This window comes from Musa acuminata, chromosome BXJ1-3 (assembly GCF_036884655.1).
Source record: "Musa acuminata AAA Group cultivar baxijiao chromosome BXJ1-3, Cavendish_Baxijiao_AAA, whole genome shotgun sequence".
NCBI classification, from domain to species: Eukaryota; Viridiplantae; Streptophyta; class Magnoliopsida; order Zingiberales; family Musaceae; genus Musa; species Musa acuminata.
The window spans coordinates 38,139,105-38,378,509 of NC_088329.1; the positions used below are offsets into that span (position 1 = coordinate 38,139,105).

Below are 239,405 nucleotides of genomic sequence, written 5' to 3' on the forward strand. Positions count from 1 at the left end.
GTGGTGGCCGTAATAACGTCTATGGCAAAGATGATAGTCGTCTCGTCGTTAACCCATTAGGCAGATCCCAACTTCGACTCGAAACTAAGGCCATCGAAGCTCCGTCGCTCTCCCAGTTATTGTATCAGTTCCGACACTATCTCTTGTCAAATAACCCTTTCGTCGCTCTACATATATAACGGTGCTAATGTAATTATCAAACGATATTGTTCTATATCTATATCGATGTTTATGTAGATGTTGAATGATTTTTTATTTTCTCATATAAAGTAGAATTTATACGAAGAATTTACTGGACGCTCTGCATCTAGCAAAGTAGAATTTACTTTTGTTGACCAATAAGTACTTTTGATTTCTTCACGAAGGATGATGCTACTGTGAGTGAAAGCAACTGAATTGTCTCGGAGGGACGTAAGACGGAGGAGAAGTCAAAGCAGCACGTTTGCCTTATCCTATCAGATAATCACATGTGAATTCTATAGACCACTTCAGCTTCGAGACAAAAGCTTTAGCTCCGATGCACTTTTCTCTTGTCCACGTTGAACCACGCCTTTCCATGTCCTTCAATAATCCGAGTAGCAATAATGGTAGCAGTCCTCGAAACCTTGCAGCAGAACCATCCTAAAGTATAATTCACTACAGAAGCAATGTTATGTATGATATGGGATGATCAAAATTCCAATCCTGAGCACATGTAGATGAGTCTAGATCATGCATTAACAACATAGTTAGATACTAAGTTCAATCCATCACATCACTTTCCATCATCAAGAAGCATTTTGTTTTGGGTCAGTCTCATACTGGACAAGCGTTCTCACTGACTTTACATGAGTCTTCAGGTTGCTCAGAATTCCATGGCACTCTCCTTTGTAGGATCCTTGCAATGTACTCTTCTAAGGCACCAACAATGGTTGGTAACAAGTACTAATCCTAGTTTCAGCATACATCACATCATGTGTGTGTGAGAACCTGATGTAATCCAAAGAAAAAAAGGAACATCCGGATTCCAGAATCCAGACGATATTGATGACTCATATAACTTCGGACAAGATTTGTTTAGATGGATTATGCGATAATAATAGCAATAATAATAATTTCTTTGTAGAACTTACTGTAGTGGGATTTCAATGCTAATTCCTAACGTTGCCAACACCAGTCTCAAGCCTGGGTAAAAAAGGGGCTGCCTGTATCAGTTTTCATCGACATGAACCTTGAAACTGTCTGGACACTACGGCCTGTCGGTATTACGTTTAAGAGCTAATTCGTTCTAATAGGAAATCTACTATCAATTGATCAATTAACACGTGATAATTGAGATCTAAGTCACGATCTACCCATGAATGAATATTTAAAATAGGAAAACATAAACCTTCTATTATGATAAGAAATATCATCACAAGTTTCCTTATAATTCATTATGAAAGCAATCACATCTTTAAAGATAATTACAAAAAATTTTTCTCGTCCATTATGATAAGAAAGACAATTCTAAACTCTCTTCTCTTAGTTTATGATAACGAAGTAATCACATCTTTAAAGATAATAACAATTCTAAACTCTCTTCTCATCACAAGTTTCCTCATCATTCATTATCAAAGCAATCATATCTTTAAAGATAATTACAATTTTTTTCAAATCTATCATGATAAGAAAGACAATTCTAAACTCTTTTCTCTTCGTTTATGACAATGAAGTACATCACAAACTTTCTTTCCCTCGTTCAAAGTATAAAAATATAATCTAAACAGAAAAAGAAAAGAGGATTCTCTCCTTTCAACTACTCGAACTCACATTTAGGGATATCAAATTATTAAGTTGAGTATGAGAGGGATAGGATTGAGAAACCTCCTCCGACCTTTGTCTTCGTATAGGTAATATCTCAAAAGCACAATACTTCCACCTCGGGAATATAATACTTCCATCTTAGAGCAACTCAAGACTTCAAAGCCATCTGGAAGCCATCTTGTAACCACATGCACACAAGTCCAAATTATGTCTGAGTTGATCAAAACATTAGCAATATTTTTCTCTAATACCTTCCATATTATATATTTACCTTTCAGTTTATTCACTTTGTAATATAATTTGTAATTAACTAGCTTACGTTAGCAATCTAAAATTACTCTAAGAATTTTTTTAACTTTATATATATATATATATATATATATATATATATTTAAAATAAAACCTTATAAATGTGATGAGTATTTGCAAACATTAGTCCGATGAGGTATTAGATCGACACGGAAATAAATTAAAATAAGAAAAGGTAAAAAAAAGTTGTACGAAGCCGAAAAGAATCCGATGACTCCATCATCGGACGTGTGAAGAAGAAAACAAACGAGACTCCACCACACGGAGACGGAAAAAAACCCCAACTCACAGAGGTCATCGAAGAAAATGGACGATCAAGAATCGGAAAACAAAAGAGAAAAGATCTAGGAAAACAAGAAAGAAGAAGGAACTGAAGAGACATGTCGTACCTTGAGATTGCTCGTCGAAACCTACGCTGCGAAAGAGGAGCGAAGGCGGAAGAAGAAAGAGCGAGAGAAGGCGCAGAGGGGAGGGACCTATGAATGTCGGCAATGTTAGGATCAAGAGCACTAAGAGGGAGGGGGGGTGAATTAGTGCAGCGGAAAACTTTCGATGATTTAAAACGACGTTCGTACGATAAAAATGATTTCGATAAGAAAGCCGATTCGGAAATCACTTTAACTTGTGATCAAGCGAGATGCAGTTAAAGTAAAGATATAGAGGCAATTTGCAGTTAAGATAGAGAACAGAATGTAATTGCAAACCGAAATACAAGTTCGTACGATAAAAGTGATTTCGGTATGAAAGCCGATTCGAAAATTGCTTTAACTTAGATTAGGCGAAGTGTAGTTAAAGTAAAGCTATGGAGGCAGTTTGCAGTTAAGATAGAGAACAGAAAGTAAATACAAACCGAGATTTAGAGTGGTTCGGTCAATCTTGACCTACATTCACTTTTGGCTTCCTCCTCCGATGAGGTCACCAACGTCCACTAAAGGCTTTCCTTCAATAGTCGAAGGCCAACCACCCTTTTACAGTTTCACTCCTTTTTACGGGCTTAGGAGACAATCCTTACAGAATTTTCTCTCCTCTCTTGAAAAATCAAAACTTGGAAGAAAAGAGGGAGGAGAACTTCTAGCCTTTACAATACTTTTGAGCTCTAAAAATCACAGAGTAAGATTGGATTTTCGGTGCCCTTTCATGCAGGAAAGGGTGGGGTTTATATAGGCCCCAAACTGGTTTGAATTTGGAGCTCAAAAATATCATCTCCAGGATTTCCGAGGTCCTGGCGGTACTACCTCTAGACTGGGCGGTACGACCGCCTGACAGAGCTTAAAGACCGAGCTTTGGTAGTGCCACTGCCTGACTGGGGTGGTTCCACCGCCCAGTCTCGCTCGGAGACTGAGCCCAGGCGGTGCCACTACTTGACTGGGCGGTTGAACCGCCCATATTTCCTAGGAGACTGAGCTCCTGGGTGGTGCCATCGTCGACCCAAGCGGTGCCACCGTCGGCCAGGAAATCTGGGTCTGAATGGGCTGATCCATTCGGCCCAATTTGGGTCTATCAAGGGCCTAATTGCCCCCAGATTAAGTTAATGAGATCATCTCCCATTCCTAGCTTAATCTACATGCTAACTATGATATCGGCCTATTGCACAATCGACCAATTGACTCTGCAACTCCAATATCCTTAGCACAATGCCCGCTCTTCTTGGCCCGGTGCCCGAATCCACGACTCGAAGCATTCTGTCAATACGTCAACCGATCCATCGGCCCAACGTCCAATTTTCTGACATGTTCCTCCGGCCCAACATGATTTTTTTTGCTTTAATTGTCTCATCCTGATCGAAGCATCATGCGTCACTCAAAACGCAGATTAAAATATAAACACAATTATCAATTGGTTTCATCATCAAAATATGAGATTCAACTGGCGACACCTTGGATCGTCCGTGTATTGTCCTTTTTAGCAGCACCCCATCACCACCGACGTCGCTCCCCTAATTCCATCAACGGTAACAAATTTGATTCTTTAAGAGTATGGTTGATTGAAGTCCCATCTCATCGAGTTTTTCTTTTCTTGAAAAAGAAAATAGATTCGTGGGTTAGGAAAATATGTATATTTATGATGAACGAATGGTGGATGCGGGGGCATAAGGAAAGATCTAACGGCTCTCGAAACTCACATGGCACAATAAGAAACATAGGGCCACGACAACAAAAATCGGTATGCATGACGCCGAGCTTGCTTCTAAAGCTCTTAACTTGTCACAGGAAGGAACTATATCCAGGGATCAGAGTACTCTCTCTCGCTCGCTCGCTCTTCTCTAGCCGCAGGGAAGTTCAAGTATCATTGTTCTTAATGAACAAATTTTGTACCACCCAACCAGCAAAAGATGTATTCATATCCCACTCAACAGTTTACTGATATCTGAAAATATGTTTCAACATACGGGCAAAAACTTCATAGACATTCTATGAACCAAATTTAACAACCAGCAACAGTAAGTTAAGCCATCAGGGAAACTATGTAGTTCCTCTTTTAATTTCACCAGCTTACCATGTTTGCCACAATCCGCATCTAAATATTGTGATTTCCTAGCTGCCATTTAGTTTCACTTCCTCTAGTGCATGCATCTAATACTTGCAAAGGTTATTAACGACTACCACTAAAGAAAGAGATAGCAAACCATGTAATCAGTATTTTTCGATCCCTTCTGCCATAAAACCATGGCTAGCTTGATAATTACATGATCACTTCACTAATAGTCACTTGGACAGTATTACAACGCCAATAATTGCAGCCTGTCTGTAGGATGTCAATGGGGGAACATACCAGCAATACCTAATGACATCAAGCGGACAATCATGTAAAATGCAAATTTTCCATGAAGTAAATTATGCTTCATCATTTCAGACACACAGGCGAAAAATTATGTAATTTTTGGCAGGCATTGGCCTTGCAATGCAAGGAGCTACAAAAGAGTATGAATATTTTATTTAAAGCAAACAAACCACAAAACAGTAGCAGAAGCGAAGGTTGTTACTAGCTGCTGCATCTTGGAGCCACTAGAAATTGTCAAAGTTAATTGGTTCCCTCAAGAACTTTTCCATTTGCTTGGCCCTTGTCTTTATGGACATATCAAAAACCTTCTGGTCAAATTCAACCACCAATCCTCCAAGAATGCTGGGATCAATCTGTACAAACAACAACAAATGAGGGTCCAAAGTCATCGGAAAAAAGCCTATTGACATAGCATAAGCAAGGAAAAAAAGAAAGTTATGAAGGCAAACAACAGTAAGGTTGATAGTAACCATGATCATCTGACAGTCTTAAATGGAAAGCATTATTTAGAATAGGAACTTTCCAGTTAACCCAAGGGACAACAGAGCATGGTCAAAACTTCCCATCGGTACACCCACTTGAAAGTTTTTTCTAAATGCCTTGTGCACTTTCTACCTATTTAGTCACTGGCAGACAGACAAGTACGTCCATGGTGACTCTTTCTTGCTCTCCTCTCAGGGAAGAAATATGTATGTAAGATCATTAGCCAAAAAACAGAATGTCAAATGTGTAAAATTGTAGTACTCGCTAACCGCGAGTGACTAAAATTATTTGCATATCTGCCACAATTCAACAGACATCCACAATGAATATCCAAGATCCAAATTTCTTTAGACAACGAAAATCACGAAAGGATGTCACACAAATCAAATGTGATGTCATGCCCAGTGCAACTTAAAAGCATTATTTATTTTTAAAAAATCCCATGATCCCAATAGCAAAACTCACCAGTTCTCTTTTCATTCTCTTTCTTATTTTTTTCCTCATCGTCTCTTCTTTCCTCTTTTACATATATAATATAATACTATTGAAGCATTAACAGCTGAATACAGTGGCACAAAAAAGTACCTTTTGTTCAATTCTGATCGTTTTCCCTTGTCCTAAAATCTCTTGCAAAGTTTGCTTAAGTTCCTTCTCCTCTTCTGCAGGAAGTGGCTGATGAAGAAAATGTAAAACACATAAATGACTAAATGATTGATAAAATATTAATTTAAAAATATTAAGTAACTGGCATAGAGTTAGTTGCAAATATTGATTTCTGGCAGTTTTATATATCTACTTCTGGTCCCAAAGGGTCAACCTGATACAAAAAAAAATTTACCAATGGCACATAAACCAAAAAGTACAATTCTGAAACATAAAACTTAGTTTATGAATGGTAATTACTATATAAAATTAACATGTGAAGTAACAACCATAAAAAAAAAAGAAAAAATCAATAATAATAAAAGATTATTTCTACCACTTGATTAGATATTTCCAAAAATTTCTTGGATGAACTAATATCAATCTGGCAACACACTAAGCATGTCAGAAAATTAGATCATGCTACAAGAATCAAACTTGCATTTTCTTTAAGTGTAAAATTGTTGATCCTAAATGACAAATTGCTATAAGATTTTATGTATGAAATACCTCAATGTCAGTAAGCCATAAAATTTATTAGAAATTTTGAGTACAACAATTTAGTGTCACCTAAGCCATAATACTAGCGATCAGAAGACAACAATGGAGAGATTCTACAGCATTCTTTATTATATCAACTTATCTTAAAGCAAAGGAGCCATGATATTGACAAATATGTTTCCATGCATACAATGAATAATCAAATATAACATGTTTAATATCTAACTAAAGAACAGATATAATGTCTCTAAACTTGCTTCACATCATCTGCAATTTCTTAACAATGGACTTCTAATTGGTTCGTACATATGCAAGTTATGATTCAAAGCAGAACACTTACAATAACTGTTGTGACAATGACTTTCACCTCTCCCCTCTGCGCCATAGTCAACTCAACAAACCTCTTAGCAATGGATTCAATATAGCTGAGTCTTCCATTATCAGCCAAGACAGCTTGTATAATTTAAGAAAAAAAAGGTCAGGGGTAAGATTCATAAAAAAAAAGACAACTGCCTTCATCAACATAGTCAATATTCTAGCCCATGAACACAATTTTCAGTTAACCAAAAAATAGAAGAATTAATCTGCAATAACAAACAACTTGCAAGTTTTGGTGCTAATATTATACCAGGTAACTTCTAAATATAAAAGATTCAAAAGTTGAGGGGATGCATATTTCAGAATGACAGACATAAAACAATATCATGACCAATTGTATTGTCAAGTCCAACATGATGTCCTTATAGTATAAAACAATATCATGAACATAAAACAATATTTCAGAATGGCAGGCTTTGACACCGGTATTAAAACAGTTAACTTCTAAATAAAAACGAGTGCTGTTGTCATGTCCAACATAGATGTCCTTATAGTATAATATATTCAAGAACAATTTCTAAGGAAAAGAATTGATACCCAAAAAATTCTTAGTGACATCAGAAAAGCCAACATCAGAAAAAATTTGTTGCACAGCATTCACACGTGTTTCCCTAGGCACTGATAAATCCTCGATGAACTGTGAAAACAAAGGACTCCTTTTGGAAGCCTCTACCAAGTCAAGAATCTCAGATTCAACTTTGTCCAATGTATTTGCCTTGGAGGCAGCAAGAAATAGAGCAGATGCATAATTTCCTGAACCTCCAAATAGTGATAAAGGCACCTGTAATTTCATTATAAAACACTAATTGAAAGTCCATACAGAAAATAAACCTCATCTGAAACTAACATAAGGAAATATTGCAAGTATCAGGAGATATTCAGACACTGGGAGAAAACTATAATTTAAAAAGACATAAAAATCCAGATAAATTCTTCTTCAGTATCTCCTCCTAAAAAAATCAATCCTTCTTTCTCCCTTTAATTAAGAAACCCACAATTAAAAATGGTTTGTAACTCAAAATATGAAATCACTGATGATTATGTTCTTCTAGGATCATAAGTATTTGAGTTCTTTGGTTATACTAAGAATGTACACTTTTCTTCTTGATAAAACACTAACATTGTCCACCCTGTCTCCTCTTGATTCAGTTGTTCCTCGCTTCCATTTCTCTGAATATGCATTTATTTCTTGAAGGCATAATTAAATAGCACACATGCTCATTCATATGATGTACAGATATGATTTATCTATCATGTGTTTCATTATTGAATAGAATAGAATAGAATAGAATACACATACCATACTGCCAGGACGTTTCTAAAATACAGCAAAAATTGCTGAGAAGAATAACTAACTAATTTGTACAGTCACAGATATCAAAGTATATGTATTGGCATCGAATAGAGATACACCAACAGCTGTATAACCTATGTAGCCATAGGTAAAGTAGAGAAAGTTAGGTGGATTATCTTTCAAAACCAGGAAGACAATCGGATGCCCCAAAAATAGAGAGACAAGATAGATTCTTCAGCCAATGGAGACTTAGAAACCAATCAAACAAGGGGCCCCTTTGCTTAATTAGTTGTCTTATTGTCTTTGCCATCTAACACCTATGAAAGATAATTTAATGCATCTGCATGTTATCTACTCAAGGAAGTCAAGTAATCCTCTTAAAGTTTCAGTTTTACCTATGTAGGTAACTTTTTAGTTTTAGAAATTGGTTTCACATCCTCGACTAGGATTTAATTTTTCAAGAATGACATCTCTGGAGTTTCTGGCCCCATGAAGATGCAGAGAAGTGTTATTGTCAGTGAATATTGACCTGCTCCCATTGAGCCAAGTGTGGCATTCTATATATGATTGGTGTCACTTGATAGATAGATAATGTAACCTAAGACAATACTTCCACAAGCAAAGTTTTCAGCAAGATACATGGTGCATTAATCAACTAATATTTAAATGAGCTCTGAAATACACAGAAGACATATTCAACTATAATCCCACAACAATCTGCAATTCTCTCTATGCTCATTCAATAAGCAAGCCGTGGAATGCACCGAAAATACAGATGCATCAGATCAGATCACTGATATAGCAGTTCCGAGAAATTGATGCATTCATCAAAATTGAGCTAATGCTACTTAAAAACATTACACCAAGAAGATAAAAGAAAAGGTAAGCGTTAGTGATATAACAAAAACATTCTAAAATTGTATCGAGGTGTGACCTTTACCTTAACATTTGTAGTTGGTTTTGCTTGGGTTGCAAAGGTCTTCAACCCCTGCAAGAAAGGCAAAGATTCGCTCGTTAACTCCACAGTCAAAGCACACAGCGAAAAGCACACCGACGCCCGATTCAAGAAATAACAAATAAGACTACGGGGCGAATTAATCTCGATCTTTCCGACCGAAACTAGATTCGACAACCGCAAACCAAAAGCGCAAAGAATGAATCACGAGAAAGCCAAAAGAATAAGATGTGGAACAGCTAAATGGCAACACAGATCGCGATTACATCTGTTACCAACTTAGGGCTTACAAAGGTCAGATCGGCAGCCGATCGAACGCAGAGGGCCGGCGATTCGACCGCAACGATCTTTCTGAAGAAGGGGAGAGCAGATCTGAGACGCCCTGAGAGAGCCATCGGGAACCCTAATGCTTTCGCCGCCTCCGCCGGAGACCCAAATCGATGCGAGGAAATGGTGTGCGCAAGCGGATCGGTTTGGAGGACTGCAACGTTTTATTAAGAGAACATTGATGCTGACGTGGCGTGTTTCTATCAAAATCGTTTATGTGTCTCCTGCCATGCGAGACTCAGACGATCCTGCCATGCGACGAGTTTGTTCCATGTAATATTACACAACGAATGAAATCATTCGAGTGTCCCGTGCTTGTAATCACCGGCAGTGAGCGGATTCCCGACGGGCTCCTCGTTTACACCAAAGTGGGCCAAGCCAAATGTTGGCGGATAACGGAAGCCTATATAGCCCATGAAGTGTGAGTACAGTGATTTTCCGGTGCGCTCACCGCGGCCGATAGGATGACAAAGTGTGCCGTCCAAAATTTTCTTTCCAGCCTCAGAACTGTCAAATTCGTGTGTTTTGATAGTGCCATCGGTGCCTGGATTCAAAGCAGGTGACGACAGAAGTTTTGAGGAGAGAGAGGGAACAGAAAAACAAAATAATAAATAGAGAATATATCATCATAAATTAAATTATTAATAATATACAATTAATCATATTTTTTTTGAGTTATCATCATTTAAATATAATTCTCTTGCATAATATTTTATATAAATCTAAAAAAATTAGATATTTTCTTTAATGGTTTCTGAAAACCTTAAAAAGAATCCTCTTTAGCTCAAAAATACAAATTATAATGATTTATTTCATTCATGATAATTATTTCTCGTACGCTCGAACCTTCTAGACTCGGGACCGGCGGGACAACCGTGTGATGTCCCTGGTGATCACATAAAGTCCTCGTCAAACGAACAGTTCGAGACGTGTGAGACGACGGTGGACAGCATATGAACTTTACGTCGGTACTGATGGCCGAGACGTATTTGCTATAAGAAACCATCAGACGCTCGGATGGTGATAGCTACAGCCAGTGCCTCGGTGCTCGACTTGGCAGTAAAGCTTGCATGCTGACGTCCCAGTTGAGTCGGCCTGGAGATGACTGTGGCAACTCAAGCAAGCCATTTTCTCTTCTACTCTCATCTGCAGGAGATTGGGAAGCTTGGGAGCAGTCAGGGTTCCCACCAGATTGACTACTTTTACATCTGTCTCGTCTTCTTTGGTCTCCCAACGCCTCTTCTCATATGCTCTTGCCGTTAGGTGGGAGCTGGCCACCGGCCCTCGCTTTTGTCAGAATTATGGCGACGATCCCCAGCCTTAAGAGGACGGCACGCATTTGCATGACATAATGCACTCGCTCATAAATGAGCTCGCCAAGTCAGAGAAAAAAAAGGAGCCCCGTCTTCCTTTATTCTTCTCTTCCTCTCGCTAGCTTTCACTACTCGCGCTACTACTTACTCCTCCAGGACAGCAGTCCATGATGAAGACCATCAACATGGGAAGAACCACTTTCCGTGACTCCTCCTCCTCGTCGTCTAGAAGACACTTCCAGTGGAGGATAAGGAGGTCACCGAAGGAAGGAGGAGGAGTAACAGAGAGGAAGGAGTGGGATGAGGTTGAAGAGAACGCAGGTCTCGGTTTGTTTTCCTCCTCATACTACACTTACAAGAAATACCAGAGTAGCGCCACCCCGACAGCCTCTGTTGCTGCTGCTGCGCCGAAGAGAACTTGGGCGTCGGAGACTGCCGTGTCGAGGCTTCTGTCGGTTCTGGCGGCCGCAGCTTCCGGTCGCCGGAACCGATCGACAGGGCTTGGAGTCTACGTCACGGGGACGCTCTACGGGTACCGGCGCGGGTACGTCCACCTCGCCTTCCAGACGGACAGCAAGTCGTGCCCGGTGGTGCTCGTCGAGCTCGCGACGCCCACGAGTACGCTCGTGCGCGAGATGGCGTCGGGCCTGGTCAGGATCGCTCTCGAGTGCGACCGCAAGGCCAGAAGTGGCGGCGGAGGGAAGGCGGCGTCGACGAGGCTAGTGGAGGAGCCGCTCTGGCGGTCGTACATCAACGGCAAGAAGTGCGGCTACGCGGTGCAGCGCAACTGCGGACCGGCCGACTGGAAGTTGCTGAGGGCCGTGGAGCCGGTGTCGATGGGGGCCGGGGTGATCCCGGGCGTCGGAAGCGGTGCCGGCAGCACCGACAGGGACGTCATGTACATGAGAGCAAGGTTTGAGAGAGTGGTCGGGTCCAAAGACTCGGAGGCCTTCTACATGATGAACCCCGACGGCCATGGCAGCACTGAGCTCAGTGTCTATTTGCTCAGAGTCTGAAGAAGATTCGTCTCTGCTTCGTAATGGATCAACTGCTTCCGTTCTCTGTCTTTATGTAGCAGTAGCTTTGTGTTGGGGGGTGAGATCGAGTTGCTACTTCACTTTCCCGGTGTTGTATTATGCCCTTCTGTGTTGTGTTCAATCCCAAATCTGTGGAATGAGGTGGCTGTTTCGAATATCTGCTTCTCACTGTTCTTGGTTGAATGGACGACACACGAGCAGATTGTTTGGGCAATCCTACTCACTTGTTAAAGATCTCTATCTAATCCAATTAATGATCGACCAGATCCAAAGATATTTATCACGTACACATATATGTCACTGGGCATGATTCTAAACTACCACGCCTAAGTATTTTAATGGCGCGATTTCCGTAGAAGATTCCAACTTGCCTATTAGGAAATGTAGAAGTGAAGTATCAGTTGGTTTCTTCGCTTTGGGATGTCGCAAGCATCATCATCACAATTGTGGTAGCAATTAGCACACGTTCACGTCAGGCATTTTGAAGGCTTTCCTTTCACCAAATAAATGCAATTTAAAGTGATTCTCTTTCAGCAAACATGCTCTGTTTTCATCATGACTGGAATAGTTGAGATGCTTTCAATAAAGGATCATATTTGTGATGATAGTTTAAGAATGCCTCCAGTGGTTTAAATGCGTTCTCTAAAGTAGGATGTGTTTTTCTTCTCCAAAGAGGGCCCTCTGTTGATATGCTACAAGCACCAGCTTGGATCAATCATGCTCTACTTTTGGAATGATTTAGTATGGATTTAATCCATTCTTTAAGGGGAATCTCAAACAAAGCTTGGCTCCATTACCCTTATCAGCTAACATACACCACGAATTGCTGTCTCCGGCTGAAGCCTCATCCTCCTCCTCTCTCTCTCTCTCTCTCTCTCTCTCTCTCTCTCTCTCGCAGCCTTGGAGGGAGGGAGATGAGCGTGACTGTGTTGGGCACAACTGAGACAAGCAGATCTGAGGGATTCCTCCTCGTTTCTTGAGCTCGCCCTATCCTCACATTACAGTCTTTAACGAAGGGTTTCATATGGTTACTCTTCCATGAGCATGTGTGGAAAAGGAGAACAAAAGATATATATATATATATATATATATATATATATATAGAGAGAGAGAGAGAGAGAGAGAGAGAGAGAGAGAGAGAGAGAGAAAGGAAGGTGGTACTGAGGAGGCTTGGCTTCTCGAGGTTAGGAGTATTAATATAGGCTTTGAAATCATTGCCACACGCACTGAAGCATGCAGAATCTGATGCTGCTTTGTGGAATGCTCGATTCCCAGCAAAGTTGTTGCTCTAAACCCAAGTCTCTTCATGAAATGCTAAGTTGCATGCGCCTGTGGAGAAAAAAGAACATGTATGTAGTCTGATCTCGATTCGATCGAACCAAAGTCGAATCGAAATTGAATCAATCCAGAACCAGAATAGAAATGGTAATTTAGAACCGAATCAAAATCTACTTTCGATACTCGAAGTTGCAGTGGAACTCATGAAAAGTCACCATGTCATTGGTGCAAATAATTTTCATTGAATTTTCAAGCTTGCAATTCGAGTCTACACAACAAAAAATGGAGACTAATCTTAATATGATCCATGGTGTCCTAAATCAGAGGATAAAGAGCATGCCAAAACAGAGAGTGAAGCGACATTAATGAGGTGCTAACCTGAGATTTACATTGCTAGTAATTTTCCATATATAAATTGTTGGAAAATTACTTATATATCATCAAATCATTAGGTTAAACCTGTGGACTGGCTGTGATGTTTAACTCCATCCCCCAAGAAATCTGTGCTCGTTTGTTCTACCTTCTTGCCAGATTCACATTTACTCTGCTCTCGAATTCTTGTCCTCCCCAGGAGGATGTCAATCTACCTCATCACATCAGCTGCTGCCGGAGGTAATTAAGTTGATAGGCATCGTATTGACTTTGATGTGCTGTTTGTTAAACTTACAATCATACGTAGTTGTTGGCCTCCTTTTAGGTCACAACAGTAGGCAAACCCTAATTCTGGAACCACATCGAGTTCCGAATTTGTAGCATGTGTTTTGACTTGCACACCTACGCACTGACTAATTTGCGCCATGGTGATGCAATAGAAACAACGAAGTCACCACCCGTATCTATCTGTGTAAGATGCAACAGATGTAGACTTTTAAGGTCGTGATGTAGCAATCTTCGTCGATCACTGCCATCTGATCGCGATCGAAAGAGAGAAGAACATGCATCAAAAGCAAATACCAACTTCTAATGATCATGTTATCTTTTTAGGTACAGAAGAAATTAACTTTCAACTCAGTCAAACACTGAGCTGTGTCTTCTTCATCTCCGAAAAGGTTTACAGGAACCGAGTGTTCAGTTCAAAAAGCTGAATCATGGCAATGCATCAACTTGCGACGTTGAGATGCGTATGAACCACATTCTTGGTTTGGTGGGCGGGAGAGCATTTGCATGATCGGCCAATCTGTATGAACAAGCTGCTATGCCATGCCGGGTCAACTGGTTAAGGTGTCCTATCACTCATCCATCCATCATCTTCATCAACAAGCTTTAGAAGTCAATGCTCAATAGTGGAGCAGTTATTAGCTATGCCTCCTGGCCAGTAGCATCATTCCACTTCTCCTCTGATGATACACCGAGTCTCAACCTAAATTGTCCTCCGTCTCCAATCTTATGATCGAGCCGACAGAAATCAAAGCGAACCTGTAGAGTTTGGAGCGAGTGACCTAAATCATATCAAGTGTCAATTATCGGGTGATGATCGGAAAGAAGTAAAAGCGTACATCAAGGAGAGGGCATTCGATCACTAGGAATGGAGTTGTGCCGCTTCGATGGCGCCGACGGCGGGACTGGGATTCCCCTCGGAAGGAAGTTGAACGTGCTGCTCCAAGGGACACTATGACCTGTGTGGTGAACTCGGCGGAGGAGCTCGTCAGGTGGTCGGTCACCGGCGGGAACCTCTCTTCTGATGGAGCAGGCGCTGCGTGGGCCATGAAGAAGAAGAAGCATAAGAAGAGAGAGGAGAAAGCGAGGAGAGATGCATGAGGGAGGAGGTGGAGGAGATTTGGCAGGAGAAGCCATGAGGAGAGCCTCCTTGAGGTATGGAATATGAGAGGGATGTGGTGCAGGACCGGTTATTATGTAGAATGGGAAGGGGGGAAGCTACGTGTGAAGAGGAAGACGATTGAGATCCAAGAGAGACTGTTCCAGAGTTGGAAAATGTCAAAGGAGGATCTCTATGCTGACAGTGGAACCGCAACGTGGGCCGTAGAACTTCGAATGCAAACGCTAGAACTCCGTCATCGTTTACATCATGGTGGTGTATGCATGTTCCACTGTTCCGTGGCCTTAACGAGACATATTATGTCGTGTATTAAGAATGAGAGATAAGATGGTGTCGATTAACCCCCCCTACCCCACTTGTGACAACCAAAGGTCAAACCACGGCACATGGACATGAAACTATGAGACATCGTTTGGCTTGGGAGTCAAAATGTCGGCAACGCAGGAGGCGTGCGTAAGCAAACGTTTAAGTTAATTAGTTGGTGGGTGTTAAACAGACATGATTTGCGCACATTTTGGAGTTGAATTATATATACGCACGCCATCTCATTTCCCATGTATTCATACACGATGGAAGCAAATAGGAGATTACGGAGTGTGTGGCTAAATATTGGGCGAGTCTGATGATAATATATATTGAGGACCATCAAAAACATAATAAATCTTAAATAGGTTTTTAATTGAATTGGTGTGCCATCCAGCATTGCAGTCATAAATTATATATCTCTTCACTCTTTTAATCCGTTTCTCTCAAAATTGTTGGTGCACTCTACAGTTTGATTGTAAGTCATAATAGGTATATATTTCCCATCACAATTTAATGGCTCCCATGTTCTTATGGATTGGTTGAGGAACAACCATGGGCTTTTTTTTTTTTTTTCTTTTTGGAAGCCCATCTCTCATGACAATGACTTTCTCTTCACCAAAGCTCTCGTCAAGATAATTATGCTCTTGGGTTCTTGGCTCGTGTTGTGATTAGTCTCGATGAAAGAGTGTTAGGGGTGATTATAGGAAAATAATCGACTTTGGGGATGGATGCTTCAAAATGATAAGGTTGAGGTATACGAGAGACCTCTAAAATAAAGGTAGTGATCATGCGGAGGGATTAAGGGGGCATATGGAGATGGCAAGGGTTTACAATAGTGGAAACGATTAGAACAATAACAAGGGCCTCACGACGATGGCAACAACCCATAGTGTAATATGACTGAGGTGATCATAACGAGGCAAAGACGATTATGATTAAAGTAATCTTATTTTTTTTTAAATATACTAAAAAAAAGGAGCACAACAAAGAAAAATTGAAAAGTTTAGACTTTTTTTTTAGGAATTTGTCAATGGGTATATATATTTATAGATAACCAAATTCTTAAGGTTAAAAATGGTATAGATCGTTATTAATAGGATACTTTTACTGCGTGCACGGTCTCTCTCTCTCTCTCTCTCTCTCTCTCTCTCTCTCTCTCTCTCTATATATATATATATATATATATATATATATATATATATATATATATATAAAACTTGTTTTTGTTCTTTTGATGAAGTTACTTACGGACATTCGAAGCTTCATATTCTTGGATCTCGAGAACTATAATAAGCAACCCACTCTAGTTTCGTATATCTAATTAAGCATTAAAATCGATAAAATAGAACATGCAGTTAGAAGGATGCTTGCCATTTACAACATGGGTGGATCGATCACTATAATAATCGAAGGAAACAAGGAAAAAGTGCCCGCCTTCTCCTTGCTTCACTTCTGGTCAAACTTGACGAGCACCAACTAACCCTTCTCGTCATTCATTTACTACCATAAGACTTTATCTAGAGATCACTGCAAATGGAGAGAGAAGAGAAGAGGGAGATCTCCTCATTCTCACACGAACAATTCAAACTTTGTGGGTAAACAGAGTGAAGGAATTCAACAACAAAAGACAATGTCTACTAAAACAAACACGAAGGAGAAGCCACTGCAAGCCGCGGAAGACGACGGTGGTGCATTGTAGTACCAAGGGAACCAAGGCACGATTGGGTTTGGAGGGGGAGGCACAGGGAAGTCGATGTAAGGTGGCGGCGGCGGCGGGGGCGGAGGGTAGTTTCCATACTCCGATGTGCTCGGCGGAGTGGGCGGGGAGTCTGTGACTGATGTCGGTGGCGGTAGGCACGGATACGGACATTCCGGAGGTGTGGTGGTGTCCCATGAGACAGACGTCGGAGGATTCGACAAGAGAATTAGAAGGAACAAAAGAGTGGTGGTGGCGTGGAAGAGCTTGGAAAGCATCATTGTATGAGGTGAGGTGGAGGTGCGGTAGGGAAGAAGAAACAAAGGAGACGGCATATTATGGGACGGAGCTCATCGTTTTGTCCTGAGAATTAACTTCTGTCAAACTAACGTGTTCCAATGCATAATTATTTGCATGTAACATATGATACCGGTAATATCATTTGCATAATTATTTCCCTCGCAAACTAAGAGTTGATAGAATATTGTAACGTCTACGTTGTAAGCATTTGGCAGGGGTCAAGTTTCATGAACTGTACTGATGACAGGTGCCTTCCAGGAGAGAGCGAGAGAGGGGTAGTTGCATGCTTTCGTCGTGTGCCGGTGGCTTTGGTCATCAAAGAAACAGCAGAGAAAGGAGGGTGGACTACTCTATCTCTATGCTTGGAAACTGGTGAAAGAGAAACGAGAATAACCTCTTCAAGTGATTACTCGTTCCTTTTCTACACTGATTCACTATTTATTTGCATTAAATTAGTTTAGGATAATAATTCACAGGGACGAATGGTCAAATGAAGCAGGTGGTTGTATTGTCTCGGCAGTGCAAACTGTGGAACTCCATATGAAGCCAGCGGAGAAGACAAGAAAGAAGATGAGAGTGTAGAAAAGACTATTCTGATGATGCGAGCAATTAGGCTTCATTTGACTCGATATGCTCCGGAATTAATGAGGAGACGAAAAGAAAGGAAGATTCTTTACGTCACATCCCTTTTTTTTTCTAACATTGAGAGAAAAAACAATCTGCTTTCTGGATTTTTTTTAGTCTTTCTTTATAGATACCTTATTTTGTTGAAGAAATAATAACATTTCTCTCTGATTTGGCCTCTGTTCTTCACATCATGTTCGAGATGTGTTTTCTTCTTCCGGCAATCATAAAGAACAGAGACACAGGACGAGTCGCGAATCAATGAACATGTGGAAGCAGGATTTCTTCGAATTGAAGGGTACAATTCTGCAATTCAGAGAGACAGAGAGGAGAGAAGGAAACGGACAGATCTGCGATGGATGATACATACGTATCATCGTCGCTCTAAAACAACATCGCTAGTAATCCACAGGATATCATCCCCGTCCACCATCCGTGATGAGTCCGCCAAGCCCCCGAAAGAAGGTATTCTGGATCCACCGGGTACACGTTCCCCGGCGTGTAACACGAGTAGCACGGTGGCGTTGGCGGCTGGTTACATGAGTAGCATGGCGGCGATGGTGGCAGCGGCGGCGGCGGGCAGGCCGGTGGCGGAGGCGGTGGCGGCGGCGGGGGGCTCGGAATGCTGCATGGTTGCCCGCACGGATAGCAGGGACACATCATATCCAGCTCCCGTTCCGGTCGTGTCACCGCAACTCCATCGCCATCGCTCGCAGCCACGCACTCGGTCAGCAGCAGAACCACCACGACGGTGAGTAGCATCTTCTCCTCGGACGAGTCCACAGTTGGCCGTCTCCTCGCTCTTCTTCTGTATGTTGAATCTTGCGAGGAAAGGGTCTTCTCCATGGCCATTACTTTTATATCTGATGCGACTGTGATGCTTGCGTCGGCAAACGGCAATTGCATGTGGACGACTCTGCCTCTTTTGAGGGTCAACAACTGAGCCCTCGTTACTTAGTCGTGAGATTCCACCTCTCATTTAACAACAGAAATGCTTAAGATTGAAATATTATGCAATGCTTATCTTTCTACGACATTATTGAATTGGATTCTATGCACAAGAAGACTTATAATAATAATTGATGTAATTAAGCATCTAATATATCTTTATCTAAGTTATTTGGCCACATAATCTAATCCAAGTTAACGTAGTGGTCTCGCTTCTCCACCAAGGAATGAGCAAGTTGGTGGGCGATGCATGTTTAGGTAAGCATCATGTGGAGACACTAATTATTATGGTACCAACTGTCTCTTGGTCTTCTACTCTGCCAACCTGTACAAGGTGGGCATGCCGAGTTGCAGATGAAGCCTTGGCCGGCCGTCTCATGATACGGGATGAGAAGACATTAAATTGGCCATGAAATATGGGTTGGAGCAGTGAGTGGTGAGGTTGCGAATGATGAATGGCTCTTTAGGTGAGAAGCGGACTAAGCGAAGGGATGAAGACGTTTCACCAGCCCGCAGTTGCCGTGCCTGGCAGAATCATGCAAAGGACAGGGAAGGGTGGGGATGAAGGGACAGGAAATGGTCGTCCGAAACTTGCAGCTTATCCACGGAGAAAGGGAAGACGACACGCATCAACGTCTTCCACTCAAAGACAATCTCTCCTCCATCCTATATTCTGTCGACTTGCAACACAGGGACAAAGTTGTTCTATTCTACTCTTGGGTCATTGATCCTTACTGCCACCCTCAAGTCTTTCCGACGATCTGCCAACTTCAAACTATGTTGTCTACATAGAAGTCGATCTAACAAATGGTTTCCTGGTAGAGTCGAAGGAATTGTAAGTGGCATGAATGATCCTTCGAAGAGCAAAAGGCCTAATTACCAAACACCAAATCGAAGACGCACATCTCTGCCATTTATCATTTGGGCTAAGAGATTGAAGACGAAGGAGCAGAGGTCGTCGACGAATACAGGTGTGGCATCGCTATTAAGGATCAGTAAAGCATGACATGACCGATTGGAAATACTTAACCAGTGAAACATAAATGGTAGCTGAGAAGAATCCATCTGTGTTGTGACATTTATTCCCAACGAAAGCTTCGATCGATGGAGTCGACAGGGAAAGAAAGGTAGGCTGGACAATGCAAAAGTGGGAGCCTCTTTTAAGCCTATTAACCTTTAATATATATATATATATATATATATAATTGTCATGATTGTAAGAGAAAGAAGGTAATTTTTTATTGAAAAATATAAAGAAAAAGAAATAAAGAGAGATAAACAGGAAAGATTAGTGAGACTTCCTATAAGATGGTCTCCAAATAGTACTATGATTTTGAAATGAATGAAGAAGAGTCAAACCGGTCCTGCTTAGCATACATGAGATCTAGACACTAATTCGACCAGAAGGGTATATGTCATCTCCTCGTTCATCTATGGTTCAGCCATCTCCATCGTGGTGTGTCAAGAATGCTCCGCTAGTGGTGGGTTTGGAGGATTTGGTTAAGGTTTGAAGTTAATAACTATGTCAAGCGAGGAGTCCCTTGATAATATACTTGAGTGACTTTTCTATAATGTGATGGATGATTGTTAGGATGAGATTATGGTAACAATCGAGAATTGTTATATGAATTCTTCGATCATTAATTGGTTATGAGATTGTGAGCTAAATTGTTAGGAATACGATTATAGAGTAACAAATTTGTTGAGTTAGCTTTCCTCTAAGTATTGTATAGCTGATCTTGTGGGGTCAAATCGATACACCCTCGTTAGTGCCACACCACCAATGTCATGAAACCAAGTCCTGTTAGAGTAACAGGGTCAAATCGATATACCCTCGTTAGTTCTATATTGTTATGATCGTAAAGGTATTAGCGGATTCGAAACCGGTATGAAAATTATGTTTAACTTATAATATGAGTAAGTGTTGTAAGTAATTAAATTAGTAAGCAATAACAATGAAGATCATAAAAGGAAATGCATACTAGATTTATAATGGTTCGGTCATCGTGATCTACGTCCACCCTCGATTCCTCCTTCGTCGAGGCTATCGACTTTTATCGACGATCTTCTTTTTAATGGGTGAAGATAAAGTACCATTATTATAACTCTTTTCTCTTTTTCATAGGTAGGAGAGAATCTTTACAATTCTCTTTTACAAGTAATCATCACACCACCCTTAGAATGACTTAGAAGCTTAAGGAGAAAGGAACTCAACACTTTCAATAAAGTTTACACACTTAGAATCACATGTATTTTATGCTCTTTTTTTACTATCTTAAACGGAGTATTTATAGGCTCCAAATAACTTCTAAAATGGAGCTAAAAAGTCTTATCCTTAGGTTTTTAAGGGTACTAGCAGTACTATCGCAAGTGGGTGGTACTATCGTCTGATAGAGTCTGAGAGACTGGGCTCTGACAGTACCACCGCTTGCTTGGGTGGTACCATCGCTTGACATAGCCTAGAAAATTGTGCTAGTACTACCGTTAGTCTGAGCGATACTACCACTTGACATTGACGGTACCACTATCGGATTATTCGAAAACGTATTCTTCGTACTTTCCAATTTATAGACGGTTCCATCGCCTAGTCTGGTAGTACTACCATCTAACCCAACTTTATGTCATTGAATTTAACCTTATAATAGGCCCAATTTAATCCTAATTCAGGCCAATAAGCCTTTAATTAAATTGGCATGGTTACACTTAAAATCAACTCAATTAAAATCTAAATTATTTCGATTACAATCATGAATCCTATATTGTTTGATATGTCATTGGTTCCTCCGGTATTTTGTTTGAACTTTTGGCGTGTCATCCTTGCTTTTGACATATTATCCGATTTATTAGCATGTTGACCTCATATAACATTTGATATTGGCGTAATGTTCGATCTTTCATGCCTGATGCCCGATATCTGACATGATCCACTCTAGTCTAACGTTTAATTCTCCTACTTCAATTGATTTATCTTTTCAAAGTTAGTCTTATATTATTTTTCTCAAACACTTATTAAATCATAAAATTATTTCATCATCAAAATTTAGGATTTAATACATATGACATCTCATCTAAATGGGCATGATGTGTCCATTATTGCTTACGTGGCATGCCCCTCGTATTATCTACATGCATTTGATACATGAAAGGAGTCATGACACAAATTTAATAGGCTAATGATCACATCGAATGCTTTGTGGCCAATCGAAAGATGTTTTTGTTATTGTAAGATACTTTGTTATTAATTTAATAATATCATCTTTATTGGATGGTTTGTGATCGATTCCACCATAGATTAATTTGATCACATTATTGTCATAGGATGCTTTGAGGGTAATTTAATTACATCCAAGGAATGTTTAATAGTTAATTTGATCGTATTATTATCTTCTTAATCGATATGAGAAGATGAGATTATTTTAAATTCGGCCTTAACTCATACATAAATATTATATTAATAATCAGTTTAGAAGGAATGCCAACCTAATAACTAACTTCCCCATCTCAAAGGGCATCATCATAATTTCCAAAACCAACACGAATATTCAAAATTGGAGTCTCAACGATATAAGCCACCTCATTAGCAATGGGTGATTTCCATGAGATCGACCAATTTATTCTTCTTCCAAATGGAAAACGCGCATTGTGATTAAAAGGTTGACATTACGTGACACGTGCGAGCATGAACGCTGACGTGGACATGTATTATTCATACACGTAAGTCGAGATGCATGCTCGTGAGATGTGCTGAACCAACTTGAAGTATTCGGTTCTGTACTTTGACCTTCATGTATATATATATATATATATATATATAATCGAACTGGAAAATGACCTAAGTAAGCATCGGGTCATTGGACGAACCATATGTTCAATTAATATTATTTTATAAATAAATAAATAATTTAAAATTATATTAATATAGAATATTAAAATTAAATTATATAAAAACAATAAATTGATAATATCAATGAATATTATAAATATAAATATTTGTGATAATTATATTACATTAGATCAGTTTTAATTTATTTCTCACGTCAATCATGATTTGATGATTGACATAAATATCATTTTAAACAAATAAAAAAACAGATTTTAAGTTAAAGATATTTAAGTAGTATTTTTATTATGTTACAAAATGAAATCGGTTTCATGTAACCCAATCGATACATCGGGTTATCCAAAAATCGATCGAGTCAATTAGTTTATTTTATTTTTTTAAATATATTTGATTTAATAATTAAATCAAACCTAACCATTCGATTCAATATATTTTAATTTTTTTAACCTCTTTGCAGCCTCATGTTTTCTTTTGTGAAGTAATTTATCAGGGACTATACATGGAGTGTCACGTAGGTATATTGATATCAGATAGGCCAAATATTTTCCCCTCTCTCCACTGGTGAATGACAAATCTCATTGTTGGTGTTTGTAGGTCACCACTGTTTCATATGTGTAGTTTGTTCGAACAGCTTGTGCACTTAATGGACAACAATGAGAGCACAAGTTTGTGGTGCCACTTGTGCTTCCTCGAGCCACATACATTCGAACCAATGCTTCTGCAGTCAACCGATAGATCCACAAGCATCAAAGTTAGGTATTTTAATGCATTCTACTTCATTGGATTACATAAACTAACATTGGAATTGGAAAAGGAGGAATCTCGCATGCATCTTCTCTCCCCAGTGGATGTCCACGGGTCGTTCATGGGTCGGAGCTCGGTGACATCGGTGGTGGGTCTCCTTCACCGACCATTACACTAAGTTCTCAGTCATGCGGTCAGATTTCAGACACAGAAGAAGCAGAGCCGCAAGCGTGGAAAACGCTTGCACAAAGTCCTCGACACACGATCTCTCTTATTCAACGATGAAATGGCTGCGGAGAAGGAAAATGAAGTCGACAGAGAATGCTTGTGTCTTTCATGTTATTCTATTGAGTCATCCCTTTCTTTTGTGCGTTCAGATCGGAAGCAGATGGATCAGCTCTGGAGTAGTGGTTTCGTGAATCGATCCACTTCTGTTCTCTGTTCAGATTGGAAGCGAACGAAGTGGAGCTTCCACTCGTTGATGTCGGATGCAAGCTGAGAATCGAAATTTAGATGTTCATTATTTTTTATTAATGGAAACTCTAACCCATGAAATCTAATCAATGCTTAAATACATCACATCAATAAAAATTGAACCCATTTATTGTCTTCTTTGTCTCTACGTGTCTCTTGTGGTCCAAATCCGTCATCCCCTGATGACCATGAACGCACGGCTCCATGTAAACGACAGGGAAGCAAGTGCAAGAAACGTGAACCCCGGACCTGCCTTCCTGCTCATCCAGCTTATAAGTACGTACGAGGGAGGGAAGACGTCACAGGAACTGATCGGAAGACTGTCCTTGATGAGCTCCACAAACACGCCCATGTCGATTGGGCTGCTCCACGCGGTGATGTCCCTGGTTTCCACCTGCTCCTCACGCATGGCGCGCGCAGCCAGGAAGCTGTCCAGGCGCCGGTGCAACGTCATCCCTTCCGCCCGCGGGAAGAAGATGGCCACCGAGGAGGACGCCAACGGTGAGCTGGAGGACGGCGGGGACGGGGTGTGGCGGAGGACGATACTGATGGGGGAGAAGTGCCAGCCGCTGGACTTCTCCGGGGTCATTTACTATGACGCGGACGGGCGGCGGCTCTCTGAGGTGCCGACGCAGCGCTCGCCGCTAAGGAGCCCCTTGCCTTCCTTGCCGCTGAAGGCTCCGATGACCGCCAATTAGCCACAGTTTCTACATGAACGCCGTCAGTGTCTCCTTTCTCTCTCTCTGTTCTCATCCGAATCCTCTCCATGTTCTCTCCTCCGATCGCCTTTTGGCCTGCTCAAATAGACGAAGCTTCAGCCGTCGGCTTCCTCGCTATAGGATGTGTCCTGTATCAGAGGAATTAATATGTTTTGGCAGTTCCTTCTATCACGGCCTTCATGGTTTGAGTCTACATGGAAAATTACCTGTTTGAATTGCTATCTTTTCCTGTCGACTGCAAACAGGAGGAATTAGTCTGTCCGGAGACATCTCCGGTGAACCAAAGCGTGATTACTTCTCCTGTGTTTGTTATTGTAATTGATTTTTCTTTTTCGTTCAAGGAGATGATGATCCCTCTTATTAAATTAGTTTTTAATATTTTTAAAAATATTTTAAAAATATAATAAAATAATAGTTAACTCTATAGATCCATTCTTTTTCGTGAAATAACTAATATAAATTTATGATTCCAAGTTTAAAACTAATTAAATAATAAAAAATCACATATAATTTCTTAAAATATAAATATGTCTAATTAAATTATAACAATGAAGGAGGGGTCTATTACAATGGGCTGTTGGCCTCCTGCGCTAACTGCTAAGGGAGAGGGCCATCCATATATATATCCCAACCTAAGCAACCCAGAGGACAGCTTGTGAGAATTATTTGTGTGGATCTCACTCATCTTCTTCACATCGCACTGGTGTGGAAGAACTATAAGAACTGGAGCGAGAACATGTAAATATCAGGCAATTTTCTTTAGGATACACTGATTTCCTCATAAACTGGGAACTCCATGCTTTGGATATCTTTCGAAAGCAATTCCAGAACAAAAATAACAGCAAACAGAAAAAGAAAAGATTCAAGAAGACGAACACCTCTATATTATGGAATCACCTTCATATTTCTTTGTTTCTCTTAATAAACGTTCTAATAAAAATTATTGTTTAGTAAATGCTATGTGCATTGGAACATAGATATATAATAGATAGTGGGCACTTTAAACAACCAGAAGAGGAAAGGAAGAAGAATGTAGACAAAAAAAAAGATAAAATTTGATTCGATTTCACTTCTCCAAAGCCAATACATGCATTGCACACACGACACCTTTGATATCCATAAATGTAAAACATTTGTGAAAATAATCGATGGAGCTTTGTGAGGATATAAACCCTCTGATTAAATTACTTCGAAAACTCAAGTTAAAACTCTCTTTTGTCTATCTACTAAGGTTGTTTTGTAAATACACTTTCGGATATTAATACTATAGATCCATATGTTTATCTCGGTCGCATTAGATGAAGATTTTTTTTTCCTAAATGTTGTAATTGATTTGGATCTCGATAACTTGTAATTATAGAAGGTGAAGTTATTTCAATAATCTTGTAAACTACATTTGTGATTACTATTACAAGCATAGGAGGTGGCCATTGATGCATAAGCTGTGATTGGCTGCTTCGTTGAAAAATAAATTATAACTGTTATTAACATTAAATTAATTAATCATTCTAACATCACAATTCAATAATTATGATTTATTAATTATAAAATTTTAAAATTAAAATATTATTACGTATCATATACATTATAGTAATTTTAATATTAAATATTAAATATTTTAAAATTTTAATAAAAATTAATAAAAAAATATCTATTTTTCTTTAAGGAATTGATTAAAGGAGAAGAAAAGTAAATAATATTTTTTTTATTTTTATTTTAATTATTTTACTTTCATAGATAAAAATAGAAATATATTATTTATTTATTCATAGATAAAAATAAAAATTATATTATTTTTAAAAAAAATATATTGCTCATTAGGAAATAAATCAATTAATAATATAATTAATTGATAAAAATCTAACTTATCCATGGGAAATCAATTTTAATTATTTCTTTAACCACATTATACAAATAAGGTAGTTTGATACAAAGAAAAATAATAGATTATTGCAATAATAAATCAATACCTGATATAATACATCTTCATGGATAATCCAACTATTATCCATCCAAGTAGTTTCCATTCTCACATATGTGTTACTTGTCCAACTACTATACATTGAAATAGTTTCCATGCTCACATACGTATCTCATGTTAGATTGTTATTCATTCAAGTAGGTCTCAACGAGGGTTGATGGATAACTATTCAATCCTAAATAATCCTAAGTTCTTATCCATTCGAACCTCCTAAACTTCTATACCTTCTCTTCTGCATTCCTATAAATGTCTTATGCATAGTCTCTCACTCACATATCAAACTACGTTCAAGATATGTTCCATTCGGTTCTCACCCTTCTTCTCGTGCGTCAGACCTCAATTTGATCCTTCTTATTAAATTATATTTTAATTTTTTTTAAAATATTATAAAATAATAGTTAATTCTAAATCCATTCTTTTTCATGAAATAACTAATATAAATTTATGATTCCAAATTTAAAACTAACTAAATAATAAAAATTCACATATAATTTTTTAAAATATAAATATGTATAATTAAATAAATTATAACTATTATTAACATTAAATTAACTAATCATTCTAACATCATAATTAAATAATTATGATTTATTAATCATAAACTTTTAAAATTAAAATATTATCATGCATAATATATATTATAATAATTGTAATATTAAATATTTTAAATCTTAATAAAAATTAATAAAAAATATCTATCTTTCTTTGAGGAATCTCTTGTAAACCCTCATATAGGAATAAAGGAGGAGAAAAGTAAATAATATTTTTAATTTTAATTTTAATTTAACTATTTTTCTTTCATAAATAAAAATAGAAATATAATATTTATTTATTTACATACAAAAATAAATTTTATATATTTTTTAAAAATCATATTACTCATTAAAAAATAAATCAATTAATAATATAATTAATTGATAAAAAATCTAACATATCCATGAGAAATCAAATTTAATTATTATTTTTAACCACATTACACAAATAATATAGTTTCAGGTAAAATTGATACTCGATGCTATCCGTTCAAACAAGTGGTCGAAGAATCAACCACCTGGTTCCATCTGGTTCTCGTCCTTCTTCTCGTACGTCGACCTCTTGCTCTCCCTCCTATCAACCAGCAATCCACGCTTTATGGTTGGAGCCCACCAACTAAATCGTGATGCATTTCTCGAGGGCTTCGTCTCGTCTTTAGCACGGCAAGCTCTGCCTACTAAGTTGAGGGCATGGCGCTCAAGGGCGACAGAGGACCGAGCATATGGGTTGCATTCGTTAGGGTTTTGGGTATCATGCAATCTTTCTCTTTCTCTTTTACTTCACCTTCTTCACTGAAATGATTTAATATTTTTCCTTGAAGGATTTCTATTCATGTGTGTTGGTTGAAGGATTTCTATTCGTGTGATATCAACATCACAAAGAAGTTCAACTTTGATGCATATCGATTCTCGATCTCCTGGAGCAGGATTTTTCCAAGTACTGGAAACATATTTTTCTATTATTTTTTTATCATCCATTACTCATCTTTAAAAAGTAGCATTGGAGTCTCTACATATAAAAAAAAATATTTAACCCCGATTCTTCTTACATTGTTAATTTCATCGATAAAAAAATTACATATATTGTCACATGCAAAAAGATTGTGAATGAAAAGGATAAAATTTACAACATGCGAGTAGCGAGCGAGGAGGAAATTAAAATTTTATATAAAATTAATAATTTAAAAGATAATAACGAAAGGAGAGAACCTATATCGTATTTCTACTCTACACATTCCTTTTAACAATGGATGGAAGAAAAATCTAATTATCACATCAAGAAGTAATATGATAAAATATTATAACAGACTTCCATTGTATCATCAACCTAATCTAAAACGTGAGTTAAAAAATGCTTGACCATATAGGTTGATCTATCTAACCAATCTAACTTGAGTCCGACCTCGATTTGATTCCTTTTATTAAATTAATTTTTAATATTTTTAAAAATATTATAAAATATTATAAATAATAGTTTAACTCAAAATCCATTCTTTTTCATGAAATAACTAATATAAATTTTTGATTCCAAGTTTAAAACTAATTAAATAATAAAAATTCACATATAATTTCTTAAAACATAAATATGTCTAATTAAATAAATTATAACTATTATTAACATTAAATTAGCTAATCATTCTAAAATCATAATTCAATAATTATAATTTATTAATCATAAAATTTTAAAATTAAAATATTATTATGTATCATATACATTATAGTAATTTTAATATTAAATATTTTAAAATCTTAATAAAAATTAATAAAAAAATCTATCTTTCTCCGAAATCTCTTTCAACTCTCACATAAGAATAAAGGAGAAGAAAAGTAAATAATATTTTTAATTTAATTATTTTATTTTCATAGATAAAAATAGAAATATTTATTTATTTATTCACATATAAAATATAAATTTTATATTATTTAAAAAACATATTGCTCATTAAGAATCAAATCAATTAATAATATAATTAATTGACAAAAATTCTAACTTATCCATAGGAAATCAAATTTAATTATTTCTTCAACCGTATTAAACAAACAAGTTAGTTTGATACATGTTAAGAAATAAAAATAATGGATGATTAAAATAATAAATTGATACTCGATAAAACAAATCTTATAACCCAGCTATTATCGGTCTAAGTAGTTCCCATATATGTACCTCATGTCAAGCTGCTCTTTATAAAAGTAGGTCTCAACGAAGGTTGACGAATCAATTGTTCAATACCAAATATCCTGAGTTCTCATGTACTTGAACCTCTTGAACTTCTATACCTTTTGCTCTTCTGCCCTTTTATAAATATCTTCTGCATATTCTCTCACCCACATCATCAGACTATGTTCAAGATGTGTTCTATTCGGTTCTCATCCTGCTTCTCATGCGTTAGACCTTAGTTTGATTCCTCTTATTAAATTAGTTTTTAATAATTTTTAAAAATATTATAAAATAATAGTTAACTCTAGATCCATCTTTTTCATGAAATAACTAATATAAATATATGATTCCAAGTTTAAAACTAATTAAATACTAAGAATTCATATATAATTTCTTAAAACATATATATGTCTAATTAAATAAATTATAACTATTATAAACATTAAATTAACTAATCATTCTAACATCACAATTCAATAATTATGATTTATTAATCATAAAATTTTAAAATTAATATTATTATGTATCATATACATTATAATAATTTTAATATTAAATATTTTAAAATCTTAATAAAAATTAATAAAAAATATCTATCTTTCTTCTACAAATCTCTTTACAACTATCATATATGATTAAAGGAAAAGAAAAGTAAATAATATTTTTAATTTTTAATTTAATTATTTTCCTTTCATAGATAAAAATAGAAATATATTATTTATTTATTCAAAACAAAAATAAAATTTTATATTATTTTTTAAAAAAATATATTACTCATTAGGAAATAAATCAATTAATAATATAATTAATTGACAAAAATTATAACTTATACATAGGATATCAAATTTAATTTTTTTTTAACCACATTACACAAATAAAGTAGTTTGATACATGTTAAGAAAGAAAAATAATGGATGATTACAATAATAAATCAATACATGATAGAACAAATTTTCATAGATAATCTAGCTATTTTCCATCCAAGTAGTTCCCATGCTCACATACGTCCTACTTGTCCACCGTTATGCGTTCAAATAGTTCTCATGCTCACATACGTACCTTATGTTTGGTTGTTATCCGTTAAGTAGGTCTCAATGAGGGTTGATAGATTAACCGTTCAATCCTAAATAATCCTGAGTTCTTATCTATTCAAACATTCTAAACTTCTATGCCTTTCGCTCTTTTGCCTTCCTATAAATATCTTCTGCATAGTCTCCCACCAACATAATCAGACTATGTTCAAGATATGTTTTATTCGGTTCTTGGATATCCTTCTTCTCATGCGTTAGACCTCAATTTGATCCATCTCATTAAATTAGATTTTAATATTTTTTAAAATATTATAAAATAATAGTTAACTCTAAATCTATTCTTATTCATGAAATAACAAATATAAATTTATGATTTCAAGTTTAAAACTAATTAAATAATAAAAATTCACATATAATTTTTTAAAACATAAATATGTCTAATTAAATAAATTATAACTATTATTAACATTAAATTAACTAATCATTCTAACATCATTATTCAATAACTATGATTTATTAATCATTAAATTTTAAAATTAAAATAATATTATGTATCATATATATTATAATAATTTTAATATTAAATATTTTAAAATCTTAATAAAAATTATCTATCTTTCTTCGAGGAATCTCTTATCAACTACCTATAGCAATTCTTAGGTTTCGATCTCTCATTACTGAGTTAAAGAATGTGAACATGGTAACATCTCATGCTTTAAGAAGATATCAACATCACTAAGAAGTTCAAATTTGATGTATATCGGTTCTCAATCTCTTGGAGCAGGATTCCAAGTATTGGAAACATATTTTTCTATTATTTTTTTATCATCCATTACTCAACTTTAAAAAATAGCATTGGAGTCTCTACATATAAAAAGATAAAATATTTAACCCCAATTCTTTTTACATTGTTAATTTCATCGATAAAAAAAATTGCATGTATTGTCCCGTGCAAAAAGATTGTGAATGAAAAGGATAAAAATTGCAACATGTGAGTGGCGGGTGAGTAGGTGTCATAGTTGCATTAGGCAAGCAGGCGCGTGGGTGAGTGACAGGACGAGCAGACGAGCATACGAGCAAGTGAGTGATGGGCGAACAAATTTTTTTGCATGTGACAACACATGCTATTTTTTTCATCAACAAAATAAATAACATAAGAAGAATTGAAGTAAAATACACTTACTTTCGTAAGTGTATGGACCATAATACAACTTTTTAAAATATAGATACTGGGATGCTAATCATAGTTAACTACATGGGATAACTTATAATTACCCCATCAGAAATATAATAATAATTCTTATGCAGTAAATAAAATTATGCATTAATCACATGTAACATATCTTGATGTCATACAAAACAGTCAGATAATAAAAACATATATCACACATTATGGTGTGCTCTCTCAACAGCAGATAGATGAAGATACATACCTTTCAATAATGAAAAGAGAGAACCTATATAGTATTTCTACTCTACACATTCCTTTTAATAATGGATGGAGGAAGAATGTATCATATCAAGAAGTAATGTGATAAAATATTATAACAGACTTCCATTGTGGATAACCCAGCATAGTTATAAATACAAATGTTAATAATCATATCAATATCATCAACCTAATCTAAAACATGGGTTAAAAATTGCTTGACCATATTAGCTGATCTATCTAATCAATCTAACATGACTCCGACCTCAATTTGATCACTTTTATTTAATTAAATTTTAATATTTTAAAAAATATTTTAAAATATTATAAAATAATAGTTAACTCTAAATCCATTCTTTTTCATGAAATAACTAATATAAATGTATGATTCCAAGTTTAAAACTAATTAAATAATAAAAATTCACATATAATTTCTTTAAAAATAAATATATCTAATTAAATAAATTATAACTATTATTAACATTAAATTAACTAATCATCCTAACATCGTAATTCAATAATTATAATTTATTAATCATAAAATTTTAAAATTAAAATATTATTATGTATCATATATATTATAATAATTTTAATATTAAATATTTTAAAATCTTAATAAAATTTAATAAAAAAATATCTTTCTTCGAGGAATCTCTTTTTAACCCACACATAGGAATAAAGGAGAAGAAAAGTAAATAATATTTTTATTTTTAATTTAATTATTTTACTTTCATAGATAAAAATAGAAATATAATATTTATTTAATCACATACAAAAATAAAATTTCTATTATTTAATAAAACAAATTTCTCATTAAGAAATAAATTAATTAATAATATAATTAATTGATAAAAATTCTAACTTATTCATAGGTCAAATTTAATTATTTTTTTAACCACATTAAACAGATAGTTTGATACTTGTTAAGAAAGAAAAATAATGGATGATTATAATAATAAATTGATATTCGATATAATAAATCTTCATATACGTACCTCATGTCAAGCTATTATCAATTGACGGATCAAATGTTCAATCTCAAACCTCTTGAACTTCTACGCCTTCTGCTCTTCTACCCTTCTATGAATGTCTTCTACATAGTCTCCTACCCACATTTAGACTACATTTAAGATGTGTTCTATTCGATTCTCCTTCTTCTCATATGTTAGACCTCAATTTGATCACTTTTATTAAATTAGTTCTTAATATTTTGAAAAAATATTTTAAAATATTATAAAATAATAGTTAACTCTAGATCCATTCTTTTTCATGAAATAACTAATATAAATTTATGATTCCAAGTTTAAAACTAACTAAATACTAAAAATTCACATATAATTTCTTAAAACATAAATATGTCTAATTAAATAAATTATAACTATAATAATTATTAAATTAACTAATCATTCTAACATCATAATTTAATAATTATGATTTATTAATCATAAAATTTTAAAATTAATATTATTATGTATCATATACATTATAATAATTTTAATATTAAATATTTTAAAATCTTAATAAAAATTAATAAAAAGTATCCTTCTACGAATCTCTTTTCAACCCTCAAAACAAGAAAAGGAAATAATATTTTTTATTTTTTAATTTAATTAATTTGCTTTCATAGATAAAAATAAAAATATATTATTTATTTATTCACAAATAAAAATAAATTTTATATTATTTTTTAAAAAAAATATATTGCTCATTATGAAATAAATTAATTAATAATATAATTAATAGATAAAAAATTATAATTATCCATAGGAAATCAAATTTAATTATTTTTTTAACCACATTACACAAATAAGATAGTTTGATACATATTAAGAAGGAAAAATAATAGATGATTATAATAATAAATCAATACCCAATAGAATAAATTTTCATAGATAATCCAACTACTATCTGTTCGAGTAGTTCTCATGCTCACATACATGCTACTTGTCCAACTGCTATACATTCAAGTAATTCTCATGCTCACATACATACCTCACGTTTGGTTGTTATCATTAAGTATGTCTCAATGAGGGTTGATGGATTAACTATTCAATCCCAAATAATCTTGAGTTCTTATTCACTTGAACCTTCTAAATTTCTACGTCTTTCGCTGTGTTGCATTCTTATAAATGTCTTCTGCATGGTCTCCCATCCATATAATTAGACTATGTTCAAGATATGTTCCATTTGGTTCTTGGATATCCTTCTTCTCATGCATTAGACCTCAATTTGTCTCGCTTATTAAATTAGTTTTTAATATTTTTTAAAAAATATTTTAAAATATTATAAAATAATAGTTAACTCTAGATATATTCTTTTTCATGAAATAACTAATATAAATGTATGATTCCAAGTTTAAAACTAATTAAATACTAAAAATTCACCTATAATTTCTTAAAATATAAATATGTCTAATTAAATAAATTATAACTATAATAAACATTAAATTAACTAATCATTCTAACATCATAATTCAATAATTATGATTTATTAATCATAAATTTTTAAAATTAATATTATTATGTATCATATACATTATAATAATTTTAATATTAAATATTTTAAAATCTTAATAAAAATTAATAAAAAGTATCAATTTTTCTTCTACGAATATCTTTTCAACCATCATATAGAATTTAAGGAGAAGAAAATGAAATAATAATTTTTTATTTTAAATTTAATTATTTTGCTTTCATAGATAAAAATAAAATTATATTACTTATTTATTCACAAACAAAAATAAATTTTATATTATTTTTTTAAAAAATTGCTCGTTAGGAAATAAATCAATTAATAATATAATTAATTGAAAAAATTATAACTTATCCATAGGAAATCAAATTTAATTATTTTTTTAACAACATTACACAAATAAGGTAGTTTAATACGTGTTAAAAAAAAAATAATAGATGATTACAATAATAAATCAATACTCGATAGAACAAATTTTTGTAGATAATCTAGCAACTATCCATCCGAGTAGTTCCAATAATCCTGAGTTCTTATCCACTCGGAACTTTCTAAACTTCTATGTCTTTTACTCTTTTGCCTTCGTATATGTCTTCTACATAGTCTCCCACTCACATAATTGTTCAAGATATGTTCCAATCGGTTCTTGAATATCCTTCTTCTCATGCATTAGACCTCAATTTGATCCATCTTATTAAATTAGATTTTAATATTTTTAAAATATTATAAAATAATAGTTAACTCTAAATCCATTCTTTGTTATGAAATAACAAATATAAATTTATGATTCGAAGTTTAAAACTAATTAAATAATAAAAATTCAAATATAAATATTTTAAAACATAAATATGTCTAATTAAATAAATTATAACTATTATTAACATTAAATTAACTAATCATTCTAACATCATAATTGAATAACTATGATTTATTAATCATTAAATTTTAAAATTAAAATATTAATATGTATCATATATATTATAATAATTTTAATATTAAATATTTTAAAAATATTAATAAAAAATTATAAAAAATTATCTATCTTTCTTCGACAAATCTCTTGTCAATGCTCATATAGGAATAAAGGAGAAGAAAAGTAAATAATATTTTTATTTTTAATTTAATTATTTTACTTTCATATATCAAAATAAAAATATAGTATTTATTTATTCATATATAAAAATAAATTTTATATTTTTAAAAATCATATTACTCATTAAAAATAAATCAATTAATAATATAATTAATTGATAAAAATTCTAACTTATCCACCTGAAATCAAATTTAATTATTTTTTTCACCATATTACACAAACAATATAGTTTGATACATATTAAGAAAGAAAAATCATGGAAGATTACAATAATAAATAGGTATAGAATAAATCTTCGTAGATATTCGGTTCCTATCCATTCAAGTAGGTGGTTAACGGATCAACTATTCAATCGCAAATAATCATGTGTTCTTATCCACTCTATGCTTTCCGTTCTTCAGCCCTCCTATAAATGTATTGTCTTATATCCATATTATCATCTATGTTCTAAGATGTGTTTCATCCTGTTCTCATCGTTTGTCATTTTCTTGCTCTTCATATTATCAATCAATCCATGCTTCGTGGTCGGAGTCCACTCCCACCAACTAAACCGTGATGCATTTCCCGAGGGCTTCGTCTTCGGCACTGCAGCCTCCGCCTACCAAGTCGAAGGCATGGCGCTCAAGGGCGGCAGGGGACCGTGCATATGGGATGCATTCGTTAGGGTTCCGGGTATCATGCAGTCTTTTTTATTCTCTTTTATTTCATCTTCTTCGTTGAAATGGTTCAATATTTTTGGTTAGAGGATTTCTATTCGTGTGTGTTGGTTGATCGCAGGTATGATTCCCAACAATGCCACTGCTGATGTATCAGTTGATGAATACCATCATTACAAGGTAGAGTAGTCTATGGTCTTTAACAAGCCGCTACTGCCTGTAAAAATTCATAGGTTTCGATTTCTCATTGTTGAGTTAAAGAATGTTAACTTGGTAACATCTCATGGTTCAGGAAGATGTCGACATCATGAAGAAGTTCAACTTTGACGCATATCGGTTCTCCATCTCTTGGAGCAGGATTTTTCCAAGTTCTGGAAACATATTTTTCTATTAATTTTTTTATCATCCAGTCCTCATCTTTGATCTATACCAATTTTACATCATCCACTCCTGTTATATAACGACTTTTGTTTTCTAGATGGAACTGGAGAGATTAATTGGCAAGGCGTAGACTATTATGACCGGCTAATCGACTACTTGATACTGCAAGGTAACTTTATACCTTTAACGATCAAAAGAAACAAACGACAATCTTTTTTCGTTCTATTTTTCGTTTCAGGCATTACTCCCTATGCAAATCTCTATCACTACGATCTTCCATTGGCACTTCATAAAGAGTATTTGGGTTGGCTGAGCCCCAAGATAGTGTAAGCCCTTGGCTGCTGATAATGCCTTAATCTATAATGCTCTTTGCATTATAAATCATTGGAGATTGTTTAAGCCCGTCTGATGAGTTGTATCATGCAGGGATGCATTTGCCAATTATGCAGACTTCTGCTTTGAGAGGTATGGAGATAGAGTCAAGAACTGGTTCACATTCAATGAGCCCAGGGTGGTGTCAGCTCTCGGTTATGACAACGGCCTTCATGCCCCTGGAAGATGTACCAACTGCAAATTTGGTGGAAACTCAGCCACAGAGCCTTACATCGTCACTCATAATCTCATCTTATCACATGCAGCTGCAGTGAAGAGATATCGTGAAAAGTATCAGGTTTGGACTTGTGCACACAAGTCATGATTCTGTCATACAACATATGACCATGATCAACATATGTTTCTTGTTGTGTTCTCTCTATTCAGGTAGATCAGAAAGGCAAAATTGGCATTCTTTTGGATTTCGTTTGGTACGAGCCTTATACACACTCAGCAAATGACGAAGCTGCGGCCCAGAGAGCCAGGGATTTCCACCTTGGATGGTAACAATGCAGCCTATTCCAATTGAGAAAACTCTCAAGTATATACTCTCTTAAGTGACCGATTGATCTCTTTCTCTGTTTGCAGGTTTCTTCACCCTCTAACATATGGATACTATCCAAAATCAATTCGAGAAATTGTCAAGGACAGGCTTCCTAAATTCACCGCTGATCAAGTGAAGATGGTGAAAGGTTCATATGATTATGTTGGTGTCAACCAATACACGTCTTTCTACATGAAGGATAATGGAGTCACCAATCCCAAACCTGTCAGCTACCAAGACGACTGGCATGTCGAATTCAAATGTTAGATTTGCTAATCCCTTGTAATAGCTTCATTCTTTGTGTTAACCTTCTTTCTTACATTTCCATATCTTGCAGTTGACCGAGATGGTGTCCCGATTGGTCCACGGGTAAAACCATGCCTTTTCTTCTTCTCATTAAAATACTTTTTCACCTAATCTGTGACTTGCGTTGATCTACACTGACAAGCAACTGTTGATTAATCTTTTAGTAATGGAATTTTACTCAGGCCTACTCCGGCTGGCTCTACATAGTTCCATGGGGAATGTATAATGCTGTGACCTACGTAAAGGTAAATTATGGTGATCCAGTCATCATCCTCGCAGAAAATGGTATGAAACATTATATGTTCTCCTCGCTCCGTTGTTATCATAGTTTCTGATCTCTTGAAAACGACGACGATGATGATGTTGATGATGATCATAGGAATGGATCAGCCAGGCAATGTCACTCTACCAGAAGGTTTGCGCGACACAAAGAGGATCAACTTTTACAAGAGCTACATCACTGAGCTGAAGAGGGCGATGGATGATGGTGCGACGGTGATCGGATACTTTGCATGGTCTCTCCTCGATAACTTCGAGTGGAGGTTGGGTTACACTTCGAGGTTTGGTCTGGTTTACGTGGACTTTAAGACGAACATGCGATACCCAAAGGAATCGGCCTACTGGTTCAAGAACATGCTGAAGAGGAAGAAGAATAATTGATGTTAGAGAAATCGATTTCGATGTTGCTTTTGATTTCATAATCAATCAGGTTGTAATTATCCTCTGGTTGGAGACTTTTATTAGAGTTATGACGTTTTCATATGCGTTGGCATCCATTGGTTTTTGTTTTATATTGGTTTGATTTGGTCGGGCTTCGATTGTGCTTTGGAATATTGTGCTCGTTCAGATCTTGAAGGACACTGATAGGATAGATTGCAACGTTCGTTGATCTTTTGATCTTTGTTTCGTGATTCCGAGATCTTGGAAATGGAGCTTCGAGACCCTCGTTTGCACCCTTTTGATTATTCTTTATCTTGATATGTCTTATTTGTGATAGGGGTTTAGGATTTAGTTCTAGTTTACTGTCAAATCCGAGATCTGAGGATGGGTGACGCAATCCTTGCTATCTTCCTACGCCCCCCTTTAAGCAGTTGGCCTTTTTATTTCTTGATTAAGTCTTCTTTTCGATTGAGGGTCACGTTCTGTTTGGATTCTTTTTTTTTTCTTGGTTGTTTGGATTCGATGTTAAGTCGGATGCAAGCTGCTCATTGAAATATATGACCAAATTGATAAGTTCAAGGATGTTTTCAGCATTCGAAATAATTTTTTCCTCTTTTGATTCCTTCTTTTTTTTCCCTCTTTTGAATATGATAATATTTTAAAAACTGATTAGATGGAGACAAATTCATGAAGACGGATAAACGATTAAATTTGAACATACCGTATGTTCTTCCTACGATCAAAACTAACCATATAGTTTTTATTGTAGTAAAAATAAAGAAAAATAATTTAGTTTCTTCAACTCAAGTCAGATTAAGGATTACATTTACGTAGGCTCAGAAAAGAACTGGGCGACGAGTCTCGGCGGTGGCCACGCCGCTAAGGAGCCCCTTGCCTTCCTTGGCACCGCCTTCCGAATCCTCACCATGTTCTCTCCTCTGTGTCTTTTGGCCTGTACAAATAGTCGAAGCTTCATTCCTCGCTATAGGATGCGGTGTATCAGAGAAATTAAAATGTTTTGGCACTTCCTTCTATCACGGCTTTCAGGGTTTGAGTCTACAGGGAAGTTACTTGTTTGAATTGCTATCTTGTCCAGCTGCAAACAGGATGCATTAGTCTGTCCGGAGACATCTCCAGTGAACCAAAGCGTGATTGCTGCTCTTCTGTATATTCCGGTTCGAAAGGCCTCTATGTGTCATAATGAGTCCGATGAAGATGATGCATTACCTTCCTGTCAATGACGAATTCTTTCTTCCTGTCGATGACGAATTCTTTCTTCCTGTCATTTTAAAACCACAAATCCTGACTAGTGTTGTACTCGAACAAAGCCCTCAGTTGATTGATAGACTTCTGTCGCAAGTTGGACCTGTCTGAACCAATATTTTAATAGAATTTTCAAGAATAGATGCAACAAGATGAACTCAACATCATCAGTTATAACCAGGAGAATTCCAAAGGAGAAATATAACACCATGCATTGCGTCAACATATGAGTCTTCGTTTTATTTAGAAATTTACATAGCAATCCACGGCCTATTCAATCCATTGAAAACAATTCCAGCAGCGCACATAAATCATACATGGAAAAGCTTCCAGTTAATTTGTATCATTCACCAAAGAAGTTTGAAGCAAACTAAACTCGAGTATAAGTAACACTAGCGGGTCTAGATTTATCAAAACACAGCACAATTGTTTGCTTAAAGATTAACAAGGGCACAGGTCGACAAAAAACCTACACATGCAGTTAATGGCTTGTTGGCAACTGAGATTCCTCATGACATCTGTCCTCAGACTTTGCCCGGTATAATGTTCAGTAGAGCCAGCCCCCATAATTTCAAACCTACAAATGGTGAAACAACTTTAATTTATGGTATCATTGCATGAAAGAAACTTAAACTAGCTCATATGTTTGTGTTAAAGTATACTCTCTTTCACAAATGAAGAACAACTATGCTGAAAGTTCAACTATACGACGTTTGTTTCAAAATATATGAATAGCTAAGGAGAAAACTACCCTACTCTCTCATGCTCTCTTTATTTATGAAAACTCTCCCATTCTAAATTTGAAGCAAAGTTTCTTTAGTTAGAAGTCACCTTATAATAAGCAAACTCTGCATCGAGTCACAAAGATATTAGTGTATTTTTATTGTAGCAAATTGTATGAACCTCCTTACTGAAGGAAAATATTTTGTCAAATGGAACCGTGGTTTGTTTCTCTTCAAAATATGTTTATCCCTTGAATGCAGAAAACACGACAAAACTAATTATCTCAAACTCTTCATCTAGGCAAGAAGATCTAAGAGGAATTACAGCTTCCACGGTGACCATCAAGGCAACTTTCCTACATGGTTGTCTAAAATGACTCCTAGGTTTTTTTACTTGATAGACTTGGACCAATTTCTAGAGGGCTCACATAATTTGAAACAAGGCCATAGGATATGTTCAATCCATCCAAGGTCACATATCATGTAAGAGATATGCTTTACAACCACCAGCTGTACATTTCATAGGAGAAGGTTTCGATGAAGAAAATGTTGGTCAATGGAAACAAATTTTCATTTCCATATTGTTGTATGCTTTATTCATATCTATATAGGACATCTTCAAATGATTTACAATATTACTCTGCTCCATCTAAACAATAACATGTCAATTCACTTTTCTTATTTTTACTGTAGCAATTTTTAGTTCTTTTTGCAAGGGGTGGCCTTGGGGTGGCTTTGGTTGGTAAGGGGAGGAACTGAACCTGGAAGATAGAAATAAGGCCAAACATCCAGTAGCAATAAAACCTACAACCTGCAGGAGTGGACTCCATATTAGATGTATGAACACTTGAATAATATATGTTAGTTCCATCATGTTTCAAACACAAACTTTTAGTTTTGCTTTTGCCTTCAGTAAGATTTAAGGGATAGACATAAAAGTAACAAGATAGCATTGGCTACAGCAATTGTTATATCATTGGCTATACCAAACATCAAACCCTGCCAAGTGCAATTGTTATATCATTGCAGAAGGCTAACAAGATAGTAGACACTATACAAAAGGAGGTTATCTGAATGCTATGAAACAATTCTTCACCATGTTAACCTTCCACTTCCTCTGGCAAACATAATAGCAATGTATTCTATAGCCACTCCGATCACTTGTCTGAGCTTTTCGTAACTATGTATTTTGTCTCTTACAAGGGGAAAGATTCTAATGAATTAGATTCGAGGGTGCATGGGACAGTCAAGAAGACAAAGTGTTTCAACACTGAGGCTGTTTGAGGTACAGTATCCATGATGTAATAATCCTCTTTGAAGTACATTATATACTCAGTCCAATAACAAGCAGTCACAACTAAAACCAGTGATTTTTAAGACTACTGGTGTCTAGAGTTAGAAGCAAAAAAGTACAAACTAGAAGCAGTGATTCTTTTGAGACTGACCTGGTTAGATATCCATAAGAAATCAAGCTGAAAGATCTTTTGTTCTTCTTTAAGCATCATCACTGGGGTGCAAAATTGTCTGGGCCTGCTTCCTCAGCTCCTCGTCCGCTCTCCTCAAGAACTGATCCCACCCACTTCCTTCCCCTGTGTCCAAGTAGTCGTAAGGCACAGCCGTCTTCAACCCTGGCCTCACCCCACATTGGCTTTCGACAATCCGAAACTCCACCAATCTTGCTTCTTCTTCTCCCGGCTCTTTGTCTACTTCTTCCTCCAACTCCTCCCAGGTAAAGAGAATGGGTACGCCATGGGTTGAAGTCGATAAGCTTCACCCGCCCGTCACTGGTGACATAAACGTCGAAGGTGTAGTTCTGAGACTCGAACGTGGGACCCACGACCTCGGAGAAGAAGGTCTGGATGAGAGGCAGGATGTGGTGGCGGCGGTCGAGAAGGGCGGGGTAGCAGTTGGTGACTTCGCGCTGGGATATGGCTATGAGGCGGCGGCAGCGGGCGAAGCAGCGGAACTCCATCTCGGGGTGATGGAGTCGGAGGAGTGGAGAAGGGAAACGTCAGCGAAGGAGGAGCAGCGGAGGGTGCCGTCGGCGGAGATCCAGGCTGCGTCCTTGGGTGCGCTCCAGTTCAACTTGGGGAAGGCGGCGCCGCCTAGGGCGGTAATGGACCGCTCGACCGCCGCCTCAAGCTCGGGAAACGACGGGGCGGAGTCAGCTTCCGCTTCGTCTTCGTCGGATACGGAGAGCTGGGAGGAGCGGTCGAGAAGGGAGGTGGGGTCGATGCCGGCGGCGGGGCGAGGAAGGGGGTCGCGGCCGGACCGGACGCAGGGCGGGGAAGGAGGAATAGAGCGGCGCGTCATCGTCGTCGTCGTCGCTGTGGGAGCCGGCGTGGGGAGGTGGGGAGACGGGTTTGAGACCGAGGTAGCGGAGGAAGGGATCGGGGAGTGGGTGGAAGAGGGTGCCAATAGTATGAAGATGCATACCTTCCAAAAATGAAAGGAGGGAACGTATATCGTATTTTTACTCTGAACATTTTTTTGGATGGAGGAAGAATTTAACTATCACGTCAATAAATAATATGATAAAATATTATAACGGACTTTGATTGTGAATCATCCAGCACAGTTACAAATACTATATCTAAATAATTATATTAATATCATCAACTTAATCTAAAATATGGGTTAAAAAATACTTGACCAGATAGGCTGATCTATCTAATCAATCTAACTTGAGTCAGAACTTAATTTAATTCTTTTTTATAAAATTAGATTTTTAATATTTTTAAAATATTATAAAATAATAGTTAACTCTAAATTCATTTTTTTTTGTGAAATAACTAATATAAATTTATGATTCCAAGTTTAAAACTAATTAAATAATAAAAATTCACATATAATTTCTTAAAACATAAATATGTCTAATTAAATAAATTATAATAATTATTAAAATTAAATTAACTAATCATTCTAACATCATAATTCAATAATTATAATATATTAATCATAAAATTTTAAAATTAAAATATTATTATGTATCATATACATTATAATAATTTAATATTAAATATTTTAAAAGCTTAATAAAAATTAATAAAAAATATCGATCTTCTTCCAGGAATCTCTTTTCAACCCTCATAGGAATAAAGGAGAAGAAAAGTAATAATATTTTTATTATTTATTTATTTATTTTACTTTCATAGATAAAAATAGAAATATAATATTTATTTATTCACATACAAAAAAAAATTTATATTATTTTTTTAAAAAAATTTACTCATTAAGAAACAAATCAATTAATAATATAATTAATTGATAAAAATTCTAACTTATCCATAGGAAATAAAATTTAATTATTTCTTTAACCACATTACACAAAAGAGGTAATTTGATACATGTTAAGAAAGAAAAATAATGGATGATTACAATAATAAATCGATATTCGATAGAACAAATCTTTGTAGATAATCCAGTTGCTACCCGTCAAGTAATTCCCATGCTCAAATACGTACCTCGTCTTTAACTGTTATCCATTCATGTATTTCTAATGCTCACATACGTACCTCATGTCCAACTGTTATCCGTTCAAATAGGTCTCAAAAGAGGGTTTATGGATCAACTGTTCAATTCCAAATAATTCCGAGTTATTATCCACTCGAACCTCTTGAACTTCTACGCCTTCCACTCTTCTACCCTCCTATAAATGTCTTCTATATAGTCTCCCACCCACATCATCAGACTACATTCAAAATGTGTTCCATCTGATTCTCATCGTTCTTCTTGTGCGTTATACCTCAATTTGATCACTCTTATTAAATTAATTTTTATTTTTTTTAAATATTTTAAAATATTATAAAATAATAGTTAACTCTAGATCCATTATTTTTCATGAAATAACTAATATAAATTTATGATTCCAAGTTTAAAACTAAATAAATAATAAAAATTCATATATAATTTCTTAAAACATAAATATGTCTAATTAAATAAATTATAACTATTATCAACATTAAATTAACTCATCATTTTAACTTCACAATTCAATAATTATGATTTATTAATCATAAAATTTTAAAATTAAAATATTATTACGTATCATACACATCATAATAATTTTAATATTAAATATTTTAAAATCTTAATAAAAATTAATAAAATATATATCTTTTTTCGAGGAATCTCTTTTCAAATCTGATATAAGATTAAAGGAGAAGAAAAATAAATATTTTTTTTTAATTTTTAATTTAATTATTTTACGTTCATAGATAAAAATAGGAATATATTATTTATTTATTCACAGATAAAAATAAATTTTATATTATTTTTTAAAAAATATAATGCTCATTAGGAAATAAATCAATTAATAATATAATTAATTGACAAAAATTCTAACTTATCCACATGAAATCAAATTTAATTATTTCTTTAACCACATTACGCAAACAATATAGTTCGATATATATTAAGAAAGAAAAATCATGAATGATTACAATAATAAATCGATATGGAATAAATTTTCTATCGGTTGCTATCAGTTCAAGTAGGTGGTTGATGAATCAACTATTCAATCCCAAATAATCATGAGTTCTAATCCACTCGAACCTCTTAAACTTTTACGTCTGTCTTCTTATAAATGTCTTCTGCATAGTCTCCTACCCACATAATCATATTACATTCAAGATATGTTCTATCCCGTTCTCATTCTTCTTGTACGTCAAACCTCAATTTGATCACTCTTATTAAATTAGATTTTAATATTTTTAAAAATATTATAAATTAATAGTTAACTCTAAATCCATTCTTTTTCATGAAATAATTAATATAAATTCATGATTCCAAGTTTAAAACTAATTAAACAATAAAATTCATATATAATTTTTTAAAACATAAATATGTCTAATTAAATAAATTATAACTATTATTAACATTAAATTAACTAATCATTCTAACATCACAATTCAATAATTATGATTTATTAATCATATATTTTTAAAATTAAAATATTATTGTGTATCATATACATTATAATAATTATAAATATAAATCGATACAGAACAAATCTTCATAGATTTAGATTTGTTCCCAAACGCTATCCATTCAAGTAGGTGGTTAACGGATCAACTATTCAATCCCAAATAATCTACTCGAACCTCTTGAACTTTTACATTTGTCTTATTATAAATGTCTTCTGCATAGTCTCTTACCCACATAATCAGACTGCATTCAAGATATGTTCTATCCGGTTCTCATTCTTCTCGTACGAGACCTCAATTTGATCCCTCTTATTAAATTAGATTTTAATATTTTTAAAAATATTATAAATTAATAGTTAACTCTAAATCCATTCTTTTTTAAGAAATAACTAATATAAATTTATGATTCCAAGTTTAAAACTAATTAAATAATAAAAATTCATACATAATTTTTTTAAAACATAAATATGTCTAATTAAATAAATTATAACTATTATTAACATTAAATTAACTAATCATTCTAACATCACAATTTATTAATCATATATTTTTAAAATTAAAATATTATTATGTATCATATACATTATAATAACTACAATAATAAATCGATACAGAACAAATCTTCATAGATTTAGATTTGTTCCCAAACGCTATCCATTCATGCACGTGGTTAACGGATCAACTATTCAATCCCAAATAATCCTGAGTTCTTATCCACTCACTCTATGCTTTCCGCTCTTCAGCCCTCCTATAAATGTATTGTCTTACATCCATATTATCATCTATGTTCTAAGATGTGTTCAATCCTGTTCTCATCGTTTGTCATTTTTTTGCTCTTCATATTATCAATCAATCCACGCTTCGTGGTCGGAGTTCACTCCCACCAATTAAACCGTGATGCATTTCCTGAGGGCTTCGTCTTCGGCACTGCAGCCTCCGCCTACCAAGTCGAAGGCATGGCGCTCAAGGGCGGCAGGGGACCATGCATATGGGATGCATTCGTTAGGGTTCCGGGTATCATGCAGTCTTTCTTATTCTCTTTTACTTCATCTTCTTCGCTGAAATGGTTCAATATTTTTGGTTGGAGGATTTCTATTCGTGTGTGTTGGTTGATCACAGGTATGATTCCCAACAATGCCACTGCTGATGTATCAGTTGATGAATACCATCACTACAAGGTAGAGTAGTCTATGGTCTTTAACAAGTCGCTACTGCCTGTAAAAATTCATAGGTTTCGATTTTTCATTGTTGAGTTAAAGAATGCTAACTTGGTAACATCTCATGGTTCAGGAAGATGTCGACATCATGAAGAAGTTCAACTTTGATGCATATCGGTTCTCCATCTCCTGGAGCAGGATTTTTCCAAGTACTGGAAACATATTTTTCTATTATTATTTTTATCATCCAGTCCTCATCTTTGATCTATACCAATTTTACATCATCCACTCCTGTTAGATAACGACTTTTGTTTTCTAGATGGAACTGGAGAGATTAATTGGCAAGGCGTAGACTATTATGACCGGCTAATCGACTACTTGATACTGCAAGGTAACTTTATACCTTTAACGATCAAAAGAAACAAACGACAATCTTTTTTCGTTCTATTTTTTGTTTCAGGCATTACTCCCTATGCAAATCTCTATCACTACGATCTTCCATTGGCACTTCATAAAGAGTATCTGGGTTGGCTGAGCCCCAAGATAGTGTAAGCCCTTGGCTGCTGACAATGCCTTAATCTATAATGCTCTTTGCATTATAAATCATTGGAGATTGTTTAAGCCCGTCTGATGAGTTGTATCATGCAGGGATGCATTTGCCAACTATGCAGACTTCTGCTTTGAGAGGTATGGAGATAGAGTCAAGAACTGGTTCACATTCAATGAGCCCAGGGTGGTGTCAGCTCTCGGTTATGACAACGGCCTTCATGCCCCTGGAAGATGTACCAACTGCAAATTTGGTGGAAACTCAGCCACAGAGCCTTACATCGTCACTCATAATCTCATCTTATCACATGCAGCTGCAGTGAAGAGATATCGCGAAAAGTATCAGGTTTGGACTTGTGCACAAGTCATGATTCTGTCATACAACATATAACCATGATCAACATATGTTTCTTGTTGTGTTCTCTCTATTCAGGTAGATCAGAAAGGCAAAATTGGCATTCTTTTGGATTTCGTTTGGTACGAGCCTTATACACACTCAGCAAATGACGAAGCTGCGGCCCAGAGAGCCAGGGATTTCCACCTTGGATGGTAACAATGCAGCCTATTCCAATTGAGAAAACTCTCAAGTATATACTCTCTTAAGTGACCGATTGATCTCTTTCTCTGTTTGCAGGTTTCTTCACCCTCTAACATATGGATACTATCCAAAATCAATTCGAGAAATTGTCAAGGACAGGCTTCCTAAATTCACCGCTGATCAAGTGAAGATGGTGAAAGGTTCATATGATTATGTTGGTGTCAACCAATACACGTCTTTCTACATGAAGGATAATGGAGTCACCAATCCCAAACCTGTCAGCTACCAAGACGACTGGCATGTCGAATTCAAATGTTAGATTTGCTAATCCCTTGTAATAGCTTCATTCTTTGTGTTAACCTTCTTTCTTACATTTCCATATCTTGCAGTTGACCGAGATGGTGTCCCGATTGGTCCACGGGTAAAACCATGCCTTTTCTTCTTCTCATTAAAATACTTTTTCACCTAATCTGTGACTTGCGTTGATCTACACTGACAAGCAACTGTTGATTAACCTTTTAGTAATGGAATTTTACTCAGGCCTACTCCGGCTGGCTCTACATAGTTCCATGGGGAATGTACAAAGCTGTGACCTACGTGAAGGTAAATTATGGTGATCCAGTCATCATCCTCGCAGAAAATGGTATGAAACATTCTATGTTCTCCTCGCTCCGTTGTTATCACAGTTTCTGATCTCTTGACAACGACGATGATGATGATGTTGATGATGATCATAGGAATGGATCAGCCAGGCAATGTCACTCTACCAGAAGGTTTGCGCGACACAAAGAGGATCAACTTCTACAAGAGCTACATCACTGAGCTGAAGAGGGCGATGGATGATGGTGCGACGGTGATCGGATACTTTGCATGGTCTCTCCTTGATAACTTCGAGTGGAGGTTGGGTTACACTTCGAGGTTTGGTCTGGTTTACGTGGACTTTAAGACGAACATGCGATACCCAAAGGAATCAGCTTACTGGTTCAAGAACATGCTGAAGAGGAAGAAGAATAATTGATGTTAGAGAAATCGATTTCGATGTTGCTTTTGATTTCATAATCAATCAGGTTGTAATTATCCTCTGGTTGGAGACTTTTATTAGAGTTATGACGTTTTCATATGCGTTCATTGGCCTTTGTGTTATATTGGTTTGATTTGGTCGGGCTTCGGTAGTGCTCTCGGTTGGAACATTGAGCTCGTTCCGATCAAGTTGTTGCCTGTCATCTGGGCGGTGCACCATCGTCGACACCCTCGTATGCACCCGTTTAGCTATTCTTTATCTTGATCATGTCGATAGGGGGGTAGGATTCGATTCTAGTTTTCTTTGTCATTTCGAGATCTCGTTCGAGATCTCGGGAATGATGCAAGCGGTGAGGATGGGTACAGACAGAAGCCCAACATCACGGGATATACCATACTTGCTATGTCTCCATGTTCTCTCCTCTGCTTCTTTTGGCCTGTACAAATAGTCGAAGCTTCATTTCCTCGCTATAGGATGCGTTGTGTATCAAAGAAATTAAAATGCTTTGCCACTTCCTTCTATTACGGCCTTCAGGGTTTGAGTCTACAGGAAGTTTACTTGTTTGAATTGCTATGTTTTCCAGCAGACTGCAAACAGGAGGAATCAGTCTGCAAGCGTGATTGCTGCTCTTCTGTATATTCCGGTTCGAAAGGCCTCCATGTGTCATAATGAATCCGATGAAGATGATGCATAACCTTCCTGTCAATGACGAATTCTTTCTTCCTGTCATTTTAAAACCGCAAATCCTGACTAGTGCTGTACTCGAACAAAGCCCTCAGTCGATTGATAGACTTCTGTGCAAGTTGGACCTGTCTGAACCAATATTTTAATAGAATTTTGGAGAATAGATGCAACAAGATGAACTCAATATCATCAGTTATAACCAGGAGAATTCCAACGGAGAAATATAACACCATGCATTGTGTCAACATATGAGTCTTCTTTTTATTTAGAAATTTACATAGCAATCCACGGGCTATTCTAAACATTGAAAACAATTCCAGCAGTGCACATAAATCATACATGGAAAAGCTTCCAGTTAATTTGTATCATTCACCAAAGAAGTTTGAAGCAAACTAAACTCGAGTATAAGTAACACTAGCGGGTCTAGATTAACCAAAACACAGCACAATTGTTTGCTTAAAGATTAACAAGGGCACAGGTCGACAAAAAAAACTACATATGTAGTTAACGGCTTGTTGGCAACTGATTCCTCATGACATCTGTCCTCAGACTTTGCCCGGTATAAAGTTCAGTAGAGCCAGCCCCCATAATTTCGCACCCTACAAATGGTGAAACAACTTTAATTTATGGTATCATTGCATGAAAGAAACTTAAACTAGCTCATATGTTTGTGTTAAAGTATACTCTCTTTCACAAATGAAGAACAACTATGCTGAAAGTTCAACTATATGATGTTTGTTTCCAAATATATGCTTAGCTAAGGAGAAGACTACCCTACTCTCTCATGCTCTCTTTATTTATGAAAAATCTCCCATTCTAAATTTTAAGCAAAGTTTCTTTAGTCAGTAGTCACCTTATAATAAGCAAACTCTGCATCTGAGTCACAAAGATATTAGTGTATTTTTATTGTAGCAAATAGTATAAACCTCCTTATTGAAGGAAAATATTTTGTCAAATGGAACCGTGGTTTGTTTCTCTTCAAATTATGTTTATCTCTTGGATGCAGAAAACACGACAAAACTAATTACCTCAAACTCTTCATCTAGGCAAGAAGATCTAAGAGGAATTACAGCTTCCACAGTGACCATCAGGGCAACTTTCCTACATGGTTGTCTAAAATGACTCCTAGGTTTTTTTAATTGATAGACTTGGACCAATTTCTAGAGGGCTCACATAATTTGAAACAAGGCCAGAGTATATGTTTAATCCATCCAAGGTCACATATCAGGTAAGAGCCATGCTTTACAACCAGCAGTACATTTCATAGGAGAAGGTTTCGATGAGGAAAATGTTGGTCAAGGGAAACAAATTTTCATTTCCATAATGTTGTATGCTTTATTCATATCTATATAGGACATCTTCAAATGATTTACAATATTACTCTGCTCCATCTAAACAATAACATGTCAATTCACTTTTCTTATTTTTACTGTAGCAATTTTAGTTCTTTTTCCAAGGGGTGGCCTTGGGGTGGCTTTGGTTGGTAAGGGGAGGAACTGAACCTGGAAGATAGAAATGAGGCCAAACATCCAGTAGCAATAAAACCTACAACCTGCAGGAGTGGACTCCATATTAGATGTATGAACACTTGAATAATATATGTTAGTTCCATCATGTTTCAAACACAAACTTTTAGTTTTGCTTTTGCCTTGAGTAAGATTTAAGGGATAGACATAAAAGTAACAAGATAGCATTGGCTAACAGCAATTGTTATACCATTGGCTATACCAAACATCAAACCCTGCCAAGTGCAATCGTTATATCATTGCAGAAGGCTAACAAGATAGTAGACACTATACAAAAGGAGGTAATCTGAATTCTATGTAACAATTCTTCACCATGTTAACCTTCCACTTCCTCTGGCAAACATAATAGCAATGTATTCTATAGCCACTCCGATCACTTGTCTGAGCTTTGCGTAACTATGTATTTTGTCTCTTACAAGGGGAAAGATCCTAATTAAATAGATTCGAGGGTGCATGGGACAATCAAGAAGACAAAGTGTTTCAACACTGAGGCTGTTTGAGGTACAGTATCCATGATGTAATAATCCTCTTTGAAGTACATTATATACTCAGTCCAATAACAAGCAGTCACAACAAAAACTAGTGATTTTTAAGACTATTGGTGTCTAGAGTTAGAAGCAAAAAAGTACAAACTAGAAGCAGTGATTCTTTTGAGACTGACCTGGTTAGAAATCCATAAGAAATCAAGTTGAAAGATCTTTTGTTCTTCTTTAAGCATCATCACTGGGGTGCAAAGTTGTCTTGGCCTGCTTCCTCAGCTCTTCGTCGGCTCTCCTCAAGAACTGATCCCACCCACTTCCTTCCCCTGTGTCCAAGTAGTCGTAAGGCACAGCCGTCTTCAACCCTGGCCTCACCCCACATTGGCTTTCGACAATCCGAAACTCCACCAATCTTGCTTCTTCTTCTACCTGCACTTTGTCTACTTCTTCCTCCTCGGAATTAAATGCTTCCTCCTCCAACTCCTCCCAGGTAAAGAGAAGGGGTAATGTGAAGGCGCGCCATGGGTTGAAGTCGATAAGCTTCACCCGCCCGTCACTGGTGACATAAACGTCGAAGGTGTAGCTCTCAGACTCGAACGTGGGACCCACGACCTCGGAGAAGAAGGCCTGGATGAGGGGCAGGATGTGGTGGTGGCGGCGGTCGAGAAGGGCCGGGTAGAAGTTGGTGACTTCGCGCTGTGATATGGCTATGAGGCAGCGGCGGCGGGCGAAGCAGCGGAACTCCATCTCGGGGCGGAAGGAAGGATACCACTTGCGGAGGGCAAGGTAAAAGGTGAAAGGGGGGGAGGAGGAGGAGGGGAGTGGCCGGGAAGAGAGGTCGTGGGCGATGGAGTCGGAGGAGTGGAGGAGGAGGGCGACGTCGGCGAAGGAGGAGCACCGAAGGGTGCCGTCGGCAGAGATCCAGGCGGCGTCCTTGGGTGCACTCCAGTTCAGCTTGGGGAAGGCGGCGCCGCCCAGGGCGGCAATGGACCGCTCGACCGCCGCCTCGAGCTCGGGAAACGACGGGGCGGAGTCAGCTTCCGCTTCGTCTTCGTCGGATACGGAGAGCTGGGAGGAGCAGTCGAGGAGGGAGGTGGGGTCGATGCCGGCGGCGAGGCGAGGAAGCGGGTCGCGGCCGGAGGCGGGGCGGGGAAGGAGGAACGGCGGCGGCGCGTCATCGTCGTCGTCGCTGTGGGAGTCGTCGTGGGGAGGTGGGGAGACGGGGTTGAGACCGAGGAGGTAGCGGAGGAAGGGATCGGGGAGGGGGTGGAAGAGGGTGCGAATAGTATGAGGCTTGAACATGGGGTACCATTCGTTGATTTGGCACCGCAGAACCTCTTCCTCATCCTCCTCCCCCCCTTGCATCTCCTGTCTCCTTCGATGATCCCCTTCTTGAACCCTTGGAATAGCTTTTCTATCTGTAGGGTAAACGGCGAGGCAAGGGTAAAGAGAAGAGAGAAGCGCGATGGGATTCCTATGAGATCGAAACCTTCTGGAGAGGCAGATAGAGCGGTGGTGGGAGAGGCGAGGGGCGTTAGGGCGGAAAGAGAAACCTGAGGGCGGCCCTTGCGGCTTCACATAGATCACGACCCTCCGATCAAACGCAATGTTTGTATCTATTTGATTACGTCCAAGTCAGAACCAAACCTATAGAGTCCCCAACTTAATTTGATCGCCCAAATTCCCAATTGCGAATTATGGAAAAGATACAGACTAGAAAAATAAAAATAAAAAAAAGAAGGAAAACAAACTTAAATTTAAGAGAAAAAAAAGGAATATTACCGTGATTCAAAGTCCCAAAGAAAGGCGCATCAGTTTTAAGTTGCAATGAACGCCCGAACAGGGATATTTAGGTTTAAGCTCGGCTGCAACGAAAGACGAGTGACCTCCTCATTTATTTAGTACTTGTGTTGTACATCATATGATAATATAATAAGATCCAGGGAGTAAAATTTGTAGGACTGCTGGTTCCTAAACCATTTTATCTTTGATACGAGCCACCATTCCATTGCAAAAACCCAAATTACAACACCACCGCAATTCCAGGAAAATGCCATGAGCCTCTTGGACTTGCATCTGTCTACAACACGAAGCACTCATTTGGCTACTCAATGATTTAATATACAAGACAGCTCTTCATCATGCGGGGATAACTGAAACAATCAATCAAGTGATAGAATCCCACCCGTTGGCGATCATTGAAGCACAAGAGAGAAAAAAAAAAAAAAAGCTTTTAACACCTAAGATTGCAAAGAAAAAACTTACTGACTGTGTAATAAAATTGTAAAAGTCAAAAAATCCTATCATTACTGATGTTCCGAAGTCATCTGTATTGTATATGTACTCAAAGACTATCGTGAGTTCCCTACAAATCAATAGCTATCCATCTAGTCTTATTCTGCATATGGTAATTAGTCAAAGTATGATCATAACTCATAGTGGTCCTCAGTTTTTTGATCAATTCTATTGATTGATGAACCAATACGATCTTGCATAAACTGTCCTAAGTTTCTTGATCAGTTCTAGAGATCATGTCTGATGTCCTTGAGTCACCTGTACTGTATATGTACTTAAGAGTATGATGAGAACCCTCTTCTTAATTAACACAAACATGTATACAGTACTTAAAGAGTATGTATATGTACTTAAAGAGTATGATGATGACCAATCTTAGAGTTGACATATATAATTAAGATGAGAACCCTCTTCTTAATTTAGTAACACAAACATGTATAACTTGAGAACACGTAGCCATGAAATGATGCACTAACAACCAGAAATAGCATATTAGCAACATTATGAGAAACTTAATCACCACCACATCTCTCTATTTCGAACAAAAGTACCTACGACTACCCGCCCATCAAACTCGCCAAACTAAAAGAAGGAGAAGAAGACAAGGAAAACCTGAGAGCAATACAGAAAGATAAAAAGGAACACGACCAAGCTCGAAACATGTATGAGTTTATCGAAGTGTGGATGCCATGGATTGTGCCGCTCCCTACTCAGCGGCGCCGGGTCGCCGGCTCCTTCTGCGAGTTGAAGTAGACGGTGGCGACGGGGAGGCCGAGGTCGTGATGCGCAGCAAATGACCGCGTGTTGAAGTTGAGGCGCGTCGCAGGCGGCGTCACCCCCGGAAACCGAGACTTCTGCCGGAACAGCACCATCACGTACCTGTGGATCCCTAACGGCAGCCGGGGTCCCATGTACGGCACCACCTCCTCCCCTGCCCATCAGAGACAGACGCCGTCAGCCACAGGCACGTACCATATGCGACGGTGGCTACAACTTATCGTGCCCACAGGCTGCCACTTCTCATGCAGTGGCCAAGTGCGAATTGTGTAGCTCGACAAGTGTCTGCTGGCAGGTGAGACGAAATGGAGAAGCTTTCCACGTAATTATCATGTGAATTGCTTTCTTCGGAGAGAAAGATAACAGTACATGCAAGAAGATCTAAGCTTGTGTTCACCAAGCATGCAGACCACAGTTAGATAATAGAGACTTTGAGTCACATACCTTGAGAAGGATATGTTCCACCCGGCATATTAACCATCATCCTGAATTCATAAATAGCCAAGAAAACAATGAAACGAGGACGAAGATCTGCGAAGCTAAAGTTTATAACACACTTGGATGCTTACCAGTGGAGCCACTCCCTCATCGTGGGATCACTAGGGCTCGGCGCATCAGGGTCAGTCATCACCTACACACAAGAAAACTATTCTTTTACTCTCTTATTCTTGTTTTCTGAGAACTTCCAAGTACAGGAACAAGCACTATAGAGTCTCCACAGACCAAAGTGTAGAGATCAGACTGCTGGCCTGCGATTTGGACCGTCGGCGGGTTAGCGGCCATGGATGGCTTGATGTCACAGCCGTTGCTCACATGCTTCGATCCAAACCTCACTGTCATACTTACGGTGGGCACGAAGAGGTCCACCACATCTCCTATCACTCTCCCCACCACAAGTGGATCCACATAGCGAGCCATGCCGAGAGAGAGAGAGAGAGAGAGAGAGTAGCACATCGAGGATAGGGATGGTGGAGCGAGGTTTCTTTTATGGGAAGAAAAGCATCGTTTGGAGTTGGGCAGAGGTGCATGGGGGAGCGCCACCTGGAGGCCAACGCAGCATATTGACAGCTGTCGATTGCACGAGCGGCTAATGAGGCAAAGACGGGGTGGTCTTGCATGGGATGGAGTTACTTGATGGGAATCAGCAAAGCCACGCGGCGTGCCCCGCACACGGGAGATGGATGTCACATCTGACACTGCGTCGACCTGGACTCACCATTCGCAGCTTACCCGTGTCCCTGGGGCCGTCCATGGCATGCACGCGAGTAACTACTGCTCTACACCTCCTGACATCAGAAACAGGATACTCCAACTGCGGTACGTGTTTTCCATCATGCAGTGAATTAGATGCTTCATCACTAAAAAGAAAATTTATCGTGAGCTTTCATGACGATATATTAACATCAGCGTTATGTTTTATTTGAACGTGGTGGCGTGGGCACAGGCTTTCTTGGTGTATCATCGAAAGCTGCTGTCGTTTGACGCCCCATTCGGGCCCTGTCAGCCCGATTAAATATTGGGCTAATTTGATGAGTAGCTCCATTGTGAATATGATGCAACTGTCTGACCCTTCTGGTCATTTCACCAGAAGCAGAAGTCCTTTTTATACCACCTGGTCGCTCTAGGGTTTCTTCCCATCATCTCATCGCCTCGTCGCTGCGTTCTCACCTCTGCAGATTTCTTCTTGTTGATGCTATTGCTGCTCTTCGTTATTTTTTCCTGTTATCTTCGCCCGTTTTGTGTATCTTCTTCTTGTTGGTTTTCTTGATTCTGGAATGAAGGGGGCTGGTGGCCGAAGGGGAGAGCGGCTTGATTTGGTAGCTCTGAAGAAACCCACAGGTTCTCTGTGGGGTGCCCGGCCATTCCCAGCCCCAAAGGAAGCATAAGGTGGTCTCATAGTACGGGCTCTGTGCTTCTCTTATTCACGAGCCCGCCTCCAAAGACCATTACACCTCTCTGAATCCATCCTTCGTCTTGGCTTTTGTCTGTTCTCTGCGATTCTTCGTTGAGGGTTTTAGAGAGCCAATTTGAAATATATTTTCTTGGTTGAAATGCTTGTCTCGATGATGCTGAAAATAGTAAGGTATTTCGACATCCTCCTCCTACTGGCGATTTATGTCGCCTTCTCTCCTTTTGCCCATAAAAAGATCAAATAAACAATTTGATGCGAGAACCGTTCAATTTCCATTTTATTTATAGTAATTAGTAATTCCCGGAAGAATTGATTTATCCTTGTGGTGACAAATGGAGGTACATAAATAGACCCAAATAAGACAAGAACAAACATTGCATTGCAGCTGCTGAGTCAGCCGACACCTAATTATCGTTGGCATCAGTATCTCCCATATTCTTTTTCTCGACTTGAGGAGCAAAAGGATTTGGTGGCAGTGGCAACCTTTCCAGGCTCCCTTCTAACATCTGAACTGCTACCTTCATCGACGGCCTATCAGCCGGTCTCCACTGCACGCACCACAGAGCTACCATGGTCAACTTTTTCGCTATTTCAGCATCCTCCACTGAGTCTGTTACCAATCCCAGCTCTTCTCCTTGCTTTAATTGGTTATAAATCCACTCAGGAAAGTAGATTTGGGCAGCATTTTCACCCTCATCAGCCGTGTTCTTCCTTCCACCAACCATTTCCATCAACACCATCCCAAAACTGTAGACATCAGACCTGTGCGAAACTGTTTTGTTGCTGCCCAAAAACACTTCTGGCGCCATGTAGCCCATGGTTCCTCTGGCGGCAGTCATCGACACGGCGCTCCTCTCCTTGGAACACAGCTTCGCGAGGCCGAAATCGGATATCTTTGGGTTGAATTCTTGGTCGAGCAAGATGTTTTGGGGCTTGATGTCCAAGTGAAGGATTCGTTGCTCGCAACCCTGGTGAAGGTATTCGATCCCTCGAGCTATGCCCATGCCTATGTCGTGCAGCTTTGTCCATGAGAACTTCGTGCTTCTCTCCCCTTCCTCCATTATGTACTTGTCGAGTGATTCGTTGGGCATGAACTCGTAGATGAGTGCTCTCTTCGATCCGTCGACGCAGAATCCCAAGAGTCGAACGATGTTTACATTATGTATCGTTCCGATCGCGGCTATCTCGTTCGTGAACTCGTCTCCGCTGACCGTTGGGTTGTCGAGGACTTTGACTGCCACTGGAACTCCATTGTGTAGCTTCCCTTTGAACACGCTGCCGTAGCCTCCTTGCCCAAGTATCGTCTTGAAGTCGTCGGTCATCTTCTTGAGCTCCGGGTAGGAGTATCTTGTAGGCTTCATGGATTTGTACTCCTTCAGGAATCTTTCGACAGCAAGATTCTGCTTTTTCTTCTTCATCTTGCTGAATCTCTTGTGGACGAGTAGAATTATTATCGTCACTATCGCCACAAATCCGGCAGCGCACAGACCTGCACGGACACGATTAGACTGATGATCCAACCGTGCGTAAATTGTATTACACGAGAAGGGACAGGAGTTCACCTATGGTTACATCTCTAGCATGCGAACCTGCCAAACGAAATAAATGAAAACTACATCAGCGAATGAAGAGGAAATTGAAATCTCTGAATGATTTACTGGGTTGTTTATTACCTTTGTAAGAAGATGCATATATATCGGGATCATAAGAAGATGGATACGGCATACATTCAGTTTTGTTGCTCGTTCTATTTAACCGACAATCTTCATTGCAACGTCTGCAGTCTGGTACATCCCATACCAAAAGGAGACTTTGTCCATCATAGGAAAGTTGAAACTGATCTGCTGTCGATGTTTCACATGATGGCAGGTTTTCCAGAGCCCAGTCGGCATCAGCCAAGTAGTAGTGACCAGGAAGATCGCTTAAACAACTGACTGGCGTGAAATAAATGGGCGATGCTTCTGATGAACAGTTGATGGGCTTATAAGAATCAGAGTAATAATAACTTCTATTGAGAAGAGTGAAGGGCGATGCAGAGAGATTAAGATGGAGAAGCCTTCTGGGGAGGCAGCCATCTGGGTCAGAGACAAATAGCACCTGATCTCGGTAGTATATATAATCGACAACCAGTGCATGATCAAAAGGAAGCTTGAGCATGGTAAAGTTTCCCTGGGAGTAAAGCTCGAACCCACCCTGAAACCCACATGAGTCAGGCTGATCCTTGAGCCGGAAAGGGAACTTCACTTCGACATCGCCGGATCGTGATAAAACAGAGCAATTATTCTCGCTCTGGACATCTTGGATGCAGCTGCAGACTTGGAGGACGCTGATGATGAGGAAGGGGGTTAAGTGGAGACCCTTCATGGCTTTGCTAATCCAAACACCTCTGTCTTGTCCAGCGAACTCTGCTCAGAGTAAGTAGACAATAGGAAGAAAGAAGATTCAAGATATCAGCATAGGCGACTTGACTTGTTGTTTGATTGGGTCCTTGTGGAAAGACGACGCATCACTGTCTTTTCTTGGTTTTCTTCAAGGTAAGTTTCTACCGTCGGTCTGAAACGTTGATTGTGAGGACAGAATTAACTCTATCTGTGATATTTTCCACATCATGACTTTGAAGGGATCACTGAGAAGACTTGACTTTTATATCAATGGGTGATCATCTTTTGTTTTCCTTTTTTCTTTCGATAAGAATTGGCCGCTCTATTAGATGCAGTCAGTAGCTGAAGTGTTGAACATGAAGCTGCAACATCTGCTAGCAGTTCATACCTTCTTCTTCTTCTTGGTCTGCGCCTCCACCAAAGAACACTGTTCCTCGTCATGTGGTAGCATCAACATCACCAGTCCCTTCCGCCTTCCAGATGATCCGGCCGATTGCGGAATGCCCGAGTACGAGCTGACATGCCAAAACAATCAAACCCGTTTGAACATCAGCTCCGGGCTTTATGTTGTTAAAGCAATCTCCTACGAGAACGAAACTATCAGAGTGGTCGATCCTGGTCTACAGAGCAACAACTGTTCTTCACCGCCAAAATATTCTCTCAACACCGGGGATTTGCGGGATTCCGGTGGATCATATGTTCTTGTTCAACGGGACGGCTTTGTAGACTACACGACCTGCCGGCAGCAGGTAAACGATTCGTCTTATGTAACAACTAGCCCTTGCATCAATTCTACCGACGAGTACCACTACGTTCTGGTTGGACGATCAAGTATTGGTGATCTTCATAAAGAGTGTAAAGTTTCGGGGGTTTCTATCGAGTTACCCTTTGATGGAAATGCTTCCTATCTGAAAATCTGGTCTGCTCTGCTTATGGGATTCCAATTGTCCTGGAAAGCTGTTCATTGCCCAGACTGTGAAGCTGCTGGCGGGATTTGCTATTATCGAGTAACGTATGACCTTTTTGATTCAGAGTGGTGCTATAAATCTTGCAGGAATGCAATCCAATCCATGCACTGTAAGCAAATCATTTCGTCGCCACCTAAATGCTCCACTTTCGTTAATGGAAATGTACCGCTGTATATTTTTCCCTTGAATAAATAACTAAACATATAAATCTAACTGCGGATCTCTGTCTTGGTACTTCCTTGGAATCTTTCATTTCAAAAGATACGTTGTCCCTGTTTTTTACATCTATTCTGCAGAACTATGCTTGCTTAACGGGTTTCTGGAAAATATTCAATCTCCATTTTCTCTTTTTTTTTCCTTTGTGCGGGAACATTGATTTAGGGTAATTTAAACTTGCAGGTTTCTTTGACGCCTTACACGGATTTGAAGGTCATCATCTTTGCTTTACTGCTTTGTTCGATGACCAAACATAATTTCCATCGACTATACATGTATTTAAATCTATGAAAAACTAAAGAAATTAATTAGTCTGATCTTTTGTTCAGATTCATACGTATATATGCGATTCTTAAAGTCTTCTAACATATTGTTTTCATGCCATCCTTGTGGGATTCATATCTTTTCCTCAGAAATCGGGTTGAGGATTGTCACAATAGCAGGTAAGGCTTCTCAATGTTGGGAGTCACATATCACTTGCTTCATCAATCTGCAGTTTATGGAACCTACTCAAGACTTCTTCAATGCAGGATACGTTTTGGCCGGAAGAACTGCGCTGGGATTCGTGTGCCTCTTCTCCTTCCTGATCTATAAACGCAGGCAATACCTCATCCATGCAGGCTATGTTTTGGCTGCAAGAACTGCGCTGGGATTCGTGCGCCTCTTCTCCTTCCTGATCTATAAAATGCGCAGGAAATACCTCCGCAAGAACGAAAGAATCGAGATTTTTCTTGACAAGTACAGGAATCAGATGCCAACGAGGTACTCCTACGGTGCCATCAGGAAGATGACCAGAGGTTTCAAGGAAAAGTTAGGACAAGGGGGGTTTGGGAGCGTCTTCAAAGGCATACTTCCCGGCGGCCGCCCCGTCGCCATCAAGATACTGAGCAACACAAAAGGCAACGGCGAAGAATTCATCAACGAGGTGGCGACCATCGGGAGAATTCACCATGTCAATGTGGTGCAGCTCATCGGCTTCTGCTCCGAGGGATCCAAAAGGGCGCTCGTCTATGATTACATGCCCAATGGTTCCTTAGACAAGTACATCTACTCCAAAGAAGGCCAAAGCAGCCCTCCTGCTCTTGGCATGGACAAGATGTACGACATCGCCATGGGAGCAGCTCGCGGGATCGAGTACCTGCACCGGGGGTGCGAAATGCAGATCCTTCATTTCGATATCAAGCCCCACAACATTCTTCTGGATGCAGATTTCGTCCCAAAGATTTCCGACTTCGGATTGGCCAAACTGTACCCAGCAGGAAGGAGCGCGGTCTCTGTGAGTGCAGTTAAAGGGACGATAGGATACATCGCTCCTGAGTTGATATACCGCAGCTTTGGGCGCGTTTCGTACAAATCCGACGTCTACAGCTTTGGGAGGCTGCTGCTGGAGATGATCGGGAGACTGGCCGACCCGAGAGCAGCGACGGAGCGTGATTCGAGCGGGTTCTACTTCCCTGCATGGCTTTACGATCAGCTGTCGAAGGGAGAAGATGTTGTCGTCGATGTCGTGGTGGAATCCGAGTCGAAAGTAGCAGAAACGCTGGCTGTTGTTGGGTTATGGTGCATACAAATGAGTCCGGACGATCGGCCGTCCATGCACCGGGTTGTGGAAATGTTGGAAGGGAGTGCGGGCGACATAGCGATGCCGCCGAGGCCTTCGCTTCTATTTCCATCGGAAGTCGGCGAGGAAGAGCCTCTTGAGACGGAGTCCTCGGAGAGTTCATACATGCTGGAGAGTGGCACGTCCGCTGCGTGACTGCAGACAGCAGAAGTATAGGTATTATTATGGGACTGAGTCGAGCGAATTGTAACTCAATTACATGTACGATATTTCAATTTGGTAATAATTATCTATTTATGACGCGAAATTAGCGATGAAGGATGAGAATCATTATTTTTCTCAATAAAAAATCATCTAATAATTACTGCCATTTAATCTGTTCAACAGAATAAAAAGTGGTCAAGTCCAAACATTCGAGTCGTATTTCTCTTTTTAAAATAAGTCTTTTTAATTTTTAATTTTTTTCTCATTAAAAAATTCTAGTTAGTCAATTTGTCATTCTCGTCAAGAAAAATAGAATTTGAAACTCCTTCCTATATTCAAAAATTAAATTAAATTCTTTATCATTTGAAATTAATTACATGAGTCTTGAGTTATCCTCACTCAAATATAATCATCTTATATATTCTCTCGAATAAGTTTTGAAGAATTTATATTTTCTTTCTTTCACCCTCAAATTCTAAAAGAAATTTATATTTGTTCTCTACCCAAACCCAAAGGTATATAAAATATTTATAGAATAATCAAATATTAATTGTTATGATTCTTTTCCTTCTTATACTAGGATTCCTTATCCTCCAAAGTCCACTTGTTTTCCTCCTTTCATTAATTGTGTATGTGTTGATGTATTGACCACTCTTTTTTTCTTATCAGACCGTTCAATCATATATATATTTTTTATTTTTTATTCCTTTTCTCATTCATAAAGTCTAGCTAATCAATTTGTTGTTTGTAGAAGACTCAAATTCCCTGTTGACCAATCTATCCATTTGTTGTTCTTATCTAGAATATGTAGGAAGCCATCATTCATTTTTTTTATTTTATTTTTATTCTTTCTTTCATTCATAAAGTAGAAATAGAATCTTCTTATCTAAAATTACGAAAAAAATTAAATTCTTTATTATTTAAAATTAATCATAAGAGTTTTAAGTTATTCTCACTCAAATATAATCTTCGTATATATCTTCCGACATAAGTAATAAAGAACTTATATGTTTTTCTTTCGTCCTTTCTAAACTCTAAAGAGCACCTATCTATCTGGTGTCCTATTAGAGAAACTCATAAGTATCCATATATTCTTGACATCTTATTTTTCTATATCAAAACTAAAGATACATAAGACATTTATAACATATTCAAATACTAATTGTTAGGATTTTTTTTTTCTTCAAGAGAATTTTTTTTTCTTCGCATCTTGTTTTCTTATATCAAAACTAAAGAATTTTTTTCGTAGCACACTCCCAATAAAAACTTCCAAATAAAGAACTGTGTTCAAGTGGTGATAGGAAGTCAATATTCAACAACATTAATCAATCACCCGTTACTACATCCTTGGGAAATTGCATTGCATGTACTGGTTGATGGTGGTGCTTCAGGTCTTCTCTTAACCATGCACTGTTGTAGATCTCTGCCAATTTACCGGTTCTAGTGTTTGAGAAGTACCCTGCCAGGCTCTCAGCTGTCTTCATGAGGGTATGAACACATCAATCTTAAAAGAAATAATTCTACAATTGCATATCCCATTATATAACGATAGACTAATTTGACGTGTTTCTCCTAAGCTTATGGTGATTTTTCTTCCTTCATTTTTTTTTCTCAGGGCAATCAGATCCATTATCACTCTGTTCTCTGAGGGAAAAGCGAGGAGAAGAATGTTGCAGGAGATTTGGTAATGGAGGACATAAGAAGGCATCTCCTTAGCAAGAAAACTCGAAGTGAAGATGACAGCTGCAATCTTCCACATCCCATGAGAATGACTGGTTTAGGGAGGACCTGAAATGTTTGGATGCATTGATGTAATTATTAATGGAAGATAATGGAGTTGAAATTGCATGGACAAGTCACGAATTCCAAATTACATTGTAAGCTGAAGGAGAGGCCAAATCAATATTAGTATAGTCATTTGATTCTTATATACCAATTCAAATATCTATCCAAAGATACCATGATATTAACGAAATATTTAATTCCAAATTAGTAGTTGTATACTAATTTAGCTCCCAAATTAATTATGAAGCTTACTATTTATTATTCCATTCCTACTATTGATAATCTTTTTTTTAAAATAATAAAATATTATTTTACTATTCATAGTCTTGATATTATCAATTTTATTTATTTATTCTTGTAATCCCTTATTTCATCTTAACATTGCTCCTGTCGACATTATCATCGTTGACTTTGCTCGCTATGATCGTCGTCTCGTTCTCTTTATTGATGCTCCCTTATGGTTCATATTATTATTGCCGATCTTATTCATTGTACACGTCATTATCATCGACCCCCCTTGATGTCAATCCTCACTTCTACGATGCCTCTATGATGATCTAACTAAAAGGTAATCTTAATTATCCTCCACAACAAAAGGTCGGAGACGAACTAGTCACACTAGCTTTCTTGGTCTAGTTTGGTTACCAATCTTCCTCTTTATATGTTTCTAGTCACAAAATTTCTTTCTTCCTTCATCCTTCCGTCTTGATTTATTCTAGATATGTGTAATTTGATGCCTCATCTCTTATATTGATTAAATGTGGATGATTGGAATACGGATGAAAAATTATTTCTTTCTTTTATTTTTTCATATGTTCAGTGATTGCGTTCATTTGTTTCTTTTGTATTATTGTTCGAATATGGAACTTTACTTTTTTTCTTTCCAACTATTTATTAAGAATGAGAAAAAAAGAAAAAAAAAGAAGAAAAAGAAAAGAAACAGGGGGGAATAAAAAGGATTGACTCGATAAAAGATTTTGTTAAAATTAAGTGACAAATTAAGGATATTTATATCCTCAAAAACCATGCCACTGGATTAACTCGATAAAAGGTTTGAGTTGATATCCTTGATGATTGCATTCATTTGTTTCTTTTTTTGTATTATTGTTCAAATATGCAACTCCATCCTTTTCCTTCCTAACTATTTCTTGAGGAGGAGGAAAAAAAAAAATAAAGAGAAGGGGAAAAAACGAAAAAAAATTATATAGATAAGAAGTGAGAAGAGCTTATTAGAATTAAGTGATAAATTAAGAATATTTATGTCATCGGATTGACTCGACAAATTATATTATCGAAATTGATTTGAAAGGTAGAGAGTATACGAATTTAATAATCACAAGCGATTAGAGAAATATCTTTCCAAACAAAAAATATTTCTTGAATATTTTTTGTTTTGGTGTGAAATTTCTTTATCTAAAAATCTCAAGCAAAGTTTCTTGTGGTCTGACATTTTCTTCAGATAAAGCATTTGAATGCAATATGGTTTTATGAAATTATATTTTTATATATTTTATTTTTTTAATTAATTAATTTTTAATTAATTAAGAGAGTATGAGTAGAACTTAAATTGGTCCTCGTGATGTTCTCCTTGATAAGTCTTAGCTGTCCATCGTAAAACCCTCGCTCCCGTTTTCCCATCAATTCGGCGAATCCAATTGGGAAACAAATGCATTATTTGATTCCAAAGACATTGGTCCACAGTATTAGAGAAATGACGCTTGGGTACAAACGAATTAGAGAAATGACTTCATGTCTCGTACCTAACAAATTTGTATCTCATGTTATCTCAGATGCCACCCCATTAAACGCGAATTGACTCTCTTTTCTCATTCTTTGTGAACTAGTCCCTCACTAACTTTATATTATAGTACAATTTGATATAAGTTACATTGTATCTCGATTATGTTTCGTGTGTTGAGACACGATGAGAGGCAAACGATATAAGAATAGTGAGGTTGCCAATACCTCATTAACATATAGCCAACCTTGTAATTAAGTTCGACGCTATGTGATTACATTTATAGCCAAAGGAAATGGGTAAACGTTCTAAATATTTAATTACAATATCAAATATAATAATCCTAAACCTCATTATAAAGAGATCTCCTAGGTATGTCATTCGACACATGAATTTTTTTCAATACTTAGACATAACATTTGTCCGAAAATATTTAAGCATTAAAGGGATCCCATTATGTATGTCCTAAACATAATTTTTTTATAGGCTTTCTTATCTAACACATTTGATATCAAATTTCTGACACTTTGAATTTTTTTCAATACTTAAGACATAACACTTGTATGAGAATATTTAAAGATTATAGAGATCCAGGTTTTCTTATCAAACACATTTGATATCAAAGATGGAAGAGATCCAGATTTTTTTATCGAACGGATTCATCTTATCAAACACATCTCTTACTCGAACATAAGTTGAGCTTGAATCCCTCCATTTGTCGAATAATTAAATTATGCTCCGATAGAAATATTGATGGAAAAATTGGTGCTCATGAGAATTTTTTCACAAATTCTGAAAAATACTAAAATCTTTCTTTTCATAATTTTGTCCGGTCCTCGAGAAGAAAAAAAAAATCGTTCTTTACCAATGCATGTCTCAGGTATATATCCACAAAAGGAGTATTTTCCTGTGTTTTAAACACCAGATAGGGGACAGATTACAACCTTCCATTTCTTCTATTTAAAACCAAAACAACTAACATTTATAAACATTAATAAAAAATATCACAGTTTTCCACCATCTCATTGAAATAAAATGGACTGTGGTACCCTCAAAGCCAAACCATCCGACTCGATCGATTCCTCGATCTAACACCAAGAAGAAGAAAGGGAAGGAGCTTCTTCTCTTTTCGTAAACAGAAGACAACATATGAGGAATCGATCTAACACCAAGAAGAAGAAAGGGAAGGAGCTTCTTCTCTTTTCGTAAACAGAAGACAACATATGAGAAGTGTCGATGAACAATAACCTTGGTGTGGACCATTTCCACTTGAAATATGAAGCTGTTCATAATTTAACTATATTCAAGAAATATCCCCACAAATGTAAATCAAACAGAAGGATCAGATCTTAATATAATATATAATATCACAGCTCACTGGTTAACAAAGTGAAGAATAACTGAAGGAAAGGATGCATTCATTTTGATTTCATACAAGCATAGTTAATGGCAAAACCAAGACAAAACATGATAATCCGAATAATATCAAAAGACCAAAATGGCCATATAGCACCTAAACTGGTAATAAAGTCTTCACACAAACCGGGAATACAAATTGCCAATTCTTGCAGTTCTGGTGGATTAAGTACCTGAGGTAAACAAAAACATGCATGATCCAAAAGAGGATGCCTGTTAGCATGTTCCAGTCTACCTCACAGTGATAATGTCGTCAATCTTCAAGATCATTCTCACACACTCAGTGGCTAGTGTAATTGCACTAGTGCTAACCAACAGTGGCTGCACGACATTCTCCTCCAATATGTTTGTGATCTGACCCTTCCTCACATTGATACCAGTGTTGATCTCACCCTGGGCATGTCGGTTCCTGAGTTCTGTAACGATAGCTATTGGGTTTAACCCTGCATTCTCTGCCAGAGTGTAGGGAATAACTTCAAGAGCTTCTGCAAACTCCTTTATACAGTAACTCTCCATTCCTTGAAGTTCTTTTGCCCAAGCACCGAGTTGTCTTGACATCTCAATTTCTGGTGCACCGCCACCAGCAATGAGAAATCTCTTGTTCACCAAACATCTGAGCATGCCATGAAGTATGTCAATTGGAGTCCATATAAATTCTTCATAGAATCAAATAATGTAGTGTAAAAAAAAAATTTCTGCATCTAAAACAACAAAATACTGTGAGGTGCAACCAACATCGCCATTAAAGCAGATAATAACTTCATACAATTGGTAATTGGCAAAGGTGCAGAAAAAGAAAATGGACAGATCATAGAGAAGGTATATAAAAAACACATGGAGAAGCCACTGACAACATGACTAAAGATTAAACAAGAAGCTTTGCATGGGTATTTGTGTTGTGTATATAAATTGTGTCTGTGTGGATAACACTTAAACTATCAAACATTATATATATGTGTGTGTGTGTGTGTGTGTGTGTGCGCGCGCCTCTTGAAAGCTTGTCTTTGCAAGTACTATAAACTTTAGTTAGATAATTCTCCTAGCCATACTCCTGAAACAAGATAAACTGCTGAGAGTTAAGAGCAAATTGTGTATAACACTTAAAATAGCAAACATTCTGTATATATATAACCTGCAAAGTTTGTATTTGCATGTAATACAAACTTTAGATAGACTTTTTCCTAGCCATAATTTCTAAAACAAGATACCATGCTAGAAGAAAAAAGAAAGTTTATAGTTGCATGTAATACAAACTCTAGACGAGATAATTTTCCTAGCTACAATTTCTAAAACAAGATAAAATTCTAGAAGCTAAAAAGATTATGGATTTGTGCAATTTAGTTATAAATAAAGCATCTTTCCTATTTAGCCTCTCGATTAACAGAACAGAACAATAATGGCAGCAATTGATTCACCTGCACAAATCAAGAAACAAAACTCCTTTCCACAGTAATAGGATAAAACAATCTCAAAACCTAACTCAACCAAAAATGTAAATGGCATAGAACATACTCTACATTATATCAACCTTCTTACATAACTCAACAAAAAATGTAAATGACATAGAACATACTCTAAATTATATCAACCTTCTCACATATCTAATCAAATCATCGAGAGATCACCCATCTCCTGATTCTACCACAAGCCCTCACAATCCCAGACAAACTTTATGCATTCACTGTTGCAAAATTTTATATCTTCAAACAAATGGTAAGATTAATTCAATCAACTCCCATTAATCCTTCAGCATATTTCACTGGCCTCTGCTACCTAGCAATATCAATGATAGCAACTACAACAGCTCAAGAATAGGCCTGACAGGAAAACATCACAAGATCCAATCCCTCTCCAATCACCCCAGTTCTATCCCCTTCACCAACCAAGACACCTCATCAGGCAACCATACCTGAAAAACAATCCAAAAGCCCTAAGTGTACCTTTTGGCTAAAGCTATGATATTAACCAGAACCACAACAAATTTTAGAGGGAAAAGAACAGATTATTCAACCAATTCATAATTGATTTCAGTAAAGAGATGCCAAAACAACAATGGATTGAATTGACCTGACAACACAGAGAGCATCATGGAGGCTGCGCTCTGCCTCATCAAGAACGAGCTGATTCGATCCTCGGACAAGTACAGTTGTCGTCCTCCCCATGTCCTTTATCCCTGTGATCTTCACGATCTTCCCATCCCCAACTGAGACCTCCTCCACACAATTTGCGAAGCCAAGCTTCTCCTCTCGGAAGTGCTCGATATTGGCGATTGGCAGGCAGTTCAATGTCTTTGTCACAAACTCAATCTCATCCCTTTCTACATCCTTAATCACCAGGATCTTCGCCTTGGCCAAGTAGTGTAGCGAGAGATCAGTCACGGCATCCCTAAGAATGCTTTTTTGGATGAGGAGCACATTACAGCCTGTGGCCTTGATCTTCTTAACCATCCCTAGAATATAATTTCGCTCCTCGCGAAGGATCCGATCCATCTGTGTGTAGTCGGAGACCACAATGCTTTGCTCAATGTCAGTCTTTGGTGGCGAGATCTGGAACTGGATGACTGCAATCTTGGCATTCTCAACCCGAGTAGGGCCGCCGGCTGAATGGCTAACCTTCTTATCAAAGACGAGCCCTTTCACCAGCTCGGTGTCATCTACGGTTCCACCGAGCTTCTTCACGATCTTGACATCACGGAGATCAACGAGGTCTGGATGGGCAGGATCGACGACGAAGAGGACGGCGTCGACGGCCAAGGGGGCGAGAAGGGAAGAGTACTGGCTGACGACCTTGCTGTTGAGGGAGGTGGCAGCGGACTTGATAAGGGCGTCGCGATCGGAGAGCTCAAGCGGGATGGCCATGCCGTGGAGGATGTCTACGGTGCGGAGGGCGAGGCGGTGGAGGGCGTCGGAGACAGCGGTAGGGTGGACACCGGCGGAGAGAAGGGAGAGGGAGCAGCGGAGGAGGGAGCCGGCGAGGACGACGACAGTGGTAGTGCCATCACCAGCGGCGGCGTCCTGGGAGCGGGAGAGGTCGACGAGCATCTTAGCGGCAGGCTGGAGGACCTCCATCTTGTTGAGGATGGTGGCACCGTCGTTGGTGATAATGACCTCGCCATTGGCGGAGGCGATCATCTTGTCCATTCCCTTGGGGCCCAGGCTGGTGCGCACCGCGTCGGCGACAGCGCGGGCAGCGAGGATGTTAGCCTGCCGTACATCGTCACGCCTCTTCGTGTCAACATAGCTCTCCGTCTTCGAGGAGGAGCCCCGCGGGGCGGCGGCGGCGGCAACGGTGGCCATGAGTTGAGCGACCGTGGAAGCGGAGCAGGAGCGAGAAGGAGAGGCCTGTCAAAACCCAAACCCTAGACACCGACTAGAAAAAGAAAAAGAATAATGAGCTTTTAAGAATAAGTCGAGAAGAGCAGGAGCGCGTGGGAGAGTCCGGAAAGCTCCCGTGAGAGAGGTTTGGGTCATTGGACCCACACGAAAGAACCAGCCCATGGGCCTCAAATGAGCCACCGCTGTCACACCAAGGCTTCGTTGTATCCAATATAGCAGTGTGGTCTGTCACACAGATCACCACAAAGAGACAATCAAACGGTTGCGGAAATAAAGCAGGAAGCACTTGGATCATCGATCCACGCCCGTCGGATGAATTCTCCACACCCGTCCGATCTCCTCACGTCCCCATTCTCACGGGCTCCCTTTTCCCTATCGTGCTCAAAACATTGAACACCATCTCCCGTGCCTGTTCTCTCGGCACGTCAGATGATGGCCCCGCTCTCAACAAGAAGATGATATCACCTGCATCACACGAGCGACCAAACAGCAATCGTTTCATCTCTATTGGTAACGAATCGTTTCATCTCCAGGATCGATGTATCAACCACAAGGTTAACCATCATTCCCTGTTCAGTGACGAGGTCGAGACACAGGATCCCGACTTGCAAATGATCCCATCACTGAACAAAAACCCTAACTCCTCGTATCTCCCACGCCTCACTCACTGTTCCATGCGCTCTCTCTATCTCTCTCTCCTCTGGGCTCTCCTCCTCTCGTTTCTTGAAAGAACGATACGAAAGAGAGCACGTTTTGGAGTAATTTTATCCCTTGAAGTGGGTATATAAGGTCGGCGGCGGGTTCATGAGAGGCAGCGAGCTATCATGCTCTCCGCCGTCGTCCTCCGGGGCTGCCGCCGCCTCACCATGCCTGTAGCACGCTCTCCCCACCTCCGCTCCGTCTACCCTAGAAGCACTTGTCCTAATCCCAGAGGTAGCTTGAATTTTCTTAATCCTCGCCTCCTGCCGATGAAGACTGGCGGCGGCGCCGGTGTGTACGTCCCGCCGATCCCGCGGCTCCGGTCCATGATCGCCTCAGCGAACGGCACCCTAACCACAGCCCGGTCGGTGGACTATGACTGGCGGGATGGAGGCGGACAGGGGATCGCGGTCAGCCCGCCGCCGCCTGCGACGACTTCTTCTGGAGGCGATGGGTATCCATCTTACTTCCACCAGCAAAGCTCGCATTATGCGAGGTACGCTTATGATGATTACTCCGATGATGAGTCTGATCGGGACGTGGAGGCGCTGCCGGGGTCTAACAAGGTTTGTGGCGTTTCTTGTTGGTCTTGTTTCTTGATGCGCTTTATTTGCCGGTATTCTTATTCAATTCAATGTTCTACTTTTATATAATGATCTTATTTGGGAAATTGATATGTTACTAAATGGGAATTGGATCACTCAGTTCTCATTGTTTGAATTGGTCATCACTGGCAACTCAAATTAGGGTGTACACGTTAGTTGGTGCCTTAATTCTGGCTATGAGTCTGTAAGCGTAGGCTCATGTACCTTCTCTTATTGGCTTAGAGCTTAGGAAAGTCATGGAAGCTGCACGAACGTTCTTGGTTGTTATTTTAGCTGTAAATGGTTCCCTGCAGTGACTTAAATTCTACAAAAAAGTGCAAATTTTTGGCTACCTGAGAATAGGTGCAATATTCTTTTAGTGTGGTACCGTACATCAAAGATACCGAAGCATGTATTAAAAAAAAATAAGAGACTTATAAGTTACCAGTAGATTATATAATTTATGAACTTATACAACAAACATAAGGAATTAACAGTGGAAATATTTCAACTCCATCACGATCATGTAATCTCAATTAACGAATTAACAGTGGAAATATTTCAACTCCATCACGATCATGTAATCTCAATTCTTTTATTATTATATTATATTTTGTGTGTGGATTTGCTGACCTGTTTGACATGGTTTGTTACTATTTCTTTTCATTTCCCTTTGTAAGAGAATTGAAGATGGGACACTGTTGTAGTTCATATGTCTGGTCACAAACCAAAATACCATCATACAATTTAGGGATTCACACTCTTTATTCAAACATTATTATTTGCTTTCCATCTCTTTGGTTAATCTCATCTCTACCTCACATGTTTTCTTTCCTTTAATCTTGTATATGTACTTCTGACATGTGCACAATTGACACATCCCATAGGTTATTAATAATCCACACACTTATGAAAGGTTGAGCTGGATATACTTGTACTATTGTGCTGCCCATTAGATTATCCTGCCTGAACATAAATTAGTCGAAGTATGGCACAATGAGGCTTGCATGTATGCTTATTTCTTCATCTGCACATGATCAATTGAGCATTTGCCTATTGTATGTTTTATTAGTCTTATTATCCAGTTTATACCATAAGCTGTAATATGTTCTAGCTTTTTTTTTCTCTTATGAATTCTGCTTTCTGGAATGGTTAGGGCGCATCAAGTTTGGATAATGTTGATGAATGGAAGTGGAAACTAAGCATGCTTCTTCGAAGTGAAACTGAGCAAGAAATAGTATCAAGGGAGAGAAAGGACAGGCGTGATTATGAGCATCTTGCTGCATTGGCTGAGAGAATGGGATTGTGTAGGTATGTTTTTGGAATCCCTATCACTCAACTGCTGCAACCTTGCATCTTTTTAAATTACTTTTTAACATACTACACTACCTCACGACATACAATCTTACCCTTTTCAGTCGGCAATATGCGAAGGTCGTTGTCTTTAGTAAGGTGCCTTTGCCAAACTACAGACCAGATCTTGATGATAGAAGGCCCCAAAGAGAGGTACTACTAAATAACTCTTGATGACCCTTGCAGTAGTCTAATCTTGTTGAAACATCCAGATATTTATGGTAGCTGAATCATTAATCTTGTCAAAGTTATATTTATATTGTTTTATATCATTTGGGTCCATTCTTTTTTCTTTCTTTTGTTAGTAGTTGCTTAATGTTCGGACGTTACCTAGCACTTGTGCCTGATAGGTCTCAATTCCTGTTGGTCTGCAAAGAGAAGTTGATGATATACTTGGGGAATATATTGCTCGAAAGCGAACAAATCGAGAAAGCTTTCCAAGTATTGGATTTTCAAGGTCAAGTAGCACTGACAGTTTTGCCACCGATGAAGGGTTTTTTGAACAACAAGATTTACAGACATCCACAAGTGTTGTAATGGAGAAAATTCTCAGACGAAGGAGCTTGCAGCTACGTAATCAACAACAGACTTGGCAGGTCAAAATTTTTTTCGATTCTTCTAATTTCATAAATAACTAACAAGGTAGCATTTTTTTCTACAATCTTATTATTTGTATCTTTTTCTGATCTTTGTAAAGACATGGTGATGATATGTTTAAAGTATCTGTAAACTTCAGGTTTTTCATTCATTATGAATATATGATGACTACACTTGATTTGTAATGATTCACCATCATGACATTTCCATAACTATATTGTTGATTATAGAGCTTGAACCAAAGTTTTGACTTTCTTGTGGTAGAATGGTTATATATTTTGCAACCAGATGAATTGACATCAAACTTCTCAGGCAGTTCCAAATTCTTAGGATGGACTGGCTTAAAAATTCCAGGTCTAGTTTGAAAGATATACCTATCCCATAATGTGAACTCATATATGGCTTGGTGTTAACCCATGACGTGTGGATTAGTTGTCATCATTGGGCCAAAATGCTTAAGCTCAATTTGATGGTAATTAACAGCATGTCCTAAGACCAACTCAATTGTCCTCCCATATCCGATGCAGTAATTCCAGTTAGACATTAGTGAAGCCACATATTATTTTTCCAAAATGGGCCCAGTTAATTACATGTGTTGCACATTGTCTTTATATTTCCTTGATTGGAAGCTCCATATTTGTTGCTTGCTAAGTATAAGGTTGATGTCAGCATGACTCATGATAGGTAATGTTTGAGATAATAGCAATATAGAACTGACAAAAGCTTGGGATGAAAGAAAGAAGCTCCAGAGCTCTTGCTTTTTTTTTTTGGGTGCCCATTGCTAAGGAGGTGAGATTTAGAGAATAGTTGTAAGGAGATTGTTTTTTTACGTTCCATGGCACCAAGCTCCTATTGTAACTCTCTTATAGTCTCCCAAATATAGTAAAACTTATGTTGCACTGTTCTTTAATGGGCGTAGACCTTGTTCCTGAGCCAAACCATGTAAGATTGTGCCTTCATTGTAACTGATATTCTTAGTATGTATTGCTCGTGTTTGGCCAACGTTTGGATGTTCAATGTTTGTGTTCTGATTACATCAACTAAATATTTGTGGAGTTAATTGGTCCTAACCTTCACGCATCCTTGCTCAACATCTCCTTTCCCCTGCATATGGCCTCTGCCTGCAGGATGGCCAAGAATGTTAAAAGACAGACAATAACTAGAAGTGAAAATTGACTTGTTGCTTCTCCTGTGACAATCAGACGTTCATATTGCTATTTCCGTATGTAAAATCTTTATGCTGCTCTAGATCTCAAGCTAGTTGCAGATTTTGACAGTTCCACATTCTTGTGTAGGATTCTCCAGAAGGTCAGAATATGCTCGAGTTTCGTAGAAGTCTTCCTGCTTTCAAGGAAAGGGAAGCTCTGTTAGCAGCCATATCTCAAAACCAGGTCTTTCGGAACTATATGGTCTCCTTTATTTTTCCTGTTTCATCTGCCACTGATCTTATATGTATTTTTTTTTCCTTGAACTTGAGATGTAAGTATTACTGTACACCATTTTTTAATTATCGTTGTTTTGTATCTTCCACGTAATTAGACTTGACTGTAATTATAAAAAATGTATTTTGAGTTTATCAACCAATGGTTTGAATCAAAGTTGAATGGCATTATTGACACATGATATTAAGATTGTTCACATTGATTGTACCTTTTTTCTGAAGCACAAAAAACTGTTACTTAATCATACAAGATAAAACGAGTCAAAGTTGAATGGCATTATTGACACATGCTATTAAGATTGTTCACATTGATTGTACCTTGTTCCTGAATCACAAAAAACTTTGTTACTTAATCATACAAGATAAAACGTACAGATCTGGGATCTATGCCATCCCCAAAAAAGGGAACTTTATGTTGCACATATTTAGAGATTTATGTCGAGAAGAAATATTAGAAACAATAGCTCGGAGGGACCAACGAATAGTAGAGATTCCTCCGACAAAATTGCAAACATTTACTGCATCCACCTTTAGCAAAATATTGCAGAGTTTAAGCTCTTCAATCTTTCTAATCCCCATGAGTAAGGCTAAGTACTCAACCATAACAGCAGATTCAACTTGACATGTCCCGCCACCCACCTCAGAATGGAGTTGTCCCTAAACTTGATAAAACCCATCCCCGTCCACCTTCCCTGTGAAACAAAAGGAGCCGACAGTTTCTAATGTAAAGTCAAAATTAGACTGCTTGGCTAAAACTTCCCCAACAGCTTTCTGCATTCTCCCCTCAGGCATGTTCCATCTAATGTAGTCACTAGCATAGGACAAAACTCTGTGCAGCAAAGAGGTTGGTTTAACCTGGTGGTTGCTATATTTGGCCCCACTGTGCTAACCCAAAGAAATCAAAGCCCAGAAGCGATAATGGAAAGAAGCCACTCAAAAGTACTAAGCTTCAAGGATCCAGTCCCCACTCAACCAGGAGTCCATTTAGCACATTGATTGTATTATTAACTCTTTGTTAAGATCCTTGTTTTTTTTTCTTATTTTGGATGCTTATGCTATAGCTCGATAGCTTGCTTGAGGATAGCTTCTAGCTTATCCATTATCCACAGGACGCCATGGTGCATTTCTTTTTTTACTTGTACTTTTATCCAAAATTGTGATTTGTTTTTTCATTCATACAACCAAACATGTTGTCATCTGAATTTTGTGCATCCCTTGACAAACTATCTAAATTTATGGATTATGAGTGCTTTATACCAAGGATCGTCAATTTGGGTATCAGACCCGTTTCGATGATCTGGTCTGACTGGTGCATACCAATCAATACCGATGTACCATGTGTCATAGTGTTTTAGAGAGAAAAAAAAAGAAGGAGAAGAGCAAGGGGTGGTGGAGGAAAACGAAGAAGAGGAAGGAAGAAGAAGGAAGAAGTGAAAGCAGTGGAGGAGGTGAGGGAGGATGAAAGAAGAAAAAAGAGGAAGCAATGGAGAAGAGGTGGGAGTGTACTGGGGAGATACATGTTGGCGAGCGGCAGCAATGACGACGTCGAATGGCAATGGCAGTGGCAGAGGTTCATGAGAAGAGGGCAACGGCAAGAAGAGGGCTTGCATTCGGGAGCCCTAATTGCAATTTTAGGTTTTTTAATAAATACTAAGTAGGACCAAACCCAACACTGCTTTAGGTTTTTTTTTCTTTTTTTTTTCCCTCAGTTGTGTCCATGCCCAGATCGGTATGTACTGTCCATTTCATACCATTTCAGGCAGTATCACAATCATTGCTTTATACCACATTTGGTCCTAAAGATGTTCAATCTTAGGACTCAGGTACATCAAAGTATTTAGTAACTTTCTTGTTAATGTACAAGTTTCTGTCCTCATACATAGTGAGTTATAAAGGACTAATCTGATGAACTATATACAGAAACAAAATACAGTAATGAATTTTAGTCATTTGTGATGGTAGTTTTTGTGGGTTCCTATTAACATAAATCATTGTGCCAATTGTTTCAGGTCAGCACATGCTGGTGTGCTGATCATCAAGTCATGTTGGCACATGGTCAGTCAGACTAACATGGTACATACTACATACTACATAGTACATAGTACACACTACACACCATACTTGGAAGGTATTTTCCTGCCCTCAGACTAATTTTTGTGTTTGTGGACTGGCACAACTTGGTACATAGTCAATACCATACTAGGAAAGTATATTCCTATCATCAGGCCTCAAAACTACAATCCTTGCTACTTTATAAGATGATTACTATTAACTTTCAGTGTGATTTTCTTTCCTTCCATCTAGGTCCCAAAGGTTTTTAAAGCTGGGACAGCAGTTCCTAACTTCTGGCCAGCTTGTATAGTTCCATATCCAGTATGGTATTGACAGTAGGTGTCATGCTGTATTGGCATGTCATTGGCACAAGCATATGTCCCCATACATGTTATGCTTTTCCAGACAAAACACAGGGCCATGCCATGATAAGAACAATTGAAGCTTTAAATTTTTCTTGTTTTCACTTTAGTGCTAATACTTTTGGAGCATCTTTTTGGAATTTGGAGATTCTGTAGGGATTGGATCAAGTATTTAAGAGGTGAATTGAAATCTGACTCCTTATTGCTTGTTATGTGAAGATGCAATTTTTTTACAGTTTATCTACTTCCTCTCCAATTCAAGGCAGTATTGATGTTCATACTCCATCTTGAATTGCACTCCTAGCTGCCTACTGACCCAATGTGTTATTTGATGCAACTATTGAGAACTATATGAACTTGACATTGTAAACTTATTAGTTCATAAGAGAGCCTCTATATAAATTGTAGCCACCCCTCACTCCTTGGTTAGGCCAAATTGCATTGTAAACTTTTGTCATACTTGAAAAGTCATTTTTAAAAGTTTCATTCATCTATGTAGAAATTTGGCACGAAATGATGTCAGCACTAGAATTGTCTATAAGTGGTGTTCTGAATGGAATTTTTCTTCTGAGTGTTCCTTGTTGTGTCTTCTTGTCATCAATGTTGGGTGCCTATGAAGTGCTTCAGCACTGAATGCGACCATTATTTTTCTGAAGCAACAATTGTAGCTGTCATCTTGTAAGTCCTGGTGTCTATAACAGCTGCATAAACAACAGAGAGAAAATAGAGGGTGATGAGGAAGCACATGAGAATGGGGTGAGAGAGCAAATTTGACAAGAGTATATAAGTGAAAATGTTTGTTGATTTCTTCTTGATGTTGTACACCTCTGCCACTTTGGATGTGTTTCTTTGGGATTTTGCACCAGGCATTCCCATGATCCTGTCAGCATCTCTTCTTATAAAAAGGAAAATGCATAGCTCTCTCTCTCACTAAGATGCAGGTTTGTTGTTTTTCTGGGTTACAAGGGGTCTGAACATTTGCAATCAACCCTACCTATTGCTCTTTTCTTATTTGGCCTTCATGGGACATCACCAATCTATCATAACTTAATGATCGAAAAGACATTCATGTCTTAGGCTAATAATTAGGTAGTCATGCTCAACATAGGCCGGTGGTTTACTCGCTGCATAGAGAATCATTCATTCTTGTCCATATTTGCTTTGTCATTTATAATACAGTGTACTCTTGTAGCTTCCCTTTCAGTTAGCTTTTCCTACATGTAACGGTATGTGTGTCTGGAATTTTTGGGAGAAATAAAACTAGTTGAGGCTGCTAAAATGTATGTCACAGTTACCTTTGTTTTGTTTCCTTGTCTTTCTAATAGTACCTCCAACTGCTTTTCAATATATCACTGGAGTTTGTTCATGCCGGAGTGTCTTCTGATAAAAAATCTAAGTGCCTATCTTTTTTTTGCCTATTCTTCCCATATTTCTGCTAATATTTGTTTGGTAATTGGTAAATTTATGGTCCGTACTGCAGGTGGTCGTTGTTTCAGGTGAAACAGGATGTGGTAAGACAACACAACTACCTCAATACATTTTAGAATCTGAGATAGATGCTGCACGTGGAGCAACCTGTAGTATTATATGTACTCAGCCAAGGAGAATATCTGCGATGGCTGTTTCTGAAAGGGTCGCTGCTGAAAGGGGGGAGAAATTGGGTGAATCTGTGAGTGCTGATATCATGAAGGCCAAAAAGCTACAGATATTCTCTATGTTAATTAGATTTGATTATATGAATGAATTAGTAATTTGAATTTGCTTTTGTAGGTTGGATATAAGGTTCGTCTAGAAGGTATGAAAGGAAGGGAGACTCGCCTACTTTTTTGTACGACAGGAATTTTGTTAAGGAGATTGCTAGTTGACAGAAACTTGAAAGGTGTTACCCATGTTATTGTTGATGAAATTCATGAACGCGGCATGAATGAAGGTGATATTACATTGGTAAAGAACCTTCATGAATGAAGGCAGATTTTCAGGGCAAAGTAGCATATGTCCTATAGAAACTAACCCATCACTTAATTGTCACCAGATTTTCTTCTGATTGTCCTTAAAGACCTTCTTCCCCGTCGTCCGGAACTTAGATTAATTTTGATGAGTGCAACTTTAAATGCTGAATTGTTCTCTTCGTACTTCGGTGGGGCTCCAATGATACACATCCCTGTAAGTTGTTAGAAAATTGTTAAAATATCTCATATTGTTCTTTACTAATCTGACCTGCGATGTTCATTTGGTGGTTTTGCAATGGAATTTTAAGTTATTTTACTTTATAATACCATATTGCACCTTTTCTTTAGAAGAAAAGTAAAGCACTGGGATCTACCTTTTACCATCTGCTCCTCTCTTTTCTGTCCATTGAATTATTCCCATCTCTCTATCATTGCTCTCATATTACACTCTTCCTGTTTATTAGTACCCTTTTTCCCACCCACCTCCCTCTAGTCTCTTCCCCTCTGTTTGCTCCATCTTTGGTCCTCGTATTGCAATCTTCTCTTTATCTTTTTGTGGTCATCTTCTTTTGGCAGTTTGTTATGTTTGTGTATTTTTTTGAACCAGCAACTGCTTGGTGGTTTTTTTTTTTGGGTGATAGGACATAGGGCACAGAGGACATATAAGATAGAAGGGCGTGAAGTTTGGATTCCTGATACTCTTGATGCATATGCATTTTTGTTTTCAGCATTTGTGACGCATGCTTGGATTTGCCTTTTACTAATTCTTGCATTTACTTTTTAATGCTTCATTTTGTCCTGGCAATGCAAAATGTCTTGGTATCTCTTGGATTGCATAATCTGTAGGCCTTCTGATTCAATTTACAGGGTTTTACGTATCCAGTTCACACACATTTTCTGGAGAATGTTCTGGAAATTACTGGACATAGGTTGACTCCATACAATCAAATTGATGATTATGGCCAAGAGAAGATGTGGAAAATGCAGAAACAAGCTATGAGAAGGAGGAAGAGTCAAATTGCTTCTGTTGTTGAAGTATGAAAAGTATTCTTACTCTCAAGTTAAAGCTTTGTTTAAAAAATTATTTCTAATGACCTTAGAACATATTCAGGATGCTCTAGAAGCTGCTGATTTTAGGGAGTATTGTTCACGAACTCGTGAATCACTATCTTGTTGGAACCCTGATTCAATTGGCTTTAACCTTATAGAAAGTATTCTGTGCCACATTTGTCGGAAAGAAAGGCCCGGTGCAGTTTTGGTGTTTATGACTGGGTGGGATGACATTAATTCTCTTAAAGATCAGCTGCAAGCTAATCCTCTTCTTGGAGATCCTACAAAAGTATTGCTTCTTCCATGTCATGGATCGATGGCGAGCTCGGAGCAGGTGAAAATTAATCCTGCTTCTCTTTATAGTCTTTCATATTCTGATTTCGTTTCTTCCTGTTGTATGTCTAGATTATTCATCCCATCGATATGTTCATTTTATCTATGCTTGTGAAGTTTGTTTCATTTCTGATGTTGAGCTGCTTTCTCCCATTCAAGATGTATATTAGTCTTCCCTACTGACTGTATTTGATATAACATGCTGTGTGTTTTCTTATCTTCTTCTGTTAACAGTAGACTTATTTCTGAGCCAGTTTTTTTTTCTTCATATGCAGAGGTTAATATTTGATAAGCCCGAAAATGGTATAAGAAAGATAGTTCTTGCTACTAATATGGCTGAGACAAGTATTACGATTAATGATGTGGTTTTTGTTGTTGACTGCGGGAAGGCAAAGGAGACTTCATATGATGCTTTAAATAACACTCCTTGTTTGCTTCCAACATGGATCTCTAAGGCATCCACTCGACAAGTAAGAATTTATTGTTCATCTGCTTAAAATTTTTGAGTGGAAAATCAGAAGTAATGATTTTACTCAAGTAACTTTTTGTATTTTATTCCTTTCAATTTTTCAAATTTAGTGTGTTCCTCTCCTTTATTCTTATTTGATTCGATGCACTTTCTGTAGTGAGATTAACTGTGATGTAAATCTTAGCTTCTCATTGTTCATTGTGCAGAGAAGAGGGAGAGCTGGTCGGGTGCAGCCTGGGGAGTGCTATCACCTTTACCCAAGATGCGTGTATGATGCATTTGCTGACTACCAATTACCTGAACTTTTAAGAACACCATTACAATCCCTTTGTTTGCAAATAAAAAGTCTACGCCTAGGAAGCATATCTGAGTTCTTATCCAGGGCTTTGCAATCACCGGAACCTCTGTCGGTATTATTCAATTCTAATTTTTCTACTTTTCATGTCAATCATAGCAGCTAGCGAATAACTGAATCTGTCACTTATTTGCTTCAATGTTTCATATTTTTTTTCCTTTTCTTAGAATAATGAAGGGGGTTGCCCTTCACCTAGAAAATTAACTGGTCCACTACTTGGGAACTGCCTCCACAAGGGTTCAAACCTAGGATCTCTTCAAGATGAAGGGTGTGAACCACCAGGTCCACCACTAGGCCAAGGCCTGGCTGGTGATTAATTTGTATTTATTACGCTTTTATGACCTGGTTTCACTATCTTTCCTCACTTTAGTTGTTCTGGTGCTCTGCAGAAGCACTTATCTGTTTCTTTCTTGTAGGTACAAAATGCCATTGAGTATCTAAAAGTAATTGGGGCACTGGATGACAAGGAAGAATTAACTGTTTTAGGTAGGAAGAGATCTGAGGGTTTATTTTGTGGTCTGTTGTATCGTTCGCCTTTCTTCTTCTTGAAAGAAACTTGTGTTGAATTCTCGTATATTCCTTTCACAGGACGCCACTTGTCAATGCTACCAGTGGAACCCAAATTGGGAAAGATGCTTATATATGGGGCTATATTCAACTGTCTTGATCCTATACTGACTGTTGTTGCTGGTCTAACCGTCCGAGATCCATTTTTGACTCCGTTTGACAAGAAAGATGTATGTGAACCACACATGTGCTTTTAATTGATTCTTTTACTTGACATAATCTGCTGATTATTTCTTCTCAATGTCGCCTCCTTATTGTTGATTTAGTATCTTTTTTATTGTTTTTTGTGTATACAGAGTGACCCAATAGCCCCTGTTTCTTTTGTCTTCTAGTATATCTTTATGAACTTGCCATTAAAAGAAGCAGATCTTTGTACCTCTGTTTGGATTTTTTTTTTTTTTTTAACATTTTAGTAATGGTTGCCTTATGATGATGAAGCAATTACTTAATGTTAAGTATCTAGAAGTGTTTTTTTTTTGCTGATCATTTTAAATGGTTATATTGATGTCTATAATTTGTTTTGGTAGTTGGCTATGTATCAGAATCAGTTCAGTTTAAGTCTAGGCATCTCAAATGAGGAGCATTGCTAAACAAGAGTCCTTGCTATCTATTCATTGGGTAGTTTAAAGATATTAGTTTGTAAGCATGTTAATTTGCTAAGTATGTAGTTCTTCCCAGATAAAGATGCTACTATAATGGTATGAACTGTTTGATAGTTTAGACATGTTATCTTGGTCTTTTAATGTGATAGCTTGTCATATTACGGTATTACCCATACAGGTGGGTTGTTGAATTGAGATCCAGTTGCAGAAAAGGTCATTCCTGATCTGGTTGTCCATTTACACTAGGAGTCTAACAATGAGAAGTTTGTAATAGTTATATTTTATTATCTTATTGCTTAAAATCAGTTTCATTTATACTAATTGACTGTAAAATTCATCAATGCCATCTGGAAAACCTAATGCCTGGGCTTCTGTATTATACGTGGTATCATTTTGTGCATCCATTGCACTATATTGTATTAGTTTGTCTCCTGCAGGTTAAACACTTGCCACTATCTGGGACCTTTTCTTAACTTGCTTTGGTGCAGAAATTAACTTGCTTTGATGCAGGCTGCAGAATGTTTTGAGTGCTCGATTTCCATTGATTCTATTTCTTACGTTTAATAGCTTGTGTTTCTCAAATTGGTTATTCTTTACCATTCAGGGTTCTTGGAATTTAATTGTGCAACAATGTTTGAATTCTTTTTGCAGTTGGCAGAATCTGCCAAATCTCAGTTTTCTTGCCGTGATTATAGTGATCATCTAGCACTAGTTCGAGCTTTCGATGGATGGAAGGATTCAGAAAGAGAGCATTCTGGATATGAGTATTGCTGGAAGAACTTTCTTTCTGCTCAGACATTGAAGGCCATTGATTCTCTTCGGAAGCAATTTCTTTTTCTTCTGAAGGATACAGGTCTTGTTACCGACAGTTTTAGTACATGCAACAAGTGGAGTCAAGATGAAAACCTTACCAGGGCTGTGATATGTGCTGGATTGTATCCTGGAGTTTGTTCTGTTGTTGTAAGTTCAATCATTTTTTTCTATCTTTAATTTTTTATCTTAAGAACCATCCATTTTTTTTACAAAATAATGTTTACAATCCATGTTTTCAAATATTTTTTAATACGAATGTTGTGATGTCAGAACTATCTTGATGATTAACTTGAAACTTTGCAGAACAAGGAGAAATCAATTTCTTTGAAGACGATGGAGGATGGACAGGTCATGCTTTCCTCGGTGAGTTTTTTCCTATTTGGTCTACTTGACGATCAGAGTACGTGTTACCTGTCCTATAAATAGAAGTTCATGACACTACACAAATAGCTGCTCTATGCGATATAAGATATATTTTTGAGTATCATTTGTTCTTTTCAGAATTCAGTCAATGGCAAGGAGTCTAAGATTCTATATCCTTGGTTAGTTTTTAATGAAAAGGTTAAGGTGAATTCAGTATTCCTTCGTGACACAACTGCTGTGTCTGATTCTGTACTGCTGCTCTTTGGAGGGAACATCTGCCGAGGGGGGCTTGTAAGTTTCTTGAGTTCCACTAATGCTATTTATTTAAAGTATTTTGAGAAGTCTTTGCTATGAGTTGTCTTAATATAATCTTATATTTTGCAGGATGGTCACTTGAAAATGTTGGGTGGGTACCTGGAGTTCTTCATGAATCCTGATTTGCAATCGACTTATCTAAATCTTAAGAGAGAGCTTGAAGAACTTATTTACTTCAAAGTAAGTCTTAATACCAGCTTTTAATGTGCAGTTTGAAGATTTGGATAAGACAAAAGAAAACTAATATTTTGTCTTAATATATGAAACATACACATGTTTCCTGACTAATTAGGATGATTGTCATTAGGTATGTTATCAAACAGCCACTTTCCCATGATTATTGATAGCCAATTGACTAAGCTTAAGAGGCTTCACCATAATTTAGCCTACTTTGCTCTATGAAAAAGCTGGTCTTGTCATGTGAAACATCCACATGTTTTATGACCAATGATGATGATCATAGGTATTTTATCAAACAACCACTTCCTAATGATCATTTGGAGCCAGTTTTAACTAATAGCTGAGCTTAAGAGGCTTTGCATAATTGCGTCCATTCTGTCGCATGAACTTGCATCTGCTTGTGTTCAATCCAGAGAATACAGAGAACAAAAGACTGAAGCCTTGTTTAAACAACGGTCTTTCTCTCTAATGCATTACATGCATCATGCAAATATAATTCAATTCAGAAATTAGTCTCATTTTCTATATGGATTTCCATTTTATTCATCCCATTTTACTTCTGATCTTTGAAACAGCTTGTCAATCCTAGAATGGACATTCCGAGCAGTGAGGATCTCCTGTCGGCAATAAGGTTGCTGGTGGCAGAGGATCCATGCAGTGGCCGATTTGTCTTCGGCCGTCAGGAGCTAAAGCCCAAGAAGGAGAAGTCTTTGCTTGCAGGTAGCACAGGTGGTGGTGACAACTCCAAGAACCAATTGCAGACGTTGCTCACCAGAGCTGGGCACCAAAACCCGAAGTACAAGACGAAACAACTTAAGAACAACCAATTCAGAGCCATGGTCGAGTTCAACGGTATGCAGTTCCTTGGCCAGCCATGTAGTAACAAGAAGCTTGCAGAGAAGGATGCTGCAGCCGAGGCACTCGAGTGGCTTCAGGGTGGGACCTCATCCGGTTCTCGGGACCCAGATCCTATGTCCATGATGGTTAAAAAAAAGAGCAAGAAGCAGCATCACAGAAGAACTTAACAAGTGTGATATAAACGATCGTTTCTTTCTCCCTACAACGGAGAAGCTGTAAGCATCATAGGAAATCACACGCCATATTTTTATTTTCACAGGGCAATTCAAAGTCCGGAGTTGGCATTTTGTAGAACAACAGTTGGATGCTATTTTGGAGCAGGAAGATTAGGAAAGAAGCTTATTAACGTTAACCAGGCAGGTGTCTTTGTACGTCATAATCAACCTTCATGTGCCTCTGTTCTTTTTGCCTTCGACTCCTTCGCCTGTGTACATTTTAAACTCATGTATATGACGCTGCTGATCCGTGGGGCCGACATTTATTGTATGTCTACCAGCGTCAGCAGTCTATGTTGCTTTTTCTCCATTAATGAACGTAGTGACACGAAGGCAGCATTGGATCATCCATCTTCACCGTCAGAAGAGCGAGGGAGGGTATCCTTGGTGTCACGCCGGTGGCCTCTCAGTTCATCTCCATCAGGCCATAGTTTATGGTCTTACACATGGTGAGTGAGACAAAATGCCAAACACCACATGGGCATCTCGGTCCTCTGATCCTATTTTCTAGTCGAGGCACTGACCGCGGCAACGCATCTTGACCCGAATCTTTCGATGAAGGATAACATATTCAATTGTTTTCTTTAATTTCCTCAATCGATCGGCATCTGTCCTCGAACTCCTAAACCCAATCTCTAAAAAATTGCCGTAGATTCCCATTCGCCCGACCAGCAGCTGATTCCAATTATCATGGCTTTGCAGTGTTCACAGAGGGGGAAGACAAAAGACCAAGTCGTCGAGTTAGGGTCAACGGTCAACAACCCGACAGCGGAGCATCGAAGGGCATGGCATGGCTTCTACTTCAAGAATCTACAGTGGCACCAAGCGAGACACAGAGACATGGAAACAACAACTCGTGGCTTAGAGAGCACATCACGCGCGTCCGTCGTCTCAAGGCTCCCACTCAAACACGACGGCCGAATTATTGTGCCGTAACTATCATGGTCGGGCCTCAGAGAGCCAGTGGGAAGGTGTCAATGTGTCGGGCATTCGAAGTTAGGTACGTGAGCCCACGGCTGTCCCCATGCACTCTCAATTTGAGGAGTCGGAGATGTCCTTTTTGTCTTTGCGGTCCTGTGACTCCCCAGTTGTCCTGTAGCTAAGGAGGGGATTGGGCTGGCAAATAACTGGCACGACCTGTAGGCTATTTTGTCGTCTCCTCCTCACCCTTCTTTGCTTACCATTCAAAGAGAGAGAGAGGAGAGTTTAAATTTATCTCTTTTTGTCTGTTGACACATTCGAGTTGATCAATGTATTGTTACATAATTAATTAATACATCTATAATAATAAAAAATTAATTAAAAAAATTCATCTCTGACATTGTATTCATATATTCTTTCGAGGAGGGGGGGAACTGAATTAGATCGGATAAATGAATCGAAATAAAAAATAAAAAAAATTAATTATTTAAAATCAACTTATTATAAATCAAATTGTGTTTATTTTTAATAATCACATGAATTGATCGTTTCAATAAAACTAATCGTTTGAATTGAACTAGACCGGATGATCGGACCGAAAAGGAACAAAATAAAAATCTAGTCATTTGAAATCGACTTATTAGAAATGGAAATGAGCCGATTGACCTAGGTGATTTTTTATAGTCATATGAATCAATCATATTAATAAAACTAATGAATGGATCCAAAAAGAAAAAAAATCAAAAAATTAATCATTTGAAATTGACTTATTATAAATTGAAATGAGCCGATTTACTTGGTTGATTTTTAATAATCATATGAATCGATCATATTAACAAAAATATATTTTTTAATATTATATTTAATTTTAAATTACATTTATAGCATCACGCACTTGTGCAACTTCTACTATAATTTTCTTGTTAAGAAGTGGACGAGCTGTGTGCTTATTATTATTAGTCTTCTGATGAGATGCGTTTCTTTTGATTGGGATAGATTTGGATTTAGATGTTGGAGAGCTAATTCATCAGCGTTATAGATCGAAGCTTAAATAATGGAAATGACAATGATATGTTAAAATTCTTCATTGTTTTGGATAAGATTCCTAAGAGAATGTCCGTCTCGTACAATTGGAATTGCTTTGATAAAGACCGGACGTCGAGGAAGATTAACTTCTAATTAATGATGATGCCATCATTGATGATGAAATCCTTTCCCGAGCAAAACACATAAGCATTTGGTACGACATTAAATGAATGAATTTGTACTTTTTTTCCTGGATTTATTTGTTTCTGAATATGAAACATCGAATCAAACGAAGAATTAGAAAAGAAAGATACATAGGAAGAACCATTATGACGCTAAGAAAATAATATTCATATGCGAGTTGAGAATCGAAAAAATACTAAAGAATGGTTTGATATGTATTGGTCAGATGTGTTTGTGTTCAATCTCATGTATGTTAATTTGATTAGTTTGATGAAGATTATACCTCGGAGTTAAAAATCTTTATATAGTGTTAACGTCATTTGACTCAAAAGAATCAATGGGTCAGAAAAATGATTGAGAGTTGACTTATGAATAAAAGAGATGATTGAATCATATATAAAATATTATTAATGAGTCAAAAGAGTTGACTTTGAATAAAAGAGAAACACTAAATGAGTGAGACCTAATGGAACTACACATGAACATAAAAAAACATATTAAGAAATTATTCATGTTTAAGAGAAGAATATTGAAAAGATGATTATAAAATAATCCCATATTACATAAAATTTAAAGTGTTAAGATAATATATATTGGATTTCATCAATATAAGTCTAAGTTTCTGAATTGCATTGATGGAAATCTCATGCATCTTAATCTAACAAATTTGACTCAGATTCATCATCAAAGGGAGATAATTAACTCGACAATGCACGGGATGGGGATTAACTGAACATGGGAATGGATGGAGTCAACTTAATTCGATCCCCAAATGGGACAACATCCGAGGATCTTTGGATTATCCAATGACCTACCTTTGAGCTCATAGTGTATGTCTGCCAGTGGAGCGGTGACGACTGAGAGTCGAACGTGAACGACAGATAGATCATATACATCGCAACATTGCCTTCACAACGTACGACAGTCCATGTACATCTTAGATTCTCCGAGGCTTAGCGAAATCAATGTTAAAGCTAATCGTCGATCCTAAGCTACGGAGTTGATCTTTGAGGGAATGGAACTTCCAAGATGAGTTCCAAGGTAGATGAAAGCTTGCATTGAAACTGCTTTTATTGGTTAATCTTTTACGTTATTCTTTGTATGAAAGTTGTCTCCTTTCCAACTACTAAATCAGATCGAATAATGAATGATAAGCTGAAGGCTTGCGTTAATGCTGCACATAAATCCGCGGTTTAAGACGGACGCTTATGACTGCTGCTGCTGCCTTACGTGATGTCAAGTCAATTCCATGGACTGATAGAGCCTGATGTTTGTGTCCGTGCATGAGCAATCACAAGTACAGGCACCTTTTCTTCGGTTCTCAAATGAGAGAGAGAGAGAGAGAGAGAGGGGGGGGGGGGGGGGGTGTAAAGTGGAGTGTCCTAACCAATCATTCTCCTGAGTTAGATGGCCTAATTAGATTCTGATGCACCGTACCTTGACATCAGAGGACTGCGGGTGTGGGGGGCATTCGGGGAATGAAAGTTGTGATTAGAATGGACTCCTGGTGGTGGCACAGTGAGTGTACGGTGAGAGACGAGGCCATTATTGACACCAGAAACCTCTCAGAGGGATCACTGTTCTGGTGGCAGTGTGCGTGGGAAGGCATATGGAGGACGGCCTTATGGCCTACACCCGTTTGTTGCTTTGCCTTTTGGTGTGTCCTTTTCTCCCTTGTGCTCCCATCCCCATCTTACCCCCAATGAGCTTATTCCCTAAATACCCTCCTATTTTTATTATCTTCTTTGAATAAAAAAGAAAATATAAATTTGATTTGATACTTTTATTCCATGTTTATAGAGAAAAATAAAAAAATTTCAAGTTGCCTTTGATTATTCTCAACTCAATCATAAATCATTTTGTATATCTTCTCATTTTTCTTTGAGTCTTAAGAGTAATGGATGTATTTTTTTCACATATTTCTCACATCAAGACTTAGATATATATTTGGTGTTTATGGAATAGCTAATTCTTTTTTTACACAAAAATATTTCCTAATTTCACATTGATTAAATTATTGTTAATACTGCTTTCATGCAAATAATGATGCATTTGTTCTATGCATTCTTTTATTTATTTTTAATACTTAGATAGAGATTTGAGAATTTGAGTTTTGATGACTTTTAGGAATAAAAAACCTCCCTCCATTACTTACAAAATTAAAAAAAGTAAAAGAAACCTCCAGAAATTATTTTTTAGTCAGAATTGAAATTTCTTTGAATTATGTAAAGAATATGCCTCGGAAGTGATCATACGATTCAAGAAAAATAAACCTTCTGAAATGATAAATTTGACATAGGAGAAGGTGACAAGCATGCCCATTATTATTTTTAATCTCAAGCCATACAAAATAAACTCTATTGATCAGATTCGATTAGGTGGATTTCATGTATTATGATTTATATAATTAATTGAATAAATTTTTAGGATATACATTTGATGAGAGAAAATATCATTAATATCTGAGTCTGCTCGACGTGATTCACACATATATATATATATATGATTGTCTGAGATACCTCCAAAGTAAAAACTTTGAGCTCTCGAAGTATTACTTATACATGAAGACCAAAATCATGAGAAGTTTTTCGAACTAGTTTTTTCAAGGTTCAAGTTAATAACTCAAGATCTCCGAGAGTGCGAACGTGAGTAGTTGAAAGAAATAAGTCTCGTTTTTATTATATTAAAGATAAACTTTTATATTCAATCACTAATTGATAAAATATTTTATTTTATGAGGAGATAATCTTTAATCGTCCGATTATATATCAGAAGATAATGATTAACTGATAATCTATATTTTTTTAATGATGCATGAAGTTTATAAATATAATAAAGAAAAAAATCGTCACAAATCTTCTCTAGCGTAAATAACCCAATGGTAAGGGGGCAGTATCCGACATCACCTCTGCTCTTCGCATATATTGAACAGTGCCCTTTGACCGTCTATTCCGTCTCCCCCCTTCTCTCTCTCTCTCCTTTTCGCCACGCCTGGGGTCGTCTCTCTCGATCGATCAAAACGAAGAAGATTGCGCCTTTTGATCATCTGGGACTTCCTTCGGCGGCCCGGATCTTCTCATCTCCTGATCGTACGGCTGGGGGCGGGCTTGTCGGCCGCTCCTACGTGAGTAATTCTTCAAGAAACGGCGATAAGGGAACCGCCTTTTCTCCTCCGTGTCTGTTCCTTTTCCGTTTCTTGACGCGTTCGATCCGTGTTTGCTTTGTTATCTATACAATCGAGTTGCCGAAGAATAAAAAGGAAAGGACGGACGGAAGGTAGGGAGAAAACGAAGAGTACGATTCCTCTGCCAACCGTTGTATGCAGCCATTCCCTTCTTTCCTTTTCTTCTGCGTGTGTGGGTACTTTGTGCTCTTGGTTTTATTGTATGTGTCTTTGAGAATCTTTGTTTGTTATAGCCTTATCCTGTTTGGTGGTCTCTTCTTTTTCTTGGTATTGTATCTCGAAAATCTTTTTTTAAAAAAATGTTCTTTTTTTACTTTCTAATCATGAAAATATTATGGCTTTCTTCGTGTTATTTCTTTATATTATTCCATCACACGATTCTCTTTCGCTGGAAACGGTGTTTCTTGAATCCTCAGTTTGATGTTTGGTTCTGTGGATCCTCGTCAAGGAGATTGATCACCGGTTTTGGCGTTTCCTTTCGACACGGATCGCATATATGCTACCAACTTTGGGTGTGATTAAGGCTTATTAATCCAAGAAATATTTTGGGCATATGTTCTCTGTTTTTCTTTTGGGAGGTGTCCACCATCTTCTGCTATTGGCGAAGGTTTTGCTTCTAGGGTTCATTTCTTCCGCTTTCTCTTCTAATGTTGGTGGTTGTATAAAACCCTCAGAGACATAGTCTGGAACGCAGATTTTGAACTTATTTATCATTTCTCAGTACTGTTCTCGTTTCTTGAGATCTGATGCTGCTCATTATAATTGTTCCACTTATCGTTTTTTATTTGTTTGGATATAGTGGTTCTGTTTGTCATAGTAGTTAGTTTTTAAAGAATCTTCTGCTTTCGTTTGTAATTTGAAGTCATCTGCATGTTAAATATCTGACACCATTTGTTCAAGAAGATAATGTTCTTTTATTTCTTTTTGAGTCATGGAAGACATCCTGGTTATATCGACTGGTAGTTTTATTCAACAGTTCATGCAACATAGGACTCTAATTATTTCGATATATAGCTAGCTGACGATTCTTGCTTCTTTCCAGGGAACTGTAGCTAACTGGATTGGTTTTTAAATTTGTCTCTGAGAAATGATTTCTGCTCTTTTTATGACTCTTTATTTGTGAGCTTTCTATCTCATGTACCGATTATTGTGTTCAGGGTGCTCCCTTGGATGGGGTTCATGGAGGCCAATGGCTTAGATAGAACAACAAGAAGGGACAACATAGCTCGAGAAGACAGTGATGCAGAATCACTAAATGGTTTTGGCGAATTTGATCCATGGACAGCTTGGGCCTATAAGCCACGCACAATTTCTTTACTACTCATTGGCGCATGTCTGTTAGTGTGAGTCCTGGTTGTTGCCAATTTGACAAAAGTTCTTTGGCATCAAATTTATTTAATATTAAATTATGGTTCATATGTTCATTTATTATATCTCAAATTTGTCCAACGTGTGATAACTTTTGGAAAATTTGACCCACCTCCCTCTTTCAAGTTTGATTAAGGGGGACATTTGGTATACCATATGGTTATTTCCTCTTATACTTGGTTGGGCAATACTAGTGAAACAGTAAATTTAGATGTAAGCTATGCACAAAAGCTAGCTTGTGGATTTAATTGTAAACTTTAAATAGTTTACTTTTAGTAACCTACTTTGTCTGTTTTTTTCCTGCAACCATATGGTTGTGCTGAAAATATAAGAGAAGAAATGATTAGAAAAGAAAAGAATGGTCTGCCATATCCAGAAGGATGGTCACCATGGTTTTACATGCAACTATATAATGATATCTGTTCAGAGTCCTGTACTAACTCATAGGTCCAGAATGAAGAACCTTACATAAGAAGGAGAGTGAGAAACTATGAAGACTATTAGTGAAGCCTGATTTAGAACAGCAGAAAAACTCAATTAGCAAGTTGTACAACTATTTCCCATTTGCTAAGCTAATGTCAAGTGTCTATTTGTTGACTCAATTATCAGCGACTTGAGAAAGTACTAAGATAAATATATAAATCTGGCAGTTCTAAAACATATTTACTTGTTGAATGTTGATGTCTTATCATGGATCGGTTGGCGTGCGTACTAAACTATTTTGTCTTTACAGTTGGGCAAGCGGTGCACTTGATCCTGAAAGAACAGAATCTACTGATGTTGTTACCTCAGTAAAGAGGTATGTTCATTTCTTATCAAAAATATCATCCTTTGGAAAGTTTGATCCGATTTCTACCTCATATTCCAGCTATATGAGAATGCTAACTGCAGAGGATTGTTTTCTTTGAATTTAATTAAGTTTTAATTTGCTTCATCTATGTTAGACTCGTTTATGGCTGATGTTCTTTGGTTTCTTAAGGGGCGTGTGGGCAATGATTGCAGTTTACCTAGCCTATTCCTTGCTGCAAGCACCTTCAACGTGAGTTACAGAATTCCATTGCTGGAAAAGTATCTAACCTTTTCTTTTTCTAGTACTCATTCTCATTGTGTTGGAGTGAAATATACTTCATGATAAGCATATTAGACACAAAAGTAATGGAGCTTGCCTGTACGTTTGCAATCAATGGAACATAAGCTATTTGCAGTGATTCCACTCTGTTTACAAATCAGAAAAACAAAGATTTTTATCTGCTAGTTCACTGCCAATATTCAACTTTAAAATTGTATAATATGTGTATCATTACAATTGTTGCAAAATGGTTCAATAGCTCAGAGGATCAGGTGGTACTGCACGTGGATGAATTTTATGTGATTAACTGTATAAGTTTGATGAGAAAATGTATCTTTTAACACTCAAAAAAATATTTATTTTTATATTAAAGGTTTTTGTTACCTACATAGACTTAATTGCTAAAGCTGTTGTTAGCTATATAACATGAGATGACACTATTGATCTCGGACCTTGTTGATGGCATTTATGTTTGTCAGGGTCCTTATAAGGCCACACCCTGCCATTTGGCGCTTGGTTCATGGGATGGCCGTGGTGTACCTTGCTGCCCTCACCTTTTTGCTTTTTCAGGTTTGTCCTTGATCTCTTAATCTGATAAATTTTGAAGTGTATCACTGATTCATTTCTGATTCTTCTCCCTATTTTAATCTTTAGAAATACTTTTCTCTATTGATATGCTGTGGTATCTGGCGTTTATTGAAAATAGGATAATTTTTCGAGCCACATTGTTAAGTTTGAATTTCCATGATCTGAAAAATTCTTTCTTCTTCTTATTCTTCTTTTTGAATGTTTATTGTGACAGATTATAATAGGCATTTGACTTTCTTTTTTTAAGTAACCTACAATAATTACATTTTAGAAGATTCTCTTGCTTCTAGTTGATAGGCTTCATGCTTTCTGTATCATTTTGATCTGTTACTTCTAAATATAGTCTAGATTTCATTTTATAAGTTCATAGTGTATGAATTTCAATTATTTTCATATGTAATACTACATCCGTTTATTTGATGTCTTTTGCATGCTCACCAGAATCGTGATGATGCTCGGCGGTTCATGAAATTTCTCCATCCTGATCTAGGAATTGGTAAGCATTTGACTTTAAGAGATTTTCAGTTTGTATCAAACAATAGTTTATTTTGAATATATAAAACAAAACCTTTGTTATGTTTATACAGAACTACCTGAAAGGTCTTATGGAGCTGATTGCCGTATTTATGTACCTGAGAATCCTAAAAGCAGGTTTAACAATGTTTATGTACGATGTCTTCATTCACCAACCTAACTTCACTCTCATTCTGTATATCTGAGTGTTTTCGGACCAAAAAAAAAATACTGTTGGATTCGAAGTGTCTAACCATAAGTCTTTACTGATTCCAGGAGACATTATTTGATGAGTTTGTACTTGCTCATATTCTTGGATGGTGGGGGAAGGCAATAATGATACGTAACCAGCCTCTTTTATGGGTGTTGTCAATTGGCTTCGAATTGATGGAGGTTTGGTTTTGAATTGTTCAACTTTATCAATATAATTGTTAGTTTATTTGCTTTTAGTGCTCAGTGCTCTTTTGACATATCGATCACCTAACGTTGCAGCTAACTTTTCGCCACATGTTACCAAACTTTAATGAGTGCTGGTGGGACAGTATTGTTTTGGACATCTTAACCTGCAATTGGTTTGGTGAGTTTCCCTCTCTCCTTTATTTTATTTGCTTAATACAAATGATGCTTTTCAAGTTCTAAAATTTTAATTCTGTGGATGCTGGTTATAGTCCAAGAAAGACAATACAACAGTGGATGTTTTCCAAATTGGGAAAATTGTGATGTTTTAGCATGTGCATTGATTTCATACATAGATGTGTGAATTCAGTTCGTACCATACTTTAACAGAATTAGCTCAGTGGTGGTTCTGATGATTTGGTGAAACACAATATCTGCACAATTTCTGACAATTGCTAGTTGCATGCAGTGCTTGGTGAAGAATCTGTCTATTAGCATAATAGCATTTTGTTCATAAGAAATATATATGTTTAGTGATTGTGCCAACCATGATTGTTAGCTTTCGTTGGAGGAAGCCTTTCATAAGTTGATGTCAGATTTTAAAAAATGAATCTAGTGATAGATAAACTGTATCATGTGGGATATGCATACAGCTTGGTGAAGTAGAGATGGAAAGACATCCGGCACAATCGAGTTACTGACTAGAAACATTAATTTTTGTGTCATTTTTATCATGTCTCTCATGTGTACATTTACTTGATGGTCTATTTTGAGATATCTTGTTGAAATACCATAATCGTGTAGCCAATTTGTGGAACAAGATTTATTATGATAAACATGTAGCCAATCTGTAGAATAAGATTTATCACAATTATTAGCATTTGATTAGCTTCTTGTGATGTGCTTAAGTGAGAGTCCGTAAATCTTTTGTTTCTCTTCACTGTTATATCTTTTAAAATTCTTCGTTTTTGAATATATTACATGTAATCAAGCAAAAACTAAAAAAGGCCTGCCTGGCACAATGATGTCGTTTTGGTCTATGATTCAGGTATCTGGGCAGGTATGCGTACTGTTAGGTACTTCGATGGAAAAACTTATGAATGGGTTGGCATAAGCCGCCAGCCAAATATCATTGGTAAGGTATGTTCTAGTACAATTGTTTTATAGCTTTCATGAAGATTTAAATTTTCATTCAGATTTGCAAGTTAGTTGGGCTTTTATTCCTTGGTTTTAGGAAATATAATTAGAATCTACCAATATGAGAATTATGAATTTAATGGTTGCGTTATAATGTTATAAAATTCAACTAGATAAGAATCTCTTTTCAGAAGTCAAATAAATAATTTTATAGTGTTTGCTGCGAATCTCTTGATACTTTGTTTTTATGTTAGCAGCACCCGCGCCCTCCATGTCACCTTTTGCAGAGTGAAAATAATATGCTGGTCAGAGAGGGTTACATGTGCCAGACATACCTTAAATGGTTCTTTATTTATTATTTGGGTCAGGGAACAATCTTTTCATTCTAAGTACCAAAAAAGTGTTTCTGCCATGGACTTACATATTTTCATGAACAAATTTTGGCTTTGTTCTCTCGAAGAATTAAGATAGTAGTCATGTCAGAGAAGCTTGCATGTTAATCGAGCATCCTCTAATTGATTCTTTGTATTATCTTATCAAGTTTGTGTGTTACGTCAGACTCATGTAGTGCCATGTAGCATTGAATGATATAATATTTTTCGACTATGTAAGTTCTGTTGAACCATATAAAGCTAATTTGGTACCTAGATGTTTACAATGGCTTTTTGGTTATTGTTAGAATGATAGAGGGTCGCTTTATAGTTGCAGAATTTAAGCTGCACCAGCAATTTATATTTTCTTTCATTGACGACGGCAATTCTGTTTTGCTGTGCATTATCCTTCATGTGTAATGATAGAATGAAGGAACGTAGCAACAGCTTAGATGGTTAATTACGAAAGCATTAGTATTGCTGAGTTCTTGTCAGTTGGCATAGCACTATTATGGAGAAGGTTAGACTTGATTTGACCCCCATGCAGACCAATTAATCCAAGGTTCCTTTGACGTTAGAGCATGATATCTGGGAAGAATTTTAAAGCCCCATAATGCACATTTTTTAGATGGATTGATTGTAACAGAAGCTGCCCTATTTTGAAAAGGAATGAAGATGAAAACTAACTTCGACAAGAAGTTCTATGAACACTTGGATATTAAGATATAGAACTTGCCATAGGAGGCTTGGACAACTTGGCAATACTTCTCTTATCCATATAGAGAGAAGAGATGGGACAGTACTGCACCATGACTGTAGCATATGATTGTTGCACTGATATTATAGCAGTTACTAGCCAAATATCATTTTGTAATTGAGAATGAAGCCTAGATTAAGTTGAATTAGGATTATAATATTCGGTTATGGCACTATATTTAAAAATTGAAATGGTGTAAGATATTCCAATTTGAGCTTGGCAGAGGCCACTGTAGCTTGCATCAAACATTTCTCCTTGAGTCATTTCATCTTTGCTGATCTCGATCTGACCTCTGGACCTAGCTTATCATCCCAAAGCTGAGCCGATTAGGTTTAATGGTTAAAGCTTGTGATTGAGCAAGACTACTTGCCTTGTGGTGTACTCATATCTTTTAGTGCATTTGTCTTAGTTGTTTCATTCTGTGAAGCTAAATGTTCTGCTTTATCAAAGATGAAATTCAAGTTGTCTGTACTCTGTATATCTTTATTGTCTTTTTAATTATTTTTGATTTATTTTTATATTACATGTGGCAAAAAACATTGGGCCAGTTTACACCCCCATGACTTAACATTTGGGGGGTATTCATTTTTTTTTTTGGTGCGTCTTTTTAACTTCTAAGTTGCTTTATCTTGTGAAACTAATTGCTTTCTTATAGCAAATGTGAAATATGGGTTGTCTGTAGCATCTTGTGAAACTAATTGCTTTCTTATAGCAAATGTGAATATGAGTTGTCTGTAGTATTCTTTATAGCTTTACTGTCTTTTTAATTTTCTCGATTTACCTTTGTATTTGTGTTCTTGCCAAGGTGAAAAGAACATTGGGCCAGTTTACACCTGCACGGTGGGACAAAGACGAATGGCGTCCTCTGCTTGGGCCATGGAGATTCATCCAAGTGCTGTTCCTTTGTGTTGTTTTTATGACCGTGGAGCTCAACACCTTTTTTCTCAAGTTTTGTCTTTGGATTCCACCTAGAAACCCTTTGGTTATTTATAGATTGATCCTGTGGTGGCTAATTGCTATACCAACTATTCGTGAGTACAATACCTACTTGCAAGACAGGTACCTCCACATCTTCCCAATTAAAAGAATAATCTACAATTGAATTTTCAGAATTCCTAATCATATAAAGCTAATAGTTAGCATGTACCTTAAGTTCTTACTTCTTGGTTTATTAAAACATAACTACGTGATATATTTTTTTCTTTTTTTTTGAACAATGATGGGAAAAAATCCATGCATCCGACTCCACATGTAGTTGGGGTATCATGATCTGTTGTAACTCCATTTTTCCAAAGATGCATGATGGCAAGCATTTGATGTAGCTAGAAGGAAGACTAACATGTCAATGGTTTCAGAAAACCAGTGAAGAAGGTCGGAGCATTCTGTTGGCTTTCATTAGCAATATGCATTGTGGAACTTCTAATCTGTGTCAAATTTGGCCATGGTGAGTGCGGTAGTGTATTGTTGTTCACCATTTATGCTTCAACGTTTGCTTCTCGAGTGTTCTCATCCTGCTAATGTTCAATTAGTAGTCTGACTGGTATTTTGTTGAGCCAGGTCTCTTTCCCAATCCAATGCCTGCATGGTTAATAACATTCTGGACAACAGTGGGCACAGCCTTGGTGATTTTTCTTCTTGCATGGTCTTGGCAGATTCATCGAACAGTGACGAAAAAGAGATTATGATCACCATTTCGGATTCTCTTCTATTAAATTATTTTTCCTCTGTAAATATTCCTTATATTTGTAAATGAACCTAATGCTTTAGACTGGAAATCGGTCTGACTATTAGAGGATATTTCTTTATTTTTTTCCCCCCTTTTATTTACTAGGGCAAATTATGTGTTCGGTGCAAATTCCTCCTCTGATATCATTATCTCGTTTTTCTTTTTACTCCTTGACCTTTATTTATTCGATTTAACAATGAAAATTTTGTCATATTTACAAAAATGATACTGGTTCATTTATCTGCGATATATCATCAACTCATCATGTCTTGTTTACTTCCTCTAATTGTATTGTTTCTAGCTGGGTGAGACTACATGGATGTTTGGTCAATGTTAGCTTGCTGATTCAGGTTGGCTTAGTCAGTATTTCTCATGGCATTTGCTGGTATGTTCATCAAAATCAATGAATATTTGGTGCAGTCTATATTCATAAAGGAATTGTCATCATGCTCGTGTTTACTATCCTATTGTAAGGATGGCTACTATCTACAGTGTAAAACCTGTCTTCCTAGTGTCGCCAAATTAAAAAGCCAGAAAGAAGGGAATCGTAAATGAATGTCTTCTTACACCATGCAGCATTAATGCGATCCCTCGGCCATGCTATTGATGGAGAAGTTGACGAGCTTTTAGCAGTAGAGGTCGGAACCTGTCGACGTCAAGCTTCACGTTTTGTTTGTCCAGGTACACCTCCCCCATCTTGATCCATCCCAGCCTGTGAATGGACTTGGGGTCCCTGAACACGGCGTGGTCCCTCGGGTACAGCTCTGTCAGACTGCTCTCCTCCTCGCTCACACTGTATTCCAGGTAGTGCAAGCCTGCGTCCTGGGAAGGGTATCCAAAGCATGCCCTGGAGATGTCTTCCAGCTTGCCGAAAGGAACTATCTGAATCACCACTGCGTTGGTCGGCAGGAACACGAAGTTGGTGAGCCCGGCGCCGTGCACCCCCATCATCACGTCGCAGGAGTTCACCACCCTGGCGATGTCAGCGACGTTACTCCCCATCTTGGCCTCTGTCACCACCACCTCCAAGTCCAACTCCTCGGCCGTCCTTACGATCTCCCCCAAGTTGGTGAACCTTCGACTGCCCTGCCTCGAGATGAGTAGCAGCCTCGGCTTCTTGGCCCCGGCTCCTCCCGGTCTGATCGGGGAATCCCTCTCGAGCGAGTAGGCGACCCTCATGAGCTTCGTGAAGTCGACCATGGAGTACCCGTTCGGAGCTCTCGTGGGGTCGATGGACAGGGCTTTGTGGCTATGGAGGCCGACCACCACACGTCGGTAGCAGTGGACTCGGTCGTCGTTGTTGAAGAAGATGATCTCGTGCCGCGACAGACTTCGAAGAATCTGCTCGTACTTGGAGATCCACCACAGGTTAGTGGTCTCTATGACGAATTGAACCTCTCCGTCGAACCGTCGCGAGGTTATGAACAGTGGAATGAGTACGTCGGTGAAGTCGTGGTAGTAGTTTCCGGTGTATCCTCCGAGCGCGAACACGATGGCCGGGTCGCTGTGGTTCGTGCTGCAGGCGGGGATGCCTCCGAGGCCATTCGACACTCTTACCGAAACCTCGTGGACGTGCGCCATGGCGGCCTTGTCGAACTTGCGAGCGTAAGGCTTGATCCGCCACGACTTCGTTCTTCCTGATTTGCGAGGTCGGCGATCGGTGACAAGAACTACAGAGGCAGACTTCCCGTGGATTCGAACATCGCCTTCCATGTCGCAGACATCAGTTCTCGGATTGGAGAGATCGCAAGCCGCCTTCGTCAGGGACTTCGTGGACTTACTGATTCTTGGTCCATCTTCACAACAATCAAAAATCTAAATAAATTGTCACGAAGAATAGCTGAATTGACTTGCTGGTTGAAACAGATGAGCTTTCGATCGACATAAATGATCACTCGTACCTGGTTGCTTGGATTCATTGACCTCTTCCTTCTGGTTTTTGCTTGGTTGACTGGCCTCCGTCTTCTTATCGCCTTCTGCAAAGAACAAGATAAATCTGTGAATGAGGTGCAGCAGGAAACGAAGAGAACTCGCATACCCGACATAAATGATCACACTTACCTGGTTGTTTGGATTCAATGATCTCTTCCTTCTGGTTTTTGCTTGGTTGTCTGGCCTCCGTCTTCTTATCGCCTTCTGCAAGATAAAAGATTAATCTGTGGCTGAGGTACAGCAGGAAACGAAGCGAACTCGCATACTCGTCATGAACTCTGTAAGTCGTCGTTTTCCCATCACATTGAGGTTTCCAACCTCGCCCCTTCTCCAAAGAGAGACGTCTCAACTTATCATTTCTCTGTTCTGTTTCTGAGATAGAGGCTCACCTGACTCCAGATTACTGCCCTTGGTCTGTCCACCGGAAAGAGCGTCGTCTCTTGTCGATGATGAAGTCTGATTCGTTCTGGTAGCGCCATCGTTGCTTGGGTTGCTTCCCTCTGCGCCACGTCCTCGACCTGCATCTTCTCTAATTTAGCAACACAACACGTCTAATCCAAAACTCCCAATTTTCAGAAGCTCTCTGCAAGTTTAGGGACTCTCCTACCTGATCTCTGTGAATAGTTGCTGCTCTCTGCCACCGGAGACGCATTAACCACGTAAGGCAGATTAGATAGCTGCTGTTTGGCTGCAGAACAATAAGAATCAACAAGACTTCTACACGATCTTTCATATTGTTGCAGTTCATCGATCTACTGTTTCTTGGATTTCATAGCTTCAGAACTTACCTGTAGACACCGTCATGGAAATGAAGCAGGCGACTACGCCGACGCAGAATCCTACAAGCAAAGCCAATCCGAGCTTCCGCGCCTCCATCCGCTTCAAGCTCTTTATCAGGATCATCTCATACCCCATCTTCTGTGTCACTCTCTGTTCTATGGCTTCCACCTTTGATCTAAAGCCGATTTGCTCTGAAACCTCCGACCGAGTCTTATCGGAGGAAATAGCCATTCTCGTGGAAGGTCATGTTCTTATTCACTGGGATCCGGGCATTGTAGATCATGGTAAATCTTTATGTTACCAGGGGATTTCCAATCCAGCCATGGGCTAAGCAGGTGAAATGGATTAAAGGTAGAATAAATAAGCAACAAGCATAAAAGCAACCTTGATGGAGATGCCATGATTTGGAATGAAAATGGTACTTTATTCCCACACGGTAGCAGTTCAACAGGGGAACCATATTTTCCACCCGCAAATGTCGAAGATGAGAACAACTCGCCAACGTACAATTTGGACTCTTTTAACAGCCGTAATGCAGCAAACTAACTATATTCGAGTGGAAAATTCCTCAGACCATGTCCGAAATCCATTGTCGACCACTTCCTGCAACTCATTCCAAGTGCTGTTCTACCTCTTCCCTCCGATGCTGCTTGTCGTTTTCGTAGTTCTTGTTTGCAGCATCGAGAGAATACTTCTATTCTTTCGAGTAGGTTGCGTGATTTTAATACCTCGAAGAAGAGGAGTAATAGCCAGAATGGAGCCTCTCCACCTGTCTTTTCTTCTGTACAGCTAATAATTAAGACAATGTCTCCAAATTGCTCTTCGGGCCACCGACGGAATGTCCCTATCAAGGGGAAAGAAGCTTAACCAGTAACATAAATAGCATATATACATACATGTCCCAATTAGAAGTCCTTTGGTTCACATGCCTAGTGTGCCCACCAAACTTCGACAGTGGGTTCTTTGATATGGCTCCAGAGAAGGAAACAAAGCCAGTCCAGCATATGCTAAAGCCAACGAGGACGTGTCACATATCACACGGACGTCCTACCGACTGAACTCACCAGTTTTATATTGGCTGGGACTGGATTGTAAATAACAAACAGCCCAAGTAACTTGTTAGCCCAACATCCGAAGCCCAAGTCGTCGACTTGGGCTGGCTCACTAATAACGCAAACAATGACACACAGTGCTCCGGTAAACCCGGATCCGAAACACTCCGGAGGTGATCGTTGACGCCCTCATCTACCCCTCACGTTTCCTTTTATGCGGTTGAAAGATCCGCCGTCCTCTCTTCTGCGCCCGAACCCGCCGCGCGCTCTTTCCAAATTGTTCGGCACACGACACTCTCCGCGTAACGTCCCCCGCTATAGTGAAGCCCGTCATCACCTTGCGCGCACTTATAAACCAGAGAGGAGCCGCCGGTAAACGCGAACGAATCGTCTTCGATCGATCGCGGGCGCTAGCATTTCGAAACCCTAAGCCCTTTGGATCCGGCCATGGCCACCCGCCGGGCCCTCGCCTCCCTCCTCCGATCCTCCGCTCAACGTTCCCATGCGATCAGGCTCCCTGCTCCCCGCCGCCTTCGCCCGTCGATCGCATCCCGCACCTCCCCCACCGGGTTTCTCCTCTCCCGCGCCGTCGAGTACGCCACAACCTCAGCGGCAACTGGGGCCCCGACGACCCAGCAGTCTCCCTCCTCTAAGGGCCTCACGGGCAAGATCACCGACGAGTTCACCGGCGCCGGCTCGATCGGACAGGTATGCCAGGTGATCGGAGCCGTCGTGGACGTCCGCTTCGATCAGGGTCTACCGCCGATCTTGACGGCGCTGGAGGTCTTGGACTACCCGATCCGGTTGGTTTTGGAGGTGGCGCAGCATCTGGGGGAGAACATGGTGCGGACGATCGCCATGGATGGGACCGAGGGGCTCGTTCGTGGGCAGAAAGTTGCGAACACCGGCTCTCCCATCACTGTAAGATTTTCCTCTCTGTGTTTTCTTGGCGGAGTTAGTATGGCGGACTATATAGTTTCTTCGTTGCCGATTGATGCTAGCTTCGCTGATACCTCGATCTTGATCTGACGCGTACATAGGACCATTGTAGATCATACTCTGTTTTATGCAACGGAATTGCTTTTCTGGATCTTTGCTAACAATTGAACCTTTCGATTTCAATCATACTCTGTTATATGCAAAGGGGTTGCTCTTCTGGATCTTTGCTAACAATTGAACCCGTCGATTTCAATAATAATGGTTATATGTTAATTTCTGTCTGATCTTTGAGAATTACCACTGTTGTCTTTCCTGGGTGTATATCTTTCTAAATTACTTAATGACTGTTCCTACATTCAGGTTCCTGTTGGCAGGGCCACCCTCGGAAGAATCATTAATGTCGTTGGAGAGCCCATAGATGAGAATGGTGACATAAGTAAGTTTTCTTGGTCCATTTGTAAGTATACCATTAGGATAACTACTACGATGACTTATTTTGGGATCATTAGGCACGTCTAAGCTGTTTCTGTTGTGGATATGATTTCTTTCCATGTAAACAGAGACTAGCCACCACCTTCCTATCCATCGTGAGGCCCCTGCTTTTGTTGAGCAGGCTACAGAACAACAAATTCTTGTCACAGGAATCAAGGTAAACTGATACAGGCATGTCTGCTTGTTTACTTAGTTGTCCCTCCTCGTAATAGTTTTAAGCATCGTGTATATGAATCGATCATATCTGTTTTGCTTTCGTTGTTAAGGAGAAGTGATTAGTTGGATATGCCTGCTGCTTATAAGCTTCAATCTCTCTTACAGGTTGTGGACCTTCTCGCTCCTTACCAGAGGGGTGGTAAAATTGGGCTCTTTGGTGGTGCCGGGGTAGGGAAGACGGTGCTCATTATGGAACTCATTAACAATGTCGCTAAAGCCCATGGTTGGTTATACATCAACTAGCCTATTCGCCGCACTTGACATCTTGATAACTTGTCATTATAGGATTTGATCTTATGTAATTCTATGGTAGGTGGGTTCTCTGTCTTTGCTGGTGTTGGCGAGCGAACTCGTGAAGGCAATGACTTGTACAGGGAAATGATTGAGAGTGGTGTCATTAAACTTGGAGATAAGCAGGTTGCAGTGTACTGATTCTTATCTTTATGTAAAGAATCAATGGGTTATTGTTTGCGTCTTGGTGATTTTTGACATTGAATGGTCATATTTGGCAGAGTGAGAGCAAATGTGCTCTTGTCTACGGTCAGATGAATGAGCCTCCTGGTGCTCGTGCACGCGTCGGGCTTACTGGCTTGACCGTGGCTGAACACTTCCGAGATGCTGAAGGACAAGATGTGCTTCTTTTCATTGACAACATATTCCGTTTCACCCAAGTGAGCTTTCACGAATCTGAACTAGTCTTTTCTTTCCCTGTACGCATGACATGTAGCTATACTCGGCTGCTTATCCGCTTTATTCTTCTTTCATATGTTAGGCAAACTCTGAAGTGTCAGCTCTACTTGGACGTATTCCTTCTGCTGTTGGTTATCAACCAACTTTGGCTACTGATCTGGGAGGACTTCAAGAACGTATCACGACAACAAAGAAGGGTTCAATTACCTCTGTCCAGGCAATTTATGTGCCTGCTGATGACTTGACTGATCCTGCACCTGCAACTACCTTTGCGCATCTTGATGCTACGACCGTGTTGTCACGACAGGTGCTATTATATAAGTTGCTTTTCTCTGGTTTATCTCCTTTACTACTCCGGACTAACATGGACATGTTTTTCTTACTAGATATCGGAGCTTGGAATATATCCTGCTGTCGATCCTCTTGATTCAACATCTAGAATGCTTTCTCCTCATGTGTTAGGTGAAGAGCACTACAACACTGCTCGTGGTGTTCAGAAGGTCCTGCAGAACTATAAAAATCTTCAGGATATTATTGCTATTTTGGGCATGGACGAACTCAGTGAAGATGATAAATTAACTGTTGCTCGTGCTCGAAAGATCCAGAGGTTCCTTAGCCAGCCTTTCCATGTTGCTGAAGTCTTCACGGGTGCACCTGGGAAGTATGTGGAATTGAAGGAGAGTGTTAGCAGCTTCCAGGTGAGAATAACAGTTCAAATGTGTAGCTAGTTTTGTTCTGACATATTATATAGGTCTGAAAGATATCAGTGCATTTGCAAAAAATCTTCTTGGGTGGAGCATCAATCATATTAGTTTAGTATAATGAACTTAATTTTCTGACAGTTCGATTATATTATTTTGACAAAATTCAAATAGAATTATATATTTTTATTCTCTGTCATTTTGTTTTTGAATAAGGTGATTGCTTCTTGTATATAGTATGATGATCTTAATGGTGAGAATAGTTAATTGGTACCACCTACTGCTGTATTGTCTTCTAAAACAATTTGTTTTCATTGAAGTCATGTGTATGATTGGTTTCAGTTAGAGGCTTCTTAACCATTATATATTGTTGCCAATTTCTATTAAATCTGCTGCTTGTACAATGCAGGGTGTTTTGGACGGCAAGTACGATGACCTTTCAGAGCAGTCATTTTACATGGTTGGAGGGATTGAGGAAGTTATTGCCAAGGCTGAGAAGATTGCCAAGGATTCCGCTTCTTGAGGAAAACTGCAAATTTAAATAATCTGAAAAAGGTGCTTATGATGGTTCATGCGCCCAAAAACGTTTTTACTTTTAATTTTAATTTTTTAATTTTTTTTTGGCGGATGTTTAGGTCTTGAGAAAAAAGCCCAAGTTTCTGCTTTTTAACTAATAAAACCATCTGAACATTCTTTTTACCTTTTTATATTTGGAACAGTATTAGATATGAGACGGTCATGCCATCATTTATCTGAAGTGAGAGATCTACAAATGTGGATTGATACTTCTTTGTCTATGTCCGTCAAGAAAAATAAATTCTCAATCATGTGTTTTGACAAATTTTTTTAAGATTGACTACTAGTGTTTTTTTTATACATTCTTCCTTAAATTTTAATATTTTTCTTTAACATAAAAGTCAATTGAATTTTTTATCCTCCAAGGAAGTTGAATTTATGAAATTTTAAAATATTTGTTGATTTTGATAGTTATTTCTTTCCATTTTATCACTTGTAGAAAATACTTGGTTAATTATCTTGTGAGTTGTGATGTTCATTTGCTCATTTCCTTTAATGATTATATGTATATAGTCTTGCTAAACAACAAGTTGTCATAAAGTATAATTCCCCTTCAAAATCTAATTGATTATATTATTGTCAAATATCTAATCGTATCAGATCTTCTGGACTCGAGGGAGAGAACTTTGGTACCAAGAAAATATCCAAAAAATCATCAGTAAAACCGTAAACTTGGAAGAATAATCAACACTAGATTTACATTGTTAACATTATTATCTATGTCTATGATTAAAAAGTAAATTCAATAAACTATAAGTTAGTTCATATAAATTCCGATTTTTTTTTTTACTTTTTTCTAGATTGACAAGAGAGAATCGTAGGAACACTTAAGCGTGTCTTATTATATTATTAACTTAATAATGAAGTATTTATAAATAAAATTCAATTTTTATTTTTACTATTTTTTTTGGCATTTTTATCATGCTCGAATACGTTGTCTTCAAGAACAAGAAAAGACGAGTACTCCTCACCATCAAGAATATGAGATGGCACTACGCGTGTATATATATATATATATATATATATATATATATAGTAAGCCCTTTAAAAGGCTCCTTCCGTTTGGAGGTTCGATTCGTTTGAAAGGCTCGTTCCGTTTCCTCTTTTTCCTTCAACCCGATGGCTTCGGGTCCGGCAAAGTCTCAATCTTTGATGCCATTCTTCCGCCATTCCCCGTGTCAATATCAACCTAGCCCGAGACCCGCTGCGCCGCCTTGGGCATGGCGGTCAGGACATGACCCTTCCCCCCTTCTCCTTCCCTTCGTCTCCCTCCTCCTCCTCCTCCTCCTCCTCCTCTTCCTCTCCGCCGTCTTCGGTTTCACCGCCGTCGTTCGCCTTCTTGGCCCGCCCAGCTACCGGCATTTCAGTGCCATGTCGAACCTTCTTGCCATGATTCACCCAGGATCGCTGCCTTGCCCACCTCTTCTCCCACGGCCCTGGCACGGGGGGTCGCAGGAGCTGGCGGTCCGTCTGCAGCACGACGGGTTCGTGCACGTTGTGGGCAAAGACGGACCACGACCCCATGGGTTCGTCCGGGATCGCTGCGATGCGGCGTGCCGCGTCGGCGCTCCTTCGAGGCAGGGTTGGTTCGTGACCTTGAGCGCATCGGACTGTCCACCGGTGAGCAAGGCATTTTGTGTTCTTCATCTTGTTTTCTCTTTCAAGATCACATAATCCACGATAATCGCCCTCCCTTTTCATGATCGCATATCATGATCGCATATGAGGTAATCTACCTTCGTCTCCGAGATCACATATCTTGTGATCTACCTTCTTCACATATCTTGAAATCCGTGGTAATCTACCTTCGACTACAAGATCACAATTCTTGAAGTCCTCGATTATCAACCTTCATCTTCAAGATCAAATTTCTTCAAGTCCACAATGAACGACCCGACCCTCGTCCTCAAGATCACATTTCTTGAAGTCCGCAACAATAATCTGCTATATCTAAGCTATTTAACTAGAATCTGCTAATCCGCTTGATGTTTCGCATGAACCCCCAAATCAGGAGATATTGAACTATATATTTTGTAACTACTAATTAGATCAATAGAACAAACCAGATAAAATAGGTCCAATAAATTAACAGATAAAAAGTACAGAATATTCATATGCAGAAATGAATACATATAACGGTTGTTTGTGATGTTTGATTGGTGCATGGTACAAGGATGAGGTATTAATTGGCCTAATTAATACCTGTCTCGGTTTGTTGTCGAGCACAATAGTATGTTATAACACTCATAGAAGTTCCCACCCTACGGATAATTAAAACCTGATAGATGATGAAATAAAAAATAACACTGAATACGGATTCTCTAACATCAATTAATTTCCTCTACCTCTTCAGCATGTTCTTGAACCAGTAGGCTGATTGCTTTGGGTACCGTATGTTGGTCTTAAAGTCCACGTAAACCAGACCAAACCTCGAAGTGTAACCTATCCTCCACTCGAAGTTATCGAGGAGAGACCATGCAAAGTATCCGATCACCGTCGCACCATCATCGATCGCCCTCTTCAGCTCAGTGATGTAGCTCTTGAAGTAGTTGATCCTCTCTGCGTCCCGCAAACCTTCTGGTAGAGTGACATTGCCTGGCTGATCTATTCCTATCATCATCACCGTCAAGAGATCAGAAACTGTGATAACGACGGAGGGAGGAGAACATACAATGTTTCATACCATTTTCTGCGAGGATGATGATTGGATCGCCATAATTTTCCTTGACATAGGTCACAGCTTTGTACATTCCCCATGGAACTATGTAGAGCCAGTAGGAGTTGGCCTGAGTAAAATTCCATTACTAACAGGTTAATCGACAGTAGCTTGTCAAGTGTAGATCAAGGAAAATTACAGATTGGGTAAAAAAGGATTCTAATTAGCACAAGAAAAGGCAAAATTTTACCCGTGGTCCAATAGGGACACCATCTTGGTCATCTGCAAAATATGGAGATGTAAGAAACAAGGTTACCACAAAGAATGAAGCTATTACGAGGGATCAGCAAATCTAACATTTGAATTCGACGTGCCAGTCGTCTTGGTAGCTGACAGGTTTGGGATTGGTGACTCCATTATCCTTCATGTAGTAAGCTGTGTATTGGTTGACACCAACATAATCATATGAACCTTTCACCATCTTCACTTGATCATCGGTGAATTTAGGAAGCCTGTCCTTGACAATTTCTTGAATTGATTTTGGATAGTATCCATATGTTAGAGGGTGAAGAAACCTGCAAACAGAGGAAGAGATCAATCGGTCACTTAGAGAGTAAATACTCGAGTTATCTCAATTGGAACAGGCTGCATTGTTACCATCCAATGTGGAAATCCCTGGCTCTCTGAGCAGCAGCTTCGTCATTTGCTGAGTGCGTATGAGGCTCGTACCAAACAAAATCCAAAATAATACCAATTTTGCCTTTCTGATCTACCTGAATAGAGAGAATACAACAAGAAACATGTGTTGATCTTGGTTATATGTTGTATGACAGAATCATGAATTGTGTGCACAACAAACCTGATACTTTTCGCGATATCTCTTCACTGCGGCTGCATGTGATAAGATGATATTATGAGTGACGATGTAAGGCTCTGTGGTTGAGTTTCCTCCGACTTTACAGTCGGTACATCTTCCAGGGGCATGAAGGCCGTTGTCATAACCAAGAGCCGACACCACCCTGGGCTCATTGAATGTGAACCAGTTCTTGACTCTATCTCCAAACCTCTCAAAGCAGAAGTCTGCATAGTTAGCAAATGCATCCCTGCATGATACAACTCATCAGACGGGCTTAAAAAATCTCCAATGATTTATAATGCAAAGAACATTATAGATTAAGGCATTGTCAATAGCCAAGGGCTTACACGATCTTGGGGCTCACCCAACCCAGGTACTCTTTATGAAGTGCCAATGGAAGATCGTAGTGATAGAGATTTACATAGGGAGTAATGCCTGAAACACAAATGAAAAGAAAAAAAGATTCTGATATAGCCATTTGTTTCTTTTGATCGTAGAAGGCATAAAGTTTACCTTGCAGTATCAAGTAGTCGATTAGCCGGTCATAATAGTCTACGCCTTCCCAGTTAATCTCTCCAGTTCCATCTAGAAAACAGAAGTTGTCATCTAATAGTAGTGGATGATGCAAACTTGGTATAGATAAAGATGAGTCCTGGATGATCAAAAAATTATAGAAAAATATGTTTCCATTACTTGGAAAAATCCTGCTCCAGGAGATAGAGAACCGATATGCATCAAAGTTGAACTTCTTCATGATGTCGACATCTTCCTGAACCATGAGATGTTACCAAGTTAACATTCTTTAACTCAACAATGAGAAATCGAAACCTATGAATTTCTACAGGCAATAGCGACTTGATAAAGACCATAGACTACTCTACCTTGTAGTGATGATATTCATCAACTGATACATCAGCAGTGGCATTGTTGGGAATTATACCTGCGGTCAACCAACACACACGAATAGAAATCCTCCAAGCAAAAATATTCAATCATTATAGTGAAGAGGGAGAAGTAAAAAGAGAAGGAGAAAGACTGCATGATACCCGGAACCCTAACGAATGCATCCCATATGCACGGTCCCCTACCGCCCTCGAGCGCCATACCCTCGACTTGGTAGGCGGAGGCTGCAGTACCAAAGACAAAGCCCTCGGGGAATGCATCACGGTTTAGTTGGTTGGCTCCGACCGCGAAGCCTGGATTGCTTGTTGATAGGAGGGAGAGCAAGAGGAAGATGCACGAGAAGAAAGATGAGAACCAAATGGAACACATCTTGACCAATGATGTGAGTGGAAGACTAGGCATAAGATATTTATAAAAGAGCAAAACACATCTTGGCGTAGAGGTTTAGAAGGTTCAAGCGGATAAGATAATTTAGCATGACAGGAAAGGATGGCAGTCGGATATGTATGTACATTTGTTCTATCGAATATCGATTTATTATTTTGTAATGAATGATGATTTTTCTTAACATAAATCAAATTATTATTTTTTGTTTAATATGGTTAAGGAAATGATTAAAATTGATTTTATGTGAATTTTTTAAAAATTTGATCAATCAATTATGTTTTTAATTCATTTATTTCCTAATAAGTGAAGTGATTTTTAGAAAGTAAATAATAAAAAAATTATTTATATATATGAATCATAAGAAGTAAATATTATAATTCTATTTATATATATGAAAGTAGAATAAAAATAAATTAAATATAATTTATTGAAGAGAGAATTTCTTTGGGGCTCTCCTTCCTCGTTCTTGGATTAAGGATAGATTTCTCGAGGAGAGTTAGAACTTTTAATTTTTTATTAACTTTTATTTATATTTTTAAAATCTTTGATATTATAATTATTATAATTTTATGATACATAATAATATTTTAATTTTATAATTAAAAATAATAATTATTGAATTATGATATTAGAATGGTTTGTTAATTTAGTTAATAATAGTTCTAATTTATTTAATTAAATGTATTTATGTTTTAAGAAATTATGTGTGAATTGTTATGATTTAATTATTTTTAAATTTGGAATTATGAATCTAAATTAGTTATTTCATAAAAAATAGATTTAAGGTTAATTATTATTTTATAATATTTTAAAATACTTTTAAAAAAATTAAAATATAATTTAGTAAGAGGAGTCTAATTAGGGTATGACCCTAGTTAAGTTGATTAGCTAGATTAGTCCATGTGGTCAAGCATGTCTTAGCCCATATCACTAGTTATGATCTAACCCATATAGTGAAGTACGATGCAACCTATATGAACAAGCATAGTCCAACTCATATAGTCAAGTATAACCTAACCCATAAACCAAACATTAAAAACAAGTTTAATGACTCTTTTACAATTTTGCTAGATAGGGAGTAGGATTTTATCAATGAGTAGGATTTTATCTTTATGATCTTAGGTGTTAAAAGCTTGTAAAGCCTTCTCATTACCATCGAACTTTTGGAATATATAAAGGTTTACTTAAAAGAAGCAAAATTTCGCCTCAACTTGAAGCAAGTCTTTGATAGTTTTAGTTACCTCTAGGATTGTATTATATTCTCCATCATTTTTATCACCTACTCCTCTAAGTAGAAAAGATATAACACCATCGAGCACTCATGCATCAACCCAAAGTTTTTAACTTTTGACAATTTTGATGAGAAGCTCGTTGACATCGGTCTTGTGAAGTTCCCTTATCTCTATCCTTCAATCTTTTCTCAGTACTTGAAGTTTGTCTCTGCATTCTCTACCTCCTCAACCTCTTTTATGATTATACGCTCTCCTTCCATGAGAGCAAAGGATCGATGACTCCACAAAAGTTTCGCCTCTATGGTATCATGACATTGTCATGCTTATGGATTTACTATATGTTGTCTTGCACATGTGTCCCTTTCTTTGCGATTAGTAGGTATACCTCTATGGTACTATGGTACTCCTCTAAGTCTACCCTTATCCTAACTGATGCTTAGTTTTATGTAGCTAAGTCTCTCTAGACTTATCATTGCTTCCTCGCCTCTTTCGACCACATGCTTCAACACATCTATGTTCCCCAAGCAGTCTTATGCATGACCTCTATCATTATGTTGTAAGGCTCACGTTGATTCTTTTATCCTTTGTATCCTTGGTAGCAATGTTTACTCACTTAGCCTTGTTCTTTGACTTTTTGAGCTCCCTCAACCAAATATGAGCTCTACAATAGTCCACTAATTAAGTACAGTGCACACGTTCGCTTTGATCGTTCCTCTACATGATTAAGTCCTCCTTCATGGGCCTTACTAGTACTTATATATGAAATCTCCCTCGGTGGTACACAACTCTCATATGTTGATGACCAAGGCTTTCATCTGATATAAAATTTGATGCCCAAATGGAAGACTCACCTTTATGATACCATGAAATTCACTACTTGATTCCATAGTCTTTCTTATCATCATGATGTTCACTAAAGTAGAACTCCCAATAGCTCCCAACCATACCTCCGTATGATCAAGTCTCTTACTAGATTTCTCCTATATATGTTGCATTATCTTGAACTGTTCTACCATAATTCATTATACTATGTCACCTCCTAATGATATCTTTATTGTATTCTGATTTTTATGAGATGAACTTGGAATGTAATCTCTCCATGTGTTGCCTATGCTATCACATTTCAGAGCCTCCACTACTTATGATTGTGTTTACTTCTTTAGCAATCGATCTTTGTCTATATGCTCTTTGGTCATGCATAGATGAAGCATAACTTTATAACAATATATCACCTAGCAGCTCTTGAAGTTCACCGACTTTACTGAAATCAGTGTGTCATTGTTTGGATCCTAGGCCTTTACCCCCAGCATAATCTCTAATACGCATAGCTTCCTTTGCGATAACTCGAATGACAACACTATAATATATTATTTAAGGGCACCCACTTCTGTATACTTTTGCCCTGTGCTAAGATCTTCTAACCCCAACTTCACTTCTACAAGTTGAGTTACCTTAGTCTCCTCATCAATTACTTCATCAAGATAAGGTGCATATACCTTAAAGCTCTTCTCAACTTTGGCACTATGCAAGATGAGTCTACTCAATTAGAACGAGAGACTCATGGAACGATATTATCTTATTTTTACCTATGTAAGAGTTCATGTCATTGATCTCTATCCAAATTAAGTCTCATGCTTCTGCTTCATGTTCTGTCTTCTATATTGATTCTCTTCATGCGACTTGGACATTTCACTAAATTCCACTCAAATTATTTCATTTCTTGATTTACATAGAGTTGATGTGGCCCTCGCACCCATCATTCCATGGGTCAGCCCTCCGTTGAGTTTAATCTCTATATCAGCTCTAGGGGTACCTTTGTTTGGTGTTATCTGAGGTCACTCCCCTATATGATCTCGCAATACGTTTACCAACATATTACCTCATACTAGATCATGGGATGACTCCTCATTGCTTTCTTGGTCTATTGAGCATTATGAAATTGTTATCTTGAGGTACTCTTATGGTCCATTGTACATGATTATCCCTTTGGAGAACTGAGACATAACCCTCTTGGATATCTATTTTGTTGGAGCAACATTTTTTTTCGTGTCCGTATCTGTAGAAGTTTTGGAGACCACCATCCTCTTGGACTACATTGTCTTATTTAACAAATAGTATACTATTTTGTCACCATGAATACACTTGCTAGCTTATGATTTTTCACTAATATAAAATCCGCTGCATCCCTTAAGGCCTAGCAACATATTAAACTTATTATATACTTCAGCCTCCTATGGATATATCCTTTCTAAGAAAAGGTTTCAATACTCTATGGTACTAAGTTTCGATCGCCTTGAGATAGTCACGGATAATCTATCATTTGCATACAAGTCCTTGCATAAGTACCACATTCTTCAAGTTAGTAATTCCTCCCATCTTTATGAGCTTTTTTGTAACTTTTTAGGTCATCAAGCAACCCATCCCTTATTACACGACCTCATCCTTTGTCAAATGCTCTACTTGCCTTAAGCATCATCAAGTTTGGTTGCCAATGTCAAGCTATAGTTCGAACTCAATCATCCCAACCATTGTGCACTATATATTATTCCTTGTGTGCTTATCCTCATGATGCCTCTCATGTGAAGGGTTGGTCATTCTATGAATATCAATATCGAATACTCACTCTTTTAAGCGATTCTTTTTTCTACATCTTTGTACTTATTTCCTTCAAACAGTCATGTGTGTTGGCTACCCTCAATGTAGCTTCATTAGGTCCCTTATATTTTCATGTCAAGTGTTTCTAAATGTGCCTGTCTCACTCTAACACTATATATTATGGACTTAGTTGGTTTTGTCTAACTCGTGTGACACTCTTGCATATTTGTAAACTAAGGGTCAACCTCTCCAAAATATTTTAATGTCCCTTTAGAACTTGTAAAAGAGAAGACGGGCTAGAAGAAATATTTAGCTCGAGATATTACAAATAGATATTTTAGTAAATATTTGATAAGTAATGCAAATTACAAATATAAACTTTGCAAGCTCTGATTGATCATGCAAGAAAGGGTTTATGTGGTTTGCTGCAAAAAGTCTTCATAAATGCCCACATGCTACTACTGCAAAACAAGATAGCAACCTATCTCTAGACATTGCCCTAATGGTCCTTCCAACTATATACTATTCGAGTGGTGCTTGGGTGCTTTGTTAGCTAACACTCTATACTACTCTATGTTTACAAGACAAAACAAATCATAAAAGCCAAACAAAATAGGCTTCTTAAGTATACTATAAGCCCTCTTCATGTTGTAAAAAAATATATATAAATTCGAAAGATACAGATATAAATGGATATTATATCGAATACCATATTTATAGATTTGTCTATGACATTCTTAAATTGAGGAGAGTTTTCTCCAAGAGAGGTAGATCCTCTAATTTTTTCATCAAATTTTATTCATATTTTAAAATATTTGATATTAAAATTATTATAATTTATGTGATACATAATAATATTTTAATTTTATAATTAATAAAATAATAATAATTAAATTATGATGTTAGAATGATTAGTTAATTTAATATTTTTAATTCATATAATTAGATATATTTATATTTCAAGAAATTATGTGTGAATTTATATGATTTAATTAGTTTTCAATTTGGAATAATGAATTTAAATTAGTTATTTCATGAAAAAGAATGGATTTTAGGTTAATTATTATTTTATAATATTTTATAATACATTTAAAAATATTAAAAATCTAATTTAATAAGAATGATCAAATTAGGATTTGACTCGAGTTAAGTTGATTAGCGAAATTAGCTTGTGGCCAGGTATATCATAGCTCAAACCCATATAGCTAGACACAACTCAACCCATATGTAATCAAATCCTTAATTTGGGCATGATTTTTTATTTTATTTCTTGCTAATAAATTTTAGAAAATAACTATTCAACATTCCAAGTGTGGTGATATCATTTTTGTCAATAAATTAAATAAAAATAAATATTAAATAAATACTAGTATGGAATATATCATCATCCAATATATAATTACCACATTGAGTCCTATGTTGGATGAGAAGGCTCAAGTCACCTTTTACTCGCCTAAGCTAAAAATGAGTAATAGTAAATTCTCTACTTAAGATGATTATGAACTCTTTTCTTACGAAATTATGACCAGAAAGATAATCATGAACTTTCTTATTACGGAATTATGATTGGAAGATAATCATAAACTTTCTTCTTTTGAAATTATGATCGGGAAGACAATTCTAAAATTTATTCTTATAGAATTATGACTAGAAGATATGAATTATGATTAGGAAGACATTTCTAAACTTTTCTTTCACGAAATTATGGATGAAAAAATAATATTGAACTTTCTTCTTATAGAATTATGACAAGTATAAATGCATATTCTTATAACTAGGAAAAACTTATCTCTGGCTCAGAATTCCATATTCTTATGGCAAGTATGAATGCTCAAACGGACTTTATCTGCATTCCTTATTAAGCTAAGCTTAGTAATAGGAGAAATCAAAAGAACTCCTATTGCATTCCTCACTAAGCTAAGTGGGAGGAACGGGGAGTTATATCCTATCGAGAAGTAGGTTTTCCTACATTACTGAAAAATAAAATTTTTTCTTTGATTTTTTAAAATATTTAAAATTTTATTTTTAACTTAAAAATATATTATATAAAGTCTTGAAATATTTTTTATTCCTTTAAATGTCAAAAATTTATTATTAAATTAAAACATGTCCCTTTTAAGATGTAGAATTTTATTTTTAGGTTGAAACATGTTAAAATTATTCATGTATTTCTAAAATTTTTACCTTAAATGCATGATATTTGATTTATACAACACTTGATTAAGAATACTATTTCCTTCTTATACAGTATATCTTTTAAATTTATTATTATGTTTTAATTACTTATAGTTAGTGAATATATACTTTATTATAATTTCATAATATTATGAAATTGAGTGAATGAGTTAAGTTTTAAGTTGAAATTAGCTTAGAGGGTAGACTTGGTTAATAAGCTGGACACAACCAATAGGCAAGCACAACCCATAGATAGGCCAAAGCCCATAGATAGGCTCAGTTAATATGCCAGGCTCATCTAACATGTTTGTCCTAACCCACATGTCAAGCTCTAGCCCGTTGAACTAAATTATATTTAATTAGTTTAAATGATGATTCCTAATTAATTTGATTTATTTAAGTTTATTTAATCTAAATTTAACCCAATCTAATCTAAATTATATTATTCTAAAATAATTCTAAATTGGTTAAATGATAATTAGATATTGGTTCAACTAGGTTCTAATTAAATTAAGTTCAATTAGATTGATTAAACTAATTAATATTAATAATTTTTTAAAATAAATATTTTAATATATTATTTCATCCATAGATATGACTCGTATAAAATGATGTGTCTCCTTATCGAGGACAGGTATGAGAGCTATCTATAGATATGACCCGTATAAAATGATGTGTCTCCATATCAAGGGCAGGTATGTGGGCAAACACTAGGAGGTTGATCCCCTCGAAGTGATTAAGGAGGGCCGATCCCCTCGAAGTGATCAAGGAGGGTCGATCCCCTCGAAGCGATCGAGGAGGCCGATCCCCTCGAAGTGATCAAGAAGGGTCGATCCTCTCGAAGCGATCAAGGAGGCCGATCCCCTCGAAGCGATCATTATCATTCCCTTTTCTCCCCTTTCTTCCATGACAAAACCTTAGGGTCTTATCAATTGATATTAGAGCGACGATAAGACTTTAGGGTCTTATCATTTGGTATCAGAGCAATGATCCTTGGCGCAGCCCATCGCAGCCTTGCTTCCCTTCTTCCCCACCACCACTACAAGGCAACTTTTTCTTCACCGCTGTCGTTGTTTCCCTAGCCGCTCGACCACCATCGTCGCTGCTGCCCAGCCACCAAGTAGCTATCGTCATCCAAAAAAAAATACAAATAAAAGAGAGAAAGAAGAAGAGAGAAGGTCAGCAGCCCGCATCCCCTGCTTCCGGCCAGCCCACCAGCCGTTGTAGCTTCTCGGCCGACGGACCACCACCGTCGCCGCTATTGCCCAGCCAGCAGCCACCACTGCTGCTGTTGCCCCCCCTAGCCAGCAGCCTTCCCTCCTTGATTCTCCACCCTGCTTGAGTGAGAAGGGCCGCTGCCGCTGTTTCCCGGCCAATGGACCAACGCCCTCGTTGCTTCTACCGTCAGTGACACTGCTCCAACCGCACCACCATCGCTGCCTCCCCTTGGGTCCAGTAACTGCAGCCACATCGACGTAGTCGCCTTCTAGCCCTGGCTCTCTCACCCCACGCTGCAATAGAAACAGGACAGCACCTCTTCCTCCTCGGCAGCTTCGCAGCTACAATGCGGATGCCTTTGACTATACATCAGAAACAAGAACAAGGGATTACCAACTTGCAATCGTACGCAATGGTTGTCGATAACTTAATGAAAGCACAAATGGAAGCATTGGAAATAAGAATTGAGAATCGGCTACAAGAAATCCTTCATGATTTCAAAAAGAGCTTATTGGAGCACTTTAGCAGGTTTAAACAAGATGAGAGCTCAAGTTCTATGTTGAACAGATTGGGAGGTACAGGAAAAGAGCCCCAGGATGGTGACATACACTACCCACGCATTAGGGTAGAATTTCCATGATAGGAATATAATGATCCGACTAATTAGATCTCTAAGGTAGAAATTTTTTTTCGTTTTCACAGAATCCCAGAAGAATCTAAGGTAGAAGTGGCCTCAATCCAGCTCAAGGGAGATGCACTCCAGTGGTATGATTGGTATGAAACTGTCTACGGAGTTCCTTTGTAAGAGAAGTTCAAAAGAGGGCTTCTTGTTCAATTTGGCCCATCCGAATATGAGAATATTGATGGTCAGCTCGCCAAAATTTGTCAGACTTCTACAGTGTTGGAATATCAGAGTATGTTTGAAAGATTGTCAAATCAAGCTAGAGATTGGTCAGAACGATAACTTTTGGATACATTTATTGAAAGGCTTATTCTAGAGATCCGATGTGAAGTTAAGGCTCGTCAACCCCGCACTATGATAGTTGCGATCTTATTCGTACATCTACATGAGAAAAAAATCAATAGGGAAAATCATGGAAATAGAAGTGACAACAACCAGATGATCAATAAGCCACCCACCCCATCTATTCCCAACAAAGCCTTGACACCCGAAGACTAACCCAAGAAGAACTCAAGAAAAATTAAGCAAAGGGTTTGTACTATTATGAAAATTGGAGTATGGAGTACCGATGTAAACAAGGGCAACTTCTGATGATTGAGCCAATTGGAGAGAAACCGGAAGCAAATGAGTTGGACTCCGATCATGAAGGTGTAAAAACTGATAAAGATATTGAAGCCATCACACATACAGTGCATGCATTGACTGGCTACACTAACTCACAAACTATGAAAATTGGAGGAACTTTGAAGCATCAGCCTGTCACTATTTTGGTTAATATAGATAGTACTAATAATTTTATGGACAGGAAAGTTGCAGCCCAACTAGCCCACCACATTGAAGGCTGTGACATATTCGAAGTAAAGATCATTGATGGACGGATTTTAACTTGTGATAGCAAGGCCAGGAGTTTCTTGCAATGATTACTATACTGAAAGACCGACCTATTGCTTATACTATCAAAAAGTAGAGACCATACTTGATCAACGGGTTGTGATAAGTTGCAGATAGACTATGACTGAAGTGCTGAAAGAGAAGCTCCCCGAGATTGATGCTGCTCATCCTTGAGGACAAGACTTATTTGAAGAGGGAGGAATTGTTAGGACCCTTTTTCTAAGCTTTTGAATAATGTTTATCGAGTCTGTTTAATTTAGTTATTTATTCAGTCGGTTTGGTTCAGTTAGAGTTAAGTAGAGGTTTATTTAATATTTATTTATTATTAGAGTTCAAGTCCTGATGGACTCTAGGTGGAACTTTATAAATAGTGATGTAATCCTTTCTTTAAGGAATCAATCAATCAATTAAATGTTATTCCACTCTGTAAACAAACTTTAGGAGGCTGATCCCCTTGAAGTGATCAAGGAGGGTTGATCCCCTTGAAGTGATCAAGGAGGGCCAATCCCCTCGAAGCGATCAAGGAGGCCGATCCCCTCGAAGCGATCATTATCATTCCCTTTTCTCCCCTTTCTTCCACGAGAAGACTGTAGGGTCTTATTGTTGGGAAATCTTGGAGGCGACATCACATGCGTAGCGAAAGAACAAGAAAACAAAATCCTTGATTCCCAAAGAGATGTTCGTCGTCGTGCGAAGATTGGTGCGCAAAATCCGCGAAACTGAAAAACTGCGTATAGAGTAGATTGTGTTACGCAGGCAGTGCTGTCCCCCCGGGCGGCTGCCCCTACAGGGGGGCTTCGCCTACGGGAGTAGCGGCGACAGGCGCCGCTGCCTTGCGGCGCCTCACCCCGCGGGAGAAGCGACCGCAGGCGCCTTTGCCCGCGGGCTGCTAGCCCCGCCGGCCGCAAGCCTGCTGCAAGCAGGCCGCCGACCAGCTGCTACACACACAGACCCTGTGTTGCCTGCTTGCGACTGCGCTGCATGCACGTAGATCGAGGGCAGCAACTGTTGCTGCCCTTTCTCACATTTGCGTAAACGATTTTGACGTCAAAAGTTTCTTCAAAACACAACACACGTAATTCAAAACCAATCTATCGCACGAACAACCTGGCTCTGATACCACTATTGGGATATCTTGGAGGCAACATCACATCTGCAGGGGAAGAACAAGAAAACAAAATCCCTCATTCCCAAAGAGATGTTCGTCGTCATGCGAAGATTGGTGCGCAAAATCCGCAAAACTGAAAAACTGCGTATAGGGTAGATTGTGTTACCTAGGGAGATCGTATATCCCTGTTTCCTTGCAGATCTTTAAGAGAGGGTGAAGGAGGTCAAGCGTCCTCCTCTCTAGCGGTGATCCACACAATAGGGCTGCGACGACGCTCCTCAAAACTCCAGGTCTGCTATAAGGTGGAGAGGGGAAGGAGAATAGGAGAGGCAAGTAGAGGCTCTGAATCCCTCCTATTTATAGAGGTCCATGTCAAACCCTAATGGATCCTCCCCTAGTGGGTATTGGACCTACATCCAATAACCCAAGCCTTTTAGATTATTGGATCTCTATCTAATAATCTCTTATGGACTCTTATTGGATCTCGTCCATGGGATCCAATAATTCAGAGGCTTATTGGATATCCAATAAGACAAGGGCTCCGTCGGATATCTTATATCCGAACCTCTACTCATCGCAATGCCTACCATATGTGTGTGACCCTCTAGGCCCAATATCGAGCTGGCCGTGAGTCATATATGTCAGAACTCCTTCTAACTCAGTGAATTATTATCTCTGTAATAATTCACTCGACTCATTGACTACGGACGTACTAGGCCACTACGTCGTGGTCCCTAGACGATACAAGGGAATCCAATCCATTGGACCTATCTATCCTCAGTTACCGTGTACCTATAGTCCCTCATCCATCTAATATCCCAGAAACCGTATATTGAGCATAGTGCTGTCAGACCCATACGGTTTCTACTCGAGTCTCGCACTAATCGGATTTTCCCGGAGAACACTTTCTCTCTCAACTCGAATGACCCTGGCCAGGGATTTGTCTGAGCAAGAACACATGAGATATTCCTCTCATGACGCCGAGAGTGGATGATCTTCTATCGACACTCAATAGCCCTCGTAAGGTCGACTACCACTCCCAATGATCAATTGTACTAGATCTGGGACAGCCAAACCTATAAGTCTGGTATCAAAGAGTGGAGCACTCATACAGGACATCCTTGGTGTCTTAAGTCTAAGGACCAGATATACCACTAGGACTACGGAATCGCTGTCTGACAATAAGGCATCATCAACCATCCAGCATTCCGTAAGCGGATCAATCAGTGAACTCATTCTCTAATGAGCACTTGTACTATATCCCTAGTGTCCCTACACGAGCAGCTATGAGACTAGCTACATCCATCATATGGACGGGTATACAGCACACTAGTCTGTCTGGTTATCACGATGTCCCTCTCGAGTAACCTATGACCGGGATTATTTAGGATATGTGTTTAAAGATAAATCGATCTCATTTTCGTGATCTCATCACGATCCGATTCCCATTGCACAAATCCAAGGATATCACAATATATTTGTGCATATATGCAATAGTTATAAAGTGATATATGCCAAAATATAATAAACAAAAGGATTCTGTATCAAGTCACACGTGCCATCACTGGCTTGCTGGACACCTATGACTAGCACTTATCAATTGGTATCAGAGCGACGATAAGACTTTAGGGTCTTATCATTTGGTATCATAGCGACGATAAGACTTTAGGATCTTATCACTATCAAAGATGATGGTTAGATGATTCCTTTATTAACTAGTAAGATAAACATGTTCACGTTTTAATGGGTGAAAGATAGCACTTCATTAGTTGTCAGCACAACATGAGTTGATCTCTATCCACTATTAATCATGTGTTTTATTTTAAAATTAATTTATAAAATTTTTATTTTTATTTTTTTATCCATATCTTTTCCGTAATCCGTAACAGGAGATTTGGGCAATCAAAGTTAAGATGGAACTATGTAGGTATGCTTCTGACTTAGACGTAATCAAATAGATCCGTCATAATCAAATAGATCCAAACATTGAGTTTGATCGGAGGGTTGTGATCTATGTGAAGCCACAGGGGCTGCCCTCAGGGGTCCCTCCGCCCTAACGCCCCTCCCCTTCTCCGACCGCCGCTCTATCTGCCTCTCCAGAAGGTTTCAATCACATAGAAATCCCATCGCTTCTCCTTCTCTTTACCCTTGCCTCGCCGTTTACCCTACAGATAGAAAAGCTATTCCAAGGGTTCAAGAAGGGGATCATCGAAGGAGACAGGAGATGCAAGGGGGGGAGGAGGATGAGGAAGAGGTTCTGCGGTGCCAAATCAACGAATGGTACCCCATGTTCAAGCCTCATACTATTCGCACCCTCTTCCACCCCCTCCCCGATCCCTTCCTCCGCTACCTCCTCGGTCTCAACCCCGTCTCCCCACCTCCCCACGCCGACTCCCACAGCGACGACGACGATGACGCGCCGCCGCCGTTCCTCCTTCCCCGTCCCGCGTCCGGCCGCGACCCCTTTCCTCGCCCCGCCGCCGGCATTGACCCCACCTCCCTCCTCGACTGCTCGTCCCAGCTTTCCGTATCCGACGAAGACGAAGCGGAAGCTGACTCCGCCCCGTCGTTTCCCGAGCTAGAGGCGGCGGTCGAGCGGTCCATTACCGCCCTAGGCGGCGCCGCCTTCCCCAAGTTGAACTGGAGCGCACCCAAGGACGCCGCCTGGATCTCCGCCGACGGCACCCTCCGCTGCTCCTCTTTTGCCGACGTTGCTCTCCTCCTTCACTCCTCCGACTCCATCGCCCACGACCTCTCTTCCCACCCACTCCCCTCCTCCTCCTCCTCCTCCTCCTTCCCACTCTTCACCTTTTACCTTGCCCTCCGCAAGTGGTACCCTTCTCTCCGCCCCGAGATGGAGTTCCGCTGCTTCGCCCGCTGCCGCCGCCTCATAGCCATATCCCAGCGCGAAGTCACCAACTTCTACCCCGCCCTTCTCGACCACCGCCACCACATCCTGCCGCTCATCCAGACCTTCTTCTCCGAGGTCGTGGGTCCCACGTTCGAGTCTCAGAACTACACCTTCGACGTTTATGTCACCAGTGACGGGCGGGTGAAGCTTATCGACTTCAACCCATGGCGCGCCTTCACATTACCCCTTCTCTTTACCTGGGATGAGTTGGAGGAAGAAGCATTTAATTCCAAGGAGGAAGAAGTAGACAAAGAGCAGGGAGAAGAAGAAGCAAGATTGGTGGAGTTTCGGATTGTCGAAAGCCAATGTGGGGTGAGGCCAGGGTTGAAGACGGCTGTGCCTTACGACTACTTGGACACAGGGGAAGGAAGTGGGTGGGATCAGTTCTTGAGGAGAGCCGACGAAGAGCTGAGGAAGCAGGCCAAGACAACTTTGCACCCCAGTAATGATGCTTAAAGAAGAACAAAAGATCTTTCAGCTTGATTTCTTATGGATTTCTAACCAGGTCAGTCTCAAAAGAATCACTGCTTCTAGTTTGTGCTTTTTTGCTTCTAACTCTAGACACCAGTAGTCTTAAAAATCACTGGTTTTTGTTGTGACTGCTTGTTATTGGACTGAGTATATAATGTACTTCAAAGAGGATTATTACATCATGGATACTGTACCTCAAACAGCCTCAGTGTTGAAACACTTTGTCTTCTTGATTGTCCCATGCACCCTCGAATCTATTTCATTAGGATCTTTCCCCTTGTAAGAGACAAAATACATAGTTACGCAAAGCTCAGACAAGTGATCGGAGTGGCTATAGAATACATTGCTATTATGTTTGCCAGAGGAAGTTGAAGGTTAACATGGTGAAGAATTGTTTCATAGCATTCAGATAACCTCCTTTTGTATAGTGTCTACTATCTTGTTAGCCTTCTGCAATGATATAACAATTGCACTTGGCAGGGTTTGATGTTTGCTATAGCCAATGATATAACAATTGCTGTAGCCAATGCTATCTTGTTACTTTTATGTCTATCCCTTAAATCTTACTCAAGGCAAAAGCAAAACTAAAAGTTTGTGTTTGAAACATGATGGAACTAACATATATTATTCAAGTGTTCATACATCTAATATGGAGTCCACTCCTGCAGGTTGTAGGTTTTATTGCTACTGGATGTTTGGCCTCATTTCTATCTTCCAGGTTCAGTTCCTCCCCTTACCAACCAAAGCCACCCCAAGGCCACCCCTTGCAAAAAGAACTAAAAACTTCTACAGTAAAAATAAGAAAAGTGAATTGACATGTTATTGTTTAGATGGAGCAGAGTAATATTGTAAATCATTTGAAGATGTCCTATATAGATATGAATAAAGCATACAACAATATGGAAATGAAAATTTGTTTCCATTGACCAACATTTTCTTCATCGAAACATTCTCCTATGAATTGTACAGCTGGTGGTTGTAAAGCATATCTCTTACCTGATATGTGACCTTGGATGGATTGAACATATACTATGGCCTTGTTTCAAATTATGTGAGCCCTCTAGAAATTGGTCCAAGTCTATCAAGTAAAAAAACCTAGGAGTCATTTTAGACAACCATGTAGGAAAGTTGCCCTGATGGTCACCGTGGAAGCTATAATTCCTCTTAGATCTTCTTGCCTAGATGAAGAGTTTGAGATAATTAGTTTTGTCGTGTTTTCTGCATCCAAGGGATAAACATATTTTGAAGAGAAACAAACCACGGTTCCATTTGACAAAATATTTTCCTTCGGTAAGAAGGTTCATACAATTTGTTACAATAAAAATACACTAATATCTTTGTGGCTCAGATGCAGAGTTTGCTTATTATAAGGTGACTTATAACTAAAGAAACTTTGCTTAAAATTTAGAATGGGAGATTTTTCATAAATAAAGAGAGCATGAGGTGACTTTGAACTTTCAGTATTATTGTTCTTCATTTGTGAAAGAGAGTATACTTTAACACAAACATATGAGCTAGTTTAAGTTTCTTTCATGCAATGATACCATAAATTAAAGTTGTTTCACCATTTGTAGGTTTGAAATTATGGGGGCTGGCTCTACTGAACTTTATACCGGGCAAAGTGTGAGGACAGATGTCATGAGGAATCTCAGTTGCCAACAAGCCATTAACTGCATGTGTAGGTTTTTTTGTCGACCTGTGCCCTTGTTAATCTTTAAGTAAACAATTGTGCTGTGTTTTGGTTAATCTAGACGCACTAGTGCTACTTATACTCGAGTTTAGTTTGCTTCAAACTTCTTTGGTGAATGATACAAATTAACTGGAAGCTTTTCCATGTATGATTTATGTGCGCTGCTGGAATTGTTTTCAATGGATTGAATAGGCCGTGGATTGCTATGTAAATTTCTAAATAAAACGAAGACTCATATGTTGACGCAATGCATGGTGTTATATTTCTCCTTTGGAATTCTCCTGGTTATAACTGATGATGTTGAGTTCATCTTGTTGCATCTATTCTTGAAAATTCTATTAAAATATTGGTTCAGACAGGTCCAACTTGCGACAGAAGTCTATCAATCAACTGAGGGCTTTGTTCGAGTACAACACTAGTCAGGATTTGTGGTTTTAAAATGACAGGAAGAAAGAATTCGTCATCGACAGGAAGAAAGAATTCGTCATTGACAGGAAGGTAATGCATCATCTTCATCGGACTCATTATGACACAGAGGCCTTTCGAACCGGAATATACAGAAGAGCAGCAATCACGCTTTGGTTCACTGGAGATGTCTCCGGACAGACTAATGCCTCCTGTTTGCAGTCTGCTGGACAAGATAGCAATTCAAACAAGTAACTTCCCTGTAGACTCAAACCCTGAAAGCCGTGATAGAAGGAAGTGCCAAAACATTTTAATTTCTCTGATACACCGCATCCTATAGCGAGGAAATGAAGCTTCGACTATTTGTACAGGCCAAAAGACACAGAGGAGAGAACATGGTGAGGATTCGGAAGGCGGTGCCAAGGAAGGCAAGGGGCTCCTTAGCGGCGTGGCCACCGCCGAGACTCGTCGCCCAGTTCTTTTCTGAACCTACATAAATGTAATCCTCAATCTGACTTGAGTTGAAGAAACTAAATTATTTTTCTTTCGTTTTACTACAATAAAAACTATATGGTTAGTTTTGATCGTAGGAAGAACATACGGTATATATATATATATATATAATGACAAATGAGGATTTCAAACATCCAGAATCAATGGTAAGATGTATAAAGAAGCAATATCATATATAAAAAACAGACCAAGATATAAAGAATGATCGAAGGGAGAAGATCATATTGGGAAATTACAGATTCAAACATCAAAAGAAATACACCCTAGCCCTAAACAGATAGAAGATCAAAAGAAGTTGAACGAGAAGAACATTATGGAACATCGAATCCGAATAACCAAGAAACAAAAAGTGACCCTCAATCTAAAACAAGACATAATCAAGAAATAGGAGGGCCAACCCCCTTAATAGCAAGTACGGTACATCCCGTGATGTTGGGCTTCTGCCTGTACCCATCCTCACCGCTTGCATCATTCCCAAGATCTCGAAATGATAGAAAACTAGAATTGAATCCTTCCCCCCCTATCACAAACAAGACATGATCAAGATAACGAATAGCTAAACGGGTGCATACGAGGGTGTCGACGATGGTGCACCGCCCAGATGACAGGCAACAACTTGATCCTCCTCGAAGCGCCATTTCCAAGTCTCCTTCAAGATCGGAACGAGCTCAATGTTCCAACCGAGAGCGCTACCGAAGCCCAACTAAATCGAACCAATATAACACAAAGGCTAGTGGACGCCAAAGCACATATGAAAACGTCATAACTCTAATAAAAGTCTCCAACCAGAGGATAATTACAACCTGATTGATTATGAAATCAAAAGCAACATCGAAATCGATTTCTCTAACATCAATTATTCTTCTTCCTCTTCAGCATGTTCTTGAACCAGTAGGCCGATTCCTTTGGGTATCGCATGTTCGTCTTAAAGTCCACGTAAACCAGACCAAACCTCGAAGTGTAACCCAACCTCCACTCGAAGTTATCAAGGAGAGACCATGCAAAGTATCCGATCACCGTCGCACCATCATCCATCGCCCTCTTCAGCTCGGTGATGTAGCTCTTGTAGAAGTTGATCCTCTTAGTGTCGCGCAAACCTTCTGGTAGAGTGACATTGCCTGGCTGATCCATTCCTACGATCATCATCAACATCATCAACATCATCATCATCATCGTCGTCGTCGTCGTCTTCGTTTTCAAGAGATCAGAAACTGTGATTACAACGGAGCGAGGAGACCATAGAATGTTTCATACCATTTTCTGCGAGGATGATGACTGGATCACCATAATTTACCTTCACGTAGGTCACAGCTTTGTACATTCCCCATGGAACTATGTAGAGCCAGCCGGAGTAGGCCTGAGTAAAATTCCATTACTAAAAGGTTAATCAACAGTTGCTTGTCAAGTGTAGATCAACGCAAGTCACAGATTAGGTGAAAAAGTATTTTAATGAGAAGAAGAAAAGGCATGGTTTTACCTGTGGACCAATCGGGACACCATCTCGGTCAACTGCAAGATATGGAAATGTAAGAAAGAAGGTTAACACAAAGAATGAAGCTATTACAAGGGATCAGCAAATCTAACATTTGAATTCGACGTGCCAGTCGTCTTGGTAGCTGACAGGTTTGGGATTGGTGACTCCATTATCCTTCATGTAGTAAGACGTGTATTGGTTGACACCAACATAATCATAAGAACCTTTCACCATCTTCACTTGATCAGCGGTGAATTTAGGAAGCCTGTCCTTGACAATTTCTCGAATTGATTTTGGATAGTATCCATATGTTAGAGGGTGAAGAAACCTGCAAACAGAGAAAGAGATCAATCGGTCACTTAGAGAGTATATACTCAATTGGAATAGGCTGCATTGTTACCATCCAAGGTGGAAATCCCTGGCTCTCTGGGCCGCAGCTTCGTCATTTGCTGAGTGTGTATAAGGCTCGTACCAAACGAAATCCAAAAGAATGCCAATTTTGCCTTTCTGATCTACCTGAATAGAGAGAACACAACAAGAAACATATGTTGATCATGGTCATATGTTGTATGACAGAATCATGACTTGTGTGCACAAGTCCAAACCTGATACTTTTCGCGATATCTCTTCACTGCAGCTGCATGTGATAAGATGAGATTATGAGTGACGATGTAAGGCTCTGTGGCTGAGTTTCCACCAAATTTGCAGTTGGTACATCTTCCAGGGGCATGAAAGCCACTGTCATAACCGAGAGCTGACACCACCCTGGGCTCATTGAATGTGAACCAGTTCTTGACTCTATCTCCATACCTCTCAAAGCAGAAGTCTGCATAGTTGGCAAATGCATCCCTGCATGATACAACTCATCAGACGGGCTTAAACAATCTCCAATGATTTATAATGCAAAGAGCATTATAGATTAAGGCATTGTCAGCAGCCAAGGGCTTACACTATCTTGGGGCTCAGCCAACCCAGATACTCTTTATGAAGTGCCAATGGAAGATCGTAGTGATAGAGATTTGCATAGGGAGTAATGCCTGAAACAAAAAATAGAACGAAAAAAGATTGTCGTTTGTTTCTTTTGATCATTAAACGTATAAAGTTTACCTTGCAGTATCAAGTAGTCGATTAGCCGGTCATAATAGTCTACGCCTTGCCAATTAATCTCTCCAGTTCCATCTAGAAAACAGAAGTCGTTATCTAACAGGAGTGGATGATGCAAAATTGGTATAGATCAAAGATGAGGACCGGATGATAAAAAAAATAATAGAAAAATATGTTTCCAGTACTTGGAAAAATCCTGCTCCAGGAGATGGAGAACCGATATGCATCAAAGTTGAACTTCTTCATGATGTCGACATCTTCCTAAACCATGAGATGTTACCAAGTTAACATTCTTTAACTCAACAATGAGAAATCAAAACCTATGAATTTCTATAGGCCGTAGCGACTTGATAAAGACCATAAACTACTCTACCTTGTAGTGATGGTATTCATCAACTGATACGTCAGCAGTGGCATTGTTGGGAATCATACCTGCGATCAACCAACACACACGAATAGAAATCCTCCAAGCAAAAATATTGAACCATTTCAGTGAAGAGGATGAAGTAAAAGAGAATGAGAAAGACTGCATGATACCCGGAACCCTAACAAATGCATCCCATATGCACGGTCCCCTACCGCCCTTGAGCGCCATGCCTTCGACTTGGTAGGCGGAGGCTGCAGTGCCGAAGACAAGCCCTCGGGAAATGCATCACGGTTTAGTTGGTGGGAGTGAGCTCCAGCCGCGAAGCATGGATTGATTGATAAGATGAAGAGCAAGAAGACTACAAAGGATGAGAACAAGATGGAACACATCTTAGAACATAGATGATAATGTGGATGTAAGATCTTATATTTATAGGAGGGCTGAAGAGCGGAAAGCATACATTTATGGAACACCTCTTAGAACTCAGGATTATTTGGGATTGAATAGTTGATCCGTTAACCACTTGCTTGAATGGATAGCGTTTGAGAACAAATCTAAATCTATGAAGATTTGTTCTGTATCGATTTATTATTGTAATTATTATAATGTATATGATACATAATAATATTTTAATTTTAAAAATATATGATTAATAAGTCATAATTATTGAATTGTGATGTTACAATGATTAGTTAATTTAATGTTAATAATAGTTATAATTTATTTAATTAGACATATTTATGTTTTAAAAAAATTATGTATGAATTTTTATTATTTAATTAATTTTAAATTTGGAATCATAAATTTATATTAGTTATTTCTTAAAAAAGAATAGATTTAGAGTTAACTATTAATTTATAATATTTTTAAAAATATTAAAATATAATTTAATAAGAAGGATAAAATTGAGGTCTGACGTACGAGAAGAATGAGAACCGGATAGAACATATCTTGAATGTAGTCTTATGTGGGTAGGAGACTATGCAAAAGACATTTATAAGAAGACAGACGTCAAAGTTTAAGAGATTCGAGTGGATTATTTAGGATTGAATAGTTGATCCGTTAACCACCTACTTGAATGGATAGCGTTTGGGAACAAATCTAAATCTATGAAGATTTGTTATGTATCGAGTTATTATTGTAATAATTATAATGTATATGATACATAATAATATTTTAAATTTAAAATATATGATTAATAAATCATAATTATTGAATTGTGATATTAGAATGATTAGTTAATTTAATGTTAATAATAGTTATAATTTATTTAATTAGACATATTTATATTTTAAAAAATTATATATGAATTTTATTGTTTAATTAGTTTTAAACTTGGAATCATAAATTTATATTAATTATTTCATGAAAAAAAATGAATTTAGAGTTAACTATTTATTTATAATATTTTTAAAAATATTAAAATCTAATTTAATAAGAGTGATCAAATTGAGGTCTGATGTACGAAAAGAATGAGAACCGGATAGAACATATCTTGAATATAATCTGATTATGTGGGTAGGAGACTATGCAGAAGACATTTATAAAAAGACAGACGTAAAAGTTTAAGAGGTTCGAGTGGATTAGAACTCAGGATTATTTAGGATTGAATAGTTGATTCATTAACCACCTGCTTGAACTAATAGCAACCGATAGAAGATTTATTCTATATCGATTTATTATTGTAATGATTCATGATTTTTCTTTCTTAATATATATCGAACTATATTGTTTGCGTAATTTGGTTAAAGAAATAATTAAATTTGATTTCATGTGGTTAAGTTAGAATTTTTGTCAATTAATTATATTAGTAATTGATTTATTTCCTAATGAGCATTATATTTTTTTTAAAAAATAATATAAAATTTATTTTTATCTGTGAATAAATAAATAATATATTTCTATTTTTTATCATAATTAAATTAAAAATAAAATATATTATTTATTTTTCTTCTCCTTTAATCTTATATGAGATTTGAAAAGAGATTCCTCGAAAAAAGATATATATTTTATTAATTTTTATTAAGATTTTAAAATATTTAATATTAAAATTATTATAATGTGTATGATACGTAATAATATTTTAATTTTAAAATTTTATGATTAATAAATCATAATTATTGAATTGTGAAGTTAAAATGATGAGTTAATTTAATGTTAATAATAGCTATAATTTATTTAATTAGACATATTTATGTTTTAAGAAATTATATGTGAATTTTTATTATTTAATTAGTTTTAAACTTGGAATCATAAATTTATATTAGTTATTTCATGAAAAATAATAGATCTAGAGTTAACTATTATTTTATAATATTTTAAAATATTTTTTAAAAATTAAAAATTAATTTAATAAGAGTGATCAAATTAAGGTATAACGCACAAGAAGAACGATGAGAATTAGATGGAACACATCTTGAATGTAATCTGATGATGTGGGTGGGAGACTATATAGAAGACATTTATAGGAGGGCAGAATAGTGGAAGGCGTAGAAGTTCAAGAGGTTCGGATAAGAACTCAGGATTATTTAGGATTGAACAGTTGATCCGTAAACCCTCATTTGAGACCTACTTGAACGGATAGCAGTTGGACATGAGGTACGTATGTGAGCATGAGAACTATATGAATGGATAACAGTTAGACATGAGGTACGTATTTGAGCATGGAAATTACTTGACGGGTAGTAATTGGATTATCTATAATGATTTGTTCTATCGAGTATCAATTTATTATTGTAATCATCCATTATTTTTCTTTTAACATGTATCAAACTACCTTGTGTAATGTGGTTAAAGAAATAATTAAATTTTATTTCCTATGGATAAGTTAGAATTTTTATCAATTAAATATATTATTAATTGATTTGTTTCTTAATTAGTAATTTTTTTAAAAAAATAATATAAATTTTATTTTTATATGTGAATAAATAAATATTATATTTCTATTTTTATCTATGAAAGTAAAATAAATAAATAAATAATAAATATATTATTTACTTTTCTTCTCCTTTATTTCTACGAGGGTTGAAAAGAGATTCCTCGAAGAAAGATCGATATTTTTTATTAATTTTTATTAAAATTTTAAAATATTTAATATTAAATTATTATAATGTATATGATACGTAATAATATTTTAATTTTAAATTTTTATGATTAATAAATTATAATTATTGAATTATGATGTTAGAATGATTAGTTAATTTAATTTTAATGATTGTAATAATTTATTTAATTAGACATATTTATGTTTTAAGAAATTATATATGAATTTTTATTATTTAATTAGTTTTAAATTTGGAATCATAAATTTATATTAGTTATTTCATTAAAAAGAATGGATTTAGAGTTAACTATTATTTTATAATATTTTAAAAATATTAAAAATCTAATTTTATAAAAAATGATTAAATTGAGGTCTGACTCCAGGTAGATTGATTAGATAGATTAGCCTATCTAGTCAAGTATTTTTTAACCCATATTTTAGATTAAGTTGATGATATTGATATAATTATTTACATGTAGTATTTGTAACTATGCGGGATGATTCACAATGTTATAATATTTTATTATATTATTTATTGACGTGATAATTAAATTCTTCCTCCGTTCAAAGGAATGTTTAGAGTAAAAATACGATATAAGTTAGGTATGCATCTTCGTTCATCCACTGTTTAGAGAGCATATAAGAATGTATGATATATATTTTTGTTATTTGAATATTATATATGACATCACGATATGTTACATATGATTAATGAATAATTTTATTTACTATATAAAAATTATTATTAAATTTCCGATAAGGTAATTACAAGTTACCCCATATTCAACGAATGGTATCCCATGTTCTGCGGTGCCAAATCAACGAATGGTATCCCATGTTCAAGCCTCATACTATTCGCACCCTCTTCCACCCACTCCCCGATCCCTTCCTCCGCTACCTCGGTCTCAAACCCGTCTCCCCACGCCGACTCCCACAGCGACGACGACGATGACGCGCCGCTCTATTCCTCCTTCCCCGCCCCGCCTCCGGTCCGGCCGCGGCCCCCTTCCTCGCCCCGCCGCCGGCATCGACCCCACCTCCCTTCTCGACCGCTCCTCCCAGCTCTCCGTATCCGACGAAGACGAAGCGGAAGCTGACTCCGCCCCGTCGTTTCCCGAGCTTGAGGCGGCGGTCGAGCGGTCCATTACCGCCCTAGGCGGCGCCGCCTTCCCCAAGTTGAACTGGAGCGCACCCAAGGACGCAGCCTGGATCTCCGCCGACGGCACCGTCCGCTGCTCCTCCTTCGCTGACGTTGCCCTTCTCCACTCCTCCGACTCCATCGCCCCGAGATGGAGTTCCGCTGCTTCGCCCGCTGCCGCCGCCTCATAGCCAAATCCCAGCGCGAAGTCACCAACTGCTACCACGCCCTTCTCGACCGCCGCCACCACATTCTGCCTCTCATCCAGACCTTCTTCTCCGAGGTCGTGGGTCCCACGTTCGAGTCTCAGAACTACACCTTCGACGTTTATGTCACCAGTGACGGGCGGGTGAAGCTTATCGACTTCAACCCATGGCGTACCCATTCTCTTTACCTGGGAGGAGTCGGAGGAAGAAGTAGACAAAGAGCCGGGAGAAGAAGAAGCAAGATTGGTGGAGTTTCGGATTGTCGAAAGCCAATGTGGGGTGAGGCCAGGGTTGAAGACGGCTGTGCCTTACGACTACTTGGACACAGGGGAAGGAAGTGGGTGGGATCAGTTCTTGAGGAGAGCGGACGAGGAGCTGAGGAAGCAGGCCCAGACAATTTTGCACCCCAGTGATGATGCTTAAAGAAGAACAAAAGATCTTTCAGCTTGATTTCTTATGGATATCTAACCAGGTCAGTCTCAAAAGAATCACTGCTTCTAGTTTGTACTTTTTTGCTTCTAACTCTAGACACCAGTAGTCTTAAAAATCACTGGTTTTTGTTGTGACTGCTTGTTATTGGACTGAGTATATAATGTACTTCAAAGAGGATTATTACATCATGGATACTGTACCTCAAACAGCCTCAGTGTTGAAACACTTTGTCTTCTTGACTGTCCCATGCACCCTCGAATCTATTTCATTAGAATCTTTCCCCTTGTAAGAGACAAAATACATAGTTACGAAAAGCTCAGACAAGTGATCGGAGTGGCTATAGAATACATTGCTATTATGTTTGCCAGAGGAAGTGGAAGGTTAACATGGTGAAGAATTGTTTCATAGCATTCAGATAACCTCCTTTTGTATAGTGTCTACTATCTTGTTAGCCTTCTGCAATGATATAACAATTGCACTTGGCAGGGTTTGATGTTTGCTATAGCCAATGATATAACAATTGCTGTAGCCAATGCTATCTTGTTACTTTTATGTCTATCCCTTAAATCTTACTCAAGGCAAAAGCAAAACTAAAAGTTTGTGTTTGAAACATGATGGAACTAACATATATTATTCAAGTGTTCATACATCTAATATGGAGTCCACTCCTGCAGGTTGTAGGTTTTATTGCTACTGGATGTTTGGCATCATTTCTATCTTCCAGGTTCAGTTCCTCCCCTTACCAACCAAAGCCACCCCAAGGCCACCCCTTGCAAAAAGAACTAAAATTGCTACAGTAAAAATAAGAAAAGTAAATTGACATGTTATTGTTTAGATGGAGCAGAGTAATATTGTAAATCATTTGAAGATGTCCTATATATATATGAATAAAGCATACAACAATATGGAAATGAAAATTTGTTTCCATTGACCAACATTTTCTTCATCGAAACCTTCTCCTATGAAATGTACAGCTGGTGGTTGTAAAGCATATCTCTTACATGATATGTGACCTTGGATGGATTGAACATATCCTATGGCCTTGTTTCAAATTATGTGAGCCCTCTAGAAATTGGTCCAAGTCTATCAAGTAAAAAAACCTAGGAGTCATTTTAGACAACCATGTAGGAAAGTTGCCTTGATGGTCACCGTGGAAGCTGTAATTCCTCTTAGATCTTCTTGCCTAGATGAAGAGTTTGAGATAATTAGTTTTGTCGTGTTTTCTGCATCCAAGGGATAAACATATTTTGAAGAGAAACAAACCACGGTTCCATTTGACAAAATATTTTCCTTCAGTAAGGAGGTTCATACAATTTGCTACAATAAAAATACACTAATATCTTTGTGACTCAGATGCAGAGTTTGCTTATTATAAGGTGACTTCTAACTAAAGAAACTTTGCTTCAAATTTAGAATGGGAGAGTTTTCATAAATAAAGAGAGCATGAGAGAGTAGGGTAGTTTTCTCCTTAGCTATTCATATATTTTGAAACAAACGTCGTATAGTTGAACTTTCAGCATAGTTGTTCTTCATTTGTGAAAGAGAGTATACTTTAACACAAACATATGAGCTAGTTTAAGTTTCTTTCATGCAATGATACCATAAATTAAAGTTGTTTCACCATTTGTAGGTTTGAAATTATGGGGGCTGGCTCTACTGAACATTATACCGGGCAAAGTCTGAGGACAGATGTCATGAGGAATCTCAGTTGCCAACAAGCCATTAACTGCATGTGTAGGTTTTTTTGTCGACCTGTGCCCTTGTTAATCTTTAAGCAAACAATTGTGCTGTGTTTTGATAAATCTAGACCCGCTAGTGTTACTTATACTCGAGTTTAGTTTGCTTCAAACTTCTTTGGTGAATGATACAAATTAACTGGAAGCTTTTCCATGTATGATTTATGTGCGCTGCTGGAATTGTTTTCAATGGATTGAATAGGCCGTGGATTGCTATGTAAATTTCTAAATAAAACGAAGACTCATATGTTGACGCAATGCATGGTGTTATATTTCTCCTTTGGAATTCTCCTGGTTATAACTGATGATGTTGAGTTCATCTTGTTGCATCTATTCTTGAAAATTCTATTAAAATATTGGTTCAGACAGGTCCAACTTGCGACAGAAGTCTATCAATCAACTGAGGGCTTTGTTCGAGTACAACACTAGTCAGGATTTGTGGTTTTAAAATGACAGGAAGAAAGAATTCGTCATCGACAGGAAGAAAGAATTCGTCATTGACAGGAAGGTAATGCATCATCTTCATCGGACTCATTATGACACATAGAGGCCTTTCGAACCGGAATATACAGAAGAGCAGCAATCACGCTTTGGTTCACTGGAGATGTCTCCGGACAGACTAATGCCTCCTGTTTGCAGTCTGCTGGACAAGATAGCAATTCAAACAAGTAACTTCCCTGTAGACTCAAACCCTGAAAGCCGTGATAGAAGGAAGTGCCAAAACATTTTAATTTCTCTGATACACCGCATCCTATAGCGAGGAAATGAAGCTTCGACTATTTGTACAGGCCAAAAGACACAGAGGAGAGAACATGGTGAGGATTCGGAAGGCGGTGCCAAGGAAGGCAAGGGGCTCCTTAGCGGCGTGGCCACCGCCGAGACTCGTCGCCCAGTTCTTTTCTGAACCTACATAAATGTAATCCTCAATCTGACTTGAGTTGAAGAAACTAAATTATTTTTCTTTCGTTTTACTACAATAAAAACTATATGGTTAGTTTTGATCGTAGGAAGAACATACGGTATATATATATATATATATATATATATATATATATATATATATATATATATATATATATATATATATATATATATATATATATATATATATATATATATATATATATATATATATATAATGACAAATGAGGATTTCAAACATCCAGAATCAATGGTAAGATGTATAAAGAAGCAATATCATATATAAAAAACAGACCAAGATATAAAGAATGATCGAAGGGAGAAGATCATATTGGGAAATTACAGATTCAAACATCAAAAGAAATACACCCTAGCCCTAAACAGATAGAAGATCAAAAGAAGTTGAACGAGAAGAACATTATGGAACATCGAATCCGAATAACCAAGAAACAAAAAGTGACCCTCAATCTAAAACAAGACATAATCAAGAAATAGGAGGGCCAACCCCCTTAATAGCAAGTACGGTACATCCCGTGATGTTGGGCTTCTGCCTGTACCCATCCTCACCGCTTGCATCATTCCCAAGATCTCGAAATGATAGAAAACTAGAATTGAATCCTTCCCCCCCTATCACAAACAAGACATGATCAAGATAAAGAATAGCTAAACGGGTGCATACGAGGGTGTCGACGATGGTGCACCGCCCAGATGACAGGCAACAACTTGATCCTCCTCGAAGCCCCATTTCCAAGTCTCCTTCAAGATCGGAACGAGCTCAATGTTCCAACCGAGAGCGCTACCGAAGCCCAACTAAATCGAACCAATATAACACAAAGGCTAGTGGACGCCAAAGCACATATGAAAACGTCATAACTCTAATAAAAGTCTCCAACCAGAGGATAATTACAACCTGATTGATTATGAAATCAAAAGCAACATCGAAATCGATTTCTCTAACATCAATTATTCTTCTTCCTCTTCAGCATGTTCTTGAACCAGTAGGCCGATTCCTTTGGGTATCGCATGTTCGTCTTAAAGTCCACGTAAACCAGACCAAACCTCGAAGTGTAACCCAACCTCCACTCGAAGTTATCAAGGAGAGACCATGCAAAGTATCCGATCACCGTCGCACCATCATCCATCGCCCTCTTCAGCTCGGTGATGTAGCTCTTGTAGAAGTTGATCCTCTTAGTGTCGCGCAAACCTTCTGGTAGAGTGACATTGCCTGGCTGATCCATTCCTACGATCATCATCAACATCATCAACATCATCATCATCATCGTCGTCGTCGTCGTCTTCGTTTTCAAGAGATCAGAAACTGTGATTACAACGGAGCGAGGAGACCATAGAATGTTTCATACCATTTTCTGCGAGGATGATGACTGGATCACCATAATTTACCTTCACGTAGGTCACAGCTTTGTACATTCCCCATGGAACTATGTAGAGCCAGCCGGAGTAGGCCTGAGTAAAATTCCATTACTAAAAGGTTAATCAACAGTTGCTTGTCAAGTGTAGATCAACGCAAGTCACAGATTAGGTGAAAAAGTATTTTAATGAGAAGAAGAAAAGGCATGGTTTTACCTGTGGACCAATCGGGACACCATCTCGGTCAACTGCAAGATATGGAAATGTAAGAAAGAAGGTTAACACAAAGAATGAAGCTATTACAAGGGATCAGCAAATCTAACATTTGAATTCGACGTGCCAGTCGTCTTGGTAGCTGACAGGTTTGGGATTGGTGACTCCATTATCCTTCATGTAGTAAGACGTGTATTGGTTGACACCAACATAATCATAAGAACCTTTCACCATCTTCACTTGATCAGCGGTGAATTTAGGAAGCCTGTCCTTGACAATTTCTCGAATTGATTTTGGATAGTATCCATATGTTAGAGGGTGAAGAAACCTGCAAACAGAGAAAGAGATCAATCGGTCACTTAGAGAGTATATACTCAATTGGAATAGGCTGCATTGTTACCATCCAAGGTGGAAATCCCTGGCTCTCTGGGCCGCAGCTTCGTCATTTGCTGAGTGTGTATAAGGCTCGTACCAAACGAAATCCAAAAGAATGCCAATTTTGCCTTTCTGATCTACCTGAATAGAGAGAACACAACAAGAAACATATGTTGATCATGGTCATATGTTGTATGACAGAATCATGACTTGTGTGCACAAGTCCAAACCTGATACTTTTCGCGATATCTCTTCACTGCAGCTGCATGTGATAAGATGAGATTATGAGTGACGATGTAAGGCTCTGTGGCTGAGTTTCCACCAAATTTGCAGTTGGTACATCTTCCAGGGGCATGAAAGCCACTGTCATAACCGAGAGCTGACACCACCCTGGGCTCATTGAATGTGAACCAGTTCTTGACTCTATCTCCATACCTCTCAAAGCAGAAGTCTGCATAGTTGGCAAATGCATCCCTGCATGATACAACTCATCAGACGGGCTTAAACAATCTCCAATGATTTATAATGCAAAGAGCATTATAGATTAAGGCATTGTCAGCAGCCAAGGGCTTACACTATCTTGGGGCTCAGCCAACCCAGATACTCTTTATGAAGTGCCAATGGAAGATCGTAGTGATAGAGATTTGCATAGGGAGTAATGCCTGAAACAAAAAATAGAACGAAAAAAGATTGTCGTTTGTTTCTTTTGATCATTAAACGTATAAAGTTTACCTTGCAGTATCAAGTAGTCGATTAGCCGGTCATAATAGTCTACGCCTTGCCAATTAATCTCTCCAGTTCCATCTAGAAAACAGAAGTCGTTATCTAACAGGAGTGGATGATGCAAAATTGGTATAGATCAAAGATGAGGACCGGATGATAAAAAAAATAATAGAAAAATATGTTTCCAGTACTTGGAAAAATCCTGCTCCAGGAGATGGAGAACCGATATGCATCAAAGTTGAACTTCTTCATGATGTCGACATCTTCCTAAACCATGAGATGTTACCAAGTTAACATTCTTTAACTCAACAATGAGAAATCAAAACCTATGAATTTCTATAGGCCGTAGCGACTTGATAAAGACCATAAACTACTCTACCTTGTAGTGATGGTATTCATCAACTGATACGTCAGCAGTGGCATTGTTGGGAATCATACCTGCGATCAACCAACACACACGAATAGAAATCCTCCAAGCAAAAATATTGAACCATTTCAGTGAAGAGGATGAAGTAAAAGAGAATGAGAAAGACTGCATGATACCCGGAACCCTAACAAATGCATCCCATATGCACGGTCCCCTACCGCCCTTGAGCGCCATGCCTTCGACTTGGTAGGCGGAGGCTGCAGTGCCGAAGACGAAGCCCTCGGGAAATGCATCACGGTTTAGTTGGTGGGAGTGGGCTCCAGCCGCGAAGCATGGATTGATTGATAAGATGAAGAGCAAGAAGACTACAAAGGATGAGAACAAGATGGAACACATCTTAGAACATAGATGATAATGTGGATGTAAGATCTTATATTTATAGGAGGGCTGAAGAGCGGAAAGCATACATTTATGGAACACCTCTTAGAACTCAGGATTATTTGGGATTGAATAGTTGATCCGTTAACCACTTGCTTGAATGGATAGCGTTTGAGAACAAATCTAAATCTATGAAGATTTGTTCTGTATCGATTTATTATTGTAATTATTATAATGTATATGATACATAATAATATTTTAATTTTAAAAATATATGATTAATAAGTCATAATTATTGAATTGTGATGTTACAATGATTAGTTAATTTAATGTTAATAATAGTTATAATTTATTTAATTAGACATATTTATGTTTTAAAAAAATTATGTATGAATTTTTATTATTTAATTAATTTTAAATTTGGAATCATAAATTTATATTAGTTATTTCTTAAAAAAGAATAGATTTAGAGTTAACTATTAATTTATAATATTTTTAAAAATATTAAAATATAATTTAATAAGAAGGATAAAATTGAGGTCTGACGTACGAGAAGAATGAGAACCGGATAGAACATATCTTGAATGTAGTCTTATGTGGGTAGGAGACTATGCAAAAGACATTTATAAGAAGACAGACGTCAAAGTTTAAGAGATTCGAGTGGATTATTTAGGATTGAATAGTTGATCCGTTAACCACCTACTTGAATGGATAGCGTTTGGGAACAAATCTAAATCTATGAAGATTTGTTATGTATCGAGTTATTATTGTAATAATTATAATGTATATGATACATAATAATATTTTAAATTTAAAATATATGATTAATAAATCATAATTATTGAATTGTGATATTAGAATGATTAGTTAATTTAATGTTAATAATAGTTATAATTTATTTAATTAGACATATTTATATTTTAAAAAATTATATATGAATTTTATTGTTTAATTAGTTTTAAACTTGGAATCATAAATTTATATTAATTATTTCATGAAAAAAAATGAATTTAGAGTTAACTATTTATTTATAATATTTTTAAAAATATTAAAATCTAATTTAATAAGAGTGATCAAATTGAGGTCTGATGTACGAAAAGAATGAGAACCGGATAGAACATATCTTGAATATAATCTGATTATGTGGGTAGGAGACTATGCAGAAGACATTTATAAAAAGACAGACGTAAAAGTTTAAGAGGTTCGAGTGGATTAGAACTCAGGATTATTTAGGATTGAATAGTTGATTCATTAACCACCTGCTTGAACTAATAGCAACCGATAGAAGATTTATTCTATATCGATTTATTATTGTAATGATTCATGATTTTTCTTTCTTAATATATATCGAACTATATTGTTTGCGTAATTTGGTTAAAGAAATAATTAAATTTGATTTCATGTGGTTAAGTTAGAATTTTTGTCAATTAATTATATTAGTAATTGATTTATTTCCTAATGAGCATTATATTTTTTTTAAAAAATAATATAAAATTTATTTTTATCTGTGAATAAATAAATAATATATTTCTATTTTTTATCATAATTAAATTAAAAATAAAATATATTATTTATTTTTCTTCTCCTTTAATCTTATATGAGATTTGAAAAGAGATTCCTCGAAAAAAGATATATATTTTATTAATTTTTATTAAGATTTTAAAATATTTAATATTAAAATTATTATAATGTGTATGATACGTAATAATATTTTAATTTTAAAATTTTATGATTAATAAATCATAATTATTGAATTGTGAAGTTAAAATGATGAGTTAATTTAATGTTAATAATAGCTATAATTTATTTAATTAGACATATTTATGTTTTAAGAAATTATATGTGAATTTTTATTATTTAATTAGTTTTAAACTTGGAATCATAAATTTATATTAGTTATTTCATGAAAAATAATAGATCTAGAGTTAACTATTATTTTATAATATTTTAAAATATTTTTTAAAAATTAAAAATTAATTTAATAAGAGTGATCAAATTAAGGTATAACGCACAAGAAGAACGATGAGAATTAGATGGAACACATCTTGAATGTAATCTGATGATGTGGGTGGGAGACTATATAGAAGACATTTATAGGAGGGCAGAATAGTGGAAGGCGTAGAAGTTCAAGAGGTTCGGATAAGAACTCAGGATTATTTAGGATTGAACAGTTGATCCGTAAACCCTCATTTGAGACCTACTTGAACGGATAGCAGTTGGACATGAGGTACGTATGTGAGCATGAGAACTATATGAATGGATAACAGTTAGACATGAGGTACGTATTTGAGCATGGAAATTACTTGACGGGTAGTAATTGGATTATCTATAATGATTTGTTCTATCGAGTATCAATTTATTATTGTAATCATCCATTATTTTTCTTTTAACATGTATCAAACTACCTTGTGTAATGTGGTTAAAGAAATAATTAAATTTTATTTCCTATGGATAAGTTAGAATTTTTATCAATTAAATATATTATTAATTGATTTGTTTCTTAATTAGTAATTTTTTTAAAAAAATAATATAAATTTTATTTTTATATGTGAATAAATAAATATTATATTTCTATTTTTATCTATGAAAGTAAAATAAATAAATAAATAATAAATATATTATTTACTTTTCTTCTCCTTTATTTCTACGAGGGTTGAAAAGAGATTCCTCGAAGAAAGATCGATATTTTTTATTAATTTTTATTAAAATTTTAAAATATTTAATATTAAATTATTATAATGTATATGATACGTAATAATATTTTAATTTTAAATTTTTATGATTAATAAATTATAATTATTGAATTATGATGTTAGAATGATTAGTTAATTTAATTTTAATGATTGTAATAATTTATTTAATTAGACATATTTATGTTTTAAGAAATTATATATGAATTTTTATTATTTAATTAGTTTTAAATTTGGAATCATAAATTTATATTAGTTATTTCATTAAAAAGAATGGATTTAGAGTTAACTATTATTTTATAATATTTTAAAAATATTAAAAATCTAATTTTATAAAAAATGATTAAATTGAGGTCTGACTCCAGGTAGATTGATTAGATAGATTAGCCTATCTAGTCAAGTATTTTTTAACCCATATTTTAGATTAAGTTGATGATATTGATATAATTATTTACATGTAGTATTTGTAACTATGCGGGATGATTCACAATGTTATAATATTTTATTATATTATTTATTGACGTGATAATTAAATTCTTCCTCCGTTCAAAGGAATGTTTAGAGTAAAAATACGATATAAGTTAGGTATGCATCTTCGTTCATCCACTGTTTAGAGAGCATATAAGAATGTATGATATATATTTTTGTTATTTGAATATTATATATGACATCACGATATGTTACATATGATTAATGAATAATTTTATTTACTATATAAAAATTATTATTAAATTTCCGATAAGGTAATTACAAGTTACCCCATATTCAACGAATGGTATCCCATGTTCTGCGGTGCCAAATCAACGAATGGTATCCCATGTTCGAGCCTCATACTATTCGCACCCTCTTCCACCCACTCCTCGATCCCTTCCTCCGCTACCTCGGTCTCAAACCCGTCTCCCCACGCCGACTCCCACAGCGACGACGACGATGACGCGCCGCTCTATTCCTCCTTCCCCGCCCCGCCTCCGGTCCGGCCGCGGCCCCCTTCCTCGCCCCGCCGCCGGCATCGACCCCACCTCCCTTCTCGACCGCTCCTCCCAGCTCTCCGTATCCGACGAAGACGAAGCGGAAGCTGACTCCGCCCCGTCGTTTCCCGAGCTTGAGGCGGCGGTCGAGCGGTCCATTACCGCCCTAGGCGGCGCCGCCTTCCCCAAGTTGAACTGGAGCGCACCCAAGGACGCAGCCTGGATCTCCGCCGACGGCACCGTCCGCTGCTCCTCCTTCGCTGACGTTGCCCTTCTCCACTCCTCCGACTCCATCGCCCCGAGATGGAGTTCCGCTGCTTCGCCCGCTGCCGCCGCCTCATAGCCAAATCCCAGCGCGAAGTCACCAACTGCTACCACGCCCTTCTCGACCGCCGCCACCACATTCTGCCTCTCATCCAGACCTTCTTCTCCGAGGTCGTGGGTCCCACGTTCGAGTCTCAGAACTACACCTTCGACGTTTATGTCACCAGTGACGGGCGGGTGAAGCTTATCGACTTCAACCCATGGCGTACCCATTCTCTTTACCTGGGAGGAGTCGGAGGAAGAAGTAGACAAAGAGCCGGGAGAAGAAGAAGCAAGATTGGTGGAGTTTCGGATTGTCGAAAGCCAATGTGGGGTGAGGCCAGGGTTGAAGACGGCTGTGCCTTACGACTACTTGGACACAGGGGAAGGAAGTGGGTGGGATCAGTTCTTGAGGAGAGCGGACGAGGAGCTGAGGAAGCAGGCCCAGACAATTTTGCACCCCAGTGATGATGCTTAAAGAAGAACAAAAGATCTTTCAGCTTGATTTCTTATGGATATCTAACCAGGTCAGTCTCAAAAGAATCACTGCTTCTAGTTTGTACTTTTTTGCTTCTAACTCTAGACACCAGTAGTCTTAAAAATCACTGGTTTTTGTTGTGACTGCTTGTTATTGGACTGAGTATATAATGTACTTCAAAGAGGATTATTACATCATGGATACTGTACCTCAAACAGCCTCAGTGTTGAAACACTTTGTCTTCTTGACTGTCCCATGCACCCTCGAATCTATTTCATTAGAATCTTTCCCCTTGTAAGAGACAAAATACATAGTTACGAAAAGCTCAGACAAGTGATCGGAGTGGCTATAGAATACATTGCTATTATGTTTGCCAGAGGAAGTGGAAGGTTAACATGGTGAAGAATTGTTTCATAGCATTCAGATAACCTCCTTTTGTATAGTGTCTACTATCTTGTTAGCCTTCTGCAATGATATAACAATTGCACTTGGCAGGGTTTGATGTTTGCTATAGCCAATGATATAACAATTGCTGTAGCCAATGCTATCTTGTTACTTTTATGTCTATCCCTTAAATCTTACTCAAGGCAAAAGCAAAACTAAAAGTTTGTGTTTGAAACATGATGGAACTAACATATATTATTCAAGTGTTCATACATCTAATATGGAGTCCACTCCTGCAGGTTGTAGGTTTTATTGCTACTGGATGTTTGGCATCATTTCTATCTTCCAGGTTCAGTTCCTCCCCTTACCAACCAAAGCCACCCCAAGGCCACCCCTTGCAAAAAGAACTAAAATTGCTACAGTAAAAATAAGAAAAGTGAATTGACATGTTATTGTTTAGATGGAGCAGAGTAATATTGTAAATCATTTGAAGATGTCCTATATATATATGAATAAAGCATACAACAATATGGAAATGAAAATTTGTTTCCATTGACCAACATTTTCTTCATCGAAACCTTCTCCTATGAAATGTACAGCTGGTGGTTGTAAAGCATATCTCTTACATGATATGTGACCTTGGATGGATTGAACATATCCTATGGCCTTGTTTCAAATTATGTGAGCCCTCTAGAAATTGGTCCAAGTCTATCAAGTAAAAAAACCTAGGAGTCATTTTAGACAACCATGTAGGAAAGTTGCCTTGATGGTCACCGTGGAAGCTGTAATTCCTCTTAGATCTTCTTGCCTAGATGAAGAGTTTGAGATAATTAGTTTTGTCGTGTTTTCTGCATCCAAGGGATAAACATATTTTGAAGAGAAACAAACCACGGTTCCATTTGACAAAATATTTTCCTTCAGTAAGGAGGTTCATACAATTTGCTACAATAAAAATACACTAATATCTTTGTGACTCAGATGCAGAGTTTGCTTATTATAAGGTGACTTCTAACTAAAGAAACTTTGCTTCAAATTTAGAATGGGAGAGTTTTCATAAATAAAGAGAGCATGAGAGAGTAGGGTAGTTTTCTCCTTAGCTATTCATATATTTTGAAACAAACGTCGTATAGTTGAACTTTCAGCATAGTTGTTCTTCATTTGTGAAAGAGAGTATACTTTAACACAAACATATGAGCTAGTTTAAGTTTCTTTCATGCAATGATACCATAAATTAAAGTTGTTTCACCATTTGTAGGTTTGAAATTATGGGGGCTGGCTCTACTGAACATTATACCGGGCAAAGTCTGAGGACAGATGTCATGAGGAATCTCAGTTGCCAACAAGCCATTAACTGCATGTGTAGGTTTTTTTGTCGACCTGTGCCCTTGTTAATCTTTAAGCAAACAATTGTGCTGTGTTTTGATAAATCTAGACCCGCTAGTGTTACTTATACTCGAGTTTAGTTTGCTTCAAACTTCTTTGGTGAATGATACAAATTAACTGGAAGCTTTTCCATGTATGATTTATGTGCGCTGCTGGAATTGTTTTCAATGGATTGAATAGGCCGTGGATTGCTATGTAAATTTCTAAATAAAACGAAGACTCATATGTTGACGCAATGCATGGTGTTATATTTCTCCTTTGGAATTCTCCTGGTTATAACTGATGATGTTGAGTTCATCTTGTTGCATCTATTCTTGAAAATTCTATTAAAATATTGGTTCAGACAGGTCCAACTTGCGACAGAAGTCTATCAATCAACTGAGGGCTTTGTTCGAGTACAACACTAGTCAGGATTTGTGGTTTTAAAATGACAGGAAGAAAGAATTCGTCATCGACAGGAAGAAAGAATTCGTCATTGACAGGAAGGTAATGCATCATCTTCATCGGACTCATTATGACACATAGAGGCCTTTCGAACCGGAATATACAGAAGAGCAGCAATCACGCTTTGGTTCACTGGAGATGTCTCCGGACAGACTAATGCCTCCTGTTTGCAGTCTGCTGGACAAGATAGCAATTCAAACAAGTAACTTCCCTGTAGACTCAAACCCTGAAAGCCGTGATAGAAGGAAGTGCCAAAACATTTTAATTTCTCTGATACACCGCATCCTATAGCGAGGAAATGAAGCTTCGACTATTTGTACAGGCCAAAAGACACAGAGGAGAGAACATGGTGAGGATTCGGAAGGCGGTGCCAAGGAAGGCAAGGGGCTCCTTAGCGGCGTGGCCACCGCCGAGACTCGTCGCCCAGTTCTTTTCTGAACCTACATAAATGTAATCCTCAATCTGACTTGAGTTGAAGAAACTAAATTATTTTTCTTTCGTTTTACTACAATAAAAACTATATGGTTAGTTTTGATCGTAGGAAGAACATACGGTATATATATATATATATATATATATATATATATATATATATATATATATATATATATATATAATGACAAATGAGGATTTCAAACATCCAGAATCAATGGTAAGATGTATAAAGAAGCAATATCATATATAAAAAACAGACCAAGATATAAAGAATGATCGAAGGGAGAAGATCATATTGGGAAATTACAGATTCAAACATCAAAAGAAATACACCCTAGCCCTAAACAGATAGAAGATCAAAAGAAGTTGAACGAGAAGAACATTATGGAACATCGAATCCGAATAACCAAGAAACAAAAAGTGACCCTCAATCTAAAACAAGACATAATCAAGAAATAGGAGGGCCAACCCCCTTAATAGCAAGTACGGTACATCCCGTGATGTTGGACTTCTGCCTGTACCCATCCTCACCGCTTGCATCATTCCCAAGATCTCGAAATGATAGAAAACTAGAATTGAATCCTTCCCCCCCTATCACAAACAAGACATGATCAAGATAAAGAATAGCTAAACGGGTGCATACGAGGGTGTCGACGATGGTGCACCGCCCAGATGACAGGCAACAACTTGATCCTCCTCGAAGCCCCATTTCCAAGTCTCCTTCAAGATCGGAACGAGCTCAATGTTCCAACCGAGAGCGCTACCGAAGCCCAACTAAATCGAACCAATATAACACAAAGGCTAGTGGACGCCAAAGCACATATGAAAACGTCATAACTCTAATAAAAGTCTCCAACCAGAGGATAATTACAACCTGATTGATTATGAAATCAAAAGCAACATCGAAATCGATTTCTCTAACATCAATTATTCTTCTTCCTCTTCAGCATGTTCTTGAACCAGTAGGCCGATTCCTTTGGGTATCGCATGTTCGTCTTAAAGTCCACGTAAACCAGACCAAACCTCGAAGTGTAACCCAACCTCCACTCGAAGTTATCAAGGAGAGACCATGCAAAGTATCCGATCACCGTCGCACCATCATCCATCGCCCTCTTCAGCTCGGTGATGTAGCTCTTGTAGAAGTTGATCCTCTTAGTGTCGCGCAAACCTTCTGGTAGAGTGACATTGCCTGGCTGATCCATTCCTACGATCATCATCAACATCATCAACATCATCATCATCATCGTCGTCGTCGTCGTCTTCGTTTTCAAGAGATCAGAAACTGTGATTACAACGGAGCGAGGAGACCATAGAATGTTTCATACCATTTTCTGCGAGGATGATGACTGGATCACCATAATTTACCTTCACGTAGGTCACAGCTTTGTACATTCCCCATGGAACTATGTAGAGCCAGCCGGAGTAGGCCTGAGTAAAATTCCATTACTAAAAGGTTAATCAACAGTTGCTTGTCAAGTGTAGATCAACGCAAGTCACAGATTAGGTGAAAAAGTATTTTAATGAGAAGAAGAAAAGGCATGGTTTTACCTGTGGACCAATCGGGACACCATCTCGGTCAACTGCAAGATATGGAAATGTAAGAAAGAAGGTTAACACAAAGAATGAAGCTATTACAAGGGATCAGCAAATCTAACATTTGAATTCGACGTGCCAGTCGTCTTGGTAGCTGACAGGTTTGGGATTGGTGACTCCATTATCCTTCATGTAGTAAGACGTGTATTGGTTGACACCAACATAATCATAAGAACCTTTCACCATCTTCACTTGATCAGCGGTGAATTTAGGAAGCCTGTCCTTGACAATTTCTCGAATTGATTTTGGATAGTATCCATATGTTAGAGGGTGAAGAAACCTGCAAACAGAGAAAGAGATCAATCGGTCACTTAGAGAGTATATACTCAATTGGAATAGGCTGCATTGTTACCATCCAAGGTGGAAATCCCTGGCTCTCTGGGCCGCAGCTTCGTCATTTGCTGAGTGTGTATAAGGCTCGTACCAAACGAAATCCAAAAGAATGCCAATTTTGCCTTTCTGATCTACCTGAATAGAGAGAACACAACAAGAAACATATGTTGATCATGGTCATATGTTGTATGACAGAATCATGACTTGTGTGCACAAGTCCAAACCTGATACTTTTCGCGATATCTCTTCACTGCAGCTGCATGTGATAAGATGAGATTATGAGTGACGATGTAAGGCTCTGTGGCTGAGTTTCCACCAAATTTGCAGTTGGTACATCTTCCAGGGGCATGAAAGCCACTGTCATAACCGAGAGCTGACACCACCCTGGGCTCATTGAATGTGAACCAGTTCTTGACTCTATCTCCATACCTCTCAAAGCAGAAGTCTGCATAGTTGGCAAATGCATCCCTGCATGATACAACTCATCAGACGGGCTTAAACAATCTCCAATGATTTATAATGCAAAGAGCATTATAGATTAAGGCATTGTCAGCAGCCAAGGGCTTACACTATCTTGGGGCTCAGCCAACCCAGATACTCTTTATGAAGTGCCAATGGAAGATCGTAGTGATAGAGATTTGCATAGGGAGTAATGCCTGAAACAAAAAATAGAACGAAAAAAGATTGTCGTTTGTTTCTTTTGATCATTAAACGTATAAAGTTTACCTTGCAGTATCAAGTAGTCGATTAGCCGGTCATAATAGTCTACGCCTTGCCAATTAATCTCTCCAGTTCCATCTAGAAAACAGAAGTCGTTATCTAACAGGAGTGGATGATGCAAAATTGGTATAGATCAAAGATGAGGACCGGATGATAAAAAAAATAATAGAAAAATATGTTTCCAGTACTTGGAAAAATCCTGCTCCAGGAGATGGAGAACCGATATGCATCAAAGTTGAACTTCTTCATGATGTCGACATCTTCCTAAACCATGAGATGTTACCAAGTTAACATTCTTTAACTCAACAATGAGAAATCAAAACCTATGAATTTCTATAGGCCGTAGCGACTTGATAAAGACCATAAACTACTCTACCTTGTAGTGATGGTATTCATCAACTGATACGTCAGCAGTGGCATTGTTGGGAATCATACCTGCGATCAACCAACACACACGAATAGAAATCCTCCAAGCAAAAATATTGAACCATTTCAGTGAAGAGGATGAAGTAAAAGAGAATGAGAAAGACTGCATGATACCCGGAACCCTAACAAATGCATCCCATATGCACGGTCCCCTACCGCCCTTGAGCGCCATGCCTTCGACTTGGTAGGCGGAGGCTGCAGTGCCGAAGACGAAGCCCTCGGGAAATGCATCACGGTTTAGTTGGTGGGAGTGGGCTCCAGCCGCGAAGCATGGATTGATTGATAAGATGAAGAGCAAGAAGACTACAAAGGATGAGAACAAGATGGAACACATCTTAGAACATAGATGATAATGTGGATGTAAGATCTTATATTTATAGGAGGGCTGAAGAGCGGAAAGCATACATTTATGGAACACCTCTTAGAACTCAGGATTATTTGGGATTGAATAGTTGATCCGTTAACCACTTGCTTGAATGGATAGCGTTTGAGAACAAATCTAAATCTATGAAGATTTGTTCTGTATCGATTTATTATTGTAATTATTATAATGTATATGATACATAATAATATTTTAATTTTAAAAATATATGATTAATAAGTCATAATTATTGAATTGTGATGTTACAATGATTAGTTAATTTAATGTTAATAATAGTTATAATTTATTTAATTAGACATATTTATGTTTTAAAAAAATTATGTATGAATTTTTATTATTTAATTAATTTTAAATTTGGAATCATAAATTTATATTAGTTATTTCTTAAAAAAGAATAGATTTAGAGTTAACTATTAATTTATAATATTTTTAAAAATATTAAAATATAATTTAATAAGAAGGATAAAATTGAGGTCTGACGTACGAGAAGAATGAGAACCGGATAGAACATATCTTGAATGTAGTCTTATGTGGGTAGGAGACTATGCAAAAGACATTTATAAGAAGACAGACGTCAAAGTTTAAGAGATTCGAGTGGATTATTTAGGATTGAATAGTTGATCCGTTAACCACCTACTTGAATGGATAGCGTTTGGGAACAAATCTAAATCTATGAAGATTTGTTATGTATCGAGTTATTATTGTAATAATTATAATGTATATGATACATAATAATATTTTAAATTTAAAATATATGATTAATAAATCATAATTATTGAATTGTGATATTAGAATGATTAGTTAATTTAATGTTAATAATAGTTATAATTTATTTAATTAGACATATTTATATTTTAAAAAATTATATATGAATTTTATTGTTTAATTAGTTTTAAACTTGGAATCATAAATTTATATTAATTATTTCATGAAAAAAAATGAATTTAGAGTTAACTATTTATTTATAATATTTTTAAAAATATTAAAATCTAATTTAATAAGAGTGATCAAATTGAGGTCTGATGTACGAAAAGAATGAGAACCGGATAGAACATATCTTGAATATAATCTGATTATGTGGGTAGGAGACTATGCAGAAGACATTTATAAAAAGACAGACGTAAAAGTTTAAGAGGTTCGAGTGGATTAGAACTCAGGATTATTTAGGATTGAATAGTTGATTCATTAACCACCTGCTTGAACTAATAGCAACCGATAGAAGATTTATTCTATATCGATTTATTATTGTAATGATTCATGATTTTTCTTTCTTAATATATATCGAACTATATTGTTTGCGTAATTTGGTTAAAGAAATAATTAAATTTGATTTCATGTGGATAAGTTAGAATTTTTGTCAATTAATTATATTAGTAATTGATTTATTTCCTAATGAGCATTATAATTTTTTTTTAAAATAATATAAAATTTATTTTTATCTGTGAATAAATAAATAATATATTTCTATTTTTTATCATAATTAAATTAAAAATAAAATATATTATTTATTTTTCTTCTCCTTTAATCTTATATGAGATTTGAAAAGAGATTCCTCGAAAAAAGATATATATTTTATTAATTTTTATTAAGATTTTAAAATATTTAATATTAAAATTATTATAATGTGTATGATACGTAATAATATTTTAATTTTAAAATTTTATGATTAATAAATCATAATTATTGAATTGTGAAGTTAAAATGATGAGTTAATTTAATGTTAATAATAGCTATAATTTATTTAATTAGACATATTTATGTTTTAAGAAATTATATGTGAATTTTTATTATTTAATTAGTTTTAAACTTGGAATCATAAATTTATATTAGTTATTTCATGAAAAATAATAGATCTAGAGTTAACTATTATTTTATAATATTTTAAAATATTTTTAAAAAATTAAAAATTAATTTAATAAGAGTGATCAAATTAAGGTATAACGCACAAGAAGAACGATGAGAATTAGATGGAACACATCTTGAATGTAATCTGATGATGTGGGTGGGAGACTATATAGAAGACATTTATAGGAGGGCAGAATAGTGGAAGGCGTAGAAGTTCAAGAGGTTCGGATAAGAACTCAGGATTATTTAGGATTGAACAGTTGATCCGTAAACCCTCATTTGAGACCTACTTGAACGGATAGCAGTTGGACATGAGGTACGTATGTGAGCATGAGAACTATATGAATGGATAACAGTTAGACATGAGGTACGTATTTGAGCATGGAAATTACTTGACGGGTAGCAATTGGATTATCTATAATGATTTGTTCTATCGAGTATCAATTTATTATTGTAATCATCCATTATTTTTCTTTTAACATGTATCAAACTACCTTGTGTAATGTGGTTAAAGAAATAATTAAATTTTATTTCCTATGGATAAGTTAGAATTTTTATCAATTAAATATATTATTAATTGATTTGTTTCTTAATTAGTAATTTTTTTTAAAAAATAATATAAATTTTATTTTTATATGTGAATAAATAAATATTATATTTCTATTTTTATCTATGAAAGTAAAATAAATAAATAAATAATAAAAATATTATTTACTTTTCTTCTCCTTTATTTCTACGAGGGTTGAAAAAAGATTCCTCGAAGAAAGATCGATATTTTTTATTAATTTTTATTAAAATTTTAAAATATTTAATATTAAATTATTATAATGTATATGATACGTAATAATATTTTAATTTTAAATTTTTATGATTAATAAATTATAATTATTGAATTATGATGTTAGAATGATTAGTTAATTTAATTTTAATAATTGTAATAATTTATTTAATTAGACATATTTATGTTTAAAGAAATTATATATGAATTTTTATTATTTAATTAGTTTTAAATTTGGAATCATAAATTTATATTAGTTATTTCATTAAAAAGAATGGATTTAGAGTTAACTATTATTTTATAATATTTTAAAAATATTAAAAATCTAATTTTATAAAAAATGATTAAATTGAGGTCTGACTCCAGGTAGATTGATTAGATAGATTAGCCTATCTAGTCAAGTATTTTTTAACCCATATTTTAGATTAAGTTGATGATATTGATATAATTATTTACATGTAGTATTTGTAACTATGCGGGATGATTCACAATGTTATAATATTTTATTATATTATTTATTGACGTGATAATTAAATTCTTCCTCCGTTCAAAGGAATGTTTAGAGTAAAAATACGATATAAGTTAGGTATGCATCTTCGTTCATCCACTGTTTAGAGAGCATATAAGAATGTATGATATATATTTTTGTTATTTGAATATTATATATGACATCACGATATGTTACATATGATTAATGAATAATTTTATTTACTATATAAAAATTATTATTAAATTTCCGATAAGGTAATTACAAGTTACCCCATATTCAACGAATGGTATCCCATGTTCTGCGGTGCCAAATCAACGAATGGTATCCCATGTTCAAGCCTCATACTATTCGCACCCTCTTCCACCCACTCCCCGATCCCTTCCTCCGCTACCTCGGTCTCAAACCCGTCTCCCCACGCCGACTCCCACAGCGACGACGACGATGACGCGCCGCTCTATTCCTCCTTCCCCGCCCCGCCTCCGGTCCGGCCGCGGCCCCCTTCCTCGCCCCGCCGCCGGCATCGACCCCACCTCCCTTCTCGACCGCTCCTCCCAGCTCTCCGTATCCGACGAAGACGAAGCGGAAGCTGACTCCGCCCCGTCGTTTCCCGAGCTTGAGGCGGCGGTCGAGCGGTCCATTACCGCCCTAGGCGGCGCCGCCTTCCCCAAGTTGAACTGGAGCGCACCCAAGGACGCAGCCTGGATCTCCGCCGACGGCACCGTCCGCTGCTCCTCCTTCGCTGACGTTGCCCTTCTCCACTCCTCCGACTCCATCGCCCCGAGATGGAGTTCCGCTGCTTCGCCCGCTGCCGCCGCCTCATAGCCAAATCCCAGCGCGAAGTCACCAACTGCTACCACGCCCTTCTCGACCGCCGCCACCACATTCTGCCTCTCATCCAGACCTTCTTCTCCGAGGTCGTGGGTCCCACGTTCGAGTCTCAGAACTACACCTTCGACGTTTATGTCACCAGTGACGGGCGGGTGAAGCTTATCGACTTCAACCCATGGCGTACCCATTCTCTTTACCTGGGAGGAGTCGGAGGAAGAAGTAGACAAAGAGCCGGGAGAAGAAGAAGCAAGATTGGTGGAGTTTCGGATTGTCGAAAGCCAATGTGGGGTGAGGCCAGGGTTGAAGACGGCTGTGCCTTACGACTACTTGGACACAGGGGAAGGAAGTGGGTGGGATCAGTTCTTGAGGAGAGCGGACGAGGAGCTGAGGAAGCAGGCCCAGACAATTTTGCACCCCAGTGATGATGCTTAAAGAAGAACAAAAGATCTTTCAGCTTGATTTCTTATGGATATCTAACCAGGTCAGTCTCAAAAGAATCACTGCTTCTAGTTTGTACTTTTTTGCTTCTAACTCTAGACACCAGTAGTCTTAAAAATCACTGGTTTTTGTTGTGACTGCTTGTTATTGGACTGAGTATATAATGTACTTCAAAGAGGATTATTACATCATGGATACTGTACCTCAAACAGCCTCAGTGTTGAAACACTTTGTCTTCTTGACTGTCCCATGCACCCTCGAATCTATTTCATTAGAATCTTTCCCCTTGTAAGAGACAAAATACATAGTTACGAAAAGCTCAGACAAGTGATCGGAGTGGCTATAGAATACATTGCTATTATGTTTGCCAGAGGAAGTGGAAGGTTAACATGGTGAAGAATTGTTTCATAGCATTCAGATAACCTCCTTTTGTATAGTGTCTACTATCTTGTTAGCCTTCTGCAATGATATAACAATTGCACTTGGCAGGGTTTGATGTTTGCTATAGCCAATGATATAACAATTGCTGTAGCCAATGCTATCTTGTTACTTTTATGTCTATCCCTTAAATCTTACTCAAGGCAAAAGCAAAACTAAAAGTTTGTGTTTGAAACATGATGGAACTAACATATATTATTCAAGTGTTCATACATCTAATATGGAGTCCACTCCTGCAGGTTGTAGGTTTTATTGCTACTGGATGTTTGGCATCATTTCTATCTTCCAGGTTCAGTTCCTCCCCTTACCAACCAAAGCCACCCCAAGGCCACCCCTTGCAAAAAGAACTAAAATTGCTACAGTAAAAATAAGAAAAGTGAATTGACATGTTATTGTTTAGATGGAGCAGAGTAATATTGTAAATCATTTGAAGATGTCCTATATATATATGAATAAAGCATACAACAATATGGAAATGAAAATTTGTTTCCATTGACCAACATTTTCTTCATCGAAACCTTCTCCTATGAAATGTACAGCTGGTGGTTGTAAAGCATATCTCTTACATGATATGTGACCTTGGATGGATTGAACATATCCTATGGCCTTGTTTCAAATTATGTGAGCCCTCTAGAAATTGGTCCAAGTCTATCAAGTAAAAAAACCTAGGAGTCATTTTAGACAACCATGTAGGAAAGTTGCCTTGATGGTCACCGTGGAAGCTGTAATTCCTCTTAGATCTTCTTGCCTAGATGAAGAGTTTGAGATAATTAGTTTTGTCGTGTTTTCTGCATCCAAGGGATAAACATATTTTGAAGAGAAACAAACCACGGTTCCATTTGACAAAATATTTTCCTTCAGTAAGGAGGTTCATACAATTTGCTACAATAAAAATACACTAATATCTTTGTGACTCAGATGCAGAGTTTGCTTATTATAAGGTGACTTCTAACTAAAGAAACTTTGCTTCAAATTTAGAATGGGAGAGTTTTCATAAATAAAGAGAGCATGAGAGAGTAGGGTAGTTTTCTCCTTAGCTATTCATATATTTTGAAACAAACGTCGTATAGTTGAACTTTCAGCATAGTTGTTCTTCATTTGTGAAAGAGAGTATACTTTAACACAAACATATGAGCTAGTTTAAGTTTCTTTCATGCAATGATACCATAAATTAAAGTTGTTTCACCATTTGTAGGTTTGAAATTATGGGGGCTGGCTCTACTGAACATTATACCGGGCAAAGTCTGAGGACAGATGTCATGAGGAATCTCAGTTGCCAACAAGCCATTAACTGCATGTGTAGGTTTTTTTGTCGACCTGTGCCCTTGTTAATCTTTAAGCAAACAATTGTGCTGTGTTTTGATAAATCTAGACCCGCTAGTGTTACTTATACTCGAGTTTAGTTTGCTTCAAACTTCTTTGGTGAATGATACAAATTAACTGGAAGCTTTTCCATGTATGATTTATGTGCGCTGCTGGAATTGTTTTCAATGGATTGAATAGGCCGTGGATTGCTATGTAAATTTCTAAATAAAACGAAGACTCATATGTTGACGCAATGCATGGTGTTATATTTCTCCTTTGGAATTCTCCTGGTTATAACTGATGATGTTGAGTTCATCTTGTTGCATCTATTCTTGAAAATTCTATTAAAATATTGGTTCAGACAGGTCCAACTTGCGACAGAAGTCTATCAATCAACTGAGGGCTTTGTTCGAGTACAACACTAGTCAGGATTTGTGGTTTTAAAATGACAGGAAGAAAGAATTCGTCATCGACAGGAAGAAAGAATTCGTCATTGACAGGAAGGTAATGCATCATCTTCATCGGACTCATTATGACACATAGAGGCCTTTCGAACCGGAATATACAGAAGAGCAGCAATCACGCTTTGGTTCACTGGAGATGTCTCCGGACAGACTAATGCCTCCTGTTTGCAGTCTGCTGGACAAGATAGCAATTCAAACAAGTAACTTCCCTGTAGACTCAAACCCTGAAAGCCGTGATAGAAGGAAGTGCCAAAACATTTTAATTTCTCTGATACACCGCATCCTATAGCGAGGAAATGAAGCTTCGACTATTTGTACAGGCCAAAAGACACAGAGGAGAGAACATGGTGAGGATTCGGAAGGCGGTGCCAAGGAAGGCAAGGGGCTCCTTAGCGGCGTGGCCACCGCCGAGACTCGTCGCCCAGTTCTTTTCTGAACCTACATAAATGTAATCCTCAATCTGACTTGAGTTGAAGAAACTAAATTATTTTTCTTTCGTTTTACTACAATAAAAACTATATGGTTAGTTTTGATCGTAGGAAGAACATACGGTATATATATATATATATATATATATATATATATATATATATATATATATATATATATATATATATATATATATATAATGACAAATGAGGATTTCAAACATCCAGAATCAATGGTAAGATGTATAAAGAAGCAATATCATATATAAAAAACAGACCAAGATATAAAGAATGATCGAAGGGAGAAGATCATATTGGGAAATTACAGATTCAAACATCAAAAGAAATACACCCTAGCCATAAACAGATAGAAGATCAAAAGAAGTTGAACGAGAAGAACATTATGGAACATCGAATCCGAATAACCAAGAAACAAAAAGTGACCCTCAATCTAAAACAAGACATAATCAAGAAATAGGAGGGCCAACCCCCTTAATAGCAAGTACGGTACATCCCGTGATGTTGGGCTTCTGCCTGTACCCATCCTCACCGCTTGCATCATTCCCAAGATCTCGAAATGATAGAAAACTAGAATTGAATCCTTCCCCCCCTATCACAAACAAGACATGATCAAGATAAAGAATAGCTAAACGGGTGCATACGAGGGTGTCGACGATGGTGCACCGCCCAGATGACAGGCAACAACTTGATCCTCCTCGAAGCCCCATTTCCAAGTCTCCTTCAAGATCGGAACGAGCTCAATGTTCCAACCGAGAGCGCTACCGAAGCCCAACTAAATCGAACCAATATAACACAAAGGCTAGTGGACGCCAAAGCACATATGAAAACGTCATAACTCTAATAAAAGTCTCCAACCAGAGGATAATTACAACCTGATTGATTATGAAATCAAAAGCAACATCGAAATCGATTTCTCTAACATCAATTATTCTTCTTCCTCTTCAGCATGTTCTTGAACCAGTAGGCCGATTCCTTTGGGTATCGCATGTTCGTCTTAAAGTCCACGTAAACCAGACCAAACCTCGAAGTGTAACCCAACCTCCACTCGAAGTTATCAAGGAGAGACCATGCAAAGTATCCGATCACCGTCGCACCATCATCCATCGCCCTCTTCAGCTCGGTGATGTAGCTCTTGTAGAAGTTGATCCTCTTAGTGTCGCGCAAACCTTCTGGTAGAGTGACATTGCCTGGCTGATCCATTCCTACGATCATCATCAACATCATCAACATCATCATCATCATCGTCGTCGTCGTCGTCTTCGTTTTCAAGAGATCAGAAACTGTGATTACAACGGAGCGAGGAGACCATAGAATGTTTCATACCATTTTCTGCGAGGATGATGACTGGATCACCATAATTTACCTTCACGTAGGTCACAGCTTTGTACATTCCCCATGGAACTATGTAGAGCCAGCCGGAGTAGGCCTGAGTAAAATTCCATTACTAAAAGGTTAATCAACAGTTGCTTGTCAAGTGTAGATCAACGCAAGTCACAGATTAGGTGAAAAAGTATTTTAATGAGAAGAAGAAAAGGCATGGTTTTACCTGTGGACCAATCGGGACACCATCTCGGTCAACTGCAAGATATGGAAATGTAAGAAAGAAGGTTAACACAAAGAATGAAGCTATTACAAGGGATCAGCAAATCTAACATTTGAATTCGACGTGCCAGTCGTCTTGGTAGCTGACAGGTTTGGGATTGGTGACTCCATTATCCTTCATGTAGTAAGACGTGTATTGGTTGACACCAACATAATCATAAGAACCTTTCACCATCTTCACTTGATCAGCGGTGAATTTAGGAAGCCTGTCCTTGACAATTTCTCGAATTGATTTTGGATAGTATCCATATGTTAGAGGGTGAAGAAACCTGCAAACAGAGAAAGAGATCAATCGGTCACTTAGAGAGTATATACTCAATTGGAATAGGCTGCATTGTTACCATCCAAGGTGGAAATCCCTGGCTCTCTGGGCCGCAGCTTCGTCATTTGCTGAGTGTGTATAAGGCTCGTACCAAACGAAATCCAAAAGAATGCCAATTTTGCCTTTCTGATCTACCTGAATAGAGAGAACACAACAAGAAACATATGTTGATCATGGTCATATGTTGTATGACAGAATCATGACTTGTGTGCACAAGTCCAAACCTGATACTTTTCGCGATATCTCTTCACTGCAGCTGCATGTGATAAGATGAGATTATGAGTGACGATGTAAGGCTCTGTGGCTGAGTTTCCACCAAATTTGCAGTTGGTACATCTTCCAGGGGCATGAAAGCCACTGTCATAACCGAGAGCTGACACCACCCTGGGCTCATTGAATGTGAACCAGTTCTTGACTCTATCTCCATACCTCTCAAAGCAGAAGTCTGCATAGTTGGCAAATGCATCCCTGCATGATACAACTCATCAGACGGGCTTAAACAATCTCCAATGATTTATAATGCAAAGAGCATTATAGATTAAGGCATTGTCAGCAGCCAAGGGCTTACACTATCTTGGGGCTCAGCCAACCCAGATACTCTTTATGAAGTGCCAATGGAAGATCGTAGTGATAGAGATTTGCATAGGGAGTAATGCCTGAAACAAAAAATAGAACGAAAAAAGATTGTCGTTTGTTTCTTTTGATCATTAAACGTATAAAGTTTACCTTGCAGTATCAAGTAGTCGATTAGCCGGTCATAATAGTCTACGCCTTGCCAATTAATCTCTCCAGTTCCATCTAGAAAACAGAAGTCGTTATCTAACAGGAGTGGATGATGCAAAATTGGTATAGATCAAAGATGAGGACCGGATGATAAAAAAAATAATAGAAAAATATGTTTCCAGTACTTGGAAAAATCCTGCTCCAGGAGATGGAGAACCGATATGCATCAAAGTTGAACTTCTTCATGATGTCGACATCTTCCTAAACCATGAGATGTTACCAAGTTAACATTCTTTAACTCAACAATGAGAAATCAAAACCTATGAATTTCTATAGGCCGTAGCGACTTGATAAAGACCATAAACTACTCTACCTTGTAGTGATGGTATTCATCAACTGATACGTCAGCAGTGGCATTGTTGGGAATCATACCTGCGATCAACCAACACACACGAATAGAAATCCTCCAAGCAAAAATATTGAACCATTTCAGTGAAGAGGATGAAGTAAAAGAGAATGAGAAAGACTGCATGATACCCGGAACCCTAACAAATGCATCCCATATGCACGGTCCCCTACCGCCCTTGAGCGCCATGCCTTCGACTTGGTAGGCGGAGGCTGCAGTGCCGAAGACGAAGCCCTCGGGAAATGCATCACGGTTTAGTTGGTGGGAGTGGGCTCCAGCCGCGAAGCATGGATTGATTGATAAGATGAAGAGCAAGAAGACTACAAAGGATGAGAACAAGATGGAACACATCTTAGAACATAGATGATAATGTGGATGTAAGATCTTATATTTATAAGAGGGCTGAAGAGCGGAAAGCATACATTTATGGAACACCTCTTAGAACTCAGGATTATTTGGGATTGAATAGTTGATCCGTTAACCACTTGCTTGAATGGATAGCGTTTGAGAACAAATCTAAATCTATGAAGATTTGTTCTGTATCGATTTATTATTGTAATTATTATAATGTATATGATACATAATAATATTTTAATTTTAAAAATATATGATTAATAAGTCATAATTATTGAATTGTGATGTTACAATGATTAGTTAATTTAATGTTAATAATAGTTATAATTTATTTAATTAGACATATTTATGTTTTAAAAAAATTATGTATGAATTTTTATTATTTAATTAATTTTAAATTTGGAATCATAAATTTATATTAGTTATTTCTTAAAAAAGAATAGATTTAGAGTTAACTATTAATTTATAATATTTTTAAAAATATTAAAATATAATTTAATAAGAAGGATAAAATTGAGGTCTGACGTACGAGAAGAATGAGAACCGGATAGAACATATCTTGAATGTAGTCTTATGTGGGTAGGAGACTATGCAAAAGACATTTATAAGAAGACAGACGTCAAAGTTTAAGAGATTCGAGTGGATTATTTAGGATTGAATAGTTGATCCGTTAACCACCTACTTGAATGGATAGCGTTTGGGAACAAATCTAAATCTATGAAGATTTGTTATGTATCGAGTTATTATTGTAATAATTATAATGTATATGATACATAATAATATTTTAAATTTAAAATATATGATTAATAAATCATAATTATTGAATTGTGATATTAGAATGATTAGTTAATTTAATGTTAATAATAGTTATAATTTATTTAATTAGACATATTTATATTTTAAAAAATTATATATGAATTTTATTGTTTAATTAGTTTTAAACTTGGAATCATAAATTTATATTAATTATTTCATGAAAAAAAATGAATTTAGAGTTAACTATTTATTTATAATATTTTTAAAAATATTAAAATCTAATTTAATAAGAGTGATCAAATTGAGGTCTGATGTACGAAAAGAATGAGAACCGGATAGAACATATCTTGAATATAATCTGATTATGTGGGTAGGAGACTATGCAGAAGACATTTATAAAAAGACAGACGTAAAAGTTTAAGAGGTTCGAGTGGATTAGAACTCAGGATTATTTAGGATTGAATAGTTGATTCATTAACCACCTGCTTGAACTAATAGCAACCGATAGAAGATTTATTCTATATCGATTTATTATTGTAATGATTCATGATTTTTCTTTCTTAATATATATCGAACTATATTGTTTGCGTAATTTGGTTAAAGAAATAATTAAATTTGATTTCATGTGGTTAAGTTAGAATTTTTGTCAATTAATTATATTAGTAATTGATTTATTTCCTAATGAGCATTATATTTTTTTTAAAAAATAATATAAAATTTATTTTTATCTGTGAATAAATAAATAATATATTTCTATTTTTTATCATAATTAAATTAAAAATAAAATATATTATTTATTTTTCTTCTCCTTTAATCTTATATGAGATTTGAAAAGAGATTCCTCGAAAAAAGATATATATTTTATTAATTTTTATTAAGATTTTAAAATATTTAATATTAAAATTATTATAATGTGTATGATACGTAATAATATTTTAATTTTAAAATTTTATGATTAATAAATCATAATTATTGAATTGTGAAGTTAAAATGATGAGTTAATTTAATGTTAATAATAGCTATAATTTATTTAATTAGACATATTTATGTTTTAAGAAATTATATGTGAATTTTTATTATTTAATTAGTTTTAAACTTGGAATCATAAATTTATATTAGTTATTTCATGAAAAATAATAGATCTAGAGTTAACTATTATTTTATAATATTTTAAAATATTTTTAAAAAATTAAAAATTAATTTAATAAGAGTGATCAAATTAAGGTATAACGCACAAGAAGAACGATGAGAATTAGATGGAACACATCTTGAATGTAATCTGATGATGTGGGTGGGAGACTATATAGAAGACATTTATAGGAGGGCAGAATAGTGGAAGGCGTAGAAGTTCAAGAGGTTCGGATAAGAACTCAGGATTATTTAGGATTGAACAGTTGATCCGTAAACCCTCATTTGAGACCTACTTGAACGGATAGCAGTTGGACATGAGGTACGTATGTGAGCATGAGAACTATATGAATGGATAACAGTTAGACATGAGGTACGTATTTGAGCATGGAAATTACTTGACGGGTAGTAATTGGATTATCTATAATGATTTGTTCTATCGAGTATCAATTTATTATTGTAATCATCCATTATTTTTCTTTTAACATGTATCAAACTACCTTGTGTAATGTGGTTAAAGAAATAATTAAATTTTATTTCCTATGGATAAGTTAGAATTTTTATCAATTAAATATATTATTAATTGATTTGTTTCTTAATTAGTAATTTTTTTAAAAAAATAATATAAATTTTATTTTTATATGTGAATAAATAAATATTATATTTCTATTTTTATCTATGAAAGTAAAATAAATAAATAAATAATAAATATATTATTTACTTTTCTTCTCCTTTATTTCTACGAGGGTTGAAAAGAGATTCCTCGAAGAAAGATCGATATTTTTTATTAATTTTTATTAAAATTTTAAAATATTTAATATTAAATTATTATAATGTATATGATACGTAATAATATTTTAATTTTAAATTTTTATGATTAATAAATTATAATTATTGAATTATGATGTTAGAATGATTAGTTAATTTAATTTTAATGATTGTAATAATTTATTTAATTAGACATATTTATGTTTTAAGAAATTATATATGAATTTTTATTATTTAATTAGTTTTAAATTTGGAATCATAAATTTATATTAGTTATTTCATTAAAAAGAATGGATTTAGAGTTAACTATTATTTTATAATATTTTAAAAATATTAAAAATCTAATTTTATAAAAAATGATTAAATTGAGGTCTGACTCCAGGTAGATTGATTAGATAGATTAGCCTATCTAGTCAAGTATTTTTTAACCCATATTTTAGATTAAGTTGATGATATTGATATAATTATTTACATGTAGTATTTGTAACTATGCGGGATGATTCACAATGTTATAATATTTTATTATATTATTTATTGACGTGATAATTAAATTCTTCCTCCGTTCAAAGGAATGTTTAGAGTAAAAATACGATATAAGTTAGGTATGCATCTTCGTTCATCCACTGTTTAGAGAGCATATAAGAATGTATGATATATATTTTTGTTATTTGAATATTATATATGACATCACGATATGTTACATATGATTAATGAATAATTTTATTTACTATATAAAAATTATTATTAAATTTCCGATAAGGTAATTACAAGTTACCCCATATTCAACGAATGGTATCCCATGTTCTGCGGTGCCAAATCAACGAATGGTATCCCATGTTCAAGCCTCATACTATTCGCACCCTCTTCCACCCACTCCCCGATCCCTTCCTCCGCTACCTCGGTCTCAAACCCGTCTCCCCACGCCGACTCCCACAGCGACGACGACGATGACGCGCCGCTCTATTCCTCCTTCCCCGCCCCGCCTCCGGTCCGGCCGCGGCCCCCTTCCTCGCCCCGCCGCCGGCATCGACCCCACCTCCCTTCTCGACCGCTCCTCCCAGCTCTCCGTATCCGACGAAGACGAAGCGGAAGCTGACTCCGCCCCGTCGTTTCCCGAGCTTGAGGCGGCGGTCGAGCGGTCCATTACCGCCCTAGGCGGCGCCGCCTTCCCCAAGTTGAACTGGAGCGCACCCAAGGACGCAGCCTGGATCTCCGCCGACGGCACCGTCCGCTGCTCCTCCTTCGCTGACGTTGCCCTTCTCCACTCCTCCGACTCCATCGCCCCGAGATGGAGTTCCGCTGCTTCGCCCGCTGCCGCCGCCTCATAGCCAAATCCCAGCGCGAAGTCACCAACTGCTACCACGCCCTTCTCGACCGCCGCCACCACATTCTGCCTCTCATCCAGACCTTCTTCTCCGAGGTCGTGGGTCCCACGTTCGAGTCTCAGAACTACACCTTCGACGTTTATGTCACCAGTGACGGGCGGGTGAAGCTTATCGACTTCAACCCATGGCGTACCCATTCTCTTTACCTGGGAGGAGTCGGAGGAAGAAGTAGACAAAGAGCCGGGAGAAGAAGAAGCAAGATTGGTGGAGTTTCGGATTGTCGAAAGCCAATGTGGGGTGAGGCCAGGGTTGAAGACGGCTGTGCCTTACGACTACTTGGACACAGGGGAAGGAAGTGGGTGGGATCAGTTCTTGAGGAGAGCGGACGAGGAGCTGAGGAAGCAGGCCCAGACAATTTTGCACCCCAGTGATGATGCTTAAAGAAGAACAAAAGATCTTTCAGCTTGATTTCTTATGGATATCTAACCAGGTCAGTCTCAAAAGAATCACTGCTTCTAGTTTGTACTTTTTTGCTTCTAACTCTAGACACCAGTAGTCTTAAAAATCACTGGTTTTTGTTGTGACTGCTTGTTATTGGACTGAGTATATAATGTACTTCAAAGAGGATTATTACATCATGGATACTGTACCTCAAACAGCCTCAGTGTTGAAACACTTTGTCTTCTTGACTGTCCCATGCACCCTCGAATCTATTTCATTAGAATCTTTCCCCTTGTAAGAGACAAAATACATAGTTACGAAAAGCTCAGACAAGTGATCGGAGTGGCTATAGAATACATTGCTATTATGTTTGCCAGAGGAAGTGGAAGGTTAACATGGTGAAGAATTGTTTCATAGCATTCAGATAACCTCCTTTTGTATAGTGTCTACTATCTTGTTAGCCTTCTGCAATGATATAACAATTGCACTTGGCAGGGTTTGATGTTTGCTATAGCCAATGATATAACAATTGCTGTAGCCAATGCTATCTTGTTACTTTTATGTCTATCCCTTAAATCTTACTCAAGGCAAAAGCAAAACTAAAAGTTTGTGTTTGAAACATGATGGAACTAACATATATTATTCAAGTGTTCATACATCTAATATGGAGTCCACTCCTGCAGGTTGTAGGTTTTATTGCTACTGGATGTTTGGCATCATTTCTATCTTCCAGGTTCAGTTCCTCCCCTTACCAACCAAAGCCACCCCAAGGCCACCCCTTGCAAAAAGAACTAAAATTGCTACAGTAAAAATAAGAAAAGTGAATTGACATGTTATTGTTTAGATGGAGCAGAGTAATATTGTAAATCATTTGAAGATGTCCTATATATATATGAATAAAGCATACAACAATATGGAAATGAAAATTTGTTTCCATTGACCAACATTTTCTTCATCGAAACCTTCTCCTATGAAATGTACAGCTGGTGGTTGTAAAGCATATCTCTTACATGATATGTGACCTTGGATGGATTGAACATATCCTATGGCCTTGTTTCAAATTATGTGAGCCCTCTAGAAATTGGTCCAAGTCTATCAAGTAAAAAAACCTAGGAGTCATTTTAGACAACCATGTAGGAAAGTTGCCTTGATGGTCACCGTGGAAGCTGTAATTCCTCTTAGATCTTCTTGCCTAGATGAAGAGTTTGAGATAATTAGTTTTGTCGTGTTTTCTGCATCCAAGGGATAAACATATTTTGAAGAGAAACAAACCACGGTTCCATTTGACAAAATATTTTCCTTCAGTAAGGAGGTTCATACAATTTGCTACAATAAAAATACACTAATATCTTTGTGACTCAGATGCAGAGTTTGCTTATTATAAGGTGACTTCTAACTAAAGAAACTTTGCTTCAAATTTAGAATGGGAGAGTTTTCATAAATAAAGAGAGCATGAGAGAGTAGGGTAGTTTTCTCCTTAGCTATTCATATATTTTGAAACAAACGTCGTATAGTTGAACTTTCAGCATAGTTGTTCTTCATTTGTGAAAGAGAGTATACTTTAACACAAACATATGAGCTAGTTTAAGTTTCTTTCATGCAATGATACCATAAATTAAAGTTGTTTCACCATTTGTAGGTTTGAAATTATGGGGGCTGGCTCTACTGAACATTATACCGGGCAAAGTCTGAGGACAGATGTCATGAGGAATCTCAGTTGCCAACAAGCCATTAACTGCATGTGTAGGTTTTTTTGTCGACCTGTGCCCTTGTTAATCTTTAAGCAAACAATTGTGCTGTGTTTTGATAAATCTAGACCCGCTAGTGTTACTTATACTCGAGTTTAGTTTGCTTCAAACTTCTTTGGTGAATGATACAAATTAACTGGAAGCTTTTCCATGTATGATTTATGTGCGCTGCTGGAATTGTTTTCAATGGATTGAATAGGCCGTGGATTGCTATGTAAATTTCTAAATAAAACGAAGACTCATATGTTGACGCAATGCATGGTGTTATATTTCTCCTTTGGAATTCTCCTGGTTATAACTGATGATGTTGAGTTCATCTTGTTGCATCTATTCTTGAAAATTCTATTAAAATATTGGTTCAGACAGGTCCAACTTGCGACAGAAGTCTATCAATCAACTGAGGGCTTTGTTCGAGTACAACACTAGTCAGGATTTGTGGTTTTAAAATGACAGGAAGAAAGAATTCGTCATCGACAGGAAGAAAGAATTCGTCATTGACAGGAAGGTAATGCATCATCTTCATCGGACTCATTATGACACATAGAGGCCTTTCGAACCGGAATATACAGAAGAGCAGCAATCACGCTTTGGTTCACTGGAGATGTCTCCGGACAGACTAATGCCTCCTGTTTGCAGTCTGCTGGACAAGATAGCAATTCAAACAAGTAACTTCCCTGTAGACTCAAACCCTGAAAGCCGTGATAGAAGGAAGTGCCAAAACATTTTAATTTCTCTGATACACCGCATCCTATAGCGAGGAAATGAAGCTTCGACTATTTGTACAGGCCAAAAGACACAGAGGAGAGAACATGGTGAGGATTCGGAAGGCGGTGCCAAGGAAGGCAAGGGGCTCCTTAGCGGCGTGGCCACCGCCGAGACTCGTCGCCCAGTTCTTTTCTGAACCTACATAAATGTAATCCTCAATCTGACTTGAGTTGAAGAAACTAAATTATTTTTCTTTCGTTTTACTACAATAAAAACTATATGGTTAGTTTTGATCGTAGGAAGAACATACGGTATATATATATATATATATATAATGACAAATGAGGATTTCAAACATCCAGAATCAATGGTAAGATGTATAAAGAAGCAATATCATATATAAAAAACAGACCAAGATATAAAGAATGATCGAAGGGAGAAGATCATATTGGGAAATTACAGATTCAAACATCAAAAGAAATACACCCTAGCCCTAAACAGATAGAAGATCAAAAGAAGTTGAACGAGAAGAACATTATGGAACATCGAATCCGAATAACCAAGAAACAAAAAGTGACCCTCAATCTAAAACAAGACATAATCAAGAAATAGGAGGGCCAACCCCCTTAATAGCAAGTACGGTACATCCCGTGATGTTGGGCTTCTACCTGTACCCATCCTCACCGCTTGCATCATTCCCAAGATCTCGAAATGATAGAAAACTAGAATTGAATCCTTCCCCCCCTATCACAAACAAGACATGATCAAGATAAAGAATAGCTAAACGGGTGCATACGAGGGTGTCGACGATGGTGCACCGCCCAGATGACAGGCAACAACTTGATCCTCCTCGAAGCCCCATTTCCAAGTCTCCTTCAAGATCGGAACGAGCTCAATGTTCCAACCGAGAGCGCTACCGAAGCCCAACTAAATCGAACCAATATAACACAAAGGCTAGTGGACGCCAAAGCACATATGAAAACGTCATAACTCTAATAAAAGTCTCCAACCAGAGGATAATTACAACCTGATTGATTATGAAATCAAAAGCAACATCGAAATCGATTTCTCTAACATCAATTATTCTTCTTCCTCTTCAGCATGTTCTTGAACCAGTAGGCCGATTCCTTTGGGTATCGCATGTTCGTCTTAAAGTCCACGTAAACCAGACCAAACCTCGAAGTGTAACCCAACCTCCACTCGAAGTTATCAAGGAGAGACCATGCAAAGTATCCGATCACCGTCGCACCATCATCCATCGCCCTCTTCAGCTCGGTGATGTAGCTCTTGTAGAAGTTGATCCTCTTAGTGTCGCGCAAACCTTCTGGTAGAGTGACATTGCCTGGCTGATCCATTCCTACGATCATCATCAACATCATCAACATCATCATCATCATCGTCGTCGTCGTCGTCTTCGTTTTCAAGAGATCAGAAACTGTGATTACAACGGAGCGAGGAGACCATAGAATGTTTCATACCATTTTCTGCGAGGATGATGACTGGATCACCATAATTTACCTTCACGTAGGTCACAGCTTTGTACATTCCCCATGGAACTATGTAGAGCCAGCCGGAGTAGGCCTGAGTAAAATTCCATTACTAAAAGGTTAATCAACAGTTGCTTGTCAAGTGTAGATCAACGCAAGTCACAGATTAGGTGAAAAAGTATTTTAATGAGAAGAAGAAAAGGCATGGTTTTACCTGTGGACCAATCGGGACACCATCTCGGTCAACTGCAAGATATGGAAATGTAAGAAAGAAGGTTAACACAAAGAATGAAGCTATTACAAGGGATCAGCAAATCTAACATTTGAATTCGACGTGCCAGTCGTCTTGGTAGCTGACAGGTTTGGGATTGGTGACTCCATTATCCTTCATGTAGTAAGACGTGTATTGGTTGACACCAACATAATCATAAGAACCTTTCACCATCTTCACTTGATCAGCGGTGAATTTAGGAAGCCTGTCCTTGACAATTTCTCGAATTGATTTTGGATAGTATCCATATGTTAGAGGGTGAAGAAACCTGCAAACAGAGAAAGAGATCAATCGGTCACTTAGAGAGTATATACTCAATTGGAATAGGCTGCATTGTTACCATCCAAGGTGGAAATCCCTGGCTCTCTGGGCCGCAGCTTCGTCATTTGCTGAGTGTGTATAAGGCTCGTACCAAACGAAATCCAAAAGAATGCCAATTTTGCCTTTCTGATCTACCTGAATAGAGAGAACACAACAAGAAACATATGTTGATCATGGTCATATGTTGTATGACAGAATCATGACTTGTGTGCACAAGTCCAAACCTGATACTTTTCGCGATATCTCTTCACTGCAGCTGCATGTGATAAGATGAGATTATGAGTGACGATGTAAGGCTCTGTGGCTGAGTTTCCACCAAATTTGCAGTTGGTACATCTTCCAGGGGCATGAAAGCCACTGTCATAACCGAGAGCTGACACCACCCTGGGCTCATTGAATGTGAACCAGTTCTTGACTCTATCTCCATACCTCTCAAAGCAGAAGTCTGCATAGTTGGCAAATGCATCCCTGCATGATACAACTCATCAGACGGGCTTAAACAATCTCCAATGATTTATAATGCAAAGAGCATTATAGATTAAGGCATTGTCAGCAGCCAAGGGCTTACACTATCTTGGGGCTCAGCCAACCCAGATACTCTTTATGAAGTGCCAATGGAAGATCGTAGTGATAGAGATTTGCATAGGGAGTAATGCCTGAAACAAAAAATAGAACGAAAAAAGATTGTCGTTTGTTTCTTTTGATCATTAAACGTATAAAGTTTACCTTGCAGTATCAAGTAGTCGATTAGCCGGTCATAATAGTCTACGCCTTGCCAATTAATCTCTCCAGTTCCATCTAGAAAACAGAAGTCGTTATCTAACAGGAGTGGATGATGCAAAATTGGTATAGATCAAAGATGAGGACTGGATGATAAAAAAAATAATAGAAAAATATGTTTCTAGTACTTGGAAAAATCCTGCTCCAGGAGATGGAGAACCGATATGCATCAAAGTTGAACTTCTTCATGATGTCGACATCTTCCTAAACCATGAGATGTTACCAAGTTAACATTTTTTAACTCAACAATGAGAAATCGAAACCTATGAATTTCTATAGGCCGTAGCGACTTGATAAAGACCATAAACTACTCTACCTTGTAGTGATGGTATTCATCAACTGATACGTCAGCAGTGGCATTGTTGGGAATCATACCTGCGATCAACCAACACACACAAATAGAAATCCTCCAAGCAAAAATATTGAATCATTTCAGTGAAGAGGATGAAGTAAAAGAGAATGAGAAAGACTGCATGATACCCGGAACCCTAACAAATGCATCCCATATGCACGGTCCCCTACCGCCCTTGAGCGCCATGCCTTCGACTTGGTAGGCGGAGGCTGCAGTGCCGAAGACGAAGCCCTCGGGAAATGCATCACGGTTTAGTTGGTGGGAGTGGGCTCCGGTCGCGAAGCATGGATTGATTGATAAGATGAAGAGTAAGAAGACGACAAAGGATGAGAACAAGATGGAACACATCTTAGAACATAGATGATAATGTGGATGTAAGATCATATATTTATAGGAGGGCTGAAGAGCGGAAAGCATACATTTATGGAACACCTCTTAGAACTCAGGATTATTTGGGATTGAATAGTTGATCCGTTAACCACTTGCTTGAATGGATAGCATTTGGGAACAAATCTAAATCTATGAAGATTTGTTATGTATCGATTTATTATTGTAATTATTATAATGTATATGATACATAATAATATTTTAATTTTAAAAATATATGATTAATAAGTCATAATTATTGAATTGTGATGTTACAATGATTAGTTAATTTAATGTTAATAATAGTTATAATTTATTTAATTAGACATATTTATGTTTTAAAAAAATTATGTATGAATTTTTATTATTTAATTAATTTTAAACTTGGAATCATAAATTTATATTAGTTATTTCTTAAAAAACAATATATTTAGAGTTAACTATTAATTTATAATATTTTTAAAAATATTAAAATATAATTTAATAAGAAGGATCAAATTGAGGTCTGATGTACGAGAAGAATGAGAACCGGATAGAACATCTTGAATGTAGTCTTATGTGGGTAGGAGACTATGCAAAAGACATTTACAAGAAGGCAGACGTCAAAGTTTAAGAGATTCGAGTGGATTATTTAGGATTGAATAGTATCCATTAACCACCTACTTGAATGGATAGCGTTTGGGAACAAATCTAAATCTATGAAGATTTGTTATGTATCGAGTTATTATTGTAATAATTATAATGTATATGATACATAATAATATTTTAAATTTAAAATATATGATTAATAAATCATAATTATTGAATTGTGATATTAGAATGATTAGTTAATTTAATGTTAATAATAGTTATAATTTATTTAATTAGACATATTTATATTTTAAAAAATTATATATGAATTTTATTGTTTAATTAGTTTTAAACTTGGAATCATAAATTTATATTAATTATTTCATGAAAAAAAAAATGAATTTAGAGTTAACTATTAATTTATAATATTTTTAAAAATATTAAAATCTAATTTAATAAGAGTGATCAAATTGAGGTCTGATGTACGAAAAGAATGAGAACCGGATAGAACATATCTTGAATATAATCTGATTATGTGGGTAGGAGACTATGCAGAAGACATTTATAAGAAGACAGACGTAAAAGTTTAAGAGGTTCGAGTGGATTAGAACTCAGGATTATTTGGGATTGAATAGTTGATTCATTAACCACCTGCTTGAACTAATAGCAACCGATAGAAGATTTATTCTATATCGATTTATTATTGTAATGATTCATGATTTTTCTTTCTTAATATATATCGAACTATATTGTTTGCGTAATGTGGTTAAAGAAATAATTAAATTTGATTTCATGTGGATAAGTTAGAATTTTTGTCAATTAATTATATTAGTAATTGATTTATTTCCTAATGAGCATTATGTTTTTTTTTAAAAATAATACAAAATGTATTTTTATCTGTGAATAAATAAATAATATATTTCTATTTTTATCAATTTATTTTTCTTCTCCTTTAATCTTATATGAGATTTGAAAAGAGATTCCTCGAAAAAAGATATATATTTTATTAATTTTTATTAAGATTTTAAAATATTTAATATTAAAATTATTATAATGTGTATGATACGTAATAATATTTTAATTTTAAAATTTTATGATTAATAAATCATAATTATTGAATTGTGAAGTTAAAATGATGAGTTAATTTAATGTTAATAATAGCTATAATTTATTTAATTAGACATATTTATGTTTTAAGAAATTATATGTGAATTTTTATTATTTAATTAGTTTTAAACTTGGAATCATAAATTTATATTAGTTATTTCATGAAAAATAATGGATCTAGAGTTAACTATTATCTTATAATATTTTTAAAAAATTAAAAATTAATTTAATAAGAGTGATCAAATTGAGATATAACGTACAAGAAGAACGATGGGAATTAGATGGAACACATCTTGAATGTAATCTGATGATGTGGGTGGGAGACTATATAGAAGACATTTATAGGAGGACAGAATAATAGAAGGCGTAGAAGTTCAAGAGGTTCGGATAAGAACTCAGGATTATTTAGGATTAAACAGTTGATCCGTAAACCCTCATTTGAGACCTACTTGAACGGATAGCAATTGGACATAAGGTACGTATGTGAGCATGAGAACTACATGAATGGATAACAGTTAGACATGAGGTACGTATTTGAGCATGGGAATTACTTGACGGGTAGCAACCGGATTATCTACAAAGATTTGTTCTATCGAATATCAATTTATTATTGTAATCATCCATAATTTAAAATTTTATGATTAATAAATCATAATTATTGAATTGTGAAGTTAAAATGATGAGTTAATTTAATGTGAATAATAGTTATAATTTATTTAATTAGACATATTTATGTTTTAAGAAATTATATGTGAATTTTTATTATTTAATTAGTTTTAAACTTGGAATCATAAATTTATATTAGTTATTTTATGAAAAATAATGGATCTAGAGTTAACTATTATTTTACAATATTTTAAAATATTAAAAATCTAATTTTATAAAAAAAAGATTAAATTGAGGTATGACTCAAATTAGATTGATTAGATAGATCAGCCTAGTCAATTATTTTTTAACTCATATTTTAGATTAAGTTGATGATATTGATATAATTATTTACACGTAGTATTTGTAACTATGCTGGATGATTCACAATCAAAGTCCGTTATAATATTTTATCATTAGTTAAATTCTTCCTCCATCCAACCATCCAACCATCCAACGGAATGTTTAGTTGAGATATCAAGATATATATTTTTGTTATTTGACTATTATATATGATATCAAGATATGTTACATGTGATTAATGGATAATTTTATTTACTACATAAGAATTATTATTATATTTTTATAGGATAATTATAAGTTACCTCATATAGTTAACTATGATTAGGAGGAACAAAATGAGAACAGGATGGAACACATCTTAGAACATAGATGATAATGTGGATGTAAAACAGTACATTCATAGGAGGGCTGAAGAGCGGAAAGCATAGAATGGATAAGAACTTAGGATTATTTGGGATTGAATAGTTGATCCGTTAACCAACTACTTTAATGGATAGCATACGGGAACAAATCTAAATCTACGAAGATTTGTTCCCTCCGGTATCGATTTATTATTATAATTATTATAATATATATATGATACAAAATAATATTTTAATTTTAAAAATATATGATTAATAAATTATAATTATTGAATTGTGATGTTAGAATGATTAGTTAATTTAATGTTAATAATAGTTATAATTTATTTAATTAGACATATTTATTTTTAAAAAAAATTATATATGTATTTTTATTATTTAATTAGTTTTAAACTTGGAATCATAAATTTATATTAGTTATTTCATGAAAAAGGATGGCTTTAGAGTTAACTATTAATTTATAATATTTTAAAAATATTAAAATTTAATTTAATAAAAGGGATTAAATTGAGGTATGACGAGAATAATGAGAACCGGATAAAACTTATCTTGAATGTAGTCTGATTATGTGGGTAGTCTAATTATGTAGGTGGGAGACTATGTAGAAGATATTTATAGGAAGGCAAAAGAGCGAGAGGTATAAAAGTTTAGAAGATTAGAGTGGATAAAAACTCAGGATTATTTGGGATTGAAAAGTTAATCCATCAACCCTCATTGAGACTTATTTAATAGATAACTAAACATGAGGTAAGTATGTGAGCATGAGAACTATAACTATTTGAACGCATAACGGTTGGACAAATAGCACATATGTGAGCATGGGAACTACTTGGACGGATAGTAGTTAGATTATCTACAAAAATTTGTTTCTTTCTTAACATGTATCAAACTACCTTATTTGTGTAATATGGTTAAAAAAAATAACTAAATTTGATTTCCTATGGATAAGTTATAATTTTTGTCAATTAATTATATTATTAATTTATTTATTTCCTAATGAGCAATATATATTTTTTAAAAAATAATATAAAATTTATTTTTGTTTGTGAATAAATAAATAATATATTTCTATTTTTATCTATGAAAGCAAAATAATTAAATTAAAAATAAAAAATATTATTTTCTTTTTTCTTTAATCTTATATGAGGGTTGAAAAGAGATTTGTAGAAGAAAGATAGATACTTTTTATTAATTTTTATTAAGATTTTAAAATATTTAATATTAAAATTATTATAATGTATATGATACATAATAATATTAATTTTAAAATTTTATGATTAATAAATCATAATTATTGAATTGTGATGTTAGAATGATTAGTTAATTTAATGTTTATTATAGTTATAATTTATTTAATTAGACATATTTATGTTTTAAGAAATTATATGTGAATTTTTATTATTTAATTAGTTTTAAACTTGGAATCATATATTTATATTAGTTATTTCATTAAAAATTAAAATATATATATATATATTTAAATTATGAATAATGAAATGACTTATTTTTTATAAATCTGAGATATGACTTTGGATAAAATGATTTTTTTTATATATTATCTCTCTCATCAATTTCATGGTAACAAAGGTGACTTGATTAAACGAGTTAAAGCCACACCATGAAGTTTTAAGGACATGGCATGTACGTCACGTTGCCTAGAATATTAAGGAATATTATAACGAGAAAAGGTTTAACTGCATCATATGATTTTAATTATTATTAGACTCCATAAACCAAATCCATCAGCAAATCAATACGGATGTCTAAGAATAGTAGCTAATTTTATGCAATTACGCACCACAACATATTTACCATAATGGAAAATAATAATTTTTCTCAATCAATCACAAACGATCAAAATTAGAGTGAGTAAATACAAAAGCAGACTGCAAACCTGTTGAGAAAACTGCAATCCAAAAGAAGGCGACGGTTCGGCCATCGGTGCAAGTCGATCACTGTGGCTCTATTTTCCACACTCGGACGCATGCATCTTCTCCTGCGCTGATCAGACTGTTCTCGTCACCGAAAGCTACTCCATACACCCCTCCGAGGTGAGCTCCCTTGATCGTGATCCGGTTGGATGCAGGCTTGTCCAGCTCGTACACTATTACGCTGGTGTCGAGCGAGCCGGTGGCGATCAAGTGGTTGTCAGGAGACCACGCCAGGCAATTTATACGTGCAGTATGATACAACATGTTCTTCAACTTTACCTGCAGATGATTGTCAGTCATGATCTGGTATCGTAGACAACTCTTTTGCCTAAATTGATCTTTCATAAAACACCTTTCTGTGCCAGGAATGACTACTTGGCACAAAAAATCACATATCAAGTGTGAGCAAACATCATTAGTGATATTTCAATATCCTGTAGGTTATTGAAACACGAAAAAAAGTTTGAAAAGGAATTTTCACTCGGGAAATATCTTTGAAGTTCCAGAATTGACTGCTAACCTATTTACTAGTATGAAGGTTTTAGAAACTGAGTCCCTTCATCTGTGAAGTTCCCTGAACCTCTGATATAAGTATGAGCAGATGGATCTCACAAGAAACCAGATGATGTGCAATACAGTATTTTATAGTATACAAGTCACGACTATCATGATTAAAATTAGTAGCTCTACTTCCATTATTGCAATTTACTAGTAGTGGTAATCATAATAAACAAATATAATGGGCAACAAAATGGTGGATGATGCAAAGGGAAAAAACAGAATTCAAATCATTATGGTATAAACTAAGAATAGAGTATCAAGTTAAGAAAAGTTTACCTCTCGAGATTCCCGATCCCAAACCACAGCTTCTCGATTGGAATCTGCTGAAGCAAACATGGAAGCATCGGGGGAATAACATATAGCAGTAATAGTTCCTCGATGTTTCTCAAGAACAGCTTCCTCAGTAAGAGCATCTCCAGTAATGCTATAAATGTGTAGTTTTCCATCTTCAGCACCCACAACAGCCTCAGTCCCATCAGGTGAAATTGCAGATGTTGTCACAGCATATCCTAGTTTTGTTTCTGAAATTACTTTTAGACCCCGCAGCATGACAACTCCTGAATCAATTGAAACCAATGCTAGTTCAGGGATCTGAAGTGCAACTGCTATTCCCCTTGGTTGAGACCCAACATCAACTGGTTCTGTATCCCCACATTGATCGTCATTTAGAGGAACTCTCCAAACCTGTAAGTGAAGAGGAAAATAGATATTTTGGGTCCAACAGAATGATCCTAGTCAAGCACGAAAGAAATACTAGTTCTCCATTGTCATCGTACAATATGCGAAGCTTTTACTAGGTTTGTGGAAACATTTCTCCCACATGCAGTATAATAATATCCCCACCACTGTAGGATTAAAATAAGCATATTGCAATCAACTTGGCAAGGTATTTGCGCATGCCCAAAGGAAATTTATGCATGATCAATTTAGGTAAGGTGAGTAAGAGTAACTAAATGATATGAATAGTTTCATAAAAACTCATAAGAGAACTTCATCTAAAACAAGAGAAGGGACTTGATGGCTCTTATTCTGGATGTGGATAAGCCCCTCATACAAATTCAATAGCTAAAAATTATCAATGTAGTTGAACCCAAATAATTATATTTATGGCTATCTAAAATGAATCTATGGTTTGCCATTAAAAAGCAGATATAATAAAGCTAAATTCAATTTCTAACCAGTTAAGAAGAGCGTGCATACGAGAATTCTCACCTTATTGTCAAAACCTGAAGTCATGATTTCTTCTCCAACTGCAGCCAAACATTTAATTTGGCTACTTCCCTTTCTAACTAACTTACCAACATAACCAGTGCCTTGTATCCATCTTGTAATAATACCATCATAACTGCTAGACAAAAAGACTTTCTGACCACCTTGAAGAAGACAAACCAAAGAGGTGATGCTCTTCATATGTCCAGAAAATGATACTGGTGATTTTTCTAGATCACTGGCTGAGAATATTGTGATTGTTCCACCAAGAGAAACTATGACAAGATAGTCATTTTGCCACAGGCAACCAACAAGCATATCATCCACTCCCCCGGAACCAGGACATTCCAATGTTCTCCTCAGTTTGCCACATCCGTCCTCCATAATCTCCCATACTTTAGCAGTTTTATCAGCAGATACAGTCAGAACCTGTTTAACAAACATCAAAGGCGATTACTTATGAGAAATAAGTAAAAGCAAAGAGAAACAAATTTGAGAAAACTAATACGTAAAACAGAGAATGACAATGACTTAAACAACTTAGACATGATGGTTCATGTGATAAGGCTGCTCTTAGAAAGTCAAGAAAGCCTTTGCAATGGTGAATTCTATAGAAAGGACAATTTCAAAGCAACTGGCAAAGATATCGACTGTTGTTAATTATCAATTATCACAAAAGAAAAGGGATGGTCACTGAATGTATCCTTGGTTCATCAATGAGGATGAACTCAAGATATTTCATCTCAAATTAAAGATTATCATAATGACTGGCATGGGGCACCATGTGATTCAAGTTTGGGCCAGCATGTTGCACCATGTCTAAGTTGATACATAGGACTAGATGGGTCAGTTATCAGATCAGATCATGCCATATGGTATAATCCATTGATACATTATGAGGGCACAGGTAGGAAAGAATTATTCGATGAGGTTGCAGACACATCACACCTGAGTTTATTCTCAAATTGATATATAAATTAAATAAATCAGTTAAACCATCAGATTGGATCAATCAACCATTGCATCAAAGACTTATCCTTGTATCATGCCAAAAAGGTACCGACACTATCCCAAGCCAAATATAGACAATCATTGCATCAAAGGACAAAAAAAAAAAATTTATCAATGGTATTTTAACTCAAGTTTATCAACACCGCTTTGCCATATTTCTACGTTTCTTAAATTAAATACATATTTTTTCATAATGAAAATAGGCTGGCAAAACTAGCTAAATAATTAGCATAATATGGATCTACATATTCTAACACTCTTATTTCTTAATCTCTTTGCCTTGTTGTCTCTGCTTTTATCTAAGACTGTTGTATAAGGGCATCAATATCAGTATCTCACATTCGTGCTTGGGAGTTTCTCATTTTTTAAATCGAGTATTACCTTGCTATCAAAATTTGCTAGTGCCACCAAAAAAATAAAAGCAATCTATGAAACCAAAACAAAAAGAAAGGAAACATTGGAAATTAATGTCACAAACTGACACGAAAAATAAAAAGAAATCAATGACATATGTTGAAGAAAAAACTATTGCACGGTAATCTAGAGAATATACGAATAGAAATGTCAAAAAATTAAACTTGGAAAAATACACACAAATTATAATGACCATATAGCACTGCAAATAATTTGGTGCATGTAAATTAATGGAAGCACAGAAGTGGTGCTGACTTGTTTACTATCAGGACTCCAGCTTCCAGCATATATGCTACCTTTATGACCATCTTCCATGGGTAATTCACCAATTTTTTCTCCAGTTTTTCCATCATATATAAGTCCCTTCTTGTCTGAGCTCACAGTGATGAACTTACTTCCATCAGGAGAAAACCGTACACAATTAACAAAGTTTGAATGTTCCCTGCAGTTCAAGAAAAAAAAAGTTCACAAGGTAAAAAGTTGCATAAGTGGTGAAATACAATTATTTTCCAGTGTGTCCTAATTGTCATGCAAACTAGATCAGTTTGCATAAGTTGGAATTATATTATCTTATTTAGCAGGATGCAAAAAACAAATGAACATAGAAGTTGGTGGCATACATGTGCAATGAAATTCAATTATTCTTCAGTGACTGCTTCAGGTCACAAACAACAGATAAGTTTGCATATGAGAAGATGTTGAATGATGTTGTAATTTATGGTTTTTAAACAAGATGGAACATTTCCAGCAAATCACATTATGCATAGGAAAATATTGGCATATAGAAAAAAAATTAAAAACGGTACGGAAACAGAGTCAAGAAAGCCAGGAATAAATAGCTTGCAATGTTATTAATGTAATTCGAACAAACCTATGGGAAAGCTTGAATTTGAAGGGTGGACCTTCGTAAAAGTTTACCAAGAAATCTTCACCACATGTGACAATTCGATATGGTCTAGTTGGCTTAAACGCACAACTCAATACCCTTCTTGAGTGTCCATCAAACTCCCCAACATTAGTACCTGAATCCCACCTAGACAAGAAAACAATTTCCCAAACCTACGCAATAAGCAGTAATCTAATGAAAATTATACTTACAGGATATACAGAAAAAGAGATAAAAGATGTTAAATACCTGAACATTAATTTACAAGTTCTAACAATCACAACATAGGACAACAGAAAGAACATGTCATCCAAAAATGCACAGACATGACTTTTTCATTAAGTTGTGAATAGAGCCATGATTTTTTAATAAGAACGGAGATTATACATAAGCAGAAAAACCTTGAAAAAAAAAACAATATGGTTTTCATAATAATTTTTTAATAGTATGGGAACTTTAATGCGATCCAGAGATTTTCTGCATCCGTAATCGGAGAAAACATAACCTTATTTTCCAATTTAAAACAAAAAATTTTCAAACAATAAAATGAGAAGCTCAATTTCCTGGCCCTAATGTTTGTTACGGTTTCTCATATCTAGTAATCAAAAGTAAAAAAAAGATAATCAAAATAAAATAAAAATACTATAAGCTTTGGTACCCTATCGCTTTTCCATAAACAGTGACCAGAAAAGAACAATGTTGGGGGGTGGGGGGGCGAACCGGAGGAGAATAAACACTATATCTTACATGAAGGCCCGCACGAAGGACTTTCCTTTGCCATCCCCGCAGGCGACGATCCGGAGGCCATCGGGCGACCACTGTAGGTCATCGATGCGGCCGGAGAGGACGCGGAACTCGTTCTTGAGTGCGCGGTCGCCGTACCTCCCCCAGATCCGGATGACGCCCGAAACGTCGGCGGTGGCGACCCACTCGCCGTTGGGTGAGAACCGCGCCACCGTCGCCTGGTACGCGTGCTCCCCATAGATCGACACCTCCAGCGGCGCCCCCAGCTGCTGGATGATCACCGATCGCCCGTTGCAGTACGCGATCGTGTCCGAGCGCGGGTCACCGGATATCAGTATCCCCCGCCCCCGCTCCGTCGCCGGCACGCACGCGTACGTCTCCGCCAAATGTGCCATTGCCATAGAAAGTGAGCGATCGATCGGGAGAGCGAGAGAGCAAGAGAGCGTGAGAGAGTTAAGAATGGGAGCATTTATAGTTAAAGAGGCCGCCTATTGGTGTATGCTCGACACGATGGGATGGAGGAAAGGGAACGGGTCCAAGCACGTTGGCGTCAGACACGCATGCGGCTTCTACACCAACGCAGCATCTCCACGACATGCTTCGGCTAGTGGGGCCCCATTTCCTGGTTGGAGTTTGGTGTCGCTTGTTACTGACGAGGACATGATGTGGCTTTGGAAGGGGGCGGACGGGACCGGTACACCCAGGTTCGTAACGGTCGGGCGTTGCAACTCCGTCGGATCGACCGAAACGTGTGATCTGTAACAACTTGTGCAGCACGAACGGGGAGCCACGGACACGTGGTGCGCCACGAAACGTGGCGATGGCCGCGATGAGCGGTTCAAAATGTTGCGATGGAGACAAGCCTGCGAATGACAAGGGGAAGTTGAAGCCGTTTGATGGGACCGACTCTTGGAGGATGCGCTGTTGTAATTGTAGCTGCATCCACAAGCATCGAACCACTACTCGACTTTGATGATCAAACATAATCTTAAGTCAATTTTCTTATTTAATTTTGACTTTTTCATATCATATTTTGTCTACTTGGTTCTCTAACCACCTTAGAAATCAAATATTGATGCATCTAAGTTAAATTTAGTCAAAGTAAATAAATATCATATCAAAAAATAATTTGATTCAAAATTTTAATCTTATACGTTATGGATCAAATCTAATCTATGTAAAATTTAACTCTTTTAATCCTTAACGAAATGATATTATTATTTTAATCCATCCTCATCATCTAAACACATGACTATTTTCATCATACCTATCGAGTTGTCTCAGTTGTTAGGATCTCCTTTTTCTCATTCATGCATACGTCTTATTATCTGAAATGAAGGGTGTGTAGCTGAAACAATGAGTTCCTCATCATCATCATTTTCTAGATAGAAAGATTTCCAGCCATTGCCATTATAGTGTTCTCCTGTTCTGGGAAATGAGATCGATTGCAGAGTGCATTAGATATCTTCTTGTCTCTTGGGTGAAGTCAATCTTGTTAATGGTGTCCTCCATGCCGTGTGCCAACCATTTCTGAGCTCAGGGGGTCCACGTATGTGGAAGGCAGCTTATACCTCGCTACCTTTACAACTGCAATCGAAGTTTGCACTCCATAAAGTCATAAGGGATTCGAAAGGCTAATGAGTTCATTATCACACCGCAATCTCCACTACTGTACATCTTATCTTTTCCCGCAATCATTTCATACGTCGGGAGTGCCTTGAGGTCGATCACCTCCACCATCCTCAACCGCAATCATATGGTCGCCATCTTCTCCAAGAAAACAGTCACATCAGTACTTGTTTGTGCTGGCCACATCCTCGACCATCATCTTTTCATCTTTAGCTTTTCATTTACTTTAGTGCATGCTCGCTCCTTTACCTCCTCTGCCAAAAGCAGCAGCAGAATAAGCTCTAACGACTGTATTCTTTTGTTCATAGCAGGAAAGCTGTGCGATCGAATGATGACTAAGTCGGTGCTCGCAGTTCTCTTCCTGGTCGCCTGTCTGGCTGCCGGAACCGGCGAGCCTTCTCCGGTGACCGACAAGACGCTTCGACGGGTAGCTCACTCGCTGAAGAAGTACGTCGAGCCGCTGCCGATGATGCCTAGAATCTATGGCTATTCCATAAAGGATGGCCGGCCAATGTCCATTGGCCTCACCATTGGCATGTTCGAGAAGAAATGGGTATGGTTCATCGTTATCCTTCTTCTTAGATTGTAACCGATGCATGGCTAATCCATTCGACTACGTACTTTGATTCATAGTGCCTTATGGGGTAACTAAACCAAGTTTGACGCTTGTCCTCTATTTGTGTGCTTCGTGCAGAAATTCCACAGAGACTTGCCGGCGACCACCGTCTTCATCTACGGCACCAGCCGCGAGGCTGCCACGTTCCCAGGCCCGACCATCGAGGCCATCCAAGGGGTCCCGCTCAACGTGACCTGGGAGAACCACCTCCCGAAGAAGCACATCCTCCCATGGGACCCGACGATTCCGGTTGCCATCCCCAAGCACGGCGGCGTCCCCGCCGTCGTCCACCTCCACGGAGGCATCCACGAACCGCAGGCTGATGGCAGCGCCTTCGCATGGTACACCGCTAAGTTTCGCGAGAAGGGACCGAAATGGACGCAGACAAACTACAGTTACCCGAACGTACAGCACCCTGGCAACCTCTGGTACCACGACCACGCCCTCGGCCTCACCCGCGCCAACCTCCTCGCCGGCCTTATCGGCATCTATATCATCCGCAACCCGTTTGTCGAGGCCCCCCTCGGCCTCCCCGCCGGCGACGAGTACGACCGCCAGCTCGTCCTTGACGACCGGAGCTTCTACAAGGACGGCTCCCTCTACATGAACCACAGAGGCAACAACCCCACCGTCCACCCTCAGTGGCAGCCCGAGTACTTCGGGGAGGTCATCGTCGTCAACGGGAAAGCCTGGCCGTACCTCGTCGTCCAGAGCCGCAAGTACCGCTTCCGCATCCTGAACAGCAGCAACGCTCGTTACTTCCACCTCTCCTTGTCCGACGGTCTGCCCTTCACCGTGATCGGCTCAGATGTGACTTACCTCCGCAAGCCCGTTACCACGTCGAGCATCCTCATCGCGCCGGCCGAAATCTACGACGTCGTCATCGACTTCTCCAAGTCAGCAACTTCCACCGTCAGGCTAACCAATGGCGCGCCGTACCCGTTCCCCGGTGGCGACCCCGTGAGCACCCAGAGCAGCAAGGTCATGAAGTTTGTCATATCACCCGAGAAGACGAAGGACGACTCTAAGATTCCGGCGACCTTAATGGCCAATTACCCGGTGGCGAACGAAAACGAGGGGACGGCGAGGAGGTACATCGTGTTGTACGAGTACCAGAGCGCGACCGGCGAGCCGACGCACCTGTACATCAACGGTAAGAGGTTGGAGGACCCAGCGACAGAGACGCCGAAGGCGGGGAGCACCGAGGTGTGGGAGGTGATCAACCTGACGGAGGACAACCACCCGCTGCACCTGCATCTGGCGACGTTTCAGGCGGTGAGGGTGAGGGAGCTGGTGGATCTAGAGGCGTTCACGGCATGCATGAGGCGGATGAACGACGCCATCAAGTGCAACGTCAAGGCTCACGCAGTGGGGCAGCTGGAAGCCGCGCCGGAGCACGAGAAGACGTGGAAGAACATAGCGAAGATCAAGCCGGGCCACATGACCACGATAGTAGTGAAGTTTAAGCTCATCGACGAGGACGCGCCCTACCCGTTTGATGCAACGAAGCAGCCCGGCTACGTCTATCATTGCCACGTAAGTGGTTCATACTCTTTTTTATCTCATTCACAGACGCATATGGAGCAAATGGAATGTGTGTAGCTCGTGCAAAGAACGTAGATTAGACCAGATGGAGTTTTCCACTTGTCATCGTTTACCTGATTTCAATGAACCTTTATCTTCTCATGTGCAGATTCTCGATCACGAGGACAATGCAATGATTCGACCCCTCACACTGAGAAGTTGAGGAAATACCGAGGGTAGAGCGTTCTTCGTAGGATTAACGCTGGTTTCTTCTCATGAATAGAGATTAGAGGGACAGCGTCCGCAACTACTTGGATTTTGTGTGTTGCGATTGATGTAATTGTAGTTGTCGACGAGTACTTAGTGATTTGTTTGTAAAACACTCTCTTAAAAATAATCAGGTCGCACACGATTCAGAAGTACATATTTGTTTCATGCTGTTTTGTTTTGAGTTGTGACCTCCGATGTGCTATCACATCATCCGACTAAATATATATTTTTATAAATAATTTTTTTAGTTTTTTTTATTTATATATTTTTAAAAATTACATTAAGATTCTTATATTTACGAAAGTAAAATATTCAATCTAATTTCGTCTCACATCATTGACACTGCTAATGAAAAAACTATACATGCTCGGTGATAAACCCTGTAGTATTTTCGTCAATAAAGTCGATGGCGTGAGGAGAGACATGATTAAATATTTTACTTATATATATAAGTATAAGAATCCTAATATAATTTTTGAAAGTATAAGAATCGAAATATTATATTAGGGTTATATGTAATTAACCCTTACGTCATATAAAATATGCTCATGAAAAGATTAAGATCAACGTTTATAGAAGAAGTATATTTGTGAAGAAATGACCGATTGATGATAAAAAAAAATTAAAAATATCAATTATTGAGGTTTTAAAATTAACAAGTTTGACTCAAATATATATAAGTTCAATCTAACACAAAAAAAAAAATTGGGCACCAACTAAATCCAAAACCAAATATATTTTTGAAATCTTAGCGATATAGAACTATTTTTTATCTCATCAGTAATGTTTTATTTTTTTGGTGAACATTAGTTCTTATATCATGTTGAGAATAACTTATTGTGTCGTAAAAAAAAGAGAACAGAATTATTTCTAATTGCAGGTTAACCGATGTCGATGTCGCTCAGCTCAATTTGATTCTGAGTCGAGACCTATGATCCAGCCAAAAGTAATGTAGGTGCCAAGACTCGATATGAGATCCCCCTTGTGCTCAAGTAAGACTACCAAAAATGAGATTAAAATTTAGAGAGAGAAAAGGAGGGCTTGACTTTCGAAGAAGCCCTCTTCCCATCGGAGCGATGGATTGGGATCTTTTGGGATTATGCTGACATGGCAGAACTGTCGAGACATAGAACTCATAGCATTACCGAAGGACGGTCATTACTTGCTCAATTAGAAAAGAACTACGATGAGCGTTGACCACGGAGACGTATGGCGTTGACGTGCTCAGTTTAGTAGATCAAGTTTAGACCGCTTTCCCCGCATCTTTGTCACCAAGTGCACCGTTTCGAAACAGGTGTTCTGCTCTTATAGTAGTCAACAAAACTACGAGAATGGGTGTTCTACTCGCGCGAAGAAAAGATTATAAGAAGAATACGAGTGTTAACAATAGAACCCTCCATGCTGCAGGGGAAATCAAGACATTTCATACTCTAAAAAGGAGTAGCACAGTCGAAGTGTTCGCCACGAAAGAAGGAGACGGGCAGAAAGGTAATATAGGTCTCAACTTCCTGCCAACGCACGCAGACTTCAGACCCGTGGCCGCATATGGTATGACCGACGGACCAGTTCGATCCCCATTCGTCCGCTAAGTCAAGCTTTTCTAAAGCCTAAACGCGATAGCTCTTGACTTTGTGCTGTCCGAAACTACTGGTTCCAAGTAAACGACGACGAAGCGATTCTCTGTTGGGTTTCTTCTACTTCCCCATGCACAGGCCATGCAGGTGGATAACACTGATCGAGAAGTAGAGATTCCTTTAGATCAAGGGAGGAAGCATAACAAAGCGTCAGTGTAATGGTGGGGAGATGACCGCTTGGGCACAGAGGGAAATCTATCGGTCAGCTTGGGAGCATGTGCCATGCGTGCATCCAGCTCCTGTTCTTCGGACATATTTAGGGAAGACGAGATATCTACGGAGTTTGGTCACTTTCCTGGAAGAGGCACGAAGACTTCTAAGTTCTATCTGCAACTACCAAGCCGCACACCCCCTTCACAACCCCCAACTTTAAACCACCAGTCTTCCTGTCAACTCTTCGCCCGCAACCCACCTGCACGGATGGCGACCAGTTCCTGACCATCTTCCACTCCCACTATATAGTCTCCTGCAACGATCCTCCGTAGACACCTCAGATCTTGGCACCTCTTTCTCTCTCCCTGCCTCTGCTCTACGGCAATGAGGAGCCCTTGTTGTGATAAGCAAGGCACCAACAGGGGGGCGTGGTCCAAAGAGGAGGACCAGAAGCTCATCGACTACGTCGGAGTGCATGGAGAAGGCTGCTGGAGAGCACTCCCCAAGGCTGCAGGTTTCTGACTACCAAATGCAAGTTAACTTCTGGGATTCGTGGCTTAACGATCCTACGGTACTTACTCCTTTTTCCTTCTTCGTAGGGCTGCTTCGGTGCGGTAAGAGTTGCAGGCTTCGATGGATCAACTACCTCCGGCCTGATGTTAAGAGAGGGAACTTCCAGGAGGACGAAGCCGACCTCATCATCAAGCTCCATGCCTTGCTCGGCAACCGGTATGCCATCTGATCCCACGAGAAGCAAATCAACTATGGTACTCCGGCTTATGCATCCACGTACAAGGAAGGGTTCGCGGTGTATTTGTTTCAGGTGGTCGTTGATAGCTGGGAGGCTGCCGGGGCGAACCGACAACGAGGTGAAGAACTACTGGAACTCTCATCTGAGGAAGAAGCTCACAAGCATGGGTATCGATCCTGACAACCACCGCGTGGCCCGGAAGGTGCCGCTCCATCAATCTCGGAGCTCAAACAGTGCGACTCCATCGAGTTACGGCACGAGAAACTATAAGAACATGTCGTTCTGGCATCTCAACTCCACGGTGGGCGACGACCGAGTGCGGTGTGCTGGTAGCGGCAGCCTGGAGGAGAATTCCAGCGGCTTGCCGGATCTAAACCTTGACCTTACGATCTGCATACCGTCATCGGTCATGGAGAAGAACACGGCCAACCCGACGCTCCTTCTCTTTCGCTAACTTGGGATGATTAATGCCCTGTATCAGAAAGGTCGAGTGGAGGTAACGTCGAAGAGGGCATGAGTGCTCCAAAGATTATGTACAGATCTGCGTTGATTGTGGTATGTGCGTAATCGCAGTAACCCACAGAAGATATACATATCTTGCTGTGCTGCAGCGACAGACACAAATCAGAATTGACGAAGGTAACTGTCGTACAACACAACAAAGGATTTGTAGTTTAGAAGAAGCTCCAAAGTATTGTAATATGAAGCCACAACAGCAGACGTATATATATCGTTGTCACGAAACCTTAACATCCTCTGTTCTACTGTATTTGTGAGTGCGCGGGCGGAATAGGCAGCAACTTGAGCTTCATGACAAATTGTATACAGAGGTGTTACAAATCCTGGCAGAAAAATTCAATTCCAAGTCCTATCAACTTAAGAATAATTGGTTATATATGTATATGTATATATATACTAATGAACTCGACTAACAATAAGGAGAATGGCATGTGTATAGGAGCCATTAGCATCACAGTGGATTAGGGATTAAAGATCTGCCAAGAGAGAGAAGAAAAGTGATATAAAATCAAACCATATAAGATTTGGTCGGTCTAAATCCGCAAAACAATCCTTGACATTGTGATGTCCAATGTCGACATAAACCTACCATTCCCGGTGTCTACGTAATAAATGCGGCGGGTGACCTTCCTCAGCTTGAAAGATCCTTCGTTGGTACAACAGAAACATTTTATCTATCAATCAACAATACATAAGATTCTTTTTTATACTAATTCCAAACAAACAATCCTCCTTTTCTTTATTCTGAAAAGTACCCAACATTTTCAAAATTATGTAACAATTCTTTACTTTATACAAATTAGTCCTGATCCGGGTGTAATGGGTTAACTGAGCTATTAACTTCATCAAAAAATCATAACAAAATACATGTGAGATCGTAATGTTCCTACTCAAACCCTCTCACCATACCCATATATTAAATTGATTCTGATATCAAATATCATGATTCGGATTTAATGGACTAACTGATCTATTAATAAAAATATTTAAATTAAAATTAATAATAATATATTTATTTGACTCTTATAAATCAATTTTAGCTTTATCTGAAACTAACCCAATTATAATGTTTTTATTTTTAGTTACAGTGTAGTTAGCAATATCAGAAAAATATTATAACATAATACAGAAAGATTATAACATTACATAATATTTTTTTTTGTATTGTTAAAAATACTATAACACAATATAATCACAGTGTTTTTAGAAAAATACTATGTTATATTATTTTTCACTGTATTATGATATTTTTTAGGTATTGCAGTCCATAAGAAAAAAAAGAGAAAAAGAGAGAAAAATGGTATTCCAGATATCAGATAAAAAGGAGGACATGTTAGCATATTTGAAAATGGGATACTTTTTTGAAAAAAAATCAAAGAAGATGAATTTTTTTTTTTTTTGGAAATTCGTCCTGAGATTTTTCAGAGGTAAAAAATTAAGAAAAGAATGGTAAAAATGATTACATATAAAAATCAACTTATATAAAGTCAATATAGATATAAATGACGATGATGGAAATAATGCAATCTTCCTTTATCTTAAAAGGAACCTCTTTTGATGAATTCAAGAAAAATAAAATAAAATGAGCAATCACTCAGGTGATTGCTGCTACGGACACGCTCTGAAAGTTTCGCTGAAGGTCAAAGTTCGAGAGCAAATGAAAGAGAGCCCTGACCACCTTTCCAATGGCACAGAGCGTCAGATGGAACTTCTCTGCTTTCATATGCACCTTATCATTTCTGGAGATGAATGCTTCGTGGTTGCTACCTCCCATGGCACTGACATCAGATGGTGTTACCCCTTGAACTTGAAGTAGAACGCCACCAAGAGTACTCCCAGAGTGATGCTTTGCAGACACCCACCGTACGTGCCACAATGGCAGAGATCCCCACGGGACTCGTGCGGCACCTGCCTTGACGGGTAGGTGACGACACGTTGTCGGCATCCATATCTGCCTCTCCTCTCGGTCGCATCTGTTTCGGATATCTACTCCACATACCAATCCATGTTAAGAATGCTCGGTGGTACCACGGCAAAGCAGTTTGAATCACTCGGTGATGTGACATGATTGATCTCTTTCACTGAATTCTTCTTTCCTGGGAGGGTGTGGTCAAGCATGGCTTGCTGTCGAGCAGCACATCATTCTAGTAAGCCTTCGTCGCCCACATTCAGAGTGCCGATCGGACACCACCAACTTGTCGTGGATGATCCACAGAACTTGGGAGCACTTGTCACCTGCTGTTTCGGACATATCTCTCGATTAGTTCTACGGAGTCGGTAAGCTGCTAAGGCGGAAACTATGAACTATACGTCGCATGCATGCATCCTCGTTAAGGCTGATATGAGCTCATATCTCCTTCAGGTATAGATAGGATGCTGCTCTCGTTTCGCAGGAGCAAACGTTGAAGACTGCAAAGGAGACAACGGCACTACGCCTCACGGCAGAAGACCGACCGAAGACCTTGCTAAAGGTCAGAAAAATGGTGAGGAATGGCCGAGTCTTCCTCTAACCAGACTGCAAGATTGCGCACAAGGAGGCCATGTCAATGAGCAACTTGACATGATTTCTACCGGTCAGCTCCGACCACAACTCCATGGATCCTCTCTCGACATTCCACAGTGGTTGACAAGTAGTTGTACAGTAATATCAAGGGAGATGGGCAAAGACGAGCTCAAAGTTATGACGGATCACATCTGAGACGTCCAGACTCTTCAATGTTCAAACTGCAGTCTTGACTTGGTCGGGAATACAACGTCAGCAGCAAATTATGATATCCCGATCATCAATTTTCCCGAACTTGATAGTCTAACCAGTTAGCTTAATCCTCTGTCATGAAGACAAACAACGATTGCAACGTCTACCTAAAATCTCTAGTGGGCTTTCGACTGCAAATGTTTGAATCGAGATTTGAGTTAATTGAATGGGATCTGTTGACGCCACGTTCTTCCTCGGATACTTCTTTAGTTTGGCAATAGTTAGATGATTGGGACAGTTGGGTGGCCTCAATCACTGCCAAATGAATCCTATCTCCATCTCTCCATTAGATAGATTTGAGACTGATGTTGAGATAATTTAGTAGCTCCAAGTCGATTTCGAAATGAACAGGAGGTTTCGCAGCGCCATTGTCAATACACATCGGACCTATTTGGTGGGCTGCATGAGACCAGCTTCAATGATGTGTTGCAGCGTAACAAAGGTACTTTGGATGCCTCGACGTCGAGTAATACAAGCTGCTGCGGGTTGAAGGACGTAAACAGACCACGCTAATCCATCCTTCTCCAGGAAACACGCATATCACAGATCTTGTTTCGTAAGACATACGAGAGGGTAACAGAAGAAGACGATGACGATGGCGAAGGAAAATGTGGATTCGTCAACAGCAGCACGTTTGTCGTGGTGCTCGTCGGATCTCCAATGACAATGAGGAGAGAAAGAGATTGGAATAGCAAGAGAGGGACCTCAAAGTTTTGGCACATTAGCAAGTCTTGAGACGCTGGTTTTTCCTCAGCCAGACGAGGATGGGATGGTGGAGACTGGCGATGGTACGCGGTCCAGCAGTTTCGTTGGAAAGGGTTCGACCGCAACTACGCCTTTTATCACCAGCGGAATCGAGTCAAATCGAAAAAAAGGTTTGGTTCGATTAAAGTAAGGTGCTTCGAATAAAATCATTTTAAATCTACCTATTCAATCTAGTTAATCGATTTTTAATTTTAAATAATTTAGAAAATATATAAATTTTAAATGAATCGACTTGATTTGGTGAATCGATTCGATTTACTTGAACCCAACTAAAATTCTGATCCAATTATATCGATATTTTTAAAAAAATTATATCACAAATATTATTCTAAGCATTCTAAAATAAAATATTATGACAAAACTCCTCTTCCATTGCTTAGGATCTTCTTCCGTTGCAACTTATTACTCTATTACAATCTGTTGTTAGTATCATCAAGCTTCAAGAAGAGTACAAATAATAGTATATGATGTGTTTTGCACCGTTATATCGTCGCTAGTTGGCCCATCCCGAGTACGTAAGACCACCAGCATGGTCTTTGAGCTGAAGCATGTTAATCCGAGGTCTGGTTGAGGGGGGTGTGGGTCTCATTTTCTTAGGTGGAGGTTGAAGATCAATCTTTTAGCTGGCCGTCAGAAGCCTGTACACAGATCGAAATTAGAAGAGGGATTCTTGACTCAACCCCTCTGATGTTTAAGTTAGCAAGAGTTGGAGATGAGGAAGTTGGAGTGTATGTGTATAAGGCCCGACCCCAACGCTGTTCCTGGGGTTGGCTTTTATACTTGTTCCTACATACGGTCGTGCGTAACAACTTTAATGATCCTAGGTCATCATCATACGCAGGTGTTTAATGCCCGCTAACATCGCAAGTGATCGACCTGTGTGTTGGGTGCAGGCGTTGTCTGATCCACTCGATTTAGTCTCATTTGACGTTGCTTCCTACCTCCTATGTGACTTGATACATGATCGCATCATCCCAGATAGTCTCGAGCAGAGTAGGTGTAGAGGGATGGTGTCTGGAGACTGACTGGCCTCAAGCTTATGATGCTGAGTTGGATTAGCGAGACACATCCACTCAAGGGACATCACATCGAGTTTGTTATGACAGTTGATGTGTCGTATAAGGTAGATACCAAAATATGCTATATCATGATGCATGCAACATATTGATTCAACTGTTCCAAACGACATGGATGTTCTTTTGCTGAGTGCTTCAAGCATGTTAATGATATAATTAGAAGGATAAAATTATGAACTTAAAAAAAAATACTACTTTTCCAACATAATAACATTTTAACTTGCAATATAAAAGTTACATAGCGGTGAGTCAACTTTCTGATCCAAATTGTAGATCTTCATCTGAAGAATTATAAATTGAAGCAAGAAACAAGACACTAATATTTATAAAGATAAATATAACACCAGAATGTTGAAAAGCATCTCCCTTATTCATCGAGACTAGTAACTCGTAATTTCATGTGCATGATGAGAAGCCTACTGTAAAAAAGAAAAACAAAAAAAAAGGAATAATTCATTATTATATAAAGCATTTCTACCAAATTATCTTGTTCTAATCTCTCGAGCTCCTCAAAATCTTCAACCTAATCCAATCTGTGGAAACAAGGAACTATGATGAGGATCAAGTACCCTTCCTCCAGTGCTAAAAGCACTCTCAGAAGACACAGTGGAGAGTATCTATTAATCATCATCATAAAAAACCTCCTTCATGTATCCACAGATTCAACATATATAACTCGACCTTAGCTTTCAGTGGTTCACAGCCGTCATTCAAATACTTTTCCAGCTTTGATTTGCTCTCATGTGCTTGCAAACACATACTCATACAATATGTTTTCGCATCATCTTCATCGTGAATTGACGTTTGCACAAATGAAATCTGAGCTCCAATCTCGATAATCTTGTATTGTTCATACAATAACTTCACACAAGCCATCAACATTCTCAATTGCCTTTGTCTCGAATCAACAATAATATGTTAATAGGATTGGGTCTTCCCCAATGTTTCTTCGTTTTGTTGGCCATCAAACGAATGTTTTGATCATCATGCTAACAGCACTGATTAATATTTATCCCAATGCCAAAAACCTACTTCATGTATCTATCGCTTGTGTCATAAGTGATAGGGCATATTATGGATCACCCCACGGGGACTCAACCCCCGCCACATCAGCTCGAGTGCGAAGCCTCGGGAGGGAGACGTAGTGCCAATCCGGGACAACAGCGGTCACCCCCTCGCGTCGTCTGGCGCCTCGCCGACTAGCCTTATCGCAACAAGGACCGCTCCGGGATACCTAGGATGGCTCCGCATGCCGCCATCCCATGTATCCTGGGCGATGGACGCCCGAAAGTACGTTTGCTAGGTCGGTCGTCGACAAAGGTCGCGTATGGTCGACCTCCAGGAGCAAGAATAGGAACCCCTCATCAGCATCTAATGAGGGGTATCAGAAAAACTTCAGGAGGCCACTAACTTGAGCTTTGGAGGGGCCCAAGTCGAGATCATTCCCCATCCCGACCCAAGCCTGTGTGCAGGAACTCGTTGACGATGAAGGCGGACGGACGAGCTCGCGAAAGAGACGCATCCCTACCCGATCCGAGCTTGACCCGATCAAGCGAGACCTTCGTCCTCAAGATGATCTTGGACGTCACCAGTCGGACCAAATCATACCAAGCGGCCACGACTTAAGGTTTGCGGAACAATAAGAGGAGAGGAACCGAAAATACACATAGTAGCAACATAAAAGATCTTTAAACAAGGCGTGAGTGATCGAACGTGCATACACCCCAATCTTCTTCCAATGGCATTCCTTTCCCTTTTGTCTTCTTCGAGTTCGATACATCAAAGCAGCCTCCAACATTAAATATGTAGAATTCCAACGGGTTTCCACGTCTAAGCAAACAATAGTTTTACATGCAATCACCTCGCTCTGCACTGCCTTTAAACCTCAAACAATCTTGAAGGAGAAGAAGATCTTCACCTGGTTTTCCCATATCCTAAATCACTACATTTCATGTCGTTTGTTTCTATCCTAACCAGCTTTTGTCCTCTCGCACGTCACCACTCTTCCGGTGCTCGAAGGGCGCTGACCCTCATAGAAGATGGGATGGTGGGGCACTTATCTAGTCGCTCTCCCGGTTGACTTCCATGAGCGAATCTTGATGTATTATTGGGAGCACTGACCACAATCCTAAAAGGGCTGCGTAATATGATTTTTATAAGTTGAAGAACCACAATCCTACAAGGGTTGCGTAATATGTAATTAGTCCGGAAATGGACTATTTAGATTTGGCTGCTATATCTAAAGCAGCCGATTAGAAAATAGAGGCTTACGCAGAGTTCATACTCAGTTCTTTGATTGCTCTAAATTTTCGTTTCACAAAATAGATTAATTGGAAGAACAACGACGCGATTTCCTTCTATTCCTTGTTGTTTCCGTAGTGGACTTCCAATAGCATGCCGTTTCCCAGCAGAAGAGGGAGCTTTGGTGAAGAGCAACGAAGATGATGATGAACTCTGCTTAAGCCAAGGAATGCAATCTCTGCAAAGAACGCAAGAGCACAATATGATGCATCAGTAAGCAAAAGGAAGCAGCTTTCCTTCAGCAGACACCATTTGTACAAACCAACTAGCAAAACCAAAAATTAAGACCAACAGATCAACAAAAACCCGCTTCCAAAGATGCAATTTTTCTGCATTTCTTGCTGCTTTCGTTGTTCCTTCACTCCCTTCCTTCGAATCTGTCTCGTTCTCTATTTCCCATTCGATTCCTCTACCCCTAAAAGAAAAGCAAGAACGAGAAAGCCGCGGTTAGACCTTCGTCAATTGGATGCCGCCTGCGGGATTTCGTAAATGTGTTGCAGCTGCCAGATGTCGTGGTAAGCTTCTTCCCAGAGCAGTCCACCGGACAACTCTCCTCCCCTGGCCTCGGAGCAGAGGAAGTCTTCGTCCACAAACGGGAACCAGCCGGAGAGCTTGTCCTCCTCCACGCCCCACAGGCCCCACCACCAATCCCCCAGCTCCGCCGCCCCGTCCACCCACCCCACCACTTCCTCCTCCGCGGGCGCAACGGGAGCAGTAGAAGACTGCTGCAGGCCGGCCCCCGGAGCAGCAGCCGGGCCCTTGTCGTTTCCTCTGCCCTTGCGCGCATGATCCGGCTTCACCGCCTGCCTCGTCCTCCCCGCCGCAGCCGATGCCTTGGGCGTCGACCCCTTCTGACGCCGCTGGGCCTTGGCAGGGGACTCGGCGGCTGCCTTGGAGGACGGCAGCCCGGCCTCTGCTCTGCCTCGTTTCATCTCTTTCGATTCTCTCTGCCTTCACCGTGTATCAAACAGGCGTTGGCTGCTTCTGGATGTTATAAGTACGTGTGGAAAGGTCAGCTGCTCCCGTGAGTACCTTACACTATGCTGAACCATTCATCATCATCTCTGAAATGTCACGTACACAAGGATGCGGCAGTTTTGTTGGATAATGACAGTACTAATAGTGTCTGCCACGGTATTCCTTATCCGGGATTAGCTCTCGATCGGATTCCGTGTAACGCCGGACGCCGACCAAATCACATGCCGTATCCCATCATCCGGAGTTGCCGACATCGGTGAGACGATTGACTTGGTGCGTCAGCGGACGTCTGTCTGATGCCGCAACGTCGTCCATTAAATAGCAAGATTACAGTGAGGAAAATGGTGGGATAATACTGTACTACAACGACAGAAAGCAAGAAAGCAACAGAGAGAATAATAGACAGTGATACCATATTATTGACGACGTCGATCGCTGTACCAGCGGAATTAGACTGCCATGGGCGCGAGAGGATCTCTCGTTGCGCGTTCAATCGAAGCAAAACAAATGCTTCTACGACTCTTTGTTTGTTGACATTTGTTGTCTATTGCATCGTACGTACGTGGGTGTACGCCGAAGACTGAAGGAAGCAGTAGTGTTTGAGTTCAAGCTTGACGTTTGACAAAGATTAGAACACGAACACGAACACTACTTCTTTCTGGGGGATCAACTGGGCCACCTTGTCAGTCATGGAGAACACTGAGCTGGAGCTGGGTCAGAGATCTCCATGAAGAGGTGGGTCAGAGGGAGCAACTCCCCATGTCCCTTCTTTTTCTGTCTGTCTTTGTTTCTATTATCCGCGGGGGAACGTAGCGGCGCGTGACTGTCAGAGTGGTCATCATGCGAACGCTGGCCACTCTATTCACCCTCAGGTCTCCCTCGTCCGTCCATTGGCAGCTCGGCTCTTAATTCTGGGGAGCTGTCAGCTACCCACAGTTTCCGAAACCGGTAATGGCGACGACGACACACAATAAAGAGCTCCCGCAGCACAGCCTGTCCCGTCACGAGAGCCGCGGGAAAGCCATCCTCCTGCCGACACTGTAATCATGAGATGACATTAAAAGGAAAAGGTGTTACGGCGAAGGAACCCAGCGGTTCAAAACAAGAACCAGAGGCGGGTCCCATCACCCCCTGTATTCCTCCTCCGGTGGCGTGTGTGGGAAGGCAACTAAAACCAAAGAGAAGCCTTCTATTAGCTTTATTTTTTGTGGCCATACGTTATACCCATGGATGCGATTGGTGGAACGGGAGCGTGTGGGGTCCATACGTAGAGAAGCAAGCGAAGACGGACGAAAATTCTGGGTGACCGTATAGGGACGGGGAAAAGTAGTGTGTGTGGGTGCGACGCACAGCCCATGGGCGATCCAAGAATAATATGATTCCTAAATCCACCAATGACATCCTAAACACTTTGAGTTGAGATTATGTAGAAACGAGCTTCCGATTTCAAGTTAGATTGGTCTATGTATCAGCTTGTTTTTTGGATTATTCGAGAAAACATATACTTCAGGTGTTATTTGGCTTCGTCTTTTTGAGAACTGAATTCCAATTTCTCGTTCAAGTTCATTGCCAGTGGGGACATGGGAGATTGGATGAAAGAAAGCAGGGAAGACGAAAACAACACGTCTGGGCCTCTAATGGGAAGACTATTGCAACCATTGTTGGGCTGTTCTACTGTTGTGAATCCACAATTCCAATGTGATTTAGGAAGACTACAACCGCTGTGTGAACTTGTAATATGAAAAAGATATGGACATCTCAAGTAAATCGATTGTTATATATATATATATATATATATGGAGAACAGACAACTTCAAAGCTGCGGGATCGTTTCAAATCCGCTGACATCTGACGGAGTCTTGAATGACCGACCCTTCCCTTACTCCAACGTTTGGCGCTCCTTTATGCATTGATATGCGAAATAGTGTAATGGAAAGAGGCATCCATGTAAAATAAAGCAATAAGAAAGAGCATGAAAAGAGGCAGTGGCTGAGCCTTCGAGGCCCGCAGAGGCCGAAGCGACGAATAAATCTGCAGCAGCGGACCGATGGGACAGCGGTGGTGGATGAGCAACAGCGGTTGTCGGCGATCGGAATCATGGGCTTTTCAGCTACGTTGGGTCGACAAAGAGCGGCGGCCGCAGGTGCTGTCCAAATTAGGGACGAACGCCGAGCTGAGATGAGATGATGCGCCCATCGGCATCAAGCATCCATATCCTGTGTCCCGTCGCTCTTTTCTTCATGCTTTGGCGGTGGAATTCGATTCGCAGAAGCAACACACCACAGAACAATCTCGTCTGTTTCCGTGTGCACTGATATATTGTAACCTATCTATTATCTGCTCACCATAGCACCATTACTTTTAATTAATCTATCTTATTTTTTAAAATAAAAAAGTATGCTCAAGTTAAGGTTTTTAATATCATTTCATACTGTCTGGTATGGATGGTATATATCGGTCCGTTAGCTAATCGACAGGCGGACTGTCTACTACCGGACGATATTTACTTGGTTACAACGAGACGAAGAATACATTCGAAGAGGAAGGAGAAGCATCAAGAAAGAGAGAGAAGTGTCAAGAAAGAGTACTATGGAGTCATCGATGTATCGTCACTAGCGTCTCGATGAACCTAAGCCAGTCGAACCTCTGTGCGAACATGTCTTCCACTCCTTTTCTATATCCCGATCCAACGTCGCCCGCCCTCGACGATCTTGATCCAAAAAATAATAACGAGGAGAGTCGTACCTCTTTAGAGGGAGAGCTGGAGGTGCGAGGATTAGGGGAGGCGGCAACGAGAAAGACGACGAAGACACCGATCTTCTTCATCTTCGAACGGTCTCCTCCGTCCACTGCTACCATCGCATGGAGAACCTTTCGATGTCAATATTATCTTTCTTCTCCCCCACTTCGTTGACGTCGAAGACTATAGATGTGGCGACGAGGAGAAGGAGGTGATAACCGTTTGATATGCCATATTTATATATTAATTTTTTATTTTTATATCATTGAATTAAAACAACGCTGGGAGACGACAAAAAAAAAGTTGCTTTCAGTTCACTTCATTGGAAGCGGAAATTTCTACGGGCGGCGGATTCTCTCAAAGGTCTGATCATAAATCTGTGGATACACAGAAAAGCCATACGACCACGTCCACGTCTTGGTTCATCTTCCACGCAGACCATGGAGAACCGTCTGTCCTTCTTCCACCTTGGTCAACACATCTCTCAGCGCTGTGTGTTAGTCAATCCTTGTGATGTAAGAAAACAACCATGCTGTGCTGTCACTTCTTTTTTTATGCGCATAGATTTCAATGCTTAGGGATTTCGAAAGGTGGGCAATCCAATTGACTCTTCCAACTTGACATTTTCTGTATCATGTGTTGGAGGGTCACCTTTCACATGTCCATCGCACCTTCTCCCCTATTTCCTCAGTCGACAACATTGACCATGTCTCACACACCATTGGTTTCAGCAGATGGGAATTCCAAACGCACAACAAACTCCATCCGCCATCAGCTTTCAATAATACAAGAGGATTACATAACATAACTCCAACATACTAATTTAACATGAGGATTATATACACATTTCATGACCGATGAGTGACCCAACCAGCTACAATTTTTATACAGATAAAAAGCCACTACTTCTATCAATACCTAAAATCCAATATATGGATAAAAAAACAAAACATCACAAGATTGGCTTCAACCTCTCTCTCTCTCTCTCTCTCTCTCTCTCTCTGTTTCTTCCCATCACTCATCTCGTATCCACATGAAACATTTAGATTACATACACAAAAGATTGGTACTAGAAAAATGTACAATTACATCGAACGCTGCAAGGCCTTCCAAATTACCTCAAAGCTTTTGTTTTGTTGCTATGCTTAGCACCTAATTGTGGGTTGTCTGACTCCTCTTTGTGTCGAGTTTTGTTTCCTCTTTCCTCTTTGCTCCCACAGCGGCCCAAAAAGAAAGCTCGGGACGCTTGGGGGGTGGGTACGCGCAGGGCTGTTTAGGCCACAGCAGCGATGCCGCTGCAGCTCCGACCGTCGCGGTTGAGGCAATCAAAACCCTCAACCCGCACGGTCGCCGGCAAGACGCCGAACTTGTCGTGGGCACAGCCTTGCTTGGGAGACATGGGTGGGCCGGATAGGGTTAGTGGTGAAGGGGCAAAAAGTGCCGGCGGGTGGTTCTCGCCGAACCGGGCGTCGTGGACCACCGGGTTGGCAGCGCGGCTGGGTGGCGAGCCGCAGAAAAATGGCGGTGACGTAGCTAATTGATCCAGTTCTTCATCCTGTATGCAAAACATATGTAATTTTCAGATCCTGTACGATAACAAGCCGATGATGGATGGTAGATGTACAAAAGAACGCAAAAAATCTCACCTTTGCGAGAAATATATCGAGAGGGTCAGCCCCGGCGTTCGAATCGGAGAAATCCGACTGGTGACTGAAAGAAGAGGGACATGGGATTAGACATGGCGTAAATGAAAATGATTTCTGTTTTGGAGGTTAAGATTTCAGACCGGGAAGAAGGGAATAACTCACCTCGATTGCCAACGGACGGGCCGGACTGGATCGACGACGGCGGCGAGCGGGCTGAACCGGCGGGGCCTGGGGCAGAAGATAGGGGCCTTCCGGTCAACGAAGGCGAAAGGTGCCCTCATCTCCTCGCAGGCGGCGGCGAAAGCGTTCTGCTGCATCGCGCAGTGGTTCATCTTTGCCTCAATCTCTTCGAGATCTACGATCGCAACGCCTGCACATACACAAAGGTCAAAAGCTCTTAGCACAGACACCAAATCACAAACAATACAGGATTCTGAAACGGATCTGGAACGAAAATAGAAAGGAGAGAAGCTCCAATCCAAAAAGCAGCAACGTTCCACAGGAAGAGCTTCAAGGCAACCACAAAATAGAACAATAAGATCCCAAAATTTCAAAGAGAAGAGCGAAAAATCTTGAAATATCCAAAAATCAGCCAAAAACTCCTTTAAAAAACACGCAAAAGTCCTAGCCTTGTTTGAAATTACAGCCACAGGCACCAAGAGAGGGATGAAAAGGCCCAGATCTCACCAAAAAAGTAGCTCGCGGCCGCTCAAAACCGGAGCAAAGATAGAAGAAAACGAACGAGAAATGAGGGGAATCAAGAACTACTGATTGTTTCTTTACCTAATCCACCCGCCGATCAGCGAGAGAACAAACGGACCGCAATCCGAATAGTTAGGGCGAGGAGAAGGAGAGGGGTAGAGGGATTTGGGGCAGATTTATAGAAAAAAAAGAAGAAGACCAAAAGAGGGGAGCATTAATTATTAATAAAAATAGAAAAAAAGCGAAAAAGGTGCGTGGAATCGGATGACCGGCTACCGGCAACTACCAGTAATATTAATAGGTTATAAAAGATCGACCGATCGTTTTAGGGCCATTTCCCCCCCCCCCCCCCCCAAAAAGAAATTTACAATTCTTTTCATTTTTTTATATTTTAATAGTATTTTTTTCTTTTATTTTTTGAACAGTAACTTTGATTTAAAATATATTTAAATTATTCCTCATAATTTTTCTATTTATTATAATGTTTTATTTTTTATAGTATTTTTTACATCACAATAAACCACTGATAGACACTTCGTAAATGAGGTAAATGAAATTAAAATATATTAGAAACCACCATTAATACATTATACTGCGATTTAAATAGATATTTATAATAATTACAAAAAAATAATATCACCTATGATAATTAAAATTTAAAAAAATACTGTAAATAAATCAAATAAAAATATTATAAATATTATTGTTGTGTATATATATACAATGTGAAGTCACGTCTTCCGTAAAAGATTTAACGGAACATCTGCTCTCACATGGGCCACCAGCGCATGTGAAGCTTCTTTATTGCACAGTGGGGGGAAGATTCCAAGTTTGGTGCTCCGTTGCTATTTATGATTGCTGCGTGCTGCCACCAATGCAGCTTAGCCGCATGTATCACTGTGCCAACCTTGCATTCCCCGTTTAACGTGCATCTTCTCGCAAGACAAATAACAATAAGATCAGGCAGTGTCCATTGGAGATTACTTACACAAACCACCTGTTTTGTGTGGGATTATTAGAACACAGTTCTTATGGTCCAAACGATATATATAAGCAAGTCAACATGTCTGCTAGATGGAGCAGAAGGCCTAAAGAAAAGGAGGGGGGTGGGGTCCAGTTGTTGGCAGGCCACAGTTCAGCCTTCTACCCACTTGTCCTTTGGGTGGGTGGACAGCACCATCATCACCTTTATGCATAATTGAGTTGTGTTTGGAACATGGTGGCATGGGTCCAGCTCTGCACTCCACCATCAAGGCCTTCTTCTTTCACCCTCAAAGCTTTGTACCGAGTCAGTCTTGATGCCGACCTCAACTCAATGTTTCTTCCTGTTCTCTGCCATCATCAAATGAATCCTCCTCTACTATTATTAACAGGCCAACTTGGTCTTGTACAGTCCCCAGAATGATAAGCTCTTCCGTCGACAATAAGCATGCTGGATGCCAACTTTTGTCCTCCGAAATCATTAATTGCATCCATGTGCCGTTGACTTTGACCGTCAAATGGGATAAGGGCCTCGAGTTGGTGATGTTGGACCGGAAGCAAGCCCGAAATCGACCACATTATATATCTGTTTCTGTGTAGCCCGAGCCGAGCCCGTTACGATCGCAAATTATTGCCCGGTTCGGGCTATATATATGTATATTGCTTGGCTTTACGTTCCTCATGCTATGCCCAATCATGTTTGGTGCTCCTACGAAATGTCATTTCAATTGACTGGCACTCTCTCATGCAAATATTACAGAAGTACATACAACAGTTCCCGTGCTACGGCTTCTATGAATGATAAAGGAGAAGATAAGATCAACGAATGTTAACAGAGTAATATAGTGAGACGAGCACAATTTCCAGGAGTCTGTCAATGAAAGCGTGAAAAAGCTCCGAGATGAGTTCCCCTCCTGTTCTCCTTCCGCCCGACCCTCCCCCACCTCGTCATCTCATCCAGAACCAAGCATTCGAGCACAACCGGCCGTTTTCCCACTTGCTGATGATTCATCGGACGACTCCCTCCTTTCTGGCTCGTCGTCGCCTTCTCCTCACGCAGGGGAAGCTGCTCCTTCTCATTCTGATGCTGCCAAGAGCGCTACCCCCATCTCATGGGCAGGGTTGTTCCGGAGGGCTCACGGCATTGACGCTTGAAAATTTTCCTCTGGGCTTAAAGACAAGCTAAGCCGGATTCAGTCCTCCTCCGATCTTGAGCTCGTCTTGGACAAACAGGAGGTAGATGATGCGTGCAAAGCTTGGTCTTTGAGTTTATATGGTAAATTTTTTGATCGAACACCACCTCTAGATTACCTAAAAGCCGAACTACCCAAGAGACGAGGTGTTTCCTTTGCATGCCACATTGTTTCAGGTATGGTATGGTAGGCCACAGATGAGAACAGTGTGTTACCCAGAAGTCCACTATTAAACCCAAACCTTCGGAGAAGGGCCAACCGAGGGTTTCTGAACCAGTGTCCAAGGAGGAAGACGATACCCTTTACGGGCCTTGGATCAAAGTTCAATGACAGAACCGGACCAGGTCAATACACATAAGCCTTGGAGGGGATCTTGAACTCAGTTCTAGGCCTAACAAGGGTTCCAACGGTCCACTGCATGCAGAGACCAGGAACCTAGCACTGATGAGGTTATCCTCGTCGATCACACACCCAGTCTCTAGGAAACGGGCGACCCTGGTGTTCTGGGCAATGGTCGAACAATCCAAAAGGTGGGAGCGGCTCCTTTTAGGCCGAACAAATCGACTCGACATCCCAGAGGGCGTCCGATGCATCAGAAAGGTAAGGCGATCATCCTTAACGAGGAGTAAGGGGTTTCACTCATGAGACCAGTTGATGTAACCAGGGATGGTGCCCCATCCCCTATACCGAGTCTCACCTTTGGGAAACTACAACCTGCTGATTTGCACCTGCCAAGGCTTGTTTGAATGACGTGGGAGGCCTTTCGTACAACTCATGGGGCATTGAGTCCGAGGTGTGACCTTTCTCGATGGAGACGGACACACCGAGGCCAGCGTGATCGTCTTCTCCGACGGAAGACTTCCAGTTCCAGTCGAAGTCTACCAAGCTTCCATAGGAGGAACCCTCTTCTTCCCCTTCGAGACCATCACATGCCATGGCCGGGTCCTTTGAAGACATTGTAACCTGGGTGGCGGAGGCTTTCGGATCTACCTCGGAGGCCACAGAAATGGGGGATGACTCCTTCTTGCTAGAGGAAGAAGATCCGAAGCGGGCCAGAGAAGCCAAAACCGACGGTCCTAAAGCTCGATGACGCGGTGTGCACTGTAATGAACACTAACTCGGTAATGATTACTAACTCCTTATGGGTACTTTGGAATCACTATAATGATTGTCATTTTCGCAACCATAGAGTCGAGGTTAACTCTCATCGGTGTTGGATGCAGCAGAAGCTGCAATGTTTTCCATCTTTCTTTGATTTCTCTATGGAGACTAGTGCTTCCTTTGTGAGTTGCTCGATCAGGAAAAGTCAGCTCATTCTACATGCTTCAAAAGGTGCAGCTACCTTGGAAGCCCTACTCTCTGTTTCTCATCAGTGCTTCAAGAACATATGTATTCGTTCTAACAGTCTCCAGGTTATCAAGAGGCCCTCAACAGCTTTGATCCTTGGCCATGGCACCTGAGAAGCATTTCGAGCGATTGTGCATTTCTTTTTGATGAAGCTAAATTTGTACCTTCCTGATTAACGTTTAATACAGCTTTTATTTCCAAAAAGAAAACAGAGTAACATAGTCGCTACAGATTATTCTGTCAGTCTTGGGGAGACGGACAATACATCTCTCTAATATGAAATATTTAGAGAACAGAACAGGACATGTTCCTTCACGAAAAACAAATGAAGAGTAACAGAATAAGTAAATGGAACCCGAGTTAACATCCTCCATCTGTGTATCTCGAAGCTCCATGGCCATGGATCATTCATTCATTTCGTATAAAAAGAGTCCTGCGTTTGTGACAGAAACACAGAACAAGTTACTGAGGAAAGACGGAGAACGCAATAAGCGTAGAACCATGACATCTTTCTCTGAATGCCAGTGGAAGCTGAAAACCAACGCCAAGCTTGTGGGGTCCTGCGAACAGTCCATCTGTTGTCTAAAAGAAACACGAGAAGTAATTAAACGAGGGTAATAATTTGTTCCTGCAAGAAACAAAAGGATATATGTCGGATTGACTTAGCCAAGCAGCCACCGGCATGCATGCGGAGAAACCAGGAAGACGAGAACAAGCAAAAAGGGAGTACGGTGTGCTGCGTGGAATGATTGGGAGCTCCCTTCAGTCCAATTAGCGGGCTAAGCCAGTGGCCGGAGTTGCTCCCACACCATGCATTGGCCAAGGCTTATCCCCCACATTATCATCTTCAAGAGGCAACCTCCATCACCATGCGTGACTTCACCACTGTGAAACAAGCATAAGGCTTGGCCTAATCCATGGGATGGCAGCTCTAAACCACTCCTCAACCCTCTTTATTGGACTGAATGGAGCTCTTCTACCCCACTGTAACACCAGAAAAGGAGCAGAAACAACCAAATGTTCTCATCTGATGGACCCTCCCTCCCTATCCTCCCCTCCCCTCCCCCTCTCATATATCCCTCACCCTCTCTCTCTCTCTCTCTCTCTCTGATCTCGTAGCAAAAGAACAAGACTGTGGCTCTGCCCCACAGTGGAGTTCAGGGTAAAAGCAAATACCAAGGAGCGCACTCGACTCTTCGCGTGACTCCTCTGCGTTGCTTTCCTTGGCCTTGTGATCATCCACCGCGAGACTGTGAGGTTAAGCTGAACTGTGCCTTCTTTCCAGCCCACCGGATCGAACTCCCAAGACCATAAGAACTCAACGGCTTGGTGGTGCATGATAACTACACCCGTCGTGCGAGGAAAACACTGCCGCAACCTCGTCTTGGTTGTCCTCATGTGGCCTGTACTTCTCATGGGAGACGGTCGGAAATGTCCTTCTTGCTTCGGTGGAATTCTGGGCGACTCAAGCGTCTCGTAGGTGTCATATACTGCGAGGGAGGAGGGCATGTCCACAGTCGGGTCGTGTCGGATGGGATCGTACCGCCGAAGAAGAGGACAAAACCTAAATTTGTGTTGGATACGGAGAGATCCTGGAGCTGATGAAAGCGCGCCCTGCGTGAGGTACGTCTGAAGTCACATGGCGTCGGAGTTTTGAACCGGTTGCAGAGGACGACGGCCTCAAAAGAAGTGGAGCTGTTCACATACCAATCATTTTATTACACGTCATTTCTAAGAAAAAAAAGATTTTATCGTTCACACCTTTTCCTATCTTGTGATAAAGACGATCCCAGAAAACAAGTGGAGAAGAAGAGCAGAGAAATCACGGGAAGAGTAGAATAGAGGACATATATATATATATATATACAATGTAAAAGGGTGCTTCATCGATTCCATCAGCTGCGGCTATTAATATTCCTTGCATAAACTATAGTCTCACAAACTTGTCTCTATGCCATGAAACTGTCCCTTGTATTGTGATGCGTGTCTTGATCCGATATAGCTCACAATGTTCCCTAAGGTCCCACATTGGGTCTCTCAGTGTCATGGACCGGGTCATAATTGGAGAAGGGAACCCGGCCTTTCATTATGAGTTCATTGATGGCCGAAACGGGCAACTGGGTGAAGCATGGGTGGACTTATGGGCCATGAATAGGCCTAATGGGCTCGTTTCTCGGTCTACTTCTCTGAACCCATTAATCCAAACCGAACCGAGTTTGGATCTTGGTCGAGCCGAACCACAATTTCTATCGGTTCTCGGCCCGCCCGTTCCCCTGCCTTCGCCAAGACGGCGTCGCCCCCCTGCCAATAGAAAACCTAATCATCATATTCCCCCCCACCCGGTCTCGCTCTCTCTGACGACTCCTATCGGTTCGAAGAGGTAGAACAAGAATAGAAGACGAAGACGCAGGAGATAAAGCCGCAAACGGTAAGCTCTCTCTCTATCTCTCTCTTATTGATCTCCTCTGCTTTCGCGTTGCCTCCCCTTCGCTCCTCCTTGTTTCATCCTCAAGATCCCTTTTTAGGGTTCATCGACGCCACTTGTTTCCTTCTAAGAAAACCTAGGGCTTTCTAAAAATCTGTAGTAGCAGTCGCATGACGAGTGATTTCGCTGCATTTCCTGGTGTGTCCCGTTCCTGGAGATTGATGCTAACTAAAAGATGCTGTTCTCTGAGAGAATTTGGACCCGACCTTGTATTTCCTTGATAGATTATCGCTGTGGAAAAAGAAGCTAATAATGTTTAGTAGCTCAGCTCGCGCTGAAGCATTCGAGGTTTATAGGGTAGGGTTCACGTTTCGGATTGTTTGGACGATCGGTTCTTTGTGCAGTACATGCAAAGAAGTTTGGCCCTTCAGTCAAATGTGATAATGGGGCCAAGTCGTGTTTACTTAAACAAGTTTTAGTGACGCAGTTAAAATTTATTCTACGTTACCTTCTTTTTCGTCAGACCATAATAATTGGAAGTAGGAATGCTGAGCTTCCCCAAAAGATTGGATTGCTTTGTTGTATGCATAGTAGACGTTGGCATATCATCTGCAGCTGGTAATGCAACTTACAATTCAACTTCTCTGACTAGAATATCTTTAATGGTATTTAATTGTGGTTATGGTGTCTTCTTGTAACCAAGGAGCTTTTGTCCTAACTAATCCTGCACTGTCAATTGTTGGGTGGTGGGAGGTTTATGTGCTAGCGGAGGAGTACATTACTGTATATTTTTGTTTCCTTGCTGAAAAATGAAAAAAATTATGGCTTCTTGTTCTCCTTTTCCTTGATGATTTTTCAAAATAAAAGGTCATGTTTGGCATAAACATGTTGTGTTTTTTCCACTGTTAAAAAAAAAATTTATTTGTAATTTTTTCTATGCCTGTATCTGTTTATTGATTTAGGAAGTATTTGCAAGATTTTCCAGAATTTCAAGTATACTGCTCTCTAGTTCTATAAATTTCCAGTAATAGAATGATTCCCACTATTATGGTACTAACCCAAATTTGGAAATTAGGTTGTGGAATGTAAAATTGAGCCAAACAAACTATCTAAAATTGGAAAAAATGTTGTAATCTTTATTTCGACTAGGATTTTAAATGTAAACCAGCCAAAGCATGCCCGAAGTCTTGAAATTTGGCATTCTGTTTATACAACACCTTAGCTGATAATTAGCTGCCATATGATCACTCTCTCTTAGTAAAGGGTGACTGAATATGAGGAGAAAGAATGGCAGTTAGAACTTGTATTTGTTAATAATCATTTCATTGCTTATATGTGATATTTGCATTAAAGATACCACATTGTTTTATGCTTTTGAATTCTAAGCTTGGTAAAAAAAAGTCAGACAAAAAAGAAAACTCACTGCAGATATATGAGCTCGGGTGGTTTCTTGGGCCTTTGCTGATACTTGTAGATTCAAAAGCACAAGAAGAGAGGACAAAATGAAAATGTGAGATTTTTTAGCAGTCGGGTGTCCATACCCTGGACGAAATTGTTTTTTGCTATTGGGTGATGATGATTTTCCTTTTACAGTACTTGACGATCTTTTATGTCTGTATGTGTATGTCTATGATCTACCTTAACACATCTCTCTCTGTAATTTGGTTTGTTGGTAAGCAAGGTAGTCATGGATTGAACTTAGGCATGCATGATTGAGGTTGCCCCTTATGGGGAATGGTAGTTGTCTTATTTATCACTTAGTAAAGGAAGAAAAAATGATTTTCTTCTTCACTGCTTTATATGGATAGAAGTGATATGAGGTTTGGTTTATATGACTGAGGTTTCCCTTTATAGGAAATGCTAGTTGTCAGCATCTTATTAATCACTTAGTAAAAGAAGAAAAAATGATTTTCATCTTCACTGCTTTATAAGGATAGAAGTGATAAAGGTTTGGTTTATATTACTGAGGTTGCCCTTTATAGGAAATGCTAGTTGTCAGCATCAAAGTAATCACTTAGTTAAAGAAGAAAAAATGATTTTCATCTTCACTGCTTTATATGGATAGAAGTGATATAAGGTTTGGTTTATATGACTGAGGTTTCCCTTTATAGGAAATGCTAGTTGTCAGCATCTTATTAATCACTTAGTAAAAGAAGAAAAAATGATTTTCATCTTCACTGCTTTATAAGGATAGAAGTGATAAAGGTTTGGTTTATATTACTGACGTTGCCCTTTATAGGAAATGCTAGTTGTCAGCATCAAAGTAATCACTTAGTTAAAGAAGAAAAAATGATTTTCATCTTCACTGCTTTATATGGATAGAAGTGAGAAAAGGTTTGGTTTGACCAGATTATGGTTGAACATCATAGTTAAGGTTTTTCTATTATCTTTCTACCTTGTTTTTGGACCTTACTGTGTGTTTGTTGCTTAATTCTGTGTTTTATTTTTTGATCACCTAGACATGAGGTTTAAAAGTTTTTATAATGACCTAGAAGTCCTTAGTGGCATGTGCCTTTTGTTGGGGAAACGTGTAGCTATCTTGCTTTTGTACCCTTGAAGCTGAATAGGTTTGTGTTACTTTGATTGGGCGGATTTGCGCCCTTAGAACTTTTTATTTCACAGAATCAATGTTAATTCCAAGATGCAATAATATTATTGTGGAGAGGACGGGCTTTGGTACAATGGTAAGGTTGTTTCTTTGTGACATGGAAGACCAGGGTTTAAGTCACAGAAACAGTCTCTTTAAATATTTAAAGGTAAGACTGCATACATTTACTCTCGCCCGACGCTGCATTGGCGGGAGCCTCATGCACTGAGTACACCCTTTTAATAATATTATTGAGGACTGAAATCTGCTTTCAAGTCAATACTATTTCTGTAATTCATCTTTATTATATGAGCACTGTTTAACTATGTATTAGGATACTTAAATTTTTTTTTTGCTTGCCATTCTTGCAAACAATCACCTCTATGTCCTTGAAATATATTGATATGCAGGTTATGCTTGAAAATTTTGTTAGTGTTGTTTGTTTATTCAGTTTTTTCAAGTTTGAGCTTTTGAGAATTATTTATGAATGATCTTAAACTGCAAAATAGTTATAATTTTTCAATTGTGAATCTTGTTTCAGTAATGTGAACCACTTCTTTGGCCTAATTTTTCTTTTTGCTAGTGATTGATAACTGATTCATAGTGATCAGGTGTCTAGTTTTTCTTGATTTTTTAGTTTCTTCATTATTTTGTTTGAACTGTTTTTTTTTCTAGCAGTTTCATTCTTTCTTAAGTGTTTGGCTATGCTTCCTTTTTGATCGACAAACTAATCATGCATGAAGTACTAAACTTTGCGCTAGTTCATATTGCAAGGCGATTCATGGTGGTATCAGACGATTTTGTAGGTGTTAATGTTTTGCTTGATTTGGTTTGATGAACATTTCTATTTACACGCATGGCATGTGCTCATGCATATAATACGTTGTGATGAATTTTGTTCAACACACTGGTCATACCATTGTTTTTCAGTTGTCAGAGTGCGTCTATATTAAGCACCTAAGTGCAAACCAAATGATGGGTACATTGACGATCTCATGGGTTGTTACCAAGTTGCAGATTGCCTTGGCGGAACAAATATGACCACCTATGTTTGCTAAAGATGTATCCACTCATTTATTGTATATTTCTTAACCATATTAGTCTTTCTTGTGCAGTATGTTTCTTTAACTTACTGGAGACATTATATTGCAATTGATATTATAAACGTTGGCTATCTGTTTGAAACTAATCTCCTTTGGAACCGAGGAACAATTATGTGGCAATTATCCACCATCAACATAAACATTTATATCCATAAATTATGTTGAGTGTTTTTGCTGAAGTTGTTGGAGAATAAGTCACTATTGATTATAAATTGTAAGATTCATTTACAAAATACCATTAAAGAGTATTTTTTATATTTTTTCATTAATTCCATGTACTATTCCCTACTGAAATTCTTTTTTTGGTGGAAATGTCATTATCTTACTGCAGGTTCTTATAATCCATGTCATGCACATATAGAGTGGTTTTTCTTTACTAATTATGTCTATCTAATTTGCTTAAATTTGATTTTACTAGGCCATCTTGAATTTTGAAAGTTTCTTTGGAGCAGTATGGATGAAAGAAGGACATATGGGAAGAACAAATCCGGAAGTTTTAGAAAACGAACTTATGACCAATTTGATAATGGGAAAAGGAAGAAGCATAATTCTGGTCGTGATCATGGTTCTACAACCACTAAACCTATTGATACTATTTATCGCATCCTTTGTCCTGTAAAGAAGATTGGTAGTGTTCTTGGGAAAGGAGGTGACATAGTTAATACCCTGAGAGATGAAACCCATGCAAAGATAAGGGTTGCAGATGCTATTCCTGGGGCAGAGGAAAGGGTAATTATCATATTTAGTTACCTGTCACAATCTGAAAAAAATGATTCTGATCAGGATTTGGACGATAGTGATGGAAATGAGCTAGAGGATATGCAGCCCCATTGTCCTGCCCAGGATGCTTTACTTAAGATCCATGATAGGATTGCTGCAGATGAGATTCTACGTGGTGGTGTGGTACAATCAAAGACTGAACCCGATGATGTTGTTACTGCTCGAATTTTGGTCCCAAAAAATCAAGTTGGATGTCTCCTTGGCAAGGGTGGAACAATTATTCAGCAACTGCGAAGTGAGACCGGTGCAAATATACGTGTATTGCCTTCAGATCACCTTCCACCTTGTGCTATGGACAGTGATGAACTAGTACAGGTAATATAGTACTGTTTCGTATTCACGTATAATTTATTCTTGTGTACTTTCCAAGTGTCCAGTATAGGAAAACACCCAAATGAAACTTCTAGTTGGTTATACCTTTTACTTCATGTTTCTTTTGTCACACCGTCAGGTTTTCCAATTTCCAACTGCTCCACACGGCAGTAGTGTTTGTATTCATAATTGTTCTACCAATTGTTCATTGAGATTTTGGAGGAGTTGTTATTTTCTCTTTGGTTTCATCTGATGTTTTTGATCTTGCATTTCATATGTTTCTAGATCCTTTTGTCTGGGCATAATGAGTTTATGCAAGAATATTCTGGTTCTCATCAATACAGTACTAATTTCTGGATACACTTCCCCAGGTATCAGGAGTGCCATCTATTGTGAAGAAGGCTTTATACAGAATTTCAACCTTGCTGCATCAGCATCCCCACAAGGAAAATCCTCCTCTAGAAGATCTTATATATGCCAGTACCCAAGGTTCATATCACTCTGAACCTTCCGTACCTCCCCCATTGCCTCAGGGAAATCGAGTGTGGTCCCAATATCACTCTGATGCCCATGTTCCACCAACAATACCACGGTTCAGTAGGTACCTAGATGAGCCATCTGGGTATCCTCCTAGTAATTTTGGCAGAAGCAATTTTGGAAATGATGGTGAAACTGTAGAAGAATTTTCCGTTAGAATTTTATGTGCTACAGTGAAGATCGGTGGGGTGATTGGCAAGGGTGGGGTCAATGTCAGACAATTAGAGCAACAGACAGGTGCTCACATTCAAGTTGAGGACACTGCTCCTGAGGCTGAGGAACGTGTGATTAGTATTTCATGTAAGGAGGTAAGCTGCATGTAGCCAATAACATTGGATCTTGGGATGCATGCCAATTTAGATGATATAGATTTGTGCCTCTTAAGCCTTTGATGTTGAATACATAATAAAACTGCCTTTAATTGATAAACTTTAGGTTCCTTGGGATACAATTTCTCCAACAATTGAAGCTGTTCTTCAACTTCAAAGCAGAACAAGTGCAAGCTCTGAAAATGGTGTTATCACAACACGATTGCTTGTTCCATCTAGTAAAGTTGGTTGCATTCTTGGACAAGGTGGCAACATAATAACAGAAATGAGAAGGCGAACTAAAGCAGATATTCGTGTTTACTCCAAGGATGACAAGCCAAAATATACATCTGCGAATGAAGAACTAGTGCAGGTGATGTGGCAATGCCACTTCTTATTCTTAGCTTCCTTTACAAAGTTATCTTTTCCAAACATGTTTTTGTATATTTGTTTATCTTGGTGTGCTTGTGTTTTGATCCGACTTGCTTGTCAGAATGTCCATCTTTTGGTTTCCTGCTCAGCGTAGTAATTGTTTCGCTTTCATGTAGATTTCTGGAACTCGAGATGTTGCACGGGATGCACTTGCAGAGATTGCTTCTAGGCTCAGAGCAAGGACTTTCCGAGGCGGGAATGCTGCTGTTAATCCTGCACCTAGTGCACCTTTTCATGGAATTCCTCCTTTAGAAAGCAGGTCTGACCGAGGTGTACCATCATATGGAAATGCTGCTTTAGATTATGCACCACCGAGCCATTTTCGTGGTTACACTCCTGAAAGCTTTTCTGCTCGAGAAATGCCAACATCTAGCATGGTTGGACCTGGGAAATCTGTCGGTTACAGTTACCCAAAGGTATCATTTATGTCCTTTTTTACATTATTGTTCTATTTCTGAATGTTCATATATGTGTTTTATATTCTATCACCATTTGACTCGTAGAGGCTGGCACTTACTGTGAATTCCAGGATTTTGTGTCTGCTAGCAAATTTGAAGTTTCCTTTTATGAATCTTCTGATGCATTAGATTTGCGAACAGACAGTATGAAGGGTGCACTTGCATGTACTGCCACAGTATGATGTCTTCTAATCCAACATGTTTCTCGGTGGCCAAGAATATGATTTTCCAAAATTTAAATAAAACCAAATATTCAGATGTTCCTACTCCAGAAGGAGGTTTCCCTTTGATGAATTAACCTTTTCTCACCTTTTACCCTACTGTTTGGCACTTTTTAGTTTTTAGAGAGAAACTTATTAGGCCCTAATCACTGTAACATGGTAATGATGGAAAAGATGTTGCAAATTGTAGATCTAAAGCATAGTTTACGGTGGTGATAGCCCTTTAAATGAGCCTTACGAGAGTTGTGTTGCTAGTGTTCACTGTACAACCAGTGTCTTCTATTCAAATTTTTGTTGGTTGCCATACATTAGATTTTCTGAATGGTTGCTCACCTTCACTCATTGGCATTGGCATGCACATTTTGTTTTTGTTGGTAGCCAGTTTAGGTTTGTTGGTGGCATGGTTTGGTGAGCCATGGATGTCCTTACTATCCTGTTTCTATCCATGCTGACCTGAAATTTTAGCAATTAAAGTGGTTGGTTGATAGTTTCTTTGCTCAACGTTGTTAAGTTTGTTTGTTTGCTGATTCATGTTAATTCTGTATGTTCATCTGTTATGGAGACAGATGGTCTCCCTCTGTGTATAATCCGTGTACTTGTTCTGCAGGGTTATGATCTGCAGGGTTATGGACAGGCACACGAAGCTCAATACTATTCTACACCATCAGCTGCTCCTGGGTATCATAATGACCTACTCTGTTGTTTGTGGTAGTCCCATTGACATCTTTCTTGGTCTCATACATGTTGCACAGTTTCTCTCATTTGTCCAGGTACTCTAATTTTAACAGTTCTATGGACGTCAAGATTCCTAATAGTGCAGTGGCACCCGTTATTGGAGCTGATGGTAGCAATATTTCTGATATACATCAGGTATAGTGAATACATTATGTTTCTATAAATGGTTTATGATAAAAAGAGAAGAAACAATATAAGATAGTGAAGTTACTTAATGGTAGTCAAATTCCCCTCTTACCTATTTGATGATTGTATACAATAATTTTTCACTACAATCTGGTCTTTTAATGGCAATGAAATATATATACATAAATATATTTCATTACCATATATGTATGTATGTATGTATGTATAGATACACCATACATATACAAATGTTGCAGGATTTTCCATTATAGTGGACTTTTAAGTTGCTACGAGATGGTCAGTCCAGGATGATAAATTTTTTGCTATTACATACAAATGACACTAAATCTGGCTCAAGTTCTTGTGATTTTTACTCTTCTGCCCATCTAGGTTGGTGGACGGTTAAAATTACATGATCCACCTTTTGGTGCTCCGGAGCGTGTTGATATGCATGGTTCATCTGATCAGTTGAAGGTAGGACACGGCCCTCTTCCATCCTACATGACATCTGGGGGACAAAGTTTTCCACCATCTCAGGTACTTCGTCCATATTAGTCTGACTGGGAACCCGTGATTCTTTTGTTCCTTGTCAGTTAAATGCTATTCTGCTGTTCTTTAATGGCTGAAGTGGCACAACTATGCCTTCAATGTGTGGGTAGGTGAGCTGCTAACTTGTACCTGTTACCGTAGACAATGCTATGTTTACAGACTAAAAGATGATAATAGTTTTGTTATGAATTGTTGAATGATTTGATGATGCCATTTCCAGTTGCATATTGACGGAACAATATATGGGGCTTTTAAGCTTTGTAGCCGTGTGTTTCAGTACTTGGGATTCATGCCACAGACATTACCAGATTACATATTTTGCTTGGCTCTTTTCAGTCTTTAAGATTTGTACACTGAATCTTCCCAATATTTTCCTTTTTCCTTTCAAGCCTTATGAGTTTTGACTAATTTTTAAAGCACGCCTGAATCTGTATATCAGCGATCATCTTTTGACTGGCATTTGAAGAATCAGTTGATTGTGGTTGTGGTATAAGTTGTCATATCACTGTCCTAAAAATTGGCATGCTATTTGATATTCCTGTTCCTCATTGATTTTTATCTATTCTAAAGCATCTTCCACTCGGTCACACTGAGATGAAATCATCAGTCGAGGTAAATATTTAATTGGTTGGATCAAAAGAGTTTGCATTATTTTTTCTTTAGTTAGTATTTCAACAAAAGAAAAAAATAAAACTGTCGGATCTAATGTCTCTGGTTTGGATAATGTATTCAGGCATCAGGCATACACAAAGCACGGCTTCCGGTTCGTCGTCATTGTCCAATTAGTTCTGTATTCCCATGCCGTCACTCGACCGTACAGAGAAAGGTCCGCTGCGATCTCGGGTAAGGGTTATTATATATGGCGTACCGAGTCACCCTTGGAAATTTTCAGGGTGACATGGTCGCTCACGTGCTTGACGCAGTGAAATCCACATGAACGGCCGGGACCCACACCGGAGAGAGAGAGAGAGAAAAAAGCTTTTTCATCGAGGGAGTAGATTTAATCGAAAGCAACTCCCCGATCAAACAGGGTGCTCTATTTTGGGGGCCTTAGAAAGCTTTCCCAGGAGCTTTCTACCGGACAAAGATCTGATGATCCTGGCTGCTTTATACACAAATCGAAACTGCCGCAGCAAGCTCGGGCATATTGTCTTGCTTTTGGGTCAAGTCATTCGATCCTTGCACCAGTTTTTAGCTTCGGATCCATGGTGGAGTCAGGTCGTCGCTCTTCTCAAGTCCCATATCAAATTGGGCCCCCCACCCCCATCGCCATGCACAAGCATCGCCCCGATCTCCTTTTGTAGGAGATGCCAACCCTACCTTGAGCGTCGATGTCATCCCGCTTTCCTCAGATAAAGCAGTTGGTCGTCGTGCTCTTTAGCCAGCGTTCACGGCAAATGCACAACGGCAGCTGCCCTCCTCCCTTCCTCCAAGTGCTTGGCCCGGCAGCTCCCAGTGCACCGCCCTATCTCGCTTGCCATGGAGGCCACTCCACCAACGGCGAGGCTGTGATGTTTCTCCTCCATGTCTTTACCTTTCTCAGCTTCCTCCTCACTGTCCTCCATCTCGTTTCCTTCCTCCTCACCAAGCTGTTCACGTTTCTCCTTGAAAGAGCAGCCGCGACCGAGGAACAGATCAGGTAGGTACCTCGCCATCTCGCTCACTTTCGCTCTTACCGTCTCTCGAGTAACCTTCCATTGCAGGGATTCACATCTCATCTATCGAGATGAGATCCTGCCCGTAGACGATGACAGCTACTCCGGCATCGGAGACTTCGCTGCCGGCATCTTCAGCAGAGAAGACAGTCTCCTCTTTTTCTACAACCAAAGGGTGGTCAACGATACTCTACTTGTCGAACAAGAAAAGTGTTCCAATCAGCAACAGAACCTCTTGGAAGTTGATGAAAGCTTTGTCGCGGAATCTTGGTACGGTTCCCCTCTCGATCATCCTGAGCAGCTCGGAGTTGATGTACCGGCGGACGATGTCACAGAACCATCGGATGTTGCGTATCCAATCACATATGATGGGACTGACAGAGGTACGTTTAGATGCAACGCCTCCTTGTCGTCATATATCAGCCTTCAATTCTGCCTCATGACGTGGTACGCTTACGCTGTGAACAGATGAAGATGTTCACGGAGACGCATACCAGAATAATAAGAACGAGGAGGAGGAGGAGGAGGAGGAGTTCTCGAGCAAAGAGTTACGGCTGGAAGAAGACAAGGAATCGTCGGGTGGTTCTCTCACAGGTACTGACTTTTCATCCAAGAGCTCTACGGGGTGGAGAAACGTTGCGCTCTTCAGGGATTCGGAGACGGAGTGTCTCTTCTCCTCTTCCTCACAGAGAAGCTCTTCCCACTGGGAAACCTATACGTCGTTCCGAAGGTACGATGAGGAGAGACTGTTGTTCGACAGATTCAGTGCACAAAAACTCACGGAAACAGGTCCATTTCCTCTTGTATCTGTATATTTATTTACGTACTCCCTACGTGTCTTACCCTCTCATTTCATGGATCGGCTGAGTCTACGTGTCCATTTCCAGAATCATTTAGGTCCATAAGGTTCCAACCACGATCGATGTCGGAAAGGTTAGTTCACAGGCTTACCACACCGAAGAAGGAGGAGGGAGGCAGAGACCCATATCAAGAATTGGAGGCAGCTTATGTATCTCAGATTTGCTTGGCATGGGAAGCTCTAAACTGGAATTACAACAACATCCGGCAAAGGAGTGCCACCGGAGACGGTGAGCGCGCCTCTTGCACTGTATGCGTAGCTCAGCAATTCCAACAGTTTCAGGTCCTCTTGCAGCGGTTCATAGAAAATGAGCCCTGCGAGCGTGGTCGGAGGCCCGAAGTGTTTGCTCGGACGAGGATTTCCGCTCCCAAATTGCTCCAAGTTCCTGAGTTCCGTGGTAGGAACGCAGTACGGCCTTGTCGTTTGTCTGTTTGCTCGTCTTACAGCCTACCTCACTTGTGCTGATTGATTTCTCTGCATCAGAAGCTGATGAAGGTAAAGAAGACGTGATTTCGTCCACCGAGTTTTTGGCGATTCTGGTGGATGCGATTCGAACCTTCCTGAGCTTCCTTCAGGCAGACAAGGAGAATCCTTGCCAAATGCTTAGAGCATTCATCAAGAGGAAATCAAGCTCCGTGAATTCTACTCTTCTTCATGTGCTCAGAAGGGCTAATAAGAAAGTGAGCACTCCGTCACTCACTCTAATGTCTGCTTTCTTTCTTATGAGGGATGACATTATTTGCAGAAGAAGATGAGGCTCAAGGATATAATGAAGCGAAGGAGGTGCCTGGAAAGGAAGAGGCCGAATGGAGACGAAGAGACCGATGTATTGATGGGCTTAATAGACATGAAGATCGTGTCCAGGATTCTGAGGATGCCTGAGATTAGCCAAGAGCAGTTGCGGTGGTGCGAGAAGGAGCTGACCAGAGTAAGAATATGGGATGGAAAGGTCCTGAGAGATTCCTCCCCGTTGCCTTTCCCTGTTCACTGACTTGGACGTTAGTGTTGTATAGTCTACTGTGCTTTAGGCTAGACGACGCCCATCAGAACATTCCACCTGACCTCTGTCACTGTAAAGATAGATCGAGAGAGATGACAGTTCTGCATCAGACATGCGTAGAATAAGGCGATAAGTTTAGCATCTCTTCAACACCAAAGTCCAGTGAATAAAAGTGAAAGTGAGGGTGGAAAGATAAAGAGTAGGGATAGAAACAACCACAACTTCAGCTTTCTTTTGCTTTACGTGCTTAAAGTCTAGTGTTGGTATTTGGAGTACATATTACTTGATTACTATATATCATAGTAATGTGCTGATGCTTTTGGCTCTCATGAATGATGTGAATTGTGGCACTGATCGTACCGACTACCCTCAGCTAACCCTTAAGAAATCGAAGCCTTCATTTAATACATTGAACGCAAAGGAGAATTCTCGGAAAAGAATGTGAATGTAGATGCCACCTATTGGGCCGGTCCATTATGACAATGCCTGATGGACCGGCCCGGACCGGCCCAACTATAGCCACCTATGGTGGAGGCTATAGTTTGGGAGTTCAACTCATCCCCGTCGATCTATCACGATGCAGCTCATCTTGTTTGCTCCACTGCTTGGGGTCTATTCGAAAACAGGTGTAAAGTTGAAGCTCTTCTTACTCCCTAATCATACAGAGTTTGCAACACTCGATGCTCTCACGTAAGGGCATCATCATCCCATAAATTATTGATTGCACAAGTTATCATCATCATCGTCGCCATCGCGTAGGATTAGAGGAACCTTGAACACAGGTTTGGATGTCTGCGTTGAAAAAGATATCTGCTATGCAGTTGAGGAAATCTCTCTGTTATCAGAGGAAATCTCTTTGTTATCATGCCCCCGAAAAATCGAGCTCCTGTCAAGGATACCGATCTTGGACCGATGCAACAAAAATAGTTTGCGGGCTAGAAGCTTCGTGAGTGAGTCTGCTAGTTGATCAGCCGTGTGGACATGAGAGACACGAAGTTGATGTCTGACAACTTGATCTCGCACGAAGTAAAAGTCGATGGCAATGTGTTTCATGCATGAGTGAAACACTAGATTGACACATAAGTAGGTAGCTCCAACATTATCACAATATATTGTAGGAGTATGGGTAGAGCTGACTTTGAGTTCCTTGAGGAGATTTGTGACCCAATTGAGTTCGACAGTAGCGGTAACAATAGCACGATATTCAGCTTCAGTTGTAGACCGGGCCATTGTCTTTTGCTTCTTAGAACTCCAACTGATTGGATTAGACCCAAGAAAAACCACATACCCTGACGTAGAGGTTCTATCATCAAAGTTTCCCGCTCAATCAGCATCAGCAAAGGCATGGAGATGAAGTTGAGTGGTCTTACGGAGAAAGAGACCATGATTAAGGGTCCCTTTAAGATACCGTAAAATTCGTTTAACTGCAGACCAATACATAGCAGAAAGCTGGTGCATGTATTGAGATAATTTATTGACTGCAAATGAGATATCTGGACGGGTGAGAGCCAAGTACTGTAAGGAGCCAAGTACTTGTCGGTATTGAGTTGGGTCCGTGATAGGGCTGCCATCACATAATTTGAGTGATTCACTAGTAGAGAGAGGAGTGGCAACTTCTTTCGCATCCTGCATATTTGTCTTTGATAATAAGTCTTGAATATACTTTCTCTGTGAGAGGAGGAGACCTGAGAATGTAAATGTTGCTTCCATTCCCAGAAAGTAGCTCAAGGGTCCTAAATCTTTGAGGGAGAATCGATCAGCCAATTACTTTAAAAATGTCTAAATCTCCAAGGGATCATTGCTTGTAACAATAATATCATCTACATATACTAGAAGATATATTGTATTTCCATGTTGTTGTCATAGGAATAAAGAGGTATCAGACTTGGAGTTGATGAAGCCAACTGATATCAGAAACAATCCAAGTTCAGAAACGGAGTCCATAAATGACTTTTTGTAATTTGTAGACATGTCTCGGATACCGGTGATGAACAAAACCAGGGGGTTGTTGCATAAAGACATCTTCAGTTAAAGTCCCATGTAAAAAGGTATTGTTAACGTCCAATTGTCGTAAGTGCTAGCCTCTGGAGATGGCCAAACTTAGAATAAGCCGAATTGTTGTGGGTTTAACTACAGGACTAAAAGTCTCTGTGAAGTCAACTCTAGGTCGTTGATGAAACCCTTTGGCTACTAATCGTGCTTTATATCGAGCAACGGACCCGTCGGGGTTTCGCTTAATTCGGAAGACCCATTTACACCCGATGATGATGTCGTCATGTCCACTATAGTTGTTGTGGATCGACAAGTTCTGTAGATCAGAGGTAATGTGGTGTGACGTGCTAGAGTCCATGATCCAATTATGACTCGTAGTGTTTGGAGTAGTTGCGAGATTTGCTTGAGGCCAATGTGATTGTGCAGAAAGTCAGGGTCGAGATTGACAGACTTTTGCATAGTGACCGACTTTATCACATAATTGGCAGACAACTCTTCATTGATTTGTGTGTTGAGGGATCCAGGACTGCTGATGATTGAAGTAGCCACCTTGGTTGTCGTGATTGAAGTGTTGATGATGTAGAGGAGGGGTTTGGTTGGAGCTCAAAGATTCAGAAGGCATCTTGGTCGAACCTTTGTTGATAGTCTTGTTATACTGATAGCCCCTCCTCGTGGATTTTTGATTGACTTGAGCTATGATGGATGGTCCTAACAATTTATCCTCACGTTTGAGATATATCTCAAAATCAGTCAGCTTATCGTAGAGTTCTTTGAACGACACTGGTGAATCACGTACCCGTATTGCTGCTGCCAGTTCCTTGTACTCGTCTCCTAGGCCGTTGATGATATGGACAGTAACTTCTTCATCATTGAGGGAATGACCTATCAAGGCCAAGTTATCGATAATAATCTTTATGTTGTGCAGATAATCAGTAACAGTACTTCCCTCTTGTTTTGTTTTCATAAGTCCGGATAGGAGACTAAGCATGTGAGTTCGTGAATGATTTGCCAGGGTGGATTGTAACTTGCACCAGGCTTTGGCAGCAGTGTCACACGAAGATATGAGTGGGGCGAGGGATCCAACGACCGAAGCTTGAATTGCTTGAAGAATGAGACGATCCTGGCGTAACCATAGTTTGTGGTCCAGATTTGATACTGGACTGGATGCTCCTAGGATGTTAATCATCGCTGGTGGACAAGGAAGAGAGCTATCGACATAGCCTAGAAGGTCATAGCCAAATAGAAGATTAGAAAATTGAGTACGCCAGGATGCATAGTTGCCACCTTTGAATAATTTGAAGGGGATGAGGGTTGCTGCATTTATGGAGATAAGATTCGTATGTGGGAAAGTACTATGATTCCCTGTTAGAACAATAAGTGGAGTAACAGAGGTAGATGATGAAGACATGGAAGATATGGACTACTATGTGGGAGCAAGTAGAAATATGTAGCAATAACAAGGATCAAAAGAAAAATAAAAAGGAAAAAGTGTTGGTACTTCTACAGTAAGAAGCCAGGAAGAATGAACAAGTTCTACAGTAAAGAGGAATAAAAAGTAAGAAGTGTTGGTACTTTTCTACGGTAAGGAGGGAGGAAGAATAAAAAAAAAAAAATTCTGACCCAACAAATGCTTGGCGCTGCACCGTAGGCTTGGAACTTGGTGCGGTAGCCGTGGTCGAGACTGGAAGTAGGGAAGTTGCTGTCGAATGACCGATTGTGAGCGACGAGTGGGGGTCCAGCTCCACCTAGAGAGGGGGGACTGCCGCATACGAGAAAAAATTTGACAGCGGTGTGATGCTAGACAGCAAGAATTTTTCTCGACATCGACTTGATAGGGGTACTGAAATAGCAGTGGCTCCTCACAATTTCAGATTTCTTTAACTGAACAAACAGATTGCCTCGTATCATGCGTCAGAGAAGACAACCCGAGTCGGAGACATGCCGAGTGCTGTGGGCAGGACATGATCCTTTGATCGGCCTGCGCTAACATGCCAATTGAGTGACTGTTGACGGTCCCCAAGCACCATATAATATTCGCCTGTCGAAGCTACAGGGATCGTATTTTACTTGGTGTGTACCCATAGAGTATTTCTAGTGGCATACACAAAGCATGCAAGTGTGCAGCCGAGCGCTCTTCTGTAAAGGCAACTGCTGATCGACAGTCGAGAAATGGAGCAGTTCGATGAGGTTGGTAGATATTGTCAGTGAACAAAAACATTATTGCCTGGAACGTGATGTCATGCTTGCTGTCGTAAACTGACAGCACCATTGTCGTCCTCTCCATTGCTTAGTGTCTCCTCTGAGCACGGACAACGATCTGAGGCTTGTCCGATGGCTGCTGCTTGCTCACTCACTGTAGTATGTGATGGTTGGAAGGACGTGTGGGGTTTCGCAGAGCCTGTGAGGTTCTGGAAGGACGCGCGTTCGTACGGGTCGCCACACCGCATGTTGATGGATGCATATCCTGATCTATATATGGCTTGCAGCAACAAAGAAGCACAAATCTGTCATTTTTGGGAACGAGCAATGTCAATGGAGCACAATGCAACGTCTCCGTCAAGCAATACACTATGTAAACGCTCGCTTGCATGACTTGTTGCCGACATCATTAACGAGGGCATTCCAGAAACACACACACAAGTGCAAACGAGCTCAACATTCTGCATCGCAGAAAAAGAGGCTCTGATCATTCCGTGGGATAATTAATCTGCGTTGCAGGTTGTGGTTTCTTATGCTCGGCCTACCTCCTTTTCTCCCTGTTCACATTGACGATCGAGTTGTGTCGTGCCCTTCGTTTCCTCCAAGAAAAGAAAAGAAAAGAAATGAAAGATCAAACACTCATCGTCATGTTCCTTTTTCTACTAGAAAGACGCCATTGACAGGTGATGCAGCAAACCAAAAATACGAAATGTTCCCTGTACTTTGTTGTAGGACGCACCACCACTTGTTCGTATGCGCCAAAAGAATACTGTATGCCGGAATACTAAATCCGAAACTGCTGCAAAGATTTGCTCATTATTCGGATGTAACTTTGGTAAGGAAGAGTGTCGGTTTAATTATCTGCACTCTTCTCGTTGGTTGCTTGCTTGCTTTACCCGTCATTGTCTGCTTTATTGTGGGGTCTCATGGACAGCCATCGAATATTCGGTGGCATTACAGGTGGCTTTGTCGATTAATGTCGTCTAAAAGAATGTTAGAAGAGGTATTAGAACTCCAGTTTCTGCTGAGCTTCGATTGGACTGCATCATGAGGAGTAGATAGATATATGGCAGCTGCTTCAAACTTGGTAGACTGAAACTAACTTGAGAAAACATTTCTGGATCGAGTATAATTAATTTCATTCATGCAATCTGCTGCGCCACAGCAATGTATTCTCGTCTGTAGACTGTGTGCATCTCTTCCTCCAGGGAAAACTACACATTGACCAAACCACTGCTTTTAGAACAGAGGCAATTAAGAGACGATGGGCAATGATCGTATAACCCTATAGCCTGTATCGGATAAAGAAAACAATAGAGATAGTTGAAGGCGAAAGGGAAACATGCATGAAATGGACGCTGCAAGACCGATGGACATGGTATCAAACTGCAGCCAGATTAGCAAACGTGATTATTTACGTCTAGAAATGCCGAGTCCAATGATAGATATCAACCACTCTGATGTCTTGAACAGTCAAACACGTCTCGTGTAGACAATAAATATAGACACGCCTCAAAAGCCTCCATCAAACTCATCTTCCTCATCTTTTCCTTTCTTTCGTTTTCCTTTTATGTCCTCTTTCCCTCCCACACGAACCTTAAAGTCTATAACTACAAGTAGATCTTCTCCAAAATTTCCTTTATGATCGCTACAAGTCATAAAGGGTCTGCACCGTTGTTGGTAGATTATTAAGTAGGTCATATCTTGGCATGGTCTATATAACATGGAAATCAACTGAGCCTTCTTCTCCGAGTGGCTTCTCCAAGGCGCGGCACTAACAATGTCGGACAAAAGGGGGTCATCCGGTAAACATGAGGAGATGGAGCTAAGGAGAGGCCCTTGGACTCTGGAGGAGGACACACTCCTCATGCACTATATTACTTGCCATGGCGAAGGCCGCTGGAATCTCCTGGCTAAGTGCTCAGGTGGCCATTCATCTGACCTGATTAGCCGGCTGATGACTCCATTAAAAGGCTATTCTTTCTCTTGTTCTCGATCTGTTCCTAATCTACAGGCCATCGTCTCACTTCTTTGATGATTCGTCGTAGGCTTGAAGAGAACCGGGAAGAGTTGTCGGCTGAGGTGGTTGAATTACTTGAAGCCCGATGTGAAGCGAGGTAACCTCTCCCCCGAAGAACAGCTACTGATCCTCGAACTCCATTCCAAGTGGGGAAATAGGTAACATCACTGGCGATCACGATTGCATGCGTGAGTCTCTTATGGTTGATGCATCGGTGATTCACACGCATAAATATATATATGTAGGTGGTCTAGAATTGCACAACATCTTCCAGGGAGAACAGACAATGAGATAAAGAACTACTGGAGGACTCGAGTGCAGAAGCAGGCGAGGCAGCTCAAGGTTGATCCCAACAGCTCCATGTTTCGAGATGCCCTGCAATGCTACTGGACGCCAAGGTTGCGTGAGCAGATCATAGGATCTTCTCAAACCCTGCGATCTGTAGATGCCAACGCCAACACTACAACAGCTACTGATGAAGCTCATCGAGTTCTTCAAAGTTGCGGGTCGTATGAGCTACCGGAACCGGAGAGTCGCAGCCTCAGCACCTCATCCTGCTCCGTCGTGCTCTCGCAACTCCCGGTAGACTTGTCCGACTTCCCATCAGGACCATCGGATGAGCTCAGTGGCGTCACGTTCGATCCATTCTCCAGCGTCTGCTCCATGAACGATTTCTACAACCTTGACACCTGGGACATAGCACCCGTGTCCGCATCAGCCCCTAGCCATTCGGCCTCTGATCACAGCAACAACGTTGGTGATAGCTTGTGGAGCATGGATGATCTATATGACATGTCCAAAACCTACGAGAGTGCAGCAGAAACTAAGGTTCCTTTTGCTGATAACTCTCAGGTAGTAAAGTATATATCACCGTCGAAGTGAACCGTAAACTGTAAGAAGACTGTAACGTGCAAGTTCGATGTATCTGTTTCCCCTTTTCTGCATGTGATTCCTGTTGGCAAGCTGATCAGCTGCTCCTGAAATAGGCAGGCACGGATGTGCTTCTCGACAAGGATTCTCGTGCAAGTCAAGAGATCACTTCACTTCGAGTCAAGTACTCGAGATGATCTTTTGATCAGTTGAACTTATGGTGGCTCCTCCATCTATTAGCCTTTCCTCCTCCCCATCTTCATCCACTGCACACGAAGTGAGCACGAAGAACCAAAAATCTTGTCAAAGTTCTCGGATTTACTGTAGAGAATGCATGGCTTTCGAAAGATCTACCAATGCGGATGATGCGTGATACGACCGGAGAAGTATGAACAAGGGTGTGATGGGATTCGACATCACATCGAACTGACGGATGACATCTCTTCTCCTCACAACTTCAGTTGCGGACAGCTGTAGATTATTTGCTTCTTCCTCTCTCATGCAATGGAGAGTTTGCCACGTACACATCCTCAAGCTTATGTCGTTGGCTTCCACGGCGTCAGGGATCAGGCGGCTTCCATGGTTGCCGGTTGCCGATAAGTCCAAATCCTCGGCAAACTTGACTCGGTCGTGCGGCTTCCCACGATCGGTCGTAAGTGGAAGTGTCTTTCCCAAATGACGTACATCGATAAATAAGTTGACTAATAATCTATGATATTTCCAAAGGAAAAGTACAATTAAGATACTTATATGAATTCTTCCACCATCATTTCTCATAGCAGATTGGTTCCCATGCAAACTTGAGTAGAGTGTTTGCGGTGCAATCGATGTGAAAGCCTTGTCAGAAAACCCCCACGGTCAAAAGGAGATCATGACAGAATCATCTTGAAGAAACGAGAGGTAAAAAACAAATCCAGTGCTTGGAACCAATTGGCTTAATTCCACTTGTTTCGGAAGAAAAGGCATGCAGCCAGCCGCTTGCCCAACATAGCCACATTGTCTAGGGTCATGAAGCATCGTTGACTTTGGAGTCATCTGGTCCAATCAATCGTGGTCTTATCCTGGAAATCACACAAGAAGAATTTGGCACGCCCCGAGATTTCCAGATGAAAAATACGAGACCGATGTGACCAAGGTCATTAGGTGCTTCTTCGGCCTTTTTTATGATGGTCGTCGACTCCCATGCTCCTAAACAAAGGAGTAGGTAGCAATGGAGGGTCTGCTTCAACGTCTGAGCTTAGGGGTGAGTCTCTAACAACTTCCACGATGATGTGAACGGTGAACCTTCCTTCGAACTTGCACCCGCTGCAGGAGCTCGACGTATGTTTCCGGAGGCTCTTGTCATGTGGCGTTGGAATCAATCCTATGCGTTAAAATCCCATTCTATCATCGCTTCTGCACGTATGACTGTGAAACCCTACCCTAATCCTGGAACAAGTAGCGTGAGCTATCATCATGCGGAGCAAAACCCACAGGAGGGAGGGAGGGAGGGCGGGCGGTTCTCAGGTTGCTTCATCGACACGTCGATCGGCGGCCCTGCAAAAGACCCTTCGCTGAAAGATCAAAGACAGAGGTTGGATGATGAATCGAGTGCAATCGTCATGCAGTGCGTGTCTGTAACTCCAAAACAGATTAATCTTTCGTTGTCGGATAGACCCGTGAAGCGACTGAACTCCCGGGCCGGGCAGCATCATTTACGGATGTGTTCCCACTCGCTGCCAAGAGAGAATGACTCGACTCTAGCTAGATTTCAGCTTCTCCAGTGGAGCAAAACATGAGAGCAGAGATTTCCCACAGTGCCAGTACACACTGGTAATCATTTTCGTGTTTGTTCTTTGGCTGGCTATTAAGCGTCAGAGTTGGGCCGATCTTTGACAGTCGAAAGCTTTACCTGAATCTCCATGCAAGGCATGTGGCGGTGACAGCTGAATGGAGTCATCGAGATTCACTGGGAGGAAATGCTTTTTCCAGCACAGATAGCGATCAGAAGATTCCAACCCTTTGTCCCATCAATCTCACGCCAACTTTAGGTGGAGGCGAGCCTTAGCATCACAGCACAATTGCTCTCCCATTACCTTATGATAATATACATCATGTGTTAAATCTGTTGGAGACGGAGACAAGTAAAACGAAAACTAAAAAATCAATCACATGCATCAATAATCGTACCGATTTCTTCAACTATATGACAACTATACGAGGAAATCTATCTACTCTGTTGAAGGGAAATCTCTCTATTCTATTGAGGGAAATCCTCTCTCTTAATCAATATAAATAGGAGAGCGATATATTAATGTATTCAAGCGAAAGCTTCTCTATAAATAGAAAAGTGAAGCTTCGGCTAGCGACCAACACCATTGAGAAAAGTAAAGCATCGTCCACGCCTGTTCCCTCACCCAAATACGATTCCTCTTATAAACTAGAACTATTTCTCTCTTAATTCTCTTCGAGATTAGATATTCTTTTAAAATCTTCTCTATAATCCCTACGGATTGCCCTCAAGAGTACCCAAGATATACTGTCTCTCTCTTTCTCCTACCAAAATTCTGAGACTCAAGATGTATTTATAGAAATAAATCTTAATTCATTCAGAAATTTTAATTTAATTATAACTCTATCAAATAATTTAAATATATTTAAGAATCCTAAAAAGACTTACTAATCGTAATAATATTAACATTTTGCATATTGAAAGAAATTGATTTCAACTCAATGAAAGATCATCATCACACACTAAAGGAAAGAGAGAAGAAAAATAGTGCTTGTGGAAACAAAGAGCCAACGAAAGAAAGGAAGATTAGAGAAGGAAGACAACCAAATGTCGTCGCACAAACTTATTAATCAGCGAGCATCAATCATGTCTGTTAGGCTCAGTTTCAACCATCTCAGTTGTTTGCATGTAACTTTTCTTACTCGTCGAGTGACGTACTTGTGCGTTGACCAGTTTGCATCACGCAGCCAAATGGGACTTGAGCACTTCTGATTCATGAACTGGCTCAGGTCAATTCACCAGGCTGAGTCCACTCGAGTTAAGCTCCGGTTAACTGTAGCTCGCATCTCAGTTGGGTTTGGATCACTTCGTCGTCGTATTACACGTCGAAAGATCCCCGGCACCTACGAGAAAGTTTGCTTGTCTTCACGACTGGGAACAGTGCATACAACGCTGTCGTCAAGTCCAACCCACCCAACCCTTCTGCAGATCCAAATTCCAAGCAATCTGGGCTCTCACTCCGCTTGAGATCCCAAGATCGGGTTGGGTTGGGTTGGGTCCAAAGAGCATCCAATTCAAGAAAGCTATCTGATCTGATAGAATAAACTTGACCAGGATCAGAAGAACCCAAACAACATGAGTAACTAAACCCGAATGCATAATGGCTATTTAAAATTGAATTATAATTACTTTGAGGCAACATCTAAGATAAGATGTTGCCTCATCGTAACACTCGAATAATGTGATCTCGCAACCATTGTGGTTTGGCAATCATGCAATCTCTCGTTCGGTCCTCGACCCACATTTGCATCACCAGTCCTGTTTTCTTATTATATCTTTGTCAGATGTCATCTCTGGTGCCCATTCCATCCTTTCGAAAACCTCAAACGATGAATGCTCACAGAGGAGTGTACACGTAACCTCTCTTGCTGTCGATGCTACTGCACATACGTGGAAGAGCCGTAGGAGCAGCCATATTAAATCACCGTACGTCCAATAAGGATAAGGCTTGACAAGATGGATAAACTATATCTTAATGCCGGCAGATCTTTCCTCGCGGGGTTTCTTTATTATCGTGTATCTTAAGGACAGCGACCCACATTTGGTAGGAAGGAAATATGTTGCGTTGCTTGCAGTGATACCATAAGAAGGATATTGATTACTACATTCTACCATTTATGGATCGTACAATTCAACGACATTAGTGCGTGTACTTTAAGACTTGTCTCGTAATGATGATGAGAGGAGGAAGAGAGTCGTCCGAAGGTCCAAACCTAGAACTCGGATGGTATAAGCCTCAGTAGCTAAAGTAGCTGATCATCGATGGAGAACAGTAATTGTTAGGCCAAGTGACATGTCTAAATCACGTCATGCAGCGGGTATTCAATGAGCCCTGCTCGGCCCGGCCATGATTCCAAAGGCAACTTTGAGTGGGTCACTATGCTAGAAATGTGGATTGATTGGGAGCAGTGCAAATAATAATGGACGGGGATTAGTTTAAGGGATACGAATCTGAGGACGATCTATCTTCACATGTTGACCACGTAATCTGTGGTCTCACCCGTTTGATCCCACTTTAAGTATGGTCGGGTTTGGGTACGTCGGGATGCTGACACGACATAGGGAGGCCCAAACGCTGGGCGAAACGTAGCAGCACCACCGTGCCGGTGAGTCGGAGCGTGTCACAAGACCCGCTCCCCGGCGCCAGACACGCTGACTCGGTCAGAAACCACGCGACCCGTTTGGTTGGATATTTGATTACAATACTCTAAAAGCCCAGCGTTACGACATCCTCCATCAAATAATAGACGTCTGAAACACGTGACTCAAGACATCCACTGTGCGTCTTCCCGGTTCTCATCCACCTTTCGTGATATGATAACATAAATATGTACGTTTATTTAGAATATAATGGTATATTTCTGCATCAATTCAATTGAGAAATGGCAAGTGTTGAAGCTAACACAGTGGATGGAACTCATCGTCTTTCGATATCATATGATGGAAGGGAAATAGGAGTTATATATATGTACAACTCAGGACTCGGGAATGTTATCCCGAATAGGAACATCACCTTGCGGAAACAGATGAGATCAAAAAAGAAGAAAATTAGGAACGAACATGAAAAGGGAAGAAAAAGATTACAGGATTCGATACTTTTTTTTTTTTTTCCGTGAGCAGATCCATCATCCTGCAGGGAAATCGAGTTACGACCCGGCCGTGGCGAGGGTGAGCTTGAGGTCCAACCCGGCCGAGTCATCCTTGCCGGCCGAGTCATCCTTATTTGGAAAAGAAATCGGCCCGGCTGCCGCTCGACCCTCGTCATGGACCTGCATGCCACCGCCATCTATGTATCCGGCCGCGGCGTAAGAGACGATGCCAGGCCCTGGCGGGACCTTGCGATTGGTAGCTGATGGGGCGGGGAAGGCGCACCCATGCGAAACGTGGAAGGGAGACGGCTGCGGCGCGGCCGTCCGAGAGAAGTAGACCCAGTCGGGGTGGCCGGAAATCGGAGAAGCCGAACCAGCAGGGAGGAAACGAGGCGGCGTCGTGAAGGCCGACACCATCGGGCTCCGAGGGTACAGGAGACCGCCGAAGCCGACTCCTCCGTGGTGGAGCTGCTGTTGCATCTGCGCGCGCTTCGACTGCTGCCGCTCCTTCTTGTGCGCGTTCTGGTGGCCGCCCAGCGCCTGCGAGTTGGCGAACTCGCGGCAGCAGAACTGGCACTCGTACTTCTTCCCGTCTCCTCCTCCACCACCTCCGCCTCCGCCGCCGGAAGCGGTGGTGATCGTGGAGGAAGATGAGTCGGAGCCCAACCCGGCTTCCTCTCCCTCGGACATCTCGAACCCAAACAGCTTCAGCCTGAGGCTGCCGCTGTTTTTAGACCGGCAGTAGTCGATCTCCGACATCTTACTCTCTTTTCCTTAACCTCTAAAAGAGATATCTACAACAGGCAGAGAGGGTTTTAACCAAGAAGAAGAACAACAACAAGATATGAGAAGGAGAAGAAAGAGAGAGAGGAAATGGAGTTGTTTGGTTTGATTTGCGTGGGTTGAGCTGATGTCTCTATATATCCCTATATATAGTTCCGTCTGAGGTATACTATAAGATTAGACAAAGAAAAAGAGTCATAGCAACAGTAATGAATCAAGTGAATGAGGTGAATACGACTTATCCGAAAGAGAGAGAAATATCTATCAATGTGGGGAACAGTAGTGACAGTAAGTAAGATGACCGTAGATTGCGCTCGTCTCGGGAGTATTATTGTATACACAGGTATGCTAACTAAGTTCTTTTTTCTGTCTGCATGTACGCCAACAGCGACATCTCATAAGAGCAGCAGGACAATAAGATCTTTTTGGCGAAGGAATTAGCAACCATGTGGGGACTGTGCAGCCCAAGTTGTATTATAGGAATAAACATGCACAGGAATCTGATGAACGAGATGGTACTAACGCAATAAACAAATCCAACAAAAGGCAACCTTGTATGATGTTCCAACTGAAGTTGGTGGGATTCATGAAGTGTTAACCTACATATTCCTGTTCATATCTCGCCACAGATGCGAGAGAGACCAGTACTTAGATCAGTAGCTGAGACAATTACTTGATCCAGATAAAAATCAGGATAGAAGTCATGTTTCATTGTCAAAAAAACTTGGTGACAAATATGAGCTTTCAGCAGAGCAACGCTACGAGGTCAATGCCGTCGTCGTGAAAGCTCGATCTGTCCGGCCATCCGCATACATGCATATCTGATGACGAGGACATCGTTCTGGCCATTTAAGTTAGTGGCTCGCTTACGACTTCAACACTCGACGTTGTTTTCTCTCGATGACCATAACTATATAAAAAGCAAGAAGAAGCCAATGGATCACTGTTAGAATACAGGCGTGTCAAAATTGGTTTGACCGATGTCATTTTTTGCTGGTCTCCTCGGAGTGATGGCTTGAGGGCTACCTGTCATCGACTTTGTGGCGTTCGCATGTGGATCCTTATCGGATTCATGAATAATTTAATTCATGTAGCATATGAATGCAATTATATTCATGAGGTTAGTCTTAGAAAAATAATTCTGCTCCACATGTTCTAATCTCGGAGACCATGCATGAAGCACCCAACCTATCATCGTCACCCAGCTTCCCTCGTCCAAAGTCTTCCATCAGCTGCCACGAGATGGGCCTCCGGGTTGCTCCAACTTCATGAGTTTCTCATCCACTTGATAATAAAATAATAATTATCTTTTTCATGTTATAAAACATCAGCACTGTAGTATATTTACATGCCAATAGTACATGTCTGAGGAGGATAACTCTCCAATGGAAGTCCTAACCGGTGAAGATGTATATGGCGTTCACGTATGGATCTCCTTCTTGTTTACCTCCGAGACCCTTGTATCGGTCACCAGCTGTAGCCACTGTCCATGGACCTCCTCGTAGCACCGTCTACTTTCTTTAGCCTAGAGACGTGATCGAGCATGTTTAAAAGAAGACTATAAAGGCAGGGCAGAGTGGACCTCATGGCTCGGTAGATTGGTGGTGGGGGGCCTATGATAGGAAAGGACATGGCCTCTCCCTTAATACGTGGAACGATTTAAGATGCTGAACACTGTCCGACATCGTATTCGTGCATGATGAAGAACATCATGGTCTTAGATACGATTCCCTGCTCGCAAGCTCGGAGATGATGAATCCGAACAAGTATGTGAGAAGCATGAATTCCATGTGGTTTCTTTGAATTCATTTTTCTCTTACTATTCTGAGACCGCCATTAACCCCTTCTTCCAAGCACCCGAGTTCCTCTCCTCAGGCAGCTTCTGCAGCGGTCTCCACCTTTCACTGCAGAACACTTCAGCCGGACTTATGCTTGCGCTAATTGAGAGGATGCGAAAGAATCGCGACCCGAGGACCACCAAGTAGTGCTGACGAAGGCGAAGATAAATGTTGTAGTGGATGAGAACTTTATCAGATATTTAACGCAAAGTTCCTTCTCTCTTAAGTTGGTGTGATTGACTGACTTCACCTTAGAAAACCATCTCTCTCTCTCTCTCTCTCTCTCTCTCTCTCTATCTATCTATATATCTATATAGTTGAGTTTGTGTTAATAATTGAGCAGATATTGTATTAAAACAGGCTATAAGCACGTAAACCATTCAAGTAGGTGGGCGAGGGCCTGAAGATATGCCCTTGGATGCAAAGTGACAGTGCCTACTCTATAGAAAAATGTATATGGTGCTTGGGTGGACTTGACTTACCGGTCATGTCAAGGTGATTCTGCAGCCATACGTAATGGAGCGATGAGACCTAGAAACTAAACCTAAACCAGAACTAAAGCTAGACCAGAGTGCAGGACGGGCAAAACTCTCGAGTTCAGTTCATGAGAGTCGAGGGCGAAAGGCTGCAGGTTAGGGCTACCATCTACAGAACCCGAACTGGACGACGAAGGCATCCAATGACAAGTGGTGCACAGATGGATGCACGAGGATATATATATATATGAAGGGACGTGTGGAAGAAGTAAAGGAATGCTTAGATGCTTCGTTTGCAGCGTCCAAAAGCCTGGTTGGATCCTTCGACTTAGCCCAATTCTACTTCGTATGGATTGTTCGGGCCCATCACTGGTCTGCGAAGAAGCTCTAAAGACTTGAGGAGGTTTGGAGTGTGGACCTCTGTGGCCCAGCATGCACAGAAAACCAGATGTTGGAGTCTTGAGGTGAAGTGAAAGTACGGCCACAGAGGAGGTACGCCCGTTGCTTTGATGACGGAACGATCCCGTCTCTATGGCTTCGCTGTAACCATGTCCGAGTTTTCAGTAGTACCGATCAGGTCAAAGCTCACCGAAACAAATAGAGGATTGGTTTCCTGAAAGGCAATCCAAATTAAGCTCAAATTTTGGTGTATGAAATAGAATCACAATTGGCTCCGAATCAACATCTACATTAAATTTAGATGATGGGTAGAGTTTTCTTTAATATGATCAACAGCCGAGTGAAATGAATGATGACAGGAGGAGGGAATTTTCTTTTACCGCGAGGTAGAGTACATAGAATTTACGGTTCTTTTTTACCCAAAACTATCATGGTGTCCATATGGCACATGCGTCGAGCATCCATGTGGATGCCACATGACATGTGAATTCCTCTAATTTCTAATGAAACCCATTCCATGTCACAACATCCTCATAAAGGGTAACAAAAACCGCTTCCTTTCTTCTTCTTACCTCAATCATGTTTCTTTTGCGTCATAGATCGCACGATGACTAACTTTGTAGGTCAAGTAGGCCTCTCACCGCGTTTGGTGGCCATACGGAGACTTGATGTCTGAGGACTGCAGTGACAGATCCCTATCAGTATTATGTTGCCTGGTGTCATCTGTCCATTCCATTACTTTCACCAATCAAAGAACGATAGATGTTCCATAACCAACCAAAAATAAATATGTATGATAATATATTCATGTGACAAATGCTGCACTTGAGATTCCAAAATCCAACATCTTGCTGGGTGAGAAGTCATGCCTGTTAGATTGTGTGCAGCTCTTTGAAGAACGTGGAGAGAGGGAAGTCAACCCGTCCATCCGACTCCTTTGACACGCACACAGACTTGGACTTGCTATTCCACATATGCATCGTCGTAGTCTTCCGCTGTTCTATCTTCTTCCCAATATTGCCAGTGATTGGCGCAGATCAGACCAGCCTTCGCCGCCTACTTTAGTCGAACAGTTGTGAACTTTTTCTACACGATAAGATTTGCATGCACCGAACTCGAATGTGGGTTTCTGCCCAACGCTGACAACGACGAGGAGTGATTGGGTGCGAGCTTAGCAGACCATGACAGATGAAAGGTTGGTGGACTTCCACAGCCCACACACTTGGTGAGTTTGAAACTGGAGAGATGGAAGGTCTTGTGGGGGAAGGAAATGTGACGAGCAGCAGAATCCTCAAACCTATAATGTTTCTCAGAGAATCGATAGAACACACCGATACATGGATGATGAGATCAAAGTTTGGGATGCTTTGTCTGCTTGTCACCCAAAAAACCAGAGCTCGAGCCCACCCATCATCACATGCGATGCAGAAGAGGGCGAGAAGGAAGCAGGCCATTAATGTCCTTCCCCAAACGACAAGAGCCCCCACCGAACTCCGTTCCACGTTGTAAGTTTTTGTGTGATGCTTTACCCAACAAGTGACACACAAGCACAGTCTCTCTCTCTCTCTCTCTCAAGTACTTGGTGGTTCCTTCCCAACCCCTCTCTCTCTCTCACTGCTTTCTCCATCCTTCTCAATCAGTGTAGAAACCACTCCTAATCTTGCCAAGCTGCTTTTCGGTTTTCCATTTCTTTCTTCTGGCCACTTGAATCCTGAGCTTGTTTAGACAAGGCACAGGAGGAAGACCATTGTTCTCTTCATTCATGGAGTTGCAGGTCACGCAAGCTCCTCTATGGGTTTTTGTTCTTCTTCTTCTCTCCGGCGCCTGGTTTGCACCTTCAGATGCCTTAAACGAGGAGGGCCTTGCACTTCTTTCTTTCAAGGCATGCATGCAAGAGGATCCGGGTGCTTCCCTGGCAAACTGGAACTCCTCCGGTGACGACCCGTGCTCTTGGAATGGGATCTCTTGTAAAGAAGGGAAGGTCGTCTCGATTAGCCTCCCAAAGAACAGGCTTTTGGGTTCTCTTCCTTCTTCTCTCGGCTCCCTCTCTTCTCTCAGGCACATCAACCTCAGGAGCAACAGGCTTCAGGGGAGCCTGCCTTCCGGACTCTTCGCCGCTGCCGGCGGACTCCAAAGCTTGGTTCTTTATGGGAACTCCTTCTCTGGTCCTATTCCTCCGGAGGTTGGCAATCTCTCTTTCCTTCAAAATCTAGACCTTTCACAGAACTTGCTCAGTGGGGCGATCCCTGCCTCTATACTCCGCTGTAAGAGGTTGAAGGCTCTTGATCTGAGCCACAACAACTTGACGAGCTCCCTTCCGGTTGGTTTCGGCACCAATCTGACCGCCTTGGAGAAGCTCAGTCTTTCGTACAACGGACTGAATGGTTCGATTCCTAGTGATCTCGGCAATCTTTCTAGCCTTCGGGGCACGGTCGATCTCTCACACAACCTTTTCTCCGGTCCTGTTCCGGCGAGTCTTGGGGACTTGCCGGAAAGGGTCTACATCGATCTTGCATTCAACAACCTGAGTGGTTCCATACCTCAGAACGGAGCTCTAGTGAACAGAGGGCCAACTGCATTTATCGGAAACCCCGGACTTTGTGGTCCGCCATTGAAGAACCCCTGTTCTTCGTCGGGTACAGCATCCGGCGGTGCATCCACGGTTCCATCTCTGCCGAATGATCATTCACCTCAGGCTTCCGAAGTTGACAGTAGCAAGAGCAGAAATGGTCCGAGTAAAAATGTGGTGATCGCTATCGTTGTGAGCGATGTGGCGGCGATTGGTCTTATGGCAATGTTATTCTTCTGCTGTTACAGGAGAGCAGTTTCTTCTAAGAGCAAGGCAGAGGCCGAGAACTCGAGCAGAGATGCCAAGGGTGGGAAGAAGTATCTGTGTTGGGGTAAAGATGGAACCGAGAGCCCGGCAGAGGATGCTGAGCAATTTGACCTGATACCATTGGATAAGCAGGTCCATTTCGACTTGGATGAGCTTCTGAAGGGCTCTGCCTTTGTGTTGGGGAAGAGTGGGATCGGGATTGTCTACAAGGTGGTGCTGGAGAATGGCCTGACGCTGGCCGTGAGAAGGTTAGGCGACGGCGGGTTGCAGCGGTTCAAAGATTTCCAAACAGAGGTGGAAGCTATCGGCAAAGTGAGGCATCCTAATATTGTTCTTCTAAGAGCTTATTACTGGTCGGTCGATGAGAAACTTCTTATATACGATTACATTCCTAATGGCAATCTCTCCAATGCAATTCATGGTAATCACTGAGCTTTTAATTGCTAGATTGCAATGCATCATTAGCTTGTGAACTGTGGTGGTCTTTTTTTCTTGCAATTCATAAACTGCTAGTTTTGCCAATACGACTCGATTCCGAAGATTCGCGAAAGCTGCAAAGACAATTCTACTTGTTTGTGTGTTTCATGTTTAACAATCGTCCATAGCTATTTTCGATCCATGACTGTTTTCAAACTCTTCATGTTTCAAGTTGATGATCTAATTGAGTAGAGAATGAATTTACCTATGCATGTTGATTTTGGTGGTTCTGTTTCTTGATTCAAATGATTGGACTAAGACATGATCACTGCAATCCACAGCTTATTTTTTTTCCTTGAGCAGCTAATGGTCAATTGCTGACATGCATCTGATCTCAGGGAATGCTGGAATTTCACCATTGTCATGGGATGCTAGACTTAAGATCATGAAGGGGGTTGCCAAAGGTTTAGCCTTCTTGCATGAGTTCAGCCCAAAGAAGTATGTCCATGGCGATATTAAACCGAGCAACATACTCCTCGGACCCGACACGGAACCATACATATCTGACTTTGGACTCGGGCATCTGGCCAATATGGAAACGGGAACACCGTCGATCTATTCGGATGGAAAGGCTACTGAGAAGCAACAGAGCCCAATCTCCAATGTTTCAGTTAGTCCTGTCTGGAGCAATGCATTGTTCTATCAAGCTCCCGAAGCCTTAAAATCTCTCAGACCGTCGCAAAAATGGGATATATATTCGTACGGGGTGATCCTACTAGAATTAATTTGTGGAAGATCCCCGGTTGCTCTGATGGAAACTTCGGACATGGATTTGGTTCGCTGGGTTCAGATCTCTATCGAAGAGAAGAAGACCCTATTGGATGTCGTCGACCCTTGTCTAACCCGAGAACTAGAGAGAGAAGATGAGGTTACCGCCGTGCTGAAAATAGCATTAGCTTGCGTCCAGTTCAATCCGGAAAGCCGACCCTCATCGAGGCATGTCGCGGACTCGTTGGAGAGGTTAACAAAGCTAATCAACGCCTGACAATCAAAGATCTTGTAGAGGTATCGTCATCTCTGTCACCTTCTTTTAGCTGAAGCTGTGGTTGTTGAAGGAGAGGGTGCCAATGTGGCTGCAGGCACATCTAAAATGGCGAGAATGGTAAACCATTAGTCTCCTAATTTGAGGGTCTCTATGGTTTCCCTTCAGATCGATGATCAAAGACGAGTTCTTGTGGTGTTCCACTTTTATCTGCATGTTGTTAAATGTGTAATTCTTGTGCAGTATGGAGTATGAACATTATCTTCCTTTTAATAGAACAAGTTATGTGTATATATGACTGGTGATTCCCATAATTCGGAGTGTTAATACATAAAGGCAACCTATGAAAAGAGTAACTCAATTTCTTTTCACTTTGATCTGATACTTCATTTGTATGTTTCCTACTATTAGTGTTTGTGTTTGATTACAGCAAAACTTCATACGGATTGCTTGTGGTGGTGGATGATGACATTTGGTGCAACAGCTAGCACATACCATAAGCTTTTGTTTAGGTTGAGAGAAGGTTTTGCCAACACAATAATTAATGGGTTAGCTAATCATGATCGGCAACTGTGCTTGATCTGTAAAGCAAAGAGTCCAAAGCAGAGAGTAGATGGAGGGTGAGAATTTGGACCACACTGATCATGTGGAGGAATGAGAAAAAGTGTTTGAGAAGTGAACCCATTTGCTGTAAGCTGATTCTTTAAAGGCTGCTTGCAGGACAGTCATTTTGTCTGTTCCATTCTGTAGGAACTGACAGCATTTAAGAATGTTGCATCCTATCATCCAAGTGAAAGATGAGGTCAGTAACTTTGCAGGTCAGGGATGATGGTGTTGCATTTACTCTGTCTTGGATTCGCATGTCCTCCTCCCACCAACAACCATCTCTCTCTCTCTCTCTCATCACTGTGATAGAGGAGGATTCCAAAGGAGCAATCAGTGGTGTTG

At 38.9% G+C, this 239,405-nt stretch overlaps 29 protein-coding genes, 3 long non-coding RNA genes and 5 pseudogenes across 54 annotated transcripts; 19 read left to right on the forward strand and 18 right to left on the reverse strand.

Annotated features, from left to right (window-relative positions):
• Window positions 1–4,901: 4,901 nt before the first annotated feature.
• On the reverse strand, window positions 4,902–9,602 carry LOC135628215 (ATP synthase subunit O, mitochondrial-like). The gene is made up of 6 exons (XM_065134783.1): window positions 9,419–9,602; window positions 9,114–9,161; window positions 7,417–7,660; window positions 6,842–6,954; window positions 5,944–6,030; window positions 4,902–5,228 (listed from the first exon to the last, which is right to left on the reverse strand). Exons 1-6 carry the CDS (start codon window positions 9,521–9,523, stop codon window positions 5,100–5,102), a joined length of 726 nt encoding a protein of 241 aa, XP_064990855.1. The 5' UTR covers window positions 9,524–9,602; the 3' UTR covers window positions 4,902–5,099.
• Window positions 9,603–10,362: 760 nt separating this feature from the next.
• On the forward strand, window positions 10,363–11,962 carry LOC103979250 (protein MIZU-KUSSEI 1). Its single transcript, XM_009395326.3, has one exon. The coding sequence runs from the start codon at window positions 10,936–10,938 to the stop codon at window positions 11,782–11,784; it is 849 nt and encodes a 282-aa protein (XP_009393601.1). The 5' UTR covers window positions 10,363–10,935; the 3' UTR covers window positions 11,785–11,962.
• A 2,064-nt stretch (window positions 11,963–14,026) lies between these two features.
• Window positions 14,027–14,909, reverse strand: LOC108952346 (uncharacterized). Its single transcript, XR_001977159.2, has 2 exons — window positions 14,580–14,909; window positions 14,027–14,499 (listed from the first exon to the last, which is right to left on the reverse strand). It is a non-coding gene; the product is annotated as an uncharacterized LOC108952346 (long non-coding RNA).
• Window positions 14,910–35,683: 20,774 nt separating this feature from the next.
• On the forward strand, window positions 35,684–38,210 carry LOC135628223 (beta-glucosidase 26-like). The gene is made up of 11 exons (XM_065134794.1): window positions 35,684–35,878; window positions 35,984–36,042; window positions 36,155–36,230; window positions 36,341–36,412; window positions 36,482–36,569; window positions 36,670–36,913; window positions 37,003–37,118; window positions 37,204–37,421; window positions 37,497–37,528; window positions 37,648–37,750; window positions 37,845–38,210. The coding sequence occupies exons 1-11, from the start codon at window positions 35,821–35,823 to the stop codon at window positions 38,123–38,125; spliced, it is 1,347 nt and encodes a 448-aa protein (XP_064990866.1). The 5' UTR covers window positions 35,684–35,820; the 3' UTR covers window positions 38,126–38,210.
• An 861-nt stretch (window positions 38,211–39,071) lies between these two features.
• LOC135638789 (uncharacterized) lies at window positions 39,072–42,544 on the reverse strand (annotated as a pseudogene).
• Window positions 42,545–45,829: 3,285 nt separating this feature from the next.
• Window positions 45,830–48,294, forward strand: LOC135638795 (beta-glucosidase 26-like). The gene is made up of 11 exons (XM_065152211.1): window positions 45,830–46,049; window positions 46,155–46,213; window positions 46,326–46,401; window positions 46,512–46,583; window positions 46,653–46,740; window positions 46,841–47,084; window positions 47,172–47,287; window positions 47,373–47,590; window positions 47,666–47,697; window positions 47,817–47,919; window positions 48,014–48,294. Exons 1-11 carry the CDS (start codon window positions 45,830–45,832, stop codon window positions 48,292–48,294), a joined length of 1,509 nt encoding a protein of 502 aa, XP_065008283.1.
• Window positions 48,295–49,217: 923 nt separating this feature from the next.
• LOC135628232 (uncharacterized) lies at window positions 49,218–52,588 on the reverse strand. Of its 2 annotated transcripts, XR_010492804.1 has the most exons (3): window positions 51,169–52,585; window positions 50,484–50,533; window positions 49,218–49,580 (listed from the first exon to the last, which is right to left on the reverse strand). XR_010492804.1 is itself a non-coding variant. In XM_065134803.1 (2 exons), exon 1 carries the CDS (start codon window positions 52,349–52,351, stop codon window positions 51,218–51,220), a length of 1,134 nt encoding a protein of 377 aa, XP_064990875.1. In that variant the 5' UTR covers window positions 52,352–52,588; the 3' UTR covers window positions 49,218–49,580; window positions 51,169–51,217. The 2 variants fall into 2 exon arrangements, 1 of the variants encoding a protein (XP_064990875.1); XM_065134803.1 differs by lacking the exon at window positions 50,484–50,533 and having other exon boundaries at window positions 51,169–52,588.
• Window positions 52,589–53,775: 1,187 nt separating this feature from the next.
• LOC103979248 (protein MOTHER of FT and TFL1 homolog 1) lies at window positions 53,776–55,087 on the reverse strand. The gene is made up of 4 exons (XM_009395324.3): window positions 54,782–55,087; window positions 54,628–54,689; window positions 54,503–54,543; window positions 53,776–54,212 (listed from the first exon to the last, which is right to left on the reverse strand). Exons 1-4 carry the CDS (start codon window positions 55,010–55,012, stop codon window positions 53,992–53,994), a joined length of 555 nt encoding a protein of 184 aa, XP_009393599.2. The 5' UTR covers window positions 55,013–55,087; the 3' UTR covers window positions 53,776–53,991.
• Window positions 55,088–56,260: 1,173 nt separating this feature from the next.
• Window positions 56,261–58,397, reverse strand: LOC135628239 (rust resistance kinase Lr10-like). Its single transcript, XM_065134827.1, has 3 exons — window positions 57,644–58,397; window positions 57,533–57,559; window positions 56,261–57,459 (listed from the first exon to the last, which is right to left on the reverse strand). Exons 1-3 carry the CDS (start codon window positions 58,332–58,334, stop codon window positions 56,375–56,377), a joined length of 1,803 nt encoding a protein of 600 aa, XP_064990899.1. The 5' UTR covers window positions 58,335–58,397; the 3' UTR covers window positions 56,261–56,374.
• LOC135628235 (rust resistance kinase Lr10-like) lies at window positions 58,247–61,393 on the forward strand. Its single transcript, XM_065134818.1, has 4 exons — window positions 58,247–59,428; window positions 59,719–59,748; window positions 59,949–59,978; window positions 60,066–61,393. The coding sequence occupies exons 1-4, from the start codon at window positions 58,681–58,683 to the stop codon at window positions 61,289–61,291; spliced, it is 2,034 nt and encodes a 677-aa protein (XP_064990890.1). The 5' UTR covers window positions 58,247–58,680; the 3' UTR covers window positions 61,292–61,393.
• Window positions 61,394–66,220: 4,827 nt separating this feature from the next.
• On the reverse strand, window positions 66,221–69,615 carry LOC135628249 (T-complex protein 1 subunit delta-like). Its single transcript, XM_065134846.1, has 2 exons — window positions 68,307–69,615; window positions 66,221–66,852 (listed from the first exon to the last, which is right to left on the reverse strand). The coding sequence occupies exons 1-2, from the start codon at window positions 69,533–69,535 to the stop codon at window positions 66,471–66,473; spliced, it is 1,611 nt and encodes a 536-aa protein (XP_064990918.1). The 5' UTR covers window positions 69,536–69,615; the 3' UTR covers window positions 66,221–66,470.
• A 632-nt stretch (window positions 69,616–70,247) lies between these two features.
• On the forward strand, window positions 70,248–84,934 carry LOC135628244 (DExH-box ATP-dependent RNA helicase DExH3-like). Of its 2 annotated transcripts, XM_065134835.1 has the most exons (19): window positions 70,248–70,839; window positions 72,014–72,168; window positions 72,276–72,363; window positions 72,561–72,806; window positions 74,103–74,198; window positions 78,143–78,331; window positions 78,433–78,592; window positions 78,695–78,825; window positions 79,479–79,646; window positions 79,723–79,995; window positions 80,270–80,464; window positions 80,670–80,873; window positions 81,235–81,304; window positions 81,407–81,555; window positions 82,639–82,947; window positions 83,104–83,163; window positions 83,302–83,454; window positions 83,548–83,658; window positions 84,234–84,934. In XM_065134835.1, the coding sequence occupies exons 1-19, from the start codon at window positions 70,399–70,401 to the stop codon at window positions 84,681–84,683; spliced, it is 3,648 nt and encodes a 1,215-aa protein (XP_064990907.1). In that variant the 5' UTR covers window positions 70,248–70,398; the 3' UTR covers window positions 84,684–84,934. The 2 variants fall into 2 exon arrangements, 1 of the variants encoding a protein (XP_064990907.1); XR_010492806.1 differs by lacking the exon at window positions 84,234–84,934 and having other exon boundaries at window positions 70,254–70,839; window positions 83,104–83,200.
• Window positions 84,935–89,803: 4,869 nt separating this feature from the next.
• On the forward strand, window positions 89,804–98,052 carry LOC135584668 (CDP-diacylglycerol--serine O-phosphatidyltransferase 1-like). Of its 7 annotated transcripts, none has more exons than XM_065134880.1 (13): window positions 89,804–90,217; window positions 91,203–91,388; window positions 92,147–92,212; window positions 92,393–92,452; window positions 92,962–93,052; window positions 93,512–93,566; window positions 93,658–93,737; window positions 93,860–93,976; window positions 94,076–94,160; window positions 95,028–95,119; window positions 97,050–97,303; window positions 97,600–97,688; window positions 97,802–98,052. In XM_065134880.1, the coding sequence occupies exons 2-13, from the start codon at window positions 91,216–91,218 to the stop codon at window positions 97,927–97,929; spliced, it is 1,290 nt and encodes a 429-aa protein (XP_064990952.1). In that variant the 5' UTR covers window positions 89,804–90,217; window positions 91,203–91,215; the 3' UTR covers window positions 97,930–98,052. The 7 variants fall into 7 exon arrangements, with proteins under 7 accessions (XP_064990952.1, XP_064990934.1, XP_064990946.1 ...); XM_065134862.1 differs by having other exon boundaries at window positions 89,804–90,178; XM_065134874.1 differs by having other exon boundaries at window positions 89,804–90,155.
• Window positions 98,053–98,370: 318 nt separating this feature from the next.
• On the reverse strand, window positions 98,371–101,117 carry LOC103979243 (beta-1,2-xylosyltransferase XYXT1). Its single transcript, XM_009395310.3, has 6 exons — window positions 100,691–101,117; window positions 100,510–100,590; window positions 100,292–100,420; window positions 100,032–100,106; window positions 99,872–99,946; window positions 98,371–99,766 (listed from the first exon to the last, which is right to left on the reverse strand). The coding sequence occupies exons 1-6, from the start codon at window positions 100,911–100,913 to the stop codon at window positions 98,571–98,573; spliced, it is 1,779 nt and encodes a 592-aa protein (XP_009393585.2). The 5' UTR covers window positions 100,914–101,117; the 3' UTR covers window positions 98,371–98,570.
• On the forward strand, window positions 100,042–100,624 carry LOC135628293 (uncharacterized). The gene is made up of 2 exons (XR_010492818.1): window positions 100,042–100,182; window positions 100,284–100,624. It is a non-coding gene; the product is annotated as an uncharacterized LOC135628293 (long non-coding RNA).
• Window positions 101,118–102,053: 936 nt separating the features above from the next.
• Window positions 102,054–105,442, forward strand: LOC103979242 (ATP synthase subunit beta, mitochondrial). Its single transcript, XM_009395309.3, has 9 exons — window positions 102,054–102,655; window positions 103,034–103,109; window positions 103,234–103,322; window positions 103,487–103,604; window positions 103,695–103,798; window positions 103,894–104,052; window positions 104,154–104,378; window positions 104,458–104,769; window positions 105,182–105,442. The coding sequence occupies exons 1-9, from the start codon at window positions 102,182–102,184 to the stop codon at window positions 105,293–105,295; spliced, it is 1,671 nt and encodes a 556-aa protein (XP_009393584.2). The 5' UTR covers window positions 102,054–102,181; the 3' UTR covers window positions 105,296–105,442.
• A 2,207-nt stretch (window positions 105,443–107,649) lies between these two features.
• Window positions 107,650–110,126, reverse strand: LOC135637686 (beta-glucosidase 26-like). Its single transcript, XM_065150397.1, has 11 exons — window positions 109,907–110,126; window positions 109,742–109,800; window positions 109,554–109,629; window positions 109,374–109,445; window positions 109,208–109,295; window positions 108,864–109,107; window positions 108,662–108,777; window positions 108,362–108,579; window positions 108,255–108,286; window positions 108,032–108,134; window positions 107,650–107,958 (listed from the first exon to the last, which is right to left on the reverse strand). Exons 1-11 carry the CDS (start codon window positions 109,962–109,964, stop codon window positions 107,690–107,692), a joined length of 1,335 nt encoding a protein of 444 aa, XP_065006469.1. The 5' UTR covers window positions 109,965–110,126; the 3' UTR covers window positions 107,650–107,689.
• Window positions 110,127–122,053: 11,927 nt separating this feature from the next.
• Window positions 122,054–136,540, forward strand: LOC103979240 (uncharacterized). 4 transcript variants are annotated; one of them, XR_671240.3, is made up of 3 exons: window positions 122,054–123,467; window positions 135,436–135,539; window positions 135,907–136,540. XR_671240.3 is itself a non-coding variant. In XM_009395308.3 (2 exons), the coding sequence occupies exon 1, from the start codon at window positions 122,276–122,278 to the stop codon at window positions 123,416–123,418; it is 1,143 nt and encodes a 380-aa protein (XP_009393583.2). In that variant the 5' UTR covers window positions 122,054–122,275; the 3' UTR covers window positions 123,419–123,467; window positions 135,436–135,799. The 4 variants fall into 4 exon arrangements, 2 of the variants coding, with proteins under 2 accessions (XP_009393583.2, XP_064990979.1); XR_010492819.1 differs by lacking the exons at window positions 135,436–135,539; window positions 135,907–136,540 and adding exons at window positions 124,102–124,151; window positions 125,008–125,371; XM_009395308.3 differs by lacking the exon at window positions 135,907–136,540 and having other exon boundaries at window positions 135,436–135,799.
• On the reverse strand, window positions 126,792–129,247 carry LOC135637690 (beta-glucosidase 26-like). The gene is made up of 11 exons (XM_065150407.1): window positions 129,157–129,247; window positions 128,993–129,051; window positions 128,805–128,880; window positions 128,623–128,694; window positions 128,465–128,552; window positions 128,121–128,364; window positions 127,916–128,031; window positions 127,626–127,843; window positions 127,519–127,550; window positions 127,296–127,398; window positions 126,792–127,174 (listed from the first exon to the last, which is right to left on the reverse strand). The coding sequence occupies exons 1-11, from the start codon at window positions 129,212–129,214 to the stop codon at window positions 126,894–126,896; spliced, it is 1,347 nt and encodes a 448-aa protein (XP_065006479.1). The 5' UTR covers window positions 129,215–129,247; the 3' UTR covers window positions 126,792–126,893.
• On the forward strand, window positions 132,853–136,540 carry LOC135628317 (uncharacterized; annotated as a pseudogene).
• A 779-nt stretch (window positions 136,541–137,319) lies between these two features.
• LOC135637695 (beta-glucosidase 26-like) lies at window positions 137,320–139,905 on the reverse strand. Of its 2 annotated transcripts, none has more exons than XM_065150418.1 (11): window positions 139,685–139,905; window positions 139,521–139,579; window positions 139,333–139,408; window positions 139,151–139,222; window positions 138,993–139,080; window positions 138,649–138,892; window positions 138,444–138,559; window positions 138,154–138,308; window positions 138,047–138,078; window positions 137,824–137,926; window positions 137,320–137,702 (listed from the first exon to the last, which is right to left on the reverse strand). In XM_065150418.1, the coding sequence occupies exons 1-11, from the start codon at window positions 139,902–139,904 to the stop codon at window positions 137,422–137,424; spliced, it is 1,446 nt and encodes a 481-aa protein (XP_065006490.1). In that variant the 5' UTR covers window position 139,905; the 3' UTR covers window positions 137,320–137,421. The 2 variants fall into 2 exon arrangements, with proteins under 2 accessions (XP_065006490.1, XP_065006486.1); XM_065150414.1 differs by having other exon boundaries at window positions 138,154–138,371.
• Window positions 139,906–143,348: 3,443 nt separating this feature from the next.
• Window positions 143,349–146,328, forward strand: LOC135638800 (uncharacterized; annotated as a pseudogene).
• Window positions 146,329–147,792: 1,464 nt separating this feature from the next.
• On the reverse strand, window positions 147,793–150,378 carry LOC135637700 (beta-glucosidase 26-like). Of its 2 annotated transcripts, none has more exons than XM_065150436.1 (11): window positions 150,158–150,378; window positions 149,994–150,052; window positions 149,806–149,881; window positions 149,624–149,695; window positions 149,466–149,553; window positions 149,122–149,365; window positions 148,917–149,032; window positions 148,627–148,781; window positions 148,520–148,551; window positions 148,297–148,399; window positions 147,793–148,175 (listed from the first exon to the last, which is right to left on the reverse strand). In XM_065150436.1, exons 1-11 carry the CDS (start codon window positions 150,375–150,377, stop codon window positions 147,895–147,897), a joined length of 1,446 nt encoding a protein of 481 aa, XP_065006508.1. In that variant the 5' UTR covers window position 150,378; the 3' UTR covers window positions 147,793–147,894. The 2 variants fall into 2 exon arrangements, with proteins under 2 accessions (XP_065006508.1, XP_065006500.1); XM_065150428.1 differs by having other exon boundaries at window positions 148,627–148,844.
• Window positions 150,379–153,821: 3,443 nt separating this feature from the next.
• On the forward strand, window positions 153,822–156,801 carry LOC135638804 (uncharacterized; annotated as a pseudogene).
• A 1,478-nt stretch (window positions 156,802–158,279) lies between these two features.
• LOC135637708 (beta-glucosidase 26-like) lies at window positions 158,280–160,865 on the reverse strand. Of its 2 annotated transcripts, none has more exons than XM_065150451.1 (11): window positions 160,645–160,865; window positions 160,481–160,539; window positions 160,293–160,368; window positions 160,111–160,182; window positions 159,953–160,040; window positions 159,609–159,852; window positions 159,404–159,519; window positions 159,114–159,268; window positions 159,007–159,038; window positions 158,784–158,886; window positions 158,280–158,662 (listed from the first exon to the last, which is right to left on the reverse strand). In XM_065150451.1, the coding sequence occupies exons 1-11, from the start codon at window positions 160,862–160,864 to the stop codon at window positions 158,382–158,384; spliced, it is 1,446 nt and encodes a 481-aa protein (XP_065006523.1). In that variant the 5' UTR covers window position 160,865; the 3' UTR covers window positions 158,280–158,381. The 2 variants fall into 2 exon arrangements, with proteins under 2 accessions (XP_065006523.1, XP_065006516.1); XM_065150444.1 differs by having other exon boundaries at window positions 159,114–159,331.
• Window positions 160,866–164,308: 3,443 nt separating this feature from the next.
• LOC135638808 (uncharacterized) lies at window positions 164,309–167,288 on the forward strand (annotated as a pseudogene).
• A 1,424-nt stretch (window positions 167,289–168,712) lies between these two features.
• LOC135637717 (beta-glucosidase 26-like) lies at window positions 168,713–171,323 on the reverse strand. 2 transcript variants are annotated; one of them, XM_065150464.1, is made up of 11 exons: window positions 171,078–171,323; window positions 170,914–170,972; window positions 170,726–170,801; window positions 170,544–170,615; window positions 170,386–170,473; window positions 170,042–170,285; window positions 169,837–169,952; window positions 169,547–169,701; window positions 169,440–169,471; window positions 169,217–169,319; window positions 168,713–169,095 (listed from the first exon to the last, which is right to left on the reverse strand). In XM_065150464.1, exons 1-11 carry the CDS (start codon window positions 171,295–171,297, stop codon window positions 168,815–168,817), a joined length of 1,446 nt encoding a protein of 481 aa, XP_065006536.1. In that variant the 5' UTR covers window positions 171,298–171,323; the 3' UTR covers window positions 168,713–168,814. The 2 variants fall into 2 exon arrangements, with proteins under 2 accessions (XP_065006536.1, XP_065006532.1); XM_065150460.1 differs by having other exon boundaries at window positions 169,547–169,764.
• Window positions 171,324–176,120: 4,797 nt separating this feature from the next.
• LOC103979239 (actin-interacting protein 1-2-like) lies at window positions 176,121–181,483 on the reverse strand. The gene is made up of 6 exons (XM_009395307.3): window positions 181,062–181,483; window positions 180,300–180,461; window positions 179,684–179,870; window positions 178,007–178,432; window positions 177,071–177,478; window positions 176,121–176,512 (listed from the first exon to the last, which is right to left on the reverse strand). The coding sequence occupies exons 1-6, from the start codon at window positions 181,457–181,459 to the stop codon at window positions 176,255–176,257; spliced, it is 1,839 nt and encodes a 612-aa protein (XP_009393582.2). The 5' UTR covers window positions 181,460–181,483; the 3' UTR covers window positions 176,121–176,254.
• A 1,479-nt stretch (window positions 181,484–182,962) lies between these two features.
• LOC135637728 (multicopper oxidase LPR1 homolog 1-like) lies at window positions 182,963–185,226 on the forward strand. The gene is made up of 3 exons (XM_065150484.1): window positions 182,963–183,240; window positions 183,382–184,839; window positions 184,997–185,226. The coding sequence occupies exons 1-3, from the start codon at window positions 183,016–183,018 to the stop codon at window positions 185,048–185,050; spliced, it is 1,737 nt and encodes a 578-aa protein (XP_065006556.1). The 5' UTR covers window positions 182,963–183,015; the 3' UTR covers window positions 185,051–185,226.
• Window positions 185,227–187,204: 1,978 nt separating this feature from the next.
• On the forward strand, window positions 187,205–188,404 carry LOC135637734 (myb-related protein 308-like). Its single transcript, XM_065150491.1, has 3 exons — window positions 187,205–187,398; window positions 187,484–187,613; window positions 187,708–188,404. The coding sequence occupies exons 1-3, from the start codon at window positions 187,269–187,271 to the stop codon at window positions 188,087–188,089; spliced, it is 642 nt and encodes a 213-aa protein (XP_065006563.1). The 5' UTR covers window positions 187,205–187,268; the 3' UTR covers window positions 188,090–188,404.
• A 6,097-nt stretch (window positions 188,405–194,501) lies between these two features.
• On the reverse strand, window positions 194,502–196,650 carry LOC103979236 (uncharacterized). 2 transcript variants are annotated; one of them, XR_010496361.1, is made up of 3 exons: window positions 195,505–196,404; window positions 195,022–195,229; window positions 194,502–194,887 (listed from the first exon to the last, which is right to left on the reverse strand). It is a non-coding gene; the product is annotated as an uncharacterized LOC103979236 (long non-coding RNA). The 2 variants fall into 2 exon arrangements; XR_010496359.1 differs by lacking the exon at window positions 194,502–194,887 and having other exon boundaries at window positions 194,889–195,229; window positions 195,505–196,650.
• A 2,869-nt stretch (window positions 196,651–199,519) lies between these two features.
• On the reverse strand, window positions 199,520–201,326 carry LOC103979235 (uncharacterized). The gene is made up of 4 exons (XM_065134936.1): window positions 201,199–201,326; window positions 200,578–200,785; window positions 200,416–200,479; window positions 199,520–200,324 (listed from the first exon to the last, which is right to left on the reverse strand). Exons 2-4 carry the CDS (start codon window positions 200,745–200,747, stop codon window positions 200,043–200,045), a joined length of 516 nt encoding a protein of 171 aa, XP_064991008.1. The 5' UTR covers window positions 200,748–200,785; window positions 201,199–201,326; the 3' UTR covers window positions 199,520–200,042.
• Window positions 201,327–206,910: 5,584 nt separating this feature from the next.
• Window positions 206,911–215,470, forward strand: LOC135586518 (KH domain-containing protein HEN4-like). Of its 7 annotated transcripts, none has more exons than XM_065134945.1 (8): window positions 206,911–207,066; window positions 211,172–211,848; window positions 212,217–212,690; window positions 212,818–213,063; window positions 213,239–213,538; window positions 214,409–214,479; window positions 214,554–214,671; window positions 215,053–215,470. In XM_065134945.1, the coding sequence occupies exons 2-8, from the start codon at window positions 211,207–211,209 to the stop codon at window positions 215,215–215,217; spliced, it is 2,016 nt and encodes a 671-aa protein (XP_064991017.1). In that variant the 5' UTR covers window positions 206,911–207,066; window positions 211,172–211,206; the 3' UTR covers window positions 215,218–215,470. The 7 variants fall into 7 exon arrangements, with proteins under 7 accessions (XP_064991017.1, XP_064991046.1, XP_064991043.1 ...); XM_065134974.1 differs by having other exon boundaries at window positions 214,572–214,671; XM_065134971.1 differs by having other exon boundaries at window positions 214,424–214,479.
• A 139-nt stretch (window positions 215,471–215,609) lies between these two features.
• On the forward strand, window positions 215,610–218,991 carry LOC135628362 (uncharacterized). The gene is made up of 6 exons (XM_065134989.1): window positions 215,610–216,850; window positions 216,915–217,249; window positions 217,335–217,655; window positions 217,754–218,122; window positions 218,209–218,405; window positions 218,471–218,991. The coding sequence occupies exons 1-6, from the start codon at window positions 216,543–216,545 to the stop codon at window positions 218,714–218,716; spliced, it is 1,776 nt and encodes a 591-aa protein (XP_064991061.1). The 5' UTR covers window positions 215,610–216,542; the 3' UTR covers window positions 218,717–218,991.
• Window positions 218,992–224,696: 5,705 nt separating this feature from the next.
• Window positions 224,697–225,878, forward strand: LOC135637746 (transcription factor MYB62-like). The gene is made up of 3 exons (XM_065150508.1): window positions 224,697–224,841; window positions 224,965–225,094; window positions 225,182–225,878. Exons 1-3 carry the CDS (start codon window positions 224,697–224,699, stop codon window positions 225,816–225,818), a joined length of 912 nt encoding a protein of 303 aa, XP_065006580.1. The 3' UTR covers window positions 225,819–225,878.
• A 4,606-nt stretch (window positions 225,879–230,484) lies between these two features.
• LOC103979231 (zinc finger protein GIS3) lies at window positions 230,485–231,564 on the reverse strand. Its single transcript, XM_009395296.3, has one exon. It carries the CDS (start codon window positions 231,423–231,425, stop codon window positions 230,724–230,726), a length of 702 nt encoding a protein of 233 aa, XP_009393571.1. The 5' UTR covers window positions 231,426–231,564; the 3' UTR covers window positions 230,485–230,723.
• A 4,082-nt stretch (window positions 231,565–235,646) lies between these two features.
• On the forward strand, window positions 235,647–238,750 carry LOC135628371 (receptor protein kinase-like protein ZAR1). The gene is made up of 2 exons (XM_065134995.1): window positions 235,647–237,419; window positions 237,814–238,750. Exons 1-2 carry the CDS (start codon window positions 235,925–235,927, stop codon window positions 238,458–238,460), a joined length of 2,142 nt encoding a protein of 713 aa, XP_064991067.1. The 5' UTR covers window positions 235,647–235,924; the 3' UTR covers window positions 238,461–238,750.
• Window positions 238,751–239,405: the final 655 nt, after the last annotated feature.

Coding starts and splice junctions, on each gene's coding strand:
- LOC135628215 (XM_065134783.1), bottom strand. CDS start 9,523: ATGGCTCTCTCAGGGCGTCTCAGATCTGCTCTCCCCTTCTTCAGAAAG. Junction 7,661..9,113: donor AACCAACTACAAATGTTAAG/GTAAAGGTCACA, acceptor ATGAAATTACAG/GTGCCTTTATCACTATTTGG. Junction 6,955..7,416: donor TGTCACTAAGAATTTTTTGG/GTATCAATTCTT, acceptor AAATTATACAAG/CTGTCTTGGCTGATAATGGA.
- LOC103979250 (XM_009395326.3), top strand. CDS start 10,936: ATGATGAAGACCATCAACATGGGAAGAACCACTTTCCGTGACTCCTCC.
- LOC135628223 (XM_065134794.1), top strand. CDS start 35,821: ATGGCGCTCAAGGGCGGCAGGGGACCGTGCATATGGGATGCATTCGTT. Junction 36,914..37,002: donor GATATCGTGAAAAGTATCAG/GTTTGGACTTGT, acceptor CTCTCTATTCAG/GTAGATCAGAAAGGCAAAAT. Junction 37,751..37,844: donor CATCATCCTCGCAGAAAATG/GTATGAAACATT, acceptor TGATGATCATAG/GAATGGATCAGCCAGGCAAT.
- LOC135638795 (XM_065152211.1), top strand. CDS start 45,830: ATGTGTTCAATCCTGTTCTCATCGTTTGTCATTTTTTTGCTCTTCATA. Junction 46,402..46,511: donor CTGGAGCAGGATTTTTCCAA/GTACTGGAAACA, acceptor TTTGTTTTCTAG/ATGGAACTGGAGAGATTAAT. Junction 47,085..47,171: donor GATATCGCGAAAAGTATCAG/GTTTGGACTTGT, acceptor CTCTCTATTCAG/GTAGATCAGAAAGGCAAAAT.
- LOC135628232 (XM_065134803.1), bottom strand. CDS start 52,351: ATGCAAGGGGGGGAGGAGGATGAGGAAGAGGTTCTGCGGTGCCAAATC.
- LOC103979248 (XM_009395324.3), bottom strand. CDS start 55,012: ATGTGCTACTCTCTCTCTCTCTCTCTCTCTCTCGGCATGGCTCGCTAT. Junction 54,690..54,781: donor AGTCTGATCTCTACACTTTG/GTCTGTGGAGAC, acceptor TCTTGTGTGTAG/GTGATGACTGACCCTGATGC. Junction 54,213..54,502: donor TGGAACATATCCTTCTCAAG/GTATGTGACTCA, acceptor TCTGATGGGCAG/GGGAGGAGGTGGTGCCGTAC.
- LOC135628239 (XM_065134827.1), bottom strand. CDS start 58,334: ATGAAGGGTCTCCACTTAACCCCCTTCCTCATCATCAGCGTCCTCCAA. Junction 57,560..57,643: donor ATATGCATCTTCTTACAAAG/GTAATAAACAAC, acceptor TTCGTTTGGCAG/GTTCGCATGCTAGAGATGTA. Junction 57,460..57,532: donor TGCTAGAGATGTAACCATAG/GTGAACTCCTGT, acceptor GTGTCCGTGCAG/GTCTGTGCGCTGCCGGATTT.
- LOC135628235 (XM_065134818.1), top strand. CDS start 58,681: ATGCAGTCAGTAGCTGAAGTGTTGAACATGAAGCTGCAACATCTGCTA. Junction 59,749..59,948: donor CGCCTTACACGGATTTGAAG/GTCATCATCTTT, acceptor TCTTTTCCTCAG/AAATCGGGTTGAGGATTGTC. Junction 59,979..60,065: donor GAGGATTGTCACAATAGCAG/GTAAGGCTTCTC, acceptor TCTTCAATGCAG/GATACGTTTTGGCCGGAAGA.
- LOC135628249 (XM_065134846.1), bottom strand. CDS start 69,535: ATGGCCACCGTTGCCGCCGCCGCCGCCCCGCGGGGCTCCTCCTCGAAG. Junction 66,853..68,306: donor GATGCTCTCTGTGTTGTCAG/GTCAATTCAATC, acceptor TGGCATGCTCAG/ATGTTTGGTGAACAAGAGAT.
- LOC135628244 (XM_065134835.1), top strand. CDS start 70,399: ATGCTCTCCGCCGTCGTCCTCCGGGGCTGCCGCCGCCTCACCATGCCT. Junction 70,840..72,013: donor CGCTGCCGGGGTCTAACAAG/GTTTGTGGCGTT, acceptor TGGAATGGTTAG/GGCGCATCAAGTTTGGATAA. Junction 72,169..72,275: donor GAGAGAATGGGATTGTGTAG/GTATGTTTTTGG, acceptor TACCCTTTTCAG/TCGGCAATATGCGAAGGTCG.
- LOC135584668 (XM_065134880.1), top strand. CDS start 91,216: ATGGGGTTCATGGAGGCCAATGGCTTAGATAGAACAACAAGAAGGGAC. Junction 93,567..93,657: donor CCATCCTGATCTAGGAATTG/GTAAGCATTTGA, acceptor ATGTTTATACAG/AACTACCTGAAAGGTCTTAT. Junction 94,161..95,027: donor CTTAACCTGCAATTGGTTTG/GTGAGTTTCCCT, acceptor TCTATGATTCAG/GTATCTGGGCAGGTATGCGT.
- LOC103979243 (XM_009395310.3), bottom strand. CDS start 100,913: ATGGCTATTTCCTCCGATAAGACTCGGTCGGAGGTTTCAGAGCAAATC. Junction 100,591..100,690: donor TTCCATGACGGTGTCTACAG/GTAAGTTCTGAA, acceptor ATTGTTCTGCAG/CCAAACAGCAGCTATCTAAT. Junction 100,421..100,509: donor CAACTATTCACAGAGATCAG/GTAGGAGAGTCC, acceptor GAGAAGATGCAG/GTCGAGGACGTGGCGCAGAG.
- LOC103979242 (XM_009395309.3), top strand. CDS start 102,182: ATGGCCACCCGCCGGGCCCTCGCCTCCCTCCTCCGATCCTCCGCTCAA. Junction 103,110..103,233: donor AGATGAGAATGGTGACATAA/GTAAGTTTTCTT, acceptor CCATGTAAACAG/AGACTAGCCACCACCTTCCT. Junction 103,605..103,694: donor CAATGTCGCTAAAGCCCATG/GTTGGTTATACA, acceptor ATTCTATGGTAG/GTGGGTTCTCTGTCTTTGCT.
- LOC135637686 (XM_065150397.1), bottom strand. CDS start 109,964: ATGGCGCTCGAGGGCGGTAGGGGACCGTGCATATGGGATGCATTCGTT. Junction 109,108..109,207: donor TGGGTGAGCCCCAAGATCGT/GTAAGCCCTTGG, acceptor TGTATCATGCAG/GGATGCATTTGCTAACTATG. Junction 107,959..108,031: donor CATCATCCTCGCAGAAAATG/GTATGAAACATT, acceptor TGATGATGATAG/GAATAGATCAGCCAGGCAAT.
- LOC103979240 (XM_009395308.3), top strand. CDS start 122,276: ATGCAAGGGGGGGAGGAGGATGAGGAAGAGGTTCTGCGGTGCCAAATC.
- LOC135637690 (XM_065150407.1), bottom strand. CDS start 129,214: ATGGCGCTCAAGGGCGGTAGGGGACCGTGCATATGGGATGCATTTGTT. Junction 128,881..128,992: donor ATGAATACCATCACTACAAG/GTAGAGTAGTTT, acceptor CTCATGGTTTAG/GAAGATGTCGACATCATGAA. Junction 127,399..127,518: donor GTGTCCCGATTGGTCCACAG/GTAAAACCATGC, acceptor AATTTTACTCAG/GCCTACTCCGGCTGGCTCTA.
- LOC135637695 (XM_065150414.1), bottom strand. CDS start 139,904: ATGTGTTCCATCTTGTTCTCATCCTTTGTAGTCTTCTTGCTCTTCATC. Junction 138,079..138,153: donor CTGGCACGTCGAATTCAAAT/GTTAGATTTGCT, acceptor CATATCTTGCAG/TTGACCGAGATGGTGTCCCG. Junction 137,703..137,823: donor CATCATCCTCGCAGAAAATG/GTATGAAACATT, acceptor TGATGATCGTAG/GAATGGATCAGCCAGGCAAT.
- LOC135637700 (XM_065150428.1), bottom strand. CDS start 150,377: ATGTGTTCCATCTTGTTCTCATCCTTTGTAGTCTTCTTGCTCTTCATC. Junction 149,554..149,623: donor CGACTACTTGATACTGCAAG/GTAAACTTTATA, acceptor TTTTTGTTTCAG/GCATTACTCCCTATGCAAAT. Junction 148,176..148,296: donor CATCATCCTCGCAGAAAATG/GTATGAAACATT, acceptor TGATGATCGTAG/GAATGGATCAGCCAGGCAAT.
- LOC135637708 (XM_065150444.1), bottom strand. CDS start 160,864: ATGTGTTCCATCTTGTTCTCATCCTTTGTAGTCTTCTTGCTCTTCATC. Junction 160,540..160,644: donor TGCATTTGTTAGGGTTCCGG/GTATCATGCAGT, acceptor GGTTGATCGCAG/GTATGATTCCCAACAATGCC. Junction 160,183..160,292: donor CTGGAGCAGGATTTTTCCAA/GTACTGGAAACA, acceptor TCTGTTTTCTAG/ATGGAACTGGAGAGATTAAT.
- LOC135637717 (XM_065150460.1), bottom strand. CDS start 171,297: ATGTGTTCCATCTTGTTCTCATCCTTTGTCGTCTTCTTACTCTTCATC. Junction 170,802..170,913: donor ATGAATACCATCACTACAAG/GTAGAGTAGTTT, acceptor CTCATGGTTTAG/GAAGATGTCGACATCATGAA. Junction 169,953..170,041: donor GATATCGCGAAAAGTATCAG/GTTTGGACTTGT, acceptor CTCTCTATTCAG/GTAGATCAGAAAGGCAAAAT.
- LOC103979239 (XM_009395307.3), bottom strand. CDS start 181,459: ATGGCAATGGCACATTTGGCGGAGACGTACGCGTGCGTGCCGGCGACG. Junction 177,479..178,006: donor CTTCAGGTTTTGACAATAAG/GTGAGAATTCTC, acceptor CTTCACTTACAG/GTTTGGAGAGTTCCTCTAAA. Junction 176,513..177,070: donor GGGATCGGGAATCTCGAGAG/GTAAACTTTTCT, acceptor AATCATCTGCAG/GTAAAGTTGAAGAACATGTT.
- LOC135637728 (XM_065150484.1), top strand. CDS start 183,016: ATGATGACTAAGTCGGTGCTCGCAGTTCTCTTCCTGGTCGCCTGTCTG. Junction 183,241..183,381: donor GCATGTTCGAGAAGAAATGG/GTATGGTTCATC, acceptor TGCTTCGTGCAG/AAATTCCACAGAGACTTGCC. Junction 184,840..184,996: donor GCTACGTCTATCATTGCCAC/GTAAGTGGTTCA, acceptor TCTCATGTGCAG/ATTCTCGATCACGAGGACAA.
- LOC135637734 (XM_065150491.1), top strand. CDS start 187,269: ATGAGGAGCCCTTGTTGTGATAAGCAAGGCACCAACAGGGGGGCGTGG. Junction 187,399..187,483: donor AGCACTCCCCAAGGCTGCAG/GTTTCTGACTAC, acceptor CCTTCTTCGTAG/GGCTGCTTCGGTGCGGTAAG. Junction 187,614..187,707: donor CATGCCTTGCTCGGCAACCG/GTATGCCATCTG, acceptor TATTTGTTTCAG/GTGGTCGTTGATAGCTGGGA.
- LOC103979235 (XM_065134936.1), bottom strand. CDS start 200,747: ATGAACCACTGCGCGATGCAGCAGAACGCTTTCGCCGCCGCCTGCGAG. Junction 200,480..200,577: donor CCCGTCCGTTGGCAATCGAG/GTGAGTTATTCC, acceptor CTCTTCTTTCAG/TCACCAGTCGGATTTCTCCG. Junction 200,325..200,415: donor TCGATATATTTCTCGCAAAG/GTGAGATTTTTT, acceptor TTTTGCATACAG/GATGAAGAACTGGATCAATT.
- LOC135586518 (XM_065134945.1), top strand. CDS start 211,207: ATGGATGAAAGAAGGACATATGGGAAGAACAAATCCGGAAGTTTTAGA. Junction 213,539..214,408: donor TCGGTTACAGTTACCCAAAG/GTATCATTTATG, acceptor CTTGTTCTGCAG/GGTTATGATCTGCAGGGTTA. Junction 214,672..215,052: donor ATATTTCTGATATACATCAG/GTATAGTGAATA, acceptor CTGCCCATCTAG/GTTGGTGGACGGTTAAAATT.
- LOC135628362 (XM_065134989.1), top strand. CDS start 216,543: ATGTCATCCCGCTTTCCTCAGATAAAGCAGTTGGTCGTCGTGCTCTTT. Junction 216,851..216,914: donor GCGACCGAGGAACAGATCAG/GTAGGTACCTCG, acceptor CTTCCATTGCAG/GGATTCACATCTCATCTATC. Junction 217,656..217,753: donor ACAAAAACTCACGGAAACAG/GTCCATTTCCTC, acceptor GTCCATTTCCAG/AATCATTTAGGTCCATAAGG.
- LOC135637746 (XM_065150508.1), top strand. CDS start 224,697: ATGTCGGACAAAAGGGGGTCATCCGGTAAACATGAGGAGATGGAGCTA. Junction 224,842..224,964: donor TCTCCTGGCTAAGTGCTCAG/GTGGCCATTCAT, acceptor GATTCGTCGTAG/GCTTGAAGAGAACCGGGAAG. Junction 225,095..225,181: donor CATTCCAAGTGGGGAAATAG/GTAACATCACTG, acceptor ATATATATGTAG/GTGGTCTAGAATTGCACAAC.
- LOC103979231 (XM_009395296.3), bottom strand. CDS start 231,425: ATGTCGGAGATCGACTACTGCCGGTCTAAAAACAGCGGCAGCCTCAGG.
- LOC135628371 (XM_065134995.1), top strand. CDS start 235,925: ATGGAGTTGCAGGTCACGCAAGCTCCTCTATGGGTTTTTGTTCTTCTT. Junction 237,420..237,813: donor TCTCTCCAATGCAATTCATG/GTAATCACTGAG, acceptor ATCTGATCTCAG/GGAATGCTGGAATTTCACCA.